The sequence below is a fragment of the Kogia breviceps genome, chromosome 7 (assembly GCF_026419965.1).
Source record: "Kogia breviceps isolate mKogBre1 chromosome 7, mKogBre1 haplotype 1, whole genome shotgun sequence".
Taxonomy (NCBI): domain Eukaryota; kingdom Metazoa; phylum Chordata; class Mammalia; order Artiodactyla; family Physeteridae; genus Kogia; species Kogia breviceps.
This window is the reverse complement of record NC_081316.1, coordinates 103,561,657-103,850,014: the sequence shown is the minus strand read 5'-3', so window position 1 is coordinate 103,850,014 and position 288,358 is coordinate 103,561,657. Positions and strand designations below refer to the sequence as shown.

The 288,358-nt window shown below is 41.0% G+C and overlaps 3 protein-coding genes and 1 non-coding gene across 19 annotated transcripts; 1 reads left to right on the top strand and 3 right to left on the bottom strand.

Moving 5' to 3' along the window:
* Positions 1-114,248: 114,248 nt before the first annotated feature.
* Positions 114,249-173,949, bottom strand: LOC131760366 (NXPE family member 2-like). Its single transcript, XM_059070278.1, is given in 10 exon segments — positions 114,249-114,320; positions 123,929-124,055; positions 158,423-158,485; positions 163,268-163,271; positions 163,566-163,836; positions 163,838-164,056; positions 164,059-164,301; positions 172,802-172,885; positions 172,887-172,911; positions 173,924-173,949. Coding segments are annotated over 10 exon segments (1,134 nt in total).
* LOC131760668 (small nucleolar RNA SNORA3/SNORA45 family) lies at positions 156,284-156,413 on the bottom strand. The gene has a single exon (XR_009336773.1). It is a non-coding gene; the product is annotated as a small nucleolar RNA SNORA3/SNORA45 family (small nucleolar RNA).
* Positions 173,950-176,088: 2,139 nt separating the features above from the next.
* NXPE4 (neurexophilin and PC-esterase domain family member 4) lies at positions 176,089-238,408 on the top strand. Of its 16 annotated transcripts, XR_010841444.1 has the most exons (10): positions 176,112-176,275; positions 183,801-183,896; positions 184,559-184,664; positions 190,966-191,059; positions 191,760-191,923; positions 196,068-196,176; positions 217,994-218,057; positions 218,262-218,323; positions 236,792-236,853; positions 238,308-238,408. XR_010841444.1 is itself a non-coding variant. In XM_067038975.1 (5 exons), exons 4-5 carry the CDS (start codon positions 196,153-196,155, stop codon positions 201,351-201,353), a joined length of 504 nt encoding a protein of 167 aa, XP_066895076.1. In that variant the 5' UTR covers positions 176,112-176,275; positions 183,801-183,896; positions 184,559-184,664; positions 196,068-196,152; the 3' UTR covers positions 201,354-201,755. The 16 variants fall into 16 exon arrangements, 3 of the variants coding, with proteins under 3 accessions (XP_066895076.1, XP_066895077.1, XP_066895078.1); XR_010841441.1 differs by lacking the exons at positions 236,792-236,853; positions 238,308-238,408 and adding an exon at positions 221,877-222,181; XR_010841440.1 differs by lacking the exons at positions 217,994-218,057; positions 218,262-218,323; positions 236,792-236,853; positions 238,308-238,408 and adding an exon at positions 200,893-201,755.
* Positions 238,409-256,971: 18,563 nt separating this feature from the next.
* REXO2 (RNA exonuclease 2) lies at positions 256,972-267,454 on the bottom strand. The gene is made up of 7 exons (XM_059070205.2): positions 267,165-267,454; positions 266,121-266,204; positions 262,655-262,732; positions 262,026-262,137; positions 260,586-260,694; positions 259,310-259,363; positions 256,972-257,416 (listed from the first exon to the last, which is right to left on the bottom strand). Exons 1-7 carry the CDS (start codon positions 267,309-267,311, stop codon positions 257,287-257,289), a joined length of 714 nt encoding a protein of 237 aa, XP_058926188.1. The 5' UTR covers positions 267,312-267,454; the 3' UTR covers positions 256,972-257,286.
* Between the last annotated feature and the right edge of the window lie 20,904 nt (positions 267,455-288,358).

Sequence of the window (288,358 nt, the reverse complement as noted above, 5' to 3'; positions counted from 1 at the left end):
GGTATCCCCATGGCCAGCCCCCTCACTTCCTTTCAGGTCTTTACTCAAATGTCACTTTTTCAGTAAGGTTTTTTTTAGACTGTCTCAAATGTTATCCTCCACTGGCCATTTTTATATCCCCATTTCCTCCTTTATTTTTTTCTCCAAATAACATCTACTATATATTTTACTTACTTGTCTTGTTTAGTGTTGGTCTATCCCAATAGAATGTATACCTGGTTAAAACCACAGAATGTGTGTTGAGACTTAGTAGAGCGTAGTTTCTTCTGTCTTGGTGCAGAAAGAATTCAGCAAGAGGCAGAGTGGCGGAGAAGGAAAGAGTTTATTATTATAGGACACTTGTGAGTGATACAAGCGGTCGGGCAAGGGAGTGTGGCCCCAGAGAACTTAGTGGGCTACAGTTTTATAATCAAAGGAAAAGTGGGGAGGGGGAGAAGACCACCTTCTTCCTCACTTCCATCATTAGCTCCTCCTCCACATCAGGTGGGAGAGTTTCCTTGTCCTTACATGGTCAAATTGGGACCATCATGGCACAATGGAAATGAGCAAAAAAGTGGTAACATATACTAAAATAACATAAGTCATCTCAGGTTCCAGTATAATGTCACCTTTTTCTTTTATTTTTATTTATTTATTATTTTTTAAACATCTTTATTGGAGTATAATTGCTTCACAATGGTGTGCTAGTTTCTGCTCTATAACAAAGTGAATCAGCTATATATAACACATATATCCCCATGTCTCCTCCCTCTTGTGTCTCCCTCCCACCCTCCCTATCCCACCCCTCAGGTGGTCACAAAGCACCGAGCTGATCTCCCTGTGCTGTGTGGCTGCTTCCTACTAGCTATCGATTTTACATTTGGTAGTGCATATACCTTTTTCTTATATTTTTAGAGCCCTCAGAGGAGCATGTGCTAGGAATCATTAACTTGCTGAGCTCACTGGGCTGGATGTGGGTCTCAGTCCACCATTTTGTATTGTTTTGGGGCATGTCTCATGCTTCTGTTACATGATTTTGTTGCTAAGCAAGCCTGCTTGGTTTTGTGGTTAAGCAAACCTGCTTTCTTGAGTGATCGTTAACTTACAGGGGTCTCCCATACTTTTTCCTCTACTTATGATCCCTCAGTGGGTTTAACTATTTAATCACCTACTTTGTCCCTTACTCTGTCCCTATCACAATGAGAATGTGGATTTTGATGATTCTATTTATTACCTTGCAGTTCATCACTTAGAAGAGTACTTAGTATGTAGTATATTCTCAAAAGTAATGAGTGAATACATTGCATATTGAGAAAAGGAAGAAAACCTAGACTGGAGAAACTGCTTAGCCTGCAAGAAAAACCTGAAAAACACCAAAATATAGAAAAGCCATTTCCAAAACCCTAACACTGAGAAGTTACTAGATACTAGGACTTAAACCTCTGAATCTTGTCCATAAAGTGCTTAATAAAGTAAAATATTTGCTATTCTCTTCTGGGGACTAGGAGGGGAAAAATTGCAAATATTGCAGAAGTATAAGGTGAAGGCCAATGATAAATTAACTAGGACATTGCTTATCATGCTCTGAAATCAGCAATAATAAAACACAATACAAGCCTTGAGTCAAGTGTCATCAGGGGCTCTCATCCACCCAAGCGTTTCCTAGAGGCAATTTAGTGCTGTTTCTTCTTCCATGAAAACATGGCAACTGTTTCCGTGAGACACACTTCTTAGCAACTTACCTAGGAAGCTTGTCCGTGGGATCGCATGTTGGAAGAGGTGATAAAGCGTGAGATTGCACCCAGTATGGGAACTGATTTCTCTTCTTAAGGGTGACTTTCACATCAAACAACAGACCCATCTGCCAAGCAGATCTGAGAAATGGGTGCTGACTGTGAAGACTTTTCAGCAGCAAGGCGGGTCTTGTGTGGGGAGCTGGGAGTATGGATGGTGAGAAAATGAAAGTTAAAAGTGTGTGTAAGTGGTTTCAAGGGTGCAGACGGGTTCTGACCCCCAGGCTTTGCCTTTAAGCCACCCCTACCTGACCCCACATCTTGGAGCTGACAGTCAACAAAGGGAAGCCTTGTATTACAGGTTCCTTATCAGCCCTCGTCTACACACCGTCTACACACCATCTACACACGTCTACGCCTCCCCACACTGGCTCTGGTCACCTCCTAATTCTCAGCTCCAACTCACCATGTTAGCCCTGGTCCTACACTTTGTATTTGCTGACTGCCCTTGATTTCCAGTTTCCACCTAAAGTGAAAAGGACTGCGTAAGTGCTTAAAGTGCTGTGTAAGGACTTTAGTTCAACCCTCCCAGCTGGATCTTTCCACGCTTGCCCCCTGAACCTAAGACACCCCACTCCCTCCCCAGCCCCAGAACCCGTATTCCCACAAGCCAAAGGAGAAGGAGGCCAGGCCAGGTGATTTTCCAGCAGGGTTTTGTGTGTGTACCTTTGGCAGGGAGAATATGTAACTCAGGCAGCCAGGGTCACCTCATCTCACCAGCATCTCCTTGTTCTGTGTCTACTTCAGCAAACTCCATGGCAACGCGGGACCTGCCTAGCTTACCTGACCTTCCCCGACCTCACTGCTGACAACTCTCTCACTTAGCTGAGTGTGCTGTGAGCCAATAGCCTCTTATGCCTCCTGCATCACGCTGCAGTGAGTGAGGGGACCCTCACTGGACAAGCGAATTGGGAGGGAAACAGAGAGGGGAGATCCAAGCCTGGAGGTAGAGCAGTGGGGACGGAGTCTCTGCTCTTACAGGAGTCCTGTTTTATAAAGCTATGGTTCAAGTGGGAAAAGTGACTGCTTTTTGACTCTTGCATTCTGTGAGAATCTGACATAAAGCATATTTTTAGTTTTGGAGCAACTAGCACAGTGGGTTGACGTTCGGGTCACTCACTCAGGATACCTCTCAACAGCTCAGTGTGAGAATACATCCTCTATCTTTCCTTACCGTAACTCAGATGGACACTTATATGTGGTTTTGAGACTTTCCTCCCTAAACTAAGCCTTCTCTGGCCAGGACAAATACCTATAATATGCTACCTGGAAGATAGCAAGCAACTATTTCATAGGCTCACTGATTTATGTTGAGTTTTTATCATTACTCTTTTTCATAATAAACATTTTTTATTGTTTCACTATCCTTTTTATTCGTATTTCATATGTGTAGAGTGTTGCATCACTTTCAAAGCACTTTCTCATGGGCCATCCCATTTGGCTCTCACAGAGGTCCTGAAAGGAAGACAGTGAAAGCGTTGGTGGTGGTACGTGTTCTCCTGAAGGGGAGTAAGTGAGAGCAAAGTGCTGAGAGGCTAAAGGATCTGGGTGGTGTCAGGATGTGAGCCCAGGTCCCACGGCTCCAAGTCCAAGGCTTTCCCTCTTGTCCAACTGATTCATTCTGGTTTTGTTCCCTCCTTGTGTTTCAGGAGGAGGTTTGACCTGCAGGACCTGTGAATGTATACAGTAATGAGACGAGTGGTAACAGGGCTCTGACTGCCATACACGCTGTTCAGTTGATGTCAGGGAGTATTGGTGTCACCCCATCCCTACTCCTTTCTCTTGAATAACCTCCCCCAGGCAGAATCAGTCTCTTCTGCCTCTATTCTCCCATACCATGTAATTTAAAAGTGCTAAGAAAACACTTATAAGATTGTAGTACAGATTGGTGTAAAAGGGTGGCTTGGCTGAGACTAGAATATGACAACTTTGAGGTTAAGCAACACTGCCTCAGAGGCTTTCTCAGTGCTCTGGGTAGAGAAAATCACTCTAACTGTCGTGAAATGTTCAGGCACTTGGTTACAGGTGTCAAGCAACAACCCTTGATCTCCCTGGGGCCTGGGAGCTCTGCCCGAAATAATCTGAAGCTTTACTTCATTTGGAATCCAGAGCTTCATCGATGTATCTGATAGATTGAATGAGAAGGGATCCCCACAGAAAGGAGAGAGAATGGGAACCTGTAGAAAGAAATCTCTTTAGGTGAATAATGAGTCTGGCAGGTGAGGCAGGCTCAGGCCCAGGGTCTAAGGATGGGAAGGGAACAGGCGACCCTGGCGCAGAGCAAGGCTGCCCTGGGTGCCATCTTTACCTCCTCTAGTGAACCTATGGTCCCTGCCAAGGAAGGGAGCAAGTCAGAGGTCTGTGTGATTATGTGTCCTGTCCCTCTGCTGGGGGTCCCTTCTGAAGGGTCTGGGCCCTAGGAGAGTGTCTGTTTTCCCCACGAGCTACAGAAAAATCTGTTCCTAACTGCACTGCTAAAGAAGGTACAGCTGCCCTAGGACCACCCAAAGCTGAGTGCAAGCTGGCAACTCACTCTGTTGGCATCCCAATCAAGCATCGTTAGTGTCATCCAAGTTCCAGAGAGCCACAAAGAAAGGGCAAGACTGCACCAAAAAACAGTCATCAGTGTGGCTTATTTGTGAAAGGCCCCAGCTCTTTTGGGGGTGCTCCTATAGAGATGTCAGAAATTAGAAAGGCTGAGGCTTGGTGGATACAAGGCAAACTCTTACACTGGTGGAATAGAAGACCACCAAGGACAAGAGACAATCGAGGAACTCCAACAAAGGAGTTACATTGGTTCCCGTGCTTTCTCCCGCATTAACTCTGAGGCTTCCAAGGCAGAAAGCAAGTCTTATTCGTCTTTACATGTGGAAGATGCTTAATGATGATGATTATAGATACTTGTGTACAGAGGCGAAAACCTCTGTGTTTCTTATTTTTAATGAATTTATTTTTTAATTGCAGTAAAAGATTTAAAATTAAATGTACCCTTTTAACCATTTTTAAGTGTATTAAGTGGCATTGAGTACATTCACACACTGCTGGGCAACCATCACCACCATCCATCCACAGAACACTTTTTATTTTGCAAAACTGAAATTCTGAGCCCATTAAACAATAGCTCCCCATCTCTCCTTCCCCCAGCTCCTGTCAACCACTATTCTGCTTTTTCTCTGTGTGAGTATGACTAGTCTAAGTACCTCACATGAGCGGAATTGTGCAATATTTGTTCTTTTGGTGACTGGCTTATTTCACTTAACATAATGTCCTCAAGTTTTACTCATGTTGTAGCATGTGAAAGAATTTCCTTCCTTTTAAGGGCTGAATAATATTCCATTGTATGTATATACCACATTTTGTTCATCCAATCATATATTGATGGATACTCGGGTTGCTTCTGCCTTTTGGTTATTGTGAATAATGCTACCATGAACATGGGCGTACAAATATCTTTCTCTGGGTTGTTTTGCACATTATTTTTTATGCCCCCACCCCATCACACTCTCAGCTCTCTCCACCTGAGTAACTCTTACCCATCCTCCTGATCTCACCTTCAATGTCACTTCCTCCAGGAAGACTAATTAGTTGTCTTTGCCAGGTTCCCATAGCTCCCCAAGCACAAAGGTCACTGTTATTGCCTGTTTGTCCTTCCCACTAGCCTGAAAACTTCCTCTAAAAGGAACCTTACCCATCCAGTTCACCCTTATATTTCTAAACAGTGCCTGGACCATAGAAGCCCTAAGAAAGTCCTTGAATGTAAGAACACATTCAGCAGGCCAGGCGGGGATGAAATGTATGATGCTCTGATGCTCACACCCACCGGCAGCCTTGGGGCTCCCATTTTTCTATGGTGCTTCTCCCCATTTGACTGGTTCCTTCTCTAAGTACTTACAGAGTGTGCATTATGTGCTAAGCCCTATGTTAAACCCCAAGGACAAGCACAAGCCATGTAGTATGTCCCCTGAATTTCTGGGGGCATTCAGGCCAGTTAAGGAGACAAGAACTAGATCTGGGGAGCAACGAGAGGCAAATGTGATGAAATAGCAAAATTAGTGACAGAGGCATATTCGGAAAAGGGAGAGGGCACTAGTTTCTTACTGCCGCTGTAACAAATCGCTACAAACTTAGTGGCTTAAAGCAATGCACGTGTATTCTTTTACATTTCTGGAAGTCAGAAGTCTGAAATCAATGTGTTGGTACAGCTGCATTCCTTCTGGAGGCTTCAGGGGCACAATCATGTCCTTGGCTCACCCAGCATCTAGAGGCTGCCTGCATCCTTAGCTCGAGGTCCCTCGCTCCATCCTCCAAGCGTGTCATTCCAACCTCTGGTTCTGTCGTCACATCTCATTTTTCCAAATCGAATCCTCCCACATCCCTCTCATAAGGACAGGTGTGATTATGTTGGACCCACCCTAACCATCCAGATCATCTGTCCATCCCAAAGTCCTTAACTTAATCACATCTGCAAAGTCCCTTTTGCCATGTAGAGTAACATTGTCGTAGACTGGTGGGAATAGAACATGGATGTCTTTGGGGTCCATTACAGGAGGTTTCACAGGAGCTAAACCAGGGAGGGCAGGCTGCTAACGGTGGGATTAAGTGTGTGCCTTCAAGGGTGGGGAAGACTGAGGAAGATTAAGAGGATACTCCACGTGAGGGAGGCGGTGCAGGAAACGAGTGTTTCTTTGTGGGTAGAACGCTGAGGTTATGGCTGATTGGAAGAAAAAGGTTCTGTGAAGTAGGTGTGTGAGCTAGTGCTGGGAAGCTGCTGGGAACATTTGTCTGGATTTCCTTAGGCCCTGGCTGCTAGGCAGAGCCATCTGGCCTCACTTTGATGGTCATAAATACCCCTTGGCAGTTTCTGTGTAGGAGTTCCGCGCTCTCTCAGCTAGGTCTGCTCTGGATCACCTTCCAGCATCCTTTTTTACATGCTTTTTAACAAGCAGGGAGATGAAAATGGAATAAATCTCCTCCGACCCTGACGTGAGCACTTACTTTGCCATTCCCCAGCAGCCCTCAGCAGTGGCGAGTAAATAAAAGTGGCACTCAGGAGCTGGAGGGCCTCAATTCAGGGAGCAGTGCTCAGCCATGAGGTTGGGTGCCCAGAATGGGGCCGGCTTCCACAAGAAAACTGTGTAGCCAGCTGTTTCTAGAGAGCCCAGGAGATGACAGAAGGTGTCCTGTTTCCCCAAGAGGAAGCTCTGTGTTCCTGCCCCCATCAGCACTGGACAACAAGGCCTGGCTTGGGGAGGGGAGTGCTATTTCTGCTATAATTTCCTTTTCCCCTGTCCTCTGCCTGGGGATGGGGTCGGCAGGGATGCAGCAGCTGCTGGTGCTGAGGTGAAGATCTCAGCACTTTTTGTTGCCAGAATCCCAGCCCCTGCACCAGCTGGTGGGGCTTTGGGGAAAATGTGAGGAGGGGGCAGAGTGGGTCCTGGCTAAGCTGTCATGGTGCCCTCCAGCCCCCAGCCTCCCCAGCCTCCCCAGCCTTCCCATGCTCCTTCAAGGAGGGGCCAGACACCTAGGCTTGTATGTCTGCTCTGATCCTCGAATGCTGTTTCTTTCTTGCCTTGCCCAGATTTCTGTCATAACGCTGGACACCGTTGGGTCCAGCCCTAAACTCTTTTCTACCTAAGAGCTTTCTTTCTTCCTGCAACCTAAAAACAGACAAATATACCCTGCATCCGACCACACTGCATATCTGCAAGGTCCAGGGCGTGACCATCCAAGTTGTATCCCTCAACATCTCTTGTCTAATAATCACCCCCTATCTGCTCTCAGTACTTTTACCCTTGAACTTCTCCCATTAACTCTCATGAAGCAATTTGTTTTTTTTTTGTTTGTTTTTTTTGTTTTGCTGTATGCGGGCCTCTCACTGCTGTGGCCTCTCCCGTTGCGGAGCACAGGCTCCGGACCCGCAGGCCCAGCGGCCATGGCTCACGGGCTTAGGTGCTCCGCGGCATGTGGGATCTTCCTGGACCAGGGCACGAACCCGTGACCCCTGCATCGGCAGGTGGATTCTCAACCACTGCGCCACCAGGGAAGCCCTCACGAAGCAATTTGAAACACTAATCAGATCACATCATTCCCCTCCTCAAAAATCTCCAGTGGCTCATCCTCTCACTCAAGGTAGAATCCAGCCTCCTCTCCATGAACCTGCATCATCAGGCTCCCATGGGTCCCCTGAATCCTGCCCCCTCCACTCTCCCATTCCTCGTCCACCTTCCTTGCTGGCCCCTGGAGACATCAGGGTTACTCCCTCACACCTTCCCTCTTGCTGCTTCCTCTACTCAGGACACACGTCCTCCAGATTCTGTAGTGACACTCTCTCACTTCACTCGGCATCTGCTCAAATGTGACCACCTCACAGAGGCCTCTCCTGGCCACTCAGTCTGAAGGAGTGCTCCCTTCCCCCCGGCATCATTTATCTTCAGGGCACCCACTGACATTTGACAGTTATTAATGACAATGTACTTGCGGTCTCCTGTCTTCCACCACAAGAACGTAAGCTCCGTGGAGGCTGGTCTTTGTCTCATTCATCACTGTGTCCCCATTGCCTTGTACAGTGTCTGGCCCTGAACAGATATGTAACACATATTTGTTGAATGAGTAGATGAAGAAATCATTTACTTCACAGACAGTGACTGAGGCTATTACATGCCAGGCACTGTGATATGTGAACAGTGTTTATTCCCTGTTCCCTAGGAGCTCATAGTCTACTGAGCAAGAGAAATATATATATATATATACTTTCACAGAGTGTGATAAATGCTACAAATGAGGTATGCACAAAGCAACATGGAAATGCAACTAAGGTGACAGTGAATTTTCCCCCAAGGTCTAGGGAGCTATTAGACAAAGGAGAAGGACTTGAACTTGAGCTGAGCTGCTCCCTCCTCAGTTGAAGGTGTCTGAATCATCCTTAGAACTAGCTGGTTGCCTCTAAATCCTTAACATGAACCATCATGGATAAAGTTGCTCAGAGTTCTCATGGGTACTCACAACCCAAAAGGTTGGTGGAAAGATATCAGGGTCTGATAGTGGCCCCCAGAGGCTTACTCCTGTGAAGGCAATGGCCTCCCAGGTCATCATCAGGAACCACAACGTAGGGGCCACTGTTCCTAGGACCTCACCAGGGAAAGGTGCCCAGAGGACCACCCTCTTCCTAGGACCTCACCAGGGAAAGGTGCCCAGAGGACCACCCTCTCTCTGTGTGTTGCAAAGCCTTGAAGGCTTCAGGCCATTTGTGGTGACCAATGCTGACTTGACCTGGCCTTGTCATTCAAAGAATGTCCCAGCTGTGCCATCCTGGGTGCCGGATGCCAGATAAGTCTCTCTTGGCTGTGAATGGCTGTAGGAGGCTTCTCCAAGCTGCTGTGTGTCTCTTTCAAGAGTAGGTTGGAGCACTCTGGTGTACATCCTGCAGGGAGCAACAGTTACTGAGGGTAGGAGAACCCCCTACCCGTTTGCACTATGACAGCACCTCTGGAAGTGATGATGTAGCTGATGAGGCAACAGTGCTTGGAAGGAGAATGGATGAGGCATCAAAGCCACCTTTACCCAGTCAGTAAGGCTGTTCCCAGGCAGCCTTGCCCATCCAGGATAGGTTCTGTAAACAGCACCAGCTCTGAACACAGAAGAATTATCAACAGTCACCCCTTAAACTATCAGAGGCTTTTACCCATTATGTAATCTGGTCCTCACAGCAGTCATGTGCGCTAAAAGGATTATGTATTTAATCATACTTTAAATAGTATTCCCCCATTATAGTTTATTGTTGAAATTTTGGAATTTATGAAAAGGTACGCTAAATAAAATAAAAATCACACACAATCCTGCCATGCAAAGTATCTACCATTAACATGTTGGTGTGTCTTCCACCAGGCTTTTCTCCTAAGGCATAAATGTACTAAGAGATAGCAACTTATGGATCATTATGTCCTTAGAAAGTCCAACTAAGATTATTTTAAATTCCTATTCTATGGCCCACTGAAAGTATGTCTGAAAATTCCTAGAGAAGCTTATAGTCTCATTGTTCACTCTGACTCTCAGCTACTGTCATCTTTGAATTTCTTACTCAGTTCCACACAGTTGCCATTGTTTTACCCCAGGACGTTGCAAATGTGGAACTCCAACCCTTTCTGAATTTGCATTGCCCCACCTGCTCCATATACACAAAAATCGATTCGTAATCAACATTTTCAAGTGTAGGAAAATGCTTTGGAAAGAAATGTTTAGGAAGACAGGAGATCCTCCGTTCACCATGTTATTCGACTGAATTTTCCCCTCTTCTGTTCTCTCCTAACTTTCCATTGCTGTGTTGATTTTTAATGTAGAACAGTTTAGGGATAGCTTTTGTTTACCAGTCGCCAGCTTCCCTTGCCCTTGAACTCTTACTTTCACTTCAATCTTCTATCATAAACTTTTCCTTAGCAAAAAAAAAAAAAAAAGTTTCCTTCCTTATCCCATAAAGTGTCTTCGTTGAAAGCTACCAGAGGTCAAATTGGGCAAAAAATAAAATAAAATTTATCAGTGAACATGGGGTGTCTCACAGAATTGAGAGGGAGGAAGAAAAAAATCCTCAGAAAGGACAGAAACCAAAGTATTTTAAAATAATGGATAGCTGAGAGCCCTCCACCACTATGATAATTGAGCCTTTTCCAGTCTTTTTTTTCAACACACTTAAGATTCAAATTCCAGGGAGAGTATCTGATTGGCCTAGATTGTTTCATCTGCTCACAACTCGGTCAGGAAAGGGCAGAACACTTGGCTTGACAATCCCACCAAGACTGCATTCAACAGCAGACAAGTAGTTCTCCAAAGTAAATGGGATTGCTGTGTATTACCTGTAAGTGGAAGAACAGAAACTTGACCCTCCGTTCACTTGTCTGAACAATCTACCTTTTAACCACTAATTTATTGTGGGGGGAGATATCCTTATGCATATTTCTTTCTTTCCATAGGATATACTTTTGATGCCCTAAGCCCATGTCACTTGGCTAACTCCCATTCATCCTTTTCCATTCAGTTTTCAGCTTATACTTTTATTTTCGGAAACATCTTCCGTGATCCCCAACTGAAATACGGCTTAGGTCCATCTATTTTGTGTTCCCAGGGCACCATGCAGGTTTTCCTCGATGTACCTTAAGTACCTTGATCTACAGGACCTAGCATAGGAACCAGTATGTAGATGGCGCAAATAAAGTGTTGTGGATTGACTTGTCTGACGTGAAAGAAATATCCTCAGAGGACTTGCCCCCAGGAAGAGTAAAAGGAGAGAACTGGAATTGATCCCAGAGAGGAGATGACACCTGATTGAAGAGAGGAGTAGATGGCCACACAAAAGAAACACACACACCTACATTCCCTGCCCCAAAGCCACAAAGAACAAAATGATTGGAGAGGATTCTAGAGTTACTTGCAGCTTGAAGCAATCAGCCGAACTGCATGTCCTGTGGATTCCAGGAGGGTGAGCTGTGGGGAAGCCCCCAGCAGGAACACTGCAACATTTAGGCAGGAGACGGGAAAGAAGGTTTTGACTTCATTTTCAGTCATCTGAAGAGAGCCAAGAATGTGGAGCTTGAGGAGGGGTGTAGAGACTCTGCCACTGTCCAATACCAAAAATAACACTAAATAAATTTTTATGGGATTAGTTAGTTAAACTTGCTACTCAATGCCTGTAGCGCTCACAAAATATGTATGAAGGTTCAGCACACAAGCCAATGTGACAGATCTTCTTGGGTAAAATAATAACAACAGCTAACATTGACTGAGTGCCCCTCATGTGTGAGCACTCTGCTGAAGCACTTTTATAAACAATCTCACTGAAATCCTATGGTGGAGACTATAGTCTGACTTGCTCAATGTCCACTGAACCCACTTCTAGGATTACTTCCTGTATGGCAGTGGCTGAGAAGCTGAAAATACATTTCCCAGAATGCTTTGTAGCTACAGTCTAGATGTAATACTGGTTTACCCAAACAGATTTCGTGAAACTTGAACTCCTTGATGAGTTAGGTAGGGAGATAAGGAGAGGTAAGCGAGTCATTCATTCCCTACCACAGATCCAGTTTGTATAATAGTTTGACCCTGAAATGAGCAGTTGTAATGATAGCTTTCGGATTATTCCATCTCAGGTGATCTTGGGGTCAAGAATTCTGGTGGCTTCCTGATTCTTGGATTACATCTAAGATGATCTGATCTTGAATCCAGCAGTTAAGACAGTGACCTCCTGCTTCCCCTGCTTTCTGATGGCAGATGTGTAGGAGTTCTCTTAGTGGATCAGTACAATGGTGGTATTTTGGAACTTATTTGTAGAAGCTGAGCCTAGAGCCTGTTCCTCTCATCATTCAACAATTTTGTAAGCACCTGATTCCCTGTATTCAATCCTTTTTTGCTTAAAATACCTGGAGTGTTTTATGTTATCTGCAGCTAAACCCTGACTATGCCAAGTGGTAAAGTCCCATTTCACAGATAAGAAAACTGAGTCATAAAGAAGTTACATAGTAAGTGTGAAACTGTGTCTTGAACTCAGGAGGTTTGCCTGGATCCAGTATTTATTCACCACCATGCTATTTATTCATGTTTTCACCTGCAATTATTTACTGGAGACTTTCTATATGGCATACAATTTGTTACTCTCTGGGGATGCTACAGTAAAAAACAAAGTGGAAAAATTCTTCGTTCTAGCTCTCCTGACTTGTAATAGAAAGTAAGATAGTTATAAGTACATTTAAATAGTGATATATTTTGCTACAGGCTTGCATTGGAAAGAGACATGTAGCTTTTAAAGGCAGGCACTCTGTATCAAAAGCAGGTTGTAAAAGAGCTCGTTGCTAAAAGGGATTCAATTCAAATTTTGGTTTACACATAATTCAGTCAAAATATTGATAAGAGTGAAAGAAGGAAGCTAGGAAGAAAGGAAAGAAAAAGTGAGTTAGTAAATAGGTCGGCAACCTTCTATTTCATGAAGCCCTTTGATCTTCCCCCTGGATCACCACCACCCCAGACCAGCAGCATTAAGTGACTTTATTCCCATTTGGGATTCTGCCCTATGCATAAAGAAGAAGTAAGTTATGAGTAGGCAACTTGAAAGGAGATAGCTTTCCTCTGCTGGAAATTTCTTTCTAGTGCTAAGATGGAAGAACTTGGTAGTTAGGTCATGTAAGACGTCTGATCACTGCCGACTGAGGAAGGAAACTCTTGAAAAGCAAAAGACTCTCCCAACAGAGGCTTAATCTGCTGTTGGCAGAAGAAAGACTCTAGGGACATTCATATCTGTCGAAGCCCCAGAAGTACTGGAGCCATAAATATGCCCCAGGAAGGAATTTTGACTCTAAGTTTCGAGATTGAAAGTGACTTGAAAGAAATGTTCTCAAGGTTAGGGATAAAACCAGGGCAAGATAATCGATAATAGTGAATAATTAGTTACAGAGCTACCCCAAATTCCCTGGGGGATTTTATTTTCTTTAAAGACTTGTGCTTTTGGACTGTCCACATCTCTCTTTGACATTTATTTTGTTAAATAGAGAATCATTTTTATAAGAGCAGGAAGCTATATCTACTGGGTGCCCAGTTTATCCCCAAGGTAACTTAAAGGCATCGGGTGCTAATTGCTGGGTAGAACCCAGGAAGAAATAAAGAATTTTGTGTGTCTTACACTTGTGGATCTAAATGTAAAAATGAAAACAACATCATAGATTTTGCAGAAAACTAAGTAAAAACTTATTCTAAGAAGAAATCTTGAGTGAAATGGTGGACTCGGACAATACTCAAGTTAAGCATATGTGTCAGGTGGATGGTTTCATTTGTTTTTGAGGAAATAGGGATCTCTGATCCTTTGTTGTCAATTCATCAGTTGACATTTTCAGACACTTGCTATATATCACCGAGGAATTTCTCCTTCAATCACTCAATTCAATTCAAAATGCAGAGACATGATGAAAACCTACTATCCATCAATAAAATATATACTTGCTTCCTACTATGTGCTAAATTCTAAGGGACACAAAAGATATGTCAGTCAAATACCTGATGATGGAAAACTAAAATACATGAAAGACTTAAACTGTTTCTTCCTCTTCCCTTCCTGACGGGAAATTATTCTTTTTTGCCCCGTTGAAGTCAGACTCTGCCTTGTGACATTGGCCAATGAAATTTACAGGAAAGTGATGTGTGTCACTTTCAGGCAGAAGTTTTAAGATCCAGTTCTTGCTTTACCATAGTCTCCTTTCCTTTTGCTGTGATGACTGGCGAGGTTCCAATAACAGCTCCTTTGTCAGCCTGGTTCCCCAAGTATAGCAATATGGAGTTGATTCCTAACTGGGCTACAAGAGACATGTAGCATGGGTGAGAAATAACCTTTTGTTTATATAAGAAGCAATGTTTTGAGGTTACTTGTTTCCATAGCATAACTTAGCCTAATCTGATTTATAAAAGACATCACTCTAAAACTAACATTTAGTGAGTGTTTACTATATCCTGAGCATATGCTCAGGGCTTTATATGCATTATCTCATTGAATTCTCATAAAAACACCATGAAGTAGATATGATATTACTTCTATTTTATAGATGTTGAACTCAGTCCCAGAGCTGAGTTCAGGCCATGTTGTTATGTAGTGTTAAGGTTCAGTTTTAGAACCTGGTTTGCTTGGATCCAGAGCCCACGAACTTAACTATTATGCCATAGCAGTAGACTGAATATAATCGCAGGTTAAGAAGGAGTTTTTGGAGCAGACCGGAAGTGCTCTGGGCAGTTCAGAAAGGGAGATCAATGTACATAGAACTTCTCAGGAGGAACTTCATGGAAGAAGTGAGAATTTTAAAATGGTTAAGTTGTAGATAGGAGAAAAGGAAGCTGTAATGTTCTCTGACTTTTCTGGGATGGGGAGGGAGAAGGAAGAGACCTCATCTGTCTGGGTGAAATAAGGCAATACAATGGACATGCCAAATCTGGAAATTGGTTTAGTCTACCCTGAAGAACTTCACGGTCAGAGAGAGACAATAAGGCATTTACCCAAATTGCTATAATAATTCAGGCAAGCTCCATTAGGAGACTTGCTGGAATTTTCTACACAGTGTGTTAAGATGTATTAAGCCAAGACTAAGAAGAAACCTCTTCACCAGTGCAGGATAAGGGTTTGGAAAGAACAAGCCATCTGCAGAGAAGGCAGCCGGGGACCCAGATACAATAATTTCAAGCACATAGCATTCTTTGCCCCAAATCCAGAAGGCGCTGGTGTAGAAATAAACCAATTAAACTGGTGGAAGATGGCAGGAGAAGTAATTCTCTTATTGTCCATGACAATTCCTGGCCACAGAAAAAAAGGGCTAGTGGTGGGGTGGTACCAAGGCTGTTCCTGTACATCCTGCATCTGTGGTGCTAGCTCAGGCATGGGATGAGATCAACGTTTCATGGGCATTTCAATGGGGCAGCATAGAGGAAAGTGTTTCTGGGTCCCTTGCCTGCTTGCCCATGACATCCTGATTTAGGAGATCTGGAGTTGCACCAAGGAATCTCTTATGATTCTAATGTTGATAATCTTTGAACCTCATTAAAAAGCACACACAAGGATGAGCTTCAAGATGGCGGAAGAGTGAGACGTGGAGATCACCCTCCTCCCCACAAATACATCAGAAATACATCTACATGTGGAACAACTCCTACAGAACACCTACTGAACTCTGGCAGAAGACCTCAGACCTCCCAAAAGGCAAGAAACTCCCCACGTCCCTGGGTAGGGCAAAAGAAAAAAGAATACACAGAGGGCTTCCGTGGTGGCGCAGTGGTTGAGAATCCGCCTGCCGATGCAGGAGACACGGGTTCATGCCCTGGTCCGGGAAGATCCCACGTGCCGCGGAGCAACTAAGCCCGTGAGCCATGGCCGCTAGGCCTGCGCGTCCGGAGCCTGTGCTCCGCAACGGGAGAGGCCACAACAGTGAGACGCCCGCGTACCACAAAAAAAAAAAAAAGAAAAAAAAAATGTCTTACTAAGTCCAGATGAACAGAGGCTACATTTGCCTCATTGGGGCCAATTAAGTGGAACGTGGCAGACCTCCTACAACCTTTGTAACAGTAAGGCTCTACTGCCAAAGAGATTAAGTGACTTTTCCAAGGTCACATAGCAAGTGACAGAGCTGTATCTTAAACCCACATCTCCAGGGCCAATCACTTTCTAATGCACCTTGAAGAATGGCTTATGTATAGAATGTCACTAGGAAATTTCTTCCTATAAACAGATACACGCTTCTATAGTTTATTCTCACCACCTACTTTAGATTTCCATCCTCACCAGAAAACAAATGCTCAAAGCTGTGCTTAGGGACCTGCCGGGGCATCCACACACGGGCACAAAAATACTTCTTGGTGCTTTTAATCATTTAATACTTTCCTTTCACAGAGAGTATTAGTTTCCTATTGCTCCTGTAACAAATTACCACAAACTTAATGGCTTTAAACAACATAAACTTATTCTCTTACTCTGAAATAAGTTTCACTGGGATGAAGTCAAGGTATCAATAGGCCTGGTTCTTAAGAAGTCTGTAGGAGAGAAATTGTTCTCTCTCCCTTTCCCACTTCCAGAAGCAGCCTATAGAAGCCCTTCTCTCATGGCCCACTTCCTCCATCTTCAAAGCCAGTACTAGAGCATCTTCAAATCACTTTCTGTCTCTCAGCTTCTGTCGTCTCTCTGACTCCCCCTGCTTCACTTTGTTTCTTTTTGAATTTTATTTTATTTATTTTTATACAGCAGGTTCTTATTAGTTATCTATTTTATACATATTAGTGTATATATGTCAATCTCAATCTCCCCATTCATCCCACCACCACCCTCCCCCACCCCTGCCACTTTCCCCTCTTGATATCCATACGTATCTTCTCTACATCTGCATCTCTATTTCTGCCTTGCAGACCGGTTCATCTGCAGCAGTTTTCTAGATTCCATATATGTGCATTAATATACAACATTTGTTTTTCTCTTTCTGACATACTTCACCCTGTATGACAGTCTCTAGAACGATCCACGTCTATACAAATGACCCAATTTTGTTCCTTTTTATGGCTGAATAATATTCCATTGTATATATGTACACTTCTTCTTTACCCATTTGTCTGTCGATGGGCATTTAGGTTGCTTCCATGATCTGTCTTTTGTAAATAGTGCTGCAATGAACATTGGGGTGCATGTGTCTTTTTGAATTATGGCTTTCTCTGGATTTATGACCAGTAGTGGGATTGCTGGGTCATATGGTAATTCTATTTTTAGTTCTTGAAGGAACCTCCATAGTGGCTGTATCAATTTACATTCCCACCAACAGTGCAAGAGGGTTCCCTTTTCTCAATACCCTCTCCAGCATTTGTTGTTTGTAGATTTTCTGATCATGCCCACTCTGACTGGTGTGAGGTGATACCTCATTGTAGTTTTGATTTGCATTTCTCTAATAATTACTAATGCTGAGCAGCTTTTCATGTGCCTCTTGGCCATCTGTATATCTTCTTTGGAGAAATGTCTCTTTAGGTCTTCTGCCCATTTTTGATTGTGGTGTTTGTTTTTTTAATATTGAGCTGCACGAGCTGCTTATATATTTTGGAGATTAATTCCTTGTCCGTTGATTCACCTGCAAATATTTTCTCCCATTCTGAGGGTTGTCTTTTTGTCTTGTTTATAGTTTCCTTTGCTGTGCAAAAGATTTTAATTTTCATTAGGTCCTGTTTGTTTATTTTTGTCTTTATTTCCATTACTCTATGAGGTGGGTCCAAAAAGATCTTGCTGTGATTTATGTCAAAGAGTGTTCTTCCTATGTTTTCCTCTAAGATTTTTATAGTGTCCAGTGTTACATTTAAGTATTTACTCCATTTTGAGTATATTTTGTGTATGGTGTTAGGGAGTGTTCTAATTTCATTTTTTTACATGTAGCTGTCCAGCTTTCCCAGCACCACTTATTAAAGGGATTGTCTTTTCTCCAATGTATATCCTTGACTCCTTTGTCATAGATTAGTTGACCATAGGTGCGTGGGTTTATCTCTGGGCTTTTCATCCTGTTCCATTGATCTATATTTCTGTTTTTGTGCCAGTACCATATTATCTTGATTACTGTAGATTTGTAGTATACTCTGAAGTCAGGGAGCCTAATTCTTCCAGCCCGTTTTCTCCCCTCAAGATTGTTTTGGCTATTTGGGATCTTTTGTGTCTCCATACAAATTTTAAGATTTTTTTATTCTAGTTCTGTAAAAAATGCCATTGGTAATTTGATAGGGATTGCATTGAATCTGTAGATTGCTTTGGGTAGCATAGTCATTTCACAATATTAATTCTTCCAATTCAAGAACATGGTATATCTCTCTATCTGTTTATGTCATCTTTGATTTCTTTCATCAGTGTCTTATAGTTTTCTGAGTACAGATATTTTACCACCTTAGGTAGGTTTATCCCTAGGTATTTTATTCTTTTTGTATCAGTGGTGAATGAGATTGTTTCCTTAATTTCTCTTTCTGATCTTTCATTGTTAGTGTATAGGAATGCAAATGATATCTGTGCATTAATTTTGTATCCTGCATCTTTACCAAATTCATTGTTAGCTCTAGTAGTTTTCTGTTGGCATCTTTAGGATTATCTATGTATAGTATAATGTCATCTGAAAACAGTGATAGTTTTACTTCTTCTTTTCCAATTCAGGTTCCTTTTATTTCTTTTTCTTCTCTAATTGCTGCGGCTAGGACTTCCAAAACTCTGTTGAATAATAGTGGAGAGAGTGGACATCCTTGTCTTGTTCTTGATCTTAGAGGAAATGCTTTCAGTTTTTCACCATTGAGAATGATGTTGGCTGTGTGAGTTTGTCACATATGGCCTTTATTATGTCGAGGTAGGTTCCCTCTATGCCCACTTTCTGGAGAGTTTTTATCATAAATGGGTGTTGAATTTTGTCAAGAGCTTTTCTGCATCTATTGAGATGATCATATCATTTTTAATCTTCCATTTTTTAATATGATGTATCACATTGATTGATTTGCATATATTGAAGAATGCGTGCATCCCTGGGATAAATCCCACTTGATCACGGTGTATGATCCTTTTAATGTGTTGTTGGATTCTGTTTACTAGTATTTTGTTGAGGATTTTTGCATCATATTCATCAGTGATATTGGTCTGTAGTTTTCCTTTTTTGTTGTATCTCTGTCTGGTTTTGGTATCAGGGTGATGGTGGCCTTGTAGAATGAGTTTTGGAGTGTTCCTTCCTCTGCAAATTTTTGGAAAAGTTTGAGAAGGATGGGTGTTAACTCTTCTCTAAATGTTTGATAGAATTCACTTGTGAAGCCATCTGGTCCTGTACTTCTGTTTCTTGGAAGATTTTTAATCAGTTTCAACTCCATTACTTGTGGTTGGTCTGTTCATATTTTCTGTTTCTTCCTGGTTCAGTCTTGGAAGGTTATACCTTCCTAAAAATTTGTCCATTTCTTCCAGGTTGTCCATTTTATTGGCATAGAGTTTCTTGTAGTAGTCTTTTATGATGCTTTGTATTTCTGTGGTGTCCCTGGTAACCTCTCCTTTTTCATTACTAATTTAATTGATTTGAGTCCTCTCCCTCTTTTTCTTTATGAGTCTGGCTAAAGGTTTATCAATTTTGTTTATCTTCTCAAAGAACCAGCTTTTAGTTTTATTTATCTTTGCTATTGTTTTCTTTGTTTCTATTTCATTTATTTCTGCTCTGATCTTTGTGATTTCTTTCCTTCTACTACCTTTGGGTTTTGTTTGTTCTTCTTTCTCTAGTTCCTTTAGGTGTAAGGTTAGATTATTTATTTGAGATTTTTCTTGAAGTAGTATTGTATTAGTATAAAGTTCCCTCTTAGAACTGCTTTTACTGCATCCCATAGGTTTTGGATTGTCGTGTTTTCATTGTCCTTTGTCTCTAGGTATTTTTTGATTTCCTTTTGGATTTCTTCAGTGATCTCTTGGTTATTTAGTAGTGTATTGTTTAGTCCCATGTGTTTGTGTTTTTTACCTTTTTTCCCTGTAATTTATTTCTAATCTCATAACATTGTGGATAGAAAAGATGCTTGATATGATTTCAATTTTCTTAAATTACTGAGGCTTGATTTGTGACCCAAGATGCGATCTGTCCTGGAGAATGTTCCATGTGCACTTGAGAAGAAAGTGTAATCTGCTGCTTTTGGATGGAATGTCCTATAAATATCAATTAAATCTATCTGGTCTATTGTGTCATCTAAAGTTTGTGTTTCCTTATTAATTTTCTGTCTGGATGATCTGTCCATTGGTGTAAGTGAGGTGTTAAAGTCCCCCACTGTAATTGTGTTACTGTTGATTTCCTCTTTTATAGCTGTTAGCATTTGCCTTATGTGTTGAGGTACTCCTATATTGGATGGATATATATTTATAATTGTTATATCTTCTTCTTGGATTGATCCCTTGATCATTGTGTAGTGTCCTTCCTTGTCTCTTGTAACATTCTTTATTTTAAAGTCTATTTTATCTGATATGAATATTGCTACTCCATCTTTCTTTTGATTTCCATTTGCATGGAATATCTTTTTCCATCCCCTCACTTTCAGTCTATATGTGTCCTTAGGTCTGAAGTGGGTCTCTTATAGACAGCACATATATGAGTCTTTTGTGTGTGTGTCCATTCAGCAAGCCTGTGTCTTTTGGTTGGAGCATTTAATCCATTCACATTTAAGGTAATTATCAATATGTATATTCCTATGACCATTTTCTTAATTGTTTTGGGTTTGTTTTTGTAGGTCCTTTTCTTCTCTTGTGTTTCCCACTTAGAGGAGTTCCTTTAGCATTTGTTGTAAAGTTGGTTTGGTGGTGCTGAATTCTCTTAGCTTTTGCTTGTCTGTAAAGCTTTTGATTTCTCCATCAAATCTGAATGAGATCCTTGCCAGGTAATCTTGGTTGTAGGTTCTTCCCTTTCATCACTTTAAATATATCATGTCACTCCCTTCTGCTTTGTAGAGTTTCTGCTGAGAAATCAGTTATTTACCTTATGGGAGTTCCCTTGAATGTTATTTATCATTTTTCCCTTGTTGCTTTTAATAAAAATATAAAGTCTGTAACAAAAGAGGAAGAAAGGCATTATATAATGATAAAGGGATCAATACAAGAAGATTCTATAAAGCTTATTAATTATGCAACTTATATTGGAAAGCTGAAATATATCAAGTGAATATTAACAGATATAAAGGGAGAAATTGACAATAATAAAATTGTAAGGGACTTTAACAGCCCATTTACATCAATGGACAAATCATGCAGACAGAAAATCAATAACTCAACAGTGGTCTTAAATGACAAAATAGACCAATTAGACTTAAGAGATATCTACAGCACATTCCATTCAAACACAACAGACTGTACATTGTTTTCAAGTGCACATGGAACATTCTCCAGGATATATCACATGTTAGGCCACAAAACAAGCCTCAACAAATTTAAGAGGATGGAAATTATATCAAGGCGTTTTTTTCCAACCACAATGGTATGAAACTAGAAATCAATTACAGGAAGAAAAATGGGGAAAGCACAAACACGTGGAGACTAAACAACATGCTACTAAAAAACCAATGAGTCAATGAAGAAGTCAAAGAGGAAGTTAGAAAATACCTTGAGACAAATGAAAATAAATACACAACATTCCAAAATCTATAGGATACACTAAAAGCCATTCTAAGAGGGAAGTTTATATCCATAGAAGCCTACCTCATGGAACAATAAATGTCTCAAATAAACAACCTTACCTACCATCTAAAGGAATTAGAACAAGAAGGATGAACAAACCCCAAAGTCAGCAGAAGGAGAGAAATAATAAAATCAGAGGAAATAAATAAAATAGAGATAAAAAACAATAGAAAAGATTAATGAAACCAAGAGCTGGTTTCTTGAAAAGATAAACAAAATTGATAAGCCTTTAGCCAGACTCATCCAGAAAAAAAGAGACACAACCCAAATGAACAAAATAAGAAATGAAAGAGGAGAAATAACAACTGATAGCACAGAGATACAAAAACAAAAATCATAAGAAAATGCTATGAACAGTTATATGCCAACAAATTTAACAACCTAGAAGAAATGGACAAGTTTCTAGAAACATACAACCTTCCAAGACCTAATCAGGAACAAACAGACAATCTGAACAGACCAATCACTAGTAATTAAATTAATTTGTAATTAATTTAAGAAGGAAACACACTTTTACATAAGTCAATAAACAGCACTATCCACCCAGGCAGAGTGTAAGAGACAGAGCAAGTTGGTGTATTAGTTCCCAGGGCTGCCATAACAAAGAACAACAAACAGCATGCTTTTAAATAAGAGAAATTTATTACCTTACAGTTCTGGAGGCTAGAAGTCTAAAGTCGAGGTGTTGGCAGAGCCAGGCTCCCTCTGAGGGCTCTAGCGAAGAACCCTTCCTTTACCTATTCTAGCTCCTGGTAATTGCTGACAGGTCTTGGTGTTCCTTGATTTGTAGCTGCCTCACTCAAATTTCTGCCTCAACTTCACATGGCAGTCTTCCCTCAGTTCACTTGGCCTTCTTATAAGGACACCCTAATCCAGTATAATCACATCCTAACTAATTGCATCTGCAAGAAAACCCTGTTCCAAATTAGGTCACATTCTGGGGTTCTGGGTGGAGATAAATTTGGAGAGAGTGTATTCAACCGAATACCACTGGGAACACCAAATTCTGTTTAATAGTGCTTGAAACTAGTTGAAAATAGAGAGAGAAGGGCACCGATCTATGCCTACATGTTAATCTTATTTAATTTTTTGACTTACCATTTTTCAGCAACTGTGATAGTTACCTTTTGTTGAATTCTTCCTTTGTGCTTCTATTGCACTAATTTTTTTCACATGCATTCTCTTACTTAATTTTCACAAGATGGGTGCAATTATTAGCCCCATTTTATGGAAGATGTAACTGAGGCTTAGAGAGGATAAATAATCTGCTGAAAGTCACTCAGTATTAAAAGCCAGAGTCTGTGTGACTGAAGGATAGATAGAGATATGTAAGTGATTACTGATTAATACATATTTATATTGTTATCTTTCTGAAGTCGTGTTTATATTAACATCATAAATGGATGGAATATATGCATTAATCTCAAGAGTCTCAGTTATCTCTGCTTGGGAAGGAACGTATTCTTTTGAACATTTGTTATCCATCCACCTCATGGCAAGTATGTTGAACTAGAGGCAAACTGCCTGGGAGGAACCAGCCAGACTTTCCTAGAGGAAGATGCCTCAGATTCTGCAGAATGAAAGTATTTTTTTGAAGCATCTACAGTTACATGCAGCACATGGAAGATACCCTCATGCCCAGTCAAAAGGGAAATTGCAAATGATGAGGAGGCAGTTCCTCACACGTGATTATTACAATCACTGATTTTTTAAAATCATTACTGTTTAAGATAGTAGTTCTCAACCAGGATGATTTTGCTTCCGAAGGGACACTTGGCAAAGTCTGGAGACATTGGCTGTCACAACTGGGGGGAAAGTTCTATTGCATATAGTGGATAAAGGCCAGGGATGCTGCTAAACTTCCTGTACTGCACCGAACAGTCCCCCCCGCAGCAAAAAACGATCAGGCCCTAAATATCAATACTGCTGACGTTGAGAAACCCTGGTTTAAGTGATAGTGGTAAAAAGGGTGTCCCTTAGGGATCTTATTCCTGAGTTATAGGGTCTCACTTCTCCCCTCCAACCTCTGACACAATAGAATTTTTCATGAACCCTAAACTAGTGACTTTTCTCTTGGTAGTGATAACAATTGATAATGATAGTTAATACTTACTGAGCTCTTACTATGTGCCAATCACTGTTCTAAGTGCTTTTCATGGGTTGACTTAGTCAGTCCTCACGGTGACTCTTACTAAAGTGCCATTATTCTATTGTACAAATAAGGAAATTAAGGCACAAAATTTTGAGAAACTTGTCTCAGGTTACAAAGCCAGTGTGGGGTATCCACAGGATGCTGCTACTGTAACTTTCATTCTCCCCTTTCTGTCTTCTCCCTCCAGCAGGAGATCAGGCTAATTACCCAGGCATACATTTTGCAGAGCAATACAGTGGCTGAGACTGGGACTCCCATTTAACAGATAGGGAACTAGAGGCTTTAACAAGAGAAGGAAACTGGTGCACTGCCCATGGGCATTAACCAAAACCACTCTTACAGAAAGCTCAGCCCTTGTCCTCTTCCAATATATGCCACACATAGATTTTTTTCCCTCCCAATAAGTCTGAATCTGAGAGTAAGATGTGCCCAGTAGAGTTTGAGCAACTCTAGTAGTGCCAAATGAATACTGCTGGCTGGCTGGCTGAGTAGATGGATGGAAGCATAGGTGGATGGCCAGATGGCCAAATACTGAGCTACCAGGAGGGCTAAAGGAACAATAGGTTAAGGGAGAGGAAATTCACTCCTAAGATTGCAGCTATGATCAAGAATCCCATGTTCTCGTGCTTCACTGGTGGTGCAGTGGTTAAGAATCCGCCTGCCAGTGCAGGGAACACGGGTTCAAGCGCTGGTCTGAGAAGATCCCACATGACGTGGAGCAACTAAGCCCGTGCGCCACAACTACTGAAGCCCGTGAGCCTAGAGCCCGTGCTCCACAACAAGAGAAGCCACCGCAATGAGAAGCCCGCTCACCGCAACGAAGAGTAGCCCCCGCTCGCTGCAAGTAGAGAAAGCCCTCGAACAGCAAAGAAGAACCCAGCTCAGCCAATAAATAAATAAATAAATAAATGAATAAATTTATAAGAATCCCATGTTCTTAAAGGTGGCAGCAAAGCTGGGCGCCTGCAGAGCTGGAAAGACCCAGAGACCAGATAGAAAAGCCAGAACCACAATTTACCAAGCCCAAGTACATAGTACCTATTGGGTCCTCTCTCCACATAGCCCGGAAGTGAGTCACCTTTTAATGTGTTTGTATTTTGTTTCTCCTTCTAGACCAGGATCTTTCAGCCTCAGAACCATTGACATTTAGGGCAGGATAATTCTGTTTGGGGATCTTCCCTCTGTATTGTAGGATGTTTAGCAGTATCCCTGGCCACTACCCACTAATTCCAGTGGCACCCACCCCAAGCCATGATCATCAAAAATGTCTCCAGACATTGTCAAATGTGTCTTGGAGGGGTGAAATTACCCCCATTTAGAAAAACTGTTCTAGATTGTGAGTTCCTGTGGGACAGGGCTTGGGTTTATTGAACTTACTGGCAATTGTAAGCACTGTGATGAAACATTCATAAATGTCTATGGATTGAAAGATTGCTTACCTCCTTTGGCAGGAAAAAATGTCAAATTTCAGGGGGAAAAACTTCAAGAGATATAGGAGAGAAAGGGAGGAAAAGAGGAAGGGAGAGAGGAAGGAGGGAGGAAGGGAGGTAGAGAAAACAGAAGAGGAAAGGTAGGAAGAAGGAAGAAAGGGAGGCTGCTCACTGAGGCCAGTAAAACCCCACCCATGGTCTCTTCCTGTGCTGGTGGCTCAGCAACAGGTACGACGTGAACCCAGACTCAGCAAGGAGCCTCAAGTGATTTCACCTCTGTTTGAACCAGAAAACTCACACAGTTTTTGCATTCATGTTGTTTAGAGGGGACCGGGTTTATCCTTTTGTGTATTTGGATATGTGTGTGTGAAAGTATAATTACCAATCACTGATTAATCTTCAGACTGAGTCAAGCATTCATTGCAAATCCTCGAAACAAACAAGTCTATTTATATTTTAATTATTTTTTTTGGATTTCAGGTTGATTTGTCTTTCTTCTGCATATGTATGAAGCTGCTGATCCTATGGTAACCTTATCCTTATGTCTTGTGGAGCAGGAGGAAAAGAGAGTAAGAAAAACAGAGAAACACAGAGAAGCTGGCTTTACCCCTTCCCTTCCCCAGGATGCCATGGCATTCCCCATAGTTCTGGAGGACAGTGAGGGTGACACAAGAACAGAGACAGTTTTTAAAATTAAGGTGTAATTAATTAATTGGGACCCCCTGCCCATGGCTGCCAGTCTTATTTAAGGTGACCTCAGCTTTCTCTTGCTGGAGTCTGATATGAGTCCTGGTTCCTTTTGCTTCCTGTTACCATTGTACTCAGTCCTCCTGCATCTTTATTATGTCTACATTTTCCAAATGACCCAAATTTGTTCTTAAAGAGTACAGATTTTTCTATAAAATTTGGTCAATGAATTTCACTTATTGGAGAAATTGTGCAGTTTTCTTTACTTGACAGTCCACTGCATCTGGACCTGAAAAATAGGAATGTGAGGTCACGAGTAAACTCTTCAGATTAGCAGGTGAATTTCATTCCAGCGATGGTCCACCAATGTCAAGATGGCAGCACACTTAAGACAACTGGGTCCAGTAGCTTCGGGTACACTAGACCGGCTGAGCTAATGCTTTGGCTTCTGTAGTAGATTTTTTGTCAACAAATATCTACTCCCTGCAACAGGCCTCCATGGAGGAGTATGCTCCCCCACTGCAGTGATGTCGGGTGTGGCATTTGATTTGCCTTGGCCTCGTGCTGAGAAGAGTGTGCTTTCCTGTTTCTTGCTGTAGCCGATGGGATATTAAACAGAAGTGATGCAAGCAGAGGCTTGGGCTCATGTGCTCCAGACTATCACTGTGAAAAGAACATGCCTTGGGAAGCCACTGGTTCAGAAAGAATGAAAGAACATTGACCTTGAATCAGACCTACAAATTGGAGCCAAGCCCTGATGAGCCTCTTCCAGATTAACTGAGCTCCAGATGACCAGCAGATGTGTAAGTAAGAAATGAATGCTTGCTTTATGCCCCTGGGTTTTGGGGTGAGTGTTACAAAGTTTCAAAGTTTGATTGTCTGGACAGTCCAGCTTTACCAAAAATGCCTTTTAAGGTATGTGATTTCCTGTTAGAGCCAGACCTCAGGAGACCAGCACTTCCAACGCACAGAAACACTGGCTTATCCAGGTCCTTCACACTATTGGATCATATAATATCTATCATAACTGCTATATAATAATTGTGTAAGAACCACATGGTTTTCAAAGGTCTTTGACACACTTCGCTCATCGAATACATCAAGACCATGAAGTTATATTATGTTCGTCTCCATTTAACAAGTGAGAAGACGAGCTCAGGAAAGTTAAGTGATTTGACTACAGTGACACAATCAGTAAATGGAAAATCTTGGATCTAAGTCTTCTCCTTCCAAATCTCACCCTTGCATCACACTGGCTTGTTTGGTGTATATAAACATTAGCTTAGGTGGTGACAATTAGTTCGGAGACAGAGTGGGTCTTCAGTTCCTACCTTTGCCCCTGCTGCAGCTGCTTTTAGCCCCGTGGACATGAGGCAGACACACGGCATCTCATTCTCTCAGAACCTGTTCTCAGACTGAGAAAACAGAAATTTAGACACTCACCCTCCTTCATCCCTCCCCCTCCCCCCACTACATCACCTACCCCACTAAGAGGTACTTGTCTTGGCTTAAGGGTCTCTGAACATCATGCAGGTGGGAAGTTCTATTCTGGAAAAGTCAGTCCCACTCTGCATGTCTTAACATCAAATCAAGCAGTACGCCTGCTCTCAAGAGGTGATAGCACAGGTTGGCAAACTTTATCTGTAAGGGACATATAGTCAATATTTAGGATTTGGGGGCCATACATAATCTCTGTTGTAGCTACTCAAACCTGTGGGTGTAGTATGCAAGCAGCTATAGACAATGTAAACATACAGGCCCCCAAAACTTTATTTACAAAAACAAGTGGAGGGCAGAACTGAGCCTCTACAGTGGCTGTAGTTTGCCTACTCCTGGTTTATAGACTAATAGAGAAGAAACCTGAACACAAATTATTGCATCACCCCTCCCCGTCTTTGAAGTTACATCTTATAGGAAGACAATGTGACTGCTTTTTCTCCTTCCCTTCCTTTCTCTCTCTTTTCTTTCTTTCTTTTTTGCTTCTAGTCTTTTCTTTCTTCTACCCTTTGTTCTTTCTTCCTTCCTTTGTCTCTCTCTTCTTTCTCTTTCTTGTCTATTTTTCTCTCTCTCTTGCTTTATTTTTTATTTCTACTCTTTCTTCCTTTTTCCCCTTCCTTTTCCTCCGTCCTGTCAGCAAATACTTATCAAGCTCTTCTGTGCCAGACATGGGGCATCCAGGTCAGGAGTTTCAGCCTCTGCTCCTGAGCTCTGTTTTTTGCTCCCACCTCTGTAAGCTCTAGGAACTTGGTTCCCAGCAGTTCCCTGGGGAGCAAGGAGGGAGGGGGCACAGAGGGGAGAGGGAGAGGGTGGACAGTCCAGCAGGAAAAGGAGGATGGCTACAGTGTCATCACTCTGGGCACGAGGCAGAAAGGGACAGAGCTTCTGCTCCCGAGTCTCTGTTTCAGCACTCCTTTCATCTGGAGTAAGACTCTTTAATTTGTAAACATTAATAACCATTATTATTATTAAAAAGGAAAGAAAGTGAGTAGCTCTGTAACTAATTACTTTAAGTGTTCTCAACAAGGCACAGTTCAACTCCTTTATAAAACCTCCTGCTGTGAAGACCAGATTGTCATTATGATCAGATCCTTCCTTAGACCTATTAATTTTACCCGGAATAACAGCAGAACAGATGCAAGGAGAAGGCTAGTCTGATTAACATAATTCTTTTCAAAGACCATTTCCTCCCTAAGGGCCACCGTACTGAGTCTTCTATCTTGTCTCAGATCTAATTACATTCAGGAGAATTCAGACACTGAGGGGTGATCTCAGCAGATGTCACTTAGATTTGAAGCACACTTCAGGATATGAAACCTTATCAGAAAATCAATTGAAATTAATAATTCCCTCTCTCTTTCTCACCATCTCTTCCCTCTGCCAACACTCCCTCTCCCTGTATCTTTTCCTCCCTCTTTCCCTTTTCTTTGGCCAGATTAAAGTTGTTTCCAAACACTAACCTTTCTCAGGAGAAGAGACAGCATTTCCGGGAATTCAGTAAATCTGAAACTCAAGCCTACGCTTACGTTTTGAAATGTTTCTCTGCTTGTCCCTTTCTCAGCATAATGAGTGTGTGTGTGTGTGTGTGTGTGTGTGTGTGAGTGTGTGTGTGTGTGTGTGTGTGTGTGTGTGTGTGTGTTCTTGAGGGTCTCTATAGGATATAAAAATAAGGTAAAAACAGGAGAAACAGAGGGGGTTTTCTGCAGCACATTGAAAAGGTACACACACCACAAGCTACCTCGTAAGTATCTGATCTCTCATTGAAACCAGAACCGATTTGGATCCCAGTGTCTGATCTTTGATAGACAAGAACTGTGGGTTTACAATGGAGTCTCTTGCTGCTTTTAATGAAGTATTTGACTTTTCGCCTGCTGCTTTCAGTTGAGCTCTGGGAGCTTTGGATAGAAGCTCTTGAGAGAGTAGCAAATGAGTGGGGGCTGGGGTTTTGGTGCCTGGTGCCTAGGTCAAGATACGGCAGACCTGGCGTTCCAGCAGCAACAGAATCTTGTCTCTTTACTCAGCCTCACCCTTAGCTCCAGTGCCTTTTGTTCTGGGATCTCAAAATGTAGAAACTGAGGCCGGGAAAACCAATTACTTGGAAACCAACCACAGTGTTTTCCCCCACCACCATGCTTAAGCTCCACTGAGGTCTGCATTGCCCTGCCTCTCCAAAGTTGCCTGGGTAGGGGAAAATAATGCCACAGAGAGGAGTATTTGAGGACATGACTATAGGCAGAAAACACGGACAAGCTATCTATTTCACATATCCTGGGAGAACAATGAAGAAGGAGGTAGAAAGCCGGAACATGCAGTTCTGTATTATGCATTAGCTTTTTGCGATTTGCAGATGCTGTTCGGTGCCTTGCTGACATGGAGCACAGGCCGGTCTCCGGTCCCGAAAGTCCCATTGTAGCAGCTGCTCTTGCCTGGCTGGGCCTGGCTCTGCATCCCTGGGGTGATGTTCCTCAGGGTGGCCAGCTGGGTGTTCCCCCCAGATAGCCTGCAATCTTGGCACTGGCCCTCTGGGAAGCTGTCAAAGCAAAAGTATTGGAGCAGGATGGGCATGGAACATCTCTTTGCAGGGACGTTGAAAAATCTCCTGATCTTTACACTGGTGGGTTTAGAGCTTGAGGCGAAAGCACTCAGGGTGGGAGAAGAGGTGGAGAGAATTCTGGAAAGCAGGGCATCTTTGTCATTTTCTGGTTTGCATTGTACATCTTGCTTACTATCCCATAGAGAGTCTGAGAGAATTTGACTTTTAAATACCTGTCCATGCTATATGGCCTTCTTATGATCCAGCCCTGAGAATGATACCAGTGTGTACAAAATTGACTAGTGAAGAGCTTATTGGCTCCTGAGAGATTGCTCTGTCTTAGGCTTGACACTCTGGGGATTCCTAAGAAAGTTTAGACTTATGCACTAGTTGAGACAATAAAACAAGAGGAAACCAACCCCTATTCTCTTGTAGCATTCATTGAGTGTAATGTCATCATTACACAGTCTGCTCTGGTGGGAGAGAAGGGAAGCTCATTATGGTGGAAGGCAGGCCCATGGCATTTTGGGGGCCCTTAGCAATGGGCGGTTTCTCACACCATCTGTGTTGTCACAAATCCTGTAGGCTGGTGAAAGCATTAAGTTCGGTGCCTGGGCCGTTAGGTGTTTTCTCAGTGCTCAGCTTGCTGCTACCTTTGGTGAAAGGGAGCCCACCTAGGGCTCAAACGGAAGGGGTGGAAGTGAGTCTCAGAAGTCCAGCATCCACTTAGTCTTCTCTGAGTTAACATGAAGAAGGTAAGCTCTGTCTGATATAGGTGGTCTGAATGGAAAAAACATGATGGTTTGTGATTGCAACAGACTTACAGACAGTCTGTTCAAAGATTCAATGAAAAAGTAATTATTGAGTGTCTTCAATGTGTAAATGCTTTCATTTACTCGGCACTTATTAACATCTACTATGTCCACAGCAATATGAGAGGGAGAGGTGATGAGAAATAAATAAGAAGCCTCTGACACTAAAATATTTACAGTACAGTGGACATATATACACACAACATAGAGAAGTAAAAACAGAGAGGGATACTAATTAATATGGAGGTAACCAGTTTCAAGGTTTCAAAAGGAATTATAGTTTTTGTGGTATACAGGGACTGCTTTTATTGTAAAATAGCATTTTCCTTAAAAACAAATACAATACTTGTTAATTAGTGAAAATGTGGGAAAAAAGAAAAATTCCTCCCAATTCCACCACCCAGAAATAATCATTATTAATGATGATACTTAGATGTTGCATATAAATCTCAAACATTACAAGCTTATAACTGAGCTCACAATTACACACACACATACAAACATGACCCCTGGACCAAACTTGCACTGCTCTTCTGTCATAGCACCCACCCCTTCAAAGCCCCCAATGTCCACATGGTTGTTTAAGGCAGAAACTGGGAGTCATATTGGATGATTCCTTCTCCTCCTCCCCCAATAACTAATTATCCCCAAGTCCTTTCTGTTCTAACCTACAAAATATACTTCAACCTCTCTATTTCTCTCCCTCTCTACTGCCACAATTTAGCCCAAAACACATTCTTGTGCAGATTACTCAATAATCTTTTATCAACTCTACTGATTTCACTCCTGCCTCTTCTACTCCATTATCTGTATTGTACTGTTATATTTTTAAGTGTAAATTGGATCAAGTTATTCTTAGGCACAATAGATTCAGTGGTTTCCAAATGCACTTAGAATAGACTTCTGTTTCTGAGAATAAGGAGGCTAGGTTGTTTGGACAACTCTAATATTGAAAACAACTAAAAATGATGAATAATTTTTTTTCAAGATTCTTAAAAGCATCAAAAGACTGACCCTACGGTAAGAAATTACTACATTAAAATCAACGTGAAATTAGGAACCCAGAGAGTCAAGTAGGACATTTTTGCCCTGATACCATTTTCTGAACTTGATAAACTGATTACAGCCTCGTGGGTCAATGGAGACAAGAGTCAAATTCCCAAGCCCTCCTAAAGCAGGCATGTAATAGGATACCTCTCACCATAAAGCTGGGACACCAAAGATTTCCTTAGCCTTGAGCATACTGGAGAGTAAATAACCTATCCTCTAGAAGTCTCAAGTGCAAAATGGTCTTCTAGTAAATATGTGAACTAAGTTCACATGAACCGAAAGGCACATACACAGCTGTGAATTTGGTTTGCTGTGGTCAAGCTCTAGGAATAGGTATAGGCAAAACCAAGATAAAACAAAACAAAAATATAAATTGTCTTTGTAGAAAATTATCCTAGGCTTAAAAAAAGTCCCAGAAATAATTTTCCAAAGGCAATGAATAGCACACAGTAGAAAATACCAAGACAGACTGAAAAAAGCATCAGGTAGGAGAATCAGCATAAAAAACAGTGAGCAAAAGCAGACCCATGAAAAATTCAGACTGAATTAAGAGACACATCTTATAATTTACTATGTTCATTTATTCAGGAAAAGGGATAAACTTTAAAATCTCCTCACTGAACAAAAATCTATAAACAAATAGAACTTCTAGAAAGGAAAAATACAATAATAGAGACTCGATTGGTTTAATGGCAGATGTGCTAATAAAAAAGAATTTGTGAGCTAGAAGATAACTCAGACAGATATTACCAAGAGAGAAGCACCCAGAGAACAAGAAATGAAAATATAAAAGAGATTAAGAGGATTTAATGAGATCTGAGATTCGTTTAACTCAAGTTCTAGATGAAGAGGAGGGACAAAATTAGGCAAAGATAATGTTTGAAGAGATAATGGCTGAGAATTTTCCAGAACTGCTTAGAGACAGATTCAAGAGTTCCTATGAATCCAAACAATGTAAACAAAGAGAAAACTACTGTTAGATACATCATACTGAATTTTAGAACACCAAAGATGGTGAGAAGATCTTAAAAGCAGTCAGGAAAATTAACTTCAAAAAGGAGACAGTTATAATGACAACTGAACTCTCAAAAACATTGCATTTATAATAAAGTTTTAATCCTTTAATATAGCTGGAAGACTCCATGTGATCTGTGGCACCCTCCTTTCCTATCTCCTCTTGCACTGTTCTCTCCCTCTCTCCCTTGCTCTGATTCACTGGTCTTCTCTCATTTCCATAGACACATCATAGTTTTTCCTCAGCTTTGCACATTCTGCTCCATCTGCCTGGAATGTTTACCAATCTCTTTCCACCTGATTGGATCCTTACCATCATTCAGATCTCAGACTGTCACTTCTTCAATGAGGCTTTCCCGGGACACCCAATCTAGAGTAATTTTTATTACTCTTTCTCATATAAATGTATTTTTTTCTTCACTTTGCATGTCCCCCACTAGACTATGCTCTATGCATGCCAGAACAATCACAATTTTTGTTCACCCCTCTATATCTAACATCCTGAAGAATTTCTCATTTTCAGTAAGAATTCAGTAAATAATTGTGAAAAGAATATTTTAGTATTGATTCTTCTGATATTTTCCTTCCTAAGTACCTTTGCTTGTAGGTTATACATCATTTTTGCTTTATAATTTTTACAAATATGGCAAGATTCTATTTTCTAGTCTACTTTAAAAATGTATCAGTGTAACATTACCATTTTCCATGCTGATAAACATTCTTCTACAGCTTGATTTCTGATGGTTGCATAATAATCCATCATAGAGTTATCATCATTTACTTAACTAATAACTATTGTTGGGTGTTTAGATTGTTCATCTAAATCATGATGAGAATAAATTATCTTTTAATATTTATGCAGCAATGGCACTTGGGTTAAAATGCAAAGGAGGCAAAAAAAAAAGTATGTGCTGTAAAGTATCTCTCATATCTCTGTATCCCAGTCACCCAATTCCCTACCCAGGGATAATCACTGTTACCTATAAAAATGGCAATTTTTTCAAATTTTCCTTTCCCTTCCCCCAAATTGTACCTTAATAAGCCCGATCTACTGCATCTTGGGTTTTTTTTTTTACTTAACAGTGTACATAGGGTATTGTTTTATATCAGTACATATAGATTTATCATATTCTTATTAACTATTGTATAATATTCTACAGTATGTTATGTATATATTATATCATAATGCATTTAATCAGTGTCCTATTATTTGCACTAGAATAAATTCCAAGATGGGGAATTGCATATTTAAGTTAATTTTTATTGATCTTGTTAAATAACTATACAGGTGCCTAATACATGTGCCTACTAGCAACATATAAGAGAATATGTTTCCTTATACTCTCAACATCAATGTCTTATCAAACTTTCATATGTTTACATAGGTTACATGAAAAATTGTATCTTATTTATTTTGCATTTCTCTTATTAAGAATGAGGTTGATAACCTTTTCATTCATCTAAGATCCATTTGTATTTCCTTTCTTATAAACTTTTTGTTTATTTCTAATGGGTTGTTGTTTTTTCTTTTATTGATTTGTAAACACTCTTTATATACTGGCCCTCGATGTCTTATCCATAACACTCTGAAAACAAGAAGAGTTTTTATAAATTCAATGCAAAAGTTCATTTGGTGGTAAAACTTGACCTGGACTAACGTGAGATTTTATCTACTTCACTTAGTATGAATATTCATCTGTTTGTTGCAGAAATAATAATGTATTTGATTCTAGAATGCTGACCCATACTCTACTGATGGTGTTTAATAGTATTCAATATATTCACAATATTAGCCTTCCCCCAAAATGTAAAATCCAATGGTTTCAGATAAGAAGCTGTGGAAAATATTGAGAAAACAAAAATTTTGATGCTTCCCCTTCCCCAAAATATTCAGAGCCAGAAAATCTAGGAAAGGGGCAAAGTAAAAGCTTTTTTGCATTTAGTGTCTCATCTAGTTTTTGTACCACTAGATAATAATCTGCCCATGTTATGGCCAGGCTTCTATGTAGGCAGCATTTCAAAACACACCATGGAATCCAAGTAGCTCACTGAAACTTCTTTATTTGCAAATCAAAGTTAGCATATGAATCTGCTTACAGAAATATTAGTCACAGTTGTCACAAATGTGGGTTGTATTTCAGAATATTTTTCTTATCTTCTATGACGTAATAAATCCTATATTTATGGAAACAAATTTTGAGACAGCTTAGTAGAAAGGCATTAGTCACTCTGAGGTTATAAATGATTGCTCTCATGTTTTCTCACAGTACTTTTATGGATTCCTTTTTCGTATTTTGTCTTTGATCCACCTGGAATTTACTTTGGCATAAGAGGTGAGGTAGGATTCTACCTTAATATTTTATCAGATGGCTACCCAGTTGTTCCAACCAGACTCATTTATAATCCATCTTTACTCCATTAATTAGAAATGTCGTCTTCATAATACACTAAATTCTTATGTGCATTTGAGTCTATTTCCGGGTTTTTCTGTCTGCTCCCTTAATAAGTCTATTTAGTACAAAGGGTGGACTATTGCTTTATATTGTTACGTTGCTCTCAGAAAGGTTCTATTGTTTGTTCTCCCATCCACAGCATTTGAGTATCTTGCCCCTCCACACCCTTGACAACACTCATGTCATCATATTTTAAATCCTTTTCATTTTGGAAGATAAAGAGAATAATTTAATTGTTTTAATTTGCATTTTTATTACTCTCAAGGCTGAAGTGGGTTTTCTTTTTTATTTATTGAACACGTTTCTTCTTTCGTAAATTAGCTGTTTGTGACTTTTGCCCGCATTTCTAAGGGGATGTTTAAGTTTTTCTTGATGCAAAAGGCATCTTTTAAAAATATTTGTGAGAGGTGCAGCTGATATCAAGAACTGAGGTAAGAAGAGCAGTCTGGATAGAGAAGACCATTCTAAAGTAAATTTTCAACAGTATGTCCAAAGGTAGAGGGTTTTCGTTGGGGAGGTAGAGGAGATAGATAATAACAGTACCTGCTATAGGCTGAATGTCTGTGTCTCCCTAAAATCCTTATGTTGAAACCTAACCTCAGTGTGATCCTATTTGGAAGTAGGGCCTTTGGGAGTAAATTAAGTCATGAATGTAGAACCCTTATGAATGGAATTAGTGCCCTTAAAAGAAGACACACGAGAGAGCTTGCTTCCTCCCTCTCTGGTCTCTTGCTGTGAGGACACAGCAAGAAGACAGCCATCTGCAAACCAGGAAGAGGGTCCTCACCAGAACCTCACCATGCTGGCACCCTGATTTTGAACTTAGCTGGCCTCCAGAATTGTAAGAAATAAATTATTGTTTTAAGCTACCTAGTCTATGGTATTCCATTATAATAGCCTGAAACGACTAAGACAGTACCAAACATTTGCTAACCACTAATGTACCAGTACTTTTCAAGTTTCTCTTCATTGTATCATCAAAATAATCATACCAGGTAGGTATTATCATTACCTCCATTTCTCAGATTAAGTAACTATGGCTTGGTGATTGAATAATAAATTCAAAGTCACTTAAGCTAGAACATTACAGAATCACAACTAAAATCCAGCTCTCTGACACCGAAGTGGGTTCTGTTAATGTCTGTCTATGCTGAATTCCAACAGCTCCAGGCTAGTAGAAAAGTCAGATCGACTTAAACATAAGTAGACAAAATTGACCTTCACCTGACCGCTTTCTGTGTCTCTCACAAGATGGACAGGTGTCTTACTTATGCGCTGGGCCTTTCTGTCCCATCTGTACCCTCTGTCCTGCTGCTCCAGGTAATCAGAGTTCTTGACCACAGCACGCATGGGGCCTGAACCCTTCCATTTTTGTCTTATCAAAACATCCCTGGCCTCTGAACTAAAAGCCACAGTTTCTGCCAATTTGTTCAACTAAATTGGGCAGAGTTTCAATGAATGCTAATGAATTAATATATTATTCACAGAGAAGGTGGGAAGGAGAGAGATAAAGAGAAAAGGAGAAGAAGAAACTGAGCAAAGTGTTCCAAGTAAGAAATGTGAACTTGGCTTACTACATAGTTTGGAATCTCTTTCCCTGGGAATTCTTCTGAGGAGAAAGGAAGCACTGACCAAGGAAGAAGACCATGGAGGGACCAGGTGGGCCTCAGCTGCTGGGCACACTGTGTGTCCCTAGCCTGGCTCCCTGGGAGGCCTTGGTCTCCAAGACTTGTGGCCCATCTCGTCACAGCAGCTCTTCCACTCCAAAAGTCCAGCTGCTGGTAGAGTGCGGGCTGAAGGCAGTGTGAGGGAGGCTGGCCTGGAGAGCTGGGGACAATGCTCCCATAGGTGTATCAGAGACCACTCAGTTCAGACCTAGGAAAGACTTCTCCAGCCCCTCAAACTTTCCCCTAATTGATCCAGAGGGTAAGAAAAGACATGGATAATCGTGCATTCATCCAACTCCCCAAATCTTTTAAACTTGAAGGCAAGTCCCATTTGCAAAAGATCTACCTTATTTGCCTCCCTGAGGACTGTGGCTGCAGCTTTGACATGAAAGACGGAGGCAAGGAGGCCAGACACAGGATGCCAAAGCACCTTTGTATTTCCCACCTTGGATGATACAAAGACCTCCACTTTTGGAGGAAGACAAGGGGTGGGCAAGTTAGAGGCCATCTATATAATCTGCAATTAACAAGGATCATGAAATATTTTCAGAATTATTTGCTTGAGGCTCCAGGTTTTCTCTCTAGACTTTTTTCCTTTGGTGATGAGAGATGCTTGCGTGGGATGCATGAGCTGGAGACCCGAATCCATCACGGTGTTGCCCAGTCTGAGAGTGAGCTGCTGAATGAGATGAACGCTCAGGTGCTCTCCAGCCAGAGACTGCTGTGATTGTGTCTGGCTTTACCTGAAGTGATGAACTGCTTTCAGTATAGGGAATGAGAAAGGATTAATTATACTCGACTGAATAAAAGCATTATTAAGAATAACCCCTCACATTTTTCTTATTACTGTGCTTTTTTACTCTCTTGAGGCACTGTGATATTTCAAGGCTATCATGAGTTTAAAATAACCTCACCGTTAGCCCTCTGAGATCGATAAGATGTGCCTTACCCTTCCCTTTTCATGGAAGAGGAAACTGAGGCCTTGGGAGGTCCAGGGTCTACCCAGCAACCCAATGGGACCCCAGGTTCCTCTCTGCCAGCTGGAGCTGTTTCCACTGGATGTGCTGCCTCCCCCAGCAAAATGTGCTCTGCTGATTAGAGTGGTTTCTTTCTCCCAAGCCCCATTGCATTGGACAGATGCATTAAAAGCCTCCCGGGTAGACAAATCCCGGGGCCGACAGGTAGCTTTCCATTAATAAAGCAAAAATACAAATCAAGCAGTCCTCTTGGTAATGCTAGAACAGGACTGGCCCCCTCCTCCCCCACCCCCCAGGAATTCACAAACACATTTTTGAATAACAAAAGAAAATTGAGTACCTGATGCAGTTAGCAGTGGCCCCATGGGGGCTGGGGAGACGAGAAAAGAATCTATTATTTTGCACCTGTCCTGCCCAATAGCTCGTTGTGCAGCAATATTTACTTAAAAAGCGGAGGAGGAAATCATTATTTGTTCTTAGTCCTGCGATTCCCATGGCTACACTCTTTGGAGGAAGTGCTTTATTTTATTTCTTTTTTTCCCGTTTTCCCATACCTGAGATGCAAGAGGTAAAAGTGACAGTGCCTGGCGCATACGATATGGAGAATCGACACAGAGGCCAGGACGGGAGCTTAGCGTTTGCCTGCCCTGTTTCCTTTCATGTCTGGACAGCGATGAAGAGGAATGAGCTCAAAGGGAGGTCTCTCTCTTCCTCCCTCTCTCTGTCTCTCTCTCTCTCTCTCTCTCTTCCTCTCTCTCTCATTCTTTTATTCTGTCTCCCTATTTACAAAAGCTTCACATACATTATAAATGCATCCTATATATGTATGCATACATTAAGTACATAAAGATATACACTTTGTGTAGTACACATGTTATATACACGAGTGCCTTATACATATGTTATCTAAACATTTTAAATATTTATCTAAATATTTCTACTACATTTTATATATATATGTGTGTGTGTGTGTATTAAACACACACACACACACTCACATACAAACACATTGCACATCCCTCCTTCCCAACAGAAATGTTAGCAGAACTCGGAAAAAATTAAAAATTATACCACCTGGAGCAGAAATAAAAGGAAAAGCAAAGCCCCTGTTTTAAACGTTTTAAGTATTTTCTAGTTACTAATGACTCCCCCTCTTAATGGTTGTGTTTCTCCAGCTGGAAATTGGCAGCAATCAGCTTTACAAGTGTTGGGGAAAGATGTACTTGGGCAGATGAAAGAAAATGGTTTCCTCCTAAATGCGGGCACCCACCACAGACAATGTGGCACTCCCCCGCTTGTCAGAGAGCAGCACGTTTTGAAGGAGCTTGTTTTCTTGGAAAATATAGTCATTGGGCCGGGAAGACGAAAATATGACTGGGCTGGTAAAAATGCTATTGTTAGAGTAATAAAGTGTTAAGGGCAGTGCTTTACAAGTGGAAAGCATTTTCCAAAGCTTTGAGAGCAGGCCGGGTGGAGGGATAAATGGCACCAGGGAGAGAACGAGGCCCAGCAAGACTGGCTGACCTGTCTCGAGCAGTTTCTACGCCCTCTGCATTCCCGGGCAAGATTAGTGCAGAAAGGGGCTGGGGCCATTCCCTTGTCCCAGCCCCCCACCTCTTCCGCCCAGAAAGGAGAGAAAGCAACTTGCCCACGTCACCAAGTAGATTGAGGTGGAGCTGGACCTGGCAATGCCAAGACCTCCAAAGGCATATGCACTTTGTGTTCCAGGAACTGCATGAAGTCCAGCGTTTTCACACTACACAAGCGATTTTCCATCTTTCTGTGTTCTGGAGGCATTCAGAGGAGGGGAGGAAAGCCAGGAGCCAGCTCTTTGGTTCCAGCCCAAAACAACTTCCATCAGAGCAGCTCTACCTGTATCTGTTTTCACGATTAGTCTTGCATGAGATGAGATTGTAAGAAAAGTTTCCATGACTGAAGAGTATCAAAATCAATGTTTCTTATGGACCCACCCCTGGGCTGCTCTCTTAGGCCACCATATCCTTTCTCTAGGGCTTCACCCTCTAGGCTGCTCTTGGTCCTAAACTTGAAGCCCTCTCCTTGACTCAGTTTTTGCACCAGATTGCTAACTTATTTGGATTTGGACCTTTCGGCTAGTTTTGCTTTCCTGCCGTAACCTTCCATCTTCCTTTTGCCCTTTGGGCATCACATTCGATACTGTTCCCCCAAGGTGATGTCAATCGCTCTAAACTATTATTCCAATCCCTTCCCCACTCACCATGTAAGCTGTCATAGGATGCCTTGTGTGACTATCTCCACACCTGACTCACATGGGCACCTCTATAATCCTTCTGCTACTGAATCCCAAATCTAGTTCTCTAGCCAAGATTGCCAGTCTAGCTATAAATGTTCCAACGTGTCCTGGATGTCTTCACGTGACTCCTCCATATCATAACCTTTCTGCGCAAACCCATGCCTACATCTGTGTTTATAATCTCACTCAGCAGGACCAGTAAGTAAACCAGCATCTAAACCAGAAGGGAGGGTCAGAGAGGCAAACTTCTCCCAAGCAAGTCAATTGCCGAATCTTGCCAATATTACTTTTATCTCAGTAGTTTGGTCTCCTCCCCAACTGCACCACACCCACCCTGTTGTGGGCCCTAGTCACCTCACGCCTGACCCACCAGAGTAACCTCCTTAACTACTGTTCTTGGCTCTCCTCTGTTTCCCCACATTTGTTCTCGGCATAATCACAAGAATGACCTATTGGGAAAGCAGATCCTGCCAAGCCTGGGACCAAGCCAAGCCCCTTACCTGGCCTGCTGGGCTAAAGCTATCTGCGATCTCTCCCCTGCCTTCCTCTCCAGCCTCATCTCTCATCCTCCAGCCTGGCACCTTTCACTCCAGCAAACCTAACCGCATGCAGTTCCATGCATCGTGGGGTTTCTTTCCTAAAAGTCTTTACGTTCACCATTCCCTCCCACCTACTCCTCTCCTAGCCAATCTGAACTATTCTTTTAAGTCTCAGTTGGGTGTCTCCTCTGCTCATGAGCCTTCGCTATGTCCCCTCACCCCCGCCCCAACACGGTCAGGCCACCCAAGCTGGGTGCACATCCCTACTCCCCAGCAGAAATGCTCTCTGTACATGCCCTGCTCGACCAGTGCCTGCTTCACCTACATCTACTCACACGACTGACCTTCCCACATACTTGCCCCGGCCCCAGCTAGTGACTGTTCTAGTCTTTAGATTGGGACCTCTCCACCGTCCTAGCTCATCAAAGGGGCAGTGAGGGGCGTGCCCCTCTGCTGGTTTCCCTGGTAACCGATGAGTCAACCTGATATCAATTCCCGCTATAACTGGCAAACATCCCCCTCCCCCAGGAGCGAATACTGCCTTCACGCCCTACCTACCGCCAGCCACACACGGTGGGTTGTCCATCCAGGACCTTGATTCAGACACGTAAGATCCCCCACCCACTAAACCTTGCATGTCCCTGTTGCTGACTGCTGGTTCTTTCTTTGTTCTCAAGGATAAGCAAGTACAGGGCTTGCGGGCCTGCAGAATGCAGCCCAACACCCCCTCACCACCACCGTGCACAAGTCCGTGCCCTTCCTTATGGCTCTCTTGGTACTTTGTGCTTGCCTATCTCCATCTGTTCATTCCACCAATATTTACTGATTGCCTGCTTTGTACCAGACATAGCGCTGGGAACACAGTAGTGATGACAACAAAGAAAAACTATGTCTCTTGGATATTAAATTCTACTAGATGAGAAAGAAAGAAACAAGGTGCATTGAGCAACATGTTTAATATGTTAGAGAGTGGTAAGTACAAGTACGAAGAAAAATAGAAGAGAGACAGGGAAAAAAGAGTGCAGTGAGTGGAGTTGCAATTTAGATAATGTGACCGAGGAAAGTCTTATGAAGGAGGTGACTTTTGAGAAAGATCTGAGGCCTGTGGAGGAGAAGCCATGCAGATATTTGAACTAAGAGCATCTTAGGCAGCGGCAATAGCAAGTGCTAAGGCCCTGGGGTAGTAGTGTGCCTGGCATATTTCAAAAATAGCAAAATGCCAGTCTGATCAGGGAGAGTAAAAAGTGGGAGATGACATCAGAGAGGTAATGGGACAGGGAGGGTAGGTCAAGCCCAGGTCTGTGGGCCATTGTGGGTTATTATGAAAACAATGGCTTTTACTTCCAGGAAGATAGGAGCCATTGAGAATTTAAGCAGAGGAGTAACGTCTGCTTTACCTTTTAGCCAGTTCTCTCTGGCTGTTGTGTTGAAAATAGACCACAGGGAAGCAAGCACAGAGAAGGGAGACGAATCAGGAGGCTATAGCAATAATCTAGGCAAGAGGTAACATTGGCTTGGCTCAGGGATTTGGCAGGGAGAGTGATGAAAGTGGTCACAAAGGTATATTTTGATCTAGACATGAGAGGATTTATTGAGTTCATAAAGTAATCGATTACTGAATTAATCATCAATTATCTAAAAGGTAAAGCACTGTGCTTTACCTTTTACAGATGGCTAAGCCAAACACAGTCCATAGGTCCTTGTCTTCTAAAACCCCACAGTTGAAGTGAGGAGATATGGCAAGTGCACATAAATGTCAAATAACCATAAACAAATAGTAGGGTAAGATTGGAGTAATAGTCTCCTCTCAATCAGGACTGACTAGCTACTGTAACAACGAACTCCTATCTCTCAAGGTTCACTTACTCAGGTGTATTTCTCCCTCATGTCACTGTCGGTGTGGGTGGGCAGGTGGTGGGAAGGTTTGGATTCTCTTCATCATGGTCCATCAGCATCTTGACATCAAGTGGACCTACCATCTTCAAACGTCCCTGACTCCTTTTCTGCATCCTCGTCTTAATTTACCACTGATTTTAAAAGTTTAAAAAATCCGTATATATTTTTCTCCAGTTCCTTGACTACTCGTCAATTCCAGTGGAATATGAGTAGATGAGAGTCCATGAGGTCTGGACCGAAGCTGTTAAGAATGCTTATGACTTTCCCTAATTCTCTTTCCTCACCTCCTGACCAGAAGCCTAAAATGCAAGGGAGGCTGAGAAATGTAGCCGATCAGTGCCAGTTCCGAGTGTTGGTAAAGCACCCACAGTTTCTATCACAGCCTCCCAACGGGCCCCTGGAGTTGTTCTTACATTACACCTAGCCCATTCTCCATCCAGTAGCCAAGGTCATCTTCCTAAATCACAGTGTGGATTCCCCTGGATAAACATCTCCTCTGCTCCTTTTTTCTTTCGTGTTTCATCGGAGGATACATGAAGCCTCCTTTCCAAGCTCACTTTTAGTATTCCTTATCGTGCCCTCTACTCTATACCATCTTATGCTTCTATGGACACACCATACTCTTTCTCCTCTATGCTTTTCTGGAAGTTTTTCCTATTGTCTGGAAAGCACTTCTTCCTTTCTCCACCAGATGAGCCCCATTTATTCATCAAGACCCCATGAAGATTTCATGACCCCTTAGGCCAACTGGTTTACTTCCTTCCCTGTGGTCTCTTCACAGTTCTATATGCTTTGCCTACCTCTGTGCCATCTAATACAGTAGCCACTAGCCACACATGGCTCTTATGTACTAGAAATGTGTCTAGTGCCACAAGTTGAAATGATATTTTAGATTTATTAAGGTAACTTAAATGTTGTTATTAAAATTAATTTGACCAGCTTCTTTTTACCTTTTTAAAATGTGGCTACTAGAAAATTTAAAATTACCTTTGTAGCTCACGTTATATTTCTAGACAGCACTGGCTATATCATTTTTCATACTGTAATGTCACTATTTGAATGCATGTCTGTCGCCAGCACTAGAGTATGTGCTGCTCCACTGTGGGGAAAATTCTCACTCATCTTTGTGTCCTGCGGCCCTTGAATGAAACCTTGTCCATAATGGAACCTGCCCCTGCCCCACAAATTGTGCTGAATAAATGAGTGAGCTCTGTAAGAAATATACAAATAGGGCAGTAGATAGGGAAGATTTTGACTGATGGAAAAGAGGAAGGTAAAAGGAAATAGTTTCCCAGGAAAAGCCAGTGTGAATAATGCAGAGATTGATGAAAGCACGAGAAGGATGTAGAGAACGTGAAGGAAATGATTTGTCTAGAATGTAGGGCCGTGGAAAATAAGGGTGCAGAGATCTGTGATGGGCACATCGAGAAGGGCCTTCCCATGCCACAATGAAGGGGCTGGACTTCCTTTTAAAGGCCATGCGAGTCACTGAGGATTTGTGAACAGGGACTCGCTGCCACCATCATATATAATACGATGGTCACAAGTAGCTGTAGCTTGGAGTGTCACAGGCTGTCATGCTATTTGTTGGTATGAATTATCTGCATTTACGCACTTGGTTTGTTTTTTTCATCTGACTGCTTAGGGCTTAAAGCCCCAATTTCAGAATCCCCAGGGCAAACCCCTGCTTGAATTTCCATTCTCCATCTCAAATCCTCTAGGCCCAAACATTTATCAGCGAAGGGAGAAAACCCAGTTCCCTTGAGGATCTTCCCTGACGTTTACTTTGTGTCCCCTGAGAGGTGACTGGGGTAGCCTTAGGGAATCAGGCTAGAGGATTCCAGAGGTTTTTCAGGCTGTGGACTCGGAGCTTCTGTTCCTTTGAACACAAATGCTTGGAATCAAGTGAAGGGTTGACCACAGCGCCTAGCTCCAGGCTTTGATCTAGGGTTGCTGGGCCCTTTGATGAGTGTATACTAGAGTCAACCTTGGGGATAATTAAGACTTTTTTTCCCCGATAACGAGGACCAATCGACTCCTTAATTATGTCTTTCCCCATCTTATATTTAAAAAAATAAAAAGTGAACCACCTAGCTTCGTTGATCAAAACTTGTATAATAGGTGGTGAGAAGAAGGAAAGGATCAGATATAAATCTGAGGCCTCGATCTTTATTAGCAGATGAAAGCAGAAGCCTGGGTAGGGAGACGGAATCCAGAGATAGGGTCAGAACACCAGCTTGACAGCAGACTTCAACAGCTAATAAGCAAGTCTCCTTGGGGACACATGAAGCCTTGGATCAGAACATCAAATCCCAAGACGTAAGCACAGGAAGAGATTGGAGATATTTTGGTCCCCAGCTGCCATTCTTGAGATGGGAAGTCTCAGGTCCAGAGAGGAACAGTGACTTGTCTAGGATCACACTTTCCATTGTACCAAGCAATGAGCTTCCTGAATCTAGCCAACATTGTGATGTACTATGATTCTCTTTTGCACATTTATTTATGCTTTATAACAGCTCTTTTCTAGCCATTCTCTTGCTTGATCCCTCATGACAAACTTGTGAGCTAAGTCAAGCAATATTAAGTGTTGCCTTTTTTCAAGAATCTGAATTTCAGAGTGGCTCAGCCTTTGCCTTAAGCCACACAGTAAATGCTGGATCTGGGCAACTAAACAGGTCTATGTTCTTTCCATTTTTCTGTGCAGCCCTTCTGTACTCTCATCACTGATTTATTCATTCATCAAACACTCGTTGAGAGCCCAGAGCCAGGCGCTGTGCTAGGCAAGGTCTTTTTTGGCATTTCCCAGCCTCTTGCTTCCAAGCCCTATCTGCCTTTGTGGAGTAATTTGGTTTTTAGCTATAGGAAGAACCCGATCTGGTTTGAGTTGTAGGAAAATCTGTTCCATAAAGTGTATAAGATGGCTTGGTGAGGACAGAGTTGGGAGGCAGAGAGACTAGAAACTAGCAGACCAGCAGATGGGTGAGGAAGTCTGGAACACAGCAGGGTGATGAGAACCCACCATGGAAGGGTGGTTCTGAGAGAGATTTCAAAGTAGAATGTAGAAACTGAGGAAAAGAGAGCAATGAAAATTCTGAGATGGTATTGTGTTGTCATTTGGTGGGCCCAAATAGCATTCACCAGGTCTGGGCAGTAAAATAAGAACCCTGGTGCCTGAAGGTCATTTGGATAGAAATGTCTTGAAATTAATTACAGTCACCTATGAGTCTGGAATTAAGAGAGAAGGGAGGCCTGGGGTCCCCAGTGTTAGTGACAGTGGCCCACAGCCGTGGGTGTGACCATTGCAGGAAAGTGTGAAAAACAAGAAGAGGGCTTGGGGTGGGTTCTGATCTGGGTTCTGCTTCCAACGGACTCAATCTGGGCCGAGTCATTAACCTTAGTTCTCATCTGGAAAAGCTAGAGCGGATAACCCACTCGCTGCTTCCAACGTGGACAGCCACTGTGGCTGTGATGGGCTTTACACAAGGATGCAACAATATTGCAGGAATGCGGAGTCTGGCCCTGCCTCCCAGCCAACTGGACCTCCTGGCTGGGGGTAGGGAAGCCCTGCTGGCCCCATAAAGCCACAAGATCAAGTGCCTGCCCAGCCCCTACTTCTCTGCTTCGTTCTGTCCTACGCCTCGGGTTTTATTACTCAGTAACTGATGTTTGCCTGGAAACACTTTCTTTAGGACATTAATCAAAAGTGAGAAGGGAGGAAAGGAAGAAACACAGGGTAAGAGCGCAGGATCGTATCTAGTAAAACACTTTTCAAAGTGTCAGAAGGTCTTTGGGGAAATAGGAAAAATAAATGAGTCAAAGTGTGAAGTGAGTGAGAGGCAGAAGACTTCGCCTCCAGGAAATAAGTCCTCAACCGCAGCAATGTGAACAAAAGCCAAAAACCAAAATAAAACCCAATGAAATGGAAACTAATAATAATCTTTGCCATATTCCTCGTCATGGTCGCCCTTACCACAAATACCCATGCTGACATATTATTTTGAGACTGGATTGATCTGAAAAAGGACCAAGTCATTAGAGAATAAAATATAAAGTTGAGTGTGGTGGCAAGTAGATCCAGGAAGATCAGACCAATTGCGCTGGTCCTACCCCTCCCTGGGACCCAGCACACGGTGGCCCTGAGTCCCGCGGGGCTGGGGAACATCTCCAGGGGTGGGGCAATGCCTTGGATCAGGCTTTGTTTCAGAACCCAGGGTCTCCAGGGTTTCCAAACTTCCCTTAGAAGTATCTGCTCATTGAAAAGGAGGAGGTAACCACCAAGACTGCAAACCTGTGACTTGCAGGAGAAATGGGGGAAGATGGGGTGAAGGAGGCTGCATGCTTTGTTAAATGTTTGAGAGGTAAGGTACTGCCTGCCAGAGGCCTTCCAAAATTCATCTCATTTTGGTGGTGGCTCCTAGGCTGAACCTTCAGATAAAGTTTTCATGAGAAGGCTGCTCACTTATTCTTTACTGCCCCATTTCTGAAACTTCCTAATTTCAGGAGGTTTTCCAGTTTTTCCAACTGCCCTACTGCCTTAGTGTCCAGGACACTGGCTAACCTAAAGTGTATTTCTTCCAGTTACATTGCTTTGCCAACGCCCACTTCCATGGTTGTGTCCGTGCTGATTCTTCTACCTAGTGCCCCTCCCCACTTTCCATCCTAATTCCCCCTTTTGAAATCCTACCCATCTCCACAAACTATAACTTGATGCCTCCAAACGGAAGTGATTTCTCTCCCTTTGCTCTACTTTTTGGGTGCATATCACATTTGTGCATATTTTATGAAGATCTGTACACATCCAGTACTTATCTTTCCTACTAGACTACAAACTCCCTCAGAGATGGGACCTTGTGTTATTTATCTGAATAATGCTTAGAAAAGAGAGCCTAGGAAATTTTCTAGCTGCAGGGGCAGAGACTGAAAATGAAGGAAGTTAGATGCTTTCCCAACATGTAGTATCAAAGCCCAGCAAACTGAACTGAGTGACCTAAACCAAATCATCCTTCAAGGCCCAAGTCAAATGCCACCTTGTCCTTAAACTCTAACTAGATATTTCCATTTGGAAGTGGACTTTCTCTTCCTGGATTTCCTTAAAGGTCATTAAGGCTGTTCACCAAATATTTCTAGTTCCCCTCCTGGAAATATTGTAAGACTGTATTTCTCTGGCCCCTTTGAAGCTCAGTATAGTGGTTGTGACTTCTTTGGCCACCAAATAAGGGCAGAAATTATTTGTGTTACTTTTTTTTTTTTTTTTTTGGTAACCATACATTTGTTTTCTATGTCTGCAAGTCGATTTCTGTTTTGTAAATAAGTTCATTTGTATCATTTTTTAAGATTCTGCATATAAGTGATATCATATGATATCTGTCTTTCTCTGACTTACTTCACTTAATATGATAATCTCTAGGCCCATCCATGTTGCTGCAATGGCATTCTTTTTTATGGCTGCGTAATATTCCACTGTGTGTATGTATGTGTATATATATGTATATACACACACACACACACACACACACACACACACACACACACACATACACCCCAAATCTTATTTATTCACTCATCTGTCGATAGACATTTAGGTTGCTTCCATGTCTTGGCTATTGAAATATTTGTGAGGCTTCAGAGTGGAAACTTTCAGAGCCAGTGAAAGGTTTATTATGTCCTCTTTCTTATGTCAGTTATGGTAGCGGCACAGAGATGGGGCTTCCCTTCGGCTGGAGTTCTTAAATGAGGACATCACAGAGCAGAATATCTCTGCTGACCCATGATAGAAATATAGTGGGAGCAAGAAATAATCCTTTCATTTTTATAAACTACTGAGAGTTGGGGGTGTTCATTATTACAGCATGACATAACCTATCTTGTGTGATACACACCATAATCCTCTCCAATAGCACATTATTTGTGGAAATGTCATCTCTTTAATAAGGTGAGCACTGATTTATCTGATTTATCTGATTTATCTGTTGACTTATTTTTTGACTCATCCCACACTTACTTATAGCGCTCCCCGTGTGTTAGGCACTGGGCTAGTTGCCTGAGATAGTACAATAAGCAAAGCATGGTATCTGCCCTCAACAGGCTTTTGGTCTAGGCAGGAGGGTAGAGAAGGAATCAGACAGTGTCAGGGAAGTCTGATGCATATCATGGGGGAAATTCAAAATGCCGTGAGAGCACAGAGGTAGAGCACCTAAACTCTTAGAAGTTTGGGAGGATCAGGAAAGGATTGCTGGAGAAATTACAATGTAGGCTGGGACCTGAGAAACAAGTAGGAGTTATTCAGGTGAAGGGAAGAGGAAAGAAGAGTAATTCAGGCAAAGTGGACGACACGTGAGGCAAGATGGAAAGGAAGGAACAGAGGAGGTTCAGAGAACTGGAGTGTGGAGTCTTCAGTGGATGGGATGGAGGCTGAGAGATGAGGCCAGCCAAGTAAGCTGGGGTCAGATCTAGAAGAGCCCTGAACACCAAGTTAATGGCTTGAATTTGCACTTTACCATAAAGGCAATAGGGAGCCATTGAAGGGCTTAAAAGTAAGCAAGTGACACAAATGAACTTATTTACAAAACAGAAGTAGAGGCACAGCTGTAGAAAGCAAACTTATGGTTACCAGGGGATGGGGGGGAGGATAAATTGGGAGATTGGGACTGACATATACACACTACTGTATACAAAATAGATAACTAATAGGGACCTACTGTATAGCACAGGGAACTCTACTCAATACTCTGTAATAGCCTATATGGGAAAAGAATCTTAAAAAAAAAAAGCGGATACATGTATATGTATAACTCATTCACTTTGCTGTACACCTGAAACTAACACAACAATGTAGATCAACTATACTCCAATGAAAATTTTTAAAATATATTTATTATAAGAAGAGAAAAATAACCACTGAAAAGGAAAAAAAGTAAGTGAGTGACATCATCATTCTGTGTTTTAGATTTTAAGGTCATCACGGTTACTGCAAGGAGAAGGGACTGGAGTGGGACAGCACCTTGAGGTCCCTGAGAGCAGAGTCTGCCTGATTCACCTTTGGTGGCCCTTCTTCTCACACCAAGCCCCCAGCACTGCATACACACTCCAGAAACGCTAATTGGAGGAAGAGATGACCAGAGGACACATGTCCTCAGCCCTGCTGAGTCTCTGTCACTCCCAGGCTCTGAGAGACCGGTCACTCTCCAACAGCAATCACTTGGCGTCTGGAGGGTTTTTGATGCCAGGGTTCGCTCCTGTGCAAACCCTAGCAAGCTCCCACCTCTCAATACCAGCAAGCCTGTGCTGGGCAGTGCGGGCCTGCCCTCCTCCATGGGAGACAGAAGCATCTGGGCACTTCCAGAGGGAAACCAGCCAAGTCACTGCTGGTTGCAGAGGGTGGGGTGTTACAAGTGCCCCACGCTGGACTTGGCCTCGTCACACCCCAAGCTGGCTGCAGGCATTGCAGGGCCTGTGGTCCTCTCGGACCTCCCAATCTTGGAGGCAGGTGGGCCACATGGAGGCTCCAAAGGGTCACCACAGAGAGGGAGGTGCTGTAACCCTTTGTAAGCCAGGGGTGGGGCGGGGAGGTGCCGCAGCCCCGCTATTTCAGGCAGGAGAGCTGTGCTTTTCCCTGGGAGCTGGGCTGTGGGCCCAGCCAGGTGCTGCCGAGCAGGAGTGCTACTCACCCTCCAAGAGCCAGGCCGGCAATTCCAGAAGGCACAACTTCAGTGTATTCCAATTTTCCAAAATAGAAAGAATAAAACAAATCAGAGCAGATGTTCCAACATGTAATTATCAACTAATCAGTTTGGACTTTTTTTTAAAAAGGGAAATTTCAAAATAGCTCCCAGATTTCATCAACTGCAGCCCTGGTGGAGGGCTGGCTGGGTTGGAAAGGAGTTACTGCGGAAGGGCTGCAGGTGCCCAGGTTGGGGAGGGGAGGGGGAGTGATATGGGGGCAGGTGCTGCTGCCGTGTTGCTTCTGACGCTGAGACTGCCACTGCTTCTGGGCGCAGCCAGGGGGGAGCAGTGCCAGGCTGCAGGTGCCAGGTTGCAGCAGCTGGGCCTCAAGACAAGCACTTTCCCTCACAGGGACCTCGCAAGCTGGGATGAGTCAGCTCCTTGCCTTGCCCTAGATCTCGTCTCGGGCAGACTCATGAAATGGCTGGCCCGGGAGAGCATAAGTTGACCACTTTACCCTCCAGCTTAAGGCCTTGGCCACCCCCTAATACCCAGTCTTCCCTTTTAAGTCAATAAGATGCAAGAAAGAAACAGGACATGTTCTTGAATGATCAGCAATCCTTAAGCTGTGGGAGCCCTGGGCCCCTGAGTTGGAGTTGGGTCTGAAATCTGCAAAGTTGAAGTTTCCCTTTAAATGCTGTCGGGACCTTTGAGTGATTTTCCCAGCAGCAGATAATAAGTGGGAGGCAGCAGAGGAAAGGAAGGAAGGGAGAAAGGGGAAGGAAGAAAAGATTGTAGAGAGGGGAGGGAGGACTGCGGGAGAGAAGGACTGGAACGCCATGGTGGAATCTATAATTGTATTAGATATTTACAAGAGAGTCTAAGATGTTGTTAGACATTGTTTAGAAACGGACATAGTCTTTTTGCTGATCAATGCATATATATGTGTAACTAGAGCTCTACAGATTATCTGCACCTTAAGCGTGTTTGGTTTGCTGAAATGAGCACTCTGCCTCTCTAGAAACCTTTAGGAACAAAGTGCTATTAACACACAAACACACTCCACAGCTTCCTGCGGTAGGTGCTGAATCCCAGGTTTCCTAACCCAGTGGGCAGCCCACAGCCCTCCCCCCACCCCCGATTGCTATAATTTACCTTCAACCCGGTTCCCAGGTGACAACTGGGCTGGGTCTCCCCCCTGAGTATCTGCTCTCTGGAAACCAGTTTCCAAAGACCACACAGGTGGCACGATGGCACAGCAGTCTCGAGAGCAGCCCGTCCGGCTGGCTACAGGGGCAAGTTCCAGCCTCACCCCTTGCTAGCTGTGTCTCGTTGCTAAGCTGCTTAACCCTCCTGGCTTCCATCCCCTCACCTAAAAAGCGAAGATAATGATAGTACCTATTGCACAGGGTGGCTGTGAAGTTTACAGGAGGGAAGATGTGTGAAGCGTTGGCACACACTCTGTTAAATACTGGCCCCTCTGAGCAGGATGCCTCCCGACTGCCTGTTCGCACAGGTCTTGGACCTGAAAAGGTCATCTGACTGCGAAGAAATGGAAAATGTTCTGTGGGGCTGGCTACTCCCTTCCAGGGGAAGTTCCCCACCCCTGCAATTTCCTTGCGATTCTACTTCTTTGGATTCTGAGCCTTTGCATGAGAGCATTCCTTCTACTGGGAATGCCATTTGATCTCCTTCCCATCCTCACATAGTCAAATGGAGTTGACCCCGTGAGGTCAAGCTCAATGCTCACCTCCTCCAGGAAGACCTCCCAGGTGCTGCATCCCAAAGCCATCTCTTGTTCCCCTAAATTTTCTTAGCCCTATGTCAGTGTATCTCGTGGTATTACGTATGGCTGTCCAGCTTGTGGTGCAGTTATTTGCATACACATTTTAGCTCTCCTAAGAGATTAGGAGATTCTTGAGGAAAGAGTCTCGGCTGGGTCCATCTTGATGAGGACCCAGTCCCCCGTGGAGACCACAGTGCCTGCCACAGGGTGTGTGCTCAAGCCAAGACTTTTCAGCGTGTTCATGACGAAAACTCATACTCTGCATACCTGCTGAGTTGTCCACAGTGCAGTGGAGAAAGCATCCAGGGAGCAGCCTCCCAGCTGAACACCAGTGAGGACCTACCCTCTAGGGAGAGGCAGATGAGCAAGGAGGTATGGGGGGGGGGGCATGAGATGTCCCCTCTGCTGTCATACTCCCGGGGCTTTAACGTGCTGGAAAGATAATGATCTATCCCTGGCCTTTTGTTGAGAAGAATTGCATGGACTTTGTTTACCTCCCTTTTAATTTGAGCGGTGGCTTAGCGGAGCGGTTAAAAATAAGCCCTTGAATCAGATTGCAGGGGTTTTGTATTTCAGCCCCACCACTTAGCTGCTGTGCAGCTTTGTACAATTTACTTGATTCCCTGCACTTTGTCCTCAGCTCCACAAGATGGATAATAATGGTACCTGCCTTTCCCAGTTGTCTAGATGAAAAGAGATACCATATGTAAAGTACTTAGGCAGTACTTGCTGCATGGTAAACACTGAGTGATAGTTATTACAGACCCACCCATCAAACCACAGAAACTATCGGGCTAGGCTCTGAGGGCACAGATAAGACAGTCAACAGACCTAACTAAGTTCAAATCCTAACCAGCCTACAAGTAAGTTCTAGAGGTTCTTACCTTCCTTGAGCATTGGTGACTCAGTTTCATCTGTCAAATGAGAGTCGAATTTGTTCATTTTGAAAAGCTTCCTTGAAACTAGTTGTGTTTTTTTGTTATTTTTTGTGGGTTTTTTTTTTTTTTTTTTTTGCAATACACAGGCCTCTCACTGCTGTGGTCTCTCCCGCTGCAGAGCACAGGCTCCAGACGCGCAGGCTCAGCGGCCATGGCTCACGGACCCAGCCGCTCCGCGGCATGTGGGATCTTCCCGGACTGGGGCATGAACCCGCGTCCCCTGCATCGGCAGGCGGACTCTCAACCACTGCGCCACCAGGAAGCCCTTCTTTGAAACTATTTGAATGTGTGTATGAACATTTAGGAAGAGACAAGGCATAGGAAACAAAGGTTATATATACTCAAGTGCTAACATTTTCTCGCACTCTTTATCTTATTTCTTATCACCTCCTTTTCCCCTGCTCTTTTCCACCATTCCTTACATAACCTCTAATCTGTAATAGCTCTGTCTGTGTCTCTGTCTCTCTCATGCACCTATGCATGTGGTTACCTTTTCTTATTACCGCATTTAATCTTGTTCCGTTTGGAACACGGTTAAAGGGCCTGGGCAGGGTAGAGGCAGGTGGGTCTGGGCCCTCTGCTACATGGGTTCCTTTCAAGCTGAGGAGCCTGCAGGGGGATTAGGCTTTATTAGACATCAATGCCCTGGCTTTCCATGGGCTGAGCGTTCCATGGTGCATCAAGAACTGTGGGTTTGACAAGTAGTCAGGGTACCTGAGGAAAATGAAAAAGGATCTTTTAAAACTTTTAAATAAATGTTAAAGAAGAAAGAGAGATGAATAAACTCCAGGCTCCTCCCCTGGCTCTTGTCTTGCCCTGGTGTGGAGGTGGGGTGGTGTGCACCCATGCAAAGGGGCCGCCCCATCCTGAGTGGTGGTCTCTGGGCCCCTCACCCAGCCAGCAGCCTGCCCTTGTCACAGATGCCTGGGGGCACTGATTGGGCCTGCCTGTGGGGTTTTCCTTCCGCAGAAGGTCTCTTCCTGTCTCCTTCCCTCCCTTGGCTGTGTCTCTCTCCATCTCTTTCTCAGTTGCTGACTCTTTTTGCTCTCCTCTCCCTCTCTCCGCCGCCCCCCTCTTCCGTCCCTCCCAAACCTTCACGGAGAGGCTCCAATTAAAGCAGAAATGGCAGTTTGGCTCCTGAGCTGACATCCTTGTTGCCGCAGAAGCTCTCACAATTGACAGAAATCCTTGGCTTCCTTACCTCCTTATGTGCTACGTGAAAAAGAACAAAAATTATGCAGCTCCACCAAACCCATCCTGTCCTCCTGCCGCCCTCCCTCCCTCTCCTCCCCAGCCTAGGCGCTCCCCCCCCATCCTCCAAGCCTTTCCCCAAACCCAAGCAGAATGGTTCAGACAGGAGGGCATTTATCAGCTGTTCTGAACTCTGCACTCAGCAATCGCCTCATCCCGGCTCTTCTACGGGGTGGAAGTGCCTTCCATGTTGCATTTCAACTAGGGTTTGAAGGAAGTGACAGAGGTGACTAGCCTGATCTTGGGAACCCCCTCGCCTGCCTGCCTGCTACTCAGAAATGTCAGGTTTTGTAGTTCGGTGTTTCCCAACACTGTTCACTAACGATTCCATTTGGTGAACATCATGCTGAAAGGCTGGGCTGAGAGGCTTCGGTGTGTAGAGCCCTGCGTCCCCTTCTAGTCCAGCATTCTCCACTGCATCCCTTCCCAGGGATGTAAGCACCAGGCTCGGGGGCCATACTTCACTGCTCTCTGCAGCTTCACCAACCCCATACGTCCCTCCCTCCCGAGCCTGGTTTCCAGCTGCCTGTCACATGGTATCCCCAAAGCTGCTCATCCCCCTACAATGCGGCCAAGGGAGAGCTCATAACCTGCTTCCCGACAGCACTTCCTAACTCCCTCTACCACCTCCTCTTCCTCCTGCTGAGTGACGGTCTCACCATGCTCTCAATCCCCGAGCCATTTTCACACTTGCCATCCTTACTTGCCTCCCCGAGTACAGCAGTCCTACAGCCCTGAGGCTACAGCCTCTGGGGCACCTTCAAGTTCCTTGGTCCCCACCCCTGCTTTCATGTTGTCTGTCTGTTACTGCTGTCATGGCCTCTGCCAGTCCGCCTGCCCCAAATCCCACGCCACTTCAAGCCACTCTTCTCTCTACTTCTAGGGTTTCTATTCCTAAACCCAGGCTGTTTCTTGTCTAGCCCATGTTCAAGCACTTGCAGTGGCTCCCTATTGCTTATGGATTGGAGTCCAAATCCCCTTTCAATCTCCCATTTCACCCCATCCACCCTAACTCCCTTCCCACCATCCCCCGAACTCTTCATGCTCTTGTCTAGCTCCCCATCTGTCTCCAGGCTGTTTTCTCAGCCTGAAATTTCCTCCCCCCCCTCCGCCCCAGCCTGTCATTGTGTCTTGTCCGGCAATTCAGGCTCATAGGATATCTTACCTGGAAAAGGCACATAATGAATATTGGTAGATTGATAGATTCAAATTTTAAAAGCGAAAACTCATTCATTTATTTATTTAATAAATACTCCTGAGTGGCTACTGTGGGTCTGGCTGGGCTAGAGGCTCAGGGTATCAAAGTAAGGAAGAAATAGCCCCGGTTCCTACCTTCCATGTGCTCACAAAGGAAGGGCAGAAATAGAAATGAAGGAATTCCAATGCAACACTAATTTGATAAATACATCATCATTTACTAAATGTCTATTCTGTCAGGAACTGCGATAGATACTGAAAATAGACAAATGAACCAGGCACAAACTTTCCTGTTGAGGAGTATTAATTCTAGGGGAAGAGATTGACAAGGAAGAGGGGAAATGGGGATAAGTGGTGGTTTATCCATACCTGCTCCGGAATGTGTAGCGGGAAGCTTGATGCTGACTTGGGCATTCAGGAGGTGATGTCTCAGCTCAGGTACAGAGATGAGCAGGGATGGCCAGATGCAGGAACAGGGGATGCATGAGGGAGCGAGAAGGGGGAGCCATACGTGAGCGAAGAGCCAAGAGGAAGAAAGCGGTTCTGAGAAGAATGCCAGAGGGGGCAAGGCCAGAGGTGGGGCCTGAGGACAGAGAGATTAGTAGTGAGAGGAGAAGCTTGAGACCTGAGCAGAGGAGGGACCAACAAGGCCTCCATTAAGGAGTGTGGGTTTTATCCCCAGCATCGAGGGGCTTAAGTAGCACAGAGTGAGGTAGTCAGATTTGTGCTTTAGAACCGTCACTCTGCTGTGCTCCTTCATTCACCCTTCATTCAGTCACTGCCTCATTCAACACGTATGGAGCACCTACTGCGTGCCCAGAGGGATGATGGGCCTGGCGGGATGATAAGATTAGAGCCTGGGGTTCAGTTCAGAAGCTGCAGCAGAAGTCAGGAGAGAGGAGACAGTGGCCCGAAATAAAATGATGGGAGTGGGCGTGGAGCAGTTTCAGAGGTAGGGACTTTGGGGCTTGATGATAGTTTATGTTTTTTGGTTTTTTTTGTGGTACACGGGCCTCTCACTGTTGTGACCTCTCCCGTTGCGGAGCACAGGCTCCGGACGCGCAGGCTCAGCGGCCATGGCTCACGGGCCCAGCCGCTCTGTGGCACGTGGGATCCTCCCCGACCGGGGCACGAACCCAGGTCCCCTGCATCGGCAGGCGGACTCTCAACCACTGCGCCACCAGGGAAGCCCTGGATTGATTATTTTTGAATCCTTTCATTTCTTACCTCCTGTTCTACTCAACAACTCCGGGAAAACTCTTTAAGCATTGTATTCCATTGCATTTCAGTGTGTCCCTGGGTCATGCTGACAAGGCAACTGCATGTATGTTCTTGAAGTGTGTTTGTTATGTATCCATACACCCAGGACGAGCTACACAAGTTGTGGGTCTCAGTCAAGATGAAAACGAAGGGCTCCTTGCTCAGAAGTTACTAAGAATTTCAAGACTGCAACAGCAGAGCCTTAAACCACACACGGGGCCCTTCTGAACACAAGGCCCCGTGCGACTACCCAAGCTGCTAAACCATGAAGCTGGCCCTGCATGGTTCACTTACCAAATTGCTTATAAATGTTTTTTTCAGGAAAGGACTATGATTTCTGTCCAAAAAACACTTTGGAGTGCAAAAAAGATTCATCAAATGTAGGGAAAACAGAATAGGAGAAGGAATCCTCATGTTACTATGCCCTGTAGTGGGTGTGTTTTTTAGGTGAGTAAACAAAGGTACAGTGGTTTGCCTAAGGTTAACTGCTGTTGATGGTAAACAATGTCTAGATGGGTGTGCACATTTTTCTGCTCCAAAGCCCATACTTTCACAGTATAACCCCCAAGAGAGGAATGATTCGTATGAAGGGGATCAAAGCCAGATTCCTTGAAACTTCTGTCTCCCTCATCAAACCATTAAGACCATTGAAATGCTCAGAAGGAGAGGAAGCTTGAGACAAGATTTGATTCTTGCTGAAGCCCCACTTGGATCTTATCTGGGTGACCTTCAGTGTTTACCAGAATCAGAAAAACCCAAGTTAGAGATGGCCCGGAGACCTGGGAGGGGCTGAGTCAGCAAGCATTGACTGGATACCTACTATGTTCCCGGTCCTGAGTTGTGGGGTAGGGACGGAGAACACATACAGGATAGAGCAAGATGCAGGAACAAGGTGAGGATCTCTCTGCACATTTTGTTTGTTAATTTTGCAAGCTGCAAGTTTCATTTTTCGATTAAGTTTCTAAAAGGTTCACAGCATAAAAATAACCCCAATTATAAGGGCTTTGTGTGGACTTTTGTTTTAGTAAAGCAGTGGTTCCTAGTGGTTCCTTCGAAATTTCACTGAAGCAGTTTTTCTTTGAGTTATCTGTTCTTCAAGAAACTGTGTGATGACAAAAAGCCATACTTGAAAATGCGTTTTATTCGTCACAACATTCATAACATTTGACAAATAACTGCACATCTTGTATGTGGGAGCTACATTGTGAGTGGAGCCCAGGAACTGAGCTAGGTGCATGTAAGGATTCACTCACCCAAATATACCCTCACCCACACACATGCAGGTGCCTACACGCACATGTACAGGAGAGAAACCCATGGTGCCGATGCAAAGAGGTCCAGAGCTTGGAGCCTTGGCTTGAGCTGCAGCTTGCAGATGTCACCAGATGATGAATCTGTTCCAAGGGGTGTGTGTTTGGAAATTCTTGAGTGTCTGTTTGCAAACCCAGTCTGGCCTGGTCCCTCCTCGGGCCTCCTGGGGGGATGGCAGAGAGATGAGTTGTCTAAGTTGCTGGGAGGAAGCTGGGAACAACTACCTGGAGAGCGACCCAGGCAAACAGCTGGAGAAGGAGGAGATGCCAGAGGGCAGGTGTCCCGGCAAGTCCTGGGCAGAACCTGTGATTACACCTTTTTGATTCTAACCACTGGGTAGATACTGCAGCTTTGTCTAGTGTGGTTTTTCTTCCTGCAGCAGGCTTTCCTGTGATGTGTGCAGCAATTAGAATTGGGGGGAGGGTGGGTATAAATAGCTATCCAGATGCTCTGTAGTCCCGAGAGCTGGCATTAATAGGATGAGTTGAGGGAGGGTGGCCCCAGCCTCCAGGCCCCAAGCAGGAGACCTCCCTGCTGGCCCCTCTCCCCAGGGTGCAGCCATAAGGCCAGGAGCTTGGTTATTTATAGTCAGACTCTGGTATCTCAGATGATTACCTTTCAAATCTCAAGTGTGAGGTCTACTTTATGGAAATAGCATGGTACAAACTAATTGCGGGTTTCATGGTGCATCGATTTTTTTCCCCCTCTTTTCTCTTCTCTTGCCACCTCTCCCCTCCCCCCAATTCCCAGCACCACCACTACCCCCTTTTTTTGCGAAGATCAGAAGCAGCTTAGTGTTATTGGGAAGACAACAGCCCTGCAGAAGTGCCACCATTTCCATGAATCCCTGGAAAGGGCAATTCTCTCAAGTGTGCCAAAATCGACCAGACTAGATTTAATTCCTGAAACTTTTCTGGCAATTTCTTAGCTTCTTGTTCAAAAACCAGCATAGGGCTTCCCTGGTGGTGCAGTGGTTGAGAGTCTGCCTGCCAGTGCAGGGGAGGTGGGTTTGGGGCCTGGTCCAGGAGGATCCCACACGCTGTGGAGCGGCTGGGCCCGTGCACCACAACTACTGAGCCCACAAGCCACATCTACTGAAGCCCACGTGCCTAGAGCCTGTGCTCAGCAACAGGAGAAGCCACCTCAGTGAGAAGCCTGTGCACCACGGCAAGGAGTGGCCCCCACTCGCCACGACTAGAGAAAAGCCCACGCGCAGCAACAAAGACCCAATGCAGCCAAAAAAAAGCCAGCATAATTCCAACAGAGCATGGTCCCTTAGCAACTCCACCTTTGACAACACCTTGGAAGTCAGCTAATTCAATCTTCTAGCCTGGGTTTCTCCTGTTAGAACATCTCTCTGTCCATCTTTTGTTTGGTGAAAAGATGAGCTCATGCCTTTCCAATGCCACCTCCCCCAATTTAAAATAATTCTAATTGTTAGAAAGTTCTTATTTTGAACTATAGTTTGTCTCTTTAGATATGCTCTTGGAGGAAAAGTGAGAATAGGTTTTCTCCCTTTTCCATGTGATATCCTGTTACCTACTCAAAGACAGCTAAGCTACCGTCAGATTTGGCCTGGCTCCCAGCCTGTGCCATCCTCCTTCATCCCCAGATGGGGCCACTTGATCCTGTGGACTCAGTTCTACCCTGGGGTGCTAGGACTAATCTTTGCCTTGGACAAGAGAGATTTAAAGGGCTCAAACCAAACTGTGTGGGGTTAAAAATCAGTTTTCTTTCAATGTTAATCTCGATAATGTGGTCCTTGTATTGTGTTCTTTCTCCAATTAAACTGGCTTCTACTGATTTTTGTGATAATAATGCCTATCATTTTTTGAGTGTTTCCTATGTGCCCAGTACTGTGTTAAGTGTGCTATACTTTATTTAATACTACCAGCAATTCTCTAAGGTTGTTATTGTTACCAAACTCAGGTTTGGCTGCTTGCCACTTGAAAGCCAATACACAAGAAGCAATTGCTTCTTTCCGTAGGAACGGAAAGCTTGCTTTATTCAGGAAGCCAGAAACCTGGGGAGAAGGTGGACTTATGTCCAAAAATCAACTCTGAAGATTCTGCTCAACCATAAAAGTTTTTTGTGTTTTTTTTTAACATCTTTATTGGAGTATAATTGCTTTACAATGGTGTCTTAGTTTCTCCTTTATAACAAAGTGAATCAGCTATACATATACATTTATCCCCATATCCCCTCCCTCTTGCGTCTCCCTCCCACCCTCCCTATCCCACCCCTCTAGGTGGTCACAAAGCACTGAGCTGATCTCCCTTTGCTATGTGGCTGCTTCCCACTAGCTATCTATTTTACATTAGTTAGTATATATAAGTCCATGCCACTCTCTCACTTTGTCCCAGCTTACCCTTCCCCCGCCCCGTGTCCTCAAGTCCATTCTCTACGCCTGCATCTTTGTTCCTGTCCTGCCCCTAGGTTCTTCAGAACCATTATTTTTTTCAGATTCCATATATATGTGTTAGAATATGGTATTTAATTTTCTCTTTCTGACTTAATTCACTCTCTATGACAGTCGCTAGGTCTATTCACCTCACAACAAATAACTCAATTTTGTTTCACTTTATGGCTGAGTAATATTCCATTGTATATATGTGCCACATCTTTATCCATTCATCTGTTGATGGATACTAGGTTGCTTCCATGTCCTGGCTATTGTAAATAGAGCTGCAATGAACATTGTGGTACATGACTCTTTGAATTATGGTTTTCTCAGGGTATATGCCCAGTAGTGGGATTGCTAGGTCGTATGGGAGCTCTATTTTTAGTTTTTTAAGGAACCTGCATACTGTTCCTCATAGTGGCTGTATCAATTTACATTCCCACCAATAGTGCAAGATGGTTCCCTTTTCTCCATACCCTCTCCAGCATTTATTGTTTGTACATTTTTTGATGATGGCCATTCTGACCAGTGTGAGGTGATACCTCATTGTAGTTTTGATTTGCATGTGTCTAATGATTAGTGATGTTAAGCATCCTTAACCGTGGAAGTTTTTAAAGGGAGAATCATTTGGAGGGGGTCAGAGTCTTCCACTGTGTGCAGACTTTCTTCTGATTGGTTGGTGGTGAGCTAAAGCGGCAGTTTTCCAGGAATCTTGTGCTCAGTCTGAAGTTACCATCCTCTACCCGGGTGGGGGCCTTAGTTCCTATGGAACAACTCAAAGAAATTGTTATGTATGTTCCTTGAGGAGGAACCAGGACACTGTCCCATGGATGCACTATTGTTTCTTGACTGCTGCTTCTTTGTTTCTGCATCTTCTCCCTTCCCTGATAAGCACTTGTTTGAGGCTGCCTTGTGGAACTCAGGGAAGGTCAAGAGGCTGAATGAAGCTTATTTCCTACTACAAGAAATGGGGGACATGGAAAGAATTTGTACCTAAGAGGCCCCCACAGGGTCTTAATTCCATTTCAATATTATTACCCTCAGTGTACGGATGAGGAAACGGAAGGCTAGGGAAGTATAGTGGTTTTCCCAAGGTCACAGAGGTGATGAGTGAAAGAGCTGAGGATACAACCCAGGCAGGTTTCATTCTGCAGCCTTGTGGTTAAGCCTCTCTAATGCAATGCCTTCTAGCCTGGCCTTTCTTGGTGCCTGTTGATGGCCTGTGTCCCTCTTGGCACCTCTAGGCAGAGCGCGTATGCTTCTGAGTCCCCAATGCCCAGACTGAAGTTCTATCAGAATCCCGGCCGGGGTAGGACCCAGCTATTTGCTAGAAACTTCCCTGCCACTGCCTGTTTGCTCCCTTAATCCCATCCACCTTCCGTGCTTGGAACGTTTCTCACCATTCTCTCTCCCCATCCTGGTTGCGCTATTTGGTGTCTACATATTTTCTCCTCTTCATGACCACAATAGTAAGGCTTTTGGAGAACAGGTCTCTCCTCCTCTTTTTAAAAATTTCTTGTGGTCCCCAAAAGTAACCCAAGGATTCTTATTTGGCCCATGGGAGAGACCCCTGGGGATCACATTGAGAGAGGCTCATCTCATCTCATACCTAAAGAGAAGGCTCTGATTATACCTAATCCCACTACTTCTTCAGTAGCCAGGAGAGACATGTGTTACTTGGCCCCTCATTCCAAAGGGAAAGGAAGTAGAGATTTATTCTAGAGAGAAAACACCCCTTGAGAGTTTCTTAAGAGAAGTCGTATTTTCAAATTCCTTTGGCATCCATGGTTCTAATCCATCAGGTCTGGAGACTGTGCTCTAAAGAAGAGGCGTTGCCAAGGTCTGTGCTTCTCTCCAGGTGAAGTCTTTGTTCCGGAAGCCATGTCCCAGGGTCCAGAGCATTGTCCTACAAGGACACAACAATATCAAGCTCTTTGTTATGGAAGGAGGAAGAACCACATAGGAACTCACTCAATAATTGCCTTGCTGACCCCAATCTGAGCTGGTTCCTATTCTTCATCTTGATTTTTCTGTGTAGACAAAAAGGAAGACTTCTTTCCAAGAGCACATGTTTTAAGAGGTAAATTGAAAGTGACAACCTAAATATTCTAACTAAAAACAAAAGAAAGAAAGAACACCAAAATCCAAAACAAACAATAAAACCAAAAAATGGCCTCCAGGCTCATCCTAAACATGATTGTGTTATGAGGAACAGCCAGCCACAGGGAATGGCAAGTTAATTGTCTCTATTATTGTCGTTCTCTTCAGCCTCTTATGATGGAAAGGCTTTGTCTTGTGTTAAGACAGGGCTCCGAACCCTAGGATCTTGCTGGAGCTGATAACATGGCTGAATGAAGGTTATAAAGGGTCAAAACCACAGACCTTGGCAAATCCCAGAGCAAATCTCTTAACCATGAAGCTGGACTCTCCAGACCAGATCATGTGGTTATGGCATATAGGAAATGAGAGTGGTAAGAAATCTTCCCTGAAACTTAATGTTTTCTTTGGTTAGATACAAGAGGTCACTTAGGAGGTCCCTCTTAACAAGCTGACTGAGGACTCTTAGAGGTCGGAGACTGCAATCAGGTGCATTTCATGGATAGCCTTTCGGATGTCCCTGAAATTGCCCTCTCTTATAGTAGCTATAAAGAGGGACTGAAATGTGCATCTTAAATAAGCCAATGAAGTGACGGTTATGGGATGTGCTATTCACATCATCATTATTTGGTTAGCAAATTTGGGTTGTCACTTTTTCTTTGTCCCCTGAAGTGTGTGGGCTTAGAAATAAATTCTTCCGCTTTTTTCCTGCACAGTGACTCAAAACAAAATTGGTAACAGGCCCAGACTAGAGTCAGAAAAATAATTACTGAGTGTGTTGCAAGGTAGCCAATCCAGAATAATTGGCGTGGGCCAGCTGGCCCTTGCCTCGGGCTATAGCTCAGCCTATTAAAGGAGGGAGAACCCTGAGTAGGCAGGGTGGTATAGAAGTGGTCATCTGATCTACCATGTGAGATGCTGGTCTACCACGTGAGATGGCCCTTCTGGACCAGAAGGCTCAGCTTCACCAGGACCTCTCTGTGAATATACCACACTTTGAATCAGACAGTTCAGTGTCTGGAGAAGTTTCCTGATCGTCTGGTTTTCTTTCCCTTTCTTTTTTTTCATGACCCACTTTACTTTCCAGTGCAAATCTTGAGTACATCAATCTCAACTTTAGATAAGAGCAAATTTATTTATTTAAACTTGATTAGAGATATCAAACAAGAAGAAGAATTAAAACCCAGGCCATCATGTCATACTATATTTGGAGATATAGACAGACGCATCAAGTTTATAATTAGGAAACGGATCCAAATTGAAAAGTCTGCCTAGCTCAGTGATTTCATTAGTAACCACAAATGTGCTACACTTTTCTAAGAAAAAAGGCCATACTTTTTTTTTGAGGACTCCCGGAAGCACAGAACCAGGCTGGACCTGGTTGAGTAGAGTTACCCTGCTCTCCTGGCCTGGGATTGGTGCAACAGGTGGGCTTGTGACCCATGCCAGGCCAATCAGTGACCTTCCTTAGGATATTTCAAATGAGGTTGGGAGGAAGATTTCTCTTTTTCCTCTTGCATTGTGAAGATGGAATTCAGATCTGTCTGTGGCTAGGTTTCCTTCATATAGAAAAAGTCTGTAATGAGGATTACAGATGGAGTTGAAAGATTGAGGGAGGGAGCAAGAGAGTGAGAGAGAACCCAGAGTGGTGAAGACAGACAGAACCCTAATGACAATAGGCCAGTCCCATTCTTTGCAAACTGGCTTGATTATCAAGCTAATAAATTCCTGGATCTTCCTCTTCTAATTGACTTGTAAATCTTGGCGTCCCCAAGGTTCAGACTCAAACCGTCTTCTCATCTTCAACTACATTCACTCCCTTGGTGATCTCATCTGGCTCCACGGCTTGGCTTTGAGTACCATTTATGCTGACATTGTCATTTATAACTCTAGCCCTGATCTCTACATTCATAGATAAGCTGCCTATTCAACGATGCCTATCGGTTTTCTGGTAGTCCTTTTGATCAGACACGTCCAAGACAACACCCACCCCCTCCTCCACCCATCCCATTAACAGCACCACCAATTACATTTTTCAATCATTCAGATCAGAAACCTTAGCATCACCCTTGACTCCTCCCTATCTTGCACTTCCAACATCAAATCCATCACCAAATCCTGCTGGTTTTACATCTAAAATAAATTTTCCATCTGTCTACTTCTTTCCTTCTCCTTTTACGCAGCCTGATCCACCACAAGAGCCTCCTAAGTGGTTTCCTTGTTTTTACTCTTGACCACCTATAATATATTCTCCATGTCCACACTGCACATTGAGTACTCTTTTTAGAATTTGAATGATAAATCACTCCTGTGCTTAATTTCCTTGAGTTACTTCCACAATAACTAATAAAACCCAAACTTTTTATCATGGTCCACAAAACTCTATTATCTGGCCCCTTTCCATCTCTCCACCTCATCTTCTTAATTAAGTCTTCTTTCCTTGAAACTGTCAAATTTGTTCTCTGCCTCAGGGTCCTTGCATTTGCTCCTCTCTACGGAGAATGTCTGCATGACTGGTTTCTTTCCATCATTTGAATGCCTCAGAGAAGGCTTCTCTGTCCCCCAAATCTAAGCTATCTCTCCTCAGTAACACTTCATATGCTGTTATTTAACTATTTTATCACAATCTGGTATTCATTCTTTCTATTTTGTCTCTCTCTACTAGAATGTAAGCATCCTAAAACCTGGGACTTTGCCTTTTCACTACTACAACCTGAGTATCTAAAACAGCTCCTGGCAAAGAGAAGTGCTCAATAAGTGTTTGCTGAATATATGAATAAAGGCTATTTAGCTGGGTTTCTCTCAATTGCAAGTAAAGGAGATTTCGAGAGATACAAAGGATTTCCCCATAATTCCATCCAAAAATCAATGATAATAAGTTTGATAGTTATGGAACTTGATATGTTATAAAGCTGTATTGAACGTTATAACCACAACTGCAGCAATAATGACACTTACTATTTATTGAGCATTTACTATATCCCAGACATAGAATTTTACATTAGTCTAAATTAATCCTCACAGAAACCCTGTAAGATCGGTATCTTGATCCTCTTTTCTCAGTGTTAGAACTGAGACCCAGAGAGATTATATGACTTGTCCAAGATTACATAGGAAGTAAAACTTGTGGGTCTTGAACCTGAACTTGGAATTTCTGATTCCAAAGTCAGTATTTACCCACGACATCACACTGACTCTCTAAAGTAAATATAATAAAAGAGTACAAAGGATAAATATTTAACAAAGTCAACTCCTCACTTCTTACTGGGTATGAGCTTTTTAGATACCTTGCTAAATTTCACTGCTGAAAATGATAGAATAAAATATGAGACCAAAGCACTTCACGGGGGAACTTAAGAAAATTAGTTTAACAAACACGTTGAACAATCAAAGAATGTCAAAAATCTAAAGTTCATTATCTGTTTCCCATCTTAACATAGTGTAGCTTTAGAATAGATAAAATAACATCTACACAACCATCTCATAGTGATGTTGAGATACTGTGAAAGTTATTGTGAAAGTATTTTTAGTGAGAATTGTGACAAGCACATGTGAAGTTTAACTACTTTTAAGCTGACTAACACCTTAATCCCAGGGACAAATGTCTGCCCATCGGAGGAGCTTGCGGTTTAGCGGGTAAAGGTGCTATTTACCAAGGGAATCTGTCGTTTTTCTTTAGAACCACTATTGAGAGAGATGGAAATACAGAGAGAGAGGGAGACAGGCAGACAGAGGGAAGAAAAGTGAAGGAAATAAAGAAAAAGAAGGAAGGAAGGAACGGGGAGGAGAAGAAAGAGAGAAAGAAAGAAGAAAGAGAGAAAGAAAGAAAAAAGGAAGGATGGAAGAATGGAATGGAGGGAGGGAGAGAGGGAGGAAGAAGGAAAAAAAAAAAGAGCTATTGACCTTGCCTGCCATGAGATAAACTTTCTGGGCTTTTCACTGCAGACCCCTCTGTCCTCTCAGTGTTTATAGATGCTCCCTCTGGTTGCTGATGCCTTTGCTCCAGCTCTGGGACTCGCAGGCTTGCCTCACATCATCTTGTTGCTGTTCATTTGGGTGCAGCCTCTCTGTTCCCTCTTCTGCCTCAGAGGTCTGGGAGAATGATTGTAAACAGTGTACAGAATACACTGGCTAATTTCCTTCCCACCCAGGGAGAGCCATCATTGCACTGCTGTTCCATCCTGATTTGGAATCTCACCGTTTTCTCCTTGGCTCTCTCTCCCCTCAAGGTGTCCATTAGTTTATAATGGTCACACTTCATCACCGTCTCATTTATTCGTGGCCTGCCTCCTCAGGACCACTCTATCCTCTGATATATTTGATGAAACTCTTATTTTCCCTAACTCTTCTCCAAACCATTAACTCAGCCAGGATTTTTGCCAACCTTATCTTCTCCCAGCAGTCTTAACTGATGCAGCCAAGTTTTTGCCCTCTTCCTTCTCATCTTCTTCATTTCTAGGACAGATGTTTCCTTCTTTTCTTATTAATTATCACAAATTCCCCAATAAAACCTAAATATAAACTAACTTATTTTCTCTTCTCTATCAAGAGGAATTAGTGTACTGCTATCCGTTTCTTCCTGTTACTAAGAAAATCCCTGGGTAAAAAAATAAAAATAAAAACACTGAAATTACCCATTTATTTAATTACAAGGCACTTGCTTTCACAAGCCACATTTTCACTGCTGAGAAGATTCTGATTTGGCAACAAAAGGCAAAAGCTATTTCTAGTGAGAGCGGCAAGGAGTCGACGTTAGCAATGCGACAGTATGAGGCAAGCATGGGGAGCTGCTTTAATGGCTTTCTACCTTTGAGGGAGGGGCAGCCGGGATGTGAGGGACAGGCATGGGAAGGCACAGACATGGAGAGGCGGATACAGTAACGGCAGAAGATCAAGGGATGGAACAAAGTGTCAGAAAGGGATAGAGCAACACAAAGAAACTTAGAGACAAAATGGAGAGGCAAAGAAGAGATGTAGGAAGTAAACAGTGCAAAGTAATAAAGTGCAGAAAAAGTAAGAGACCTAGAAAGAGAAAGAGATGAAGGTTCCAAGGCAAGTTCATTAACAATTGGTCACATTTAACAAGGATCTACTGTATAGCACAAGGAACTCTGTTCAATATTATGTAACAACCTAAATGGGAAAATAATTTGAAAAAGAATAGATACATGGATATGTATAACTGAATCACTTTGCTGTACACCTGAAACCAACACGTCGTTCATCATCTAGACTCCAACATAAAATAAAAAGTTTTTAAAAACTGGTGACATTTTCCTGAAGACAGTGGATGCAATCCAGGTCATTGTCACCTGATGGTAAAGGCAATTTTAGGGTTGATCTGTTGCCATCTCTCATTAAGAATCTCAGAGATAAGTACACAAAATTCAAGTACTTGCTTGATATTTTTCCAATGAGATAGCTTTTTGTCAAAATAAGAATGTGTATGAGACCAGTATTCTCTTTTAGAGATAAATGAATAAGAATAATATAAACAGACACAAGACTTAAAGAAATTGAATAACCTAGGCACGATTGAGAGGTTATAGACAATTTAACTTTAGAGTTGATCCGTCTTCAGTGTTACTATGGTTTCTGAATAGATAGTTAGACCCCAAACTGACTTTTTCAGACAGCAAAGAGCAGATTTAGAACTTAGCCCGGAAGCAGTTACTTACTTACTTACTTACTTAATTTATTTGTTTATTTATTTATTTTACCTTGACATATAATCTCTTTTTTAAATTAATTTTTATTGGAGTATAGTTGCTCTACAATGTTGTGTTAGTTTCTGCTGTATAACAAAGTGAATCAGCCACATGTATACATATATCCCCTTTTTTTTGGATTTCCTTCCCATTTAGGTCACCACAGAGTATTGAGTAGAGTTCCCTGTGCTATACAGTAGGTTCTTATTAGTTATCTATTTTATACATAGTAGTGTGTATATGTCAATCCCAATCTCCCAATTCATCTCACCCCACCGCCATCCCCCCGGCTTCCATACGTCTGTTCTCTATATCTCTGTCTCTATTTCTGCTTTGCAAATATAAGTTCACCTGTATCATTATTCTAGATTCCACATATAAGTGATATTATATGATATTTAAACAGTTACTTTAAATGAACTGTTTACTTCTGAGGGCCTAAGAACTTCACATGAAACTTGATTATTTTAGTATTAAAATCTTTCATCACGGTGCTATAATATGAACATTATCTATACCCAAAGTTCATGTATGTTATCTAATAAAGTGGCTGGAATAAATATCTTCTTTGTCTATGGCTCACTTGAAAGGTTCATAGAATTCACTTATCTCTGGAATGGTAAATAGATTTCATTTCAAGAGTAAACTCTGATGAAGGTGCCAAGGAAGCTTTGCTGAGAAGGGATGTGTTGCGAATGCATGTGTGCTCGGATGGAAACAGTGCTGAGCCTGACTAGCTGTGTGTGCCATTCACATGGGAGGGGGTGATGGTGAGATGCTTGCTGTGAACTAACTGAGGGCCTTGTGGCTTGACAGGAGCTTCTTTACTCACCCTTGTTTAAGTATCAACTTGAGAGGTCTAAGGCTGTACTCACCCTCTGTAAGCCTAGGAGGAGAGAAACTAGAAGAATGTGAGGAACTAGCCAGAAGTAACAGAATAAGCCACCTCCTCATTTCCACTGCACTCTTATTTCATCTTTCTAATGTCATACCAGTTTCTTTCTAGTAGCAGTTACAGAAGGAAAAGAGGAAGGAACAATAAGTTTCATTCATTTCTATTATCATTAATGTAGTGACTACAGTATGCCAAGTACTTGGGATACAGTGATCAGTATGACATTATCCAATTCGCATAGAACTCACAGCTTAGTTGCGGAGGGCAGGGAGATCAGTCAAATTAAGAATTATTTTAATACACTATGAGTCACGCAATAGTGAATGCCAGTCTCCTACAGAAAACCTTTCTGTGACCTCTTTCTTCCTGCCTAAAGGGGAAATTTCTTACTCTGGCACACAGATCCCTGTTCACACGGATTCCATTGACCTCTCCACCTTTATCTCCCCGAACTCTGTGCTTCATCTGCACTGAACTACTTTCAATTTCTCAAACAAATCATATTTCAATCACCTCCAGACTCTCGCCACACCATCCACTCCATCTCGAAAACTCTTATCTGCTTTCCTAGCCCATGCTCTGCCTGCTCTGTCGACAAACTCTTAGGCAGCCTTCCTCCAGCAAATCTTCTTAGACTTCACTTTTCTGAGTGATGCACTCTGTTGTATGTCCACATATCACAGTCAGCACTTAACCACACTGTAACGTAACTGGCTTGTTACCTGTCTCCGCCTAGGGACTGTTTGCTCTGTGAGGGCAAGGACCAGGAATACTTGTCCATCCTTGCCTTCCCAGCAAGTAGCACAAAGCCTGGCATAAATTAGCCTCTTAGGGAATATTTGTTAGATAAATAAATAGACAGGAATTTTATACAAGTCAGTGGCTCACTATGTCTTCAGGTTACTAGTGTTGGATATTGGACACAGAAAAGGGACACAGAGATTTACTTGAATCTCAGAGGAAAGGGTCGACCACTTCTTCATTCCAGTAGCTTCTAAATTTTTCTAAGAATTTCCCTCTAAGTCATTCCCTGATACTTATTTTCAGTTTCTAAGCTGTAAGGTAATAACTAATATACATAAAATGTTACCTGTTCCCTGGATATTTGAAATTAAAACTTGGTTCTGAAAGGTAAAATATCTTCCAGGGCTGAATTAATGAAGAACAATAATAATTAATATGTGCACAGAGCTTTAGGATTTTCAAAAAGAGTCCAAATTATTTTATTTGCCTCCTACAATAAAATGAGGCCCAGAAAGCTTAATGAGCTACCCGAGGTCACAAAGACAGAAAGAACAGAGCCAGGGATCAAAGATGGGCGGGTCTTTTCAATCTAAATTCTACACCCTTTCTTCCACAATCACAACTTCCTCTAGACACTGAACAGAAGTGTGAGAGAGCTATTTGGAGATAGGGTAGGTCTGCATGGTACCGTCCAAATCACACCATGTAAGTGACTTCCTCCTCTGCCTACTGTGAAACTGTCCCTGGGGAGAAGATATGGAAATGACCCCTCTTGAAAACTCACTAGTGAATTCCAACCTAGGTTCAATGCTAAGCTGGTTGAGTGGGTTTAGGACAATACACTGAAAGTTTTATGCCCTAAGATGAGTACAAGACACGCACAGGTACATGGTTTCCAGAGAGAGAACAGTTACATGCCAGGGCATCAACCTAACTAGAAAAGAGTGGTCTCACTCAAGGGCTGCATTGGATGCCAATTGATGGCAGATGTGAAATCATGTCCTGGCAGGATGAGGTCCCTTCAGGATATTTATGCTGTCATGGGAGTGCCAAAGCTAAGTTGGGCACTGGGGCCTGAAGAGATGGGGAGAAATGGATCAAGAGTTAATCCAGGGCCTCCCTAGTGGCACAGTGGTTGAGAATCTGCCTGCCGATGCGGGGGACACGGGTTCGTGCCCCGGTCCGGGAAGATCCCACACGCCGCGGAGCGGCTGGGCCCGTGAGCCATGGCCGCTGAGCCTGTGCGTCCGGAGCCTGTGCTCCGCAACGGGAGAGGCCACAGCAGTGAGAGGCCTGCGTACCACAAAAACAAAACAAAACAAAAAAAAAAGAGTTAATCCAAAATTGGAAACCAGGTATTATTTAAATGTAAGAGACGTACTAAATCTAAGAGACTGGGACCAGTGAATGAAGGGGAATTACGAAGTAGGCAGGCAAGGGCCAAATGAAGGGGTATAGGCAGGATTCTGTTGTGTTGGGATTCTCTGGGAAAGTTTAAACCTTATAAACCTGAAAGGCATCAGTTCTGATCAGAGCCTCAGACAGCTGACTGGGAAACCAGATGAGGGATTAGGAAGCTGAATACAGAAGGAAGGTAGCCTTCTCCACTACTAATGACTCCAAACTCTAAAAAAATTCCTGGAGTCTTTTCCTGGGCCCCCTGCACAGACTAGACCCAGCCTTCCTCCACTTCCCATTTCATACATTTGCAACCTGGAAGGCTCTCTCCCCCTTCCTTCAGCTCCTGGGATTGGCAACACAGGAGAATTGCTCTTCTGTCGATCACTCACCCTTCCCCTACCTCGGGGAGAAAACTGCCATTGATTACAACCTTCCAAATTAAAGCTTCAGGAGACTTAAGTGAACAATTATTATCAGCTACAAAATGCTGGGAATTTGTTATTAGGCAGCATCTCGTTGTTTACTCTGACAGCTTCTCAGGTACTGTGTAACCAGGAGGACAGTGCCAAAGCAGTCTGATGGGTTTCCTGAATTTGCAGAGTTCACAGCTGAGATGGAGTTACTCCTTAGAATTCAGGAGAGTCAATTCTTTCATCCTCCTGCCTCAAAGCAGGCTCTAAATTAGGAAAATAGGAGTCTGGAAAATAAAAGAATATAGGAATCCCCTAATTTAAAGTTGCCTATGCAGAATAGAAAGGCAGACGTAGAGAATGGATGTGTGGACACAGTGGGGGAAGGGGAGGGTGGAATGAATTGGGAGACTAGGTTTGACGTAAATACACTAACATTTGTAAAACAGATGGCTAGTGGGAACGTGCTGTATAGCTTAGGGAGCTCAGCTAGGTGCTCTGTGGTGACCTAGATGTGCGGGATGGAGGGAGGAGAGAGGGGGTCCAAGAGGGAGGGGATATATGTAGACATATAGCTGATTCACTCCAGCAGAAACTAACACAGCATTGTAAAGCAATTATACTCCAATAAAAAAATAAAATAAAAGAGCAATCATAAGAAAAATAAATAAAGTTGCCCATGAATGGGAATTCCTAAATATCCCTGTGTCATGGTGGGAACACTTGGAGGTCAAGTCCATCCCTGTGGCTGCACACAGGACAGATTGTGTCTATAGCATGACCTTTCCTGTGGTCCTGCAGTCAAACCCCTGAGTTTCACTGGATTCCTGCTTATTTTTCCAGCCTTGTCCCCCAGGTTGATGCAGTGAGTCTCTGTCAGCTTTTCAATAAAGATGAGACAACCTAACTGGCTTCCATCGCCTCTTGCCCAGTGAGGTCAGGGCACCTTCATGCCCAGTGTCCTGAGTGCTCATGAAATGCCCAAGATGCCCATTCAGCTCGAGTGGGTCAAGGAGGTGTCTCCAGAGGTCACACAAAGCTGGATCTTGAAGGATATTATTGCAAGAAGAATAAGGGGGGAAGGGTGTCCTATGGAGAATGAGCAACAAGTCCAAAGCCAGGAAAATGAGAGAGAATTCGGTATGATGAAGCAATTAAAATGTTTGAGGCACTCCTGAGCATAGGGTTAATAGGTGGAGTTGTTGGAAATGAGACTGAAAATGTGGGCAGGAGGCGTGAATCCGTTGAGAGCAAATAGGAGGGACTAAGCAGGAAGTGCTACGTTAGGTGCTCAAAAGTAGAGGCAGGAGGCGGGCAGGTATCTCAGAGCACTCATCCTGGCAGGAGGACAGGAGGAGTATGACTGCAGGCAGACAGCGCTTTTCAGGTGAAGTGGCAAAGGTAAAGAAAAGGGAACAGGCTCTAAATGAAATCAACAGGGACGGAGAAGCCAGCTGGGGGTAGATTGGAATGGTGATAGAAATTAGAATAGGTGCCCTGCAGAGAAATCCTGAGCCTGCAGAAGTGAGATATATGAAAGGCTGGACTGAACGAAGTGCCCTTACAATAACCTCCTTCTCTCGCCCTGATTCCACATTCACATACGTATAAATCCTGGAGCTTAATAGTCAAGATTTCTCCATCTTCATCCTCATTTCCATCGAAACTTTCGATCTTCCCCATCCTCATTTCCCAGATTCTTTCTGCAGAGCCATTCTTCCTCTTTCCTCCAACACACAACCTGCGATTTCCCCCTGCCATTTACCACCTGGAATCCCCTCTGTTCTGCTGTTCCTTTAGCTCCCACCGATGCCCAGGTGAAGCCACAAATGTACCAGAAAGACTTCCCCAATGGCTCCTGCCTTCTCCTGTTCCTCTTACTGGATGTTTCATCTGTCTATAGTCAGATGCACACAATAAGCAGTTTACTAAATATACTGCCTTATTATTTCTCATCCAAGAAAACAATAACATTTTAGCTTGAGGGCAAGGACTTTGTCTTCTATATCTTTTGCCGAGCCTGTAAATTTAGCGCAGGAGAGAAAAAAATAGCAGTAACCCAGAAAATACAATAGAATCTATCATTAGGATCTACAATACAATTACTAGGGCCCTTACCCTGGGTACCACAGCTGAAGGCAAATTGGAGCAAATGGACATCATCAAAAAGTCATATGAGAAAAAGTTGAATCTGGAAATGTTTTGCACATTTCAAGAGAAACATGCGGGATGTGGTATTTGGAGAGCTGTTATGCAGTGGAGGCATTCAGACTTGTTCTGTCTTACTAAGGTGTAAAACTAGGGCATGGTTGAAAATGATAGGAAGAGGGTTTCTAGCTCAACATAAGGAGGTGCTTTCTCAAGGTCAGAGCTGTCAAAGAGGGAGTTAGATGCCCCAAGAAGTTGTGAGTTCCTCTCTACTGGAGGCATCCAAGCAGAAGCTTCAGGACCAATAGGAAGGGGTGTCAATGTGGGATACTTGTTCAGAGCATGGGCTTTGTTTCCTGAACTATACAATGAGGATGACAGTTTTTTTCCTCACAGGATTGATGTCAGGATTAAGTGTGATAATATATATAATGTGTTTAGCAGAGTCCATTAATGGTAGCTCCTATTATTTTGAAACACTTAATATAATAAGGACATTTGCACAACAAATAGGGAGACATCAGATTAGATACCTTTGGAATCTCTCCCAAACCTAAATGTCTATGACTGTAACATAAGGAGTACTTACTGGTGAATTTGGATTCACAGAGATGATACATTTTCAGTGGGGGCTGGTATAACACAGCTTCCACTTCCCCAGTGACTTACAATGATCATTTTGGGCCCCAAGTACTAGCAAGGCAAGAATTACCAGAAATACACTGGATATAGAAGAGCTGATCTGTAGCTTGGAGCCGGGTTATTATAATATACATACAGGTAAGAAACCAGAAATCAAAGTTACCAAATCAAAAGCCTAATGTCAGGAATAGATTTGGGGTCAGAATCCAGACTGGTAAGACACAGATTTAAGAACATCTAGAAACAAGGGTTTCTAGGAGACCAAATGTGAAAACTATGCAGATAGGGCTGGTGGAGTCAGCAATGATCATTATGATAAAAATAAAAACTTCATTATGAGCAAGAGTTGCTCCACCCAGGACCCAGTGACATATTCCCAGATGGAACAGGGTTCTGGGTACCCCCGTTTAATTAGCTGATGTGCTTACTCTTCCTAGTTTGACCTTGACTCAGCCCCTGATTTTTGTTTCTCCTCTCCAATAGAAGCACTGACATCTTGAAAGGGCATGACACCCACCACTCTGCCTGAGTTACACCTACCAATCCAGGGGCACAGAAAGCTCTTCCGATAGTAGTGCTTGGGTGGCCCAGTCACCCAAGGCAGCTCCCCAGAGTGGTCTCATTTCAGCCAGAAGAGTGGCTTGGATACATGTACATCCTGGATCTTTCCGTCCCACAGCTGCAAACAGCAGAGGATTTGGAAGAGTACATGAGAAGACATGGGAACCTGTATCAGCTCAGTGAAATGGGAACCCTGTTAATAGCCCAAGGTTTCTTCCCACCTTCTCTCACTTATTTTTTTGAAGTGAAATCATCCTGTTGTCAACGTTGGTGTGGGTTAGCCTGTTTGACTGAAGTGGTAATTTGACAAGACGTGTCTTCACTGTCATTCAAATTGTGGAATAGCGCTCTTAGCATATGCTGGGTTCATTCTCTCTGCCACATCCATCTCCTCTTTGTGAAACTTTGCCTACCCCTTGGATATACGCCTCCTTAAAGATTAAGAAGAAGAAAAAAAAAACCACATAATCCTGGGAGTCAAGAGGGCACGTGCTTAAATCTACAATGAATTGGTGAGTTCCTAGGAGTCAAGACAAACTTCAGTGTCAGCAGGAGCTCTCTGGGGACAGGAAGGGGCAAGAAATCAAGACAGAGTAGCACAGATTCTTCTGGCAGAGGCCCCTGCCTATTTCTATAAATCAATTCCAAAGAGTGAATTCCTCATTGAGAATGATGACTGAAAGGCTCATGGACCAGGCACCAGACTGGCTGGTGAGGGACCAAGTCTGCTAAAATGTCTATCTGATTTGTCCCAAAGGTTGAAAGCAGGGGATCAAAAACAGGGAAGACTCCTTTGTGCATTTCTGGCCGTGGGTGCTGCCCTGGCCACCCAAGACCCCAGACAAGCATGTTGAACTCCAGACATTCTGGGAAATTGGGGCCAGCCAAAATCTGGATTTTGTACTTATAAAACTTAGTGATTAAGAGTATGAATTTGGGGCTTCCCTGGTGGCGCAGTGGCTGAGAGTCCACCTGCCGATGCAGGGGACACAGGTTCTTGCCCCAGTCCGGGAAGATCCCACATGCCAAGGAGTGGCTGGGCCCATGAGCCATGACCTCTGAGCCTGCGTGTCTGGAGCCTGTGCTCCGCAATGGGAGAGGCCACATCAGTGAGACGCCCGCGTACCGCAAAAATAAAAAAAGAGTATGAATTTTAAGATGATGTGGGGTGTGTGTGTGTGCGTATATATATATATGTATATATATATATACATATATATATATACGCACACACACACAATAGAATATTGCTGAGCCATTAAAAAGAATAAAATAAAACCATTTGCAACATCATGGATGGACCTGGAAGTTATCATACAAAGTGAAGTAGGCCAAACAAAGACAAATATATGATATGACTTATAGGTGGAATCTAAAACAATGATACAAAAGAACTTATTTGCAAAACAGATATAGAATCACAGGCATAAAAAACAAACTAATGGAGCATGAGGGGTGGAGCCTTGGGTGCTCCAGGATCATGATGAGTTACGGCAGCAATAGGGGAGGATGGGGGTGTCGGTTGCTTCTTCTAGATACTAGGGAATGCAGCTGGACCTGGATCCAAAGCATTCTCTCCATATCGACAAGGCCCAGAGGACAACACCTGGCTGGAGGACTGAGCAGAGTGCAGAAGGTCAGCCACCCTGTGCCTTTGGATTAGGGAATTTAACCCATTTACATGTACGCCGTGTGGCTGACAGGGTCTTGGTGCTCCTGTCAGGTGTCAGGTCTAAGCCTCTGAGGTGGGAGAGCCAAGTTCAGGATATGGGACCACTGGAGACCTCCCGGCCCCACGTAATATCAATCAGTGAGGGCTCTCCCAGAGATCTCTATCTCAATGCTAAGATCCAGCTCCACTCAATGACCAGCAAGCTCCAGTGATGGACACCCCATGCCAAACAAATAGCAAGACAGGAGCACAACTCCACCCATTAGCAAAGTCTGCCTAAAATCCTAATAAGTTCATAGACACCCCAAAACATACCACCTGACATGGTCCTGCCCACTAGAAAGACAAGATCCAGCCTCAACCACTAGAACACAGACACCAGTCCCCTCCACCAGGAAGCCTACACAACCCACTGAACCAACCTTACCCACTGGGGGCAGACACCAAAAACAGCAGGAACTACGAACTTGCAGCCTGTGAAAGGAGACCCCAAACACAGTAAGTTAAGCAAAATGAGAAGACAGAGATATATGCAGCAGATTAAGGAGCAAAGTAAAAACCTACCAGACCAAAAAAATGAAGAGGAAATAGACAGTCTACCTGAAAAAGAATTCGGAGTAATGATAGTAAAGATGATCCAAAATCTTGGAAATAGAATGGAGAAAATACAAGAAATGTTTAACAAGGGCCTAGAAGAACTAAAGAGCAAACAAACAATGATGAACAACACAATTAATGAAATTTAAAGTTATCTGGAAGGAATCAATAGCAGAATAAATGAGGCAGAAGAACGGATAAGTGACGTGGAAGATAAAATAGTGGAAATAACTACAGCAGAACAGAATAAAGAAAAAAGAAGGAAATGAATTGAGGACAGTCTCACAGACTTCTGGGACAACATTAAATGCACCAATATTCGAATTATAAGGGTCCCAGAAAAAGAAAGAGACTGAGAAAATATTTGAAGAGATTTTAGTTGAAAACTTCCCTAATATGGGAAAGGAAATAGTTAATCAAGTCCAGGAAGCGCAGAGAATCTCATACAGGATAGATCCAAGGAGAAACACACCAAGACACATATTAATCAAACTATCAAAAATTAAATACAAAGAAAAAGTATTGAAAGCAGCAAGGGAAAAGCAACAAACAACATACAAGGGACTCCCCATAAGGTTATCAGCTGATCTTTCAGCAGAAATGCCGCAAGCCAGAAGAGAGTGGCAGGACATATTTAAAGTGATGAAAGGGAAAACCTACGACCTAGATTACTCTACGCAGCAAGGACCTCATTCAGATTCAATGGAGAAATTAAAACCTTTACAGACAAGCAAAAGCGAAGAGAATTCAGCACCACCAAACCAGCTTTACAACAAATGTTAAAGGAACTTCTCTAGACAGGAAACACAAGAGCAGGAACAGACCTACAATAACAAACCTAAAACAGTTAAGAAAATGGTAATAGGAACATACATATCAATAATTACCTTAAATGTAAATGGATTAAATGCTCCAACCAAAAGACATAGACTGGTTGAATGGATACAAAAACAAGACCCATATATATGCTCTATACAAGAGACCCACTTCAGGCCTAGCAATACACACAGACTGAAAGTGAGAGGATGGAAAAGGATATTCCATGCAAATGGAAATCAAAAGAAAGCTGGCATAGTACTATTCATATCAGATAAAATAGATTTTAAAGTAAAGACTATTACAAGAGACAAAAAAGGACACTACATAAAGATCAAGGGATCAATCCAAGAAGAAGATATAACAATTGTAAATATTTATGCACCCAACATTGAGCACCTCAATACATAAGGCAAATGCTAACAACCATAAAAGGGGAAATCAACAATAACAAAATAATAGTAGGCGACTTAACACCCCACTTTCACCAATGGGCAGATCATCCAAAATGAAAATAAATAAGGAACACAAGCTTTAAATAACACATTAAACAAGATGGACTTAATTGATATTTATAGGACATTCCATCCAAAAACAACAGAATACACTTTCTTCTCAAGTGCTCATGGAACATTCTCCAGGATAGATCATATCTCAGGTCACAAATCAAGCCTTGGTAAATTTAAGAAAATTGAAATCTTTGAAGCATCTTTCCCGACCACAATGCTATGAGACTGGATGTCAATTACAGGAATAAAAACTGTAAAAAATACAAACACATGGAGGCTAAACAATGTACTACTAAATAACCAACAGATCAGTGAAGAAATCAATGAGGAAATTAAAAAATACGTAGAAACAAATGACGATGAAAACACGACAACCCCAAACCTATGGGATGCAGCAAAAGCAGTTCAAAGAGGGACGTTTATAGCATTACAATCCTACCTCAGAAAACAAGAAAAATCTCAAGTAAACAACCTAACCTTACACCTAAAACAATTAGAGAAATAAGAAGAAAAATACCCCTCAAAGTTAGCAGAAGGGAAAAGAAACATAAAAATCGGATTAGAAATAAATGACAAAGAAATAAAGGAAACAATAGCAAAGATCAATAAAACTAAAAGCTGGTTCTTTGAGAAGATAAACAAAATTGATAAATCATTAGACAGACTCATCACAAAAAAAAGGGAGAAGACTCAAATCAACAGAATTACAAATGAAAAAGGAGAAGTAACAACTGACACTACAGAAATACAAAAGATCATGAGAGATTACTACCAGCAACTCTATGCCTATAAAATGGATAACCTGGAAGAAATGCACAAATTCTTAGAAAAGCACAACTTTCTGAGACTGAACCAGGAAGAAATAGAAAATACAAACAGACCAATCACAAGCACTGAAATTGAGACTGTGATTAAAAATCTTCCAACCAACAAAAGCTCAGGACCAGATGGCTTCACAAGCAAATTCTATCAAACATTTAGAGAAGAGCTAACACCTATCCTTCTCAAACTCTTCCAAAATATAACAGAAGGAGGAACACTCCCAAACACATTCTTTGAGGTCACCATCACCCTGATACCAAAACCAGACAAAGATGTCACAAAAGGAAAACCATGGGCCAATATGACTGATGAACATAGATGCAAAAATCCTCAACAAAATACTAGCAAACAGAATCCAACAGCACAATAAAAGGATCATAGACCATGATCAAATGGGGTTTATCCCAGGAATGCAAGGATTCTTCAATATAAACAAATCAATCAATATGATACACCATATTAACAAACTGAAGGGTAAAAACCATATGATCATCTCAGTAGATGCAGAAAAAGCTTTCGACAAAATTCAACACCGATTTATGAAAAAAAACCACCAGAAAGTAGACATACAGGGAACTTACCTCAACATAATAAAGGCCATATATGACAAACCCACAGCCAACATTGTTCTCAATGGTGAAAAACTGAAACAATTTCCTCTAAGATCAGGAACAAGACAAGGTTGTCCATGCTCACCACTATTACTCAACATAGTTTTGGAAGTTTTAGCCACAGCAATCAGAGAAGAAAAAGAAATAAAAGGAATCCAAATCAGAAAAGAAGAAGTAAAACTGTCACTGTTTACATATGACATGACACAGTACATAGAGAAACCTAAAGATGCTACAGAAAACTAATAGAGCTAATCAATGAATTTGGTAAAGTAGCAGGATATAAAATTAATGCACAGAAATCTCTTGTATTCCTATACACTAATGATGAAAAATCTGAAAGAAAAATAAGGGAAACACTCCCGTTTACCATTGCAACAAAAAGAATAAAATACCTAGGAATATATCTACCTAAGGAGGTAAAAGACCTGTACTCAGAAAACCATAAGACACTGATGAAAGGAATTAAAGATGATGCAAACAAATGGAGTGATATGCCATGTTCTTGGATTGGAAGAATCAACATTGTGCAAATGACTATACTGCCCAAAGAAATCTACACATTCAATGCAATCCCTATCAAACTACCAATGGCATTTTTCACAGAACTAGAACAAAAAAATTCAGTTTGTATGGAAAACCAAAAGACCCCAAATAGCCAAAGAAATCTAGAGAAAGAAAAACGGAGCTGGAGGAATCAGGTGTCCCTGACTTCAGACTATACTACAAAGCTACAGTAATCAAGACAGTATGGTACTTGCACAAAAACTGAAATATAGATCAATGGAAAATGATAGAAAGCCCAGAGGTAAACCCACATACATATGGTCATGTTATCTTTGATAAAGAAGGCAAGAAAGTACAATGGAGAAAGACAGGCTATTCAATAAGTGGTGCTGGGAAAACTAGAATGAAATTAGAACACTCCCGAACACCATACACAAAAATAAACTCAAAATGGATTAAAGACCGAAATGTAAAGCCAGACACTATCAAACTCTTAGAGAAAAACATAGGCAGAGCACTCTATGACATAAATCACAGCAAGATCCTTTTTGACCCACCTCCTAGAGAAATGGAAATAAAAACAGAAATAAACAAATGGGACCTAATGAAACTTAAAAGCTTTTGCACAGCAAAGGAAACCATAAACAAGATGAAAAAACAACCCTCAGAATGGGAGAAAATATTTGCCAATGAAGCAACTGACAAAGAATTAATCTCCAAAATACACAAGCAGCTCATGCAGCTCAGTCTCAAAGAAACAAACAACCCAATCCAAAAATGGGCAGAAGACCTAAATAGACATTTCTCCAAAGAAGATATACAGATTGCCAACAAACACATGAAAGGATGTTCAACATCACTAATCAAAACTACAATGAGGTATCATCTCACACTGGTAAGAATAGCCATCATCAAAAATCTATGAACAATAATGCTGGAGAGGATGTGGAGAAAAGGGAACCCTCTTGCACTGTTGATGGAAATGTAAATTGATACAGCCACTATGGAGAACAGTATGGAGGTTCCTTAAGAAACTAAAAATAGAACTACCATATGACCCAGCAATCCCACTACTGGGCATATACCCTGAGAAAACCATAATTCAAAAAGAGTCATGTACCAAAATGTTCATTGCAGCACTATTTACAATAGCCTGGACATGGAAGCAACCTAAGTGTACATTGACAGATGGATGGATAAGAAAGATGTGGCACATATATACAACGGAATATTACTCAGCCATAAAAAGAAACAAAATTGAGTTATTTGTAGTGAGGTGGATGGACCTAAAGTCTGTCATACAGAATGAAGTAAGTCAGAAGGATAAAAACAAATACGGTATGCTAACAAATATATATGGAATAAAAAAAAACCCCAAAAAGGTTCTGAAGTACATAGGGGCAGGAGAGGAATAAAGATACAGACGTAGAGAATGGACTTGAGGACACGGGGAGGGGAAAGAGTAAGCTGGGATGAAGTGAGAGAGTGGCATGGACATATATACACTGCCATATGTAAAATAGATAGCTAGTGGGAAGCAGCCACATAACACAGGGAGATCAACTCCGTGCTTTGTGACCACCTAGAGGGGTGGGATAGGGAGGGCAGGTGGGAGTCACAAGAGGGAGGAGATATGGGGATATATGTATATATATAGCTGTTCACTAAGTTATACAGCAGCAACTAACACAACAATATAAAGCAATTATACTCCAATAAAGATGTTAAAAAAAACAAACTTATGGTTACTAAAGGGGAATGGGGGAGGGATAAATTAGGAGTCTGAGATTAACATATACACATTAATATATATAAAATAGATAACCAACAAGGTCCTACTATATAACCCTGGGAACTATACTCAATATCTTGTAATAACCTATAAGTGAAAAGAATCTGAAAAAGAATATATATATTTATATATATATATATACACATATATGTAAAACTGAAATACTTTGCAGTACACCTGAAACTAACACAGCATTGTAAATCAACTCTACTTCATTAATAGAAAAAAAAAAAGTATGGGTTTTAAAACCAGAACCACCAAGAATTTTAGCTTGCAACCTTGGGCAAGGTATATGTCTTCTCCATCTATAAAATGGGGATGATAATACCTATCTTGGAGGCTCATGAATGGTAACTGTTATTTTGAGTATATCAGGCATCTTCCCAGTCCCTATGGGAGACAATTGTATGATCTGGAATTGAGGGTTTATGTAAGAATCGTGTTGACCAGCCAGGGAAACAGGAAACGAAACAAAGGATTCGTCTATTAATGCTTATTTGAAATTGTGATCCTCTCCTGGGACTCATCCTCCTTAATGCTTGGCTCAGCCCTGTTGGAACCTATCCTCTACAGCCCTTGTAAGCACACAGGTACCCTGGTGGGGAGGCTGGAGAGCAGGTGCATATTTGCCTCTGAGAAATCTTTGAATTTGTTGTTGGAATTCACTGCATGATCTTATCTGTATACATTCCCAACAAACATTTGAGTAAACAGTGTGCCAGGCGTGACCCTGCACAGAAGGACACAAAGATGAAGGCGAGGTGACCCCTGTCCTGAGGACCTGCCCAGGGTGTAGGATGGATACAGACAGGGAAATGAATAGCAGGGAAGCCAGGTAAGGAGTGCTGTGATGGAAGTAAGCAGAGTGTGTGCTCCATGGGACAAAGGAGGGTGCACCTCATGTGACGTAGGCTGACTCCAGAAGCCTGCCCTTCAGGGCTGGCTGAAGCCCACCTTCATTATGAAGCCTTTGCCAGACAAATAAGACTTTTTTCCCATCCCGCTATCTCCACAATACCACCCACCTTAGCATTAAATATTTTGTTTCTTTTATGTTTATTGTTTTCTTCTGAACCAGAATCAAAGGAGGTGTAAACTAAATGAGATGATACTCATAAAGTACCTGACACCCAGTTGATGTGCAACAAGAGCTAGTTTCCTTTTATTCCTTCCCTCCTTGAGGGCAGTGCCTATGTCATAGATTCGGTTGAGCCATATGAAATTACCATTTTTGTAGGTCTAAGGTAGTTGAATGTTGGTAGTTTCATATGGCTCAAGTTCATATTTTATTCATTGACCCAAAGATGCTTGATGGATTAATGGATTTAGCTTAGAAGAAAAAGTTTCTTCCTGACAATGACTGAGGGAAGATGAGCGGCCTTGTTCTGTATATACAGCATGATATGAACATCAAATACATGTGAGGCACCATACAAGGACCTGGGGGTGTAGAGATAGAAGGTCCCTGTTCTGCAGAAGCTGACCATCCAAAGAGGAGATAGACAAGGAAGGTTACAGTTCAACATGGTGACTAATGTATCAAAACTCCAAATAATGTGCTACGGAAATGCAAGAAGCGGAGCTTGATCTTGGGAAAATCTTACAGAGGGGCAGGCAGCGGGGCGTGGGACCTGAGCCTAAGAGCTGCAGAGGCATCCTTCTTAACAAAGCTGGGCATCTGGGCACAGAGAGTAACAGAGAGGGGAGAGCCACAGACAGCAGTTTTAAGGAACAAGTGGACCAATGTCTCCAAAACAAATATGAAATCACAAATCCAAGTATGCTTTTATAGACCTTTATAAAGAAACCAGGGCTTCTAACTGGAGAAACGCAGGATCCGGCTTGCTAGGAAGATGAACGAGATCCCTCTCCCACTTGCAAAGGAGTTGATGTGCCCTCCCCTCAGGCAGAGTGTGTTCAAGGAGGTCCAGGCTGTCAGTGACTGGAATTTCCACAGGGCCACCCTTCCCCTCCACCCTCCCGTTAACCGCAAGCAATAAGCTCTGCTCCTACAGGAAAGAGGTAGTTTCTCTGTTCTTCTTCTCATGGCCACACTGCAAGCCCAGGCTCGGGATAGCAACTCTATGTCTTATTGATGTTTCCCTGGGTGGGCGAGGCAGGGGACTGGTGGTGTTCTGTCGGACACAAGCTGGATAAACCATAAATTGCTCTGGGTCATTTGTACTGGCTTCTACCCTCCCTGCATCTCATCTCCCATCTCCACGGGCTTCGTTAAGGCAGGCAGGTTACCCCTCATCCTGACTGTCCTGGGGCCAGACCACATTCCTCCAACCGGGCTGAGGTTGCATAACCTCCAAGGCGGTGACTGGAAAGGCACAGATATGGGGAGAAATGTAGAAAGTGGGAGGGAGCCAAGTCCTAGGGAAGAGGGGTCCCTGGCAACCCCTGGAGCATATGCATTTCCTGAGTGTGGGACAGAGTTGGGGAAGAGGCCTGAGAAAGGAGGCAGGTCTCTTTATAAGTTCCTCCTGTGTGGCTGACTCTTGGAATTTTTGTATAGAATAAATAAATAAATAAATAAATAAATAAATAAATAAATAAATAAATACATATATACAAAATAGCATCTGTATTTTCCTAATGAAACATTTTTCAAAGGACTTTTAGCCAGAGCTGAGCAGTCCGATGCTTCTCAGCCCCTCTTCTTCTCCACCACCCTCACCCCAGATGAATATTTCAGCAGGGCACCTGTGCTCTCAGTAAATATACCAGGATCAATTGTTTGCTATAGCCCCTGCTCAAATCCACCTTACATGGTAATATTTTAAAGTTGATTGGATCTTAAAATTGTAAGAGGTCCCTGATGTCATGACTTTGCTGGCATTATCAGCTCAGTCATTGTCTTACCAAGCAATCTCTTACTGAAGCCCAGGGCTCCCAGACCCCACCCCAAGCAAAGGCTACCCAGAGGGAGCTGCACCAGGCACCCACTGGGCAAGGCTCACTTAAGAATCAAGAAATGGTAAAGAATGAGGCTGCCTCTCCTTGCCCACCCGCATGACCTTGGGAGTGCAGAACTCTCCTTGCAGCATCAAGGGATGCTCCGACGCTCCAGGAGTTTTTCCCCCTCTCCCTTCTTTTTCCTTTCTTTTTTTTTTTTGGATATGCCCGTTGACAGTGTCATCTCTCAACTTGATAAACTTGTCAGAAGGAGCTCCGGGAAAGTGTGACACGGAGGTTGGAGCGATTGCTGAGTATGCAGGGAGAAGGGGCTAGGGAGATGTGGGAGGCACCGGGACTTTAGCCCGGGGACAGGCAGCTGTTCTGGGGTGTTCCTGGGCTGGAGGGCAATGCACATCACCCCAATGGTGCACCCTTAGCAGGCCAGGACGAGGGAGGACGGAAAGAGAGCCTCAGGGGCCAAAATGTGATGGGAACGAAGGGAGGTGTGGGTGGACCGTGCCCGCCAAAGAGCATGTGAGCCTGCACGTGCAGGCTCCGGTGTGTGACACTGTGTGTTGCGTGTGTGGGGCATCCAGAAGACAGGCCATGTGAGGCTGTAGGGAGGTAGCCGGGCATAGAGGCAGGATGGAAGGTGAAAGGCAAAGGGCAGTAGAACTCTCTTGATAAAGCAAACTGGAAATTATGACTTGGGTGTCTTTTTGGAACCCTTCTACTAATTTCTCACTGAAAGATTTTTTCAGGTACCCGCCTGAAATCCATAATCATCCATAATCGTGGAAGTTTACACTAAAATTTCTCCTTTGAGTCTAGAGTGTAAGGAAGCTAGTGATCGCTGTACTTCTGAGCCTTACACATTGTTTTATGTCATGGCATTTTGTTGACATTAATCGAAGAACAAAGGTTGATTCAATGAATGAAACTAAAAACCTCACTTTTGCCTGACCTAATGTGCCAGGACATGGGGCAAGTCCACACTAAATGAGTAATATGGGGGAAGGGGTAGAAAGATCTGAATTTGAATACCAGCTTTGTCCAAATTACCTCTCCTCTTCAGTCCTCAGTTTTCTCGTCTGTACAATGAGAGATCTGAACATTCATCACAGAGGACATTCTCCAATTTTCTAACTTGTAGATAAAAATCCCAAGTGCTGTCCTGGGGATCAGTGCAACAATACAAATGGAAGATGCTTGTAAATTGCAAGCACCGTACAAATTCAGGAAGACAGTCCGATCTCCTCCACTGGGATGGATTCCCCTTATTATGGGCTCCTACAGCACCCTGTACTAACCCCCTCATTGCACTGACAACCCACCCCACCTTCACTTTTTTCTCTCTGGAGGGAAGGACCTGGAGATCTGTCAAAAGAACAGGTGCCCTCTTTTTTTCCTGTACAACTTAGTAGTATTAAACTTCTGCCCCAGTGCTTCCGAGTGATTAGAACACATCTCAGAGGCTGCCTTGAAGAGTCGAGGTCAAGTAATTCACCTCACCTGGGAAGTGCAGTCATTGCTCTATGGTGCCCTGCCTAGAGTGTGATATTTATATTATAAGATGGGATTTAGGTCTAAAAATAAGGGAGGTTGTCAGAGTTCAGGATTATTGATACAAGTGTGAGTGACAACAGTGACAGCTAATGTGAAGAGTTTTAGTTGTGTCCAGGTTTCTAAACTGGGAGGGAGGTAAAATTAATAAATTGGGTCACTGACAAAACCCCGGGAGGGAAGGAATCCTCATCCCAGCTCACTGACTCACCTTTTTGGCCTTCACATAAAGAGAACTGCACTTTGGAAGCACCATGGCACTAAATACACACACCTAACACACAGGGATGAAATGGCTGCTGTCATTAATATATTAAAAGTCATTGATGAGTTCTACTTAATCCATATGGTTCAATCAATAATCTGGTTTAAAATAAGTGACCCCATTATTCTCTGGAGACAACCCATGTGCAAATTATTATAACACCACAGAGTTTGGGTAGTCAGTCTGCTGTAACAGGAAACAGCAGTCAGAAGGCGGAGATTTGGGACCGTGTTCCCGCTTTTGATCAACCAGCCTCGTGACCTCTGTGCCTCAGTTTCCTCAACTGCAAAATGAGGGGGTTGGACCAGGGGACCTCTAAGGTCCCATCCAGTTTTGAGATTCTGAGGTTCAATTTTGAGTATGATTTCACTGGTCTTTTTGATGTAGACGGTATTTCAGGATCCTGCGGTGCATGTGGCCGCCATTTTGAGCATCAGTGGCCTTTGTCTGGGAGACTGTCAGCTGATGGGGAGGCCTGATTAATAGGATGGGAGATCACAGGGCTGACTGTTGTCACTTTCTTCTTTTCTGTAGCACTTCTCTCCTTGGGGAGCTAAATAAGACTGGTCAGTTTTGCTTTCTTTCTTTTTTTTTTTTTCTTATTTTCTAGTTTTTATCGACACCTCCAGCAGAGATTTTGGTTTTTCATTTCCTTTCACTGCAGGTTTCAATCTTCCCCACTCCCAAAACAATATTTCCTATCCTATTGCATTAAAAAAAAAAAAAGAAGAAAAAGAAAAAGCTTCAAATTGGCTCTGTCTCCTTAAGCTTTTGGAAACTTTTACTGTGCATGTCTACAAAACCTAAATTTGGAGACTGCACTATTTGGTGGTATCTCTTTGCCTCAGAGAAATCTCCTAGCTTTTTTCCATTTCAAAGCCCTTGGGCCCATACAAATTCTCTTGGAGAGAGAGTTTTTTTCCCCCCTTAGCAAAAATTCAGGTTTGTCACCAGGAGAGAAGAGGGTTTTCTGTGGAAAATCTTCCTCATGCTGGTTATAAAGTCACTCACATCTCAGTGTGAACTCTGCTAACTCGCCCCCGTTGTCTTTGTGAGTGAGAAGTGAAATCCACACAAAGGTATAAAGAGCTGATCCATATAAAGATTGTTCTCTGGATTTCCATTGGGCAGCAGCTTTCTGATGACTGCATCTTTGCTGCAGACAGCTGTGTAATTTAGACAACAGCAGGGCTCCAGATGTGCTGGGACTTGCTAGGCAACGGACTTAGAAGTTTGGCCAAATCAACCCCAGATCATCACCAGAGAAGGGGAAAATAATGCAGGGCTGGTTCAGAGTTTCTGTGGCATTCAGGGGCTGGAGGATTAACCCAATGGACAGAAGGGCAACGAATTGGGATAGAAAGTCTATTTCTCATCTAATGAGTGAAGTCTTTTCTTTGCCTGTAAGAAACTCTCATTGGAGAATAGAGCTGAGAAGGCCCACCTAGAGAGGTAGAATAGCACAGTGGTTAGAAATCTGGGCTCATGAGTCCAGCAGACCTCAGTTTGAATCTTGGCCCTGCCTCTGACTAGCTGTGTGACCTTGGGCTGCTTTGTAGAGTTGATGCTTACAAGGCAATTAGATCATGCTTAACCCATTTAATCATAGTAGCCCCTTCTTTTACAAGGAGGAATTTTACAACCAGCAAGACATTGTGTCTAGATGAAGATAAAGATTGGTCTAAAATCCAGTTCTCCTAACTCCCCATTCAGTGTTCTTCCACTATACCAGTCTCCAGAATGGTTGAGTGACTCTCCCGAGGCATCTGGAATTGGTCCCAGGTGAGTCTTAAGATGGAAAAGACAAATTCGAGAAAGACTCTCACTGCACTGTAGTACCCAAGATGGAATTTCTCCGAGTAAGGCTCTTGTTCCTTCTGTATCTCTTCTATCCATACAGAGGATGGGAAAAAATGAACTACTAATCTTGAGAGGTAACAAGGATCCCAGAAAGAGTCATCTAGACAGTTCTCGGTGGTGTTTTTGCATAAACAAAGTACCTATTCACAGAAGTTCAGGAGAGAAAATCTGTGTGCCTTTCTTACATGAGATCTCTAACAGGGATGGTTGATAAGATGTGTAATGGTTCTCTCTTGGGCATATTTTAGTGAGATCAGTCTGCTTCAGGGTGACCTGGCTTTTCCTTGGACTTTGCTAGAAATCAGGGAGCTATTTGGGGCTAGTAACAATTCCGGCATTCAAAGGGGAACACAGGGAAAGAGCCCCTCAGGTGGGAACAGTACAGGAGCAGATGGTAAAAAGTGTTCTTGGTGTCTCTTGAACATTAATGCCCTGGAAACTTTGTTTTAACTTGGGTTTTTATGGTTACTTTGGGCAAGCACAACGGATAACAGAACGGTGGCAGCAGCAATGCTCGGAGAGAAGAAGCACATGTCCTAAAGCATTTTAGGTACAAAGGCAGGTGGTTTCAGATCGACTGCAGGTTACAAAATGGAAAAGCCCATTGTTGTTTGCCGGGAGCCAGGAGTAAATAATACTTCTCATATAGCTTTAGCCCCATGCTATCTTAATTGCAATCTCTGGTGAGATTTGGAGCTATGCATTTTTAACAAGCAAACCATAAAATAAGGTTTAATCTCCCCAGAGCCCTGGAGTTAATTTATCTGCCCATAGGCCAAGATCTTTTTAAAGGTTAAGAATGCTTGGGTTTTCTTTCTAGGTCTCTGGGTTGGCTGGAATGCCTGCAGGTTTCTCCTACGGCTGGCAGCTGGAATCTGGCTTTTGTCAGCACTGAAGACCCAGCCCTTAGGAAGCCCTGCAATAATAATCAGGTGTTGGATCCTAGTATCCACAAACTGGCCTGCCTCTGGATGAAGAGGAATTGGTATTCATCAGGAATATGTCTGTGGCAGAAAATACATTTGATTTAGCCTCAGAAGGCCAGGGATTATCTTTGCTCTGCAATTAGGAGCTGTGGGATTTAGGGGAAATTATTTAACCTCTCTGAGCTTTAGTTTCCTCATCTGTAAAATGGGTATAATCATATCTACCCTAAAATCTTCACAGAATTCTGTGAACATTAAATGGAATGTGAGTAGCTTTTTCTTTAATAGTAAAGCACAAAATAGTTGTTAAGTTAACTTTCCTATGTAGCTATTCAAGCAAGTGGAATTTGCTGCTTTCATCAAAGGAAGTATTTTCCATGGAGCCATGCTTCAGAAAGAAGTTCCAGAGTATTCAGAGGATGTCTAAAACACAATCCTGACTCCCAGCTGGCCATCATAGGTTCACTGCCAAAATATAAGGAGCACAGGTTATCCACAGCTCTAGGGTCTAACTGCAGAATTAATATACATATATCATCTCCATCACTCAGCTCGGCAGGGCCACCTGCCCTGGTCAGAACATCTCTCCTGCCCTTGCCAACCTCAGGGGGATGCAATGACTAATCCAGATCCATCCGTTGCGGGTGTACTCTCATCCCTCTGCAAGGCTGTGTCTCAAGGGAACAAAATCAAGGGAGGCTGCCTGCACTCTGGGTGGAGGTGGAGGTGGAGGAGCTCTGGAGAATGGGTTGATGTGGCCCATTATTGACAAACCACTCTGGGGTACCCCATCACCCAGAATTCATACCCCGTGGAATATGGCATCTCCGCCTTCAAGTCCTGTTACAAACTACCTGCCTCTCCTTCCTCTCAACACATCAAGTTCTCCCCCCTCCCCCAGTCACACCTGCTGTCCTCAGCTCTGACGAGTCTTCTTTCTGGACTGCCTCTCTCTTTTGCTTCCTGCCAAATCATTCACGTATGATATCTCGATCACAAGGCCACAGTTTTGGGAAGGATTCCCAATTAAACACATCCCTCTCTTGTCCACATCACCCTTTACATGCAGGCTCCCTTGGCATTTGTATATTTAGTTGGGTTATTATGATACCCGTGTACTGAAAGTCAGCGTGGCCGGAGATGGGAATGGGATGGTGCTTGATTAAGGGTCCTCAGGAAAAGCCATTCTGTAGGCCATGCCCGGCTTGTTGGAGTTTTGCTGAAATTGTCCACAGGGCCAGGTGCAGGAGGTAAAGAAGTTCATGCCATGGCTCTGGATTTCTCCTAAGTCACACACTGTAGTTAGTTTAAGTGTTCCTAGCTTTTTTGGTGGCAAGCCGTGTGGTGAGGATAAAGAATTAGGGAGCATGTGTCAAAAGAAAGCGGAGCTGTTCCTCTAAAATATCCGTCTAATCCCATCACTCCACATCTCGTAAATCATCCATGATGTCCCATGACACAAAAAAGACACAAAAAAGAAAGGCCGGCTCTTCAGCCTGGTAGACCAGGTCTTGCTCTGCTGCGGTGGCCTCTCTGCAGGGCCTCTCCATCCCTCCCCTCAACTCCCCTTGGGCCCCAGCAATACCTTCAGGGTTAAAGTACCCCAAACTTGCTGCTACACAAGGCCTAGCTCCCATCAGCAACTTCCACCTGTTGCCTCTCTGTCTGGAACATTCCTCTTGCCATCTTTCCAACCTCCCAAATGTCATGCAGAAATGGCACATCCCCGAGGCTTTTATCAGGCATCCCCAAGCTGGAATCAAATCTGCCTTCCTGATGCTCCTGGAGCATGGGGTTTTTTTCTTGTACATTTGGGCACCGCCACCGGCGAGGCTGGGAACCTCTGGAATTCAGGGACTCCTTCCCACCTCCCAGCCTGATGCCCGGCACCCAGGAGTCATCACGACATCCCATGTATGGAGCAGAGTTGAAGTTACTGAATTAAGCTGCAGGACCTCAGGATAAACCCCGCTACCTGCCCAGCTCTGCTACACCACCCTGCCCTTCCCATCCCTGTTTCAGCGCCTATTTCTTTCAGAGATTTGCAGGCCAGGTGGGAAGCTAAGGCCTCCTGTTGGAGACCTGCTCCTGCCTCCTTGCCTGAGACAGGAGGGGGCAGCTGCTGAAGGAGGGACCAGGAGAAGGGAACCTGCATCCTTCTCTACCTCCTTCTACGCCTCTTCCATTTGCCTTTGTCTGTGGCTTCGGAGCTATTTGAGAGACACCTTGAGACAGCTGGAGAAACAGCAATAATCCAATTAGAGCGTCTGACACTCTGGGCTGGTGGCAGTTTGGTGGGGACGAGGTGGACATACCAGGGCTGTTTCTGGTTTGGTCTGTGATATGTTTTCCTGGCTGTCGATACCTACAGGGAAAACACCAGCAGGCAGATTCGCAGATAAAAAACAGTGGCCTCTGCTTCCTCCCCGGGGTGTTCTCATGAGAAATTGGTTTCTGGGCAAGGAGGGGACAAGATGCCTTCCTTTTCTTTCCCCACCTCCATGGCATTCAGAGGGGCTTGAAAGAGAAACTCTTGGAGGGAGGGAAAGAGTAAATCAGAGGAACCAGCAGGTTTGAAAGTCAAAACTGTCTCCCCGGCTGAGGGAGTTTTTTCAGGGTGAGGGACTGATTCCTCCGTCCTTTCCTGATTATCCCTCTCCACTGCTGCCACCCGTGCTGCACTTCCCCACTTTCTTCTCTTCCTTTCTCCTTACATCTTTGGTCATTGTTCCCTCTCTGAGAATTTCAGGGGGTCCTCTGGGCCCAAACGAAGCACAGGAAGTGTCCCCTGGAAATTAGAACAGAAGAACCCATGATCCAACCGCTACACTTTTCATTAAGGATATCAAAGCTCGTGGCGAAAAGTCGCTGATGGATTTGTTATCTCCCGGGAGCGGGGTGCTGCCACTCTCCCAATCATCCCTAGAGAAGTGGCTCCCAGCACCCCTCCCATTCCAACTTATGTCTCCCTCACCCAGCTTTCAGCCCTGTCACCCCATCTACCCCTTCGCCTCCAGCCCCCGACCCTGCCTGCGGCCACGGCTCCTCCACATCCCACGCCAGATCGGCTTGACTGTGCGGTAGCTGGGAAAAGTGAAATGCTCTTCCCTTCATTATCAGAAAGAGTTTTATTCTGACTGAAGTGAACAATATGAAGAGACACTACAGAGCCCTGGCGGAGGATGAAAAGTTTCTTATATCCACAGAGCCGCACTTCAAAGTGTCCTGTGAGAAGGTTCCACTTTAATTAGGGGGAGGAAATTGCCATGTAACTTAATTAATATCAAAAACATTTTTTCCCTTAAATACAAGAAAGAAAGATGGCTCCATAGAGAGGGAGAAAGGAACTGACAGCAAATCTGAACAGGCCTGTGCATGGATAGCATAACAATAAACTTTGTTTTGAATGACTCCACGTACATCTTAGGTTGATTAAGAACTTGAAAACCCCAGTGGGTTCTTTGTGGAATGGAGGTTTTCATTTTCTATGCCGGGGCTGGCCTTTGTACAAAATAAAGTGAAGACCTGAGTTAGCTACCTGGACATCTCAGAAGAGAAACACAGAGATCCTGTTTTATTTCAATGATGTAAGAAGTACTTGCAGAGAGTGGTTTGGAGAGCTGCGTCATCTGGCTCCTTCACACCCTCCCAGGAGTCTTTTATGGGCACTGTCCCTCCTGCAGGGCTCCCCGGCCAGGTCGTCACATTCCACCTTCCTTCCTCCCAACCCTTTTGGGAAAACTTTTGGGCATTTGCCTGGTTTTTCCTCTCTTTCCACAATCAACCCATCATATCCATTCAGGCTCCTAATTACCTCTCAAATCTGTCCTCTGCTCTGTTGCCACCATAGAAAGGGCCACCTCCTATCTCTCCCAAAGGATTTCCAAGTAGGCTCCTAGCTGGTCTTTCTGTTTTCCCTCTTGTCCACTGGAGTCTATTCTCCACCCAGCAGCCAGAGTGATCTTTTATAAGACAAAGTCATGCCATTCCTCTGCTCAAATCACTTCAATGGCTTCCCATCACTCCTAAGATTCCTTACCAAGGACCACAAGGCATCATATGGTTTGGCTTCTTCCCAAGCCTTTCACCCTTGTTTTCACCGTAGCAGGAGTCTTAGTGTCTTGGTCACAGTGTTCCTTCTGTTTGGAACATTCTCCACACCTCCTCCACCCACTGGACCTTGGCCTAACTTCTTCTATACATCTTTTGAGTCACAACTTAAATGTCATTTACTCTGGGAGGAATTTGAGATACTCACCCCCCCCAACACACACACACACACACACACACACACACACACACACACACACATACACACAAGTGAAATCCCCATGTGGCAACGCTCACATGGGCTACTACATTTCTTCTTAACACACATCGGAACTGTAATCAACTAATTGTTTGCACCAACAAGGTTTGATATTTATCTCTTGTCCTGGACTGTAAGCCAGGGAGAAGCAGAGATAAAGTCTATCTTGTCACACATGTTTGGTGAGCTGCCTGCACGTCATCATAGCAGACACTGATCTAATCTCTGTCAGGGCATTTCAATCTCATAACAAACTGATAAAGTACATCATTCTACTAAACCCATTTTACAGAAGTAGAATATTAAGCACAGAGGTTAGATGTTAGCCAAAGTCACACATGGTAGCAGATGGTGGGTAGTCTGGCTCCTGGGTCCTGCTTTTTATCACTGCAGTATGCTCACATGGAGGAGAATATTCATTTGTGGAAAGCAAGGAAGGAGGGAGGGAGAGAGGGTGTTAGAGGGGGAGGATAGAAGGAAGGAAGGAATAATTGGCCTAGCAATAGTTGCAGAAGTAACCAGTGGTACCAGGCATAATCCTATAGACCAAGTCCCCAACTCATGGAGGTATCCATTCCTACTTAGCACAATATGTCTTTAATATTCCCAGGAAAGATCCCAGACTCATGAGTTTTCCTAGATATGCCTCTTTATAGAATGAGCATAATCTGAGGATATGTCTTGAGAAAGTTAAGACAATTTTTCTCTCCCATTCTTCGCCTTCATCCCAACTTCTAGCCCACACACTTCCTCCAACATGAGGAAAGGCAATATATTTTTACAGTTGCACCAACAGTTTCCAAACTGTGCACCAAGGTATCCTGGGTCACACAGTGAACAGTGAACTCACACAGGATGCCTTAATTTTTGGAGGGTAACACAGAGATACTCAGCACCTGCCAGATGCTGAGCAAATTGCTAACTCAAGGAAGTTTATAGTTTTGGCAGGAGATCTCATGATTTCCTTTCAATTGGGTCATATCTTTAGGAAGGCGGGTTTTCTGAGGTTGCTGTGATAAAAAGTAAGTACTACACAAAAATCAATGTAGAACAACAAGTAAAGGCAGCAGTGTCCAAGGTTCAAAAAGTTGTGCAGTTCTCAACAAGTACACACATCCCATTAGTAAATAATTATAATTATTTAAGAACGAAATAACCAATAAACAAAAGGCCAGGACCAGATGGCTTCACAGGTGAATTCTATCAAACATTTAGAGAAGAGCTAACACCCATCCTTCTCAAACTCTTCCAAAAAATTGCAGAGGTAGGAACACTCCCAAACTCATTTGAGGAGGCCCCCATCACCCTGATAGCAAAATCAGACAAAAATACTACAAGAAAAGAAAATTACAGACCAATATCACTGATGAATATAGTTGTGCAAATCGTTAACAAAATACTAGCAAACAGAATCCAATAAAACATTAAAAGGATCATACACCATGATCAAGTGGGATTTATCCTAGGGATGCAAGCATTCTTCAATATATGCAAATCAATCAATGTGATACACCATATTAATAAAGTGAAGGATAAAAACCATATGATCATCTCAATAGCGCAGAATAAGCTCTTGACAAAATTCAACACCAATTTATAATAAAAACTCTCCAGAAAGTGGGCATAGAGGGAACCTACCTCAACATAATAAAGGCCATATATGACAAAACCACAGCCAACATCATTCTCAATGGTGAAAAATTGAAAGCATTTCCTCTAAGATCAGGAACAAGAAAAGGATGTCCACACTTTCCACTATTATTCAACATAGTTTTGGAAGCCCCGGCCATGGCAATCAGAGAAGAAAAAGAAATAAAAGGAATCCAAATTGGAAAAGAAGATGTAAAACTGTCAGAGTTTGCAGATGACATGATACTAACGAAAGACCAGAAAGAAATATTAAGGAAATAATCTCATTCACCATAGCAATGAAAAGAATAAAACACCTAGGAATAAACCTACATAAGGAGGTAAAACACCTGTACTCAGAAAACTATAAGGCACTGATGAAAGAAATCAAAGATGACACAAACAGATGGAGAGATATACCATGCTCTTGGATTGGAAGAATCAACATTGTGAAAATGACTATACTACCCAAAGCAATCTACAGGTTCAATGCAATCCCTATCAAATTACCAATGGCATTTTTTACAGAACTAGAACAAAAAATCTTAAAATTTGTATGGAGACATGAAAGACCCTGAAGAGCCAAAGCAGTCTTGAGGGGAAAAAAAATGCAACTGAAGGAGTCAGACTCCCTGACTTAAGACTATACTACAAAGCTACAGTAATCAAGGCAGTACAGTACTGGCACAAAAACAGAAATATAGATCAATGGAACAGGATAGAAAGCCCACAGATAAATACATGTACCTTATGGTCACCTTATCTTTGATAAAGGAGGCAAGAATATACAATGAAGTAAAGACAGCCTCTTCAATAAGTGGTGCTGGGAAAACTGGACAGCTACATGTAAAAGAATGAATTTGGAGCACTCCCTAACACCATACACAAAAATAAACTCAAAATGGATTAAAGACCAAAATGTAAGGCCAGACACTATAAAACTCTTAAAGGAAAACATCGGCAGAGCACTCTATGACATAAATCACAGCAAGATCCTTCTTTATCCACCTCCTAGAGAAATGGAAATAGAAACAAAAATAAACAAATGGGACCTAATGGAACTTAAAAGCTTTTGCACAGCAAAGGAAACCATAAACAAGACCAAAAGACAACCCTCAGAATAGGAGAAAATAGTTGCAAATGAAGCAACTGACAAAGGATTAATCTCCAAATTTGCAAGCAGCTCATGCAGCTCAATATTAAAAAAACAAAAAACTCAATCTAAAAGTGGACAGAAGACCTAAACAGACATTTCTCCAAAGAAGATATACAGATTGCCAACAAACCCATGAAAGAATGCTCAGCATCACTAATCATTATTAATCACAAATGCAAATCAAAAGTACAATGAAGTTTTACCTCACACCAGTCAGAATGGCCATCATCAAAAATCTACAAACAATAAAGCTGGAGATGGTGTGGAGAAAAGGGAACCCTCTTTCGCTGTTGGTGGGAATGTAAATTGATACAGCCACTATGGAGAACAGTATGAATGTTTCTTAAAAAGCTAAAAATACAACTACCATATGACCCAGCAATCCCACTACTGGGCATATACCCTGAGAAAACCATAATTCAAACAGACACATGCACCACAATATTCATTGAAGCACTATTTACAATAACCAGGACATGGAAGCAACCTAACTGTCCATTGACAGATGAATGGATAAAGAAGATGTGGCACATATATACAATGGAATATTACTCAGCTATAAAAAGAAATGAAATTGAGTTATTTGTAGTGAGGTGGATTTACCTAGAGTCTGTCATACAGAGTGAAGTAAGTCGGAAAGAGAAAAACAAATATCATATGCTAACACATATATATGGAATCTAAAAAAAAAAAAAATCATGAAGAACTTAGGGGCAGGACGGGGGAATAAAGAAGCAGACCTACTAGAGAATGGACTTGAGATCACAGCGAGGGGGAAGGATAAGCTGGGACAAAATGAGATAGTGGCATGGACATATATACACTACCAAATGTAAAACTGATAGCTAGTGGGAAGCTGCCGCATGGCACAAGGAGATCAGCTTGGTGCTTTGTGACCATCTAGAGGGATGGGATAGGGAGGGTGGGAGGGAGGCAGACACAAGAGGGAAGAGATATGGGGATATATGCATATGTATAGCTGATTCACTTTGTTATAAATCAGAAATTAACACACAATTGTAAAGAAACTGTACTCCAATAAAGATGTTAAAAAGCAATCAATCTGTATAAAAAAATAAAATAGGGGGCTTCCCTGGTGGCGCAGTGGTTGAGAGTCCGCCTGCCGATGCAGGGGACACGGGTTCGTGCCCCGGTCTGGGAAGATCCCACATGCCACGGAGCAGCTGGGCCCGTGAGCCATAGCCGCTGAACCTGTGCGTCCGGAGACTGTGCTCCGCAACGGGAGAGGCCACAGCAGTGAGAGGCCTACGTACCACAAAAAAAAAAAATTAAAAATAAAATAAATAAAAAAATAAAATAAAATTCTCAAAATGTTTTTTTTTAAAAAAGAACAAAATAAAAATGTTTTTCCCCTTCTTTTGTAGTTTTTCAAATTGTTAATAAGTTCTTAGGACATTAATACTTATTACGTTGTTTGACCCTAGCTACTTAAAAAATGTATCTGTTAGTTCTTTTGGCCGTCAGGTACCATAAAAACTACTGAGACCAAAGATGCTGTGAACCAAGAAAGGATTGGGATCTATGCAGTAGAGGGTCCAAGGGATTGGTGTTGAGATTGACATACTAATATGGCAGAGGGGGAAAAGACCACTCCCCTCATACAGGACCACCTGGAAGAGGACACAACTGTCCTCGAGGGTGACGTCATCTTGACAGATTACAGTACTTTACAGTGAGTTAAGGGGGAAGGGAAGAAGCAGGCCGACTGGGAGCCTCGCCCACCTGCTCTGTGCACCAGGCTCCTCTCTGGACACGTGCACACCCATCCGCAGGCAGACCCTACGGCCACCCAGCTCGAGGCTTGAAGGACCGTTTTGTAATTGACACTATCTCCAGTGCCCTTGGAGAGCACTGCCTTGAGTCAGAGGTCTCTGCACAACAGCAAAGAAAAGCCTCTTAACTTCCTGCGCTTCACGCAAGGCTGTCTGTTATCGGCTCCGATGGGAGGGCGGCCACCTCCCACTCCAGAGTGCTCACTGGAAACAGGCTTAGCAGGTGGACAAAACCGACAAGATGACAAGCGCCGTTAAACTGCAGCACACAGGTTGTTGTAACACATGCTTAGGACCTTCCTTCTCCTGGGTTCCCCAAGCCGCTAGCGTGGCCGCCAGAGGAGCAACCTTGCACCTCCTGATTCCAGAAGCTGCTGTGCAGTCCCCGGTTCTCCGAGGCCTCGGCCAGAACGGAGACGAGGACTGGCGAGTACTTCCGGGTCTTCCAAGGCTCTCTCCTAGTGGGGCTTCTCGTTCAAAGCCTGGGTCCTCCCAGACAGGGAGACAAAGACCCACAGGAGGGGAAGCTTTGGGTTGATTTCAGATGCCTATCCACTCAGGCATTCCCACGTGCCAGGCACTAGTCACCCTTCTCAGCTCCTCTTCCCCAGGAGCTCAGTGACGCCCTATCCCAGATGCTTGGTTTAAAGCAGTTGTAGTCTCTCAGTAGTTTCTCATGGTGCCCTGCACACCTGAAAGGTAATAAATGGAGATGAGTGAGTGGTGGGAGCCTGTGGAGGTGGTCCGCTTAGCCTCCTATCACAACTTTCTCCCTTCTCCAGTCCAGGAGGGCTTACAATGAGCTGTTCAGATCCTCATCTCTTCCCCCACCTTGAAGGACCTGGGTCAAGCCGAGGGAGGCAAGCCCAGGCCAGCCTCTCACCCTGCACTGCCCCAAAGCCGAAAGTCTGGTTCTGTTTCCTGCCTGGGAGGCACAGACCTAGAGGGAAGTGGAGAGGAAGGGAGAGACAGACGGGGCAACAGCTGCCAGTGCCCCAGAGGCCTGCATTCAGGAAACCCAGAGTTCGGCATCCCACCAGAGTGGACCTACTACCAGGAGAATCTACCTCATTTCATCAGAGCCAGAGATGTCTGTCTCCAGCTGCCATATCATCATCCTCCCAGCTGTAGGACTTACTATAATTTCATACAGTTCTGTAGACAGATATTGAAAAGGCATCTGGAAAAATTGATAGCATATCAAGGCAAAGATTTCATAAAAGTCATTTTTAAAATATCCAGCCATAGGTACCAGCATGCAGTCCTCGCAGACACATGTTCAAGGTCCCCCAAAGGCCTTTTTCCTGATCTCAGAGCGCCCCCTTTGGACATGAGGCTCCTACTACAACTGGCCTGGCAACCTTCTCTGCACAAGTTTGAGCTTGGGGAAGGCGAGGAGAAAGGCCAGGGAGCGGGAAGGAAGAAGGGAGAAGGAGGGTAGGGGCAGAAGGAAAGGGACCTGACCTCCAGGGGGCCCCGCGGGTACACGTTCTGCTGTGCTGAGAACACTCAACATACGTAGTCTCATTAAAAGCTCACGCCCAAAATAAGCCCCTAGCCCCAGTTTAGTAACAAAGACTAAGGGACACAGGAGAATCCAAAGGACACAGGAAGAGTGGCTGTCAGGGCCAACGGTCCCGGGAAAACCAAATCCATGCTCTTTGGTTCAAGAAAACTGTGACTAGCTCTATTCTCATCTTCACAAATGTTTTTCACATTCTCCGCTAAAATCACAATGAGAAGAAACAACTGCGTTCACGGGACTAAGACGAGAAGTTTCAGGGGGCTTTGTCTGGAAGTGGAGAGTGCACTTGAAGTAACAATAGTCAAGGCCAGGTTTCACAAGTGTCCCCTCTCCCCTGTAGTTTCATCTTGTTTTGCTTCCTCCTGGTCTCAGTGATGGAGAACAGGTGGCAGCCGCTGGGGCATGAAAAGAGCCCTGGACTTGGTATCAGAAACCTGCACTGGCACATCGGACTCGGCCTCAGCAGGGTTTGGTTAGTAAGGAGAGAAACTGCTAGGCTTCAGGTCTGGATGGGCAGCCAGGAGGCAGTTTCAAGGGCAGTAGAGCAGTATCTGGTGATCACACAAAGAGGAACAGGGAACTAGTCCAAAGTGCAGGGAGACATCCAGGATCCTAGAGTAAGAGGCCAAGTCAGGAGCCAGAGGGTGACCAATACTGGAGCTAGAAACAAGAGAAGAGAAAAAAGGGCAGTTCTCCAGAAGGGAGTCCTTTGTTGAGTCAAGGGCAAAGGGGGGGCTCTTATCTGGAAACATCGTAAAGATACATCCCTTTGAGTGGGTCTGGGGATGCAGAGAGCCAGAGGAAGGTCTGTGAGTGCTCAGGATGCAGAGGGGTACACAAGTGAGCTTGACCTTGAACCCAAAGCTCTCTTTTGGAGTCTCTTTTGAAGGAGCCTGGGATGAGAACAGAGGAAGTTGTGCGCTAAGGTATCCCTTTGGCAGAAATGTGCTTCCCCGTGGACCTGTGCTTGAGTGGAAGCCCAGCTCCCCTATATTTTCATGGCAGGGAGTGAATCTCAGGGTTAGTGAGCCTGAGATCACTTTATCCATTCCTCTGCCTCCATGCCCCACTGCCTTCCAATCCTTTCAACCACACCAAAGTCAATTCTACTTTGAATACGAGAGAGGGCTGGAAAGAGATGTATGTCCTCCCCAAATAGCACTCTGAAAAGTCAGGAGAAGAAGGAGAGAAGCCCACTCTGGCTCAGTAATGCTGTGGTGAAGGGAGACAGAAGATTAAACAGGTCTACAAGGGATGAGACCCCTCAACCTCTGCTCTTCGAAGTGCTGAACCCCTGTTTCTGTCTGATGACTATCTTAATGAGCAAACATGTCAGTGGGGTTGGGCAGAGAAGGCAGGTCTGTTTTATAGGGTCAAAGAGTTGGGGTACTTTTTCAGAAGGACCTTGCTGGGGAGTCAGACATGATACGAGTCAGTGGCCTTCCCTCCCACCCCTGCTTAAACCCATGACTTGACATCATCTCTTCTAATAGAATACTGTACTAAATAAGAAAGCTAAGGTCACTATTGGAGCCCTATGTGGGCAACTTAACCCTTCAAAGAAGAAAACACTATTCTGAAGCCCTGGACGCTCAGAACCTTGCCTGTCAAATGTGAGACAATGTTCAAAACATTGCCTATCATTCAATGTCTCCTAAAATAAGCCCCACATTCTTTCAGAATTTAGAACCAGGACATTTTTTTTTTTTTTTTTTTTTGTGATACGCGGGCCTCTCACTGTTGTGACCTCTCCCGTTGCGGAGCACAGGCTCTGGACGCACAGGCTCAGCGGCCATGGCTCACGGACCCAGCCGCTCGGCGGCATGTGGGATCTTCCCGGACCGGGGCACGAACCCGTGTCCCCTGCATCGGCAGGCGGATTCTCAACCACTGGGCCACCAGGGAAGCCCAACCAGGACATTTTTTTTATGCCCTAAGAATAGGGGATAGTGGGGACGTGCACTTCCCTGTTTTAAATGATGAGAGCTATGGTAATTTGCCATGTTTCCTTTTTTGCCTTAGCTACCAGGAAGCTCCAATTAGATTTTCTGTTAATTGCAATAAATATGCAATTAATCCTTTGGATTAATATGTTTGATAACGCCCTTCTTCAATCTTGGTTTCCCTCTTTGATTTCTATTATTGTAGGTGTCCTTTGTTTAAGCTGTTCAAACCACCTTTGGAAAGAGGTAGATATTTCTATAAAGGACAACAGACTCCTTAATGCATATTCATGGCCCAGCTGGGTAAGCCATGCAAAGAGTACGTTTTTTTGGCAGGAACCCACATTGTATCAGCACCATCTTCAGAGATAAAGGACAGCCTTCTGTGTTCCTTCCCTGCCTCTTCCCCTGCCACCACCCTCACAAGGACAAAGTGTCGAGGGAATTCTTTAATCTCTTCTCTTTTAATTGGTGAGAGAAAGTAGTGTCACTCATCAGTGCTCTAAGGTGGAGGGATTTAATTAGATCTAATGACCAGATAAGTGGAGAATTCTGAGTAAGGATCTTTGGGGACTGAACGGTATAAAGAGGATTATGTTGTTATATTTCCCTGTACTTGTTGCCATGGCTGAGGCCACAATGGAAAGAGAAGCAGGACACTAACAAGAGTCAGATGTGGATGCTGTTGGTGGGGAAGAAGGTCATCTTTGTGCCATGGTGGAGAAGGCACTCAGAGCAAAGTGTAAGGTGGGAATGAGCCCTCAAGAGGATGAAATATTTGATTATACTGCCTGAGTCATTCTCACTTTCAGGCGATCCTGCCTTCTATTTGATCTGTTTCCTGGACTTTCCATCTCCCTGTGACCCTGGCATCTTTCTCACCCTTGAGAAGAGCCACCACTTGGCTCTAGAATGGGTGGAAGTGTTCCCTTGTCAGACTTGCCATGAGCTGCTGCTAAAGCGACCTGTCCCCTTTTGACAAGTCGCCTTTATCTAGTCTGAGCAGGATCATTTTGAATATCCCTGTGCTGTCACTTAGGGCCTGGAGTGTCAGATTTCTCTCCCCTCCAAGATCATCTGTCACAGTGAGTGGGGTATTCTAGTCCCAAGAGCCCTGAGGGAAAGTTCTGGAGGCTGAAGGGAAAAGTGGGGGAGAAAGGGATTGAAGTCAGTCTGCAAATACTCCAGGTCTGACTCATTCTCAAATGGGGGGAGGAGGATGAATTCTTCCCTAGAGAAAGGTCAGTTGAAGCCGTGAGGCTTGAGAGGAGGAGAAAGAACTTTTATTGAGTTTTCACCATAAGTCCAGCATTTGGTCAGAAACTCACACCTGTAATATCATTTCATTCTTATAATATCAGAGCCTGGTGCATAATATTCTTTAATAAGCATAAATAAAGTGGATGAATAATTGAATTATCCTGAGAGGTATCACCTTCCTCATCAAATAGAAGAGAAAACCAAGGTTTAGGAAAAATGAACAATTTGCTGAAGCTTACTCAGCAGTGGAGCTAGGATTTGAACCCAGGTCTTTCTTTCTGATGCCAACGATCACTCTCTTTCCAGTTCAACATGAGTGCAAGATATTGGCCACAGCCCTCTCTGGGCCCTCTCCAAACCAGAGCCCATTCAAACGGGGTTTGTGTGTGGTTTGATCTCATTCGACCTCAGTTTGCTCACCGATAAAATGGACTGGCTAGGGCAGTGCTTTTTAATGAAGGAAATGGCCACCATTTTTCTTCTTCCCAGAGATACAGTAAAGCTGAGATAACTTGTATGAGGGCCACCTTTCCTCTAAATCCAAACCCCCATGCTTGGTGATAAACAGCATTAATGTGATAACTCTATGTATATGGCTCTCTGTGCCAGGAGATGGATTTACATATGTGCTAAATATATTTCACCAGTACCTAAAAGTGATGCTTTATATCAATGCCTCTGGACACCTGGTAGCAGCAGCTCATGTCATTAAGGAAACAAAACACACACACACACACACACACACACACACACACACACAATGCAAGCACTCTGGGAACACAGTAATGATAGGAGATAGATGGGGAGGACTCTGGCAGGAAGGTCCCACTTACAAGTATAAATGGCAAATAACCTCTTCTTCCAACTCTCTGTAAGGTTCTTAGAGATGTTGAAAAGGACCTGTCAGGGTTATCTTATCCCTTTACTTCTCAGAATTATTCAAATGAAAGTAGAGTTTAGGGCCAAATTATTTGAATTGGCTACATCCTCTGGTTTCATTTGGCCAAGGAAAGACCTCTGTGGTTTTGAAGCTGAAAAATGCCAGTTGGTGAGCCCTATGTTATAGCCTAGGGAGTTCCTGAAATACACTGATCACCCTTCCCCAGAATAATTGTTAACTTTCATCAAGCAAGTTATTATGTTCCAGGACTTATACCGAGGGCTTCAAATAAATGATCCCACTGACTTCTCACACCAACTCTATGAATTTTATTATGCCCATTTTACAGATGAGAACATTGAAACTTAAGAGATTAATAACTTGTCCACAGATGCTCAACTAGCTAATAATCAACAGAAGAAAGGTGTGACCCAAGACTGCCTGAGTCTTAAATATGCAAGACCACAGACTTCAGTGAGATTTATGTTTTTGAGAATACTGGTCTGCTGGGATGAAGGGGATAGGTAAGGATATTTAAGAGAAAGAAATGTCACAAATTTTTTTACTATCATGTACAATGTACCACGGAGAGTACACAGTCATGTGGCATCTTGGATTAAGTTCTCTAAAAAGCAGACAGAAACAGAACAAGCCACAATTCTCTCTCATTCATGCATTCATTCATTCATGCCTTAATTCAGACATTGAACCAACATGTCCTGTGCTATTCACTGGAAATAAGAAATTAAATAACACCTGATCTCTACAGTCAGGAAGCTCACAGTCTAATCTGGGGAGACCAACTTGTAAATTAATGATGACACTGCCATTACATGCTTTGGTGGATGGAAACTATGCAAGCCCAGAGGAGGGACATCCAGACTAGAAAGAAATTAAAGTGATGGAAGGAGGAAGGAGTAAAAGCCTTTGAATTTAAGGGAAACAAAACTGGATTTGAGTTCTGTTAGTGTGATTCTGAGCCAGTTCAAACTCTTTTTTTTTTTTTTTTTTTTTTTTGCTGGATTACAAAAATACCAGTCTAATGATATTACCAATCATAAAAGAGCTAGGTAGAGGATACAATGAGTTAATGTAAATGAAAGCACTATTATTCATCACCATAATCACAAAGATAGAAAATATGGGAAAGGTAAGTATGAAAAGGCATAAAAACAATGTAAATGTTTCTACAAACAGGATTAAGTAGCAGTATAATAAAACAGGTATGGATGCTCCAAGGAAGTGAGAAACCCCTGGAACTTTGAAATCACCAGCCACATTTTTAGGGGCCAGATTTGTCCATTTGGGATTGAGGAAGAAAAGTATTTTCAGAAATTGGCAGGTGTAATTCTGCCTAGGAGGATGAAAAAACATAATTATATCTCAGAGAAATCAATCTATCAAATCCTAAGTATCTACTGACCACAGCCATGTGCCCAGCACTGTGGTGATTTCTATGTAGAATTTCAAAGAGCTAATGAGTTAGTTGGAAGGAGAAGAATAACAAATATTAAATAATTAACTATTATACCAAATGGCAACTAACTGGTCACTGTGGGAGTAGGAAAAACCTAGTGTAAACTCAAGCAGTGAGAGATGCTTGCATGGAAGAGCTGAGAACTGAATTACGTCTTAAAGAAAAGCTAAGGACTTCCCTGGTGGTGCAGTGGTTAAGAATCTGCCTGCCAATGCAAGGGACGCGGGTTCGATCACTGGTCCGGGAAGATCCCACGTGCCATGGAGCAATTAAGCCCGCGAGCCACAACTACTGAGCAAACGTGTCACAAGTGCTGAAGCCCACACGCCTAGAGCCAGTGCTCCACAGCAAGGGAAGCCACTGCAGTGAGAAGCCTGTGCACCACAATGAAGAGTAGCCCCCGCTCTCCACAACTAGAGAAAGCCTGCCCACAGCAATGACGATCCAATGCAGCCAAAAATAAATAAATTTATTTTTTAAAAAGAAAAGCGAAGATTTGGGAAAGCAGACAGGAGAGTAAAAGAGGATGAAGAAAAGAATGAAGGGGAAAGAAGGAAGGGGGAAAGGGTAGAAAAATTGATGAAAAATCATGAAAAGTAGAAACAAAGGGAAGAGAGGAGTGAAGAGATGGAAGAGCTCAAATAGAAGATTTAGAGCATTCGCAGGAGAGGCTGGAATGGATCTGGAAGGGCTTGGCTAGAAGATTATTGAAGCAGAGTCAGTGACAGCGGAATAGGTTGGATGAAACCAAATTATATTCTGAGCTGAGGCATCTGAATTTGATGCTTCTGGTCAGTTCATACCAGGGACTGTCGTGATAGAAGTTTTGCTTGGTAACAGAATGAGGGGTAGCTTGGGGGTAAGCAAGAATGAGAAGTAGAAAGCCCGAATCAGAGACTCAGTGATCTCTGCTCCATTAATGAGGATACATCTGCAAGAACAAAGAGGAAAGGGTAGATCTGAGGGGAAAATGATAGGGTTGGGAGTATCAGAAATAAAAATGAGAAATGGAGAAGAAGAAAAAGTCAAAGAATCCTGCCAAGAGTCTATGAGGCTGGGAAACCAGAAGAAAAATGGTATCTCTGGGGGGAAAATTAAGCCTTTGGAAAGAGGAAATGTGGTGACTTTAAGTTAGAATGTGTCAGTCTGAGGTGATGGGAAAGTCACTCCAATGGAAAAAATCGTCTCATATAAGCAGTTGGGATAATGAGATTGAAATGGCAGTGGTGAGATCAGGGCTGGACATATACACAAGAGAGGTGTACAGAAGGTGATAGTCAACAAGCTCTTGGAGAAAGGGGTTAGAGGGACAAAGGAGAAGGGCTAAAAAGGTCCCCAGAGAATCCTCACATTTAGGAAGGCACGATAAAAGGGAAACATTAAAGAAGACAGATAGGGCTTCCCTGGTGGCGCAGTGGTTGAGAGTCCGCCTGCCGATGCAGGGGATGCGGGTTCGTGCCCCGGTCCGGGAAGATCCCACATGCCGCGGAGCGGCCGGGCCCGTGAGCCGTGGCCGCTGAGCCTGCGCGTCCGGAGCCTGTGCTCCACAACGGGAGAGGCCACAACAGTGAGAGGCCCATGTACCGCAAAAAAAAAAAAAAAAAGAAGACAGATAAGGAGCAATTCCGGAGGATGGGAGCAGAACACCCAAAATCTGATATACAAAGATCAAAGTAGGGGAGAATATCACAAATGAGGGAATTATCTATAGTGTCACACAGCAGAGATCAAGAATGATGGAGCAGAGGGCTAAAAAGGCTATTTGTTCTGCACGAAAGCATTTCAGTCTAATTTGAGAGCAAACACCATCTTGTATGAAAACCAAGATTAGGATATCAGGAAGTGACAACATCTGCAAAGAACAAAAGCTTGAAAAGTTTACCAGGAAAAAGGAAGAGGGGAAATTAGAAGGTATGGTAGGATCAAACACAGGACTTTCTGAGATATGGAGACTATAGCACACGGAGAGAAAGAGACTGAAGCTGTAGGAGATGGAGGAACCGAACCAGCGAGATCTCATGGAAGCAAAATTCCACAGGAGACATGGGTCCAGAGTTCACAGGAAGCAGTTATCTTTAAATAAGAGGAAAGAAGCCTTTTCCTTTGAGGATAAAGGGGAAAAGTCCACTTCAGAAACAGAGCTTTTATATTGTGAGAATGAGTACATGAGATGTTCCCAAAGATGGCTTTAATCTCCCACCGATATGAAATGGCCATGTAGCACAAGTGAGGAGGAAAGCTTTGATGGGTTAAGTTACCGACATCTTCAGATTGTTACTGCAGCATAACCCAGCCCATCCTGGCTGAATACAAGGAGAAAGTTGCCTCCTGAGAATAGAACAGCAGGAGAAATTGGGGTTTTAAGGGGGAAAAGGGTATGAAATTACAACTGCAGTAGTATCCAAGTGATTCCAAAAGATTCTTTTGCCCAACATGTGTTTCCAAAATTTCAAACCTATAGAAAAGTTAGGAAACTGGTATAATGACCACCCATAGACCCTTCACCCAGATTCACCAACTGCTAACGTTTTGCCACATTTTCTTTCTCTCTCTGTGTATAATGTATGTAGACACACACACACACACACACACCCTTTTCCCCTTTTTTTCCTTCTTTTTTCTTTTTTTTTCTTTAAAAAGAACATTTGAAAGTAAGTAGCAGACATCACACCAGTTCACTCTGAGTATTTCAGTACATGTTTTTTAAGAATAAGGATGTTCTATGGGCTTCCCTGGTGGCGCAGTGGTTGAGAATCCTCCTGCTGATGCAGGGGACACGGGTTCGTGCCCCGGTCTGGGAAGATCCCACATGCCGCGGAGCGGCTGGGCCCGTGAGCCATGGCCGCTGAGCCTGCGCGTCTGGAGCCTGTGCTCCGCAATGGGAGAGGCCACAACAGTGAGGGGCCTGCGTACTGAAAAAAAAAAAAAAAAAGAATAAGGATGTTCTCCTATAGAACTACCATACTATTATTATACCAAGAAAATTTAATATTAATACAATAATTTTATCTAGTATACATCCATATTCAAACTTTCCAACTGTTCTTAAATTTACTTTATAGCTGTCGCCCCACCCCATTTATGATCCCATTAAGGATCACACATTATATTTGGGACATATATATGTATCCAAAAGCAGTAAGGTTGCCTAGGCAGAATTTGGATAGTCTGACCTTTTAATGAACCAGATTTGCCCCGTGGGGAAATAGGAGCTCTAGTGTGTACAGAGATCTGCTTGGTTGGAGAACACAGGCCTTTGCCTGAGGTTATCTGTAAATGTATCATTGTAGTGGTGGTAGAGATGAGAAGATGATGATAAGGATGAAAAGGCAGATGAACGGGGCATAGCATCAAAGGAAAATGATAATTTTTAGATATTAAAGGACCAAAAAAGAAAAAAACAGAAATATGATTTGTCAGTATAAAAAATAATATTAATTCGACTCTTCATATGCTACCAGAAACGTTTAATTACCATGCAGTAAATAAGAAATCATTAAATGTATGTGAAATTAATTTGTTCTAAGTTCTCTCCACATATATGCTCAATTTGCAAGTAGCAACACCTCCCAACTTTAATTAGAGTTGACACTGGTGATGGAATATTTATTTACGGACCAGGTGCCATTAAAGAAGAATGGGCTATGTTCACTGTATGGAATGCGAAGGGAGATTTAAGATATAAGAGATTGAGAAACCTAGAATCTCAGAGCTAGTGTGACCTTTCTGGTTATTTCTTTCAATAGATCCCTTTATATCTTAGGGATATATAATGGCTATAATACAAGGCTGTGTGTTACTCTCAGTATTTCAAGAAGTCTAACAGAAATGCTATATATACTCATGATAAGGGTGCACAGTCTAGATAAAATATCAGCGGTTTTTAAAATTTTTTTGTTTTATCTTTGCCTGGAATTAGATTAGCTCTTTACAGTAACATCGGTGATCTTCTGCTTACCAAATGTCCGATAGCAGTTAAATATGTCTTTGATGGATGGAAAAAAGATGGATAACGAATAAACTTTTCTTTAATCAAAGAGTTTATTTTGGTAGAAGAGATTTTTTGAAACAAGGGAAAAAGGCAGAGTGCTGAGGTAACTAATAGTATAAGTCCTCAGAGTGCAAAGATAGAAAACCCCTCTTCTTGTTCCCACACCCTCATTTTATAAGATGATGAGATTGCCCAAGTGACATACCTAAGTTCATGCAGTTATTTACCAGAAGCAATTAAAAGCAATCCTTCTAGCATATCAAAGGTTAGTTGAGGAATAAATTTAGTGAGCTAAAATGGGATGTCCCTGGTGAGAGAAAGTCTCGAGCAGGGAAGCCAGACAGGAAATCATTGCTTACAAACTAAGCAGGGTGACGGTGTCCTGATTTCAAGCAGCACATGGATTGTAGCGTTTATGTAGGTGGTACGATCAGTAGGTCTCAGTGACTGAGTAGCTCTTGGCTTGAGGACTTGAGAATGGTGGGGAAGAAAGGAAGCATCAAAAATGACATTCAGATTCTCAATTTCAGCTTTTGTCGAGGGAGGGAGCACAAGAGGAGAAATAGAATTGAAGACAAATATTAGAAAATGACCTCAGAAGACCTAGGAAGGCTGAGATTCCAAGATTCACTTCTGGTCCTAAAGGATTCTTGGGTCTTTCTGAAGCCAGGGACAGGAAGATTAAGAAGGCTAATATCCAGTTCTGGGCAGTTAGAGGCCTCTGCTCAAGGTAGACGCCAGGGGTCAGTGCAACCCCAGATTCTCTATAAGGAGACATTAGTCCCTTTCCTTGAGTGTCTGTTCATTACCAAGAGAATTTAAGAGAACACCAAAAGGCAAATTCGTTTATGATAACAGCATTTACAAGCAGTTGTAATTGTAGTGTATAGAAAACAATTATTCCCTCCTAAAATTGCTCTTTTAATTTTCTTATTTTTCCCATAGTGAATGTTAAATAAGCCTCATCGCCTCACATACTGCCTTGCATAGGTGCACTGAGGCTCTTAAACATTAGGTTAGGAAATACACATCACACTCACACCCACATTACACAGACTGGCTCTGGGACAGCATGATAGGTGCCCCTGATGGAACCCCCAACCCAAACCCACCCCAGGCACAGCTCCCAGAGATGCATAACTTAACCCCTGCCCAACCACGCGGAGAACACCACTCTTCTCCCAAAATCCACCGCAAGTGCCACTTCTGCTATGAAACCTTTCCTTCCCGAACCCGCAAAGAGACCTGGCCAGCCCATTCTTTATGCCGCCTTGTTCCCAGAGCAGACATTTTTCCACTGCGAAACTTTCATCAACTTCTTTGTTTACACGTCAGTCTTTACCTACAAGATCTTACATACAATACCTTGAAGGTGAAGGCCTTACCTTCTGTGTTACCAGTCCCCAGTGCCTGGTACCCAGAAAAGCTTAATAAATCAGCTTGGGGTTAATAAATGAATGATTAATTCTGAAGAAGACTGGACAGTGTATATGGAGAGACAAGGAAGACGGCAAGGATATAGCACCAAAGAAGACCTTTGGTGCAAAGGAAAAATCACGAGGTGCCTGGCTTGGTCTGAGGTCCTTCTAGAGACATAATAGACATGATGTACAATTCTGCATAGTGGGGTGCTCTGGATGTCAGGCAGAGACATTTAGACTTGATGAGACAAATGATAGAAGATCATGGTGGATTTGGGTTCTGGTAATTGTGAAAAATAGCTGACTTTTGATTTCTCTCTCAGGCCATAGCTGACACAATACTCTCCTAACTCATCCAGTTTGGGCCACAAAACTGGATGCTTTCCCAAAATGTCGGCGTGCAAAAAGCTCAGTTTCCATATTTCCAACCTCTGCCAAGGAAAGCGGGAGAAGCAAGAGGAGTCAGGAGCTGAGTGTACCTGCTCCCTGAGGACCTCAGAGACAATTTGGTGCTTTTGCAGAAATGCATCCCATTTCAAAATGAGAGGTCATGATGGGGTGCAGAGAAACAGTGCACAACAGGGTCTCTAATTCTACCTTTCAAGAGAATAGGTGTCCACAGAAGATGGGGGGCAGGGATGAGAAACAAAACAAGTCTTCACAATCAGGAGCAATGACATTTAATAAAGTGGTTAGTCAGTGACATTAAGTAAGTTCTCAGGCCATGTTGGAGTGATTAATGTGGATGGATGGAGGCCAGGATCTGTTAGGGGAGGGATGCAGAGGGCTGTTCTTTTGATTAAAAGGGGTGTGTTTGGGGGAGGGGTTGAAATTTCAGGGAAGTGTTATTAATTGGTTGTCCTTGGCCTTAAGATGGTCTTGACTATTAAACAGTGCTCTCTTTTCACAGTGAAAGGGAGGAGTTCCATGTGAGGGACAGAAGGAAGGTGCTGGCACCAAGAGTCCTTTGCTGGAATCAGATACCTTGTGGTTTGCAGACAATTTGGACTCTTCTCTATCCACTGACATTTCCTTGTCTTGGCTCAAATGCTAAAGGAGCTTCTTCTGTGTTGCTTTCTTTTCCTTTTTGCTACCAGTGGATAGACAGTCCTGAGAATCACTGTAGCTTCGTATTTGAGTGCCTATCTATGACCCCCCCTGCTGGTGAGAATGGAGAAAAGAGGCCTGAGTTTTCATTCTCCATCTGGTTTAGGAGCTCCATGAAAAAAATCAAGGGAGATAAAGGAAGATGGGTAGAAGTTTTGTCAAGCAAAGCCTCCAGTACCGTGTTGAAAGCAGTGACCCTTAGAAAAGTGCTTATGTCTACAGACTTTCAGTATTAATGGGAAACCAATGATTCCCAGGATTTGGGATTTCATGAAGCAGTGAAAGTTTCTGGATTTCATGGGTCAATAAAATTTTTTTAAAAAGGAATATCAATTCTTTATATCACTGAATAAAGCAATAACAAATAAATTACCATTCACCACTAACAAAATTACCTAAGATATAAAAGGTAGGAAAAACATAAAATGATTAAAGGAAATTAAATATAATACAATTTGCTTTATGAAAAACTTACTCTTTATCCTAATTTTTCTCATTTTGTAGTTTACTTTTTAAATTTATTTTTTATTGAAGTATAGTTGGATTGCAACGTTGTATTAATTACTGCTGTACAGCAAAGTAACTCAGTTATACACATATATACATTCCTTCTCATATTCTTCTCCATTATGGTTTATCAAAGGATATTGAATATAGTTCCCTGTGCTATACAGTAGGACCTCGTTGTTTATCCATTCTATATATACCAGTTTTCATCTGCCAATCCCAAATTCCCAATCCAACCCTCTCCTACCCTCTTCCCCCTTGGCAACCACCAGTCTGTTCTCTATGTCCCTGATTCTGTTTCTGGCTTATAGATAGGTTCCTTTGTGTCATATTTTAGATTCCACATATAGGTGATATCATATGGTATTTGCCTTTCTGCCTTACTTCACTTAGTATGATAATCTCTAGTTGCATCCATGTTACTGCAAATGGTATAATTTCATTCTTTTTACGGCTGAGTAGTATTCCATTGTGTATTTGTACCACATCTTCTTTATTCATTCAGCTGTCAATAAACATTTGGGTTGTGTCCATGTTTTGGCTATTGTAAATAGTGCTGCTATGAACATAAGGGTGCATGTATCTTTTTGAATTATAGCTTTGTCTGGATATATGCCCAGGAGTGGAATTGATGAATCATATGGTAGTTCTATTTTTAGTTGTACCTTACTTTTTGACCAACAAAATACTCATCCACATAACTGGGAGAAGGCTTAGCATAAACACAAGCTCTGACACACCAGTAGCAACTGACTTGATATGCAGAACAGCAATAGCTGACACTCCATGAGCACTCACTAGGTGTTGGTAAAATGGAAGTAGTAAAACTTACAATGATTTATTTTATATGGATTTTTACATGTATTAATTCATTTCATCTTCACAACACCCCTAGAAGTGACTACTATTATTACCCTTATTTTACAGAGAAGAAACTGACATATAGACACATTAAGTAACTTGCCCAAGTCTTACAACAGGGCCTGGTGGAGCCAGAATTCAAACACAGGCCATCTGGAAGAGGCATAGAGCACCGCTGTGGGTTACCTGACTGAAACAGAAACAACCTGCATGGGAAGAGCCTACTAATCAGTGTGAATTCTAGATTGGAATTAGAAAGATAAGTGTGTGTGTGTGTGTGTGTGTGTGTGTGTGTGTGTGTGTGTGTGTGTGTGTACAGGAGATAGGATGTGGACCTGTGTACATGCCCTTCTTCTGGTGATCAAAAGGCATCTTCATAGCCATGTAAATCTTATCATCTCATTCGATTCTTCAAAAACCCTTGTGAGTATGAGAGAATATATTTTATGACATCCATTTTAAGATGGGGAAATCTGTAGGAAAATCAGATATTATTATTAATAACTATAATAGCTAATATTTACTATCACTTTCACATGCATCCGCATTAGTCCTGACAATAACCTAAGTAGTTTCATAAGATTATTACACAGATTAGTGCTGCTTTATTATTTAACAGATTGGTGCTGTTTTACAGATTGAACTGGGACTCAGACAGGTAAAGTGAGTTGCCCAAGATCACAGAGTTAGTGAATGGTGCTAGGATTCCAATCAGAGATGGATATGAGTTCCTTGGGGCCTGGATCTTCTGGGGTTTTCTGGAAGAAAAAGAGTACATAATTAAAAAGACAAAATTAGGTGTCAAAGTAAAGACTTATTTAGAACAAGAAAGGAAATCATAACAAATTTATACATTTTTAAAAGCTGATACATACCAAACATTACAAAATCCAGAAAAAAAAAAAACTGATTCTTATTAATTAACTCCCTGACACATCTCTATCTCCTCCCTCACTTTTTTTTGGTTATCCAGTCTTTGGTTTTGGGGTTTTGCTTTGTTTGTGCGTGTGTGTGTGTGTGTGTGTGTGTGTGTGTGTGTGTGTGTGTTTAATTATACCAGAGAGACTTTTTTTTCTTAAGCTTTTTTTGATGTGGACCATTTTTAAAGTCTTTATTGAATTTGTTACAATATTGCTTCTGTTTTATGTTTTGGGTTTTTTTTGGCCATGAGGTACGTGGGATCTTAGCTCCCTGACCAGGGATCGAACCCACACCCCCTGCATTGGAAGGCGAAGTCTTAACCACTGGACTGCCAGGGAAGTTCCCAGAGAGACTTTATTCAATGAAGAACAACGTATCTATGGATTTGTAACCGGAATTTGATCTTACACATTTGTGGAAGCTGACTAAGCATTTTGTAAGGTTCATTCTTCACATCTCGGGCTGGAGATTACAGGCCACTGGGGAGACCCTTGGGAAGGGACAATGGATGTAAAGAGGGAGATCCAGGAAAAATTGGGGCCAACATAAGGAGTTGAAAACTCATGAGATGGACAGAAACTCATGTTTGTTCTCGTTGCCTCTGACACAGTGGTATGGATATCTGGCAGACCTGAGGTCTTTCATCTCGGAGTTTATCATACATACGTGCCCCTGGTTGTTGTAGAAGCTGGCAGCGTGTCCAGGGCACGGTGGAGTCATTGCAGTCTGCCTGCTGCATTAATGCCAAGCTGACTCAGCAGATCACCAACAGCTGCTGCTTCACTTCCACCTTCTAAACCTTCCACAAGAATCTCCCTGTGGCCCAGCGCAATCACAAATACGTAAGAGTGAATATTCTGGGGAATGTATTTCAGCCATTTCAAGTGGGCACACGACAAAGTGGTGTCATGATTTCTGCTGATGTTGGCTAGCTGTTTAATAAATGGCAAATGCGTCTAGTTGGTTGATTGTGTTAAGTACTTTATATCAACACTGATTATCTGTCTACATGTGATGTCAGTTTTTGAGAGAGCAGTGTTGAGTTCTCTAACTATATTTGTATTTTTTTCTACTTCCCCTTCTCTGTACATTTCAAAATATTTCCAATAAAAATATAAAATAGTGACCTCACTTATATGTGGAGTCTGAACAGCAAAACAAACAAAACAGAACAGAAACAGACTTATAGATTCAGAGAGAAAACTGATGGCTGTCAGAGGGGAGGAGAGCAGGGGATTCAGTGAAATAGATGAAGGGGATCAAGAGATACAAATTTCCAGTTATAAAATAAATAAGTCACAGGGATGTAATACATATTGTAAGGAATAGAGTCAATTATACTGTAATTATACTGTAATAATTTTGTATGGTGATAGACGGTTACTGGACTTGTGGTGATCATTTTGTAATGTATTTGATTGTCGGATCACTACGTCATACATCTGAAACTAACTTAATATTGTACATTAATTATATTTCAATAAAAAATATTTGTATAGACATATATATATAGCAACTTAATGTCTGTTGTTTTAGTGGTTATTTACTCTTTGATTGCCTCTTCCCAAAAAATCCGGGTGGAAAGAGCCCTTAGTCTTAACTGATTGCAGTTTTATTTATATATATATAAATAGTAAAAATAACTAAATGTATACTTATAAAATACGTTTTTATATTTTATATGTTTTGTATATATTTATCTCTATATATAAATACATATATAATATGTACAGATTTTTTTTACTAAAATATATAGCCATGTGACTGTATTGCTAGGGCCTCTCCCAGGGCTTTGGAAGGAACCCATGCAAATGAAGAACCCTGGCTTACATTTTCTCCTGATTCTAGCCCAGGTTTGTCTCCAAAGCCCAACCTCTTGACCACTCTACTGCCTCTTCAGTGAGAGAGTCAGGACCAGAATTCTAGTATGACACAAATACACGTCCTCTCTGCTCTGTTTAAAGAATAACTGTGTATCCCAGACTTCCACTGTGATCCAGCTAATGCATCAACGTATCTGAGTAAGTTCACTCATACTTGTCCAAGAACATGTCCTGCTTATTGCTCAAGAAAAATGTAAACATTCAACCAAACCTCTCAATCCCATGTTAAAAGAGAAGCAGATGAGCATTTGAAAGAAAGCTGAGATTGTGATTCCTGCTTTAAGTAGGAAGTTGGACCAGATAATCCCATATTGCCTTCCAACAGAGTAATTCCACTTTCCTCTACCTTCCCCAGCAGCAAGAATTCTGCCTGAGTGGAATTTTTCCAACTAATTTTCATTCACCTGTGAAGTCTGCACACATCAGGTTCATTCAACAAGTATCTATTATATACTTGATACGATAGTGAATAGGACAAGTACGGTTGATGGTAAACTCAAGCGTGCTTCTTATACTTTACCACTGGGTAAGAATGTAGAGACAGAGCCCCATGGGTATAAGCTGTTGGTTAAAGATTCTACAGGTCTGCTTCCATCAGAGCTGGTGTTAAAGATAGAACATAATAATGATAACAGCAATAGTATCTTTCTTGAGCAGTGGTCATATACCTTGTTCTCTGCCAAGCACGTTGCACAATGTAACTCATCAAATCTCCTCAGTAACCCTAGATGTAGGTACTTAACCACTATGCAATCATGGAAGCAATGCCCTTCTAAGCAAATGGCAATAATATTCTTGGATCAGTGAAATTCACCTAAGAAATGGGAGAGGTTAATGGATGGAGATGAACCAAAAGTGTCTGCAAACAATTCCAACACCAACCCAGAATCTGCTCACAAATATTTCCATTCCTCCAGAGGCTTATCCTCTCCACCCTGTAGCAGGGAGGGGGAGAAGGCTTTTTAATAATCAATGTCATTTAATGCCAAGGACAATCAAACAAAACTTCCCATGAAATTTACCACCGTTGCTTGCAATTTTTAGTCAAGAAAAACATCCCTCTGTTCCTTCCCCAATGAATCCTGGCCTCCGTCCACCCACATTAATCACTTCAAAATGTCCTGAGAACTTATTTAACATCAATGCTTAATCACTTTATTAAATACCACTGCTCCTGAGTGTGAATATTTGTTTTTGTGTTATCTCTGACATCTTCCATAGATCCCTAATCTAAGAACCCCAACTCTTTTCCTAAAGAACATGAGTTTCCCACCATGCACCCCATTTGTCACTTTTGCTGTTAAGACCAAATAGTACAATCTGAGGTACATTAGAAAAACAGCTCTTTCTGACATATCTCCCATTTGGTCTTATTGTCTGAAATCTATCATAGAAAATTCTTGCTACAGATTAAGCACAGCCCTTTCCAAATCCCTCCCTTATAAGGGTAACAATATTTTATTTTCATTTTTAATTAGTATTCTTGGATCTGAGGAGAGAAATACCCATTTTTAACTAGTATTCTCTTGTCTGAGAAGAAAAAGGGGCATGAAAGTTCTGGAAACTTCAGGAATGAGTGGTTACTGAGAGAAAAAGAGTGAAAAACAGAGAAAAAGCTCTGTCACCAATAGAAATGATGCCAAAATAGAGCTTTCACTCCATTGACTAAAACCAAAGTGTTGTCCCATGACTGGCATAAGACAAGTCATGCCCACCCTCAGGAGGAAGTTAGAAACGTGGAAAGACAGCGGGTTACACAGTTGGTACAGGAGGGATCTGCTCTGGAGGGGGAGGATGGTTTCACCATAGTCGATATATTTTTTTTTTCAGAGTCAATATTATCTTGGAGAGAAAAAGGAAACTACACGCTACTAAGTGTTTCCTATATGTTGTGAAGACAAGCTCTCTGGAACAAATATTTTTGTTCCAGGGATGAAACATTGGTTCCTATGTGCAGGCCAATGCCAAGTGACTGGTAATGGCTTGTTGCAGAACTGTGTTGAGAAGGATTCTGAGACCTCATCAAGCAGAGCTGGAAAAAGCTGTGATGCATTAACAAGGTCTATTGTGGAGAGAAAAAAGAATGTCATGACTTCCAAGTACCTGCTAACCCTGTATTGACATACCAGTTAAACCCCCTGCTGCCTTAAGGAGAAGAGAAACGCGAGTAGTAGACACTCACCAAGACCTCACCTTATAGCTCATTCAATGCTTAAATCTCCTTCCTCACAGAAACTCGAAACTGGTATTGTTGGTTGCATATATTTAAAAGGGATCTTAGAAATCCTCTGCATTTCACTCTTCACTTTATGAATAAGGAAACTAAAAGTAGGAGAAGTGGTTTGTTTATTATATCTTTATGTTTCAGATTTTTTTAAATGTACCTTTCTGCAAATAGGGTCATTTCACTGTATAAAATAAAACCAATTTCTGAGAGGGTCACTACAAAATAAAGATTTCAGAATGTTAAGTTTTTCTGTTGACATCCATTACAGCAATACATATGGCTTTCTTGATGGAGAAAAATTATTGGCTGTTGAGTGAATTGTACTTATTGTTAAGGATTTAGAAATATGGGAAGAAATCACATTTTAGAAACTCAAAACTAAGTATGAGACTCATAATGAAGCAGAAATATGTTACCACAGAATGTAAACAAGGACTTGTTTTAATGCTAAGAACTTTACTTTTTTTTCCTCATTTGGTCCACAACCCTAATAAAGCATTATGATTTCATCCCCATTTAACAGGGAACATGTTGCACAGAGCTAGTCAGTACAGGGCTGAGACATATGCAGGCTTGTCTTATTCAGTAGTTTGGGCTCTTAACTCCTCTGTTATTGCCTCCTTCTGTGACCTTTGCAAAAGAAGCAGCATCTCATCCTCTATGGAATAATAAAGAGAATTCACAAGTATTACAGAGTCTGAAAAATCCACTCACTGGGCCCAGGAAAAAAAGAAACCATTGACTGGAGAGCATGGAGGAAACACTAAATGGTGGATGTGAGAAGTCAAGAGGGAGCTGGCTGTCTCTGGTGCAGACGAATCCACGATGTGATGGACAATAAACAGAATTTATCACTCTTTCACCCCCAACCACTTTAACTCATTCCTGGAAGGATGGAGGTGTGGGACATGGGGAAATACTCTAGAGAAAGATGTCTTATCATAAAACTATAAAACTTGGGGTTCAGGTAGGTAATATTTTTCATTTCAACTAAGATTGGGATCTGAGGAAAGAAATTAGTTCAACAAACAGCCAAGGAGTTTAATTTCTTTCTAGAACTAGATGATAGAGGAGAGATAGATACATACATACAGACAGACAGACATAATACATAGAGAGAGAGAGAGATAAGGAAGGTAGCTGTCTGCAAAACTAGTATTGCGGGATGACATTTGGTTTTAGCTTTCTAGGTTGTGGTTTAAGATACTGAAATGTTGGTCTCTTGGCAGAGAAAATAACAAACATCCAGTATATGCAGGCTACCTAGGTGCTTATTGATTTATCAAGCAGACTTTACACTAAAAATAGAGGCAGAGAAAGAAAAATTCTCAGAAATGAATCAGGGCAGCATCTATAACAAGAGAAGAAAAAATAATAGTGAGAGGGATGCCTGGTACTTCATAATGGAAATAATGGGAAGAAAAGCCAAGCATAATAATGAAAAAAAATATGTGTAGCCTTAGTACATCCCACACACAACTCCTGGGTAATAAACAAAGACAGACATCATCTCTCTGCAAAAGCTTTCTCATCAACAGCAAACATACTATTAATTCTCCTATTTTAAGAAAACCCTCTTTTGATCCCCTCATCCCCAACCCCATTTCTCTACTCCTCTTTAGAGCAAAATCCCTTGAAAGAGTCACCAATTTTCCTTGCATTTTCCCCTGTACCTACTCAGTCAAACTCATACCCTTATTGGCTCACCAAAACATCAATGACCTCCATGTTATAAAATCTAATAGTCAGTTTTCAGCTTACTTGAACTAAGAGCAGAGCAAATATCCAACCATATGCATAGCTATAGCCATACTAGTTGTTAAAATACTAAAATATTCCCACACCATTGATAAATAGTCACATTTCTCAGCTCTCTCAGTGCTCTTGCCAACCATTGCTACTCGCTGGAACCCATTCATTACCTTCTCAAGATCCAGAAATTAAAGACTTAATCCTAGGCACTGGAGGGGGCTCTAGGTCCCTGCTCCAGCGCTAAGGCCAGATTCTTTTCTCATTGATCGATAGTGTAAGTGCCACTTATATTCCCCAAGGGTCCTGACTCCCTGGCATTGCCATCCTTCCATCCCCAAGCAGACTAGACCATGTCCTGCTCACACTGTGCACAGGACTGAGAATCTCTGAGTGATAATGTTTGAGAGGCTCCTGGAATGCCAGCTCACCCACCATGGCTCCTGTGAGCCAACCTTAGATTCCGGCTCTAGTTGGCCCAGAGATTTGTAGGAAGTGTCCCTGGTGGCACTGGTATTCACGTAAGAAAATGCCTAAGCTCCATCTGGCTCCCAAAACTCTGGCCTAGTGCTGCTGGTGCTTATTCTGGTGTCACTTTCACGTGGCTACTAGGACTGTAGCCTCCATGGGACTTTGCCTCAGAAAGGATCTGGAATGCAAACTATTATATATAGGATGGAGAAACAAGGTCCTACAGTATAGCACAGGGAACTATATTCAAAGTCCTGTGACAAACCATAATGGAAAATATGAAAAAGAATATATATATGTATAACTGAAAAAAATAATAATAAAACTGAAACTCTTTTAAAAAAAGAAAGAAAAGATCTTGGAGATGCTGGGAGAACAGGTAAGCAGGAAGAAATGGGTGGGACATTTGGGGACAGTTTGAGGTCTAGGATACCCAGAGTATAGATCACTGTTGAATTTCACCTCCATCTAATTGGATCAGCTCATTAAAATCCATCAAACACTCACCCATCACAAGAATTAGCAGCAATAATTTTATTAATAAAAATGAGAGCAATCACTTACAGTATTTGCTTTGTCTGGTAAATATCAACTCATTTAGGTACTTAATGCTCATTATCATCTCCATTTTTACAGATAAGATAACTGAGACACAGAGAGGTTATTTAAAACTTAAATGGCAGAACTAAGATTCAAACTTAGTCAGTCTGGCACATAGCCAATGCTCTTAACTGCTATAGTGCTTTGCCTCTTGTTTGGCCCAAAGGATTGCGTTCCACCCAATTAAATATGACATTCCAAAATGCTTTTCTTGATTTAGTTGATAATATAGATTTTAATACACAAAATCTCAGTAATATAAGGACTAAAACATTTAGGAGGGTAGAACATTTTTAATATAATTGCATTTCAATAGAAGCTGAGAGGATTTGGCATCATAATCTATATTACTGATGTTAATTTGACACTCTTAGTCACCAATGACTATTAATTTAGTGGGGAAGTTATTGTGTGTTGGATGTTGTCTCTTTTATTAAAACATAGCTCACAGACAGGGGCATCATTTAGCTAGTGACAACCTCTTCAAATGAAAGATCACACCAACAATTTCTAAACATTAACAAATGATTTGGAATGTATTGTAATGATTTGATGAACAATTTACACCATAACTATGGCACATGATGGAATTATAATATATTTAGCTTAGCTTTTTTAAGGATAAAGGGGGTTTTCTTTTTGGTTCTTATATATGCACTTTACATTAATTTATTTTACCAAGCTGATCACCTCACCTTCCACGTCTCCAAACCTTAGACGGCACTTGTATTCCTTGGGTCCTGCCTCCTTCAAAGTCAGCCACGTAGCGTCTTCGTATTTCCCTTCCTCTGACTTCTGCTTCCACTGTCATTGTCTTTTCTGACTCTGACCCTCCTACCACCCTCTTATAAAGACCCTTGTCACTTGATCCAACCAACTTAATCCAGGATAATCTTTCCTTTTCATGATCCTTAATCACCTCTGCAAAGTCTCTTTTGCTATAAAAGGTAACATATTCACAGGTTCTGGGAATGAAGTCATGGACATCTTTGGGTGCCATTATTCAGCCAACTACAGTGACTTTCTTAGTAGACCTTCTCCAACTGAAATAGTCAAGCTTACAGATCTCTTTCCCCCACCAGAAAGCCCTAGCCTCCTTTTCTGCTTAATTTTTCTCCACAGCATTTATCACCACCTGACACACTGTATATTTAAAATTTGTCTGTCTAGAATGAGGGTAAGTGGGTTTTGTCTCTTCTGTTCACTGCTATATGACCAGTGCCTAGAAGAGTACCTAGAAAATAATAGACACTCAATAAATATCTGCTGAATGAGTGTGAAGGACACTTCATAAGTAATAACCATGTTGGAATGAGACACAACTGAAATCTGCTAGTGAAATGTACATGCAGAAGACACTAGTGTTTGCCAATATCTAGTTCTGCCCCTATTGGCACATGAAAAGCCACTTTCAGCTTCTTCATGGTTGATTGGGACCCTATGACTAATTCTATCTATTGAAATGTGGCCATATGTGATGTGTAGCATATCTGGTGTGAGGTGATGGAAAGTCCATGCACTCTTCCCAGTCCCTATTACCCTGCTGAGGCAACTAGGGAGCGAGTTGTTTCACATGGTGTAGATACAGATGGCAGAACATCTGACAAACTGGGTTTCTGAGCGGCTATGCCGAACAGACCCTTCCCTTTATCCCCACCAACCAGAACAGGACATGCGATGTGATCAAGAAATCAACTTTTGTTGTATTAAGACACTGAAACTTTGGATTGTTTGTTATCAGAACATAACCTCATCCATTCCTATTAATGCAGAATTTCCTGCCAGAAACTGGGTGCCTTTGTAAAAAAATAATAATAATAACTCAAAATATGTGGTGGCACGGGTTTCACAGTTAGATGGTCATCAGCAAGGACACTGATAACAGAGGTTAGGAAGGCTGTGAACCATGCTTTACAGTGACCACATATTTTGTAGAACTGTCATTCATGTAACTTGAGAAATAGATCATGGTTTGAGTGAATCTACAGCTCTAGGGGAAAATACGTTAGAATGTTTGTTTAGTGATATTTGTCATGTTTGGCTAGGTATTATAAGAAAGACATAAACCCAGGAGAAAATTGCTTAATTTGAAAGCACAAATGAAAGGAAATTGAGAGATTTAGGAATTGGGGCTTTGCAAGGTCAAAAAAACCCAACTGCTTCTAGGTTCCAAATAGTAAAAATAGAAGAGTCAGAAAGCAATTTTAAGGAAGATGATAATAAAATCTGTCAACAGATTATATTACCTAAGGGCAAGGATCAGATTACAGATATATTGCTCAGTAAATCTTTTTCAACTTTATAAAATTACTCATGTCAAATATTAAGGGTAAAACTTGCCCCCAGAAGTGGAATAGAGAAAGAGAGCTTTGGGAAGGAAAATGCAAAGAAACATACCAGATATGAGAAATTTGTCCCGAAAGGAACAATGGGATCTTTCTCTTCTCTTCCCTTTCCTTCCTGAACAATTTGGTCCTAAAGCCAAATTGGGCAAAGGCAGGTGGACCATCCATACCTGGTGAGGGGTGGGGGCAGCCACAGTGGCCCAGAGGAGGGTACTGGAGTCTGAGCTAAATAAGGAGGGCATCTGCATAGGACAGCTGCCCAGGTCTGAGCCTGACTGGGGCGAGGAGGTTGTCCACCTGGAGGAGGGAGTGTAAGCGTCAGAGCCTCAGAAGGGTGTTGAGGGTGTCCCTGTGGAGGGAAGTGTCCTGGCAAGCGGTGTCAGAGCCTGAGGAGGTTGAAGAGTCTTGCCGGAGGAGTGGGCTGGCGTGAGGTATCAGAGGACCTCCCTGTGGGAAGCACACACTAGCAAAGTGAGTCAGAGACCCATGGGAACCAAGGAGACCATCCATGGTGATGGGGGAGGGGGGATTGGCACATCAGACACAAGGTGGTAAACCCTGAGCTGGGTACAGAAGAGCCCACGGGGAGGATGGCTTGTCATGGGTTTGGATCCCAGAGTGAAAAGGGCATTCCAAGTATGGGAGTTAGAGACCCAGCAGGGTTAAGAAGGGGTGTTTGTGGAGTGGCAGCCTAGCATGGGTATCAGCTCTTGAGTTGGTTGAGGGTGGCATCCACACTAGAAGTGCAGATCGAGTCAGGCTGTCAGAGCCTAAGTGCAGTGAGGAGGGCATTCGTGCAGGGAAGGGGCAGTAGAAATGGATGATTACCAAGGGATTGATGAAATAAGGATAATGGGAGATGGGTTTCTCATTGTCAGAGAAGGGCACTTTAAATATGAAAAGGGAGAAAATTAGAATCAGCCCTGTGATGCAACATATGAGCTTGTGGAGATTTTATATATATGGTATATGTAATATTAGATAGATGATAGATTGATAGAGAGATAAAAGTAAATGTGTATGTTTGTGTGTGTGTGTGTGTGTGTGTGTGTGTGTGTGTGTATGTGTATACATACATACACTGAATCCCTAACTCTATCCTCTGAGAGAGCTTAGGAAGAGTGACACTGCAATGAACATACCAGTGCCTAGGTCATGGTTTCTATATACCCATTCTCTACCAAAAGGAACCAGGGCTCCTTGGAGAAACGTCTGATTCCAGACCTGGGGGGGCAAGAAAAGTATAAAATGAGCTTGGGTACCTTCTTGTCCTAGAAAACAAGGAGTAGCTCAAAGAATGATAAAGACATGTCAAAAGAACACAGATGCCTGCTTGAAGGGGCACTTGCTGATCAAATCTAGGACAATTTAATGATCAAAATAATAATGATGGTAATGGATTATAATTCATTAAATAAAATGGAAAACATATGTATTCTAAATACAAATGAATAAACTGAAAGTTTGATGACAAATGGGATATACACATAATTCCAAAGTACCTTCCCACAATAGTTATTAGTTACAAATGGAAAAAGAATAACTTTACAGGGGAGAAGCATGGTAGACATCATCTCATTTAAGTGATTGAAGTGAAAACATCAAACTCTGTCACCCAATGGCACAAACACAGCATCATCTCTGTGACGTTCTTGACAAAACGTACAACTTGAATCTGATCATGGGGAAGCATGAAACAAATGCAAATCAGGGGACACAGAACAAAGTAATCGGTCTATAATCTTCCAAAGTGTCAACGTAATGAAAATGAAGGGAAGACTGAGGAGCTGGGCCACAGTGAGGGACACTAAGAAGATACGAGAATGAAAAGCAACTCATGATTCTGAACTGAATTCTTCTGCTATAAAGGACATTTTGGAAATATCAGGCAAAATGTGAATGTGTCTGAGGTTTCTTTTTTTTTTTTTAATTGGAGTATAGTCGCTTTACAATGTGTTCATTTCTGCTGTATAACAAAGTGAATCAGCTATGTGTATACATATATCCCCTCCCTCTTGTAGTAACATACCAATGTTGACTTCCTGATTTTGATGATTATATTTTGGTTACGTAAGAGAACATCCTTGTTAGTAGGAAATGCACACACAAGGGGACGAGGTGGCATCAGATCAGCAACTTGCTGTCAGATGGCTCAGAGAAAAGAAAGTTCTTTGTGCCATACCTGCAGCTTTTCTATGCGCTTGAGATTGTTTTAAAATAAAATAATAATAAGCAAAAAAAGAATTGTGAATATGGGTGTGGTTTCTGGCACATGAAGATGACTGGAATCAAATGGCAAGAAGCTCTATATCTTTTTGAAAGATTGTGAGAAATTGTTTGCTCCTGACCTTTTCTAGCCAGAACATGGGCAGTGAAATCTGCATAGCCCTCATAGAGGGCCTAGTTCCCAAAGTCATCATCTGTTGTGGCTGAAGAAGAAAACAGTAAAAGGAAAATCTCCCAAAGACTGGGGCCAAGAAAACAAAGGACTAGGAAGCTTCCAGGGTAGAAGATCCTCACAATGCCTGCCAGTGAGACTGAAGAATTCCTGTAGACCAGTGATTTCTTCCCCTTCCTGGATCTTGGGTCCATGGCAGGCAGATAACTTGCCTTTCTCATTCATTATTTCCAGATAAAGAGGAACCAGGCCTGGAACTGAAGTAGAGGCTATGATCCTTCCTGAAGAGGCCCTGGGTTTTGAGCTCAAAACCATAACTGGCTGACATTTCAGGTTGTCTCCCTTGGAGAGGGTTGAAAGAGAAGAGTGAACTGAATATTTGGTGACTAGAAGAGAGACTGTGGTAGCCATTATTTGTATCCACCAAAATCTGACTTTCCTCCCCTTCCGTGTGTACAAAACATTGCAATTATTAGCCCATGTGACTTGTGACTATTTCAGGCCAATGAAATGTGAGCAGAAATAACACGTACCACTTCTATACAGATGCAGTGAAGGGTCCAGATGCTTTGCCCCCATCTCTCTTTCCCTGCTGTGGTGATTGAAGAAGGCATGTGCTCAGATGCTGAAGCTACAAGATGACAGATTCTCTACCAGCCTGAATCCGAGTGTCACCATGGAGTCAGACACCTAATGGAACCTAGAAATAAAGGAGGCAAGTAAGTCAAGTAAAAGACTTTTGTGGGGGATTAAACCACTAAGTTTAGAGGTTGTTCATTACTATAGTGTAATCTAGCCTACATAGATACTTCATTCCTAGAAAGAACCTGGGTAGAGGGAAGGGAAAAGACATGAGCATCACTTTGAAGATAAGAGGGGTCAGAGTGATATCTTTGTGGAATAAGACTATGAATCAACCAAAGAGATAGGGAATCTGGATTTTCTGATGGACATAACAATGCTAACATAGGAACAAGACATAAAAATTTGCTATCTTTAGACATAGGGTGATAAAAGAGGAAAATACACTCTTTTGATTCCTGGCCCTTTAAATGCTTGGATTCTTGGCACCTGAAGTGGATCTCCTACTAGTTCTTGGTCTTAGGATTTCTGTCCCCTCACCCATTCTGGTCTTGGTAACAATCCTCAAATGGTTTATATCTCTGGATTTGGCATACTGAATTTCTTACAATACTTAACTCCTACTAGGAGGTTTGCTTTTTGTTTTGTTTTGTTTTGTTTTTAGTTTGATATTCTTGACAAAAAAATCCTGGCTCAGTTAACAGAAATAAAGATACTATAATAATACCCATCATCATAACTAGTTACCCCACATAGTAGGAATACTCACTTAATGAGGGTCAGCACCCCACTGCTAAGGGTACAACATGGTTGACAAAATTTACAAGATAGTTTGTAGTAGAAGTTCACCAAATATAGATTTTAGCCAAATGCCCAAAGGTCAAGTGTGAAAACCACTATTCAGCTAAAGCCAAGCCAAATAGACATTACAGAAGGCAGTTATGGGATGTAAAATATATTACTTGATTTATGTGTACACAAAATTTATATTTATACAAAATCTATTACTTATATTTTTATAATATAGAAAAAAATATTATTATTGCAATTTTATCACTAAACTTAGAAGTGAAATTTGACATTTTAAGCTTATCATGTGACCACAGGAGCAGTATTTGCTTAGTGTGGTCAGCTCCTATATAGTACATTTGTGAGATAAAGTAACTCATTAAAATTGGTAAAAGAACAAGAAATTGGGAGGTACCTCATTTTTCCCTAGTGTTTTCTTCTTGTATTCTACTCTGTTACTCTTTATTACAACTAATTTTTCTGTGTGATTTTGGAGTTTTCTCTTCTCATGAAATTTGAAGGTCACAACGTTGACATTCGTACTTCATTCTCACAAGTCATAAAGAATTCCCAAAAGAAACTTTCCTTGAGAGAATCATGGCCTAAAATGGAATTACAAAACTAAGATTTAAATATGGTTCTTAAAGCCTATTTCAATATCTAGTCATGTTATAACTATTAGAACTATGGCATAATCATATCTTTATTATTCTGCTTTGTATTATTTAAATTCTTATAAATATATATCTGCTGACCAAGGATAACTTCCTGAAGTTACCCAGTTTCCCTTAATTTTTGTATTAACTACTAACTTATATCCTTATATTTAAATATTCTCAATTATTTTTGTACAAAAAGTCAACAGCCTTCATAATTGTTCCATTTTATAATTGCAATAATAAATATGCCTTCATAACTTTAATGGGCTGAGAATGTTCGTATATAAAATACACAAAGAGATTTTCATTCTACGTAACATCTAGAATGCTCACTTACATTTCAAGGTAACAGCGAAAAACCTGAATAACATGTCATGTTTGTATTACTCACATTGCTAAGCCATTTAGACATAACAGTAAACCACAGGATGAAGTTGTTATTGATCATGGGCAAGTTAAAGGTGGCAGAAGTTACATTTAAACATATATCTAGGCTACTCTAACATACAAAGGCTAAGACTAATGATGAAGCCAAGGCTGAATACCAGGTTTTTTGGCCAGATTCCTAGGGTAAAGTCAAACTTTGGTGTATATCTAGTGTGTACAAATGATACTTTGAAGACAAAGTCTCTATCTAGAATGTACAGGAAGGTGAATGCCAAAGACCACATTCACAGCAGGCACAATTTAATAGGGGAAGCACTCCTGCTCTCTCAGCAAATCAGCTCATGTACATGGGATTGAGCTGCATTAGCAAAGGGGTCCAGGGGCAGCTAAGAAAGCAAAATCCACAGAAACAAAGAAAGGATGGAGAAACACACTCTTTCCTAGCTTTGGTAAAGAAAAATATTTACATTAACTAAATAGAAAGCTTATCTAAAATGCCCAGCCAAAAAGAAAAATAAAAAGGAATACGAACATTGTAAAGCAATTATACTCCAATAAAGATGTTTAAAAAAAAATAGGAAATAGATGATGAGGCAAAGGTCTGGACTATCTTTCCACCTCTGCTATGTATTGACTGTTCCACTCTAGCCCACCTAGGCCACCTGAGCCTGAGTTTCCCTTCTATAAAATGTAGGTAACAGTATCTACATTACCAAATTGGTGAAGGTATTAGAAAGATGATAGTTTTGTCAATTCTAAATTTCTGCATAAAATAAATGGATTTTAAACATCCAAGTAAGCTCCTCACTAAAACATCTTATTCTCTTCCACTTACTCCCTCACCTTTCTAGTTTGATTGGTACTATTTCAATCATGCTTACATGTTACACTATAAAAACAATATTAGAAAATATGACCATAATTCCCATTTTACAGATAAGGAAACTGAGGCACAGAGCTAAGATTACATAGCTAGGAAGCATCATAACACATAATTTACAGATGAGATCAAATTTTCTTTAGTAATAAAAATAGTATACAAGAAGTTACTCTCTGTTTTTCCCATCTCCAGCCTGCAGTGACATAAGGCAGCAGGCTGGTCAGGTGTGTCTGCCCTGCAGAATCAAACTTTCCCATGATCTTACTTGAGGGACACTGAGAAGTGGGAAGCCAATTTTTGCTGTGTAAGCCATGCCCTCCAGTCCAACTTATATCAGTAAAAGAGCCAATCTTTGATCTCCATCTTTCTGACTATTTTATTCCTCTCGGTTTAGAATTCAAGAGGGAAGCATAGAGGAGCAATTTATTAGAGCCCCTCAAAACCTAGACTTGTGTCCAGGATTCACTGCTCAACAGATGTGTGTGATCATGAGTTAGTGATTTAATCCATCCACAGCTCTGTTTCTTCATCCGTAAAATGGAGAAAATAAGAGAAACTACTTCAAGTATTGTTTGGCAGGATGACAAGGTATAAGCCAAGAAAAGGGTTTAGCTGAGTGACTGGCACATTTTAAGCACTCAAGAAATGTTACTATTATATTTATAATTTAATATTTTAATTCATTTCATACTTTATTATTATAATTTTTATTTTTGCTGCAGCAACGTATTGCTCTGTTTCTTTTTAAAAACATTCTTCCAGCATTGATATCAGCTAATGCCCCAAACCCACCTCCACCCAATCCATGTGGAAAGGAATTTGAAGCATTAGCTGATATTGGTGAAGATGGGTTTGAGCATTAACTGATGTCAGTGGAGATGGGATTGGGATATTACTGATATAAGCAGAGATGAGTTTGGGGCCTTGGCCGATATCAGTGCTGAAAGAACTGGTTTAAAAGGAAAACACAGCACTAAAATTCTGGGGCAAAGATCGAAATCGGACTATTGTCAGAACACAGAAAATAAGAGAAATCCAATTGTGTAAAGGAAGAAACAAGTTTTACCATGTGTATGTCTGTTCTAGGAGGGAGTGCAGGAGTCAGGGAAATCAATACCTTGCAAATTGTTAGCACTCAGAGGTTGGCAGTTTATCACTTCCAGAGAGAGAAGGTAAGAAGTAGGTTTTAGAAGCACACTTTACAGGAACACGACAAATAAACACAGATGGTGCCCACATAGGACCACTTAGATAAAGCTCAAATTCAGAGAGACAGATACTTGTAACAAAGGCCTGTAGGAAGGACAGTGTGCCATGGTTACTTTCCTGTTGCAGGTGATCACTCCAGATACCTCTTGCAAGTTTAAGCTGGAGTTTCTGCTTGATATCAGAGGAAAGTAACTGAAATATAAAAGGCAACAACGATGATGATTATGACTGACAGTTATCACCTAATGTTTGATTCCTGTGTGCCACGCTAAGCAATGTGCGTTCATTATCTCATTTCATCTTCACAACAATCCTACGAGATGGAAATAATTTTAACTCCTCCATTTTTCTAACGAGGAAACTCTGGTCAAAGAAGTTAAGTGGGTTTGCCTATATTCACAAAACTAGAAACTCACAGATTTGGGCTACAAACCTGGCTTATCAGTGAGGAAGAAAAATTCTCACATAAGATATAAGAAATCCTTTTGTAAAAATACAGTGGTAGAAGGAAACGACTCATAAGAAGTGGATTTGGAAAGATCCCAAACAGCAGAGGTTAAAAAAAGAGAAAGAAACCTTTATATTCTTATAAATATAGAGTTGAGACTCTTTTGTAGAAGATTATTCTGAATATGCTAAAAAAAAAGAAAAACTATTCCATGCTTTTAGAAATGCCAAGAAAAGAAAAAACTTCCTAAACACCACAGGAGGATGAGACATGCAAAACTCCCTGCTATACTTCAGAGAAGAGACCATTGAATCACACAGGGACATGTGCTTATTTTTCCTGGAGAGTGTATCCAAGAGAAGTTGAAGAGTCTTAGCAACCCTATGAAGGTACAAATAACATATTTGAAAGATGATGTAATTGTGAAATGAAGCAAATTGAAGATCATGGTAACTTTCATTACTTCCTACTGACAGCCATAGCTTTAAAGATGAGCAGTGTATAGGAAAGTGAATTCTTAACCACACACCTGGCATTGGCCAAAGTCTTGGTCCCCTGAACCATGACCAATGCCAGTACAATGAGCATTTCGAAAGGGATTAAAAAGAAAACTAAACAAATGTATAAAGCCCTGGGCTCGCACAGTGTGGAGGAAACAAGATGAATTAGCTTGGTATAAAAGTTTGCCCTAATCTCTCCCCTCAAAATCTCTCTCTTTCTCCTCATAATCTCTCTCTCTCCTCATAATCTTTCTCTCTCTCCTCATAATCTCTTTCTCTCCTCATAATCTCTCCTCATAATCTTTCTCTCCTCATAATCTCTCTCTCTCTCCTCACAATCTCTCTCTCCTCACAATCTCTCTCTCCTCATAATTTCTCTCTCTCTCCTCATCATCTCTCTCTCCTCATAATCTCTCCCCTCAAAATCTCTCTCTTTCTCCTCATAATCTCTCTCTCTCTCCTCATAATCTCTTTCTCTCCTCATAATCTCTCCTCATAATCTTTCTCTCCTCATAATCTCTCTCTCTCCTCATAATTTCTCTCTCTCTCCTCATACTCTCTCTCTCTCCTCATAATCTCTCTCTCTCTCCTCATAATTTCTCTCGCTCTCCTCATAATCTCTCTCTCCTCATAATCTCTCTCTCCTCATAATCTCTCTCCTCACAATCTCTCTCTCATAATTTCTCTCTCTCTCCTCATAATCTCTCTCTCTCTCCTCACAATCTCTCTCTCCTCACAATCTCTCTCTCCTCATAATTTCTCTCTCTCTCCTCATCATCTCTCTCTCCTCATAATCTCTCCCCTCAAAATCTCTCTCTTTCTCCTCATAATCTCTCTCTCTCCTCATAATCTCTCTCTCTCTCCTCATAATCTCTTTCTCTCCTCATAATCTCTCCTCATAATCTTTCTCTCCTCATAATCTCTCTCTCTCCTCATAATCTCTCTCTCTCTCCTCACAATCTCTCTCTCCTCACAATCTCTCTCTCCTCATAATTTCTCTCTCTCTCCTCATCATCTCTCTCTCCTCATAATCTCTCCCCTCAAAATCTCTCTCTTTCTCCTCATAATCTCTCTCTCTCTCCTCATAATCTCTTTCTCTCCTCATAATCTCTCTCTCTCCTCATAATCTCTCTCTCTCTTCACAATCTCTCTCTCCTCACAATCTCTCTCTCCTCATAATCTCTCTCTCCTCATAATCTCTCTCCTCACAATCTCTCTCTCATAATTTCTCTCTCTCTCCTCATAATCTCTCTCTCTCTCCTCATAATCTCCCTCTCTCTCCTCATAATCTCTCTCTCTCCTCACAATCTCTCTCTCTCTCATAATTTCTGTCTCCTCATAATCTCTCTCTTTCTCCTCATAAATTCTCTCTCTCTCCTCATAATCTCTCTCTCTCCTCATAATCTCTCTCTCCTCATAATTTCTCTCTCTTTCCTCATAATCTCTCTCTCTCCTCATAATCTCTCTCTCACCTCATAATTTCTCTCTCTCTCCTCATAATCTCTCTCTCTCCTCATAATCTCTCCTCATAATCTTTCTCTCCTCATAATCTCTCTCTCTCCTCATAATCTCTCTCTCTCTCCTCACAATCTCTCTCTCTCTCCTCACAATCTCTCTCTCCTCACAATCTCTCTCTCCTCATAATCTCTCTCTCCTCATAATCTCTCCCCTCAAAATCTCTCTCTTTCTCCTCATAATCTCTCTCTCTCCCCTCATAATCTCTCTCTCTCTCCTCATAATCTCTTTCTCTCTTCATAATCTCTCCTCATAATCTTTCTCTCCTCATAATCTCTCTCTCTCTCCTCATAATCTCTCTCTCTCCTCATAATTTCTCTTTCTCCTCATAATCTCTCTCTCCTCATAATCTCTCTCTCCTCATAATCTCTCTCCTCACAATCTCTCTCTCATAATTTCTCTCTCTCTCCTCATAATCTCTCTCTCTCTCCTCATAATCTCCCTCTCTCTCCTCATAATCTCTCTCTCTCCTCACAATCTCTCTCTCTCTCATAATTTCTGTCTCCTCATAATCTCTCTCTTTCTCCTCATAAATTCTCTCTCTCTCCTCATAATCTCTCTCTCTCTCCTCATAATCTCTCTCTCCTCATAATCTCTCTCTCTCCTCATAATCTCTCTCTCCTCATAATCTCTCTCCTCACAATCTCTCTCTCTCTCATAATTTCTCTCTCTTTCCTCATAATCTCTCTCTCTCCTCATAATCTCTCTCTCTCCTCATAATCTCTCTCCTCACAATCTCTCTCTCATAATTTCTCTCTCTCTCCTCATAATCTCTCTCTCTCCTCATAATCTCCCTCTCTCTCCTCATAATCTCTCTCTCTCCTCACAATCTCTCTCTCTCTCATAATTTCTGTCTCCTCATAATCTCTCTCTTTCTCCTCATAAATTCTCTCTCTCTCCTCATAATCTCTCTCTCTCCTCATAATCTCTCTCTCCTCATAATTTCTCTCTCTCTCCTCATAATCTCTCTCTCCTCATAATCTCTCTCCTCACAATCTCTCTCTCTCTCATAATTTCTCTCTCTTTCCTCATAATCTCTCTCTCTCCTCATAATCTCTCTCTCTCCTCATAATTTCTCTCTCTCTCCTCATAATCTCTCTCTCTCCTCATAATCTCTCCTCATAATCTTTCTCTCCTCATAATCTCTCTCTCTCCTCATAATCTCTCTCTCTCTCCTCACAATCTCTCTCTCCTCACAATCTCTCTCTCCTCATAATCTCTCCCCTCAAAATCTCTCTCTTTCTCCTCATAATCTCTCTCTCTCCCCTCATAATCTCTCTCTCTCTCCTCATAATCTCTTTCTCTCCTCATAATCTCTCCTCATAATCTTTCTCTCCTCATAATCTCTCTCTCTCTCCTCATAATCTCTCTCTCTCTCCTCACAATCTCTCTCTCCTCACAATCTCTCTCTCCTCATAATTTCTCTCTCTCTCCTCATAATCTCTCTCTCCTCATAATCTCTTCCCTCAAAATCTCTCTCTTTCTCCTCATAATCTCTCTCCTCACAATCTCTCTCTCATAATTTCTCTCTCTCTCCTCATAATCTCTCTCTCTCTCCTCATAATCTCCCTCTCTCTCCTCATAATCTCTCTCTCTCCTCACAATCTCTCTCTCTCTCATAATTTCTGTCTCCTCATAATCTCTCTCTTTCTCCTCATAAATTCTCTCTCCTCATAATCTCTCTCTCTCCTCATAATCTCTCTCTCCTCATAATTTCTCTCTCTCTCCTCATAATCTCTCTCTCCTCATAATCTCTCTCCTCACAATCTCTCTCTCTCTCATAATTTCTCTCTCTTTCCTCATAATCTCTCTCTCTCCTCATAATCTCTCCTCATAATCTTTCTCTCCTCATAATCTCTCTCTCTCCTCATAATCTCTCTCTCTCCTCACAATCTCTCTCTCCTCACAATCTCTCTCTCCTCATAATCTCTCTCTCCTCATAATCTCTCCCCTCAAAATCTCTCTCTTTCTCCTCATAATCTCTCTCTCTCCCCTCATAATCTCTCTCTCTCTCCTCATAATCTCTTTCTCTCCTCATAATCTCTCCTCATAATCTCTCTCTCCTCATAATTTCTCTCTCTCTCCTCACAATCTCTCTCTCCTCACAATCTCTCTCTCCTCATAATTTCTCTCTCTCTCCTCATAATCTCTCTCTCCTCATAATCTCTCCCCTCAAAATCTCTCTCTTTCTCCTCATAATCTCTCTCTCTCCTCATAATCTCTCTCTCCTCATAATTTCTCTCTCTCTCCTCATAATCTCTCTCTCCTCATAATCTCTCTCCTCACAATCTCTCTCTCTCTCATAATTTCTCTCTCTCTCCTCATAATCTCTCTCTCTCTCCTCATAATCTCTCTCTCTCTCCTCACAATTTCTCTCTCTCTCCTCATAATCTCTCTCTCTCCTCATAATCTCTCCTCATAATCTTTCTCTCCTCATAATCTCTCTCTCTCCTCATACTCTCTCTCTCTCCTCATAATCTCTCTCTCTCTCCTCATAATTTCTCTCGCTCTCCTCATAATCTCTCTCTCTCTCCTCACAATATCTCTCTCTCTCCTCATAATCTCTCTCTCTCTTCATAATCTCTCTCTCCTCATAATCTCTCTCTCCTCATAATTTCTCTTTCTCCTCATAATCTCTCTCTCCTCATAATCTCTCTCTCCTCATAATCTCTCTCCTCACAATCTCTCTCTCATAATTTCTCTCTCTCTCCTCATAATCTCTCTCTCTCTCCTCATAATCTCCCTCTCTCTCCTCATAATCTCTCTCTCTCCTCACAATCTCTCTCTCTCTCATAATTTCTGTCTCCTCATAATCTCTCTCTTTCTCCTCATAAATTCTCTCTCTCTCCTCATAATCTCTCTCTCTCCTCATAATCTCTCTCTCCTCATAATTTCTCTCTCTCTCCTCATAATCTCTCTCTCCTCATAATCTCTCTCCTCACAATCTCTCTCTCTCTCATAATTTCTCTCTCTTTCCTCATAATCTCTCTCTCTCCTCATAATCTCTCTCTCTCCTCATAATTTCTCTCTCTCTCCTCATAATCTCTTTCTCTCCTCATAATCTCTCCTCATAATCTTTCTCTCCTCATAATCTCTCTCTCTCTCCTCATAATCTCTCTCTCTCTCCTCACAATCTCTCTCTTCTCACAATCTCTCTCTCCTCATAATTTCTCTCTCTCTCCTCATAATCTCTCTCTCCTCATAATCTCTCCCCTCAAAATCTCTCTCTTTCTCCTCATAATCTCTCTCTCTCCTCATAATCTCTCTCTCCTCATAATTTCTCTCTCTCTCCTCATAATCTCTCTCTCCTCATAATCTCTCTCCTCACAATCTCTCTCTCTCATAATTTCTCTCTCTCTCCTCATAATCTCTCTCTCTCTCCTCATAATCTCTCTCTCTCCTCATAATCTCTCTCTCTCCTCATAATTTCTCTTTCTCCTCATAATCTCTCTCTCCTCATAATCTCTCTCTCCTCATAATCTCTCTCCTCACAATCTCTCTCTCATAATTTCTCTCTCTCTCCTCATAATCTCTCTCTCTCTCCTCATAATCTCCCTCTCTCTCCTCATAATCTCTCTCTCTCCTCACAATCTCTCTCTCTCTCATAATTTCTGTCTCCTCATAATCTCTCTCTTTCTCCTCATAAATTCTCTCTCCTCATAATCTCTCTCTCCTCATAATCTCTCTCTCCTCATAATTTCTCTCTCTCTCCTCATAATCTCTCTCTCCTCATAATCTCTCTCCTCACAATCTCTCTCTCTCATAATTTCTCTCTCTTTCCTCATAATCTCTCTCTCTCTCCTCATAATCTCTCTCTCTCCTCATAATTTCTCTCTCTCTCCTCATAATCTCTCTCTCTCCTCATAATCTTTCTCTCCTCATAATCTCTCTCTCTCCTCACAATCTCTCTCTCCTCACAATCTCTCTCTCCTCATAATCTCTCTCTCCTCATAATCTCTCCCCTCAAAATCTCTCTCTTTCTCCTCATAATCTCTCTCTCTCCTCATAATCTCTCTCTCCTCACAATCTCTCTCTCCTCATAATCTCTTTCTCTCCTCATAATCTCTCCTCATAATCTTTCTCTCCTCATAATCTCTCTCTCTCTCCTCATAATCTCTCTCTCTCTCCTCACAATCTCTCTCTCCTCACAATCTCTCTCTCCTCACAAAAAAAAAAAAAAAAAAAAGTTTGCCCTAAAAGTTGCTCATTACACAAGTAAGCAGTATTTGGAAGACATATCTGTAGATACATAGGGAAGTTTTAAAGTTATAATAAGAATTTACTATGTCAAATTTGTATCAGATTAAAAGATCTATGTGAAAAGATGGGTTTTTAAAAACAATACAAATGACCAAAATTGACCAAGATAAGAATTATTATAGGTAGTCAAAACTCTGCCACTAATTCAGGTTCAGGGGATTTCTTTAGGATACGTTCTATCAAGGCTTAAAATAACAAATAATTCTGGTGCTACTTAAACTATTCCAGAGCATAGTAAAAGATAAAAAATTGGAGAATGGATTGACCACAAACTCCTGTCTCCACTTCCTGACCTAAATCCTTAAAAATGGCATAAAAGATATTGTTTAAAGGAATAAATTCATAAACACACTATAAAACAAAAACGTATACCAGTGATCATGAGGAAGCCATGAAAAATAGAATATACACATGGGGTTGTATCAACAGAAGAAATCATTGTCCAAAACATATAAGAGGACTCTTAGGAAAGGTGGCAATGACTTTGGAAGTATCAATACTTCAAGATGAAGGTGTAGACGCAGGGATCAGGAAAGATCCCTGGCGAAACATCTAGGTGATTAAAGAAATATATTTTGAATGTCCAGATGAGTTGACCCCATAGGACAATGACATCCCATGTCCATTTATACCAAGGAACAGCCAACAGAACATTAGCCTCTGGGCTAAAACTATGAATATGGGTACCTGGGCAAGACAGGAAAGACAACATATTAGGCTACTTGCAGCACCCAGGAAGAAGCAGGAAACCCATGCCCCCCAAATAAATATTTTTACCTCCTTGAAATATAGCCTACTGTTTCAGTACCACAATCACTTAAGGCAGCATTGTTCACCCCCAAAATTAGCATCCACTGGGAAACTCTCATACAAGATGAGTATGCAGCAAGAAGCACCTAACGTTCTGCAAATTCACTACATAAAACAGCACCAAACTCAACAAACAGGACACTCAAGAAGATAATTAAAGGAACAGGACATTTTTTAAAAATCAAGATAGTATTATCAGAGGAACAGGACAGAATATTATATCAATTAAATAAGAACAGGCTAAAAAATGAGGAATGAAGAAATAATATTACAGAATTGCTGTAAAGACCTAATTGATGGGTGGCTTAAACAGTAGACATTTATTTCTCAAAATTCTGGAGGTTAGATGTCCAAGGTCAAAATGTTGGCAAAGTTGGTTTCCCCTAAGGCCTCTCTGCTTGGCTTGTAGATTGCCGTCTTCTCTATGACTCTTCAAATGGTTTCACCTCTATACCAACCTGTGTCCTAGTCTCCTCTTACAAAGACATCATTCTTTATTACTGGAAATAGAGTCATTAGTGTCTTTAAATCTAATCAGATCAGAGAACCAATTCCAGATACCCCAGAACCAATTCAGAAAACTCATCCTTAAGATTCTGTTCCTCTAGAACCACTGTCAGTACAAAAATCTGTACTAGTCAGGATTCTCCAGAGAAACAGAACCAAGAGGATGTGTATATAGCCAGAGAGAGAGAGAGAGAGAGAGAGAGAGAGAGAGAGAGATTTATTGGCTCACAAGATTGTGCAGGCTTGGAACATCCAAAATCTGCAGGGTAGGCTGTCAGGCTGAAGACCCAGGGAAGAGTTGCAGTTTGAGGCCAAAGGCAGTCTGCTGGAAAATTCCCACTTCTTGAGGAAAGGTCAGTCTTTTTCTGTTAAGGCCTTCAAATAATTGGATGAAGTCCACCCATATTATGAAGGGTAATCTGCTTTAATCAGAGTCTACTGATTTAATATTAATTTCATGTTAAAAATATTACAAAAACATCTAGAATTATGTTTGACCATATACCTGGGCACTGTGGCCTAGTCAAGCTGACACAAAATTAAGCATCACTGGAACTAGTAGTTTACCCAAAGTGTTTGACATATTAAAGAGAGTTTTATTATTCTAACATAGAGTATAGGAAAAAATGTATAAGTACATAGAAAATTAGCAAAAAACAAAAGATAATTATCAACATCAAAATAAATTATAGGGCTTCCCTGGTGGCGCAGTGGTTGAGAGTCCACCTGCCGATACAGGGGATTCGGGTTCGTGCCCCGGTCCGGGAAGATCCCACATGCCGCAGAGCGGCTAGGCCCGTGAGCCATGGCCGTTGAGCCTGCGCATCCGGAGCCTGTGCTCTGCAATGGGAGAGGCCACAGCAGTGAGAGGCCCGTGTGCCCCCCCAAAAAATTAAAAAATAAAAAAAATTATATAAGTAATGAAAATTTAATCATAGTATACCATGTGATTCATTTATAGAAAGACTTATATAATCCTAGTATGGTAGGCAAAATTATGCCAAGCCCCTGCCCCAGATGGCCACATCTTAATCCCTGGAACCTGTGAATATATTAACTTACACTGTAAAGGGACTTATAGATGTGGTTAAGTTAAGGATCTTAAAATCGGAGATTTTTCAAGTGAGCCCCAAACAATCAAAAGAATCCTTATAAGAGGGAGGCAGGAGGATTGGTATGAGAGAAAATGATTGACAACTAAAGCAAAGGTCAAAGAGTCAGAGAGATTTAAAGATGTTACACTGCTGGTCTGGAAAATGAAGGAAGGGACCATGAGGTAAGGAATGCAGGTGGTCTCTAGAAACTGGAAAACACAAGGAGCTTCCAGAAGGAACCAGCCCTGCTAACATCTTCACTTTACTCCAGTGAGACTGATATTTTACTCCTGACCTACAGGATGTAAGGTAATAAATTTGTGTTCATTTATACCACTAGTTTGTGGTAATCTGTTACAGCAGTAATAGGAAACTAATACACCCAGTAATATGAAATCCTGAGTAATTAATCAAAATCATAGTCTTCTGAGAGGAAGAGAAGGGGAAAGATGTGTGGGGGGGGCAGTAGGGTAAGAGAAATGAACACTTATCTCCCTATATAATAAGCTAATGACTATATCAAAAATAGATAATAAGTCTAGAAAGCAGAACTTAAGGAGTAAGGATGTAGGGGATTGCTCTTATGCATGACAAGCTTTGTCAGACAAATGCCATTAATCTATGCACCCATATAATTTTAATTAAAAAATTAAAATAAAACTAAATCAAAAAGGTTACCAACATCATACTCTGAAAGAATTATTAGAGGATATACGCTGAAAGGAGAAATAAATGAATTCAGAGAAGACACAGGTCATAAGAAGCAAGGGCAAGCGAAGAAAGTAAAGAAGCCTAAATGTAAAAGGTTAATAATCTATACTGAGAATCCCAGATGATCTCAATATAGATGATGGTGAAGGAAAGAAGATAGAAACAAGCCCTCCTAAGGTTCTTGGTGTGTGTTTGTTCTGGTTTTGGCAAGCCATAGATATTTATTAACTCTAGATATTAACACCTAAATAAAAATTAAAGGTATATTAACATTTTTAGTGTTAATATTAAAATAGAATGCATACCTTTTAAATCACTAGAGGAAGTTCTAGTTCTAGTATGGCCTAAGTAAGCTTATAATGAGCAGATTTTCACACAAATAAATATTATAAAATCTAGCGTGGAAGGAAGAGAAACTAAAAGTAGGCAGATTCTGGAAAGGGGTTGATATTTGAAAAACAAGAACAGTACTGGTGTGTTTCTTGTCTTCACAGCTTTGAGCCTAAGGAAAATTTTAGACTGTACTATACAGGGCATCAAAAACTCCTAAAGCAAATCTTCCACTTTTCTGACTTGAAGAGCCAAAAAAGATAGCCAATAGAAAGAAACAGGAAAGTGAGAGGAGAACCCTAGAAATGAGAGAGATAGAGGCAGATATCCCCAAATGCTGTGTACAGTCTTTAAACAAATCTCTGGCTGTCCCCAGACCATGCATGTGCAGGGCAGATTAGCTGCTTAGCAAAGGATAAAGAACTGAACTGAGATTTGAACTGCTTCCCAAGGAACACGTTTGTAGTGTGAGTCCAACCAAGTCAACTGAGTGCTAAAACAATAAGATTAAATAAACAGTACTTATCAGAGGAATATAACAGAATCCACAGTCTTTACAACATAATATTTACAATATCTAGAATTCAATCCCAGACATTTCTATTCATGAAAGAACAGGAAAATGTGACCCATTTTCAGGAGGAATAAAAAATTCAGTGGAGAGTAACCCTAAGATGACTCAGATGTTGGAATTAGCAGATTTTAAACTATTCTCAATGACATGAAGAAAAAATTCTTGCAATACATAAAAACATAGGAAATACTAGCAGAGAAATAGACACTAATTTTTTAATATAAATTTTAGAACTAAGATTTGTTTAAAAAGTCACTAATGTACTCAAAAGCAGGATGACGATTATAGAGGAAAGTCAGTGAACTTAAAGATAAATCAATAGTTATCCAGTACATTAAAAAAATTTATTAGATGAACCAAGACTCAGGGACAACATCATAAATTTTACCATAGATGCAGTTGGAATCTGTCAAAAGTTCAGAAACAGCCAAGGTAAAACCAATGAATCACCAAAGTAGTAATTAGTAAAAGTTTATTATGTACACAGCAAAAAGACAGTTTGTGAACCTGGAGCATTCAAATCAAACATGGAATGAGGCTCCAGGGTGAGGAGGCAGTGACTGTTTATTCTTCACAGTGATTAATTATAACATTCGAATTTTCTTAAATGATAGGGAATTGGTCAGTTGTTACCTCATATCAGCAGTTTAAATTTTGCTTATGATTTTCAGAGTCATAAACAAGAAATGACCTAGGTCAAGTTATTCTTATAAAGTAAGCTAAATTAAATTTTACTTGTATGACTAAAGTAGTTTTGTCTGCTCAGGGAATTTTCAAGGCTGGTCTCCATTTGTTTTTTTTATTTTAACAAGCCCCATAAGGAAAGGAGAGAGTGAATAAAGAAAATAAGGGTGGAGGTAAAGAAATCACAACCCAAAATGTCCTAAGCTTAGAAAAAGAAATAAACTTACAGATTCAAGTATTTCATAGAGCCCCAGGCAGGATAGATTTGAAGAAAACCACTCCTAAGCACATTAGAGATAAACTGCTGAAAACTAAAGACAAAGAGAACATCTTGAAAGTAGACAGAGGAAACTGACACAATACATAAAAAGTGAATAATGACTCAAATGACAGCTGACCTCTTATTGGATATAACAGAAGCCAGTAAACAGAGGAACAACATCTTTGAAATGCTTATGAATAACAACTGTCAACACAGAATTCTATACCAAGCAAAAGATACCCTTCAACAATGAAGGTAAAATAAAGTATATTCAAGTAAAATAAAGCATTTTCAGGTAAAATAAGCTAAGAAAATTTGTTGTCGGTACACACTGCAAGAAACACTTGTGACTTAACAAGCTTTCCGGGTGATTCTGATACACATTAAAGTTTGCAAACCACTGATTTAAATGGGAATTTGGCACCACGTACGAGGTTAACACAGAAGCTCTTCACCATCCCCTTTGAGTTCTATGATTGAATGATTTAATAACATGCAGCAAAGAATTTTGGCTGGCTGAGCTAGACCTCAGATGTTGTTAGTGTAGACAATATACTTTTGTGAGCTATGGCACAAACAATGCTGCTACAGGACCCCAGTGCAAAATGGTAACAGGGTATGCAAGTCTCTTCATTTGGTGTAGCCTGGTAAAATTTGGACTTCAAAGGCCTGTGTATGGCAAAAGACTGGCCAAATGGTAGGAAAAAGACGGTGGAAAAAGAATGCAAAGATAGACCCTAACTGTTGGCTATAACATTACAAGCAGAAGTGAATGGAATATTTTCAATGTCAACATGCTGAAGCTCTGTGGTGTCACACACTCTGGTGGGATACGGGGAAAGAGACTTCCACTCTGCAGTGGACTCAAGGTTGAGAGTCTAACTGGGAAGTGGGCTGTCATAATGGCATGAGAAGCAGTATGGTGTTGTGGTTAGGATCTGAGTTAGGAATTGTACAGATCTGGGATTAAATCTCAGGTTACTGGTTTGCCTTTCATGTGACCTTGACTATTTTATTGATCCTCTTTGAATTTTAGGTTCCTCATCTGTCAAATGGAGACAATAATGGTCTCTCATCCTTGGGATTGTATATGTTGTCTCCGACCAGTCTGACATTTTATTTTTCTAGAGGAAATTTAGGAAGTTTCTTCGTTTCTGATTTTCCCCTTCTAGAGAAAGCATTGTTGATAAATTCTGAGCTACAAAGAGAGGACAGCTGGGAAGAACTGGGAAGAACTTGGAACCAGTCAGGAGAGGGTTCTGAGCACAAGAGATCTAATGGAAAGGGGCAGTGTCAGCACCAAGGGGTGTCACGTTGCTTGTGATTGTGCATGAAATTTCTTTCATATTTACCTATAATAAGATTCATACCTTGTATTGTACACTGGAAGGAAACATACATTATCTTCCATACTGATGTTTGTACTAGTTGCCTGGATCATTTTTGTGACCCTTTCCTTGCCCCCCAAAGACTTTATAAAGCTAGGAAATGTTTGCTCACTCACTACATTAGATGTTTCAACCCAGTTTCATAACAATCTCTCTGGGCAGGCCAAAGTAAATCATCTCCTTATGAAGATAACTCAGATTTGGGGATATAACTGGTACATGCCCAGGGGAATTAATAACTGTACACAAAATCCATTGTGAGACTCTTACCTTCTGAAGCCCTCAGGAAATCTTGCCATATGACATAACCTTGAATTGTTCTCCCTCTTCCTGCCCAAATGGATCATTTATTACTGTGTTTTTGATAACACTTTTCCAACTCTGCTTTCACACTTTGGGATTTCAAAAATTAGTAATCCTTCCCTCCCTCTCCCCTTCCTTCCATGCTTTCCTTCCTTTTTTTCTCTCCCCCCCCTTCCTTTCTTCTTTTCTCACTTCCTTCTTTCCTTCCTCTCCTCCTTGCAATTCTTAAATAAATTGCAAATTTTCTTTAAAGGTTAGGGAATGATGTGTTGTCTCATAAACAGAACTCCTTAAACTATATATGAAAATTAAGCTTAAATAGAAGTTTTGCTGATAAATGCAAGAACAAGGATCTTCCAGGTACAATATATAAACAAGGGTTGAAACTGCAGACTTTCTTTCCACTTCCTTCCTATCTCCTCCTCTTTTTAATACTATCTCCTTCTAGTCAAACTTTTCCTCTATGCTGCTCACATTTCTGGGATACCATTATTTTGTACCCTCTATTTCCTTTTTCTTTTGGCATGCCTTTCTCTTTTCTACTTAATCCTCTATCCTAATTCTATTCATGGGCAGGAAATATAGTCGTTAAAGGAAAACACTCTAAAGTCAGACCTCTCAAATCTGGTCCAAGCTACTGATCATTGATGTGATTTGGGGCAGATTATTTAACCTCCTTCTGTGTCAGTTTGCTCATCAGTAAAATGGGATGATCTTACTACCTCCCTCAGGGGTGATTATAGGAAGAGAAATAATATCAATACTAAAAATCTTTCATAAGTGGTAGATACACAGTCAACTCCCCAGGGCCCCCAGGGCCTGAACTCACCCTGGGCATCCTGGGCAGCCACTTGACCTTGTAGGCTTCCTCCTTTGTCAGGAACAGTGCAAAGCCATGGGGTGTCAAACACGGGACACAGGCTCACTCATAGCCGTCACAGCTAGGCTGTCTCCAGTGTGTCACCTTCATTAGTGGAGGGCTACTTGGGTACCGATGAGAAGTATGGGGCTTCCAGAAGGACCTGGGGTACGGGGGATGGCATCAGAGAGGGCCAGGACCACAGCCTACTTGTCTTGAGAGGTTCTCAGCTGAGGAATGAGGCCAGGAAACTGCTTGAGAGGAGACACGTGACACGCACGCTGTGACCTGAGACCCCCAGCAACCACAGCCACCAGAAGCAGGCTGAGCCCTGGGTCAGGTGGTCACATGAGGCTGGATGCAGTTACTCTGCAGGCCCTCCACCAGGTCTGGGGAGGCAGAAACTGTGTGTAACTCTTCTAAACACTTTCCCTGACCAATTGGATCCAATGGTTCTGATGGCACTGCCACCTCTGACTCATACCAGGCACCTATAGTGATGACAGAATGGGCAAAATCCACCCAAAGAAATGTGAAGAAGAACAAAGGCACAACCAGACAGCTCCCCTGCCCCCCAGGGTCCATGGCACCCAACCTTCTCCTGCACTAAGCTGCTGCCTCCCATACCCATAAGGAGTGGAATTGTTTTCTGACTTTCAGAAAATGCTCAAAATTTTTCCATCTGCTATTGGTTCTCTTCCTTGTTTCCTAAAATTGTTATTAATTTATTCATTAAAAAATGAACAGTGAAAGAAAGAAGCTGGAAGTGATCTAGATTCCTCATCTTTCCCAATGATGACTCAATGAATTCCATCTAATGTCAGTATAATCAATAAGAAGTATGAACTTAAATTTATGGTATACCACCTGCCAACCTAAAACAGAAATAGTTAACTCTTTGGAGGGAGTGGTATTCCATGTGGTACCATTCTATTGTACTTAGCCTTGCTTTTAACATATATATGTGTTTGAAATAAATATATTTGAATATATAATAAATAAATAATAAATATATAAATAAATATATTATATATAATAATATAAATATTATAGTATATAAATTATATATTATATAAATAATATAAATATTATTATTTATATAAATAAATAATATATAATAAATAAATTTGAAATAAATATATATATATTTCAAATTTTTTAAAAATAGGATTTGTGACATGTAATTTTTGTCACAGATAAATGAAGCCTGAACATCTCAGTTACACTAATGACTATATGTACCTATAATCACAGCAGTTTCATTGGAAATTCTGCCAGATTTACTACCCTTATTGTAGATTTCAGCTCACCATGAGAAAAGCAATGATGGATATGACTTCATCCATTTCCTTGTAATAAAGGGATTATGGACCCTCATATTCTTTTTCACTTTTTATTGAACATTTTCAAACATTTATATAAATAGGTAGAATGGACTAATATAATTAATCCTCAGATACTTATCATCTGGTTTTAACAATGATTAGAATTTTACTATATTTTTTCCATTTATTTAGTTTTGCCCTATTTGTTTTCCACTTGTTTTGTTTTGGCAAAAGTATTTTAAAGTAAATGTCAGAAAAATGAAACTTAATTTCCAAATGTGTATGTATGCCTCTCATTTTAAAAACATGGCATTTCTTACTAAAATCAATATCATTATCATTCCCAACAAGATTTACAATATTATCTTAGTTCTATCAAGTATCCTGTTCATATTTAAAATTCCCCAATTGTCCCCAAAACATCTTTTACAAGTTCAAACCAGGATTCAATAAATAATCATACATTTTAATAATTGGATCTTATATCTCTTAAGTTTTTCTTTCTTTAAACAGTTTTATTGATGTATAATTGGTATACAAAAAACTGTATATATTTAATGTGTACAATTTAACCTTGGACATATTGTGACCAAATTCTGGCCTCTGTACACCAGCATCAAATTGAATCTCGGAGACAAAGTTTTGGGTGAAGCAGAAAGGAATAGCTTTATTTCTTTGCCAGGCAAAGGGGGGCCACAGCAGGATAATGCACTCAAAACTGTGTGTCCCAGCCCAGGGAAGGGGGCTGTTTTGAGGAGTCTTATAGTAATGGTTCAGGGAGCAGGCTTGTTGATTAGGATCAGGGTACGTGCAGGGCCTGCATTCCTTCCATCCAGAGATCATCTGGAGACTGTCAGGACTAGTCTTGTGATGGGCTTCTGTGGTTCTCAAGGTTATCGAACTGTGACCTTCTCTCTGGAATGAAGAATGCTTACAAAGAAGGGAGTGTAAAGGGGAGTGTTCTTAAAAGAGAAAAATACCAGGTGTGGATATGCAACTAAGCAGATAAACAAGTCATCTGTAAAAAACAAGTCAGAGTGAATTAGATCAGAGTATGATGGGGGTTGTTTCAACTAGACTTTATAAATTTATCTGGAACAAAATGTGTAACACTCATGAAGCCATCACCACAATCAACGTAATAAACATATCCATCGCCTCTAAAAGTTTCCTTGTGCAAATTGGTTATTTTTGTTTAGTTTGTGTTTGTGTGTGTGTGTGTGTGTGTGTTAACATGAGATCTACGCTCTTAATTTTTTAACTGCACGTTGTAGGATTAACTATAGGCATGATATTGTACAGAAGTTCTCTGGAATTTATTCATCTGGTGCAACTGAAACTGTATACCCACTGAACAGCTTCACTTTGCTCCACACCCCACCCCTGGCAACCACCATTCTACTTCTTAAATCTCTTTTAGTCTAGAACAGTTATCTCACAAGTTCCTTTGTTTTTTTGACATTGACTTGTTGAAAAATGAGGCAGTTGTTCTGCAGAATAACCCATCTTCTGAATTTTCTTATTGCTTCCCCAAGGTGTTAGTTAATTTGTTCCATTACCCTTCTAGGTTTCCTATAAACTAGAAATAGATCTGAAGGCTCAATTAGATTCTGGTTCAACATTTTGGACAAAAACACTTCATGTTGCATGAAGTGTTCAGAAGGCATGTAGTTGCCTACTGTCCCGCTTGTAATGATGCTGAGTGGGTTTGGGTGGTGGCAGGCTGACTTCCCCATTGTGTAGATGCACTTTCCTCTTACAGCCAGTAATTTGTGGGGCAAAGTTTGGGTGCTTTGTGAATATCTGTAATTACTTTAGCATCTATTAATAATTATTATCTAAATAGACAAATTCATTAGGAGCTGAAAAGCTGGTGATTTTCTAATTCTTTCCACATTTATTCCCTGGAACAATTCTGTTAAGTAGAACTTTCTTTCATCAGTTCAAGCTCTGATTTCCCTGAATATAATTCACACAGGAAAAGCAAGATGAATGCGAATTCTTTAACTTTAATTATCAACATTTAGAGTAAGGTATTTCTGTGCTTCCTACCTCTAATGATGATAAATGAGATTTCTGCTCTCTCTCATTCCCTCTCCCTCTCTCTCATAAACTCGGAGACTTTATTATATTCAATGTGCTTCAAACAATTGCAGTCATTCTTTTCGGAGTTCACATTGCCTCATATTTGACCTGTGAGAGCCCCTTGAATTCCTTTTCAGACCCCTAAATGGAAGGGGACCTCAGTTTTTATTGTACAATTTCTGTTTATAAAAAGAGTTAAGTATTACATGTGAAACTTTATTGATGGCTGCTAGAAGCCTGAAAAAAAAATCAGGAGAGAGGTGAACTCAGAATTACCTTCCAATGTAAAAAGAATAGTGTGTGATATTGAGTGTAGGGGACTAGGAAAAAAACTGTTAAGAAATGTCAGTTAGACATTGCAGGGGTGGAAAAGTATTGGATATAAGCAAATCAAAAAGCAAGCACAAATAACCTCAGGACCATTTTTAGAATGTAGATGAAATTTTTTAAAGTTGTTTTTAGGCTACATTTTGACATTTACATATCCCTGTCCACCAAAAGGGAGGAGAGATAGAGACAGAGACTGAAAGAGAGGGGAGAAGGAGGGAGGAAAGGGGTGAGGGAGAGGGAGAGAGAAAGAAAGAAACAGAGGCAGACTAGCTTGGTTCTTTCAAAAGCTTTTATGTATGAGTAAAATGGCTACCAAATTCATCCATTGCCTGTAACCCATCTGCAAGTCCCGACTCTGAGAGTTACCTTGCCCTTACTTTATTTCATGTCTGACTCTTTTTTTTTTTTTTTTCGGTACGCAGGCCTCTGACTGTTGTGGCCTCTCCTGTTGAGGAGCACAGGCTCCAAATGCGCAGGCTCAGCGGCCATGGCTCACGGGCCCAGCCACTCCATGGTATGTGGGATCTTCCCGGACCGGGGCATGAACCCGTGTCCCCTGCATTGGCAGACGGACTCTCAACCACTGCACCACCAGGGAAGCCCCATGTCTGACTCTTGATTCATTTCTTAGTTTTGAAATAGCCTTTGATTTCTGTTATATTTTTTCCACTAGTGACATCAATAAGGATTATTTCTTCTATTTTTATGGATGAAAATTTGAAGAATTATGCCACATTTCCCAGAATATTGTCTACTGTTTTGCTAATGGAGCAAAACAACAGTCCTAAGCCAAAGTGGTTCAAGACATTGGGTATTTTATGGTGCCAGTTATTACACAAGGTACAGCCCAACTCAAAAGCAAGAAAGCCACAAATCTAAGCCAAAATCTAAATCCAGTTACTTAATTATAAAGCCAAAGATTAATTGCAGGCTTTAACAGCAAGTTGCCCACAATAAAGTTGGCACTAGTAAAATATTTGGACTACGGGTCAGGAATGAGACTATGTTCAGGGGTGGGGTGAAGGCTGGCCATCCTGGGAAAAGATTCATTTCTCACATTAGTTACTGGGAGAAATAAAGGCTAAAAGTTGAAAGCTACCCCATACTACCACTTCCACAAAGCATCAAAATGACCATATCATAATATTTACAGAAGAACATTCTGTTTCTTAACCATTATCTCCCCTATATCTTACCCAAGGTATAAAGGCTAAGAATTAAGAATAGTGACATAGATGAGATAAGAGCGGACATGTCTGTGAGGCAGAGAACACTTCAGAGGCAAGAGTGGGAATCAGGATTTAACATCTTTTGCTGCTATAATTCAGACTTGTTTTGATTTCTTCACAGTCTTTGCTTCTTAAATCGGATGAGCACGAGAGACCAAAAGAATAGAAATATTTGGCTTCGATGAATCTGTTCTATTAAAATTAGGCATCTTGACATATTAGAGTGGTACTATTGTATTTGGCTTCCTTTCCTTGAAATGATGAACCGACTAATAGATTAAAAGAAGAGCATGGGGCTTCCCTGGTGGCGCAGTGGTTGAGAATCCGCCTGCCGATGCAGGGGATACGGGTTCGTGCCCCGGTCCGGGAAGATCCCACATGCCGCGGAGCGGCTGGGCCCGTGAGCCATGGCCGCTGAGCCTGTGCGTCCGGAGCCTGCGCTCCGCAACGGGAGAGGCCACAACAGTGAGAGGCCCGCGTACCACCAAAAAAAAAAAAAAAAAAAAAAAAAAAAAAAAAAAAAAAAGAAGAGCATGAGGCATTGTGGGTGTCAATGAGTGTTAGTTGTTAACATTGACTTTGATGAGAAAGATAATAATAGTTTACATTGTTGAGCACTTATATTGTTCCAGACTTATTTTAGTAAATACTTTAAATCAATTCTTGAAAGTAAATACTATTATCTGTTTTATAGATGATGAAACTGAAGTCCAGAGAGGTTAAGTAAGTTGTCCAAAGATACAGAGCTTGTAAGGGACGAAGCTGGGATTCAAATTCAGGCTGTTCACAGCCCAGTCTCTTAATCAGTATTTGATCAGGATTGCATTCATTTATTGGCAAATACAATCAACATTCATTCGCTCATCCAGCAATTATATATTTAATGTCTTCTATTTCCATGCAATTGTGCCAGCCATGGCAGATACAGAGCAAAATAAGACTGGAACTCAGCCCTTCAAGTGGAATCCAGTGACTATTTTCTCTTTTGAAGGACATCCTCAGCACAGCCCACCCAAAGTTTTGTGCTTGTCCTGCTCATAAGGCCCCAGCCAACTCTCTTAGGCCTCAAACTTTTCCTGGGGCCCAAACACCTCCACAACAGACCCAAAAGGAGGATCCACTGGACTCCCATCCAGCCCTGGCCTAAGCAGAGTGAGCTGTAGAGAAGATGGAGGACGGAAGAGGAAACCTCCACCTTACTATGGGGCCAGTGGAGGAAAAGTGGGGAAGGTGTGTCCCAAACACTGTGTGGTATGTTTGCTTGTACCTATTCTCACTCTTCCCAAATCCTTCTCCCTGAGATAATAATGTAGCATTATTTCACATTTGCACATGAAAAAACAAGCTTGTTGACGTTAAGTGAATATTTGAAGGTCATCCAACTAGTTAAGTAGTGATGACTGGATTTGAATTTAAGAATATTTAACTGGGGAATGATTCTTTTGCCAGTATGCCAGATGCCTCACACCTCTCAGGACTGGGCAGTGGTTGCTGGCGTCAGCTCCTACCATCTAGTGAGATCTGATGTGTGCCTCTCTTCCCAATTCTGTGTTCAGTAACATCACGCTGGTAGCTTGAAACCAGCTGTGGAGGGGAGTATTTACACCACAGAAACCGGCAGATGCTACAAATCAGGACTTTTTTGTTCCGACTGCTGGTTGTTGAACATTTACTTGCACACCAGTGGGATTTGGTAAATGGAGGACAGGTATGTGAACTAGGTCAGAAATGACTCTCCGTCGGCCTTCATGGTAGATCCAGGAAGAGTCCAATTAAGAGGAGGGCCAGCCAGGAAGTTACCAGGTACACCAGTCTAAAAGGACTCTAAGCCAAAGGTCAGCACATTTTTCGGTAAAGGACCAGATGGTAACTATCTTAGGTTTCGTGGGTCACATATTCTTCTTTGTTTTATTTTTACAAACCTAAAAAGGCAAAAACCATACTTAGCCCCTGTCCCCCAGGCTGTATAAATACAGGCTGCAGGCTGGGTTTGGCTGGCAGCCATCAATTTGCTGATTCCTAAACTAGCAGCAGATATGCAAAAAGGCAGAACCTATTTATTTAGTTCCATTCTCCTTATAGAAAGTGCTCTTTGCAGGTGGAAGGAATACTTTCACCAACTGCTTAAAATATGGAACACCACCTACCTCCTCCCTAAGTGTATAACCTAGTGACAATGACCTGACACCAAACGGCCTTCTCAGTAGGGCAGATCTTTTCAATCACAGAGCTCTCATTTGGCTTAGTGAGAGTTGCAGCTTGGGGGTCAGGGCTGAATTGCTCAAGACTATAGAAGCAGCACTGACCATTCCCTGCTTGGCCACCAGGAAGTCTTCAGCTTGCATCTCAATATATGCTGGCCAAATCCTTGAAAAGGGCCACTCACTTATTTCTTTGCCCAGGTTGTATTTTGCAGGAAGGACATATTGTGTAATATATCCAAGACCCAGATAATGAAGACAGAGATGAATAGAAGAGACAAGAAACATATACCCACCTATATTTCAGAGCATTTTTATTTCATCCCTCATCACCCCTCCCCTATTCCTAGGGTAACATATGTAGGAAATGGAGTGATCTTCCTTGAGCACCAGAATCCCTTTTTTCATGAAGTGCAGTAGAAGAGGAGGCATAGAAAACTAGCTTTATTGGATCCAGAGCAGGTGAGGGTGGAGACAAACTGCCTGGTGATCAAGCCTCACTAAAGCTGCTTTTCCTTGTCCTACCTGCTGATGAAACTTCCACAAGGATTATGAGTTACCTCTTTGGGGGGCTGCTTCCCACAGTATCCTGTGGTGAGAACTCAGCCATGTGATAGGTTTAGATGAGAACCCAGGAGGGATATAGACAGGGCAAATGGACAAGTGTAAGTTGCTTGGCCTCAGGGAATAAAGTGGAGAGAGAATACTTTAGGGTGTGATTCCTAAATTAATCCCATTGCCAGATGCCAAGATGGGTATGTTAGAGTTAGTTACTATTTAAAAATAGAGACTTCTGAGCATCACCCAGGAAAAGCCTTATTTGGTTAGTCAGAATTAAGTCTGTCAATCAATGTCTTTTATAAGCTTCACAGATAGTTGTGGTACCCAAGCTCTTGGAGGAGCTGACTTTGAAAATACCCTTGTAGGAGAAAACACTAATTCTCAGAGTGCAGCCTGTGGTAGTTTAGCAAGGGGTCAGGAGGTGTTTGAGTAGTTCTCAAAGAAAAACACTTAAATATTTTGTTTACTTATATTTCATAGATTTGAAATGATATGCATTTTATCCTACCCCTCCTTAGGCTAGTTTGAGGTTGATTTCTATCACCTGTTAAAAAAAATCTTGTCTAATAGAGAGGACTAAAGCCATGAAAGACTTGATATAATTATCAGGCAAAATTATGACTTTCCCCAAATTTCTCCATATTCTTAATAAAAATCTCTTACTCAAAGGTGGTGCATGAGTCATAAGGTCTGTCTGGTAACTTAATTTTGACTAGTATTCAGTTAACATGGAGCAGTTTGGGATTCTTAAACATATTTTTATATCATTTCAGAGTATTTTTATGTTAAATTTATATTTTATTGGTTTCTGTTATATAATTTTAGATTCTCACTACACAAATAAATAACTCAAAGGCTTAAGAGTGGATTGTTGAAATTAAATGTAGTGGAAAAATTAGTGACAAATACTTCAACTCAAAATAATTTTAGACATAAAGTGAAGAGCTTCTTTCCAAATATCTGTGAATGTGGTGATTTTATGCAATTAAGTAAAAAAGAAAGTACAAAAAAATACAACCACAAATCTCTGATAACTAAATTTTACAGAATCAGTAATCTATTTGCCCCTTGGGTATTATTATTTTTTTATTATTTTTTATGAGACTTCATCAAATACATCTGCAGTGGACAGGAATAAAGATGCAGATGTAGAGAATGGACTTGAGGACACAGGGAAAGGGAAGGGTAAGCTGGGATGAAGGAAGAGAGTGGCATGGACATATATACACTACCAAATGTAAAATAGATAGCTAGTGGGAAGCACCCACATAGCACAGGGAGATCAGCTTGGTGCTTTGTGACCCCCTAGAGGGGTGAGATAGGGAGGGTGGGAGGGAGATGCAAGAGGGAGGAGATATGGGCATATATGTTTATGTATAGCTGATTCACTTTATTATACAACAGAAACTAACATACCATTGTAAAGCAATTATACTCCAATAAAGATGTTAAAAAATACATCTGCAGTAAAAGAAAAATATCTTGTGTTTATATTCTTTCCTTCACTTCTAGCAATAGAATCTGGCCACAGGTGTGGGCATATGCTCTAGGCTTGATAATCAAAATCATTTATACCCTGAGCCACTGTCATTGGGTCCAACATGGATATGTGACCTAAACAGGACAACCAGAGTCTTCTCTATGTTTTTTATCTATATATAGGCACTAGAAGAGGGTTCTATTCTTCTGGGATCCCAAGTCACAAGGATCATGCAACCTTTCAGCTATCACATGTAAAAATCCTGCCTGAAAATGAAACCACCAGAGAAACACAGAGCCAAGAGGTGGTAAGGGAGAGACAGAGTCCTAACAAGGCTGTTTCAGCATCTGGAGGCAACATTCCTCAATTTGTCTGCCTTTTCTGTACTTTCTAGTTATTAGTCAATACGCTCCTTCCCACCTCTCCTTAGGCTACTTTGAGGTGGATTTCTATCACCTATTAAAAAAAAAAAAAAAAAAAAAAAAAAAGCTCCTGTCTAACACCGAGGATTAAAGCCTTTAAAGATTTTATATGATTGTCAGAGAAAGCACAGTCACCTCTCTGCTAAAGCAATCTGCTTTTTTCCAGAGCAGGAACAAAATATTGCCTTCCAGTACAAACTTGATGAATTCTATCAATGAAGTCAAAGGAAAGACTAGAATTACTAAGGTATCATTCAGCATTGAACTCCTGATAATGAAAAAAGGTACATGTCAAACCACTGATGAGAAGTTTATAAAGCCAACCACAAGTTAATGACAAATATGGTTAGTGTTAAATCAGATGGAACTGTTGGCAAAATTCCTTTATCAAGTGATACTGTTGTCCAAACACAATATCAATAGCATATAATGTGAATTGAAAGGTGTATACTAGAGCACATTTTGATTTACAGTAAGTTGAAGTGATTGATATGTAGGGTATAATAAGCTCTTGGCATCTGTGCAGCGTTTCTAAGAGGCTGAAGCACTTGATGATTTTTTCTTCTGGTTGTCATTGAAAACATGCAGTAGAGGAAGAATTTTCATGTAAGTTATATTGTGAGCTGTGATGTAGAATGGAAAAGAGCATTGGGATTACTCCTACTAGGACAGCAGCTATGTGTGCAGCAAGACTTATACCTGAAGCCAATTCACATGCTGCTTTACTAACAGAACAGGTTTTTTTTTTAACAATATGCCCCTAATGTTGACTTATTATGGAAGAAAATTAAGAATTCAAGTCACTAACAGCTACTGAGCAACTGAGACTATTTCATTTTAACATGTTAAGGCAAAGAAATGAGCTGCTCTGGATCTCAACATTGATGTTTATTTGCTATGAAAGGGAAAGAACATACATCACGTAAAAAACACATAACATTAAATTTACCACCTTAACCATTTTTAAATGTTCAGTTCAATAGCATTAAGTATATTCACATTGTTGTACAACAGGTCTCTAGAACTTCTGTCTTGCAACACCAGAACTCTACACCCACTAAATACTGGTTCCCCCTCCTCCCACCTTAGTAACCACATTTGTACTTTCTGTTTCTATGATTTTGATTACTTTAGATACTTCATATGAGTGGAATCATACACTATTTGTCCTCTTGTGACTGGCTTATTTTACTTAGCATAATTTCCTTGAGGTTCATCCATGTTGTAGCATGTGACAGGATTTCCTTTTTTTCTTAAGACTTCCATTATGTTCCATTGGATGTATGTATCACATTATTCATTTATTTGTTGGTGCACATTTGGATTGTTTCCACATCTCGGCTATTGTGAATAATGCTGCAATGAACATGAGAGTGCACATATCTCTTTGAGATCCTGATTTCAGTCCTTCTAGATATACCCAGAAGCAGGATCAGTGGGTCATATGGTAAATCTATTTTTAATTTTTTGAGTAACCTCCATACTGTCTTCCACAATAACTGCACCATTTTACATTCCCACTAACAGTGCACAAGAGTTCCAACTTCTCTCTGCATCCTCACCAACACTTGTTTTGATAGTGGCCATCCTGATAGGTGTGAAGTGATGTCTCATTTTGGTCTTGATTTGCATTTCCCTAATGATCACTTACGTTGAGCATCTTTTCATATGCTTATTGGACATTTGTATAACTTCTCTGGAGAAATATCTATTCGATTCCTTTGCCCATTTTTTTTCTCTGATGCATGTCACTAACCTGGTGACTGATTATGCCATGAGGGCCACAGCCAGTGAATAAGGTCAGCAGCTACTCTTTGAGGACTCTAGCACACTAAGACAATGGCTGATACCCAAGCATGACTCTAGCCTCGATCCTTTGCCCATTTTATTTTATTTTATTTTTTGACATCTTTATTGGAGTATAATTGGTTTACAATGGTGTGTTAGTTTCTCCTTTACAACAAAGTGAATCAGTTATACATATACATATGTTCCCATATCTCTTCCCTCTTGCATCTCCCTCCCTCCCACCCTCCCTATCCCACCCCTCTCGGTGGTCACAAAGCACCAAGCTGATCTCCCTGTGCTATGCGTCTGCCATCCTCTCTTCCCAAATATTTATTTAATAAGTTCATGTTAAGGGATGAGTTATAAGTTCTCACTTTTGAATAATCCCAATAATGAATGGTATTTCCTAGACTGGGGTTAAATTTTTTTCTTTGTGCATTTGCAGTGTTTCCCAGGGCTTCATCTTGTCCCTAAGGCCACTCAGTTGTGAGACAGCTAGCCAAAATCAGGGGGAAATGCGTGGTGGCAAAAGAGCAGGACTCAAGGGCTTCCCTGGTGGTGCAGTGGTTGAGAGTCCGCCTGCCGATGCAGGGGACACGGGTTCGTGCCCTGGTCCGGGAAGATCCCACATGCCGCGGAGCGGCTGGGCCCGTGAGCCATGGCCGCTGAGCCTGAGCGTCCGGAGCCTGTGCTCCACAACGGGAGAGGCCACAACAGTGAGGCCCGCATACCACAAAAAAAAAAAAAAAAAAAAAAAGAGCAGGACTCAGTAACCCAGCTGAATATCATACCCATGTCACTGGCCAGGGAGTACTGGACAACTTCTCCTCCTCAAACTCCTTATCCATGGAGAAAGCTTGAACACCTTTACAAAATGACTATTACACGTTGTTTATTTTGTATGTATCAGAACCATATTTTATAGTTAATAGGAAAACTCCTTCAATGTTTCTTTCTTGTGCCCAGAACTGAACTTAATATTCTGTGTGGTCTGATTAGTGCAGAAAAAGAGAGGAACATTATCTGCTTATTCTGAATATTCCAATTTGAAGTGGCCTACGCTGAATTCACTGACTCGTATGAAGTTTTCCATTTTTTATTTTGCCACTTTAAAAGCAGATCTTTTTGTCATCTACCTACATTGTTCAGATTTGGGGTAAATGTTTAGGGACTTAAGTTTATCCATATTGAATTATATCAGGTTTATAAATGGCTCCTAAAATAAGCCTGGAACTGTCTTATAAGAAACTGCCTGACTTTACTAGAAATTACTGTCCAGGCAAGAGAGAAACCACAGGGGTGTTAAGAGGACTCAAGTGGCTTCAAGGGTCAAAGAACTTTCTTTGGTGTAAATGTTGGGTATGGACAATGGTTGCCATGGCCGAGAAGGGATCTGTCTTTCCCATAGACTGTGAGCTTTAGGTCTGGGTTCCTGATTCATTTACATCTCCACAGGATTTAGCAAAGTTCTTTACCTATATAATAATAAACATGCGCTCAATAAACATGTCCTCAATAAACATGTGCTAAATATATGAGAAAAGGGCAATGGATAAATGCATACCCCATTGACTGTTAAAACAGAAGTAATTTGCATTTCTGAAGTTGACTTTACTTTCAGGATAGCAGAAACATCACTTTGATAAGTGAGATGGCTTTGTACTGACCACTGAAGTTTATGTGATAAAATTTAAAATATCCACAGGAATTGCTAGTTCATAGAACTTTAACTGAGATGGTTTGGCTGAAAGAGAGATTTCCTAGCTCTGCAGTTCATATGAGACATTTTCACCAGTATCCAATTATTGGCTTTTCAGGAACAAATCCCAAATTGAAATACAAATACAAATAACCTGTACATTTTGAGAGAAGGCAGCTGAAATGAAGGGTTACCTAGCCTTTTATATCTGACTCAAGATGAAAATTGGTTTAAATTGATATGAAAATATTTCCAAGAATAAAACCCCTTCTGCAAATCCCAAGATGATTAATACTATTTATCCCAGGAAATGAAAATTGAAATGGTTAATGTTCAAGAAATATCTCTTAAAGTAAGAATGTCTTTTAAATGGATAAATTGTGAACACAATAGACTTGTTACATGACAAGACCTTGATGGAGGTAAAGTCCTTCATTATTTCAAGCCCCATGTTGGACCTTCAAGAAATGGGAAAGTAAAATAGCCTGATAGCTGTCCAGACATTAAAGTAAGAATGAATCATGGGGGACTTAGAGGAATCAAACCACTCTCAACTCTCTGCAAATACTTTTTAATTTTGATATATTTTAGATATTTTGCAGGAAATAGATGGGCCAGGATTCTATAAAACTGTTCTCCTACTGATGACAAGAATGCACAGATCCAGAGAGTCACTCACCTTCTTTTTGCAATTAATCAAATATATATCTCTTTGATTTTACCTTCCAAATGATTTTCTACCACAAGCCACCATTTCCACATTTACCACTCGTAGTAATTCAGTCCTTCATGGACATTTTCCTAGGCAGGTACTTCTCTAACTCGAGCGTGCATCAAATCATCTAGAGTGCTTGTTACAACTCAGATTGCTGGGTTTCATCTTCAGAGCTTCTGATTTGATAGTTCTGGGCACTTAAAGAGATATCTGTACTTCCGTGGTCATAGCAGCATTATTCACAATAGCCATGATATGGGAACAACCTAAGTGTCTATCAATGGATAAATGGGTAGAGAAAAATATGGTTTATATGTACAATAGCCTTAAGAAAGAAAGTCCTGTCATTTGCAACTATATGGATGACCTTGGAGGACATTTTGCTAAATGAAATAAGTCAGATATAGAAAGACAAATACTGCATGATCTCACTTTTATGTGGAATCTAAAAAATCTGAACTCAGAGAGTAGAATGGTGGTTGCCAAGAGTTGAGAGTTGGGGAAGTGGGGACATGTTGGTTAAAGGGTACAAACTTTCAGTTAGAAGATGACTAAGTTCTGGGGATCTAACGTACAGCCTTGTGAGTATAGTTAATAATAATGTATTGTATACTTGAAATCTGCTAAGAAAGTAGATATTAAGAGTTCTCACCACACACACGAAAGTGCAAATTATGTGAGGTGATGGATATGTTAATCAGCTTGATTTTAGTAATTGTTCTACAACATATACGTGTATCAAAACATCATGTTGTACACCTTCAATATATACAATTTTTATTTGTCAATCATACCTCAATAAAGCTAGAAAAAAATTAGTTCTGGGGCAGGTTCCACAAATTTGGGTTTCCAACTAACTCTCAAGTGATGCTGAGGCTGCTGATACAAGGACATTACTTTGAGAACTATGTCCTAGATTGTTATAATATTGCCTTTCTGCCCCTTTGGGTTATCCCACCTAAATACATCCTCTGTGCTGCCTGTTTTATTCCCCTACACCAAATCTTTCTATGACTTTCCATCATCAACCTGCAGGATAAGGACCAAGGTGCTCAACTGGCATAACACTTCCTATGAGTATCTACTTCTCCAGCCTCTCCTCCCTGCACTCTCCTCCTTCACAAATCCCCCCAGGAGTCTATTTTCTGTTATCTGTTATCTCCTTGAGAGCTCACTGTGCCAGGGCCTTGAAATATTATAGTGAATAAGTAGGTCAAATCTTATTCACTATAATATATCAAGGCACTGGCACAGTGAGTTTCACCTCAAGGTATAGGTCTTACCAATTAAGATGGTCACTTTACTGATCAATCAAATTCACTTCAACAGAATGAAATCCATCTGGGGGAAGGAAGGACTTCCAGGCCCAGAGCCACAGAGATCTCCAGGAGGGACAAAGGACACATTTTCCAAAATTGAGAGAGATTGCTGGAATCCCAGGAAAGGATTTTTTAGGTCAAGTGAAAAATATTTTCTTTATCAAGGGCATCCAAGGGCTGGAGAGCAGAGAGGCTAGGGTGTCTGGACAGTGATGGCTGCATAGAGTGATGGAGTCATGGGAGACTATGTTATAGCCTACTGACTTTAGAATAGGGGATAGCGGGATTCCAGTTCTGACTTTGCCACTTACAACCTACACTGGCCAAACATAGTCGCTCCAGAGTATCTTACTGAGGCGCCTATCAGACCTCTCTTTGGCACAAATTAAAATTTGTCTCAGTGGGAAACTTGAACTTTAAATCTTGAAACACTGATTCTTCTACATCCATTCCAGGTAAGGTTGAAGTTGACAAAAGAGACCAATAGCCGGCTACCTCGTAAATTTGGTTACCAAAGCCAAACTTTGATGGGACCTTAAAATTAGGATTAAAAATATGTACTAATGGTATAAAGGCATTCATTCCAATGTGTCTTGTCTTAGTATTGAGTGTGCTTGTGTATCACATTTCAGAAGGGGGTCCATAGTATTAGAAACATAACAGAAATGGAAAGAATTGTCAACAACTTGTTGCCTGTGTGAGGTGTTCTCATGTGATACCCCCTGTTTATTTTCCCATCATGATTTTCAATAAAACTCTTAAATTAAGAAGAAGGAAGACTCTTTTAACTTTGAAGAAGTGAGTATTTGAGGAGGTAGCATCTGATTCTGCAGCTAGGGTTGGGAGAGAGAACCCCGGTAGGAAAATGTATTTACTTTGTGACAAATGAAAGATAAACAGGCTTAGTCCCTGGACCTGTGGGAAAGAAAGATGCCACAGAACCTGGTGTGGGCCTAAGAAGGGGCCCTAGAGCTTAGTGATAGAATGATCTGTGAGAGTTCTTGGATTCAGAATCACCAATGAAGCCAACTGTTCCTTGCGTGGGCACTATATCACCATCGAGAAGATTGAGATATCTACTTCCATGCATTGGGGGTGGAGGGGGTGGCGGGCGGAGGCTGGGGAGAATATATGGTTTGAATAGAGCAGGGGATCCAGGAAGTAACTATGTCTTTTGGGAAGTAAAATGGGATCAGGCAGATTATTGTCATGAACATAGCTCACTTGAGAAGCATGATTAGACCCAAAATACAGATCTGCAGATATGTCAGACCAGGGACTTAGCATTTCCTGAGAGTAGCCAGGAGAGTGTGCAAGGAGAGCTCCTCCAACCCAAGCTGCAAGGAGGACCATCTCAAGAAGGAGCAGATGTGGCCAACAGGGAATATGGCATCAGCACAGGTAGTCTCTGTCCATAGAGTTAAGACATGGTTCTGAGACCTTCAAGACAGGAAGGTCTCTGTGTCTTTGCAATTATTTAGGCCTTTATGTCTCCATGATTATGTCTCCTTTAGTTTTCAGTAAAATGTTTATTTGAAAAAGTCCAGCCTCTTTTGGTTGAGCCATAGGATAAATGGATTTTTTCACACCTTGACCAGGAAAACAAAAAAAAGTAAAGGTGACCTAAGACTGGAAAGGAAATCCCGTAGCCAGATAAGGTCTGTTGTATCCTGCCCCCTCCCCTTGTGTCATCATAATGTTTGAATTGGATTTGAACTTGAATTTCCAGGATATTATGATATCCAACTTGCTCTTTTAGAAAACCAAGGCCTTTCTACAGCAGCATTTACCAAACTATGGAACCACAATCCCTGAAAATGATCCATTAAATAGGTGGTCCAGGACTTCCATGGCAGTCCAGTGGTTAGGACTCTGTGCTCCCAATGCAGAGAGCACATGTTTAATCCCTGGTTGGGGAACTAAGATCCCGCATGCTGCACGGTGCAGCCAATAAATACATAAATAAATAAGTGGTCCACAGTCAAGTAATTTTGGGAATGTTTTGTGTTCCATCCCACTTGAAGGACTAGAGACTAAAGTTAATGGATACTCTAAGGCTCTGCTTGCTCACCTGACCTCCTTTCTCCCTCTCTCATTGCATTCCAGCCTCCCTGGTCCCCCTCATGGTACCTGGAACATTCCAGCATGCCATTGCTTCAGGTTCTATTCCTCTTCCTGAAATAGTGTTCCCCCCATAATTCACATGGCTCACTTCCTCACTTCATTCAGGTTACTGTTCAAGTGACCCATCCTCAGATTGGTGCTCAAGACAGGTCTTACCTGACCATGCTTTTAAAATAGCATTCACCATCACATTCAGACCTCTTATTCTGATGACTTTATGTTACAAATCTATTTGTTTACTGGTTTGTTGTCTTTCTATCCAACTACACTGTTAAATTCTCAACACCTAGAGCTGAGTCTGGAATATGTGCTATTTATAAATTGAATGAATGAATGGTGAAAAATATAGTTACAGTTATTGCCTCGCAGAGCTTACAATTTAACAGAAGGTATAAAATATATATCTGCAATTTAATAGTGTAATGAGTATTATGATTGGGGAAGAATAAAATGCAATGGAAGAGTATGGGACTAGCATTTTACCCAAACAGAGGAAATGATGTTTAGATGAAGGCTTGTGAAATGCCAGAGCTGAGAGATACCACAGTCCATTTGTGAAATTAAAGGATTTCAACTTAACTGACAGAGAGCAAGGCAGCAGAAAGGTGAGATAAGGGGCTTCAGAGCTAGGTAAGTCCTTGTAAACATATTCAAGAGTTTGGATTTAATCCATAGAGAAATGGGATCCTATTAAGTGTCTTGAGCAAGGAAAAGTAAAACATTGGTCTGGGTGTGGAGTGGATAGGAAGGAAACAAGGCTGTGAGCAAGGAAACATCTCTGGAGATTGTTGTAATAATCTAATTGAGGTAGGATGATAATTTATACAAGGATAGAGGCAACAGCAATAGAGTGAAATGTCTTGGTTCAGGAAATACTTGGGAGGTACAATTCACAGGATTTGGTGATTCATTTGATGTAAAGGGTGAGGTAGACTAAGTAATGATAGCATTCCTTCCCCTTGGGTTTTTTGTTTGTTTTGGGTTTTTTTGTTGTTGTTGTTGTTGTTCTTTTTTTCTTTTTGCATAGCATCCATTAACACTCTATAGGACTGGTATTACATGGAATACATTATAGAAAATACTGGTCTCCAGAAAATTCCTGAATCTGGAAGTATTACAAACTCTGGAGAACTATAGACCCACATGAATTGCTTCACTGGTTGTACTCCTTTTAGCAAATAGTTCAGGATGAATAAAACCACAGTTGTAGAGGTGACCTGTATGTGACCCTGTGAATATATTACCATCTGCACTGAATCTCTGATTATAACCTAGTCAACATAAGGGAGCTTGATTAAGAAAAGTTATTAGGCAGTGTTGGTCTGAACCTAAGTCTCCCTCTTTGTATCGATGATTGTGTTTGAAGGCCCATTTATCTGCGGAAAAGGATCCATTCTTTCTCTCTAAGGTAGGAAATGTTTGCATTCCTGGTGGTCACATGCGTCAGCGCCTCACAGGGAGCACGTAGAGGCTTCACGCAGTAGAAGGCTTCCTGGTCACGATAGTGCAGGTATTCGCACAGTTCAGCACTCGAGTGTAGGGTCAGGCCACATTTAGGGAGGACCTGGGAGGTGCCACTGGCAAACTGGCCTGTGAAGATCACACTGTCATAGCCTTGGTTCCTTGCCCTCCAGTGAGCTGACACGCCATCCTTCACTGGGGAGGATGAGCAGGAGAGACAGAGACACCCGGCCCTCCCAGAACAGGGTGAAGCTGACAAGGTAGCTGCCATTGTTGAAGTCTGTCACCTTTCCCGAAGCGCCTGCCTTCAGGGCTGGGGAGGACATCCTGGCCCTCAGGAAATCACCGCCGTATTCCTTCCTGCGTCCCAAGTGGTCCCTCACCTCCAGCAGGAAGTCTAGCTGATCCCCCCCCTACAGTACGTGTCTTGAGGGCTGAGGAGGGTGGCTTTGCTGTGTGTGGCGCTGGTGGTGGAGCTCACGTGGGTGAAGGGTCTGGGTGGGGTCAGCTGGTCTAGTTTCTCCATGATCCCCTTTATTCTCAGCTCAGTCTCTGTTGGTGAAAATTCTGGATCGGGTGGTGCTTCTGGGTAGAAGGACTTTCTGAAGGTGTTCCAATGATTCAGAGAGATAGGGTTTCTCAAGCTGAACAAGAACTGAAGTATTGAGAGAAAAGGGATATATTATCAGCAAATGATATGGCTTGTTTTTCAACATAAATTATTATGGTTTAGTTTACATACAGTTCAGTAGATGCAATCACATATCAAAAATGGATTCTAACTAGTTTTCAGTTTTGGAATCTCAGAATTAATTTCCATGAAATGCAACTTCTTGTGCTGCCAGCTGATGATTTCTTCTAGAAGCCATTGGCTTAAAAATTAAATATATAGAATAATCATATACTATTTAATGATTAGATTTTTGTGTTTCCCTTCACCATCTCCTTATTTGGCCTATTTTTCTTTATGAAAATCATATAGCCATATTATATGCAATATGGAAAACAGCATAATTTTAAAAATATGATCCTACCTAAGCTTTGCTATCTTTATAGTATTTTTAAATTATTATGTCCTTTCTTTTTCCTTCTATACATATATTTTATCGAGTTGTAATCATACTAAAAATATAGTTCTAATACATTTATGCAGATAATACCATGGATTATAAACATTTTAATATTGTTACATAATTTTCACAATCATTTTTAATGGTTACATGATACTCCATCAAGAGGATGTAAAATGGATTGTGTGGCTAATGATATTGGACAGTTGGATTATAGCTATTCATTTCCACTTTACATCACATTTAGATATTTTCCAACTTTTCATATACAGGATTACTTCCTTATGATGGATTCCTAGGGATCATATATTATTGAATTAAGTTATCAATCAACCAAAGAATATAAACATTTTTATTCTTCTTGACAGTCAAATATATTCTCAAGAGTTTATATTGCCACCAGCAATATGTAAGACTTGCTGTCATGTCACACCAGTGTCTTTTATCATTGCAGCAAAGTGTAAGAGTTATGTATAATGCTCCTTAACAAGAGTACTGAGAGACATATTTAGTCATATCAAAAGTTTGTTTAGCTGACAATGAATGCCATGAATTCACCTGGACAATGAGGTAATTGGAGGAAATATTACTACCAATTTAAAGTCTGTTCAGGTGCCAGGAATCTCTCAAGCCCCATGGAGGTACATTTAGCCATGGCCTAAAATGATATAGGTGAAGCTGGGGTTGGAAACCAGCCTTGTTTGTTTCTTAACTGGCTTGTTTGTGTTTTGCTTTGTTTTGCTTTTTAAGCCGGCTGCTGTTTAATATTTATACAGAAAGGTTTGAAGTCCAGGTATCTTATTTCCGCTGTCAAAGATTTTTCTGGAACAAGATATTTAGTTATGCCAAAACAATTATATAACATCACATATATCATATTCTAATAATTGGATCATTGCCTGAATGAAAGAGTCATAAAAAATCCATTTTCTGACTGAGGAGTTTGGGAAGCTGTCTGCTCACCAAGAGAAAGGAGTTGGATATCTCAATTAAGTCTCCCTTACAAAATTAATCACTTTAAATACTGGTGGTTAAATTATAAAACATTGTCATTAAAACTATTTGCAAGGGCAGGACAGGACTAAAGACGCAGTCGTAGAGAATGGACTTGAGGACACGGGGACAGGGAAGGGTAAGCTGGGACGAAGTGAGAGAGTATCATTGACATATATACACTACCAAATGTAAAATAGATAGCTAGTGGGAAGCAGTTGCATAGCACAGGGAGATCAGCTTGGTGCTTTGTGACCACCTAGAGGGGTGGGATAGGGAGGGTAGGAGGGAGACGCAAGAGGGAGGAGATATGGGGATATATGTACATGTATAGCTGATTCACTTTGTTATAAAGCAGAAACTAACAAACCATTGTAAAGCAATTATACTCCGATAAAGGTGTTAAAAAATAAAATAAATTATTTGCAAATGTGACAGGTGAAAATGGAGACTTACTATTGTTTTAAATTACATTTAGTTTAATACTAGTGTGTTTCAACTTTATTTTCCCTCAAACACTGGTTTTACTAATATATTTTTTCTCTTCCATTTGGTCTATTTCCTTTGTTGATTTTTAAATTTTGATTTCAATGTTTTTTAATTTCTCGGTGGTTGACATCAGTTCTTTATATAACAAACATCTTAACATTTAGTCTCTCAATTTTGCAGAAAGTATTTTATCTGTTCATATCTTGACATTTTTAGAAGTATTTAAATTTATAGTTAAACCACTGAAAAATTCCTTTGTGACATAATTCTATTGCTTCTAATCTTAGACTGTTCTCCACACTTTCATTATCTAAGTATTCAATTCTATTTTTTTAAACAAGAAAATGTTTATTTAGTGGATAAAAATACACTATCAGTAGAGCACAAAATTTTGAGAAAATATTTGAGAAATATTTGGAGATAATATTTGTTCAATAGAAATTAGCACTATGAAAATCATGAAAATACGTCACTTCATATTATAAACAAGTACATTTGTACTAAGTTTATCAGGTACAAAGTGAAGAGAAAAATCGACTATTTTATTAAGGAAAATTCTAGTCAGCCAAACTAGATCACTTAGACTACCCAAATTCATTCTAATTAGATTTAGTTAAATTAGCAGGATAATTACGTTTTGAATTTATTTTTATATTTTATTACATTATTGTCATCCTTTTTTATTAACATGTATGGTCATAATTTCACTATCTGGTAAATAATAGCTTCCAAAAAATTATTTTCTCTTAAATAGAATAGCAATTTTGTTACTTTTTGTTAAGATCATAGCACATTTAAATTAACAAATTAAACACCAAATGGTTTGGTCAATATCTACCCATGCACATTTTTTTTTTAATAACTGGGTTGCCCGTGCACTTGATGAACTGGTTGACTTCAGGGCTGATGAAGCAGACGTGGTCAGAGCAGTCTTGAAACTGACTGTTGGCAAAGTACTCAAAGGCAAACACAATAATATGGTCACTGAGCCAGGTTGGAGGATCCAACAGGAAGACATCTGTTTGCCACAGCAGACTGTCCATGTAACTGAAGACTACTGGAGCCATCTTGTACTGACTAGAGCTGCTCAGAAATTCCAGAAGCTGCCTCAGTCCTCACCACTGCAACCAGCCGTCAGGCACCTCTGTATTGGTCGGAAAGCCGGAAGTGGGTTTTAGGGTAAACAAGTCTAAAACCGTAACTTTGAATTAGCCTGTGTACCTGAATTTATGCTTCATTCTGTGTTTTTCCTCATACCTTTCATGTGTGTATATAAACCAAATGAACCTAATGCTTTAAAATATTTGGAAAGTTAACCAGAAAGCACACTTGTAATGTATTCAAACAGTTGTGATCGTACATATATATCAAAAGTATTAAATAAGTAGATTTAGATAAAGAACAATCAAGTTACCTGTGAAATTATTAAGAGAGTTCCACTCCCAAACATGAAATCATGCCATATTACTATTGGTTTTCTACTCCTGACTATACATTTTTAGTTTTACTGCTTTATTTTCTCTCCTCTCCTTTCTTCTCCTTTCCTCTCCCTTTCCCTCCTCTTTTTCCCTCCTTTGCTCCCTCCCTCCTTCATTTCTCTTTTTTCCTTCCCTCCCTTCCTTCTTCCATAAAATACGTAGTGAATCCATGCTATGCACCCTGTATTGTGTTAGCTGTGGAGACATGTGGAGACAAAAGCAAGACACACCCAATCTCCCCTTAACAACAATTTTATATTTCAAGTTGGAAGACTTAGATGGAAATTGGGAAACAAAATGAAAAATTACAATATTATTAACAATAATGATTAGCAAATGTTTTCTATGCGTCGATGCTGTTCTAACCATTTTAATTGTATTTTCAAATTTATCCTCACAACAACCCTATGAAACTAGTAGAACTGCTTCCCCTCTTCTACAGAAAGTGAAACTGAGGCCCTGAGAAAGTTAAATAACTTGGCCAGGGATGCAGAGCTAGTAAGTTGTGGGAAGTGTGATTCAAAAGCAGGGAGGTGAGCTCCAGAACCTGTAGTCTTAACCACTAAATTGTACTACACACTAAGAAGTTCTTTGGTTGACAAGAATTTTGATGTAGCTTAGCAGTGAACCTTTCATCTCGATGTGGTTACTATGGGTTGTTTTACTGAGTTTTAGTTCATATTTATCTTTTAACGTATGGAATCCAGTTCTGCTTGAAAATATGCTCCAAATTTTGGCTGCAGGTCTAGAAGGTGTTTTGGCTACAAAGTAGATTGATCAAATAAACCTTCCAAACAAATGGCTTTTCAGATGGGTTTGGCAAAGGATATGTGTGTAGTAAAGATAAATTTCACGTTCAAGCAATGGTAGACTGTTCCCTTGGGAGAAGATGGTTAGTATTGCACAGCTAGCGTTTCCCACGGCAATTTTGAGATAAATAAGGGAATCTTTCAGTGTGAGAACTGATGTGCTATCTACAGCTACAGCCTTATCTAAAAGCTCATATTTCAGATTCTACAGATAGATGCTTCAGTTTCCGTGTGTTTGTGTATTATATACGTATCAAGTGGTTTCTAATTTTTTTTCACATGAAAATGTGCCAAATAATCCTAGAGGGGAAAAAAAGGGTTCTTTGTATATTTTGGATAACAGTTCTTTGTCACATGTATCTTTTACAAATACTTTCTCTGTCTGCAGCTTTTCTTCTCATTCTCTTGCCTTTCATAGAGCACGAGTTTTTAATTTTAAAGATGTCCAGATTATGAATTATTTCCTTCATGGATTGTGCCTTTGGTATGATATCTAAAAAGTCATCTCCATACCCAAGGTCAGGTAGATTTTCTCCTTTGCTATCTCCTAGAAGTTTTATAGTTTTATAGTTTTGCATTTTACATTTAGGTCTGTGATTCATTTTTAGTTAATTTTTGGAAAGGGTGTAAGCTCTGTGTCTACATTTATTTTATTTTATTTTTTTGCATGCATGGATGACCAGTTGTTCCAGTACCAGTTATTGAAAAGACTGTCTTTGCTCCATTGTCAAGCATCAGTTGACTTGTACATTTCTTTGGTTGCGGTAAGCTGCCATTTATATTCTGATGATTCCTAAATCCATTTCCCTAAACCATGTCTTTCTTAGCTTCAAATTTCTATATTCAAGTCTACTGAAGAAACATTTCCATTTAGATGACATAAAAGCACCTCAAACATAAACTGTTCATATCTAAACTTACCTTTTTTTCCCAAAACTACTTCCCCTACTCTGTTCTATACTTCAGTGAATGGCATCACCAGCCATGTACTTGTACATATCTAGAATAATTCCTGCTTAATTCCACTTCCTTACCCCCTCACCACAGTCAATCTATTTCTGTCAATTCTATCTCAAATTCATTGACTTTTCTCCAACCTCATTGTTAGTACCTTATTTCAGGTCACCATTACCTCTCACCTGGATCACTGAACAGTCCTTATTTTGTAATTTAACAGTTATTTATTAAGCACCTACTATGTGCCAGCCATTGTTCTTGGCACTTGGGATATACAAACAGATAAATATAGGTAAAATTCCTTCCCTTATGGAGATCACCTTGTAGCAGGTCAAGATAGACAATAATCAATGAACATAATAAATAAGTAAAGTTAAAAGTCAAACAGAGTAAGGGAAACACTAAGAGGTAGGGTGGGGGCTGTTTCTAGTGCTAAATAAAGAGGATGACATTTGAGCAAAAACCTGAAGGAACAGTGTTAGCCATGTGAAAACCTGGAGGAAACAGCCAGTGCAAGAATGCCTTGGGCCAGGCTTTCTGTACCCTTTAATAAAAAAGCCTGACCGAGACACTGTGCCAGGAAGTCTGGGCCCTGCCATGTTCCCAATGAAGTTGGGAGCATGGCTTTTTTATTTTAGAAATATAATCTCAGACTCCTGAACATAAAGATGATGTCCTACATTTCTGTATCCCTAATGCCTAGTTCAGCCCTGACACACAATCTATACTCAACAAACGTTTGCTGAATGAATGATTAGAGCAGGCCTAGACTGGGAGCCAGGGAAATTAATGAGAGGACTATTTTCACACTATATATGAGAAATGACAAAGGACTGGACTAAAGCAAGACTCGGGGATGGAGATAAACGGATAGATTTGAGAGAGATTTCGGAGGTACAATTTGTGAGATTAGCGGCTGATTGCTTGTGGAGAGAGTTTTGGCTTGGTTGATTAATGGGCTGTGGCAACAGAGGAGAGAGAGGACAAAGAGCAGAGAATTTGTTTCTGTGTGATCCTGTTTTGCCAAGGAGGGCGGTGAAGAGGAGCATAAACTCGGTGTGCTTTTCTTTGTGTTGGTAACACTAGTGGAACTGAGGTGGAGATAACCGATGAATGTATTGAATAGTGGGGCACAGGAGAGGTCTCAGCTCTGGAAGTACATAGGCAGCGATTCTCAAACTTCAGTGGACGTGTGAATCAGCTGGGGGACTTGTTAAAACTTTATCATTTTATTTTTTTATGGAAGTATAGTTGATGTACAGTGTTGTGTTTCTGGTATACAGCAAAGTGATTCAGTTATATCTATATTCCTTTTCAGATTCTCTTCCATTATAGATTATTACAAGATATTGATATAGCTCCCTGTGCTGTACAGGAGGTCCTGCTGTTTATCTTTTTTTTTTTTGGCTGCGCCACATGGCATTCTAGATCTTATTTCCCCGACCAGGGATCAAGCCTGTGCCCCCTGCAATGGAAGCGCAGAGTCTTAACCACTTGACCCTCTATTGTATATATAATAGTGTGTATCTGTTGATCCCAAACTCCTAATTTACCCCACCCCCGACCCCACTTTCCTCTTTGGTAACCATAAGATTGTTTTCTATGCCTGTGAGCCTATTTCTGTTTTGTAAATAACTTCATTTGTATCATTTTTTTAGATTCCACAAATAAGTGATATAATATAATATTTGTCTTTCTCTGTCTGACTTGTTGAAGTGAACTTAGTATGATAAACTCTAGGTCCGTCCAGGTTGCTGCAAATGGCATTATTTCATTCTTTTTTGTGGCTGAGTAATATTCCATTATATAAATGTACCACATCTTCCTTATCCATTCATCTGTGGATGGATACTTAGGTTGCTTCCATGTCTTGGTTATTGTAAATAGTGTTGCTGTGAACATTGTAGTGCATGTATCTTTTCTGATTAGAGTTTTTTGTTTGTTTGTTTGTTTGTTTTTTGCGGTATGCGGGCCTCTCACTGTTGTGGCCTCTCCCGTTGCGGAGCACAGGCTCCGGATGCGCAGGCCTAGCGGCCATGGCTCACGGGCTTAGTTGCTCCGTGGCATGTGGGATCTTCCCGGACCAGGGCACGAACCCGTGTCTCCTGCATCGGCAGGCGGATTCTCAACCACTGCGCCACCAGGGAAGCCCTCTGATTAGAGTTTTTGAAACTTCATTATTTTAGTCTCAAGTCCAAAGATTTCTTTTTGGTAGGTCTGGAGTAGGGCTCAGGAATCTGCATTTTACACACACATGCACAAACACAGGTGTTCCAGTGCAGAGAGTGTCCAGACTTCACTTTAAGAAACACTAATATTGGTGATGGGTGGGACCTGAGACTATGAATTAAAGGGTACAAGCATGAATGAGAAGAGGATTGATGGAAGAAATCTAGAAAACACATATTTACAGAGAGGACTCACAGAGAGACAACTTCTGAGCTGTGGTGTGAGAGCTCTACTATTTACCAGTTCACATCATTGCCTGAACATTCTAGATTTGTGGTCCTTCTTGTTTGGAGCTGAGGGTTTGTATTAGACAAAGGTGAAATAGATACTTTGAAAAGAAGTTGGGTTCAAATTTAGAAGAAGGTTGAATGGCTAACTAAGGAGTTGAGCTCCTCAGCACTACCATCTGTGAAAGCCATTGGTGAAAGTTTTTGATCGGGTCAAGAAGATGATGGAAGCAGAATTTTCGAAAGATCAGATTTGTACTAAATGGTTGAGAAGAGGAGAAAGTAAAGCAAAATCAGTTTTTAAAAAAGATTGCAGAAAGGGAAAATCCAAAAATGCGAACTGAACTACGTAAAGAATTTTTAAAAACCCTGTGAAAAAAGCAGGGGCTGACACAGAGATTTAATTGGATTGGAGGCTCAGAGGCCAAGGTCGGAGAGAATGTTTAGAAGGGATGGTTAGCAGGGCCAGACACTACAGAGACAGCAGTAAATCCACCTGCCACTAAAAATAATAATAATAATAGAATACATGGTGTCAAAGGAATAACTGTTGAACAAAGGGCCCTGTCATCCACATCTGTTGCTAAGATAACATGCTTTTTTTTTTTTTTTTTTTTTTTTTTTTTGTGGTATGCGGGCCTCTCACTGCTGTGGCCTCTCCCGTCGTTGCGGAGCACAGGCTCCGGACGCGCAGGCCTAGCGGCCACGGCTCACGGGCTTAGTTGCTCCGCGGCATGTGGGATCTTCCCGGACCAGGGCACGAACCCGTGACCCCTGCATCGGCAGGCGGATTCTCAACCACTGCGCCACCAGGGAAGCCCGAGATAACATGCTTTTAACTTTTAATTCTTGCATTGATCACATTGAGCTTCCTGAAACTCTGAAAAAGGGAACAATTCCTACCTTTTCAAGGTCTTTGGAAGAGAAGTAAATGACCCAGAAAACTAAGATAAACATCAACATCAGCAGTAATTTACGAGCTACGTACGGCATTTGGAAACAAAGCAAGAATCCTGTAAGAGAGGACAGGAGAAATAATCACACGTTAAATCAAATAAATATAACATTGCTGTGTATACCTAGGTTCCTCCTCAGTACTTTCCCAGAATAGGGTTATGTTCTGTACAACTGCTCTCTTCTGGGTTTCCAGGAAATTCCATCATATGTTCTATTAGAAATCAGAAATAATTGTCCTCCCCAAAGCAGAGAGCTGAACTGGGTGAGGCAGGAAAGAACTCCTGGTTCCTGACTCTCAGTCGAACTCTTTCGTTTGGAGTCACATCAGGGCTCTGAGCCTTTTCTCTCATGGAGGGCTCAGCGGGTGTAGTAAGGTTTTAGTGACTGTTTATCCTAAGAAACACTTTTTTTCTGGTGCCCTCTGATGAATTCTGGTCTCTAAATCTCTCTCAGATACACACACACACACACGCACACACGCATGCACGCACATATGCATTATCTGGTATCCACTCTCCCTGGTCTTACATGCTTCTGGGGGCTTCCTTCTAAATTTCCCCTTTGTTTTCTTAGGCAGCTTGTTTCCACCTCAGGTTTGTAATCACCTCATGCTAAAGTAGTTGAGAAACATTGCCATATAGGGCAAGAGTGTATTCTTCAGAGAAGGTCACTGTTGAGTGGCCAGAATTTTTGTTTTTGTTTTGCAAACCCAGAATACCAAAAGTATGTGCCAAAGAGCTAAATTACAGCAGTGTTTCCCAAACTTCTTTTGCCTGAGACCCACAGTAAGAACATCATATCAAATCTCATTTCAGGGCACGCACACACACACACACACACACACACACCAAAGTTTCATAAAACAGTCCTTATCCTTACTGCATGCAATGTACTGTGATATTTTCTAGTTATTCTATTTTACTCTATACTACTCTATTCCATTTTTAAAGTATTTTTCATGCCCAAATAAGATAATTTTACTATCCCCTGAAGGGTTGCAATGCACCATTTGAAAAGCACCGACTGGTCTATGGTTCTCCCTCCTGTCTCTGCCAGTACGGTCGGTACCTATGGATGAATATCTCCTCCATCATATTCTCATATTTTCTCACAGGAATTACAGCCTTCTGGAGTTTCTTTGGCTAAAGCAGTCTTTGCATTTACTTCACGACTGGAGTCTCCCTATAAGCTTCACTGATCAAAAGCTGAAATGCCATTTGTGGCCGGAGTGTGCCAGGTAGAATCACAGCCCTCCCCAGCGATGAACTGCAGCCAGGAGGGAGTTCGTTTTAGAGAACGGACATATCTAATCCCAGCGCAGGGTCACCTTTGGTTGAGGTCTTACGTAGTTATTTATTTCCTTATTTACGCAGTGGAATTCCTTTGCTTATGCCCTCGTTTCGCTGTCATGTGGAATTAGTCACTTCCACAGTAGTAGAAGTATCGGAAAAACTGGAGAGAAGGAAAACAGAAGCCCTCGTCCACGGTTCTTGAATGACGGAGATTTGATTTGGCTAGTTCTTCTCAACTTTTGGGGGTGTGTTCTTTGTAAACACTTTCCCTTGGTCTAAACAACTGCATCCATTAAGCTCTCCAACAATGGTGATTTAAATGAAATCTCAGGAGACTTCCCTGATGGTCCAGTGGTTACGACTACTCCGCGCTTCCACTGCAGGGGGGCGCGTGTTCGATCCCTGGTCGGGAGACTAAGATCCCTCAAACGGCGGGGCGGGGCGCAGCCGTGGCATGAATGAATAAATAAAATCAATCTCAGGCCATAAGAGGAGGAGCCATAGGTCTAAATCTCTCTGCACCCTGCATCTGTAACAGGATAGGAGAGAATCCAAAAGAGCAAATTCTATGGACTGGACGTGGAGAATCATTGTCACTAACAGTGGTAAAGTAGTCAGAATGCAGCCACCTACCAGGTGGCCTGTTACCACCATATTATACCAGCCATGCTCAATTTGCATTGCTTTGCATGGCGATAGCTATAGAGACAGAGATATCTAGGTAGAGATATGTATATAGATATACATATGTATATTTCACATATATGATATATGTATGTACATATAACACTTGTTTGTTTGCATCTGTACCAATCTGTCCAGGCACGTATCCATATAACTGTATGGATATCAGGGCTGTGATCACAGCATGCAGAAGATTGGCACAGAGATTCAGTAGATAATTTCTAAAGGAATGTATTGAAAAAAAAGAGATATAGATCCCACCGGTCCTTATAAGGCATGTTTCTCTCTACTGCCTTGTACTACTGTATTGTGACAATGATAACAATTGGTCCAGTATTCTTAAACTAAACCCTAAAGGTCTTCTCTCTTGTGTAGAACTAAGTGAAAACACTTGGCTCCCTAAATCTTTGATGATAAATGTGTGCTGTGAGCCACAGCATAATTACCACAGCCCCATAGATAACAGCATAGTAAACAGATGCGTGCTTTGTACCCCTAAAATATATAATTAACTCATTTTGTTTTCATAAGACTTGCTGAGCTCGTCAGGACAAATACTCCCACCCCAGTCTAACAGAGAGCCTGGGACACGGAGAAGGGCTACAAAAGTGGCCTGAGGTCACCGTGTCAGCAATTGAGCTGAGGCTAGAGCTTCCTTGACTCGTGCGGGCATGCAGCCCACAGGAATGGGCATGGTGGTTGCAGGGTATGACTCCGCATCCTGGAGACTCATTTGAGAAGAAATAAATGTAGTGAAGGAAAGCTGATTTTTGGTTGACATGACAGTCTTGGCTTTTACTTCTCAAATTATTGCCCAAAGGCGTGGGTAGTATGAGGCCACATTTGTGGGAAAGAGGGTACTTAGGTACTCCAAGAGTACATTTTCCCATAGTGTTAATTTTACTCAATGATTTGGTGTGTGGGGGGTGATTGAAGCTATTTAATTGGTAAATAACTTAGACAACTTTGTCAATTTAAACTTCAGCATACGCCTTGGGAAATGCAACATTGGCATAAAGTTTTTTTAAGATAAAAGTAAAGATGGCCAAGGAATCTTAATCCCTTAGCAGGGTCCTTTTTTAGCCACATCCAGAGGCCCTGGGAAGTTAAAATCTATTCTAGTCTGCTTTTGGAATACATTCACAGAGAAGTTTGAGCTAAACTCAGAGAACTTCCCCTGGCACACACTCAGGAAACTATGAGAAAGTGTGAGTGTGCTGCCAACATCCTTGTGGGAGAGGTTGCCTTGACCTCATGAACGTAAACCTCCAGTCTGGGAACAGTGGAGGAAGGCAACGAACATTTGCTCTAGGCTGAACATTAAGAACCTGCTCCTGATGTTTCCATCCATTTGGACAGACCTTAATGATTTTTGATAAGAAGGTAACCAGTCTCCTCTTCCTGTTCGAGAAAGCCTGACTTGGTCTAGTGCCGCCTGGACGGTGTAAGTAAGCTTCTCTGATTCTGGGGTTCAGTATTAGAAAGGCCGCTTGCCTGCAGAGATAAGACACCGTCTCCAGTTACAGCTTTATTATAAGCAACAGTGAATTTGGGGGCGAGGCATTGTTCTCCATTTGCTTTTTCCTAATTCCTCAACTCATTCAGAACTCAGCCTACAAAAAAGATTGTATTAGTACCTCTTTTAAAAATCATGGATTCCCTGAGTACTGCGTGCTATCGATTACATGATGCTGGTGGTACATCGTCTCATTTAATTCTCATAAACTTGGAGAGTTAGAAAGCATCGTCCCCAATACACAGATGGATAAAGGGAGGCTCAGAAAAGTAAAATAATTTGCTTGTTCTTTCTTTCTTTTTTTTTTTTTTTTGCTTTTTCTTGTATAAGCCCATATCGAGGCCTGAGTCTAAACTCAGAGGAGAAGAATATAAACCACGGCCATGGACCAAATCTGATCTGTGGCCTGTTTTTGTAAATAAAGTGTTTCTTGGAAGACAGCCATTCCCATTTGCTTACATATTGTCTAGGGCTGCTTTTTCCCTGAAACAACAGGTTTGAGTGATTGTGACAGAGATCATATGACCCAAAAGGCTGAAAGTTTTACTATCTGACCCTTGACAGAAAAATTTGCCTATGACCCCCAGTCTAAGCAATCTAATAGCTTATTAGATTAGTAAAAGTGAAAAAGTGCAGAGGCTACAGGAAGAAAAGGAGGATGTACTCACTAACGGGAGTAGTGAAGTGGCAGAGAAATTATGGCTAATGACGAGCTGTTATTACAGTGGTGTAAAGAAACAGATCGGGCTTCCCTGGTGGCGCAGCAGTTGAGAGTCTGCCTGTTGATGCAGGGGACACGGGTTCGTGCCCTGGTCCGGGAAGATCCCACATGCCGCGGAGCGGCTGGGCCCGTGAGCCATGGCCGCTGAGCCTGCGCGTCCGGAGCCTGTGCTCCGCAATGGGAGAGGCCACAACAGTGAGAGGCCCGTGTACCACGAAAAAAAAAAAAAAAAAGAGGAAGATCACCGGATTGAAAAGACAAGAAACTATGAGGATTTAGATGTCAGATGTGTCATCCGTGTGACTATTAAAAACACACAGAATGAGAGCAGGATTTGGGGTGGGAAAGAGGGTCGTGAACTCAATACTAAAATATTTTACGATGTAAGGGAAAGATTGATAGATGGCAAATAAAAAAGAGTGGTGATGGGTATTAGCAGAAGAGAATGATCCTCAAAAAGAGGAGGAACTCCACAGAAGAAGATGGAGATTTAATTATTTGAAAGCAGCTCTGTTGATGGCAACCCTCATTGTCCACTGGCTCCTTGCCACTTATATTGAAATACCTGATACCCAGTACCCACGTTAGGCCATCAGAGGTCATAGTGACCTACCAGCTGACATGTTCTTTTTGTATCACAAACAAATTTCTAGGCATTTTTATTTAAACTGTTGTTAAAAGTTGCTTCCATGTCTTGGCTATTCTAAACAATGCTACAATGAACAATGAACATTGAAGCATTATTTACAAGAGCCAAGACATGGAAACAACCTAAATGTCCATTGACAGAGGAATGGATAAAGAAGAAATGGCACATATATACAATGGAATATTACTCAGGCATAAAAAGGAACAAAATAATGCCATTTGCAGCAATATGGATGGACTTAGAGATGATCATACTAAGTGAAGTAAGTCAGACAGAGAAAGACAAATATCATACGATATTACTCATATGTGGAATATAATTTTTAAAATGATACAAATGAACTTATTTACAAAACAGAAACAGACTTACAGATATCAAAAACAAACTTCTGGTTACCAAAGGGGAAATGTGGTGGGGAGGGATAAATCAGGAGCAAGGGATGAACATTTACACACTGCTGTGTACAAGATAGATAACTAACAAGGACATCCTGTATAGCACAGGGAACTCTACGCAGTATTCTGTGATAATCTATATGAGAAAAGAATCTAAAGAAGAATGAATATATGTATATGTATAACTGAATCACTTTGCCGTACACCTGAAACTAACACAACATTGTAAATCAATTATACTCTCATAAAATTAAAATTTTAACAATAACAACAAAAAGGCATTTACCAAGCATCACAGCATCTGCCGCTCCGCCTGCACAAACTTCAATGAGAATCTGCAAGCAAATAAAAAAGCATGTGTCTAACCAAAAAAAAATTGTTGTTAAAGGGAGTGTATAGGAAGGAGACCTTTGAGATGACATTTGAGAATCTCCCCATTTCCAAATGCTACTGTCGCATACAGCTTTCCACATAAAATATTCACATAACATTAGAAGAAAATAGCAAAGCAGTGCCAAAATGTGGATTCTGCACCCTTGGCTCCTACCGTCAGCATTTATGTGAACCCCTTCTCTACACCAACCTCATGATGGACTGGCTTAAACTCTAACTTTAGAAAGACTACAAGTAACTGTATTTAATGGATTTGGGGGTTGTTCAGGTATAAACAAAACCAAGAATGGTTTTCATGTTTTTCCATGAAAAAACATGGTTTTCCATGTTTCACGTTTAGTACCCTTCAACCCCAAGCAGAGTGAACTGCTTTTCCCTCAATATGTTTATAGTATGTGATGCATTCAGGTATTTGAACATATATCCCACATAACTATATTTATTTTTGTTTTAACAGCTTTATTAAGCTATAATATCCATACCATAAAACCCATTCACTGACTTTTAATAAATTTACCTAATTATGAAACCATTACCTAAAATAAATTTTAGAACATTTTTATCAACCCCAAAAGATCCCTTGTCTCCATAATCAGTCCCTTCCTATTCCCACCTCCAGCTTCAGGCAACCATTAATCTGCTTTCAGTCACTTGGTCTTTTCTGGACATTTCATATAAATGTAATCATTCAATATATGGTCTTTTATGTCTGGCTTTTTTTTTTTTTTTTTGCTTGGCATAAGGTTTTGGAGGTTTTCTCTATGTGGTAGCATGAATCAGTACTTCATTCATTTATATTTCTGGACAATATACCACTGTCTGGATAGACCACATTTTATTTATCCATTCATCAGTTGATGGACATTCAAGTTGTTTCCCCTCTGGGGCTCTTGTGAATAATGCTGCTGTAAACATTTATGTACAAGTTTTTGTGTGGACATATGTTTTCATTTTTTCTTGGTGTATACCAGGAGTGGAATTTCTGGGTATATGGTAACTCTGTGTTTAACATTTGGAGGAACTGTCAGGAAATGCATCACTTTATAGTCCCACTAGCAATGGATGAGGATCCCAATTTCTCCACATCTTCACGAACCCTTGGCATTATCTATCTTTTTCATTATAGCCATTCTAGGGTATCTGAAGTGGTATTTCACTGTCATTTTGATTTGCATTTCCCTCATGACTAATGATGTTGAGCATCTTTTCATGCGCTGATTGGCTTTTTATGCATCTTCTTTGGAGAAATGTTTATTCATATCTATTGTCTATTTTTTAATTAGGTTATTTGTCTTTTTATTACTGAATTATAAAAGTTCTTTATATATTCTATGTACAAGCCCTTGATTGACTATATGATTTGCAAATGTTTTCTCCCATTCTGTAGATTGTCTTTTTTTTTTTTTTTTTTTTTTTTTGTGGTACATGGGCCTCTCACTGCTGTGGACTCTCCCATTGCAGAGCACAGGCTCTGGACGCGCAGGCCCAGCAGCCATGGCTCACGGGCCCAGCCGCTCTGCGGCACGTGGGATCTTCCCGGACCAGGGCACGATCCCGTGTCCCCTTCATCGGCAGGCGGACTCTCAACCACTGCGCCACCAGGGAAGCCCGAGAAAACATTTTTGAACTAATCTTAAACAGATATTCTATGTTTTACCAAGATAATAGCATTATCATAAAGAAAGTGAGAATGGTACGGCAAAGCTATGTTATATATCTATAATGAAACTATGTTTTCATTGGAAAATGAAATATAATAAATAAGATAAGATAATATATGATGTCACATATTTAAGTGTATACAAAATTATATGCATGTCCCTTTAAGGACTCTGTAACTTCAAGGAGCCCTTTTCTTCATGGTGTGCAGAACAGTCTGACAGGAGCAAATGTGGAAAATGACACTCTGTCCAGATTTTTTAAATTCAATTTATTGAGTACAATTCATATACAGTAAAATTCACCATATTTAGTATGCAGTTTGGTGAGTTTTGACAGTACTATGACCATTACCACAATCAAGATATGGAACAATTCCATCACCCAGAACACCATCTCATGTCCCTTTGTGGCCAATCCTTGTCCCAACCGCCAACTCCAGCAACTCTTAATCTGTTTTCTGTTCCTAAGGTTTTGCTTTTTCCAGAATGTCCTATAAGCCTTTTTAGTCTAGGTTCTTTTTCTTAGCATAATATTGGGTGGGCCAAAAAGTGCCTTCGGTTTTTTAAGTAGAAATAAAAGACACGTTTTTCATTTTCACCAAGAACTTTATTGAACAGCATATTCACCCTTTTGTTCCACTACCTTCTGCCATTTTTAGGCAACTTCATAATTCCATCTTCCCAAAACTTTTCATCTTTTTGAGCAAAGAACTGTTCCAGGTGGTGCCTTTTACAGTCTTCTGGGGAACTGAAATTTTCTCCATTAGGAGAATTTTGTAAAGATTGAAATAAATGGAAATCTGAAGGTTCTGCTATGTCTGGTGAATACAGCCAATGAATCAAAACTTCCCAGCCAAGCTGTAATAGTTTTTGCCTGGTCATAAAGGCAACATGCAGTCTTGCGTTATCCTGATGGAAGATTATGCATTTTCTGTTGACTAATTCTGGATGCTCTTCGGCGAGTGCTTCTTTCAGTTGGTCTAATTGGGAGCAGTACTTGTTGGAATTAATCATTTGGTTTTCTGGAAGGAGCTCATAATAGAGGATTCCCTTCCAATCCCGCCATATATACAGCATCACCTTCTTTGGATGAAGACTGGCCTTTGGTGTGGTTGGTGGTAGTTCATTTCACTTGCCCCATGATCTCTTCCATTCCACACTGTTGTACAGTATCCACTTTTCATCACCCGGCACAATTTGTTTTAAAAATGGAACCCTTTCACTATGTTTCAGTAGAGAATCGCATGCAGAAGTATGGTCAGGAAGGTTTTTTTCACTTAACTTACATGGAATCCAAACATCAAAGTGATTCACATAACCAAGCTGGTACAAATGATTTTCAACACTTGATCTGGACATTTTGAGTATGTCAGCTCTCTCCCGCGTGGTAGAACGTTGATTGTTCTCAATTATTGTTTCAATTTGAACACTATCAACTTCACTGGTCTACCCAACCATGGAGCATCGTCCAGCAAGAAATCTCCAGGAGGAAACTTCACAAACCATTTCTGACACGTTTGATCAGTCACAGCACCTTCTCCACACACTGCACAAATCTTTTTTTTTTTTTGCATTTTGGTTGCATTTTTACCTTTCTTGAAATAATAAAACATAATATGCCAAAAATGTTGCTTTTTGCTTCCATCTTCAATATTAAAATGGCTACCCCAAAATTCACCAATTTTGATAAGTCTTTTTTTAAATACACGCTGATATAACCGTTGTCATATACAATCTAACAAAATTGTTTCGAATGAAGTTAAAGACAACTAAGTGCTACTAGAGGCATCTTACAGAAAAAACAGAATGAACATTTTGGCCCACCCAGTACATTTTAGATTCATACACTGTGTATCACTCAGAAGTTTTTTCCTTTCTACTGCTGAGTAGTATTCCATTATATGGATGTATCCCAGCTTGTTTACACAATTGAAGGACATTTGAATTATTTCCAGTTTTTTGGCAGTTGTGAATAAACCTTCTATATACATTCACATACAGGTCTTTGTGTGAACGTCAGTTTTCATTTCTCTTGGGTGGTGATCATGCTGTGTAATAGGATAAGTTTATTTTAACATTATAAAAAATTTCCAAACTGTTTTTCACAGTGTCTTCACCATTTTTGCATACTCCACCAGCAATGTATGAAAGTTTCAGTTGTTCCACATTCTTGTTAGCACTTGGTACTGTCAGGGTTTGGTTTTTTTTAGGCATTCTAATAGATGTATAGTATTATCTCATTATAATTTTAACTTTCATTTCCTAATGTCTGAAGAAGATGTTGAGCATCTTTTTATATGTTCATTTGTTATCTGTATATCTTCTTTGGTGAAATGTTTAACATTTGCCCATTTTTAATTGGGTTGTTTATTATCTTATTATTGAGTTTTGGGAGACATATATATATATATATATATATATATATATATATGTAAGTCCTGGTCCAAGTCCAAAGGCCAGGGAACCAGAAGCACTGATATCTAGGGGTAGGAAAATATAGGTGTCCTGGCTTAAGCAGAGACCAAATTCACCCTCCCTCCATTTTCTTGTTCTCTTCCAATTGTCAGTGGATTAGATGATACCCACTCACATTGGTTAGGGGTGGGGGCAATCTTCTTCACTCCATCTACCTTGAGTCAGTAATCTCTTCTGGAAAGACCCTCACAGATACACCCAGAAATAATGTTCTACCAGCTATCTGGGCATCCTTTAGCTCAGTTAAATTAACACATAAAATTAACCATTACAGCCATCAAAGACATACTTCATCTCTGTAACTTCCCCTGTCTGAATTCCAGTATCTGGGTTATACTATTGTATATTAGTCTGATACTATTGATTGCTTTGGTTTTTACCATGGATTATTTTTTCTTGCTCTTCCTGTATTCATCTCATATTTTATTCATTGTCATAAACAAAGTTTAGAAGCGTATAGACTGAAACAAACAGTATTTGTGCATAGAAATGATACACCTCTTCTAGGCCATCAGAATGTGTTGGAGGCCAGCGTTGGGGATGGGGGTGGTTCACTCAATCTAGTCAGTAGTTGAGCTGGGTTTGGGCTTTTGGTTGCTATGTTGACCTTGGGTTCAACATCAGCTTCAAATTTCTCTGGAGTTATTTTGTGCTTAGGGTGGGTATTGTTTAGACAGAGGGTTTTTCTCAGTCTTCCTCTTTCACCCTTAGCTTCACCCTTCCCTGTCTATGTCTCCGAGTCTCTCTCCATGCCTTGCCCCTTCTCTTGTCATTGACTGCAGTTGTCTCTCACTTGGCACTGCCCAGCCTGGTGGGGAGAAGAAATGGCACCCTCTGTTACTCTGGCTCAACCTCCATCTTAGGCAGGCCTTATGCCCCTGGATTGGGCAGGAGTTGGGGGGTGGCTTTCTCAATGGTCCTGTCCCCCTCCCCAAAGCATTAGGAAATCTCTAATGGCCTGGGTCCAGGAGTTTCCCCCCTCCCACAGGAGTCTACAGTTTTCTTTCTTCTCCACTTCCCCAGCCAGAGTCAGTCTTCACATGTGCTCTGGGAAGTGTTCACTGTCCCTCCCGCAGTGGCACAAGCTTTTGTTCTTAGGGAAGAAGGATGCAGGGGAGACTTGGTGCCTTTCCCATCAAGGAGTTGCCTTCTCTTCCAGGCCTGTGCCACTGAGGGAGACTTCATCCAGCCTCCTGCCCTGATCCAAGTCTTCCTCGTGAGTGCTCGGTGGAGGCCCAAGGAGACGAGGTGGCAGGTAGGTGCAAAGTCTCTTCATGTCTTCACTCCTAGAAGCTCTCTATCCTTACACTAGCCCATACTCAGCTTTTAGCAAATTATTATTTTTTTTAATTAACTAAATTCTTCTTACCCATCTCCCCCCGCAAAAGTGAGTCAGTGTTTGTGTCCCTTCTCTTCTTGGAAGTACTTTGCTTTTGTCAGATTTTTAAGTTAGATGGTTGGCCTGTGACCCCAGTTTCTGGTAGTTAAACAAAAGTTACCCTTTGTAGATTATCTGGATTTTTCCTGTGACTGTGGGAGTGATGATATTCCTGACGGCCAACTCCATCCTAGGCTGAAGTTGGAAGTCCTCCAGAATTTATTTCCAAGGGAAAAAAAACAGTTCAGGGAGACAAAGATCCTCGGATCAAAGAAGAAAACTTTTTAAAAAAATTTTTTTATTTATTTCTGGCTGCGTTGTGTCTTCCTTGCTGCACGAAGACTTTCTCTGGTTGTACCGAGCAGGGGCTACTCTTCGTTGCGGTGCCCGGGCTTCTCATTGGGGTGGCTTCTCTTGTTGTGGAGCACGGGCTCTAGGGCACACAGGCTTCAGTAGTTGTGGCGCACAAGCTTAGTTGCTCCGCAGCATGTGGTATCTTGCCGGACAAGGACTCGAACCCGTGTCCCCTGCATTGGCAGGCGGATTCTTAACCACTGTTCCACCAGGGAAGTCCTGAAGAGAAAAACCTTAATTTAAAGAAAGCACATGTTCAATGAGCTGATTGGACATTGTCTACAACTAAAAGTAAGTAACTGTCTGTTATATTCCCTTTTGATTGAGGAAGATTATGGCATTAAATGAGACGAAGAAGTTTTGCTCAGAATGCAAATTTGCAACTGTAGGCTAATTTTTAACTGAAAATAGCATATTTATCTAAATTAGTGGAAAATACACTAGAGTAAGTATAAGGACGGGGTTCTTAATTTGTGTGTGTGTGTGTGTGTGTGTGCCATAGAACACTTTCACAATCTATGAAACTTTTCTCAAAACAATATTAAGTGCATGAATTAAAATATGTAGGATTTAAAAGGAAATTAATTATACTGAATTATAGTTTTCAAAGTATTTTAAAATATGATAAAGAAATATATGCCCTTCCAATTTACCACATTAAATAACAACGGTTTACAACAATTTCAAAGCAGTAGTGAGAGTAAATGCTATTTTGCAAAATCTGCAACTACTGTGACATGATATGAAATATTTGTGATTTTTAATGGCTTAAATATTAGATATTACTAATACTATTGAACTTTATTATCTACATACAACATTTTTAAAATGTGGACTCTCAGTGAGATGTTAGTGAAAATAAAGATGCAACCTTTTTCCCATCTAAATTCACAGACTTCTCTGATTTCCATCTACGGATCTCCCAAGGGGACCATTGGATTAAGAAACCTCTGTGCTAGAAACAGAGAGCTCTCCAAAGCAGAGGTAGAGAGGAAAGTCAGAGAAGGCTTTGGGAAAACTCCAGGTGGAGATCACAGCATCTGCAAAAATATGCAGATGAGGATGAGTGTAGTACATTCAGAGAACTGAAAGTAATTCAGCATTTTAGGACACAACCCTATCTCTACTACTAGTTACCATTTACTGAGGACTTTTTAGACGCCAAGTGCTGTATTAGTATGTTATAAATACTTTTCATGTAATTAAGTCCTCACAATATCTCTTTGAGGTAAACATATTTAATTCCCCTTTTAGAGATGAGGAAATTGGGATCCAGAGAGTTTAAACAACCTTCCTGAGATCAAGCAGCTTGTATGCTGCAAAGCATGTATATAAACCTAGATCTATTTCATTCAAAGCTCATGAGGGGCTTTGGGTGTGTCTTCATCTGTGTAGGAGGGAAGCATTTCAGTCTGGAAATTCTCAGGGATAAAGAGTCTTGAATGTCATACTAAGGAGAGTGATTGTACCCTGAAAGCCAGTGGTGGTGGGGGGGTGGTCCCTTCTTTCCAGCTTCATCTCCTGCCTCTTCACACACACCTCAACCACCTTGTACCATCACCATTCCCAAACATAACTTGATTTTCCCATTTTATGCTTTGCCCATGATTTCCCTCTGCCTGGTATGCCCTCCTTCCAGGTATGCCTTTGTCTCCTGGCTAACTAGGACTCACCTTTCAAGACTTCATGGGGAGTTCCTGTCTAGTTCACAAATGTCGATACCATCCTTGTTTAGGAAAGCAGAATCCTAAGCTTTCTAGAGGCAGGTGGAAAGGAAACCAGGATAAGGGCCATCCTAGCAGGAAAAGAGAATGCAATGTGGAATAAGAGCAGCAAAGCGTAATATAGCTTTAAAGCTACTTTCTTGGTGAGGAAAAAAAATGTGACAGCGAAAGAGGAATCAAGAGGAAAATTAGATGGTTTATTGTCTGTATAATAAGATTGCCGAGCTTACAGAGAAAATAAAAGTAGCATATGCTGATCGAAAAGGCTACGCTTTCTTTGAACAATCCTGGAGTCAGCCCTACATAGTAAGTTTATAATATTCGCTTAAGATTCCTTTTGCATCTCTAATCTCCAACTGTTGAATCTTGAACAACAATGTTATGTTTTAGCATCCCTCTCTCTCAACCCTTTTATAAATTCAAAACTTATAAAACCAGCAAGTATCAGTATATGTGCTTTCTAGAAAATCCTTTTATCAAAAATCCATTCATTCAACCAGTATTTAATGAGAACCTAAAAATATTCCAGGCACTCATGGGACATGTAATGATGAGTTCTGCAGCAGAGGAACCTCTAAGATACTACACAGAGGTTGAAAACTTGCACCTTACAGTCATGGTTTATTTGCTCCACATTTTTAAGAATATAGACATTCAGGAGCTTTCACATAATCATCTGGATTTCTGGCTTCGATTGAAAGATTGATGAACTGGCACCACTGGGCTTGCAATCCTAAATAAAACAGGCTGGAGCTGAATGAGCCATCTTTTACAGATCAGGTACATGCTTTGCAGTGTACTATCAGCACCACCATACTGCCAACCTTGGGAGTCTCAAGATGGAGAGACATTCTTGACCCTGCCCTGTCTCTCATCCGTCATATTCAATCAGGCAACAAGTCAGTTCAGTCTGTACAATATCCTGTGCTTCCACCCCCTCCTTTTCACTCTAACTTCCAGTACTTTATTACCCCCTGATGAGAAGTATAATAATAATAGCTAACATACATTGAGCAGCACTCATTGTGTTAAGCATTTTATATGGGCCATCTCATGTAATCCTCACATCAGCCCTGTAAGATAAATTCCATCACAATCCTGATTTTATAGTAGAGAAAAGTGAGACACTAAAAGCTTAATTTCCCTGCCTAAGGTTCCACAACCTGTAAGGGGTGGAGTCTGACTCTCAAGACTATACTTTTAACCCTACATATACTGTAAATCATGAAGATAGCTTCAAGCTTGCATACAAGTAGCCCTGGTACCTTGAAGCCTTTCCAAGGTGTAGAAAGAAATGGAATGCTTTAAGGGGATCATTTCCCACTCCAGATCCTCAACTGCTATAAATATTCTTTCATAAAATGGGTCTGCCTGCTAACTCGAGTGAGGTCTCAAAGTCTCCTTTCACCATGACCTTTCTCTCACTGACTATCCCGCACCCATCTTCAATCTTACCAGGGTGCATTGCCCCAGAGTATGAAACACTCTAGGAAGTAAACAAAAGGACAATTTGAAATATTGGTGTAGGTGTTGGGAAGAGTCAATAGCTTTTTCAGTGGTATAACAAACCTTTTGAGGTCCAACCCAGTTCCAGTTCCATTCCAACCTACAGACAGATGGAGGTTGCTGCTATCCTAACAACACCCTAATAACTTTTCCTTATTGTGGTTGTAGTTAACCTTCAGTCCACCACAGGCTTCAAATTCTTTGTTGCCCTGTGCTTACGCTGGGGGTTGAGATGCAGAAGGGTCTTTCCCTAGTGTTCCTGCTTCCCCCTCCACTCTCAGCCAACTCTGAGGTCAATGTCACGGTGCTCTCCCTCCACAGATTGCAGACTGCTGCTGTGCCGTTGTTCCTGGGTACTAGGCCGGGGGCGGGGGCAGGAGAGAGTGTTTTCCTGGTCCAGCCTGTCTTAGGCAGGTCCTCTGTGCCTGGATCTTTGAGGAAGCTTTTTTCAGAGTTCCCGCTCCTCCCTCCCATAGCAACCACAGTCTGCTTTGTCTCCAAGGTTGGTCTCGGTGGGAGTTTCCTGCCCTGTTCATGGTGGTAGCAGACCTCTACTTACTGTCAGGATAAATCCTGGGTCCATGATAGCTTCCTGTCCCTTTCCTAGAAGTAGGGGTCTTATTCTCCTACCTCCTGTCTTTGCAGGCTTGGATCTTTGCTTGTGTCCTGGGAATGAGAAAGTTACATTCCTACTCTCAAGGCAGGACCTGTTGAATTTCTAATCTTCCTTCCTTAGCAGTGGAGTTTTGCCTGGGCCCTGACACCGGTTTGCAGCTTCTCCTCAAGTGATTGAAGGCTTTTGCTGAAGAGCCTTGGAAAGTCTGCAGGGCTTTATGCCCATTCCTTAGCAGCTGCCCACCCCTTCCTTCATGCCTGCACCAAGTAGGGGTACTCTCTCAATCTCCTGCTCCCAGTCTTCCTCCTGAGGACCAGTGAAGAGCCATGAGGAAGAGCTTACGGGTGACTGTTCTACTCTTTTCTGGAACGTTCCACCAGCACATAAACCCACATTCGGCCTTTAACAATTCATTTACATTTTTGCTGGTTTCTTCTTTTCTTTTCCTGTTGCTCTCTTTTTCCCACGCTCTGCCAAAGATGAAAGGGTTTGTGTATCTCATCTCTTCTTGAAGGAGATTGTCCCTCCTTGGAATTTGGGTCATTTGGTTTCTTGCTACTTGAGTTCTCTGAGGTACTCAAGAAAGTTACACTTTTGTCGAATATCTGTTTTTTTCCCATTGTGAGGGTAAGAGTGAATTTTTTGCAGCTTATTACATTTTCTGTACTCACAGAAGTCTTAGTTGACTTTTATAAGTATTACTTTATTGAGGCATAAAAATATTACATATCATATAATTCACTCATTTCAAGTGTACAGTTGAACTTTCTTTCCAAATGCACACACCCACCCACCACCCCGCCTCAACTGCTGTCACTGGGAGGAGGGTCGTAACCCTCAGGACTGACAGGGACAGCGGTTGGTAAACATTAGCCCAGAGGCAAAAGAATATTCCAGGTGTTTTGTGCACTGGATTTGTCCCTCCCTTGGGATCCTAATATTGCTTCCTCCTAGCTGCTCCCCTGCCTCCAGACCTCCTCCTATTTCATCCTATTTTGTGTTTCATGACTGTGTGCAACCATCACCAAAAATCAGTTTGGGAACAAGTTCATCACCCCAAGATGATCCTTCATGCCGATTTACTCTTAATCCCTATCCTTGTCTCATCTTCATCCCAACCCCAAGCAACCACGGATCTAGTTTCTATCTCTACAACCTTGCCTTTTCTGGACATTTCAAATTTCATATTGCAAATGGAATCATGAAATATGTGGTCTCTTGTATCCGAGTCTTTCATTGAGCATAATAGTTTTGAGGTTCATCCAAATCCTGGCATGTGTTAGCAGTTCATTCCTTTTTATTGCTGAATTCTATTTCAGTGTATACCTATACCTAATTTTGTCTGTACCATATTCACCAGTTAAAAGACATGTAGGTTGTCTCCAATTTAGAAGCCATTATGAATAATGCTGCTATGAAAATGTATGTGCAAATCTCTGTGTAGTTCATTGAATGTTTAGCTATACCTCTTTGTTTTATCATCAGTGGTACTCAACTCTAGCAAAGCTATGGTCTACAGTCCCAAAATGGTCCACAGCTTGTTTTTCTAAATAAAATTTTATTGGTACACAGCCGTTCACAGGCTTACATATGTTCTGTGGTCGTTTTCACATTGCACTACAACAGCAGAGTTGAGTACTTGTGACAGAGACACTCTGGCCTACGAAGCCTTAAATATTTACCACCTGGTCCTCTGTAGAAAAAAAATCACTCCCCCTGCTCTAGAGTTTATAATGTGCATCTTTAACTTATGATAGTCTATTTTCAAATAATATACTATTCTGCAATTAATGTAGGAACCATACAACAGTATAATTCTACTTACTTCCTGCTACCCTTTGTACTCTTGTTGTCATATAGTTTTATTTCTATTTCTGCTATAAACTCAGCAGTGTAGAATAGATATACATCCTATAGGTTATGTTTCTCTGGAGAATCCTGACTAATACATCTTGTATGTCGTGTGTCTTTTTTCTTGGGCTCCTTATAAGATTTCTCATCTTTGCTTCTCAACAGTTTGACTAAGATATGCATAGTTGAGGAAGTCTGTTGCTCTAGGGGTCCATTGAGCTTCTTATATCTGATATCTATCCTCAGTTTGGGAAAATGCTAAGTCATTATCTCTTCAGATATATCTACTGCTCCATTATCTCTCCCTTCTCCTTTTAGGTCTCTAATTACTTATATATTGGGCCAGATGATATTGCCCCACATATCGTAGATATTCTGTTACTGGGTTTTTGCCTTTTTTCTTTTGGTTCTTCATTTCGTATAATTGCTATTGGCCTGTCTCCAAGTTTGTTGTTGCTTTCTTCTTCTGAGTCCAGCATGTCATAATTCGAATGAATTTTTCAGTTCTGCATTGTGTTTTTTTCATTTTTAACATTTTCATCTATAAGTTCCATCAAAATAACTGTTTGGGTCTTTTTTATAATTTTGACCTCTCTGCTGAAATTCCCCCATCTACTTACATTGTTCAATGTTTCCACTAGAGCCTTTAATATGTTTGCCACAGTTATATTAAAGTCTCTGTCTAATAATTCCAATAACAGGACTATCTTTGAGTCTTCCTTATGTGACTTGTAATTTTTTGACTTTGTGTCAGACATTCTGTATAAACAAATCATAGATATTGAAGGAAATAATACAGCTCCCCCCAAAGGGCATGCTCCTTCTTTCAAGGTACTGGAATGCAGGATTGAGTCAATTTAATCTCTCATTGAGCTGTGTCTGGGCTTTGTTACAGTTTTAGCTTGATTCAGTTCATCACCGGCTTTAAAAGTTTTGAAGGCAGATTTGCAGCAACATGGATGGACCTGGAGATTATCATACTGAGTGAAGTAAGTCAGACAGAGAAAGACAAATATCATATAATATTGCTTATATGTGGACTCTAAAAAAAATAATACAAATGAACTTATTTACAATACAGAAACAGACTCACAGATTTAGAGAACAAACTTATGGTTACCAGGAGGAAAGGTGGGGGGAAGGGATAGATTGGGAGTTTGGGATTGACAGGTACACACAGCTATATTTAAAATAGATAACCAACAAGGACCTACTGTATAGCACAGGGAACACTACTGATATTCTGTAATACCCTAAATGGGAAAAGAATTTGAAAAAGAATAGATACATGTATCAATATATGTATAACTGAATCACTTTGCTTACACCTGAAACAACACAACATTGTTAATCAACTATGCTCCAATATAAAATAAAAATTTAAAAAATATTTTGAAGGCAGAATCAGAGTAGAGCTTGAGTCTGATCATACACAAGACTCCACAGATCCTTTTAGGCTTAAGAGGCTAACCATCAGCTTTCCAATTCATAATGGTAGCTTCTTTGGGTTTCTGGGGATTCTTATTTGTTCTCCAGTCTCACTTCTAGATTATTGCACCTCAGTAGATTCCTTTATGTCCAGCTTCCTTGTCTCTAACCTTTGGAGAATGCTGCAGTACACTAGCTGAATGCAGCCCAAAGTGCTTTGGAGAGATTTCTCCTAGTTCTCCCCTGTTTTCTCGCCTTTAGCAGGCCACTGCAATAAGCCTAGTGAAAGCTTGGATTGCTTCAGAGTCATGGGACAGCTCTCCTACCCTGTCCCCAGCTTCACCAGGCCACTGCCTTTCACTTGTGAAGGAACTGCTTGTTTCAAGAGGATTCTCTTAGCCTTGCTCTCAAACCTCAAGTGTAATGTAAGTAACTGTGGTAACAGCAGGTATCCTTGACTTGCTCCTGATCTTAGAGAGAATGCATTCTGTCTTGCTCCATTAAGTATGATGTTAATATTGCTTAGTACAGATGACAACAAACTTACTACATGTCCAAATTTGTAACATACATCTAAACAGAACTGAGGAGGAAATTACTTAGAATACATTTAATAAAACAAGAAAGATGTTTTTTTAAACATCTTTATTGGAGTATAATTGCGTTACAATGGTGTGTTAGTTTCTGCTTTATAACAAAGTGAATCAGTTATACATATACATATGTTCCCATATCTCTTCCCTCTTGTGTCTCCCTCCCTCCCACCCTCTCTATTCCACCCCTCTAGGTGGTCACAAACCACCTGGCTGATCTCCCTGTGCTATGCGGCTATTTCCCACTAGCTATCTATTTTATTTTTGGTAGCGTATATATGTCCATGCCATTCTCTCACTTTGTCACAGCTTACCCTTCCCCCTCCCCATATCCTCAAGTCCATGCTCTAGTAGGTCTGTGTCTTTATTCCCGTCTTACCCCTAGGTTCTTCATGACCTTTATTTTTATTTTTATTTTTTTTCTTAGATTCCATATATATGTGTTAGCATACGGTATTTGGTTTTCTCTTTCTGACTTACTTCACTCTGTATGACAGACTCTAGGTCCATCCCCCTCACTACAAATAACTCAATTTCATTTCTTTTTATGGCTGAGTAATATTCCATTGTATATATGTGCCACATCTTCTTTATCCATTCATCTGTTGATGGACACTTAGATTGCTTCCATGTCCTGGCTATCGTAAATAGAGCTGCAATCAACATTTTGGTACATGACTCTTTTTGAATTATGGTTTTCTCAGGGTATATGCCTAGTAGTGGGATTGCGGGGTCATATTGTAGTTCTATTTGTAGTCTTTTAAGGAACCTCCATACTGTTCTCCATAATGGCTGTATCAATTTACATTCCCACCAGCAGTGCTTTGTCATTTTTGACGTTGTATTTTAACACTCTCGGGCAGCCTTATCTGAAAGCACTGTACTTGGTGTGGTTATGGCCACAGGGAATGCCATTGTCCTTCCTCATATAATTCAAATGTTGGTGCATTTACTGTTGTCCCAGAAGTCTCTGGGATTGTCTTCAGTTCTTTTCATTCTTTTTTCTTTTCTGCTCCTCGGCAGTTATTTCCACCATTGTGTCTTCCAGCTCACTTATTCATTCTTCTGCCTCAGTTATTCTCTTATTGATTCCTTCTAGTGTATTTTTCATTTCAGTTATTGTGTTGTTCATATTTGTTTGTTTGTTCTTAAATTCTTTTAGATCTTTGTTAAACATTTCTTGTATTTTTTCAATCCGTGCCTCCATTCTATTTCTGATATTCTGGATCATCTTTACTATCATTACTCTGAAATCTTTTTCAGGTAGGTTGTCTATTTCCTCTTCATTTATTTGGTCTTGTAGGTTTTTACCTTGCTCCTTCATTGGTGACATATTTTTGTCATCTCATTTTTTTGATGGGTGGGATTGTGTTCTTGTCTTACTGGTTGTTTAGCCTGAGGCTTCCAGCACTGGAGTTTGTAGGTGATTGGGTAGAGCTAGGTCTTGGTGCCAAGATGAGGATCTCTGGGAGACCTCACTCCATGGAATATTCCCTGGGGTCTGAGGTTCTCTGTTAGTCCAGTGGTTCAGACTCTGAGCTCCCACTACAGGAGCTCTGGCCTGACCCCCAGCTCGTGAACCAAGATCCCACAAGCCTCACAGTGCAGCAAAAAAAATAGAAAAGGAAGAAAAAGAAAGGAAGGAGCAGAACAATAACAAAGAGTAAAAAATAAAATAAGGTTAGAAAGCTAACAGATATGTTAGAAAGAATTTAAAAATTAAAATATAGATGAAACAACAATCGGAAAGTAAAACAGAACCACAATAGTAAAAAAGAGGAGAAAAAAAAAAGCCGGAAAAGGCCTTGGCTGTGGGGGGTGTGGCTTAGGCAGGGGCGGAGTTTAGGGGGTTGGTGGGGCCTATGCTTAGGATCCACTGGGCCAGAAGAGGCCCTGGGGGAGGGCGGGTACTTAGGCTTAATGCAGCAGGAGGGGCCCAGGAGTGCCTCTGGACTTAGAGGTCAGAGGACCAGGTCCAGGACCCCAGCAGGCTCACTGGGCCTGAGTGGGTGGGGGAAATGCTAGGTGCATTCCCCCCTGTTGCTCCAATCCTGGAGGGCCCCTACCCATTGGCCTCTCTTCTTCTTCCCCCTTCCCTCCCTCCTATGTCTCTAGGAGCCATGCGGCCAGAGGTGGCCCCAGAAGGCAGGGGACCAGACCCGGAAGCCCAACAGGCTTCCCTGGGAGGAGTGGGTGGGGGAAACACCCTCTGCATCTCCCCGATCTTCCAATCCCAGAGGGCCCCTCCCTGTCTGCCTCTACTCCTCTTCCCCTCTCCTCCCTCCCTCCCTCCTATGCCCCTAGGAACCCCAGAGCTGGAGGGGGCCTCAGAGAACAGAGAACCAGGCTCAGGAGCCCAGAAGGCTTCCCAGGGACTGAATGGGCGGGGGAAATGCCCACTGCACCTTCTCTGATCTTCTGGCCCTGGAGGGTCACCCCCCACCATCTGCCTCTCTTCCTCTTTCCCCCTCCTCCCTCCCTCCCATGCCCCTAGGACCCACGAGGCCGGAGGGGGTCCCGGAGAATGAAGGACCAGGCTGGGACCCAGCAGGTCCCCAGGCCGAGTGGGCAGGGGAAACACCCTGATCCTCTGATCCTGGAGGGGCCATCCTGGTCCACCTCTCCTCTTCTCCCCCCACCTCCATCCTACACCCCTAGGACCAACATGGCCCAGAGGGGGCCATGGAGGGCAGGGGATCTGGCCCCGGAGCCCAACAGGTTTCCCGGGGCCGAGTGAGTGGGAGAAACACCTGCCCTGCCTCCCCTGATCCTCTGAGCCCCTAAGGGCCCCTCCAGGCACGGGAACCACTCCCCGCTCCCAGCCACCCCTCAGGGGCACCAGTCCTGTCCGGCCTCCACCTCTCCTCCCCCCTCACCCCCTCCCCCACATCCTACCCAGTTGTTCAGGGGTTCCTCCCATCTCCTTGGGCATCGAGGTCCCCTGCCAGTGTCCAGCAGACACCTTAGTTGTAGGGAGACTCAAACTCTGTGTCTTCCCACACTGCCATCTTGACTCCACCCCCCAATACCAGATTGCAATTGCTTTTTAATAAATTGTTATCTGGTAGGATAGGCCCTTTATTTTAAGCTTCTTCTACAGGTTTGGTTCCCTACTTTTGGCTTGTTGCTCTTCCATATAGTAATTAGTCATCGTATAGAGGTCTGATAGAATTTGGGGGAGAATTGCAATCCACATGATATTAAACTTTCTCATTCATAAACATGACATACCAATTCATTTATTCAGGTCTTCTTTTATGTCCTTCAGTGTTTTACAATGTTGCCCATAAAAATGTTTTATATCCTGTTTTAATTTTAGATGTTACTGCAAATAGAATTTTTTACTATTATATTTTTAATTGGTCATTATTACTGCTTAGAATACAATTGATTTTATACGTTGATTAGTTTCCTAGGGCTGCCATAACAAAGTACGATAAACTGTGTGGCTGAAACCACATAAATTTATTCTCTCACAGTTTAGGAGGCTAGAATCTGAAATCAAGGTGTCAGTAAGATGACGCTCCCTCTGCAGGCTCTAGGGAAGAATCCTTGCTCACCTGTCTCAGCTTCTAATGGTCCCAGGCATTTCGTGGCTTCTGGCAACAGACTCCAATCTCTGCCTCCATCCCCACATGGACTCTTTCACTCTGTGTCCTCTTTTCTTTTTACAAGGACACCAGTCATTGAACTTCAGGCCTAACCTAAACTGAGAATGATTCCATCTTGAGATCCTTAACTAATTACATCTGCAAAGACCCTATTTCTAAATAAGGTCACAATCTGAGATTCCAGGTGGACATGAATTTTGGGTGGACACTATTCAACTCACTTACAATCTTATATCAAACAACTTGACCAAATTTTCTTATTATTTCTAATAGTTTGTGGATTATCATATCTTTTATGTCATCTTCAAACAGACAATTTTCTCATTTTCTGTCTCTTCTGTCATTCCTTTTTTGTTCCCCCTTAGGTCTTCTTACTTTTGCTACAACTCCATGAAAATATTGAACAAAAGTTGTAATGACAAGCAACTTTAATTTGTTCCTAACTTGAGTATGAATTCTTCTAAAATTTCACAGGTAAGTGTAATTAATATTTGATGTAGGGCTTTAATAAACATCTTGTATTATACTAATCAAATTTCCTTTAATAAACATCCTGTATTATACTAATCAAGTTTCCTTCAATTCCTAGTTTGCGAAGAGTTTGCTAAGGTTATTTTTACATTGTTGTGTTTTCAAATTATGAATGAGTGTTGCATTTTATTGTCTTTTTTTTCAGCATCAATTGAAATGATCACATTTCTTTCATCTAACTGTTAATGTAGTAGTCAGGGAGGAAAAATTGTTCCTCTATCCCTATGTTCAGCAGCTGGAGTCCTATATATTTGTCTTTTTCTCTTGATCAGATGTACTAGAAAGTTGCTCATTTTTAGTTTTGTTCTAAGAATTGGCTTTTTATTCTGTTGATCATTTCTATTGTTTATTTGTTTTATCTCTTATTAGTATCTGCTCCTACATTTGTGATTTCCTTACTTCTACTTTCTTCAGGTTTACTATGCTGTCCTTTTTCTATTCTTGACTTGGACATCTAGCTCATTTCGTGTTAATTCTTATTGCTATTTAATAACTGCATTTACAGTTATATATTTCCCCCTCAGTACAACTTGGTGGCTTTCCGCAACATTTGACATAAAGTATTTTCATTGCTATTCACTGTCAAATATTTTATGATTTCATTGTGTTTTACATATAAATGATGAATTTAAAAGTTGTTGAGACTTCCCTTGTGACTCAGTATTTTTGATTTTCACACGTACTTGAAAATAATATAGTGTCTCTGTTTCCTTGGTTTTTACCCTACCTTTCTGGGATTCTTACTAAATATGGATATTAACATTTTTATTTCTTTGCTCCATATCTTTTAACTTGTCTTTCACATTCTTTCAACTCCTTGATGATTTCTGGAGAGTTCTTCAACCTGATCTTCCAGGTTACTAATTTTATTTTTGTATACATTTTACTCTTGCACTCTACTATTATTTATTTTGGTTATTATATATTGTAGACTGAGACTCTTCCACTAATTCTTCTTTATGACTGCTCATTTGTGCTTTACAGTCAAGCAACTGGTATCTCTTCTCTCTCTCAAATGATATTTATTATGCTTAATTCTAATTCTTGGTCTATGTGGCCCATTACTTTTCTCATTTTTTTATATAGTGATTGTGCTCTTCAGATATCTCATTATTTTTTCCTGTGAGGTCACATTTCCTTGGAATTATTGGCTATCAATGGTAATGTCTTCCTAGGAGAACAGGCCAAATTCCAAGCCTTAGCTTGTGCCATTGGTAGTGAATTTGCAGGGGTTCTTAAAAGGATTCTTTAGTACTAGGAGCCTGTTTTGATCTGTCCTCAACAATTTTCCACTCTGTTGCTCACACACTGAACCATAAGTGACTTTTCTGTACCTCCACCCAAGTACAGTTTTCCCAAGAGCTGTCATCCTCTTATGATCTAGTCATCTAAACCAGAGGTTCTCAACCAAAGGAGGTATTTGGAAATGTGTGAGGGAAATTTGGGGGTTGCTCTATTGACACTGGGTTACTACAGGCATTTAGGGCAAGGGGCTGGGGTACTGAGCATGCATTATTATAACGCACAGAAAAATCCCACACAATGAAGTACTGTCCCAAACAGAATGACAGTAGTGCCCCCAGTAGTGATGGGGCAGAAGTTAAAGTTTAGGACTATCTCATTCATTTGCACAAGTAGGTTTCTTTTTTGTACTCTCAGGGTCCCCGAGTGGTGCCTCATGCTACTACACTGCCCCCAGTCAGGTGCTCAGAGAGATGCTATTTCTCTGCCCTACAGTAGCAAGGTGGCAATCATTGTTCTAACCAGGGTATTATAAGGAGGTTAAAAGGACTCAGAATGCTCGCCTCAACCTTTATCCTGCCCATGGCTTCCAGCTGTTTCCTGCCCTGGGTTCGCTTCCTCTTCCCAAACCCTCACCTCCATGAGGCACAACAGAACCCAGTTATCTTGGACTTCCTAGGGATATCTCACAGTTTTTATTAATATCTCAAATACATCACCTCCTCTCACTTCTGTGGCATTTCCAGGGCTGGATCACGTGAGGGAATCAGCACCCTCTATTAGAATCCCATCCTTCTACATCACAGGAACACTGATTATTAACAATACATGAAAAAAAAGTACATGGAAAACTCATTTTGAAAAACGAGAGCAACAAAAGGAGATTCACCCCAGCAGATAATAAGATATTGTATCTTTATATTTGTATAAAGCCATGTTTTTTAAAAAAGCAAAATGAAACTTAAAAGAATAACATTTACAGGAAAATAGACCAAACAGGATTATAAAGCCCAGAAATATAGCAGGTATAGATGGCAACATGAAATGGTAGAAGTGGCAGCACCAATCTGTGTGAACATGATAGACTATTTGGTAAGTTATTTGGTAGATGATTTGGGGGGAAATGAACCATTTCATGGAGAAATATATTATTTTCTCCACTTGAGAAAGCTTTTAAACTCTTTCTCTTGAAATAATTTTATAATTACAGAAAAGTTTCAAAAATAGTACAGAGAGCTCTCCTATACCCTTCAGCCAGCTTCTCTCAATTATATTGTCCACCTTCTACAGATGGCATGATGCTTAAGGGTGTGGATTCTAAATCCAGATGTCTTGGGATCAAAATATGGCCTCTCCATGTCCTAGCCGGATGGGCTTGGGCAAGTTACATAACTACATAGTGATTTTGTCTTTAGTTTCCTCGTCTGTAAAATGGAGATGAAAATAGTACCCACCTGGTAAAATGAGGTAATATACACAATGCATTTAGAATACTGTTTGCTACATACTAAGTTCTCTTTGGTGTAAGCTGTCATCACTATTATTATTTCGTGGAAGGGCAGATGCTAGGAGTAAGGTGATGGCTTCACATCAGGTAGGCACAGTGGTTAACAGTAGGGGCTTTGGAGCCTAACGGACCTAGACTGTGCCACTTAGAAGCTATGACCTTGGGCATAGTACTTATTTTCCTCATCAATGAACTAAAAATAACAACAGCATCTGGCGGTGGTTATAAAGAGTAAATGAGGTAATGGTTATAAAATATTTAACACATTGCAAGACACATGAGCACTCAGAAAGTGCCCAGTAAACAATAGCTATTGCAATTATTATCATTAGTTCATATCAGAGTTGGGGCTAGAATCCATTTGCTAGAATCCTAGTCCAGTTGCTCCTTTTACTAAACCAAGAATGCATCAATAATAATTCAGAATCCACTAGTAGATCTTAACACTGTTACCTGGAAAACTGTCACTGCCTGTCCTGGACCCTGGCTTTTACCACTGGGGACAGTGCAGCTGGTGTGGCTCCCTGCTGGCCTTCCTGACAGGATGCCACTCTTGTGATCTCCAACTTAGGGTGTAAGCTGATTCTCCCAGTAAAAAGGGAAAATCAATAGGGCCTTGGATCCCCTCCAACAGAAGGGGAGAGTTTTAAATTGTGACCTCTGGTAAATGACTAAACTCTGCCAGACCTCAGTTTCCTCATCTATAAAATTAAGGGTCTGGTGATAACCTCTAGCATCACATCCTATAACTGTGGGTCTCTTAGTTTATAAAAAGTGCTAAATTATTGAGTTACCTACCCTCTTGGCTGACCTTTCAAGTTGTGGTAGCAAAACATCTGTTGCACATATTGTTAAAAGTTAAATTGTATGGCTATAGTGTGCTTTGGAAAAGGAAATTGAAATATGTTAGAAACGGAATGAAGAAAAAATTCTGCCCTTTTCCTCCACCCAACCCTCCAGCATCACTATTTTCAAACCATACTGGTTAAGATTTTAAGTGCAGCCCTTTACTTCTAAGATGATACATGTTACAAAGCATTAATAATCCTTTACTACACATTTTCCTCAGAAATTCTAGCTATAAAGCAGCTGGCCTTGATAGTTTGACAAGGGTCTAATTCATACGATGAAAAATGAAGGGACTTCATTTTCTTCTATCCATATGATACTTTTCAAAAGTTTCAAGATTGGGTAGACTACTTTCACAAGAATTGGGAGAAACTTCAAGTTTAGGTACAGATTCTGTCACTTACTAGTTGTGTAATCTTGAACAGGTCATTTCATCTCTTGGTTTTCTTTTCTACAATATGGCAATTAAATATATATATGCATATATATTGAGCTTTGAAGTAAATGAATATATCAGTCCTAATAAATGCTTTGTAAACTGTAAAGTCCTTCACAAGTGCATAGTAATATTATTATTATAGATGATGTATTCAGTACCATTTCATGCATCTGTAAAAGAAACACAGAAGTATAAAATATAATTCCTGTCTTAAGGGAACTTACAGAGGACTTGGGGAAATAGGGTTACTTGTTTTTTGAAATATAAAGACATCAATTGGTATCTTTCTCTATCTTCAAATGAACTTAGTCTATCGTTAGCAAAATGTACAAAACTAATACCCACAAAAGTGACTCCATCATCCTCCAGTGAAGTGATCTCAGTGCTCACCATCGCCAGTCGATTTGGCTCTACATGGTTCTACAGAGCGGCAAATATAATTTCTGATTTGTATAACACTTTTGGTTGCTCAATAATTTTCAAACTATTCTCTCATTTAAACCTATAATAAAATTAGTCAGGATTAAATTATTTAATCATAAACACCAAATCTTTTCTTCTATTTTTATGACCTTTGTAACTTTTTTTCCCTTTCATTTTGAGATTGCCTATTTGTCATCAGCCCTGAAGTCAGTGGATCTGCATGAATTTGGAAATTTTCAAAACCAATTTGCTGTGGACTTGCACAAGAATATCAACATCCAGTGGCAAAAGCATGGTTACCCCTTGATTGGATCACTGACCTATTCAGTCAAAGCGATTGAGTACATCGTTCGCGTTGCTGACAGAACTGGAGGAGAAAAAAATACCGTCATTGTTATTTCTCTGGGCCAGCACTTCAGACCCTTTCCCATTGATGTTTTTACCCGAAGGGCTCTCAGTGTCCATGACGCAGTTCAGCGCCTTCTTCTGAGAAGCCCAGACACTGTGGTTATCATCAAGGCAGAAAACATCAGGGAGATGCACAGTGATGTGGAGAGATTTAGTGACTTTCATGGTTACATCCAATATCTTGCCATAAAGGACATTTTTCAGGATCTCAATGTGGGCATTATTGATGCCTGGGATATAACAATTGTATAGGGCACAAATAATGTCCACCCACCCCAATCTGTAGTCAGAAATCAGATTAATATATTGTTAAACTTTATTTGCTAGATAAAACATATCACTTTAATTTATTCACTTAATTAAAGACATCTATTAAGTGTTTGCTATCATGCCAGCTGCTGTTGGCTCTGAACTCTCAATTAGCAAGAGAAAATCTGCACTATGGCTGATTTATTAACCAGCAACTCAACCAAATCAGTTATTTCTAATTTGGGCTTCCACTTACAAATAAACACAAAAATACTTATGAAAAGGAGCTACCCTTCTTGATCAGAGTCATGACACTTTGCACAAGCAGGAAGTCAAGACACCTAATGATTAAAAGTTCTCTGTGATGCATGGAAATTCAGAGCAATAAAGTCATTATAAAATAAATATTTGGAGAAAGTAGTCCCATTTCCTTATTTATGAGACAAGTTCAGATGATTTCCAAGTGGGAAGAGCAGTCTTTTGAGGCAATGCTCCATGTACACAGTCCTGAAGGAGCAGCAGAATTTGAAGCAAGACCCTCTGCATACTGAAAGCCTCTGACATTTCTCTCCCTAGAGGGACTCCCACTGCTAGGAGCTAATCTATTCTGTAGAATTTATCCTTCAGGAATATCAGATAAAACAGTTGAGGGCTTCCCTGGTGGCGCAGTGGTTGAGAATCCGCCTGCCGATGCAGGAGACGCGGGTTTGTGCCCCGGTCTGGGAAGATCCCACATGCCGCGGAGCGGCTGGGCCCGTGAGCCATGGCCGCTGCGCCTGCGCGTCCGGAGCCTGTGCTCCGCAACTGGAGATGCCACAACAGTGAGAGGCCCGCCTAGCACACACACACAAAAAAACAGTTGAAAGCACAGTGCTCTAGGATTCAGAGAGCTGGGCTTCAGTCCTTTTGTTGACAGTAATTACATAACTTTAGATAAGTCACTTCAGCTCTCTGGGCCTCAGTTTCTGAAATGAAGGAGTTAGTCTGAGATTTGTGATTTTCAAACCTTGCTCTGTGCAACTCTGGGTGGTGCTGCAGGTACTGCCTGGAGGGACAGGAGTTAGGAGAAGTGCTTGGTTGCAGGGTACCAATTCTTCCACACCACTTCAGCCAGAATATCAGCCATTTTTACCATTGTTGATTTTTTTTTTTTTTTTTTTTTTCCGGTACGCAGGCCTCTCACTGTTGTGGCCTCTCCCTTTGCGGAGCACAGGCTCCGGATGCACAGGCTCAGCGGCCATGGCTCACGGGCCCAGACGCTCCGCGGCATGTGGGATCCTCCCGGACCAGGGCACGAACCAGTGTCCCCTGCATCGGCAGGCGGACTCTCAACCACTGCGCCACCAGGGAAGCCCTTTACCCATGTTTATTGGGCTTCTGGGTAGGCTTTTGATTTGAAAAAAAAAAGGTTCTACCACTTAAAATGTTTGAAAACCATAATGTAGATAATCAACAACATTGATTTCTATAATCTACACAGATGGGTTACTATTTTAATCACGCTCACTTGCATTGTAATAGGCCTTCCCAAAATTTGACCGAAAAAGAATGATATGAGAATTTCAGTTGAATAGGGTGATATAACTATTATAAAGTATTTTGGTATAATATTCTTCCTTAATTTTTCCCTCTAAACCATGCTCCAGATATCACTGGGCCCCTGACCTACTCTTGCTCCATCTAGGAAAAGACAATTATAATAGGAATATCTTAAATCCATTTATCCAGTTTCCTCCAGGAAAGGGATAATAATTTTTCTACTTATTTGCCCATGAACCACAATTCACAGTTCAGTGCTCAGTAAACAGACGGTCAAAAATATTAAGTCCCTTATCATGTGTCAGGAACTATTCGAGTCTTTAGGAATACAGTGGTCCAAAAGGCACATGAATTCTTTGCCATCAAAGAATTTATATTGTAATAAAGGAAAAAGATAAACAAAAAAGTTATAAAATAATCCCACACTACTAAAGTAGTATGAACAAAGTATACAATAGGGTAATGTGATGCAGAGTGACAGCATGGTGGTGATGGAGGTGACTAGTTGGAGCAGTTCAAAAAGGCATCTCAGAGGAGAAGGCATTTCAAGGGAGATCAAAATAATGGAAAGGAGGCATCCGTGAGACAAAGTGAAGACAGCGATCCTTAAGAAAGAATGGCAAGTGCCAAACCCCTGAGACATGATGGAGCTTGGTTTATTTAAAGAACAGGAGACCATTATGCCTGGAGTATTGTCAGTGCGAGAAGTAGGAAGGGAGTAGAAGTTAGAGAGGGAGATAGGGGCCAGATCACATGTGGCCTTTGTAGTCTATGGCAAGGAGTTTGAATTCTATCCTAATTATAATGGGAAGGCAACTGAGGGAAGGAGAAAAGGAAGGAAAATAAGAGAGAGGGCAGGAAAGGGAGAAGGAGAGAAGGAAGAAAAGAGGACAAAAAGAAAGAGAAGGAAGAAAATAAAGGGAGGGAGGGAAAGAATAAGGAGGGAGGAAGGGAGAGAGAGAAAGAGAAAGGGAGAGAGAGAAAAGAAGGAAAGAAAGAAGGGAGGAAGGGAGGGAGAGAGGGACTGGTAACATAACTCAGGCATCATCACAGACTGCTATAGTTGCTAACATCAGAATGAACAAGAGTTGTGAAACCATGGAACTTTGGAACAGCATCTGTTTTCTTTTATTAATAAAGTGACTTTCCATTACCACTCTCCAATTGGATGAGGTTGGCAAGGGTCACTGAAGGTCTTGCTAAAGGAGCAGATTTTTTTAGAGAACACAGAGGACTATAATTTCAGAAGAGTGACTAAAATTAGAATGTGGCCCAGAGATTTTTTTTTTTTTTTGAAAGAAAAGAAAAGAGGAGAAGTATTTGTTTGTAATGTGTGAACCCTAAGAGGAAGTGCAAGCTCAGGGTAATGCATTCAGAATGAAGGGCCTCAGAAGTTAGCACTTTCTAGTGGAAATCCAAAATGATTTCAGTTCTTCCCCAAAATGAATCCGTTTTTCTCAGAATGAATCATTATAAACACAGAGTAACTGTTGCCATGTCTGCTTGATGTTTGGTGGGTCATTTCCTGTCTGAGATGCTTGCACAGTATGTCTGTAGCAACTGCAAACTGGTCTCCCAATGAGAGAAACAAGTAAAAATGACTGGCACACAGCCTTTTGGACAGAATGGATTCTTAGACAAGATGGATAAATATTTCTAAAGGAAACAAAGAGGTAAATATTTCCAAGGGAAATGATTATTATCAAGAGGTAAGGATGTTAAAGAGTATACTGAGAAGAAACTGAGAAGATTAAAAATTACATGTATGAGGATCCTTCCAAGGAGGAGGCTTCAAAAAGTGGTATATTCAAAGAACTAGTTGGTGCTGAATTCCTGCAGTTATAATCTCTCTTGCCATTGTATTGTATAGATCCAATTAGGAGGTAGAAACCACACAGTAGGCTAAACAGAGGATGTCTGATATAAAAAATTATTACACTCTGATAAACGAGTGACTGTAAGATAGAAGGAAACTCTATATTGTACCCTTAGGGAAGAGAGAGGGTATCCAAGGAAGGAGCAACTTGGAATGGGCCCTCCCCAAGACTGGAATTTAGACCCTGCTGAGGAAGATGTAGTTCAGCACACTGGGCAGCAGAGAAGATCACTGGTTTGTCCAGGTCACAGATGGTCTGCAATTGCTGGGCAAGCAGAAAGTGACCCTCTGTAGTGAGGATGGAATACAGGTGATCAGCAAGCAGGGGCGTGGGCATGTAAAGTGGGTGGGGGCCGGGACAGCTGACCTGCCCAGGGACCTGCAAAGGGAATCAGCGCCTATACAAGCAGGAGGCCTTCACTGTCAGGAAGCCACAGATTGTCGTTTTCTGTGTACGAAAGCAAGGGAAAGTTATTGTTAGGAAAGGACAAGCCTACAAGGTCACTGAGAAATTGCCTGGTTCTAGGAATAAGACAAGAAGAGCTCCACTGGAAGTCTCCATACTCACAATGCCCACCCACTGTTGTAGGCAATGACAAGGGATAGCGCCTTCCTCCTGTACTGTCCCTCCAATGCCCTCTAATGACAAAGCTCGACAACATGCTCACCTTAAGGAGAGGTACTTAAAATAATTCTCTCTGTCACTGAAGAGAATATATTGATGGGTGAATTTGGAGCTGAGAGGCAATGCATTAATAACTGTCACAGTCATCAATCCACTCCTTTTTACTGGGCCATTTTCTTAGGAAACAACAAGACCATGCTCTAATAACGGTTATGATAGTTTGCATCTTAAAAAAAAAAATAAACAGAGGCTAAACAATATGTTACTAAATAACCAATGGAACACTGAAAAAAATCAGAGAGGAAATAAAAAATACCAGAGACAAAGACAACAAAAACACGATGATCCAAAACCTATGGGATGCAGCTAAAGCAGTTCTAAGAGGGAAGTTTAGAGCAATACAATCTTACCTCAAGTAACAGGAAAATCTCAAATAAACAAACAAACCTTACAACTAAAGCAACTAGAGAAAGGAGAACAAACAAAACCCAAAGTAGGTAAAAGGAAAGAAATCATAAAGATCAGAGCAGTTACAAATGAAATAGATATGAAGAAAAGAATAGCAAGATCAATGAAACTAAAAGCTGGATCTTTGAGAACATAAACAAAATTGACAAACATTGATCCAGACTCATCAAGAAAAATAGAGAGAGGACTCAACTCAATAAAATCAGAAATGAAAAAGGAGAAGTTACAACAGACACCACAGAAATACAAAGGATCATAAGATACTACTACAAGCAAATATAAGGCTATAAAATGGAAAACATGGAAGAAATGGACAAATTCTTAGAAAGGTACACCTTCCAAGACTGAACCAGGGAGAAATAGACAATATGAACAGAACAATCATAAGTACTGAAATTGAAACAGTGACTAAAAACCTTCCAACAAGGGCTTCCCTGGTGGCGCAGTGGTTGGGAGTCTGCCTGCTGACGCAGGGGATGCGGGTTCATGCCCCAGTCTGGGAGGATCCCACATGCCACAGAACAGCTGGGCGCATGAGCCATGGCTGCTGAGCCTGCACTTCCAGAGCCTGTGCTCTGCAGCAGGAGAGACCACAGCAGTGAGAGGCCCACGTACCAAAAAAAAAAAAGAAAATCTTCCAACAAACAAAAGTCCAGGACCAGATGGCTTCACAGGCAAATTCTATCAAATATTTAGAGAAGAGTTAACACCTATCCTTCTCAAACTATTCCAAAAAATTACAGAGGAAGGAATACTCCCAAGTTCATTATATAAGGCTACAATCATCCTGATACCAAAACCAGACAAAGATATCACACAAAAAAAAGAAAATTACAGGCGAATATCACTGATGAACATAGACACAAAAATCTTCAACAAAATACTGGCAAACTGAATCCAACAACACATTAAAAGGATCATCCACCATGATCAAGTGGGATTTCTCCCAGGAATGCAAGGATTCTTCAATATACGCAAATCAATCAATGTGATACACCACGTTAACACATTGAGGAATAAAAACCATATTATCATCTCAATAGATGCAAAAAAAAGTTTTTGACAATATTCAACACCCATTTATTATGAAAACTCTCCAGAAACTGACCACAGAGGGAAGCTACCTCAGCAAAATAAAAACCATATATGCCAAACCCACAGCAAACATTATTCTCAATGGTGAAAAATTGAAAGCATTTCCTCTAATATCAAGAACAAGACAATAATGTCCACTCTCACAACTATTATTCAACATAGTTTTAGAAGTCCTAGCCACAGAAATCAGAGAAGAAAAATAATTAGAAGGAATCCAAATTGGCAAAGAAGAAGTAAAACTGTCATCATTTGCAGATGACATGATACTATACACAGAAAATCCTAAAGATACTACCAGAAAATTACTAGTGCACATCAATTAATTTGGTAAAGTTGCAGGATACAAAATTAATACACAGAAATCTCTTGCATCCCTATACACTAACAATGAAAGATCAGAAAGAGAAATTAAGGAAACAATCCCAATTACCACTGCATCAAAAAAAAAAAAAAACCCTAGGAATAAACCTACCTATGGAGGCAAAAGACCTGTACTCAGAAAACTGTAAGATACTGATGAAAGAAATAAAAGATGACAAAAACGGATGAAGAGATATACCATGTTCTTGGATTGGAAGAATCAATATTGTGAAAACGACTATGCTACACAAAGCAATCTACAGATTCAATGCAATCCCTATCAAATTATTAATGGCATTTTTCAGAATTAGAACCAAAAAAATCACAATTTGTATGGAAACACAAAAGACCCTGAATATCTAAAGCAACCTGGAGAAAGAAAAATGTAACTGGAGGAATCAGGCTCCCAGACTTCAGACTATACTACAAAGCTACAGTAATCAAAACAGTATGGTATTGGCACAAAAATAGAAATATAGATCAATGGAACAGGATAGAAAGCCCAGAGATAAACCCACACACCTATGGTCATCTAATCTATGACAAAGAAGGATATACAATGGAGAAAATACAGCCTCTTCAATAAGTGGTGTGGGAAAACTGGACAACTGCATGTAAAAGAATGAAATTAGAACACTCCCAAACACCATACACAGAAATAAACTCAAAATGGATTAAAACCTAAATATAAGGCCAGACACTATAAAACTCTTAGAGGAAAACATAGGCAAAACACTCTTTGACATAAACTGCAGCAAGATCTTTTCTGAGCCACCTCCTAGAGTAATGAAAATAAAAACAAAAATAAATAAATGGGATCTAATTAAACTTAAAAGCTTTTGCATAGGGACTTTTCTGGTGGCACAGTGGTTAAGAATCCACCTGCCAATGCAGGGGACACTGGTTTGAGCCCTGGTCCAGGAAGATCCCACATATCATGCAGTAACAAAGCCTGTGCACCACAACTACTGAGCCTGCTCTCTAGAGCCCATGAGCCACAACTACTGAGCCTGTGTGCCACTACTGAAGCCCGTGCACCTGGAGTCCATGCTCCACAACAATAAGAAGCCACTACAATGAGAAGCCTGGCACACCACAACGAAGAGTAGCCCCCGCTCACCACAACTAGACAAAGCCCGTGTGCAGCAACAAAGACCCAATACAGCCAAAAACTAATTTATTAATTAATTAATTTTTTATTAAAAAAGCTTTTGACAGCAGAGGAAACCATAAATAAAACAAAAGGATGACCCTCAGAATGGGAGATAATATTTGCAAATGAAGCGACCAACAAGGGATTAATCTCCAAATTATACAAACAGCTCATGCAGCTCAATATCTAAAAAACTAACAACTCAATTAAAAAAATGGGTGGAAGACCTAAACAGGCATTGCTCCAAAGAAGACATACAGATGGTCAAAAAACAACTGAAAAGATGCTCAACATTACTAATTATTAGAGAAATGCATATCAAAACCACAATGAGGTACCAACTCACACTGGTCAGAATGGCCATCATCAAAAAATCAAAAAACAATAAATGCTGGAGAGGGTGTGGAGAAAAGGGAACCCTTTTGCAATGTTGGTGCAAATGCAAATTGATACAGCCAGTATGGAGAACAGTATGGAGGTTCCTTAGAAAACTAAAATTAAGGACTACCATATGACCCAGCAATCCCACTACTGGGCATATACCCTGAGAAAACCATAATTCAAAAAAATTTATGTTCCACAATGTTCATTGCAGCTGTATTTACAATAGCCAGGACAAAGAAGCAACTTAAGTGTCCATTGACAGATGAAAGCATAAAGATGTGGCACATATATACAATGGAATATTACTCAGCCATAAAAAGAGATGAAATTGAGTTATTTGTAGTGAGGTGGATGGACCTAGAATCTGTCATACAGAGTGAAGTAAGTCAGAAAGAGAAAAATAAATACCATATGCTAATGCATATATATGGAATCTAAAAAAAAAATGGTTCTGAAGAAACTAGGGGCAGGACAGGAATAAAGACGCAGATATAGAGAATGGACTGGAGGACATGGGGTGAGGGAAGGGTAAGCTGCAATGAAGTGAGAGAGTGGCATGGACTTATATATACTAACAAATATAAAGTAGATAGCTAGTGGGAAGCAGCCACATAGCACAGGGAGATCAGCTTAGTGCTTTGTGACCACCTAGAGGAATGGGATAGGGTGGGTGGGAGGGAGACTCAAGGGGGAGGAGATATGAGGATATATGTATATGTATAATTGATTCACTTTGTTATAAAGCAGAAACTAACAAACCATTTTAAAGCAATTATACGCCAATAAAGATGTTAAAAAAGAAAAAAAAAGGACAAAAAAGATACATGCACCCTTATGTTCATAGCAGCACTATTCATAATAGTCAAGACATAGAAAGAAACTAATCTCCCATCAACAGATAAATGGATAAAGAAGTGGTACATATATATCAATACAATGGAATACTACGCAGCCATAAAAAATGAAATAATGCCATTTGCAGCAACATGGATGCAACTAGAGATTATTACACTAAGTGAAGTAAGTCAGAAGGAGAAAGACATATAACATATGGTATCACTTATATGTGGAATCTAAAATATGACACAAATGAACCTATCTATGAAACAGAAACAGAATCACAGACATAGAGAATAGACTGGTGGTTACCAAGGGAGAGGGATGGAATGGGAGGTGGGGTTAGCAGATGTAAGCTTTTTTATATAGAATGGATAAACAACAAGGTCCTACTCTATAGCACAGAAAACTATATTCAATATCCTATGATAAACCATAATGGAAAAGAATATTTTAAAAAGAATATATATAATATATAGGTATAACTGAATCACTTTACTGTACAGCAGTAATTAACACACATTGTAAATCAAGTATACTTCAATGAATTTTTTTTTTTTTTAATGCCCAGATAGAATTGTGGCTCACACCCCACTGACTAGACATGGCTGGACAGAAATGTGGGTTTGCACCCCATTTACAGCTAGGGTACAACCAACTGCTGCCAGCTCTCAGGACAATTGTCTAAGTCTTTCTTTCTCTTCGTTATCTTTGAATTTTGGGAAAGTAGTATCTTTTGCACCCTCTTTGGGAACACTTCTTACATCCATGGAGTTGTTCAGTACTGTCAGGAGTACATACTATTTGTCCTGGCTAAAAACTAACAAGATATTTGAAAGGATTTTTTAAAGTAGCTTTATGGTGAGAAATTGGCCAATTTTAATTTTATATCATTTTAAAATAAAGCCACCACGTGTCTTGCAGGATCTTAGTTCTCTGATCAGGGACTGAATCCAGGCCCAAGGCAGTGAAAGCATGGAATCCTAACCACTGGAATTCCCAGAATTTGGCCAAATTAAAAGCTGATATTCAGAGCCTAATAGGAACTTTCCTTTTCGGCCATGTCCCTAATCTAAAATGAAACTACATGCCCAGAGGGAAAGAAAAACATTCTGAACCCTTTGTGGGAGGCTTTACTGAAACATTCCAAAGAGAAGCTAGGAAACTTTTCACTTCTAACTTAGTAAAGATCTTCTCCTAGATATAAAGAAGCAAATTGAAGATAATGTACTTAGATGGTGGATTAGCTCCTTGATATCTCTAAGTTTTCAACACAATCTTTTTTTTTTTTTAAGATTTTTTGATGTGGACCATTTTTAAAGTCTTTATTGAAGTAATTACAATATTGCTTCTGTTTTATGTTTTGGTTTTTTGGCCTCAAGGCATGTGGGATCTAAGCTCCCCAACCAGGGATCAAATCCACACCCCCTGCATTGGAAGGCAAAGTCTTAACCACTGGACTGCCAGGGAAGTCCCTCAACCCAATCTTTGAGGAATTAAAAACTGCCTGACAAACTGAAGACAACTTGTACAACTTGTCTTACAAATTGAGAACAAAAAATCTCAGCTATCCTTTTTTACCAATCCCCAAACATCCCGTTTTCATCTCAAAAGGCTTGTAGGTATTGAAAAAACTCAGGCTTTAGGAAACAAAAGCCCTTCTAGGAGAAACTTGTATTCTTTCTCTGTGCCTTTGAGATATATTTAAATGTTCTACCCTGTCTTCTCTAGGAACTGAGGGCCATCTCTTTAAAATGCAAACTTCAGGGAGGTCATTCTTATCAGAAGGGGGAAAAAAAGAGAGAAGAAAAAGAAAGGCTATTTGGAAACTAGGTGAATAAAAAAATCTTAAAAACCTTCACTACAAATATTAGTGAAAAGTTTAAGCCACCTGAGCAAGTAACCTGAACTTATTCTATCTGCCAGATACACAATTTGGATCCAACTGTTCTTTTATAAACTAGTGAGTTTTGCATTATCATATATGTGCCATGGTTAAAATTTTAAAATGAAAGCTGTAAGATCTCTGTTTGCATCTGTCTGTATGTGTATGTATGTCTATGTATGCATGGTATAGATATGTGATATTTTTCTACCTCTGGGTGGTATTGCCAAAATTAATTTGTAAAGAACTCTGTTTGATTGACTTAAATTAAATATACTCTCAGGAATATAGAAATTACTGAAATGTTTTTCAGGTTCATGTGATCTAGGATATATTTAGTAAATAAAAGGTAGTTTAAGTTTGTTGGTTTAATTAAAACAGGAATGTCTTTAGTTTTCAGTATTCAAATATAATATAGATATACAACTTTTATTCTACCTCGGTTTACTAAAAGTTAAATAAGCTCACATTATCTCTGTTACATAATTTGTCAGCAAGAAAGATAAGATGATGGTTAGCATTTAATGTCACGTGAAGCTTTCATAAGTAATCTAAACATGATTGCCAAGAATAAGTAAATTAAATAGATATGAGAAAAGTTTATTAATGAATTTTTCAACAGTAATTATGCTTTATGATAAGTCTACATAAAAATTGTTTCTAAATCTTCTAAAAACTTGAAATCTTAAAGTTATATTGAGATAAGTTAAATGATGGCTATTCATTGACTAGCTAGATCATTTTCAGCTAAGATAAAATACTGAAACATTAATTATTGAACATAGGTTTAACCAATTTTGGCTTCCTTTTACAGAGGAACTAAAGATATTTGGGTTTATTAGTAAACATGTATTCTGAAGCATTGAAAAATTTACTATAAGGAAGAATACACATCCAGAAATTACTAAATGTATTTATAAATTTGGCAATCAACAGAATGCTAGCATAACCAACAGTCCACAATTGCTAACTTCTTAGTTTCCACTTGGGCTTAAGGACTCTAAGAGTTAAGAATTCCTATCAGGGGGAGATCAAGATGGCAGAGTAGGAGGATGTGGAGCTCACCTCCCCCCACCAACACATCAAAAATACATCTACATGTGGAAAAATTCTCACTGCAAACAAACTGGAGACTGGCCGAAAGACTCTTGCACAACCAAGGTTGTAAGCAAGATCCACACAGAGTTGAGTAGGAAGGGAAGAGAAGCAATCAGGTAAGGGCTGGCACCCCTGGTAGGGGACAAAGATGAGGAGGGGGATTACACAAACTCAGAGCTCCTCCCTGAGGATCTAAGGATCTAAGGTAGAGCCACATATTGGGTAACCCAAACCTGGGGGCTTGACACCAGGAAGATGAGTCCCCTTAGCTGGTTTGAAAATCAGTGGGACAAACAAGAGGGCTGTAAGAAACCTAGACTCTGCTTGTGAAGAGCACACACACACTTGCTTACTCCCAAAACAAGGTGGAGGAAGCTGACTGAAACTGCCCAGGACTCTGGCCAGTTTCCCACAACCACCCCAGCACAAGCCCCAGCCTGAGTCATGCGCCCGCTCTAGTCACTCTTGCCCCATGGCAAAGCTCCACACTAGAGCAGTGGCTGTAGTGGCTGAGGGGAGTGTGCAGTTGTGAGGGACAGAGCTGGCTCAGACCCAGAATGACATCTGAATGGGGCAAGAGTGGCCATTGCTGACACTTGTGGAGGCAGCACATAGGAAGTAGTCTGGAACTCTGACTGAAGCCAGGACTACCACAGCTCATGCCTCTACCCACACCGAGTGCCCACAATAGCCCCTCTTTCTCCAGCATAGCTCACCTCTAGGGCAAGAATGCTGCTGCTGAGAGTGGGGAGAGCACACACTTAGAGGGAATGGAGCCACCTCAGACCCAAACCTAAAGGCTTCTGCTCTAGTAACTAGGGAACAGACCCCACCCCCAATAGGAAGGTAGTGGCATCTGAGAAGAGGAGAAACCCAGGCTCACACCTAGCTCCAGCTCTAGTCCTTCAATCTCCAGCCCCACCTCCTACCAAGGTGATAGCTGCCAGCATGACCTGGGGGAAGACATGATTCATGCTTATGTCAGATCCAGCTCTGCAAACAAAGCCACTGGGAACAGACAGACTGTGTAAGGATGCTTCCACATAAGGATACTGGTTCAAGATCAAAATAGGTAATATTTCACCTAATTTCATAGAGAAGTTAAGCAAAATAAGAAGACAGAGGAATTCGTTTCAAATGAAAGAACAAGAGAAAACCCCTTTAAAAAAAAAAAAAACCCACTAATGAAACAGAAATAATTTACCAGATAAGGAATTCAAAGAATTAGTAATAAGAACACTAACAGAATTAGGGGAAAGAATAGATGAACACAGTGAGAATTTTAACAAGGAATTGGAAAATATAAAAAAAGAACCAGTCAGACCTGAAGAGTACAATAACTGAAATGAAAAACACACTGGAAAGAATTAACAGCTGACTAGCTCATACAGAAGATTCACAAGTGATCTGGAAGACAGAATTATGGAAATCACCTAATCAGAACAACAAAGAGAAGAACGAATTAAGAAAATGAGAACAGTTTAAGGGACCTGTGCCACATCAAGAACACCAACACCGGTACTGTAAGTGGCCCAGAAGGAGAAGAGAGAGAGAAAAGGATCAAAAATGCATTTGATGAAATTATGGCTGAAAAATTCCCAAACATGAAGAAGGAAACAGATATCTAGGTACAGGAAGCACAGAGGGTCTCAAACAAGATGAACCCAAACAAACTCAGAACACAACATATAATTAAAATGGTAAAAGTAAGAAATAGAAGAATTCTAAAAGTAACAAGAGAAAAACAAACAGTCACATACAAAATCAGCTGATTTTTCTGCAGAACCATTGCACACCAAAAGAGAGTGCCATGATATATTCAAAGTGCTGAAATGGAAAAATCTGCAATCTAGGATACTTTACCCAGGAATATTATTATTTAGAATTGAAGGAGAGATAAATAACTTCTCAGACAAGCAAAAACTAAAGGAGTTCATCGACACTAAATCTACCTTAAGAGAAATGTTAAAGGGTCGTCTCTAAGTGGAAAAGAAAAGGCTACAACTAGAAGTAAGAATCTATAGCACCGAGGACATTTAAGTCAAGGATAGAAGAAGAAGAGCCCATCTGAAAAGATGCTATTTTCTCCCCAGGAGAAAAATAATGGGGGAAAGGATTCTTTTGTAAAACATTATCTCTGCCACCTTCAAGCCGCCTCACAAAAAATTTCAAAATGCTTTAAGTAAAATCTCATTAATACAGTCAAAAAAAAATCTATAGGAAAAGAAAAATCCCACTAGGAAAGGCAAATATATAGTAAAGTCTGTGGATCAACTACTTAAGTTAGTACAAAGATTAACAGTTAAAAATTTGTAAAATCAACTATAACTAAAATAAAGAGTTAAGGGATAAACATGAAGGTATAAAATATGGCATCAAAAACACAAAACATGGGTGGGGGGAGTAAAAATTGTAGATCTTTTAGAATATGTTTGAACTTAAATGACTACCAGTTTAAAAGATACAGTTATAGGTTAACATATATTAAACCCCATGGTAACCACAAACCAAAAACCTATAATAGATACATTAAAACTAGACAGAAAGGAACACAAGGATACCACTAAAGAAAATCATCAAACCACAGGGGAAGAAACTTAAACATGAAGAAAAGAACAGAAAAGAACTACAAGAACAACCAGAAAACAAGTAACAATATAGCACTAAGTACATACCTAACAATAATCACTTTAAATGTCAATGGAGAGACTTCCCTGATGGTGCAGTTGTTAAGAATCTGCCTGCCAATGCATGGGACATGGGTTCGAGCCCTGGTCTGGGAAGATCCCACATGTCGTGGAGCAACTAAGCTGTGCATTCCAACTACTGAGCCTGTGCTCTAGAGCCCATGAGCCACAACTACTGAGCCCGCACACCACAACTACTGAAGCCCACACATCTAGAGCCCATGCTCTGCAACAAGAGAAGCCACCGCAATGAGAACTCTGTGCACTGCAATGAAGAGTAGCCCCCACTCGCCACAACTAGAGAAAGACTGTGTGCAGCAATGAAGACCTAACGCAGCCATAAATAAATAAAATTAAATCTTAAAAAAAAAAAAACTCAATGGACTAAATGTTCCAATCAACAGATATAGGGTGGCTGATTAAAAAAACAAAACAAAACAAAATACCAAGACCCACGCACATGCTCCCTGCAAGAGACTCACTTCAGAGGGAATGGAGCCACCTCAGACCCAAACCTAAAAATTGCCTACCTCAGTTAATATTGAGCATGACCCTCTCAGATGCCTCTTTAAGGTCTGATCAGGTATATGCGGCATCTTCCTGAGCCCCCTGTTCATGACTCCCACCACCAAGATTGGCATCCTCACTCAGATGTTCAATAAAAGAGGGCTGCCCAAGGTGAACTACATTGTATATGCCTGTCCTTCTCCATGATGACCGGTATTCTCAGATTCAGTCATATCTTTTACTGTAGACCTAGGTTTTACAAAGTATGTTCAATGGAAAAGTATTCTGCTGTGTTAGTTAATAGATGTTACACCAGAAAAGGATTCCTTGATACGTGTATGATAACATCCATGCTTCTTCATGCCCCATGTCATATTCTGTAGATTCTACCTCTTAAGTATCTTTTGCATTTGCCCATTTCTCTCCATGATTAGTGCTCTTACCTGAGTTCAGATCATCAGCATCTCATCTACATTACTTGTCACAGATTCCTTTCCGCCTAGCCTACCCTCTCTAATCCATTGTCCACACTGCAGCCTGAGCCGTCTTTCCAACAATCCAACTCCTTCCTACTGGGCATCTCCAATCGATCTCAAGATCAGATCTTCTCAGATCTTCTCAGACATCAGGTTGGAGGAGTCCTTCATACTCCCTGAGTTGTGATCTAGTGACTCTTGGAAGCCTCCAGTTGAACAGGCCTCCATAAACTGGGGTGTAAGCATGTTTCTCATATCAATCATGGCAGTGTCAATGCCAAGATCTTCTCCCGTTCCTCACAAACATACTCACTTCCTCGTCTTCTGGCTCTACCATAAGCTGCAGAACACTTCATGAGTCACTTTGGGAATTTGCAAAGGATAACTTATATGCCACCACAAATCCCAGAACCTGTGGGCCAATCCCTGAGACAACAGATCTGTTCCAGACTCTTTGGCTACTTTGCTAACTTTCTGTAAGTCTCAGGGGCTCAGTCCATTTCCTTTTCCCTTTCCATTCTTTTTATTTTCCCCCTAGGGATCTATTTTTTTCCCTGGGAATTCACTTTCCCTAAACTTGGCCATAGAGTGGAATGCTAGGTTCTCAGCAACCCCTTTCTTAGCAGTTTTCTAAGTCAAGCTTACAGTCTTTTCCCCTTAAGCTTCCCCAAAAATATGCTAAGAGGAAGTAAAGTATGGATAGCAAACATGGAAAAATAGCATGCATTTCAGATCTTCCATAGTTATCCAAGTGTTGGCTCCTGACCAATAGTCTTTGATTCCCTTCTGAAACAAGTAAAAGCACAGTTGGGTTTCTGTTCTTTCCCTTTGATCTCTGATGGTACCCCTCACCAAATCCCCTCCTACCCACTAAGTGTCCTTATGCCTAAGTCCCAGTGAGGATGAAAATGTGTTGATCCCTTCCTTTCTCTGGATTGAACCTGAAGAGACATCCATAGCAGCGAGTCAGGTACCACTTATATCTGTTGTACTACCTGGCACCTGGGTCCCCATTCCCCCGTGTCCTCTTTCTGCCTGCTACCGCTTACCTACACATGTACACAGGATTGGAACAAAGAGTGAATCAAAGGGAGGGTAAGAGCTTTGAAGTAGGGGAGTCAGATAGTCAGTCTTTCATTACCTGGAGGAAAGAAACTCAGTGTATATTTATTCATGCATCAGACTGAACATGACTTTCTGCCAGCCACTTTGTGAGGTATTAGGGACACAGCAGTGGACCAGGCAAATGCATTACCTTCCTTCATAAAGCTTACAACCCTCAGAAAGCAAGTTTCTAGGAAAAATAGAAGGTAAACATAGCAGAAAACATATATAAAGAGGGAAGCAAGAACCCTGTGAGAAGAGGTCTTCATGCCAGGCTAAGAAGCCTGAACTCCTTAGGTAAGTGATGGGGATTTTAAATAAACAACTTTAAAATAACGGATTTTAAGCAGTAATGCAGCTGCATTTGCAATTAGAAAGGATGCTCTGGCAGTTGTGTTGAAGAATTTAGATGGGATAAAATTGAGACGGCCTGGCTAGAGGCTGACAGTAATCTAAGAAAAATATTGTGTGAACTTGAATAAGTGATGTGTAAGTAGAGAGAGAGGAGGACTTTCAGATTAGATAAATACTTTGAAACTAAAATTCCAGGACACACTGATTGCATGTGACAGAAGAGCAGAGCTGCCCTGGACTTCAAGGTGCTCCCAGAAAGGTAAATAGTTTTCCTAATGCGTATACAATGGATATACAATAAAAAATCCTAATTCACATACAATGCCCAATAGATACAATATTTACAACAACCGTAATAGCTTGCAGTTGTAGCAAATTTTAAATTATCCTTCACTCACACGCTTCTATTACTTGTATTGTGTCAACAGACAGCAGGGTAATTTGTTGTCTTATTTTTTTGAAGGTCCAGTATAGGAGTTGAAATGATGAAACATCGTAACCACATTGATGTCTCCTGATATAACAGTAAGTTTGCTTTGTCCTGCGGTAGGTGGTGCTTGGCATGGATCTTCTAAGAGACACTCTGACACAGAGGAAACTTTATCAGAATCAACCCTAGCAATCATGATTTTCTGGGAACACCATTCCTAGCAGGGGTCTATGGTGTCAATCACCTTGGATTTTAAAGAGAGAAATCAATTCAAGGAAATTATTTCAAACTCTTTTTATAACAGATTTCATCTCAATTTATCCCAAAGGGGAAAGTATTCATATCCTACATCCATATTTACACCCAGGAATGCATCTCCTAGAGTCAGTGATTCTGTCTGGGGGACATTCTGTACAAATCTCTGATGGATACCCAGAGCTTCAGAGTAGGAACATTTTGGTTTAGTTAGCCGAATTCTCTGTGGGCATACCTTCCTAACCTTTAGTGGATGCACTTAGCAGTTTTATATGGAGTTTTCCATTTCATTAAATGTGTTTTAGTGTTAAACACAAAGCCATGTTACTTATGAAAGAACAATGTTTATACTTAGCTTTAAAATAACTTTCTTTAAAGCCTAAGAGTTTACCAATAACAATCATTTTGAGATGTACCTCAACTGATTTATTGCCTAATATTTATTCATTTATTCAGCAAATGTTTATTGAGATTCTAACAGATATGAGGCATTATGGGCAAATGGAGAAAAATAAATGTTCAGCAAGGCTGCAATCTGAAAGACATTTAGCCTACCAATTCTATGAAGGAAGTAAAAAGGCAGAAGGGCTTATGATAAGGTGGTATTTGACTTAGCCCCAAAGGATATCTGTAGACAGGGAATGAGGTGAAAGGGAAAACTCATAAAGATCATGAGTAAGGTTGCCAGGTTTAGCAAATAATAATACAAAGTATCAGTTCAATTTCAGTAATTCCTAATTTCTTATGCATATGACATGAGATAAAGGGAAAATGTTGCACGAGAAATACTGACAATAAAAAATTATTGCTTGTTAAAAATAATTCAAATTCCATTTAGTATTCTGTATTTTTTTAATCTGATAACTACTCAGGAGCAAAATTATCATGAACTTTGTTCAACAGCCCAAAGGAGGAGAGCATTTGGTGCAATGTAGTGAAGCATGAGGCTAAAAAAAGGAGGAAACTAAATCATGGAAGGCTCTCAAGTACAAAGCTGAGGATTTTAGTGTTTATTCAGTAAGTGTTTTTTTTATGGTACGCGGGCCTCTCACTGTCGTGGCCTCTCCCGTTGAGGGGCACAGGCTCCGGACGCGCAGGCTCAGCGGCCATGGCTCACGGGCCCAGCCGCTCCGCAGCATGTGGGATCTTCCCGGACCGGTGCAAAACCCGTGTCCCCTGCATCGGCAGGCGGACTCTCAACCACTGCGCCACGAGGAAAGTCCATATTAAGTAACTTTTTGAAAGCTACAAAAAAATAATTAAGGAAGAGAGTGATGCAATCTGCTTTGTGCTTCAAAGAGCTAATTCACAATTTAACAAAATGTGCATGACCTACAGAAAGACAATTTAAATTGCTACTAAGTGATATAAAATAAAATTTATATAAATAGATGAAAAAATACTGTTTGTTTCTGGGTGGGATGACTTGATACTGAAAAAAAAATCAATCATCTCTGCATTCTTTTCTTTTTTTTTTGCTATACGTGGGCCTCTCACTGTTATGGCCTCTCCCGTTGCGGAGCACAGGCTCCGGACGCGCAGGCGCAGCGGCCATGGCTCACGGGCCCAGCCACTCCGCAGCACGTGGGATCTTCCCGGACCGAGGCACGAACCCGTGTCCCCCACATCGGCAGGCGGACTCTCAACCACCGCGCCACCAGGGAGGGAAGCCCTCTGCATTATTTTCATTTTGTTGCTGTAACAAAGTATCTTGAACAACAAAAATGTATCTTCTTGCAACAACAAAAATGTATCATCTTGCAGTTCTGTAGCTCAGTAGTTCAACATCAGTCTCACTGGGCTAAAATTAAGGTGTAGCAGGGCCGCATTCCTTTCTGGAGGCTCTAGGGCAGAATCAGTTTCCTTGTCACTTCAGGCTTCTGGAGGCTGCCCACATTCCTTGCAGCCCCCTTCCTCCTTTTTTCAAAGCTACAATGGTGGGTCAAGTCCTCACACCACATCTTTCTGACCCATTTTTCTGCCTCCTTCTTCCACTTTTGAGAACTAAGGCCATTCAGATTGGTCCCACCCAGATAATCCAGGATAATCTCCCATCTCAAAACCCATACCCTTAATCATATCTGGAAAGTCCCACTTGCCATGGAAGATAACATATTCACAGGTCTCAGGGATTATAAAGTAGATATTTTTGGAGGGCCATTAGTCGGCATGCCACAATCTCTAAACTAATCAATAAATACAACGGAATCTTAAAACTATTACTAACATACCCTTAAAAATATTCAAGCCTATTCTAAAATTATCAAGTAAAATAAACATGTAAGACTGATCGTAAGAGAATTTGCTATATATTTGAAATAGTCCTGCAGAGCGCTTGGTTTGACACTTGGCAAAAATGAATACCCTGACACATTAATATTATACAAGATATGGTTTATAATAATAAACTCGAAGGCTATCTTTCTCACCAAAGTATGCCAGTGCATTATTAGGATGGGTATAGCAATGTTAAGTTTCTAGGGTTATCATATTCAGCCATCCAGGATGTGATGCTGTCAAACATCATAGAAGGTCAAACACGTCACATGGAAATTCTAACACAGGAATTTCATAGGATTATGAAAACTCTCTTTAGCAGGCCAAAATCACCAGGACTTAACAACTCCTCCAGGTCATCGTGGAAAAGCTAATCCAGAATTTTTCCAGTTCTGCAATCAGCACCATTTTGCCATTTGTCCAAAGGTTACACACACAGAACAACCATGTTGATGTGGACATTGACAACCAGAGATAAGGCCTACATGGGGCTAAGCATGGAAAGTGAAGCAGGTGGTCTCCCAATATCCATTCCCCTCTCCCTCTTTAGTAATTGAACACCATAATTTCAGCTGGGTCCATTGTCACAAACTAAAGGCCACAGCCTTCTTTCAGTTAGTTAAGGCCATGACTAGATTTTTGCCAGGATTGTGAGTGGAAGCGATAAGGGAAACTTCTAGGTCATGCCTTTAAAAGTAAAACAACTAGCCCTCCCCTTCCTACTGGCTGAACTGTAGATACAATGGTAAGAGATGAAAGAGCCATGTTAGACCGTGGCATTGAAGTCATAGGTTAAGAATAGCACCTTAATTGTGGTGATGGCATCATGGCTTTATGCATATGTTCAAACTCATCAAACTATACACATTAAGTATATGTGTTTTTTTGTACACCAATTAAATCTCAGTACAGCTGTTAAAAGGAATAATAAAATTAAGAGTCTCACACCAGCGCCCCTGAAAAAAGAACAGCAGAACAAGCAGATAGAAGGGACTGGAATCCCTGACACCATGCAACATCATATTAGCCCTGGCTTGCTCACTCTATGACTGTTATGTGAGGGATAAATACGTTTGTATTTTTAAGTCATTATTATTTTCTTCCTGTCTAATACAGAATATGATATTAGTACAGAAGTGCTGATGTAAAAAAACCAAAATACGATGCACTGGTCCAGTGGTAGGAGCGTGACACAGCAACTGACAAGGAAGCATGACAGGTGAGGAAGCATGACAGGTGAGGAATCTGATGATCTCTGTTACCCCATAGCAAAATTCTTGGTGCACTGCTACCTGAGATACATTGGAAGACAGACCATGTGCCAAGAGAGCTTGTAATTCTAATGGAACTCGCTGGAAAAATCTCAGAATATTGGTTTGTGTTGCCTGCTGCATGTCACTCTTAGCAAAATCCTATTTAAAAATATGAATTCAGGGGCTTCCCTGGTGGCGCAGTGGTTGAGAGTCCGCCTTCCGATGCAGGGGACACGGGTTCGTGCCCCGGTCCGGGAAGATCCCACATGCCGCGGAGCGGCATGGCCCGTGAGCCATGGCCGCTGAGCCTGCGCGTCCGGAGCCTGTGCTCCGCAACGGGAGAGGTCGCAACAGTGAGAGGCCCGTGTACCGCAAAAAAAAATTAATAATAAATAAATAAATATATATATATATATATATAAAATTATTGGCTCTTTGGCTATCTAGATATGTTTCACAGCCTAAAAGTATAAAGAACATGGAGCCAGGGCCCCACTGTTGTAGGGCTGAACGTGCTGAGCTAGTCCCAGGCTTTCTGTACTCTGGGCCCATTAGGGAGAGACAGTGCTAATGTTGGGGAGCACAGTCATTCTTGCCACTGCTCCAGGTCTCAAAGCCTCAATCATGTTGGTTGCATGTTGGTTGCAAATAGACTAAGAGCCACATTTAACCCAAAGGTTTACAGCTGGAGTGTAGGAAGGCATGGGTTCCATCACTGCATACTAGCAGAGCCCATCTGGCCTCACAGGACAGCCAAAGCTTTCAGGTACCTATACACTTAGTGAAACTCATCCCCGGTATTCTTAAGGGTCACTCCCTAATCCACATTCCATTCCTTCTCCTGGCATTTGTGTGGCTATGACAAAGAAGAGGACCAGCAGAGACAAAGCTGCAGTAGAGCCACCAGGGGTGCAGATGGGACCTCTGTCAGGACGTGGCATTCAAAGGTCCCTAGCTGGCCCTGAATGCTGCTTTGGTGGCAATTCCTTTCCTGCCCAAGACAACCTTCTCCCCCATTTCCCACTCCCCAACCTCCAGTTTATGTGTTCTACAACCCTCCAGAGCCGAGAAGGCCCCCTCCACAGAAATGCCAGCCGTGACCCCAGTGCCTCCTTGGAACCGTTTTATTCGCCCCTAGTCTATTGATCAGGGCCAGGCACATAGTAGCATCCAATCCATATTTGCCAAATGAATGGTGCTGCATCCCTATACACCCAGAACATGTCCTAGAACAGAACCTACCTGGTAGTCTACATAGAAAAGGGACATAGCACATTTAAAAAACTAATCAAGTTAAAAAATCTTCTGCAAGGCTAGAGGAGGCAGAAATAAGATAAAGCAGAGTAAGCACCATAATCATCTATGAAGAAGGGGGTGATGGGCCAAAATTCTGTTTACAATGAGATTAATTGTTGACACTTTTGTACACCTGTTTTCTGCGTGAGGGAAGAGGGGCATGGAGCTGATATTATAATGCAGAATGTACAAGAGAGAAATAATCTAAGAACGAGGAAGCGTGGGTCTCCAAAAATTTACATGCAGCCACTAATCACCTTGTCTTTGATTTCCCTCCTTTTGATTATGCTAATGACACATACTGAGAACCTAAAAGATCCCCATCAAGAAGATATTGAGGGACTTCCCTGGTGGCACAGTGGTTAAGAATCCGCCTGCCAATGCAGGGGACATGGGTTTGAGCCCTGGTCCAGGAAGATCCTACATGCCACGGAGCAACTAAGCCCGTGTGCCACAACAGCCTGCACACTAGAGCCGGTGAGCCACAACTACTGAGCCTGTGCGCCGCAACTACTGAGCCCGTGCACCGCAACTACTGAAGCCCGCATGCCTAGAGCCTGTGCTCCTCAACAAGAGAAGCCACCGCAATGAAAAGCCCACGCACCACAATGAAGAGTAGCCCCCGCTTGATGCAAATAGAGAAAGCTCGTGCACAGCAACAAAGACCCAATGCAGCCAAAAGTAAATTAATTAATTAAAATTAAAAAAAAAAAAAAAGATATTGAAGCAACTGTAGGAAGAATGAGGTTCTGCTCCGAGAATCATTCATTAAATGAATGCTTGTTTGCTCAACAACTATTATATGGCAGCCTCGGGGTGTGGACACAATGTTAAACAAGAGAGAATACCAGTCAGTATCAAACTATTGCAATACTGTGTGATACCTGCTACGAAAGGATGCTAGGGGAAACAGAGTCACGCCCCAGCATTGAGTCCAGAGAATGCTTCTGGAGGAAGTAATATCTGAAATAATACCAGAAAAATGAATAGAATTCAGGGACGCAAAAGAAGGGGTACAAAGGGAGCAACCTAGAGGGAAAGCATTCTGGAAGGAACAGCATGTACAAAAGGGCTCATCTTCCATGTACCTTAGTATGCAGGCCCCCCCCTTGTCTGATTTGTTTTCAAGTAAGATGATTCGTAAAACACTGCTAGCACCTATATTAGGGCTAAATGTATGGATCATTTTTACAACTGAAGGATTCCACAAAGATTTTTTTTTGTTTAAAGGTTCAGTTTCTCCACTTACTCAATAAAACCTCTCTCAGAATTCAGCCTATCACAGGTCATACCAAGAACATGGCATTAAATACCTGGTGATATATTGAGGGTGGGAAAGTTTTTTTAATTGGGAATGATTTAATATTCCCTCAGTTAACGCATAATTTTGTAACTTGAGAGACTAAAGTAAATGAGATGAATAGAGTTAAACTTACTTTGCCTTAACTTGTGTCCCCAACTAAATTTTATATTACTCTTGAGTAGAGATCTTCCTTTGAATGCCTCTTACTATGCCTAGTAAAGACAGATTCTAAAATGTCTGTTGAACAAATGGATAAATTGTCCAGTACATTTTAAAGAAATATCACAGTTTCTGAAATGCCTAAGAGTTTTTAAAATTTTTCAGTCTCTTCCCCTTGTGACCCAGATCGGTCTTAGGGGATGAGGGGAACTATGGAATGGAACAGTCTCCTTCTAAACTATACATGCAAAACAGACTCTCCAGAGCTCCCTGAGCTGCCCTATAGGACAGGTTCTGGTTGATGTGACCAAATCTAGGAGTACCATGCTACTCAGCCTCTGCACCATCCCCTAGGGTCGCAGTCACATAAACAAACAACACCTGCCCCACCACCATCACCACCACCACCACTACACACACACACACACACACACACACACACACACACACACACACACACTTGGAGGTGGGGTTGCAGAACGGTCAGATCACAAGCTTGAGAGTCAGATTGCCTGGACTTGTATCTTGACTCTGGCAGTTATTCCTCTTATGGCCATAGGCAAATTACTTAACATCTTCCTGCTTCATTTCCTAATCTATGAAATAAATATAAGATAGGACCTACCCCATAGAGTTGATTGTTTCCTCATATTCACAAAATAATTATGTAGCTGGTTCAGTCCTCATCGCCTCCCAAAAAATTCTTCCATTGCCCAGAAAGAATTTAGATCCCACATCCAAATCAATTCAAACCTGGCCACACCTTGAACCTTGTTATCACCCAACTGATATCTCACACTTTTTAACCACAGACACTTAATCTTCTACATTTCTTATGCAAGGCATATCTTGTTTTATTGAACTTTGCTTTATTGCACTTTGCAGAGATTGCGGTTTTTTTAAGTTTGTTTTTTTTAAAATGTGGACCAATTTTAAAGTCTTTATTGAATTTGTTACAATATTGTTTCTGTTTTATGTTTTGGCTTTTTGGCCCCGAGCCATGTGGGATCTTAATTCGCTGACCAGGGATTGAACCCACACCCCCTGCATTTGAAGGCGAAGTCTCAACCACTGGGCCACCAGGGAAGTCTAGATATTGCATTTTTTACAAATTGAAGGTTTGTGGCAACTCTAAGTTGAGCAAGTCTATTGGTGCCATTTTTCCCACAGCATTTGCTCACTTTGTATCTCTGGGTCACGTCTTGGTCATTCCTGCAATATTTAAAACTTTTTCATTATTATTTTATTGGTTATGGCAATATATGACCAGTGATCTTTATGTAACTCTTATAATTGTTTGGGGGCACCACAAACTGCACCCATATAAGACAATGAACTTAACTGATAAGTGTTGTGTATGTTCCAACTGGTCCACCCACCAGCTATTCCCCCTCTTCCTCTCCTCAGGCCTCTCTATTCTGAGACACAACAATATTGAAATTAGGCCAATTAATAACACCCCCCTGGATCAGTCAGCAGCCATCAACATCAGGGCAAGACCCCCTACCAGCCAAAAGATGACAATTCACTGAAGGCAAGATGATGGTTAGTATTTTTTAGCAATAAAGTATTTTTTAATTAAGGTATGGACATTGTTTTTTTAGACATAATGCTATGGCACACTTAAGAGATTACAGTATAGTGGAAACATAACTTTCATATGGAGTGGAAAAAACAATTCACGTGACTCACTTTAAGGTGGATATTCGCTTTGTTGCAATCTGGAATTAAATCCGTAATATCTCCAAGGTATGCCTGTACTCTCACTCTCATTACACCTCCCAGAAACCTTGAATTCACTCACTAATCCAGTAAACAAAAATGTTTTGAAGCCTTTTATGTCCCAGGCACTGTTTCCTTGATTCTTTCATTTTCTTTCAACTCATAAGACCCCGCCTGGCCCCAATTTTCCTTTTCTTCCCAGCAAAGGTTCTGTAGCTAATAACTTGAACTGTTTTCTCCCCTAAATCCTCAAATTCATTGAACACATGCTTTTCTGTTTGAAGTCTCAGTTTCCTAGAAGGAAAGCATATTTTAATTCTTAATTTGTCCCTTGTACAGTTGCGTTTTTCTGAAGGTTAAAGAAATAATAAGCAGGGCTTCCCTGGTGGCGCAGTGGTTGAGAGTCCGCCTGCCGATGCAGGAGACACGGGTTCATGCCCCGGTCCGGGAGGATCCCACATGCCTCGGAGCGGCTGGGCCCGTGAGCCATGGCCGCTGAGCCTGCGCTCCGCAAAGGGAGAGACCACAACAGTGAGACGCCCATGTGCCGAAAAAAAAAAAAAAAAAAAAAAAAAAAGATGGCAGCATATTCCTAAGCAATTCATGGGTCAAAGAGAATACCAAACCTGCAACTACAGAAACAGTCTAGAAAGTCTCGAAATAGACCTACAAGATACATTCAACTGATTTTCTTTCTCTTTTAAAAAAAAATTTTTTTATTTTTGGCTGCATTGGGTCTTCGTTGCTGCTGACAGGCTTTCCCTAGTTGCAGCGAGTGGGGGCTTCTCTTCGTTGCAGTGCACGGGCTTCTCACTGAGGTAGTTTCTCTTGTTGCGGAGCTCAGGCTCTAGGTGCGCAGGCTTCAGTAGTTTTGGCTCACGGGCTCAGTAGTTATGGCTTGCGGGCTCTAGAGCTCAGGCTCAGTAGTTGTGGTTCACGGGCTTAGTTGCTCCGCGGCATGTGGGATCTTCCCAGACCAGGGCTCGAACCCACGTCCCTTTCATTGGCAGGCGTATTCTTAACCACTGCACCACCAGGGAAGCTGTCAACTGATTTTCAACAAAGGCACCAAGATAATTCAATAGGAAGTGGATAGCTTTTTCTACAAATGGTGTCGGAACAACCAAAGAGCTACTGGGTAAAAAATAATGAATCCTGACCTCTACACTTCATCCCAAAAGTTAACTAGAAATGAATGATAGGATCAAAAAACACTAAAACTGTAAAGCTTCTACATGAAAATAAAGAATATATTTGTAATATTCAGGTAGGTAAAAATTTCTTAAATGAAACACAAAAAACAATAACCATAAAAGAAAAAAATTACAAGAAGGGAATTCATTAAAATTAAAACCTTCTATTCTTCAGAAGACACTGCAAAGAAAAGATAAACCACAGACTAGAAGAAAATATTTAGAATCATAAATCTGACAAAGAACTTATATCCAGAACATATTAATATAAAGAATTCCTACAACTCAAATAACAAAAAGACAACCCAGTTTAAAAATAGTCAAAAGGCTTGAACACTTAACAAAAAAAGCTATATAAACGGCCAAGAAGAAGCACACAAAAAGATGCCTAATATCATTAGACAACAGAGATACACAAATAAAAACCACAATGGGATTCTATTTGATACCCCCCAAAATGACTAAAATGAAAGACTGACAATACCAATTGTTAGTAAGGATGTGAACAACTGGAGTCTCATGCATTTCCGGGTGGAGTCTGTAATGGTACAACTACTGGAAAAAGATTGGCACTTTCTTTAAAATTAAGCATACATCTACCCCTTGGCCCATCAATGCCATTGAGTATTTACCCAAAAGAAATGAAAACATATCCACAAAAAGACTTTTACAGGAATGTCCAGGCAGCTTTATTCATTATAGCCCAACATTGGAAACACCCCAAAAGTCCATCCGGAGGACATAGGGTAAACTGTGGTACAGTCATACAATACAATTTTTAAAACTCAGTAATTTTAAAACTCAGCAGTTTAGGGCTTCCCTGGTGGCACAGTGGTTGAGAATCCGCCTGCTGATGCAGGAGACACGGGTTCGTGCCCCGATCTGGGAAGATCCCACATGCCGCTCAGCGGCTGGGCCCGTGAGCCATGGCCGCTGAGCCTGCGCGTCCGGACCCTGTGCTCCGCAACGGGAGAGGCCACAACAGTGAGAGGCCCGCGTACCACGAAAAAAAAAAAAAAAAAAAAAAAAAAAACTCAGCAGTTTAAAAAATATGTGCCGCTGATACAAGCAACAATATGGATTAACCTCAAAATCATTACGCTCAGGGAAAGAACTCAGACACAGAGAGCACTACTGTATGATTTCATTCATATGAAGTTCAAGAATCAACAAAATGACTCTGGTGATAGAAATCCAAACAGTGGGTGCCCGGTGGGGGACTGATTGGAAGGGGGCAAAAGGAAAGCTCAAGGGAGGGGTTCTGCATCTTGCTTGGTGTGTTGGTTACACAGACTTTTCAAAACTCAACAAACTGTACAATTAAGAAATGCATTTCACTGTACATAAATTTTACTTCAATAAAAAGCTTATCAAATTGTACTATTCAAATATGTGCATTTCAATGTTTGTAAATTATACTCAATTTTTACAAAAGTTAAAAAAAAGTGCAGCTGTAGAACCTTACACCTATAAAAGCAACAACATCTACAAATCAAAATTGATATGATGAGGACAACTGCATTCAGAAGAAATCTCACAGCCTAAATATATTTATTTTTAAAAACAGAAAATGAACATAAATTTGAAAAAATGTCAAAAAAGAAGAGAAACCTGAGAGATGAGGAGAAATAAATTAATAATGATGTAAAAGTAGGAATTATTAGAAAACAAAAATAGATATGATAACTAAATCTGAGAAATAATTTATTTGATAATATCAATAAAATAGACAAAGCTTACAAATTTAGACAACAGAAAATATATTCAAATCATTAAAAATGAGAATCAGGCTTCATTCACAGATATACAAGTACCCTGTAATGCTATACGAAATTTAAATGCACCACTCTAAGCTAAAAATTCCAAAAATAAGGATGAAACACACGATTTTCTAAAAAACACATAACCTTCCAGAAATGATTTGAGAAAGTAGTCCATCTGGATGCCAACAACCGTGGAAGAAATGGAAATTTTTGCCTAGGGAATAACTCCAACTGCTGTACCATGGCTAGACAATTTTACTAGTGAGTTCTAGCAGAGCTTCAAGGAAAGATAATTCACATGTCACTTAAAGTGTTCCAGAGTACAAATGGTGTACAGAAAAAGATGGCACACTGCCCAATTCATTTTCCCAAACCAGCAATACTCTAATCCCCAAGTCCAACAAATAGAGCACAGAAAAGTAAATCACAAGCTAATCTCCCTATATAACATGCTAATACAGTAGCATGTAAAATATACCAGTCAGTTAATTAGTCACTTCAGTACCTCAGAAGATTAAAAACTAGTTCTTTTAATACATGCAAAATTTTTTTAAATGAAATATTAAAATAAATACAAAAGCTTCCTGACAATAGAGGAAAACCTCCTTAATCAATTAGAGAATAGTTATTGTATAGAGATAGCCAATATTAGAGTTAATGATGAAAGACTAGAGCCCATTCCCATTAAATTTAGCAACAAGAGCAGTGTGCTGGTTATTATTTAGCACTTTCCTGGAAGTTCTAGCCAATGCAATAAAGGACAGAAGAATTCTTTTAATTGGTAAATTTCAGAAACATGGGGACAAATTAGTCTCTATTTTCAGATCATGATTCTTTAAATGGAAAACCTAAGTAAATCAAATGAAAATTCACTAGTAGAAGTCATTAAGGTAATTAGTTTTAAAATATACAAAAGTTGAGAGACCTTCAAGATAGCGGAGGAGTAAGACATGGAGATCACCTTCCTCCCCACAAATACATCAGAAATACATCTCCATGTGGAACAACTCCTACAGAACACCTACTGAACGCTGGCAGAAAACCTCAGACCTCCCAAAAGGCAAGAAACTCTCCACGTACCTGGCCGAGTGGCTGACAGGGTCTCGGTGCTCCGGCCAGGTGTCAGGCCTGAGCCTCCAAGGTGGGAGAGCAGAGTACAGGACACTGGTCCATGAGAGACCTCCCGGCCCCATGTAATATCAAACAGCTAAAGCTCTCCCAGAGATCTCCATCTCAATGCTAAGACCCAGCTCTATTCAACAACCAGCAAGCTACAGTGCTGGACACCGTATGCCAAACAACTAGCAAGACAGGAACACAAGCCCACGCATTAGCAGAGAGGCTGCCTAAAATCATAATAAGGTCACAAACACCCGAAAACACACCACTGGACACAATCCTGCCAACCAGAAAGACAAGATCCAGCCTAATCCACCAAACACAGGCACCAGTCCCCTCCACCAGGAAGCCCACACACCGCACTGAACCAACCTTAGCCACTAGGGGCAGACATCAAAAACGACGGGAACTGCGAACCTGCAGCCTGCCAAAAGGAGACCCCAAACACAGTAAGTTAAGCAAAATGAGAAGACAGAGAAACACACAGCAGATGAAGGAGCGAGGTAAAAACCCACCACACCAAACAAATGAAGAGGCAATAGGCAGTCTACCTGAAAAAGAATTCAGAGTAATGATAGTGATGATCCAAACTCTTGGAAATAGAATGGAGAAAATACAAGAAGCGTTCAACAAGGACCTAGAAGAACTAAAGAGCAAGCAAACAATGATGACCAACACAATAAATGAAATTAAAAATTCTCCAGGGGCTTCCCTGGTGGCGCAGTGGTTGAGAATCCGCCTGCCGATGCAGGGGACACGGGTTCGTGCCCCGGTCCTGGAAGATCCCACATGCCGCGAGCGGCTGGGCCTGTGAGCCATGGCCGCGGAGCCTGTGCTCCGCAATGGAGAAGGCCACAACAGTGAGAGGCCCGCGTATCACACAAAAAAAAAAAAAAAATAAAAATAAAAAAATTCTCCAGAAGGAATCAATAGCAGAATAACTGAGGCAGAAGAACGGATAAGTGACCTGGAAGATAAAATAGTGGAAATAACTACCACAGAGCAGAATAAAGAAAAAAGAATGAAAAGAATTGAGGACAGTCACAGAGACCTCTGGGACAATATTAAATGCACCAACATTCGAATTATAGGGGACCCAGAAGAAGAAGAGAAAAACAAAGAGATTGAGAAAATATTTGATGAGATTATAGTTGAAAACATCTCTAATATGGGAAAGGAAGTATTCAATCAAGTCCAGGAAGCACAGAGAGTCCCATACAGGACAAATCCAAGGAGAAACACGCCAAGACACATATTAATCAAAGTATCAAAAATTAAATTCAAAGAAAAAATATTAAAAGCAGCAAGGGAAAAGCAAAAAATAACATACAAAGGAATCCCCATAAGGTTATCATCTGATCTTTGAGCAGAAACTCTGCAAGCCAGAAGAGAGTGACAGGACATATTTAAAGTGATGAAAGGGAAAAACCTACACCCAAGATTACTCTACCCAGCTAGGACCTCATTCAGATTCGACGGAGAAATTAAAACGTTTACAGACAAGCAAAAGCTAAGAGAATTCAGCACCACCTAACCAGCTTTACAACAAATGCTAAAGGAACTTCTCTAGGCAGGAAACACAAGAGAAGGAACAGACCTACAATAACAAACCCCAAACAATTAAGAAAATGGTAATAGGAACATACATATCGATAATTACCTTAAATGTAAATGGATTAAATGCCCCAAACAAACGACATACAGACTGGCTGAATGGATACAAAAACAAGACCCGTATGTATACTGTCTACAAGAGACCCACTTCAGACCTAGGGACACATACAGACTGAAAGTGAGGGGATGGAAAAAGATATTCCATGCAAATGGAAATCAAAAGAAAGCTGGAGTAGCAATTCTTATATCAGACAAAATGACTTTAAAATAAAGACTATTACAAGAGACAAAGAAGGACACTACATACTGATCAAGGGGTCAATCCAAGAAGAAGATATAACATTGTAAATATTTATGCACCAACATAGGAGCACCTCCATACAGAAGGCAAATGCTAACAGCCATAAAAAGGGAAATCGACAGTAACACAATCATACTAGGGGACTTTAACACCCCACGTTCACAACGGACAGATCATCCAAAATGAAAATAAATATTTAACAGGAAAAAAGTCCCATTTTAAACAACCATCAGAAATATAAAAGGCCTAGGAAACTTCTTAATAAGAAGTGTGAAACACCTTATATGACGAAAACTACCAAACTTTACCAAGGTCTAGAAAAGAAAATCTGTTTATTTGAATGTTTACTATCATAAACATTAAGGTAATCTTAATGAAAATACCAATAAAGTGTTTAAGAAGTTAACACAATAATTCCAATGTTCATTTAAAAGAATAAACAAGTTATAATTGGCAGAAATTATTTTAAAAGATGTGTAATAAGATAATAATAAAAGATGTATAGTATTTGTTTTACGAAGTATTAAAATGTACTATAAAGATACATAAATTACAATAAGAGTATTAAAACCGGAACAGAAAGAAAGAAGCAGAACCAATTGTATATAATAATTTCCCTCTGTGATAAAAATGTCATCTTGAACCAAAACAACCCTCCTGTAGGAGGAAGAGAAGGAGTTATTCCCATTTAGCAAAGGAGAAAACTGAGCATCACATAGGAAAGTAACTTGCTCTAAGTCACCCAGTTAGTACCCAGCTAGAAAACATTATTAACTGTGATTATTTCCTGGAGACGGGGTTACAAATGATTTTTTTCTACTTTGTGATGATCCCTTTCTATAACAAACAGAAATAATAAGGATGATATTTTTGAAATATTAAACTGATGTAAGTTTCATTTCCCATATGTTGTGTTATCCTGCCTAATCCACAGCATTCATTCAACATTTTGGGGAGACAGAGAAGTATTGCTCAGGTTTGATCTTCAAACCAGAGTTCTAGCACATAGGAACAAGAAAAGATCTGAAAGCTAGGTCTGGTTGTTTGTTTTTTGAGGGGACAATATCTCAAAAGTGTATTTAATATCTTTCATATATCAAGAGAGTCAAATCTGGCCAACTTGATCAGAGTCTTATAAAATCCATAGAACAGGCAAGAAAGAAGATATGGCATTCCCATCACATAGAGAGGAAAAGTAGAAAGCCCTTTGGCCACTGGGAAAAGAAGCTGGGAGAGGAGAGAGAGAGAAGTTATCAAGGAGTCCTCAGTTCTGTCCCCCTGCCTCCCATATCTCCCACTGTCAAACCCTGGGTAAGGTTTGCAATAAAAATACTCCAGATAGTTTGAGGTCATGCCAAAAGCAAAGAGGAGACTTGAATTTCCTTTTCCATTTGGAACTTTGATAAAAGAATGGCTTGCAGGTACCTTGTGCCAACATATAATAGAGTGAAAATGAAAGGGCAGGGGAGAGGGGAGCAACGTTGCTCGGTCACATAAGGTCATCAGCATCAGTGGGAGTCAAGCGGGAGCTCAGGAATCAGTGGGTCATCTTGCATTTCCCTTGATTAGAAAACACAAGCTACGTCGGCCACAAAGGCATCAACAACAGCTGCAGAAAAGACAGAAGCAGACTCTCAGAGTTGAAGTGGCACAAATTACGCATGGATCAGAGTTCAGTGGGAACCAGCAGAGAAAGCCCTTTCTTAGGATAGAAATCTTTCCTTCTACCAGGAGGTCATGTAAGTGTCTCTGTGCCCAGATAGAGGTAAAGAATGAGGAAGACAGGGCACTCAAGAGGAATATGGAAGGGAGAGGAATCCTCCAAGATTGTCCATTTACCAACAAAATGGGGAAATAATCTGAAAGATACTATTTATCTGAAAGATACTAGAAGAGACATTGACCTGTGATGGGAAATTGACTTTTGTCCTCTCAACAGCAGAAACAATATTCAGACAGTCACAAAAACATTAGAAAGCTATATACTATTTTACATATCTGAGTTTTAGCTTATCAGTTTTGGCCCTGCTGTGTGTTTTTCCTAAGAATATCTAACATGTTTTTCTGCACTTAAAGTGCGCCAGGCACTGTGCTAAATGCTTTACATGCATATCACATTGCAAACAATAATCCCAAGAGGCAGGTGCTATCATTATCCTTGAACTGCAGAAGAGCCCATTGTGACTTAGAAAGGTTAAGTAAATTTGACCAACATTAGACAGCAAATAAGTGACAGTGAAGATTTGAACCCAATGCCAGAACCCTCTCAATACAACCTGTGTACCACTGTTACACTCACTCTTTGGATGTTTAAAGAAACAGAATAAATGACTAACCCAACCAGCAAGAGGCAGAACTGGGGTTTGAACCAAGGCAGTCTGCCTCAAGATACGCCAGTTTCTATTTCTTGAATAATTTTCAAACCACTTTAACAAATCTACCTATTGAAAATGTAAACCTAACTCTTGCTTGTATTACTATGGAAAACAGGGAATATACCAATTAGGGAATATATAGATTAGGGTAGTGGGAAATGAAAGAATAAAAAGGTAACAGAGGGCTTCCCTGGTGGCGCAGTGGTTGAGAATCCGCCTGCCAGATGCAGGGAACACGGGTTCGTGCCCGGGTCCGGGAAGATCCCACGTGCCGCGGAGCGGCTGGGCCCGTGAGCCATGGCCGCTGAGCCTGCGCATCCGGAGCCTGTGCTCTGCAACGGGAGAGGCCACGACAGTGAGAGGCCCGCGTACCACAAAAAAAAAAAAAAAAAAGGTAACAGAATATAAACAGAATATAAAGTAAGTTCAGCAAGGTTTTATGAATAGAAACTTGGTGAAAGAAAGACAAACTATAGGAAGGAGTAAAATTACTGGTAGCTGGACATTGGGAACAGTGAGATGAACCTAACTATTATAATGTAGTTATGCGAAATTACAAGTAACAACTGGCTCAGTGAATGGGTAGGAGCCCAAGAAAGAGTGCTGAAAAATCCTTATGGATTGTACATGCTCAGTTCTCATAAGACAACCACACTTCCTACTGGAAAGAAGCTTATTTATTTTTTTTATTGAAATATAGTTGGTTTACAATGTTGTGTTAACTTCTGCTGTATAGCAAAGTGATTTGGTTATACATATATATACATTTTTTATATTCTTTTCCACTATGGTCTTATCACAAGATACTGAATATATTAATAGTTCCCTGGGCAATACAGTAGAACCTTGTTGTTTATCCATTCTATATATAATAGTTTGCATCTGCTAATCCCAAACTCCCACTCCATCCCTTCCCCAACCCCTCCCCTTGGCAACAACAAGTCTATTGTCTGTGTCTGTGAGTCTGTTTCTATTTCATAAAAGTTCATTTGTGTCATATTTTAGATTCCACATATAAGTGATATCATATGGTATTTGGCTTCTCTGACTTACTTTACTTAGTATAATAATCTCTAGTTCCATCTATGTTGCTGCAAATGGCGTTATTTCATTCATTTTTATGGCTGAGTAGTATTCCATTGTATATATGTACCACATCTGAAAGAAGCTTCTTAAAAAATGACACACATGCAGAGGAGTGCTGGACATCCCATATCTAAGTGTACAAGGATTCAAAGTACAAGGGTGGAAGGTATGGGAATGACAGACTGGACAACATGAGAGTATTTGGTGTGCATTATGGGGGGAAGATAGTTGTGCAAGACCTTTGTAGTGTGGACTATTAGCTAAGGCACCTTGCATCTGCCTTCAACAGGGATGAATAACTAAAGACATGTAATTTGCTGTTATGTAGGGAGGACGGAAGGGAGAAAGAAGATTGTAAATGTTCAAAGTACAGTTAAAACTAATGGAAAATGCTCCAACATCCCAAATAATCAGCATGTGTTGATTCCTTTGTTTGTAAGGAGGAGATTTCCTGGGAGTTACTGTCTGAAATCTTTTCATTAGAACTTAGGTAATGTCTACACTTCAGAGACAACTCTAGTTGCTTAAGTCAGTTCATTAAGTCACAATATTGACAAGGCAAGTGTCTTGAGTGTCCAAGTCAGTTAACTGCCTTGTTTCAGAGCTAAGGGCTGCTCTTCTAACCTCAGAGTCAATGGTGAGGAGTCTGTATAGTATTGCCTTTCATATTTGGATTCACACTAGGCTGTAGGCTACTTAAGAGCAGGAGATATTTTTTTCATCTCTGTATCTCCTGAGCCTTGCAGACCTATGGTGCAGGCACTTGATAAATGGGTGAGGAAAGAGCAGACATGCAACCACCACTTGCCAATGAGCACAAATTGAGAGATTCTTTAATGTCTTTCAGCTGAAATCTGCACACCGCCATCCTTAACATAGTAGCTGTGCTACATTCCTCCACGTGCCGAGGTAGGAGAAATACACGGCGGATGTTTCTGATACTTGCAAGTGTACAGGAAGGTCTGTAACAAAAACAGCAGGGCTGAATATTGCTTATGAGGGGTATTTGTTTTACCAGAGAGTGAAAAGATGGGGGAAAACAAAAGATTGAGATAAGTTCTCACTTCCCAGTGGTTGCCCTTTGGAAGGAGGACGGATTTCAGAAATTTGCTAACAGAAAATTAAATGTCATCAACGACTCTTTGAAAGGAAAACTGACTTATACCTCTACACCACAGGATTGACTACTTTCCAACAGTTTCTGAAAGTATATTTCTTCTATCTTAATTTTAAAATTCAAGCATCATTTTTTGAATCTCTTTAACTGTGATCTTCCTATGCTAATGGTCTTATTTGGGTTCATCAGCCTTTTCCACTTGTGAGGTACTTTTAAAATTTCACTTCTCCTGTCACAAGGAATATTAAAAATATTCTTCCTCTTCACATGTTCTAATAAAAAGTTCTGTCATTGAAGTTTTAATTTATCCTAGCTAGAGATCTGTCCTTTTTAGGCAACATGCTCAAAATTTGATTATCTTATCATGTGTTTTAAAAACCTTACCAAAATCTGGGATGAGTCTCTTTTCTGTGCTGGGCTAACTCTGAAATTTGTTAAGCAATGAGATGGAAATTTCAGGACACCAATCAAAGGTCTCTGTTCACTCATTTCCAAGGCAGGACTAAGCAACATTAAATATTTCTTCGCAGTTTTCAGCCATCTGCCACAGTGTGACACCATCATCCCACCCCCACTGTAAGCTGGGAACTCACTTAGTACCAAGGGTTGGACAACCAAGTTCTGTGCACACAAAAGGGCGAAGTTCCTGACTATTTTTGCTTAGGCCCTGGGGTAGAAATAAATGGTCCTTGGTGAATCCAATCATAACTCCAGAACCTCGTTTGAGGCAAGTTCAGTGGGCAGAGTCCCTCTCTGATCCTCTACTTAAACATTAAAACACCAAGCAAGCATCATTTTTAGAGAGAGATTTCTCAAAAAAAAAAGCAACTATTGTATATTCTCTTCTCTTGTTGTAATAAATGTCATTTATTTCCCTGAAAGGGAGAATATTGTTCTTAACTGACTTAAAATTAACAAGTCACAATTTGATGACCCCCTTTTTGTTGTTGTTATGGTAAGTATAGAGGAATAGGGTTCTGGGCTTCAGGTCCATAAAGGATGTTTAATAAATATCTCCAAAAACATTAGAGTGAATACTTTAACCACTGGGTCACTGGATTAATTACGACTCTCTCAGTTGTTAATGACAACAGTCTACCGCCAATCAGTTTAAGTAAGAAAGGGTATGATCACGTCAAGTGGGATACGAGGATTCAAAGTGAGAGCTGGATCCACCACTCACACTGTGTCACCGGAGCTCATCTCTCAACTTTGCTTCTGGTTATGGGCTGGTTTCCTTCTTCAGAGAAGCCCTTCACCACGCAGAAAGAAAGGCGGCTGCCCAAAGACCCAGAGGCACACCCTTCTAGCTCAGCCACCGCAACAGGAACAAAGGATTTTCCTCCCCTAACATCCAGGTACCTATTCTGGGCAGATATCTGTATGTGCCATGTGCCTATCCCTAAGCCAATCATTTGGCCCAGGGGACCCCTAGCCATGTGTCCACAGCCCATGTGGTGGAGAGACAGGGCACCAGGCCTGACAGGTTGACAGAATGACAGCTCACCTGGTGGGATGAGGGGGGGACTAGTTGCTCGAGAAAGTTAGACTTGGCAGATATATGGCTGCTACAGTCAAACGTTTTAAAGTGACAAATTCTATGCTTTTCTTTAAAATAAAATAAAAAAACTATGGTTTATTTACCATTAGTAACAGGTATGTGTGTGTGTGTGTGTGTGTGTGTGTGTGTGTGTGTGTGTGTGTGTATTTGTACCATCATGGAAGTGGATTACTTAAGAAACGTGTAGGGAATTCCCTGGTGGTGCAGTGGTTAAGAATCCACCTGCCAATGCAGGGGACATGGGTTTGAGCCCTGGTCTGGGAAGATCTCACATGCCACAGAGCAACTAAACCTGTGCACCACAACTACTGCGCCTGTGCTCTAGAGCCACGAGCCACAACTACTGAAGCCCGTGTGTCCCAACTACTGAGCCTGCGCTCCAGAGCCCATGAGCTACAACTACTGAAGCCCACGCACCTAGATCCCGTGCTCCACAACAAGAGAAGCCACTGCAATGAGAAGCCCACGCACCACAATGAAGAGTAGCCCCCACTCACTGCAACTAGAGAAAGCCCGTGCGCAGCAACAAAGACCCAACGCAGCCAAAGATAAATAAATAAATTTATTTTAAAAAAATAAAAGAAGCATGTACTTCTGATAAGGGGCTAATACCAAAATACATAAAGAACTCATACAACTCAACAGCAAAAAGAAAAAAAGAAAAAAGAAAAGAAAAAAAAAGAAACAACCTGCTTAGAAAATGGGCAGAGAATCTGAATAGACATTTTCCCAAAGACAACTCAGAGATGGCCTACAGGTGCTGAACAGCACTAATGAGCAGGAAAATGCAAATCAAAACCACCATAAGATACTACCTCACACCTATTAGAATAGCTATTATCAAGAAGACAAGAAATAACAAGCATTGGCAAGGATGTGGAGAAAAGGGGACACTTGTGCACTGTTGGTGGGAGTGTAACTGGAGGTTCCTCAACAAATTTAAAATGGGGAATTCCCTGGCAGTCCAGTGGTTAGGACTCTACTCTTTCACTGTTGAGGGCACGGGTTCGATCCCTGGTAGGGAAACTAAGATCCCACAAGCAGTGCAATGTGGCCAAAAACAAACAAAAAAAACATTAAAAATAGAACTACAGGGACTTCCCTGGTGGTCCAGTTATTAAGACTCTGCACTTCCACTGCAGGGGGCCTGGGTTCGATCCCTGTTCAATCCCTGGTCAGGGAACTAAGATCCCACATGCCACATGGTGTGGCCAAAAAAAAACCGGTAGAACTACCATATCATCCAGCAATTCCACTTCTGGGTATTTATCCAAAGAAAACAAAAACACTAATTCGAGGAGATGTATGCACCTCTATGTTCACTGCAGCATTATTTACAATAGCCAAGACATGGAAACAACCTAAGTGTCTACCAACAAATGAATGGATAAAGAAGATGTGGTATATATAATATAATGGAATATTTTTCAGCCATAAAAACGAATGAAATCTTTCCATTTGTGACAACATAGATGGACCTTGAGGGTATTACGCTAAGTGAAATAAGTGAGACAGAGAAAGACAAATACTGTATGATCTCACTTATATGTATAATACAAAAGCAAAACAAGAAAAAAGGAAAACCTGAGCTCATTTATAGATACAGAGAGCAGATTGGTAGTTGCCAGAAGTGGGGGGAGGGGTTGGGGAAAATGGGTGAAGGGGGTCAAAAGGTACAAACTTCCAGTTATACAGTAAATAAGTCATGGGGGTATAATGCATACCACAGTGACTAGAGTTAATAGTAATACTATTGATATATTGCATATTTGAAAGTTGCTAAGAGAATAGATCTTAAAAGTTCTCATCATAAGAAAAAAAATTTTGTAACTGTGCATCGGTACAGATGTTAAGTAGACTTACTGTAGTGATTATTTTGCCATATATACAAATATCAAATCATTACATTGCACACCTAAAACTAATATAATGTTATATGTCAAATATAACAGAATTAAAACATTAATTTAAAAAAGAAAGAAAGAAATGCCATTTCTCTGGTCCCACTCCAGACACTGGGTATGGAGCCCAGCAATCTGTACCAGAGCTAGCCTTCCAGGTGATTCTGACCTATGCTAAAGTTTGAGAACCACTGGCCTAGTTGCCTTTCCCATTTGAGGGAAAAGATTTTTTTTTCAGTCTTTGGTAGTTAAGATCAGGGATTGCAAAATGTCTCCATAAAAGGCTAAATAGTTAACATTTTAGGTTTTGTGGGCCAAGAGGCAAAATCAAGGTTATGTAGGTATTTATGTAATCCCTTAAAACAAAACAATTCAAAAGTATAAAAACCATTCCTGGCTCGTGGGCTGTACCAGAGCAAGTGGTGGACCTGGTTGAGAGCTTTGGGTCAGGCAGATTTATAAAAAATATTTTTTTAAAAAAAGAAGAGAAACATTTACTTCTAGATGCAGAAAAAACATTCACATTCAGTGGAAAAGATAAAGACTTTATCACGCTGAATTTTTTCTCAGTGAAAGATAAACACATCACCCAGAAACTGACCTGAGAGCAGCAAACAATGCAGTCATCCTCATCCCCCTCGGCTCGGAACTTCAGATCATTTCCTATCAGTGTTTTCATTCACAGGGTCAAAAAGCCACTGAGGGCTTCCCTGGTGGTGCAGGGGTTAAGAATTCGCCTGCCAATGCAGGGAACACGGGTTCGAGCCCTGGTCTGGGAAGATCCCACATGCCGCGGAGCACGTGTGCCAGAACTATTGAGCCTGCGCTGCAGAGCCCGTGAGTCACAACTACTGAGACCGCACGCCTAGAGCCCATGCTCCGCAACAAGAGAATCCACTGCAATGAGAAGTCCATGCACTGCAACGAAGAGTAGCCCCCGCTCGCCGCAACTAGAGAAAGCCCATGTGCAGCAACGAAGACCCAATGCAGTGAAAAAAAATAAATAAAATTAATTTATTGAAATTTTAAAAAGCCATTGAATGTCTGCTCCTGAGAAGTCCAGACACCAAAGTGAGATGGAAAACATCAATGATGTGCATATGGAAGGAGGAAGACTTGTGACTTTTGTGGCTGTATTAACTCACTTATCCTGAAGGGTATGTTTTAAGATCTCATTGTGAATGTGACTGATGCCTGGGATAAAATCATTGCATGTGGCACTGAGAATATCCACCCTCCGGATCGTGTGATTGGAAATGAGACTGAAATGTTTTTTAACGTGCTTTTGCCAAATTACAAATATAGAAAAATCACCGGGCTTCCCTGGTGGCGCAGTGGTTGAGAATCCGCCTGCCGATGCAGGAGACACGGGTTCGTACCCCAGTCCGGGAAGATCCCACATGCCGCGGAGCAACTAAGCCCGTGAGCCATGGCCGCTAGGCCTGCGCGTCCGGAGCCTGTGCTCCGCAACGGAAGAGGCCACAACAGTGAGAGGCCCGCATACCGCAAAAAAAAAAGAAAAAAAGAAAAATCACCAAGGGCCACTCTCCTTAGATATCCACGTGGATACCACACTCTCCCAGTTTCCCTCCCATCACTTTAGCCATTCCTTTCCACATCGACTGCTGGATCCTCTTCCTACCAAAATATATCCTGATATTGCTCACGCTTTGTTCCGGACCTTCTTCCCTTCTCATCTACAGCATTTCTTTGGGGGATTTCATCCGTTCCATTCAATTACCATCTATCGGCTGACTGCTCTCAAATCCCCAGCTCTAGTGTAGAACCACCCAGAGCTCCTGAGCTCCAGACTGCTGCATTCAGCTGCCTCCTAAACATCTCCCTGTGGCTGTCCCTGTGTCTAAAAAATGAACTTCTCATTCCTACGCCTCAGTCTCAATGCTCTTCCTCCAATGTTCATTATCTCAGGAAATGATATCACCATCCTGCCCATTTCTCGAATATGAAATCTGGGAGTCATCCTTGATACATTCCTCTCCTTCAGAATCTCCTTTCACATTTAAACAATCACAAAATCCTATTCTATCTCCTAAATGTCTCAAAACTGTCCACTTCTCTAAATGCCCACTTATCCAAGCCACCATCATTCTTTGCTTGACTACTGCAATAGCCACTTAACTATCCTACCATTCTTGTCCCCTCCCTCCACCCATCCATTCAAATCCAATTATATCAATCTCTGCCTTTTAAAATTTTCAAAGGCAATGAAGTCCAGAGACTCTCAGAGGGATATGTTGGGACTAACTGCCCCAGAGTCCTACAGAAGAGCTCCTTAAAACCATTGGCTCTTGAGTTGCACCCGACCCAAACAATCAAAATCTCCAGGGATAGGCCCAAGACACTGAATTCTTAATCCCAAATCCTCACTCAAGTTTACAGGACCTCCATAATCTGACTTCTTGAGATCCCGGGCTAAGGCAGGCACTTTATTCACTATCCACCCTGTACTTCCCCTGGAGTTGTACTCAGGGCATTGATTCCTATGTGTTAAACTGATTCCCTGCCAGAGAGTAAGATCCAGGAGGGAAGGCACCACAGCCGTCGTGTTCAGCATTTATCCCTAGTGCGCAGGACAGTGGGGGCACAACATCTGCTGTTTAATATTCATTGCCACTCAAAATCAAAGAGAATTTAATGTAAAGGACTTTCTCTTTAGCATGGTTAGTTGAACATGCCTGAAAACATCTTCATTTGTTGATATAGTTCACAGGCCAAGAAAAGAAAGGGCTCAGATAACAATGACTGGAGTAATTAATTAGTGGCCTAAAGGAGAGGATAATCTTCAAAATCAAAGTAAGTATTTGGAGGTTGACAACAAGCTCTTCTCCTGTCTCCAATGAGATCAAATGAACAGAAATAAGCTTTGGACTATGTTCAAAGACTTTCTGATCCTAAGTACTGTAATGGCACGTAGGGAAAGACACCTCCCCCCTCCATTTCCCTTTAGAAAACTTGTAATTATAAGTTCTTTCTCTGTCCTTTTGAGAGGTATGTAAATCTTTTTAAAAGCTAAATAAGCTTCTTGCCAGGTTTACAACTCCGGAATGTCTTTCTCAAGGACCTAGGAGACACCTCTTTGAAATGTAAACATCAAGGGAAAGAACAGCCCACTCTCGCAGTCTCCATGAGAGTTTAACTTAGTCCTCTGGCTCCAAATTCTAACTACCTACTGTCATAGAGAGAAGAGAAGCTCCATTATTCTTCCCGATGAAGACAGTTAACAAACACAGATGGTCACCCCAATTACCAAGTGAATCTATGAGGGACTATTTGTGACAAATGGTGCTGTCATGTCCTCTTACCTGAGGACTGGTTACCATTTATCTTGAGAACATGGTGTAGAGGTACGTTTTATCTGCCTGGCTACATGAGAGAGTGAGATTTCCTTCTGCCTTTACATTCTCGTTAGCTGACTGCCCGTGGTGTGCATCCTGTTCTGCTCAAACCCTCGTTCAGTAATAAAACTGTTTCGTCTTCAACCTTTATGGCGCAGCTTCCTGCGGTGTCAAGAGATGCTGTTTTCAATTCTACTTCCCCAACAGCACCAATCACCAGCAACACTGACCAAATGAAAGGTGAGGAATTTGTGTCCAAAAAGTTGTTTACCAGCAGAGAAAGCAAGCTAAAGCTGCTTGAACATTTCATCAGATCCTATGCACCTGGAGAGCCCTGCACAGCTGAGTTTGGGTGAGATATCCTGCCCTGAAAAACCAGTCTTTTTGGCTTCCCTGATGGCGCAGTGGGTGAGAATCCGCCTGCCAGTGCAGGGGCCCTGGGCCGGGAAGATCCCACATGCCACGGAGCAACTAAGCCCATGCGCCACAACTGCTGAGCCTGCGCTCTAGAGCCTACGAGTCACAGCGACGGAGCCCACATGCCACAACTCCTGAAGCCCACGTGCCTAGAGCCCGGGCTCCGCAACAAGAGAAGCCACCGCAATGAGAAGCCGCGCGCACCGCAACGAAGAGCAGCCCCCGCTCGCCACAGCTAGAGAAAGCCCGCACACAGCAACGAAGACCCAACACAGCCAAAAATAAATAAATAAATAAAATTTTAAAAAAAACAAAACAGTCTTTTCCACTTGTACGATACTTGCCCACTGTACTCCTGTCTCCATTGACTTCTCCCTCCTGGTCTCAGTATACTTTTTTTTTTTTAAACTTTGGCCTATCAGCAATAGAAAGCTCAGGCAGGGCACACTCACACCCAGACCCACAGAGGAGCAGATATGCAGCCTGAGGGACTTAGCGAAGGAGGATTTATAAACATAAATGAGGAAGTGGTTATGATGAAAAGGATGAGACATCCCAGAGGGAGTAATACCTGCAAAAACTTCACATTAAATCGACTCTTGGAAATATTTCACGACACTGAAAGAGGAAAAGCTAAAATGGTGGAAGCTGATTTACAAACACAAGATGAGAAGGCAAGCACTGTTCAAACTAATCTTGGTATGTTACAGTGAAACAAACACTTTCATCTTGAACGTTTTCAATGTTTTAAATTACAATGTACTATAAATATTAGTTTTACTAATTTTTTCACTTCCCAATACATTAATAAACAACAGTTAGAGCTAGTTAAAATACAGAATGTTTTGACGAAAACGTTAAAGGTCACATCTTAATCTTTCTCACTGATTTTCAAGATCGCTTTGCATGGTTTTAGTGCATGTGGTCTTACACTATCATGCAAACCAAGGACCAGCTGTATTTCTTATTCCTCATTTAACAAGTTAATACAAGGGCCTAAAACAGTGTCTGTCACACAGTAAATGCTCAATAAACGTCACCTATTATTTCAAAGATGTTACATACCGTTTATCACTTTTAATGTAAAACTTTAGTTTTTTAATGTCTATACTTCTTGCTCCTATTTCTCTCCTTCCAGTCTCTCTTGAAACCATTCCAATCAAGCTTCTGTCCACACTCCTCCACCAAAACTGCCCTCCTCAAAGTCACCAATCACTGCTGAATGGCTAACTCCAACAGTAGCTGTAAATCTTACTTAATATACTAGACAGCAGAATTTAATTCAGTTAATCACAAACTAGTTTGGTTTCTAAAGACATTTTCCTGGTTTCCTCCTACCATGTAGGCTGACCCTTTTCAATTTCCTTTGCTAGTGTTTTCTCTCTCTCTCTCTCTCTCTCTCTCTCTCTCTCTCACACACACACACACACACACACACACACACACACTCCTTAACAAAGTCATCAGCATATTCTGTCAACCTGGTACCTTCTAGTCATTAGAATTATCCCTATTTTATAGATGAAGAAACTGAGCCACAGAAAATTATGCACTTGTCCAAAGTCATGCAATTAATTAGTTGCAGAAATGGGATTGTACCCAGGTAGACCAGCTTTAAGAGTTTTTAAATGGGAAATTTCCTCAATTCTAGACATCAATGTTTCCCAAAAAACTGAGGTCAAATTTCAAGAGTGCTTTTCGATAAAGACAAAAATAATCGTTTTCTAACAGTTTCTTCCAACTAGACAATTCAGAAAGGAAATGTACACCTAACACAAAACAAAGCTTTGTAAACCAAAACATAGCTCTAACAGTCTGTAACGAAATTTCCCTTTCAGTTTTCTAACCTTTGTGTTTGTATATACAATTTTTAAAAATTGGAATATTTTTGTTTTTTAATTTTTTTTTAAAATTCAAATGTATCATAATGTTTTACCCATTGTAATAGAGTGCCCTCAATAAAATTAAACTTCCATTTTTTAGGGAACCCTAAGGACTAGGAATAAGAAAATCTGCCATTTTAAAACTGTAAGAACTTTTGCCATTTCTCCAGAAATAGAGGATTACTTCACTTTTAACACACTGACTGTTTTGACAAAAACACTCTTTGGTTTTGCAAAGATGGGGCAAAGACCCTATCCTGGAAAAGGAAATATTGAGAAAATGAAAAGCTAAAACTGCTCAGTAAGGAGGCAAGTAAACTAGAAACACTTGATCTAATCTAATCTGATTTAAACACTGTCCCATTATTTCTGGGTGTCCCTAGATGAGATTAGCATTTGAATTGGCAGCCTGAGTAAAGCAAGTTGCCCTCTCCAATGTAGGCAGGCATCATCCAATCCATTGAGGACCTGAATAAGATGAAAAGTCATAGGAAGATACAGTTGGCTCTCTGCCTGACTGTTGAGCTGGGACGTTGGTCTTCTCTGCACTCAGAACTTACTGGGACTTACATCATCACTTCCCTGGTTCTTGGGCCTACAAACTCTGACTGGGACTTAACAACACTGGGTCCCTGGTTCTCAAGACTTTGGGTCTGGACTGGAACTACACCACAGGCTTTCCTGGGTCTCCAGCTTTCACTCACAGGATTTCTCATTCTCCATAATGGCTTGAGCCAGTTCCTTATATCAATCTCAATCTCTCATATATATCATCAATAAAAGATTTGAACAGACATTTCATAAAAGAAGATATATGGATGATAAATAAGCACAGGGAAAGATATTCAACATCATTAATTACTTACATTAGAGAATACAAGATACCACTACTGCTATGCTCTGAATGTTTGTGTCCCCTCAATATTCATATATTGAAATCCTAACCCCCAGGTGATGGTATCAGCAGGTAGGGCCTTTGGGAGATGCTCAGGTCATGAGGGTAAAGTTTTCATGAATGGGAATAGGGCTCTGAGATCCCAGAGAACTCCCTCGCCCCTTCGAGCACGTGAAATTACAGTGAAAATACTGTAATCTATGAACCAGGAAGCAAGTCCTCACTGGAACCCAACGTTGCTGGAGACTTGATCTTAGATTTTCCAGCCTCCAGAACTGTGAGACGTAAGTTTCTTTTGTTTGTAAGCTACCCCGTCTATGGTATTTTGTATAGCAGCCCAAACACACCTATCAGAATGTCTAAAATTATAAAGACTCAACATAACAAATATTGGAGAGGATGTGGAGCAACTGGAAGTCTCTTACACAGCTGGTGGGAATGTTATATGGAACGATAACTTTGAAAAACAGCTTGGCGGTTTCTTGAAATATTAAACATATCCTTACCATATGATCCAGCCATTTCACTCCCAGATATTTACCCAAGAGAAACAAAAGCATCTGTCCATACAAAGACTTGTTCATGAATATTTATAGCAACTTTATTTGTAATAGCCCAAAACTGGCAACAACCAAATGTCCATCAAAAGGTGAATGGGATAAACAAATTGTATTATATCCACACAATGGAATACCATCTATCAGTAAAAAGAATGAACTGTTGATACATGCAATGACATGGATAAGTCATGAAATAAACATCCTGAGTGAAAGAAAACATAACCCCCATAAAAGTATATACTGTATGAGTTCATTGACATAAAACTCCAGAATATGCAAACTAATCTATAGTGACAGAAAGCAGATCAAAGGTAGATAAGGATTGGAGGAAGGACCAGAAAGTGAGTGGAAGGAAGGATTATACATTATAAAGGAAGGAGAAAACTTGGAGGGATAGACATGATCATTACCTTGATTGTAATAAAGATTTCACAGGTATAGACATATATCAAAATTTATGAAATTACATGCTTTAAATTTGTGCAGTTTACTGTATGTCAATTATACTTCAAGAAGGCTGTTTACAAAAAAAAAAAAAAAACCTACTACTATATTTCAATTACTTCCTACATGTCCCGCAGTTTTTGCTTTATATATTTCAGGGTCATATTATTTAGTGTTCAAAGTTTCATGACTATAATATTTTCATTGGGAATTATACCTTTCCTTTAAAAAAAATTATCCTCTCTATAAGTCACCTTATCTTAAATTTTATTTAGGCTAGTACTAATATAATTGCTCCTCTCTTTAATGCTTGCATTTATGTCCCTTTGGCCTGGTCTCTCCATTAGATAGATGACATTGGGCAAGGTACTTATCTGCCTTAACGGTTGCCATGAGGGTTAAATGAGTTAATATTTGTCAAATTATTTAAAATTTTCCAGGATTTTTCAATCTTGGCACTATTGACATTTTGGTCCTGATAATTTTCTGCTGTGAGGGCTGTCCTGTGCATTTTAGCATGTTGGGCAGAATCCTTGGTGTCTACCACTAGATACTAGTAGCAGCCTCTTCCCAGCTGTGACAACCAAAAATACCTCAGGGGATTTCCAAATGTCCCCTGGGGGACAAAATCACCCCTAGCTGAGAACCACTAATTTAAAAACAATGCCTGGAATATAATAAAGACTATGCAAGTATTTGTTACATAATTGTTCTGTGGCTTTGGCTGTGGCCTTCCTCCTTTCTAAGGCCACTGGGCCACTACACTATGGAAAAGCCCAGCTGTATCAATAAGCAGCCCATTGCCCACATACTACTATGTTGATGTTGCCATGTTTATCCCGGGGCCCCTTGGTTTAACTGCTTTAGATGCTGTTGATTCATATCAGTGTTTACTTTTTGTCCCACGGCCCTGACCTCTAGCTCTCACCCCTCTAAATGAGGGCTCTCAGTAGGGTTCTCCCATAATCTCCCTTCATTTCATGTGATACTGATGATTTTTTAAAAAGCAATATTGCAGGCCAGTTCTAATGTTTTCTTTCAACATAGTTCCTCCTGTATTACAGTAGATGATCTCTAGTATCGGGGCATGTGGCTTTCTTCCCTACTTCCAGGGCTCTCTCAGATTTTTCCTCTTTTGGGGTGATCTTAAGTCAGTTTTGGGAATGTGGGGAAGCCTGTGGCAGAGTTTACATATTTCCTAGACCTCTATCCTACATAGATCTCCCCCCCCGCCAAAAAACACAAAAATCCTCTTTTTTATTTTCCAAAGAGAAAAGATTTAGCTTTTCTCGGTCAAAAATGTGGAACAGATTGGATTTTAGTAGAAAAACAATGTGCTTAGAAACTCTTGGTAGGAATTAAACATGTTTAAAAAACATCCTGCAGTTTTCTTTTACAACAATATAAAAATACTAGCAGTTCACAGATTTATTAATAAGTTAAATTTCTTAAGCTCTGACCTTTGTCAAATGTCAATGTTATTCTTTCACTATAGATAGCAGAGATGTTTTCCCTGGGATTGTTTGATAAAGTGTGCACAGTGTATTTATGAAGTCACCTGAGATAAAATTTTGTCAAGGAGTCAGAAGGTCATATTTTCTTGACATGCTTAAATTTGAGGTCACTACTGTATCATAAGGAAGATTATATTTCAGTTATCTATTATCTGAAAGCTGTCTGAATAGATGTGATATTCATTGACTTACAGAATTGGAAAGAATCAGTGCTCACATTCTTTAACCTTCAACTCAATTCTGCAATCTGGGCTACATTATCTCTGCCAAATGATCATCTTCTTCCTGCAATAAAAGACTAAACTGCTCTACATGAATAAGATGAAAAATGTGGGGATATTTTTTCCTGAAGAAGAGGAAGAAAAGAAAGGTAAAAAGAATAAGTTGAAATTAAAAAGCAAATAGCAAATGGGGTGGGGAGGATTGCAACAAGGGATGATATCATTCTAAATACATAAATAGGTTTTTTAAATTAATTAAAAGAAAAATATTGCTTCTACAATACAAAATTACATGAACAATTCACACAGAATGACAATTGGACAATGTATGGATAAAAAAGTTAAACTTTAATTATAAAGAATAAAATATAAGTGAAAGATATATATAATTCAAATTGCCAAAAATTATTTTTGAAAGATATTATTCAATACCACTCACCAAGGGACAAGGAAATGGGCACTCACATACATTGCTGATAGTCTAAATTGACACTAAACAATACATTAAAACACAAAATATCATAGTCTATTCTGTAATATCATTATGGTTATGGTACTAAGAAACCTCAGCTTAACAAAAATAAAGATATTAAAATCAAGGCTATAATGGGGAAAGAGGGGAATGGACTAGAGAGTTTCAGAACTGCAATACCAAAATTATTTTCACTGCATGAAACTTCAAAAGATATTTTTATTCACCCAAGTACAATTTGTTATTTCAAGCTACAAATAAATGTATTCAATAAATGTCAAAAAATAAAATAAGAACTACCTTCATAGACTGTTTTCTATAATGCAGCACTGAGAGACAGATTGAACAATCCAATGTACCCAAAATCTATAGTCTACTAAATAATATTTGTTTTAAAAAGAACATTATGAGCGAATTTTAAAAAGACTTTAAGGTAGATAAAAGCACTACACGAAAAATTTGTAAGACGCAGCTACAGCTATATTTAGAAGGAAACATTTTGATATTAATAACTAATAAAGCAATAATAAATTAAAAATGTAGAGTACTTTCTATACGCAATGCATTTGTTAAAGTTTTCCTATTTAACTTTCTAATTGTATTTTTATTGTAAAATATATACTGGTGAAAATAAAACATACATATTTTTCAAAGAATATTCATTTTTAGAAAGCAAACACCTAGGCAAAAAACACACCTTATAGAAAGGAAATATTGCCAAAATCTTAGAAGCTTCCTGTGTGCCCCTCTTCCAATCACATCCTCTCCCTCCCCTGTGAACGTAGCCCACTGTCTTGATTCCGACTTCATCGTTGTTCCACGTATGTATATATTACACTGCTTAATTTTGGCTGTTCCTTTAACTTTACCTAAATGGAATCATATTGCATGTATTCTTTTGTAGCCTGAATATTTTGCTCATCACTGTCTTTCAGCCCATCCATATTGCTGCATGTAGCTATAGACCTTATTTTCACTGCCGTATCATACAAACACACTACAATTAATTATACATTCTACTGATGATAAATACTTGGATCATTTCCACTTTGGGGCTTTTATGAACACCACTCATACTTGTCTTCTGGTGCATACGTTCAAGATTCTCTCTAGCTTAAAAGTCCAGGGGCTTCCCTGGTGGTGCAGTGGTTGGGAGTCCGCCTGCCGATGCAGGGGACACGGGCTCGTGCCCCGGTCTGGGAAGATCCCACATGCCGCGGAGCGGTTGGGCCCGTGAGCCATTGCCACTGCGCCTGCGCGTCCGGAGCCTGTGCTCCGCAACCGGAGAGGCCACAACAGTGAGAGGCCCGCGTACCAAAAAAAAAAAAAAAACCTATTTCAAAATGTCAAATCTGGAAAAACAAAGTTTCAAATAACAAGGAATTTGCAGCATTCCTAGAATCACTTGGAAAAGCTGTACAAGGCCAAGAGTAGTGTAAAACACACAAACAATGCGTTTTCCTTTGATGCTCCGATCATGAGTACATCACACAATTTCATCTCAACTAGACCACCACGGGCTTTTTGGATATGTCCGAAGTCTTTTCGTTTAATAATTTGCAAAAAGAATAATTTGGGTAGTACAGAATGTAACTTCTCTCTCTACTACTCCTCCAAGAGAGTGTTTTGGCCAAAAGTCCCAGGCATACATACACCAGTGATTCTCAAACTCCAATATGAGGACTGATATGGGCCCAGGATGAAGTATGTTTTTTAATCAATCTAAAGCACAATAAATAATAATAATAAGAAGGACATGATTGGATTTTACACAAAGCTAAATGTATTCCATTTAAAGTAACTGTCCTCCACATAGCACAGGGAGGTCAGCTCGGTGCTTTGTGACCACCTAGAGGGGTGGGATAGGGAAGGTGGGAGGGAGATGCAAGAGGGAGGGAATATGGGGATGTATGTATATGTAGAGATGATTCACTTTGTTATATAGCACAAACTAATACAACATTGTAAAGCAATTATACCCCAATAAAGATGTGAAAAAAAATAAATAAATAAAAAAGAAAGTAACTGTCCTTTATTCTAAAATTATATCTTTTTATAGGTTTGAAAATGTCTTTTATGAAATGATGGTGCCAAGAGATGGTATTTTCAACATCCTTAATCGGCAAAATAAAAGTTGACAATCTCTACAGAGTATCCAGATAATGTAAAATTTTTACTATTTATAAAACCCAAAGCCGTGTAGAACGAGCACTGACCGCCTGAGGAGGGAACAAGGTTTGGCCCCGGAGCGTGTGAAGTCAACCCCCACCACTTCTGGAAGCTTGTATTTATCGTAACTCGCTCCAGCAGGAGCAATGTTTGCTCCTCTTCCACTCAAGGAAGGGCTAGGAATTTTCCTCACAGTGTTCCAAACATCTGTCCTATTTCTTAATTCTTCTGAAATTACTTTCAGAAAAAAATAATAATAAAAGAAAAGAAAAGAAAATAGTTTTCTGCTAGTTGTTAAATGTGAACAAAAAATGACTGGGCTATCATGTCAACCCATTTCACGGAAGACTGTAAAAGAATACGAAGGCAGAAGGATATAACAAGGTACTTTAGAACTCCTAGAATAGTAGAGATGAGAGTGTGTATATGAAACATAAATGAATGATTTGAACAGAGAGAACACAACCAAGATGAGTGAAAATATAAAACTATGCACAGTCTCTAGAAACGAATTCCACTGCTCAATATGAATTGTGAGCAGGAGAGATGGAATGCAAAGTGGAAAATGTTCTTCCACAAAAACAAAATAGGACTGGGTTCCAGGACAGCCTAGATTGGCCATTAACCTAGATTAACCAAGAAGTACACTTAACTCAGAATTCAGAAACATCTCTCCCCCAACCCACATGGCTAAATTTGGAGAGAAGCGGCAGGCAGCTAGACGCTCCTCAGGGATATTAATTTGTTAAATTTCCCTTGTCTGTAAACAAAACCAGCAATTCCTCATACCACTCTGATGCCAACATAACAGAAAACACCACCCTAAATTACCGGCTTCCTGCTATTCCAAATCAGGGAAACAAAGGGAACTCACTCTTCCCAAGGGCACAAGCAAGGGTCCCAGATTCAGCTCCTCCAAGCTGGCTCCCATTACTCCTTCGTCCTAAGACAGGATCCTTCTGAAAATGAGTCATGGTCAATTACGCATCCTTTTCTGTGGTAAAATATACATTACATAAAATGTATGTAAAATGTATGTAAAATGTAATGGCCAATTTTGCCATTTTTGAGTGTATAGTTCCGTGGCATTAAGTACATTCACATCACCGTGCAACCCAAATTCTGCAACTTATCCTGGGTCCCCAAGGATTCTGCAGGCTGTATGTTTTCATTTGCACAAGAATATATTTTTGCTCCACACTCCACAACCTTCCCATTTTCTAGGGCTCATTCCTAATGAGAGACTCTTATTTTCCATATCATAGAATGCCAGTGAATTCCATTATAACCCAGGTGCAAAACTTAACCGATTAAATTATCCTTGAAGACCAAGTTAAGTCTCAGGCCCTAGGCATTCAACTTGGCAAGCTGAAAGCAACTATTGCATCTGCCTGCCTTCTAGTGGAAAGAAGACTTATAATCCCTTCTTTTCTGCAGACTTTTTAACGTATATATTAACAACTTTATTGAGATACTGCTGACATACAGAAATGATATATTTAAGGTGTACAACTTAATGATTATACATATATATATATATATAGTGGAAAAATCACCATCAAACTAAGTAACTTACCCATCACCTCTATATACCTCTACATAGTTACCCTTGTGTGTATGTAGGTTGATTTAAGACCTATTCTCTTAGGAAATTTCAAGTATTCCTCTACTCAATAGGAAATGCTCAACTAGGGAGGAACTCTTCATTTATATCACCACCATCGCTATGTTTCTATCAGGAGCCATATAAGGAGGGGGGAGGGGGGGTCAAAAGGTAAAAAGAAAAAAAAAAGGAGCCATATAAAATTAAAGACTTCGCTCAAATAACTAAAACTCAATTAATTTTCACAGTAGATATACAGCATCTATCAACAGATATATAGCATAATAGCTTTTGCTTCATCAATAGATACAGAACATAACAGCTTTTGCATGAACCTGCTACATACAGCTTATCCTTGCAACCACCAACTTTCCACTATCCTTGCCACTTCTTAATTTTTCAAAATAGGCATTCGAGTGTACCTAGGACTTTCATAGACTATCACGAGGCAATCAATATGTCAAAATTTATTTAATGACAAAACTGCACTTGACCACTCTAACTAGCTATTCCTTATTTTTTCTTTAAGGCCTACACGTTAAGAACACCAGTTGTGCCAAAGGAAACTATCAATTTCCCCATGAACTTGTCAGCTGGTTTATTAATAAAGGGATATATTGTTTTGTAAATGAGGAAACGCAGGTGTCTCAATTTCCATTCTTATCTCCTATGGCTAAGCTGCCAAAGAAAAGAGGGTCTCTCTTGCCCTCACAGCTCAGTACAATGGCTAGATTATCATGAACACTCAAGGAATACTGACTGGAGATTATCATCACAGTACTGGTTCATTCACCTCCTGAGTTTAATGCAGGGGAAGTACGTCTGGATGATCCTAAGAATACAGCTTGCAGGATAATTACAGCACAGACAGAAGAACCACCAAATGAAGAGCCCCAGCAGCATGGGAGTGGCAAGCTCTGCTAAACAAACATACTGATCATTTTTAAGGCTGTAGTTAGATTTAAACCGATTTGCATTACAGTTCATTTCACAGAAATTACTTCCTAGACTCGGGAATCCCTTGTGAAATAGTTACCAGCACTACAAAATTAAATTTCTTATTTTGAAGCAGACCAATAAATAATGAACTAATCACTGAACCATCACGTCTTCATACAGACCTACATCAAACCAGACTGGCTTATCTCACAGGTTGCCAATTATTTTACTAAAAATTAACACATGCCCCATTAGGGGATAACAGAGAATTCTGCTACATAGTGAAGCTACAGAACAGAGGATTAAAACAGCAAGCTGGCCACTCCTGTGACACAAGATTCAAAATGAACACCAGGAGTTAAGATTCTCGAGAAAACTAAATGGTAGGGCTCAAACAGTGAACCTGGTGAAGAAACAGGCCAGCTGGGTAGGAGAAACCCCATGACATTAATAGTAGTATCTGCTTCCTTTGAACCTCTTTCTCAAGCCCAGAGTTTTCATATGTCTTCTTGCATTAGAATTGGTAACATTCCTCAGAGCCAAGTAAGGACAGAGACCATCTTGTCAAATTCTAGTTAGAAGCACTAAGCCAGGTCAAAGTCACCGTTAGTGAGGTCTGTAACAGTCCTCAGCATCACAGTCATGGGCATTAAGTGAACACTGATTTAAGATAAAGGCCCAGGCACCATAGCTATGGATCTCAGAGCAGCCCTTCCCAGAGATCCTGGCCTGAGTCAATCTGTCACCATCACGCATCAGCCATCATGACAAGGTACCCACTGTGTACCCGTCACTGAGCTCAGAACTATGTGTAGTACGTAATTTAGTCCTGACAATTCTTTGAGTTAGGTAGTGCCATTCTCACTTTATAGATGAGGAAAGGGAGACTTCGAAAAGGGAACTTGCCAAAGTCACTCAGTATGTCTCAGAGCTCAGATATGGACCCAGAGTTTGACTCAAGAGCCCTGTTCTTAACTACTATAAAATCCTGTCTTCCAACCCACTGTAGTTGGTACATGAGCTAAAACCCATGCCACCCTGAGAAGTGGAAAAAGCACTGGTCAGAAAAGTCAACAGACTTAACTTTTTCATCAACTCACGCTTCCTACACTTGTGAATCTGAGCCTTCACTTACTCATTTAGAGAAGCACCACTAAAGCCTCTCTCCACTCACAGGTTGTTGTATAAGGTTAAACAACTTAGTCAACAAGATTATGAGGTTAATTCTAATCTGTAGTCCAGTGATTTCTGTCTGTAACTCTCACATTGGGATCACACTGCTATGTTGATATAATGGCCATATAATCGAGTTAGGATGGAATCAGAAATCAGCACAGAAGTCTTTTAGTCCAGTGGTTCTCTAGGAGACGTGGGTCACCTGCAGGCCCTTCTCCACTCTGATTCCTTGTTTTAGGGGGCATCTCTGAAGGAGATTTGTTGTAGAGACAGATGATCCTAATGCACCCTCTGGATGAGGACTAAACTATCTACTGAGCTCTAAAGTACATAAACTTAGGAGTTAAGATACTCAAACCAAAATCCTTTCTCAAATACTTGCTGACCATGAGACCTAGGGCAGCCAACAATATTTACATTCTACAAACCTGGCACCACGGCTGCCTTGCAGATAATATCTACTCAATAAGCCTTAGTTATTACTACAGAATCACTGTCTGGTGGCTTACTTGGAATTTCTTGAATATAGCAAAGAGTAGCTATTCCAGAGCTCTGATAGTTCAGTAACTATAACTAACAATGAGCCCAATTTGCTTCTCTGAGCCCATCTCCAGTTATTCTATTCTTGACTTGTAAAGCAAAACAGAATAAGTTCACTTCCTATGTAACATAAGAAACTTAACCCACTCTTAAGGGCATTATGAGCATTTAAACATTAGGCATACCACCTAAAAAAGAAACAAAGAACCCATCATCTTCCAGTCATTAAACTACTAAAGAACAGATGGTACAAAAAGGGTTGCATTTCAATAGAACTAGCTTTATTATTATTTTTTTTTTAAACAAAAGAAATGGTCTAAAAGCAAATACAGATATGTACCAAGGGATGGATGTGACCTGGTACTTACAAAGGAGCTGCTGTGTCATAAATGAAAACAGCATGTTAGGAGAAAAGTAATTTCCAGGTGCTGTGTGCTTGAATAATCGGGAGAAGCAAGTGCGCTGAAGGAAGGTGCTCTGCCAAGGCAGTCAGCGTGAGCCCAGGGGAAGAAAAAGAAAAACCACCAGAGGTCCTTCCAGAGAACTACGTGGTGGCAGCATGAGAACTGGCATATCAACTCACAGTCTTCTCATTTTCCCCATTTTCTATAATTTTCCTCTTCTTCTCATCTGTTTTTTTCTTGAAGATGTTATTTCGGTAAAACTGAAGTTCTTTGATGCTTTCACTAATGTCATCAAGTGCCCTACAAGCAAACATACCACGCTGAGTTGAAATGTCCGAAACCCAGAGGAGATGATCACCATTTTGCAAAGCGTAACTTTTTATAAATAACTTAAGAACAACAGGTACTACTGTAAATGCAACTATCTGACATCATCAAGAAGAGGAACATTTCAGAATAGCAAATTTAAAGTGCTTTGTTTTTTAAAAAATGATTTAAAAAAATTTCTAAACTATAACAGATTAAAGTTTACCAAACTGTTCCATAAGATAGTGAGGTGTTCCACAGGGAAAAAAAAAAAAAAGAATTCCAGGGTCAAATAAATTTAGGAAAACCCAGATTAAACATTTCTTCTTTTGAAGTTTTTTGCAAAGCATTTAATGTACTGATGTGTTGTGAATTCCCCAGGAGGTTGTACTATATACACAGTATTTCTGAAACTTAATCGACCACCTGTGTGGAATGCATATTAACAGCTCGTGGCATGTAGTTTGGGAAACACTGCACAATACTTAATGACGTGCTGCACAAAATATAATCACGTACTTGAACGTAGCTCGTGACTCCACCATCATAATGAACATTACTTATCGGACAGTACCTAACCACAAAAGAGGATCTACCTCCTCTCTCGTGGTGATGTGTGCTATAACCAGTGGCAGCCTGCCTCCATCTAACAGCCTTTCTTCTCCTCCAACATGCTGTTTCTCATCTGTCGTAGTCTGAGAAATCAGGTAACCAAGATTGCTAGGACACTGTGCAAGTAAATCAGTCTGCTCTGATTGTCAAGGGCCTCTTCGAGAGAACAAACTGCACAAACTTTAGTGCAAGAGCTTTAAGACAGTTATTTCTGTGGTTAAGGCAACAATTTTGCTTTCTTCCCAGGTCTCGGAGAACCAGTGGAGAGCTGAAGCTGTCAAAAATACAGCCTCTGGATAAATCAAGGTACACCACAACTTAGCCACAATACTGAAATCCAAAAAAAGATGTGAAGACCCAAAGTTCTTCTATAGCCCACTATGTGGCAAAACCTGACCAATCTTGACGTGAGGCTATTTAGTCATTAGTTATGCCATTTGGTGTGAATATCTGTACATTTCACCATAGCAACGGCAATGTGTTCGATGAGGTGCTTCCTCGGGCCTTGTTAGGGGTATTACTACCTTTCTAAACCCCGAAAAATCCTGAAATCCAAAACACATCAAGCCCCAACTGTTTCACAGGAGGTATCCCAGACCTGTGTTATTGTGCTGTAGTCCATGAAAGCCCAATAAAAAACATTAATGACAGGCTCTTTAGAGCAGAGACTTGGTCTTCCTGTTTGGCTAGAACTGTACACGGTACACAGTAGGGGCTCGGTACATGCATGAAACAAATGCCAGCTGCTACATCTCCCACCAAGTTTTATGTCCTTCCTCAGAGACTACAACACCAAAAAGTAAAAGAGGACTCTAGATACACAAGTTCTTTAAGTTCCTAGTGTACTTCAGCCTAAGGTTGCAGACATAAAAAGAAACAATCTGAAAAACTACAAAGTGTCTAAGTTAGGCTAACTGTGTTGCACAACTGTACACAAAGTGTTCTAATTTTAAATGACTACAAATCCATATGCTTGATGGGAAGAAAATTATACTGCTCATTACTAGAAAAATTAGACCGCTTCACATACCTACAAACGAAGTTATCTACAAGTTTCAAAACAGCAATAAAGACATTAAGACCATACATATCTCACAATGGAATGTTAGAACACTGACCAGAACTCCTGATAATCTTAGCAAAAGAAGGTGATCTTTATGTAGTTGTCCTTTACTTTTCCCCCCAAGGGAATAGAGACATTATTTCAAGCAGTCAGGAATTTTGGGAGTTATGTGCATGTCAGATGGCCAAGAACTTGGAAGGACCCAAACTTACCTGTGAGAAGCAGCCTTCTTTGGTGCAAATTCATATTCTTCTGGATACCAGCGTCTACATACAGCAAAAATGGAACTCTCAAAGGAAAACTGTCTCAAATACACTGAATAATTACGTCCTTCAAGTAGTTTCATAACTTTGTAAAAGGCATTTGGGTTGTGACTATCGAGTCACCTCCCTGTCTGGGACTCCACCTTCCTCCCTTTCCTCTCTTCATACTATAGGTTCTCTTTGGGCAAGATCAACAATGTATAAGATTATTAAATCTGCGCACTCCAGCCCAGCCCTCTCCTGCGCTTCTGTCATGGATATCCAACTGCCGACTGGACATCTCCACCTAAAATCCACCAGACACTTCCAGCTCCACACACACATATGGTCATACTCATCATCCTCAACATCTCCCTTCCCTCATCTGTCAAATCTACTCATCCTCTTATTTTCCCCTTTATCTTTGATCAGTTCCAGCATCCACCTAACCACCCAGACTAGAAACGCGAGGAATCACTTTACACCTCCTCCTTTTCCTCACGCCCCCATTCGAGCACTCAGTGCCGTGATACCGACCTTCTCAAATGCTCTACCTCCTGCTCTCTACCGCCCACTGCCACCTCCCTAGCTCTTTCTTCTCTCTCCCAGATGGTAGCAGGGTCTTTCTCATCTCCCACCTCTTTTCTTACCACCTTCTAATCGGAATGATCTAATCACATCACCTTTACCTTCCTGCTCCCGCCTATTTTCATACCTCTGCCCATTCTCTGGAAAGCTCACTCCTCACCTTAAATAGCTGGAAAAGGGCCACTCTTCCTTAAATCTCAACCTGAAAGCTATCTTCTCCGTGAAGCTTTTGCTAACTCCCCGTCCCCCTCACTCCAGCTGTCGGGTGCTCCTTCTCTCGTGCCCGCAATATTCCACCTGCACTTTTCCCTAACAGACGTCACCACACGGTACACTTCTCAGGTGGGTTTTTTACACATCTGTCAATTCACTAGACTCTAAGCACTGAAGGGCTTTTCATCTGTATGTTCCCAGCACATAGGCCAATACGTGGCACAGAAAATGGGTGCTCAATAAATTTCCCAGATTAGTGAGATTTATACGGAAGATTTTTGATGTTCTTTCTCCCAGGTCTCACCAGTTCAAGAGACAAAGGGATGAGGAAGTTATACACCCACTTGGCCCCCTCAGTTCTACACCTTTATTCAATTACTCTACAAATTCTCAAGGAAAACATGCTAAATGAGGCAGTTGAATGGATCCTAAATATAGCCCTTACCTGCACAGCTCTTTAACAGTGCTCACATCAATTATTCTATAATGAAGATGTTTCATGAACTGGGGCATGTATTTGTCAAGAAACTTCTTATCTGCATGAACTGAATTTCCTAGAAAGACACGAAGCATACCGCATCTGTGTATTTCTAGTAGTATACAAAAGGACATAAAAATTCATAAACTGTATTTAATTGGAGGTGATTTTTTTTAAATAATTCATACAATTCCTCAAAGCATCTCAAAACTTCAAAATTAGGTTTGAGTGTATCTGATTAGATTACAAGTGCAGATTTTGGAGTACTTAGACAGTCTAGCTCATAATAAATTTGTAAATGGCCTCTTTATGGACAAAAGGATGAATCTATCATTCCACATACTTAAAATAATGCTCAAATCTGTAACTTCTTTAGATAATACCACATGCACAAATTTTCTCCCAGTAGCACAAAATCTACACGACTAACACTAAAAGTTTAACTGTAGATAAACTCATAAGTAGATAAGCATTTATTTACATTTCAATTTTAATCAATCATATCCACATTCATGTTTCCACACAGTAATTTATATTAAAAACACTAAATTTTAAATAAGAACTTTAAAACAGACACCAGCTGCATTGGCTAGGGGGAAAATTTATACAATACATGCTATAGGACTTAAAGTCAAAACTTTTTTATGACTATTTAAGGAAAATGTTAGTTACTATACCAGCTTACATATACAAATACAAACACACCACCACAGGACATTAGCCTCCCTCTGAAAATGGCAGTCCTTTCAAAATCCTAGCAGAACTGGCCTAGTTTCTTTAAAAAGTCAATGTCACAACGGGAAAAAAAGATAGGTGCACATTTTAGATTAAGAGACTAAAGCGACATAATAACCAAATGAAATGCGTGAGTCTTGACTGAATCCTGCTTAAAAAACAAATAGGCATTTTGGATGTGGACTAGATATCAGATGATGTTACTGAATTGTTTTTAATCGTCTTAAATGTGACAATGATACTGTGGTTACTTAAGAAAATGTCCTTATTCTTGGGAAATGCTGGGTGAACTATTTAGGGATGATGTGTCATTATGCCTGCAATTTACTTTCAAATGTCCACAAAAATAGACAGATAAACATGGCACAGGGTGAACAACTACTAGATCTAACTTTTCTGTATATCTGAAATTTTTCCATAATAAAAATAGGTGGAAAATTTTTATTGAGTTAATCTGGGCATCCCAGATCTCGTGTCAGGTTTCGGGGCATTTCCCCCGATATTCATGTATAAGTTATACAAGGAAATTTGAGCAACAAAAGTAAGATGGATAATCCAAATCAGGGTTAAGTGGAAGGCACGATGATCCTGGCTGATCGTTCTGGAACCGCAGTCTCTTGAACCGCTACGATGGAAGGCTATCTACAAGGCAGACATAGGACTGGATTTTACCTGCAAGCGGACAGAGCCCCGGAGGAGTCTGCTGTCGTACAAAGGACAGAAATTCATACTCTGCCTGCTGCAGTGTCATTGTACTCTCCTTCACTGCTTTGGTTAGACCAGACTGCAAGAGAGAATCCCCAGCCCCACCAAGACACATGAAGTCAGTTTTCAAAGGCATCCAGATATGACACTTCACTTCTAAAATGGGCAAATATAACCACAGATGGACCATTTACAGAGCTCAAGTTCACACTGAAACTGCCATCTTGGCACCGATTTTTTTCCGTAAAGAATCCAAGTCAAATAAGCTATGTTCCTGATTGTTAATAGCATTTCCACACAGTCAGAAAAGATGGTGCTCAGAGTCCAAGGATATAACCTCTGGGAAGAAACAACTTAACAGGAGAGCGGCATTCTCCCTTCTCTGAAAGTTGATGTCTAACCTTATCCAAAAGACTGACTTGAGCAATACTTGATAATCCGCAATGTGCTCGTGACAGACTGAATGCAGGAGAGGAAAAAAGAGGACATTCAGGAGAAGATGGTCTCGAGAGGTCCCAAAGATGAAAAGTGAACAAGCAAGCAGTTTCCCAGGCTTGCCAAGCAATCTTCCTCTACCCCTTTTATGGTAATGTTACCTTCCCATGATGCTCCTTACACCAATCTGACATGCTGTCCAGTAACTCATCTGGCTGTTTTATAATCAGGTTAGGACCCTGTGGATAGGAAAACTTGTTAGTCATCCAGAATCAATGGGGATAAGCTTGGTTTCTAAGTTTAACTGTTTAAGAATTACATATATACACTAGAGAAGGGAAGAAAGATGAGGGATTTTGTTAACTCTAAAAGTGGTCCTCATTCATTCCAGCGCTATTTATGACAACAAAAAATAATGAACGAACACACACATAACACAACTGAAAACTGAAATGCCTATCAACAGAGGACACAGGTATCCACCAAGGGTCAGCAAACTATAGCCCCAGCCTGTGGCTTTTTTTTCTTTTAATTGCCAGGAAGCTAAGAACGATTTTTACATTTGTAAGTGGTTGTAAAACAAACAAATATGGGACAGAGAGATACATGGCACTCTAAGCCTAAAATATTTAATATTTGCTGTTTTTTAGAAAAGGCTTGCCAACCCCTGACTATGAAAAGTGTCTATATTGCCAAGTGAAAAAAGCAAATTGCAGAACAGCGTACGCATGCTTATGAGTTCACTTATACTTGTTTTTAAAAATAACGCACATTTGTATATGCATGGAAAATACAAAGAAAATACATAAAAGTTGGGGAGTGGGACGAGACAGGAGAAGAACAGCACAAAAAAATAGCTAACTATACATAATATTTTGCATAAAGCTATACTGTTTACTTTTAACAGTATTTTCATACTAAAAAGTTCAAAAAGTAATTGGTGACACGTGAAAGATTAAAAAAAAAAAAGTGATGCTGGAATTCTCAGCTCCACTTAATAAAACATTCAACTGTGAGTCAGATAGAAACCCAGCAGTAGCAGAAGCTCAACTTGTGGCATTAAAGCAAGTCACCTTCGGCTTAGTTTTACCTTCTGTACCATGGAGATAACAGCCCCCCCAACCCCTTCCCTCACAGGGATGTTAACAGGATAAAAGAAATTATAGATATGAAAGTTCTTTGAACTCTCTGGGGAAAAAAGATTCTCTAAATCCAAGCTATGATTACTACTAAAGCGGTAAAAGTACTTTGCAATTAGTGAGAGGAATGGCAAGAATTTGACTAAAATATGCCTGACAGCTACAACTAACAAGGAGTTTTAGCCAAACAAGAAAACTGGTGATGGCAATCTCCATGAAGAAGAAAAAAATTTGCTCTGATAACCTTTTTTTTTTTTTTTTTTTTTACTGAAGTATAGTTGATTTCCAATGTTGTGTTAATTTCTGCTCTACAGCAGTGGTTCAGTTTTACATACATATACATTCTTTTTTATATTCTTTCCCATTCTCGTTGATCTCAGGATAATATAGTTCCCTGTGCAATAAAGTAGGACCTTGCTGTTTTGATAACATATTTTTTAAAAAACCGAAAACCTCATATTGCAAAACACAATTCTAACAAACCATGATGGAAAAAGCCAACGACTATCAACTTAAGGCTATTTAACTTACTCTAGATTCCAGTTTGGCACTAAGCTACTTACAGAAAAATTTCCAGGTGGGACGTCTGTTCTTCTAGCATAAAACATTTTCCTCAGACTCATATACAAGAATAAAACACATATTCCACAGAACTGACACTTCAGTGCTAACAGCCCCTAAGCAATTTTTTTTAAAAAAAAAACACCCTTATCCTCAAAAGAATAAAGATGCAGACATAGAGAATGGACTTGAGGACATGGGGAAGGGGAAGGGGAAGCTGGGACGAAGTGAGAGAGTGGCATGGACATATATACACTACCAAACGTAAAACAGATAGCTAGTGGGAAGCAGCCGCATGGCACAGGGAGATCAGCTCGGTGCTTTGTGACCACCTAGAGGGGTGGGATAGGGAGGGTGGGAGGGAGATGCAAGCGGGAGGAGATATGGGGATATAAATGTATATGTATAGCTGATTCACTTTGTTATAAAGCAGAAACTAACACACCATTGTAAAGCAATTATTCTCCAGTAAAGATGTTAAAAAAAAATCCTTATCTTCATCAGACTGAGTCTATTTACAAATGCCACCCTCATGTGCAGCTGTGTGACAACAGACCCAAATTTCCTCCAGGGTACATATCAACTAACTGGTCCATTAAACTGTCAGTATTTCACATTATATCAACAGTCTAAGGGAAAAACTCTTCTTCAGACAAGGGTAAGTAGGGCTGGTAAATAAACACACTTCTCTTCACTATTCATATCTAGGAAATTCCAAGTGACGGGACAAAACAACCAAACCTAAAACTCAAGGTTCATATAAAAGTTTTTTTGTTTGTTTTGCTTCGGGGGGGGGGGGGGAGAGGTAGCTGCTACAGCGAGATACAAAGTCTCACGATTCCCCTCCAGCTGATGTATCAGGAGGTACTCCAAGATGTATGCCTGGTACTCCATGAAAGTAGCAATTCATCTAAAATGGTTCCTCCCCAGGAAACTAAGTAGAAGTCTTAACTGTAGACTTGTGAAATGTATCCAGTGCCAGTAGCACATCAATCCGACCCTCTGGAAACTTATTTTAACAGAACTGTCTTTCCCCAAAACATCCCTGCTGTGTTCCTATTCTAGAGTTTCTCACCACCTCCAAATACTGCTGACAATATGACACAGAGTTATTCAGGGCCCAGGATTTCACCCTCCACCAGTCAGACGTTCTCATACGTTTATTAAATGCTTTGTGAGTGGCCAAAAGGCAACAGGTGTGTTTTATTTGTTTTGCTTAATGTTTCGGTTAAAAGCAGCATGTTAAAACTTTAATCATGCCCAATATGTCAACAGGAGGATATTTCATGATTCTGTATCAACAGAAATTCTAAAATCTTAATACAGATCTAGACGAATCACATGTCCTAGCTGAAAAGGTAGAAACTGGATATATGGAGTTATAAGCTAAGTTATACATAAGCTAAGATTATAATATAAAGAAGTCAACTTTGGCGTGAGTCACCAATCCTCGTGGGACCACAGTCGAGTGTCTTATTAGTTGGGAGCATTTTACTCAGACTGCTTGGATCAAACTCCTGGCTCTCCCAATAACTAGCCAGGTGGCCTCGGGCAAATTACCCAACAACTGTCTGCCAAAGCGTCTCTCTATATATAGTGAGTATAACAGTACCTACCTTATAGTTGCTGTGAGGATTAACAGTGAATACATGTAAAGCACTTAGAACTGTGCCTGGCACACAGTAAGCTCTTAGCAAATGATAGCATTTATAGTTCCTAATTTGGGGCAGTACTGTAGAAAAATACTAGGCTCTGAGATGGATTACTTTGGTTCTAGTACCAAGCCCATGACCTAGAACATTATTTTGGACCTTAATCTACAGGGACCTCAGTTTTCTTATTTCTTAAACAAAGAGATGGTGGGGGCCAATCTTTAGATTGCCAAAACACTCTAAACAGTATGGTTGTATTACAAGGCATAACCTACTTCAGCCAAAATGTTGAGATCAGAGTCAGTTATCAGACAGGCCATCTCAATAATCTGGTCCTTCTCAATGTCCAATCCTGTCATCTGCAATAAAAAATACATCACACACACAAAACCGTCTTTCTGGTCTACTGTATCCAAGTTTATTTAACAGGACATCCCTCAAGCATGTTCAATTTATATCCCACAGCCAGGATAAAAGAGACAATAATGCTCCTTGAGCAAGTCCTCAAGGCACTCATTATGAGTTATTTATTCAATAAACATTTACCAAGGGCCTGCTACATGCCAGGCATCACAGTCCTACTCTGGGGCCGATGCAAAGTAAGCAAAATCGAGTGCTGACAGCATTCAATTTTGGAAGAGTTAGATAACTAACATTACTACATCTCTGCAGAGTTTACAAAGTTTTTATGTTAATTACACCACTTGATCTTCATCACAATCTAGTGTTATGATCCCCATTTCATATATGAGAAAACTGAGGCTCAAGGGAGAGGGGAATCCTTGGCTGAGTATGGCAAATCTAAAGGGATCAGAACTGGGTTGTAGCCCCAACCCCGACCTTCACTAACTGCGCGACCTTGAATGAGCTGAGTCCTCTCTCTGGGCCTCAGTTTTCTACTTTAGGGAACGTGGGGTAAGGCTGAGTCATCCCCGGAGTCCCATCTAGCTCTAACAACCTAGGATCCTGGGAGAATGGGGAACTGGGGTCTAGCACAGCCGCTGTGCGCACCCCTAGCCCCGTGACCCTGAGCCCACCAGAGGGTTTAGCGAGGTCCACATCTGGACGGAATTGGGGGCTAGGGCAAGCCATATGGATGACTCCATCCTCTGGAAAAGAAACCCCACAGTCCGGCACAGTCCCCAACACCCGCAGGACTCCTGCCCCCCCGACCTGCCCCGCGCCGTCCACAGCCTGGAGGCGCTCACCTGCCACACCTGAGACCCAGACACTGCCACTCTCCCCGGACAGGCTCGGCTACTCTGTCCCACGCGCGAAACCTCACTCGCCTCCCCTCACGCCCCACCGCCCTGACTCACCTCCAGGTCTACCCAGACCATCCGCTGAGCCATGCTCTCCCCCGCCGCCATGGCTGCGCCAGCTTCACGGACACCCCACGCCCCGAACGCCCCTCGAGTCCCACCCACACCTCGCAACAGCCTGGAACCCAGGGAGCCGCCTAGCATCACCCGGCACAAGCCGCCACGGCCCCAAGCGTCTCATCCGGCGCTGGCGCAGGCGCGATGGTCACTAAACGTCGCAAACCCTCGGGGAGGTGTGGGAGCAAAAACCGCAAATCCCAGCATCCAGTGCGCCTGCTGGCCCTGAACAGTCCGGCTTAGCTGCCGAGTGGGGTGATGGGACTTAGAGTCTTGTCTGGTGTTGCGCCCGATATCTCCGCCCCCGCCACGTGTTTTCGGATGTTACTGGACGCGCCTGTTTTTCAGAACTAAGTTTATTCGTTTCCAGGAGTTATTTCCTGAATTTGGATTAGTTGTAAATCGCCTAGTTGAGGAAGAACTCTCTTAGTTTGTTAAGTCGAAAAAGACCTGGTTACCGTTTTTTTTTTTTTTAATGTATCTTTTTTCTTTTTTTTTTCCCCTTCTTTTTACTTACTTGCAACTCCACACACTGGGTATTTTTCTCATTTACATGAAACAGCAGGGTGGTGTGCTTTTTTCCAGTCCAGAAGACCATTTCCACTATCAACAAGTCCTTTAGAAATCCTTAAATGAGATCTTATCCGAGAGATCACTTAGCACGACGCTGTGGGTGCTGACTAAAAAGTCCCTTTCCTTCTTAGGCAAAGGGTTACTTCTTATTCCTTACACAGGGTCTTGCCGTGGTCTGTATTTCAGTTCAGCTGTTAGGTGTCAGTGGTAATGACTTCCTAGTCCACCCTTACAAGTTCTCAAGGTTAAATCTCGTCCATGTATAACGAATCTATGCAGCAAATTAAATTAAAATTAACTAAAAACAGCTTTGCTCGCTCTGCAATCTGCTTTGGTTTTGATCAAAGTATTTTTAATCGCCTCCACTAACAGCTATAGTTTCCATTATTTCCATGAGTAGAGATGGCCACCAACAAGATCTTTCGACCCTGGAGTATCAAATTGCATTGAGTCTCTTAAATCTTTGGCTATTCAGTGGCAAGTCGGGGTGCTGACTGCAACATTGTCACAAACATTTGGTCTCACCCTGGAATTATATCCTCTGTGTATTTTTCTGAAAGCCATATTGCCACTAATTACAGAGCTGGTGGTCCATCTTATAGTAATTCATACCTGGTGAGCTGGTTTTGTGGGAGAGAAACTTTGTTGCCTAGTAAGAACTGTAAGAATAATGCAGTGACCTGGATTTCACCTTCAACTTCTCTGGTATACCCAACCCACCACCTGCCAGGTCACAGAGAAAAATCTAAGTGTCATCAAATCGTGTGCAGTTTTATGTACACACACACACACACACTCACACACAATGGTATATATTCTAACTGCACTGCCTGATCAGTCACATTGTTTTGCTTTAGCTTTTTTACTCACTTGTAGCCTACTTTATAAGAAATAGTCTACAAAAAGTAAAAAAAAAAAAATTAATAAAATTTAAAAAGTAGTCTACATTTCTTCTGTAGTTTTTTCTTTGTTTTAAACTTGATTCATAGAAAGTAGAATCAGTTGAATTATATTAACTTTTATCAATTGTGCTTTTTATCCTCCGGAAGCATTGATATTATTTCTTTAAATTTTCAAAGAACACCTTTTGTTTTCAAAGTTACTACTGGAACATTGATCAGTTTTATTACAAATTACAACTTAGGAAATGCTATTTACATTAAAGAACTTGTATCCTGAAAACTTATGATTGTAATTTAAAAATATTTGGTAGTTAAAATTATGTGTGGACTTCTTTGAGACCAGTTTTCATAGTAATGTACTTTCATTTTAACATAAAGACACACTTTAGATAAATGGTATTATAATGTGAGGAGATTTATAGTTTATTGGATTTTGTATATAATAACATTTGATTGGTAATCTTAAAGGTTATTGTCCCAAACCAGAACAATGTACGCATCAATTCACAAATCGAAACCATGTAAATGAGAGGGAGGGCAGGGAGTTCCCTGGTTAGGATTCTGGGCTCTCACTGCCATGGCCCTGTTTCAATCCCTGGACAGGGAACTGAGATCCTGCAAGCTGCATGGCCAAAAGGAAAAGAGGGAGGGCAGACAGAAGAACATGGGGCTCTAGAATCTGAAAGCAGCCTTGTCCCACGGTGGACTCCTTTCGTTCCCTTTTCCTTTCACAACAGAATGTATCTTAAAGCCACACCACTCTGCTCAGAGACTTTGCTTTTTCAATTCTGTCATGAACCTATAAGAACTGCTTTTGTTAATTAACAAGGGTAAAATGCCGATAAATCTTGTTCTCTAAAATCATAGACTAGGGCTTCCCTGGTGGCGCAGTGGTTGAGAATCCGCCTGCCGATGCAGGAGACACGGCTTCGTGCCCTGGTTCGGGAAGATCCCACATGCCGCGGAGCAACTAAGCCCGTGAGCCATGGCCGCTGAGCCTGTGCGTCCGGAGCCTGTGCTCCGCAACGGGAGAGGCCACAACAGTGAGAGGCCCGCATACCGCAAAAAAATAAAAAATAAAAAAATAAAATCATAGACTATGAGAAACTTTGCTGTTTGAAGTCATTTCAGAGAGAACAGCTCCTCTTAAAGAATCTGGGCATGTGTGTCACTTTGACACAGAGAAGCTACCTCAATTTCCAACCCACGGGCAGAGATTCAGATAAGAGGTTTCCAGACACAGCATTCCACATTTATCTTAAATTTATAGTTTCTAAGGAAACAGGATCTGAGTCAGCTTTTCAACGCTGCTGGTAGTCAGAATGATGTTTCTGGTCCCTCTGGGCTTAAGGTCACAAGGGTGGAGGTAAGCACAGCAGCTCCGCTAGATCCCCACTTGCGCAGCCTCAAGGGCCCCAGATTGTTAGAGCTGGATGGGACTCTGGGGATGATTCAGCCTTACCCCACGTTCCATAAAGGAGGAAACTGAGGCCCAGGGAGAGACAGGATTCAGCTCATTCAAGGTCATGCCTTTAGTAAGGATCTGAGCTGGGACTACAACTCAGTTCTGATCTGTTTCTAGCAAGACATGGCCAAGGCTACACAAACCCTCCCCTTATTTAAAGATCACTACTTCTTTTTTAAGCGTTTTTTGTGTGTTTTTTTGTTTTTGTTTTTGTTTTTTTTTACTTTTTGTGTGTGTGTGGTAAAATATACATACATAAAAGTTCCCATTTTAACCATTTTTTTAATTTTTTATTTTTTAAGTAATTATTTTTATTTTATTTTTTTAACATCTTTTTTGGAGTATAATTGCTTTACAGTGGTGTGTTAGTTTCTGCTTTACAACAAAGTGAATCAGTTACACATATACATATGTTCCCATATCTTTTCCCTATTGCATCTACCTCCCACGCTCCCTATCCCACCCCTCTAGGTGGTCACAAACCACCGAGCTGATCTCCCTGTGCTATGCGGCTGCTTCCCACTAGCTATCCACCCTATGTTTGGTAGTGTATATATGTCCATGCCACTGTCTCACTTTGTCACAGCTTACCCTTGCCCCTCCCCATATCCTCAAGTCCATGCTCTAGTAGGTCTGTGTTTTATTCCTGTCCTATCCCTAGTCTCTTCATGACATTTTTTGTTTTTTCTTAGATTCCATATATATGTGTTAGCATACAATATTTGTTTTTCTCCTTCTGACTTACTTCACTCTGTATGGCAGTCTCTAGGTCCATCCACCTCACTACAAATAACTCAGTTTCATTTCTTTTTATGGCTGAGTAATATTCCATTGTATATATGTGCCACATCTTCTTTATCCATTCATCTGTTGATGGACACTTAGGTTGCTTCCACGTCCTGGCTATTGTAAATAGAGCTTCAGTGAACATTTTGGTACATGACTCTTTTTGAATTATGGTTTTCTCAGGGTATATGCCCAGTAGTGGGATTGCTGGGTCGTATGGTAGTTCTATTTGTAGTTTTTTAAGGAACCTCCATACTGTTCTCCATAGTGGCTGTATCAATTTACATTCCCACCAGCAGTGCAAGAGGGTTCCCTTTTCTCCACACCCTCTACAGCATTTATTGTTTCCAAATTTTTTGATGATGGCCATTCTGACTGGTGTGAGATGATATCTCATTGTAGTTTTGATTTGCATTTCTCTAATGATTAATGATGTGGAGCATTCTTTCATGTGTTTGTTGGCAATCTGTATATCTTCTTTGGAGAAATGTCTATTTAGGTTTTCTGCCCATTTTTGGATTAGGTTGTTTGCTTTTTTGTTATTGAGCTGCATGAGTTGCTTATAAATTTTGGAGATTAATCCTTTGTCAGTTGCTTCATTTGCAACTATTTTCTCCCATTCTGAGGGTTGTCTTTTGGTCTCGTTTATGGTATCCTTTGCTGTGCAAAAGCTTTTAAGTTTCATTAGGTCCCATTTGTTTATTTTTGTTTTTATTTCATTTCTCGAGGAGGTGGGTCAAAAAGGATCTTGCTGTGATTTATGTCATAAAGTGTTCTGCCTATGTTTTCCTCTAAGAGTTTGATAGTGTCCCATTTTAACCATTTTGAAGTCTGCAGTTCAGTGGCATTAAATGCATTCATATCGTTGTGCAACCATCACCACCATCCTCTCCAGAACTTTTCCATTTTCCCAAACTGAAATTCCATACCATTAAATACTAATTCCGTTTCCACCCATGCCCCTCTCAGCCACAGGCCACCACCATTTCACTTTCTGCCTCTGTTAATTTGACTATTCTGGGTACCTCATATAAGTGGAATCATACAATATTTGTCCTTTTGTGTCTGGCTATTTCACTTATCATAATGCCCTGAAAATTCATCCAAGTTGTAGCATATGTCAGAATGTCCTTCCTTTTTAAGGTCAAATAATATTCCATTGTATATATTTACCACATCTTGTTTATCCACTCATCACTCAATGGCACTTGGGTTGCTTCCACCCTTTGACTACTGTGAATATTTACATGGATTTTAATTTTATTTATTTATTGCTGCTTTCTTACCTGGACTTCCCCAGCCCTGCTTTGATTCTCTCACCTCCTGAGCAGAGCTTACTGTGATAATCAAACGAGAGGTAACCCCTACTTCCCCTGGTTCTTCTTTAGAATCATCCAAGCCCTGTTTTCATTTATTTACTTATGTATTTATTAATGTTTTATTTATTTTATTTTATGTTATTTATTTTTGCCTGCGTTGGGTCTTCGTTGCTGCGCGCGGGCTTTCTTCTAGTTGCAGCGAGCGGGGGCTGCTCTTCGTTGCGGTGCGCAGGCTTCTCATTGCGGTGGCTTCTCTTCTTGTGGAGCACGGGCTCTAGGTGCATGGGCTTCGGTAGTTGTGGCGGTGGGCTCAGTAGCTGTGGCGCACGGGCTTAGTTGCTCCGCGGCATGTGGGATCTTCCCAGACCAGGGCTCAAACCCGTGTCCCCTGCATTGGCAGGCAGATTCTTAACCACTGAGCCACCAGCGAAGCCTCCAAGCCCTATTTTTAAAAGTCCTTCCCTACTCCCTCTTAGGAGAGACCCCTGGTTCCTCATGTTAATTGTTACAGCAAGTTCATAAACCTAACATTGTTACAACCATGTCCCCAGTGAGCTTTATCTGATATGCTTTATCACCATCCTATTAAACTTGACTTTAATTTCCAGAATACAATAATTTTTATACTTGTAGAGGACTAGCACAGAGCCATATAGTAATGGTAGTAATACTAGTTAGTAGTCATTCTGCCTGTTTCGCTTTGCATCTGAGCAAAGGTTAAACAAAACCCACCATTATCACCACCATTATTTCTTTTTGCCTTTCTCCCTTCCTATTTCATGTTATCAGTTTCTCCAGGTTTGGGGTTGGTTTTCTCCATGAGCTTTGTAGACAGTGGGTCCTGGAGACTATTGGACAACAGAGACTCTTTGGTGAGGGAAGGTCTGGTATCCTTAGGGGCAGCCCTGGCTGGTTGCCCAGCAGCGGTGCAACTGAGGAGCAAAGAGGGTGCTCTGTGGTCCCCCCAGCAAGGCCAGTCTCCTTACCCTGCTCCTGAGCCAGCCCTTCCTGATTAGCATGAGTAATCTGATCCTTGATGGTTATCTAGGGTTTCCTCACACTCCCTGAAAAGTACCTTCTGAGATGTTTTGGCGTCATCCTCCCAAGGGCCATAAAAGTTAATAGATTTTTCTTAGATATCTTGAACTATATATATTAAAAAAAAAAAAAAAACCTGTAAACTGTCCTACAGTGTTTTTTTGCGGTACGCGGGCTTCTCACTGTTGTGGCCTCTCCCTTTGCGGAGCACAGGCTCCGGACGCGCAGGCTCACGGGCCCAGCCGCTCTGCGGCACGTGGGATCCTCCCGGACCGGGGCACGAACCCGTGTCCCCTGCACCGGCGGACGGACTCTCAACCACTGCGCCACCAGGGAAGCCCCTGTCCTATAGTTTTTAAATGTCCTATAAAGCATTTTTAAATAGGCAGTAAATACCTCATGAATACCTGTTTGGTGATAGTATCTCTTCTTTTCCTGCTTTGTGATACTTTGTCTTGAGAAATGTTGACATCGGGTTCACTGCTGATAACTGATAACTGTTGTTTACTTCCTTCTAGTGTTATTGGGGAGGAATAAAGGATGATAAATCTTTTGCCTTTTACACTCTATCACTGTAAAAAATTCAAGCCAAATATAAAATATGCCTTGTAGGTCTTCCCTGGTGCCACAGTGGTTAAGAATCCGCCTGCCAATGCAGGGGACACGGGTTCGAGCCCTGGTCTGGGAAGATCCCACATGCCGCGGAGCAACTAAGCCCGTGCTCCACAACTACTGAGCCTGTGCTCTAGAGCCCGCAAGCCACAACTACAGAAGCCCGCGTGCCTAGAGCCCGTGCTCCACAACAAGAGAAGCCACCCCAATGAGAAGCCCAAGCACCGCAACGAAGAGTAGCCCCTGCTCGCCGCAACTAGACAAAGCCCGCGCACAGCAACAAAGACCCAATGCAGCCAAAAATAAATTAATTAATAATTTTAAAAAACTCCTTGTACAAAATGGACACTCTATAGGTTTTCATGAAATTTGATGTTCATCTTATCTGTGTAGTCCAATAAACATTTTGTATGATACATGATATCTAATACTGAATACGTAGTGTGTATCAAACACTGTGCTAGAATGCCAAAGGAAAAATATATTTATTAAGCTGATATTATACCAGACACTAGAAGTATTTAAAATATTAATGGTTCATTTTAGGTTTAGAGGTGTATTTTTGTTTTAATAAATTTATTTATTTATTTGTTTTTGGTTGCATTGGGTCTTCGTAGCTGCGTGCAGGCTTTCTCTAGTTGCAGCGAGCAGGGTCTTCTCTTCGTTGCAGTGCGCAGGCTTCTCATTGCAGTGGCTTCTCTTGTTGTGGAGCATGGGCTCTAGGTGAGCAGGCTTCAGTAGTTGTGGCATGAAGGCTCAGTCGTTGTGGCTTGTGGGCTCTAGAGCACAGGCTCAGTAGTTGTGGTGCACGGACTTAGTTGCTCCGCGGCATGTGGGATCTTCCTGGACCAGGGATCAAACCCGTGTCACCTGCATTGGCAGGTGAATTCTTAACCACTGCATCACCAAGGAAGTCCCTGTTTTTTAGTTTTTGCTGTTGTTGTTTTTGCAGATAAGGAAACAGCTTTAATTTTTCCATCTGTAAAATGGATGGTATGAAGACTAAATAAACACATAGAGACTGTCTAATACATTATATAGTAGGTGCTCATTTAATGTATTTTTGTACAAAAATCAGGAGATACAAAATTTAATACAAGGGAGATAATGCCAATGCTTTAAAGAATTAGAGAGTCATACTGGAATATAGGGGGAAAGGATTCATTTTGACCAAAGAGGTGCAGGATGGAAATTGGATTAGATCCTGAAAGAAGACAACTTTGACAACACATATTATGGGTAAGAAAATCCCAGAGAGATAGAACATCTTTGATCTAAGCAACTAGAATGGTTAGCCTTTATAGTGAGAGAGAAACCAGTTGAAGAGAACAAATTACAGAAAGAACAAGTAAGAGTTGAGTTCCGTTTTGGAAAGGTTGAAGTTTCACTTTGGACAGGTTCAAGTTGCGATTCAAGGGGCACAACTAGGTAAAGATATCTAGCAGGCTGCTGAGACAAGGGCAGGGATAGAGACGTGCACTTGGAGGTCATCTACATAGAGGGTGTAGCTGAAGGCTAGGGGAGAGGAGATTGTAAGTTGTCTGCAAAATACCTTAGGCCCATGCCAACCTTGAAGTTTTAAGGTTTTGCAAATTTAAAAATCTAATTAGCGTGTAAAGAGGATCCTCAGCTTGATTTGTATATGTTGGCACCTATTGAATAAACTGGTGAAGCAAACCTACCAGAAGTTTGTTTCTTGGAAGGGTAAGGAGTATCCTGGGAGAGAAATAAGCTAACAGAAAATGCAACCAGAAACAAAGAGCACAGTGCAGCACAAAAGCTGACAAAGTAAGAAAAAAAAGAAGAATTCTGACAGAACAGCAACTATCAGTAGTAGATTTGTCTCCTGGCTTATTCCCTACTTGACTCATGTCTAAAGAACAGAGAGGTATTCTAAAATAGATTTTTCAATGAAAAGCACATTTAATAATGGTATCACACTACCCTACTTGAGTTCTCTGCTAGCACACACATACACACACAAAAAGCAAAAGTGAAGCCAGACAGTTATAGAGATGGGGAGCAGAGAGGAATGTTTCTTCTCATTCCTGCTATTTCCTTCCATGTGGAGGAAGTACCACTGGCATAACAGTGCTGGACTCTTGTACCCGGCCTCTCTTATTTCTCTGTAAAAAGTGGGGTAAAATTTCAAGATTTAGGACAGATGTTAGACATGCACAACCCAGCACAACAAAGGCAGTATTTGGGGAGTGGGTGGACCTGTTTAGGAAGCCTTGAAATCCTGGGTAGGAGATTTTGCAGAGAGCTGAGGTCCTGTGCTTTTCAGGCAGAGAGCAACAGAAAGTTGTTTCCTTCTGTCACTGTGACCTCATTGGCACCTATACAACTGTTGAGATTTAACCACCTCCCCGTGGTACCAGTTTACCTGGTGATCTCTGTCTTGACAAAAAGCTTAAATCAAGTAGTAATTGTCATTGCAGCCGAACAATTCTATAATTTTGAATAGTCCAATGTCAATGCCACATTATTGGACAAAAGACTATGAATATGAATATTCAGTGTGGGCCATGTATAATGAAAAAGACAATAGGTTTTGGAACCATACTAGCTGAATTCAAACCCAACCTCAGCTCATTGCTATCCATACATGCTTAAACAAGTTGACTCTAATCTCTCTGAGATTCATTTTCCTCCTTAAAATAGTAATAGCAGGACTTCATTTGAAGAATTACTACAAAAGTTTAAGGTAATATGCATAAAGGCAGCACAATGCCTTGCCCATGGTGGGTGCTTAATAAATAGTATAAATAAATCATTGTTATTGTTACTTAATGAGCCCACCCCACTCGCCATTTATAAACATGGATCATTTCTGATCATGTAGGCAGTGTTTGAGAAAACAGATTGTGGCAGAGACTAATCATTATCTAGCAAATATGCAGCTATCTTTAGAAGCATCTTCATTAATAACATGTTTCTGGGTTTTAACAGGGCACTTTGCCATCCTTGTGGCTGGGTATAGACATGTGACTAAGTTCTGGCAAATGATATTATGGAATTTCCAAAAGATTTCTTAAGGGAATTGATATAAGTTGGAGGTATTATTTTACCCTTCCTGGTTACCTGGAATTTTGATGTGGTGGTGAAGCCCCAGGTTCTCTCTTGGAACATGATGTGATCTTGAGCATGGAACTAGTGGTGAGGATGGGGAAATAGAAAGATGGGAGCCACCTTGGTCTCTCCATGCATGGTGACTTAAGGGAACTTCCATACTAACTAGAAACTTGGTAGAGGTGAAAGAAAAACCCCTATTATGTTAAGTCACTATTTTTGAACGTTTGTTTTTTTGTAACCTAATGTAATCCCCAACTCTTACAGAAGAAGTGGCGGGTAAAGAAAGGAATTTAGAAAGACAGATAACTATTGGTCAAAATGATAAGAAGAGGTTCAAGAAAATGCAGCATTACAGATGATGAAATAAAATTATTTTAAGGCAGGACAAAAAAGAAAAATCAATGTAAAATTTTCTCTGCCATTTGAGCCATTACCCCTGCTCCTTTAGTGTGCATTATGCATCTGCATTATACATTAACCAGATCTCCTTACAAGACACAGGAATGCCTACTAGCCAAAAAAAAAAAAAAAGAAGCAATTTTCTCCTAGTGAAACCATGCACCTCAGACTGGGACTTGAACTGATGCGGCCAGGACTTGAACCCAGCCAAAACCCCATGGTCTTCCAACTGAGATCTCACACTTGGTTTCAGGACTCAATGAAGCTCAGGTTCTTGATGTCTCATCGCAGAAGGAATTCAGTGAGAGACAAAGTGATAGGTAAGAAGTGGATTTATCTAGAGAGAAACACTCCACAGATTGTAGGCCATCACAGAAGGTGAGAGTGGCACCAGGGTATGGGGTTGTCAGTTTTCATAGGGGTGTGTAATTTCATAGGCTAATGAGTGGGAGGAGTATCCCAGCTATTTCAGGAAGGGGCAGGGAATTCCAGGAATTGAGCCACTGCTCACTTTTTTATTCTTATGGTCCGCCTTAGAACTGTCATGGGACCTGTGGGTGTGTCATTTAGCTTGCTGATGTGTTACAATGAGCATGTACTGAGGCTCAAGGTCTAGTGAAAGTTGACTTGTCTGCCATCTTGGACCCATTTGGTTCTAAGCAGTTTATGTCATGTCCTCAGACTATGTCATTCTTTCAAAGGTTGTGCCCTGCCCCCTTCCCTCCTGTTTCATTACTGCCAGCAAGGTAGTGTTACCAAATCGAAGCTTGGTCTGCTCACTGCATAACAGGCCAGTAATCAGGAGATGAGGTGTTGAGGCAAGGAATAGCAACTTTATTCAGAAAGTCGGGCATCCAAGAAGATGGTGGACTAGTGTCCTAGAGTACCATCTTATCAGGGTCTGGATGTTAGTTTCTTTTATAGAGCAGAGATGGGAAGGAGGTGAGGAAGTAAAGTAAAAAGGCCATAAGTCTTGCAAAATATCTCCTGGTTTTGGCCAGCCTCAGGGAGAGGATGTGTTATTTCTTCTTTTCTGCAGCCATTTACAGGTGGACAGGGTCAGGGTGTTTCTCTGTGAGCTGAACAAAGGCACTTTAGTTTAACATTCAGGCAGAGGGGCAGGGTTCCCTGAGGTAGGCCATTATGTATGCCTATAGATATACACAGAATAAAAGCAATGGAAAGCAAAGGTCAAAGTATAAGAAACAGATCCAACATCGAGTCAGATTTTGTTCTTCCCTGTTACAGTAACTCCTTAGGTGATAACATTCCTTCCTTAATCTTATAAGGGATCACAATGATCACTACTCACCTTTTTGGACTATGTAAGCTGTCAATATATTACTTTGACATATAGCCTTTTGATGTATATCCATTTGTCTCAAAAACTTTTATGACTATGCTTTGACCTCTAACAGGTGGAACAGTCCTCAGAGATTTCTGAAAGACTGTATCCTGGGTTATAGTCCTCAGGTTGGCTCAAATAAAACTATTTCTTTCTTAGAATGACTATTGATTAATTTTTTTTCATTGACACAGAAAATAAAGGAAGAAAAAGTTTGAATGAAGGTGTGAAGTCGTTGGTATCAATCTCAGGATGAGGTCTGCAAGATGTCATTGTATTTGGTCATTAGAGCACAAAATTGTGCTGCAAACTTGAGAAACAAATAAGAGAATTTGCAAGTTGAGAAAGTAGGTAATAAAGGCCCTTTCTTGATATTGTGTAGAGAATGGAAGAGAAGTAGTAACAGAGAAAATGGGTTTGTTTAAAGAGTACAAGCTGATAGGAAAAAGCTCAAGAAGTTAAAGGGAAAGAAGTGGAGAAAGGCATGAAGCTGCGAAAAGGATACAGGCAAAAGATTCTGGGAGAACAAAACATAAAAGCACAGCTGTTGAGATGAGCCTTAGAATGATCATTTTAACAAATGAAATCCTCTCCTTTGAATGAACACTGTTTTTCAAAATAATTCAATTGTCCTGACAAGATTTTTCAAACATAAGTGCTGACAACAGTAATTTTATTTCTACATGGTAAATTAAGTACTATCTTCAAACCCTTGCATTGAATTTTAAACACCCATAACAACACAGTATTTAATTTTGAAAAGGGGAGAAATCTTGCAACAACAATAGCAACAACAACAAAACTTCATATGGAAACATAATTGTTGGGAATATTGTATCATTAGCTTAAATCAAATGGCCCTTCTATTTTTAAAAATTGTCATTAACAACAAATAAACTAATATATCAGAAGTATGTCCATGAAATCAGACCCTCTTCAGAGCTTATCACTTACCTTTGAATTTTAGTCATCTTGTGCCACAACTAAAAATTTTAATGACCTATGTTTCATCTAATTGCACACATTTGATTTTCTTTTACAAAAATTATCAAAGTGATACTGCTAAATTTAAGCATTGCTTTTGTTAGGGGAACCACTGACCAAAACTGCCCGCCCTGGCCAGGCACAATAGTAACCACTTGCATGAGTTATCTTACAACAGGAGGTCCTGGTAATGAATGAGGCACTAACAAGCTACCACTAACCAGAAGAATTCAGGAAAGGTCAAAAGGAGAGAGGAGACACCAGACCGTATGTCTTACTATCCTCCCATAATCCTTCTCACTGGAATCCATCTTGGTTGAGCCATGTGCCCACCACCAGGAAGGACCCTGAGGTGGAATGATTGGCCAGAGACAACCTGGAAACTAATCCCATTACCATAAAACTCGAGACTGTGAGCCACGTGGCAGAGCAGTTCTCCTGGATTCCCTTACCCTGCTGCTCTCCGCCCGGGTGCCCCTTCCCAATAATGCCTCTTGCTTTGTCAGCACATGTGTCTCCTTGGACAATTCATTTCTGAGTGTTGGACAAAAGCCCACTCTTGGGCTGTGGAAGGGATCCCTCTTTCTGAAACACTTTAACTACAAACTCTACAAATTCCTCAGTACTATCTTGTTCTTGGCATTTATCGTATCTATTTTGCTTCCTATAAAAACAATAAGACATATGTGCTGTATGTACTTCACATTAGAGAACACTTTGATTACTAATCCCAAATATCCTGAACAGAAAGACATCTTCCATTTCCTAGCATCTAATTTTGCACTGACCTTAAACTAGCCTTTGCATTCCATTCTAAAGGGAAAAGAAATAGACTAAAAAATTAATATATTATTTTCACTTGTATTGGCCACATCTAAACTGTTGTTTCGGTAACAGGGAAGAGCTAAAGCGGACTCCATGTTCGATCTGTTTCTTTGACTTTAACCTTTGGTTTTCGTTGAGAATCCGCCTGCCAGTGCAGGGGACACAGGTTTGAGCCCTGATCTGGGAAGATCCCACATGCTGTGGAGCAACTAAGCCCATGTGCCACAACTACTGAGCCTGTGCTCTAGAGACCATGAGTGGCAATGACTGAGCCCACGTGGTGCAACTACTGAAGCCCGCGTGCCTAGAGCCCATGCTGCACAAGAGAAGCCACCACAATGAGAAGCCCGCACACCACAATGAAGAATAGCCCCACTCGCTGCAATTAGAGAAAGCCCATGTGCAGCAATTAAGACCCAACACAGCCAAAAATAAATAAATAAAATATATAAATTTATTTTTTAAAAAAAGAAGTAACTCCTTAGAAAGAGAAGGGATAATATTTTTAAATCTTAATGGCAATCTGAAACTAAAATCCAAGTGATTGTGATAAAGCATTGGAGTTGGTCTGTATGTTGGTGGTGAGAGAGAAGCACCAAGGAAAGTGACAGTATATTAAAGGGGTTTTCTTGGTGGGGTGCAGGGCAGTCAGAGATAATACTGTTGTGGTGGTGTGGCACTGTGTCATCTAAGCTGGAACTATGGTCCCCAGAATTCCGGTCCGTGTCTAGTTTCGATTTAGCTTTCACATTGTATAGTCAAGAATTTGACTGGCCTTTGGTCCTGGTTTCTGGGAGGGAATCTCTAGATTCTCAGAATTTCCCAAGTGATAGGTGCGTCTTTGTTATTCATGGCTGTCAAGCCCCTATATAGTACCTGGATGGGGCTGGCCATACTGGAAAGATCAACCATGTGGTTAGAGGGTTAGGGCTCTGAGCCAAGTAATACCAATTCAACCTCCATGGGGTGAGGGGTGAAGATTGGGGGTGTGAGATTGACTTCAATCACATGGCCAAGAATTCAAGCATCATGCTCGGGTAATAGAATCCCAATAAAACTCTGGACTCGAAGCTTGGATAAGCCTCCTGGCTGGCAATACACATTGATATGCCAGGAGTGTGATGCTTCCTGACTGCCTGGGGAGAGGACACAGAAACTTCCCACTTGAGACCCTCCCAAGGCCCACCCTATGTGTCTCTCCTTTTTTGTATCCTTTTGCTATAATAAGACTGTGACCATAAGCATAGCTCTTTCTTGAGTTCTGTGAGTCATTCTAGTGAATTATCAAACCTGAGGGGGTAGTGGGAACCCCCAAATTTGTAGCCATTTGTTCAGAAGTGCAGGTGGCTTGGGAATCCAGGAGTTGCAGCTCGTGTCTGAAGTGAGGGCAGTCTCACAGAGGACTAAGCCCTTAACCTGTGAAGGTTAGCCTAACTCCAAGAAGTTAGTCTCAGAATTACAATGCAGTTCACAACAAGAGAAATGTGCTTGAGATCCAGAAGTCATAAGGGAAGCAGCAGCCATATATTCCACACTGTGGAAGCTTGGTGGAGGGTGCCAGGCACTGTGGTACCTCATGCATGCTATTGCTGATGTCCTGGTTCACCTTGTTGGTGTGGAGCAGCACCCAGCCTGCAGGCTTCAGGTCATACAAGTCATCTAAGGTAGAGAATGACAGACAGATACAGGCTCCATTATTTTTCCCCCCAGCAGTTTCCAGTTTGTCCCGGCTCCTGTTCTTGTTCAGCTTTCCTTCCCAACTGCTGGGCTGGCTAACTTGTAATGACTTCAGGCCAATACCAGAGGCAGGCAACAAATTGTTCCACCAGCAACCACAATTGCGTCAACTTGAATCCCTATAATAAGTTCCTTATTCATTAATGCTCTTACTTCTGCCTCTCTGATTTTACCTTGACTGCCACAGCTGTTTCAGTCTATCCACTGATAGAAAATTATAAATTTAAATGTGATTGTTGAGAACTTAAGAAGAAGCACTACAGGAATAGAAACACTAGGGTTGTCAATCCTGACTTCATGCTACAAGCTTTAAAAAAAATGCTGATACCACTCTCCTCCCCAGAGATTCTGGGGTAAAGTTTAGATGTTAAATTGTTTTTTGAAAAGTTCCTAGGTGATCCTAGTATGCATCCAGGGTTATGAAATGCTGAACTAGAAGGAAGAAAAAAAGCAAAGAAAAGGTAATCAATCTTACACACACACAAGGAAGTAGAACAGAAATAAATCAAAACATATCTTAATACGAGAGTCATTCCTAAAATCAAGAAGTATTAAAAATTAACTAATAGACAGACATAGCAGGCAAATATTAATAAAAATAAAGATGTGATATAGTAATATAAAAAACAGAATTCATAGTTAATTGCATGAAAATGGATCAAGGATATTTACATTGATAAAAGTTATAGTACGTGTGAAGAAATGTCATGTTTCTCTTTCTATCTGGCATAGCTTCAGGATACATAAAACAAAAACTGGGAGACATACTCAAAGAAAATAACAAATTAAAATCATCTCTTTTAGAATTTAAAGATCAAGAAGAAAAAACAACATACAAGGTTTGAAAAACATAATTAAAAGGACTTACCTACCATATAAAAAGCATGTTTAACTTTAACTCCACACAACTGATGTTCTCTATTCTTCCTGTAATAAACAGGGAAGATCCCACATCCCGCGGAGCGGCTGGGCCCATGAGCCATGGCCGCTGAGCCTGTGTGTCCGGAGCCTGTGCTCCGCAACGGGAGAGGCCACAACAGTGAGAGGCCCGCATACCGCAAAAAAAAAAAAAAAAAAAAGAATGTGAAAAATACTAGTTGTTTCTAGAAAACTAAGTTGAATACTCTGAAAAGATCCAGTAAAGATATATGATTATAAAAATTTGCTGTCAGATTAAGTGTGTGCAAGACAACTGTAAAAAAAAGAAAAAAAAGGATGTGAATTCTAGAAAACTTGAATACTTCACAAGTGTTTTTCAAACGTCTATGGAACCATTATGAGAGTTGGGAAAAGAAACATCAAGCAGGCATCACTTTGAGTGGGATGAAACTCACAGGCAGGTGGGTCAGACAAGAATGATGGATGTGGTTTCAGATTCTCTCAGCAGCCCCTGGAGAGCTGTGCCTGGGCTGTGAGTTCAGTCCTGCTAGCTCACTGCCAGGCAACCTAGAAAAATCCTGTGATCATCCAGCTAATGAACTGGTTTGTTTCTCTACAAGTTTTTATCACACAGGCCACATTTTCTTTTCACGAAGTTATAAAATTCGAGGTCACAATAGAAGCATGGAGAAAAAAGTCATTTAGAAATAACTAAATAGAATCTAATTCAAGTTAGAAGGGAAAAAAATCAAACATAAAAATACAGATCATTTAAAATGAAGAATGGTCAGTGCACTATATATCAAATCCCATGGATTAACTTACACTTCCAGTGAAGAGGGAGTAACAAAGATTAGAATTACCTTTCTGCCTGAAACAATCAATACACAAACAAAAACAATGGACATCAGGTACAAAGGACAGTGATTCCTGAGAAACAGGAGACCACTGAGGTGAGCTCTAGGATGGCTGCAGCTTGTTGCCTTGAGAAAAGTTTCAGGCTGCAGTGTGGTAAGGAGGCAGACAGGCAGAGCTTGGCAAACTCCGAGTTGAGGAGGTAAAGCTGAGTGTTCAGGGAAACTAAGGTCACTAGAATGTCCATTACACAGTACTGAAGAGGATTAAGTTGTACTGAGAGAAAACTAGAGATCTGCAGAAAATTTCCTCCAGTATTCATGAGAGTACTGATCAGCATACAGGTTTGAAGAAAGTACCCAAGCCTGGAGAGAGAACTGTCCCACAGAATTATAAGTAATACTACCCAACACTCACATAAGACCAAGAATGGTATCTGCTATCATTGGCCAGACTGAAAAACTTCATAATTCATGAGGTACCTAGTAGAGCATTAAAAAGCATCTTGCCTCAGTAATGGGGTGAATTAACCCTAGACATAATATTTCTCAAATCCTGCCTAACAAATCTTAAAAGCAAGTCCTGAAGTGATGCAACTGTTAACAAGTAACTGTGTCCCAGAATAAAACTCAAGAATATTTATAGAAATACGAAATATCAAGCATGCAATATGGTAAATTTCACCAACGCCTAGCATGCAATCAAAACTACAAGGCAAGCAAAGAAGCAGGAAAATACATCCAGTAAGGAGAGAGTGAATAGAAAGATATTAGAATTAGCAGACAAGAATATTAAAAATTGTTATGACTTTATTCCATATGTTGAAAATTTTAAGTAAAGGTAGTGAAGATATTTTTAAAAAAAGATCCAAATCATGTTAACTAACTCCATGGGGGGAATCCTTTCACAATGTGTGTGTGTGTGTGTGTGTGTGTGTGTGTGTATAATCATGTTGTACATTTTAAATATCTTAATTTTATCAATTGTACCTCAATAAAGCTTACCCCCAAAAATAGAGATCCAAATCAAACTTCTAGAGAGAAAAACTACAATGTCTAAGATGAAGATTATATTGGAACTGATTGCTGATTAGACACTGCAGAAAAAAAGATTAGTGGACTTGAAGACATAGCAATAGAAACTATCCAAAATGAAACACACAGAGAAAAAATAATCTAAAAAAGCAGCATATCAGTGAGCTATGGGACTATATCAAGCAGCCTAATTAGAGTTTCCAAAGAAGAAAAAAATGGGGACAAAAAAAAATTTTTTTTAATAATAGCCAAAACTTTTCAAAATTTAATGAAAACTGTAAACCCACAGATCTATGCAGCTCAATGAACCCCAAATCAAAAGAAACATGAAAAAAAAAAACTACATTAAGGCACATTATAATCAAATGGCTCAAAACCAGCTAGAGAAAATTGACACATTATGTATATATGTGTGCATGTTCACAAATGACTCCAAAAGCACCACCAGCCTTTTGATTTGGGGGTTACAAATAAAATTCAGTGAGTAGGGGAATTCATAAATAAGAAAGCCACAAGTAATGAAGATCTAGTGTATATCAATACAATGGAATATCATTTGGCCATAAAAAGGATTGAAATGCTGTCACATGCTACAACATGGATGAATCTTGGAAACATGATAAATGTGAGAAGCCAGACACAAAAGGACAAATGTGAATCTACCTATATGTCCAGAATAGGCAAATCCTTTTTTATTTTATAGATGACACTTATCAGTTTGAGAAAGTTCCTTTTCATTATTACCTTAACTGTTCTATCATGAAGTGTGCTGAATTTCATTAAATGTTTTTTGTGTGTCTATTGAGATGATTCTGAGGGTTTTTTTTTTTTTTTTTTTTCTTTTGTGGTATGCGGGCCTCACTGTTGGGGCCTCTCCCATTGCGGAGCATAGGCTCCGGACACGCAGGCTCAGCGGCCATGGCTCACGGGCTCAGCCGCTCCACGGCATGTGGGATCTTCCCGGACCGGGGCACGAACCCGCGTCCCCTGCATCAGCAGGTGGACTCTCAACCACTGCGCCATCAGGGAAGCCCGATTCTGAGGGTTTTATTAACCTTTTATTTTGTTGATAGGGTGTACTATATTAATTGATTTTAGGATGCTAATCCAATCTTACATTGCTAAGATAAATCCTTCTAGGCCATGTTGTATAATCCATTTATATACCTCTGGTTGGTTTTTTTTTTGCTATTTTATTAAGGATTTTTGTGTCTATATTTATAAGACATATTGCTCTGTGGTTTGATTTTCTTATATGTTTTTTTGGTTCTCGTGATGACAGTAATACTGGCTTCATAGAATGAGTTGTGAAGTGTTTCCTACTCTTCTATTTTTTGGAAGAGTTTGAGAAAAATTGCTATTCTTTATTAAATATTTGGTAGAATTTATCAGTGAAGCCAGCTGGGTCTGGGTTTTCTTTTTTGGGTAGTTTTTGAGTACTAATTCAATTTCTTTGTTATGTTTATTCAGATTTTCTATTTCCTCTTGAGTCAGTTTCAGTAGTTTGCATCTTTGTAAAAACTTGTCCCATCATCTAAGTTATCTAATGTGTTGGCATGCAGTTGTTCATAGTAGTCTCTTATGAAAGAGTCCCTCTTTCATATATGAGAGCAGATTTCTGATAGGAAAAAATGCAAGAGGACATTTAAAAAATATAGGCATACTTCATTTTATTGCACTTCACTTTATTGCCCTTTTTTTTTTTTACAAACAATGTTTTCGGCAACCCTTTGTCAAGCAAGTCTATTGGCACCATTTTTCCAACAGTTGCTCACTTCATATGACTGTGTCAAAGTTTGGTAATTCTCGTAATATTTCAAACTTTTAAATTATTATTATATTTATTATCATGATCTGTAATTACCAATCTTTGATGTTACTATTGTCATTGTTTTGGGATGCCACAAATTGTGCCTATGTAAAATGGCAAACTTAACCCATAAGTGTGTGTATTCCAAATGTACCCTAACCTCTCTCTCTCTCCCCCATCAGGCTTCCCTATTCCCCAAGACATAACAATATTGAAATTAGGTCAATTTATAACCCTACAATGACCTCTAAGTGTTCAAGTGAAAGGAAGAGTCAAACATCTCTCGCTTTAAATCAAAAGCTAGAAATGATTAAGCTTAGTGAGGAAGGCATGTCTAAAGCTGAGACAGGCTGAAAGCAAGGCCTCTTGCCCCAAACAGTTAAACAAGTTGTAAATACAAAGGAAAAGTTCTTGAAGGAAATTAAAAGTGCTCCTCCACTGAAAACATGAATGACAAGAAAGCAAAACAGCCTTATTGCTGATATGGAGAAAGTTTTAGTGGCCTGGATAGAAGATTCAAACCAGCCACAACATCCCCTTAAGTCAAAGCCTAATCCAGAGCAAGGCCCTAACTCTCTTTAATTCTATGAAGGCTGAGAGGGGTGAGGAAGCTACAGAAGAAAAGTCTGAAGCCAGTAGAGGTTGGTTCATGAGGTTGAAAGAAAGAAGCCGTCTCCATAATATAAAATTGCAAGGTGAAGCAGCAAGTGCTGATGTTGAATCTACAGCAAGTTATCCTGAGGATCTAGCTAAGTTAATTAATAAAGGTGTCTACATGAAACAACAGATTTTCAATGTAGATGAAACAGCCTTATATTGGAAGAAGATGCCATCTAGGACTTTCATAACTAGAGAGATGTCAATGCCTGGCTTTGAAACTTCAAAACACAGTCTGACTCTCTTGTTAGGGAATAATGCAGTTGGTGACCTGAAATTGAAGCCAATGCTTATTCACCATTCTGAAAATCCTAAGGGCCTTAAGAATTATGCTAAATCTACTCTGCCTGTGCTCTATAAGTGAAACAACAAAGCCTGGATGACAGCTCACCTATTTACAACACGGCTTACTGAATATTTTAAGCCCACTGTTGAGACCTACTGTTCAGGAAAAAAAAGATTTCTTTCAAAATGTTACTGCTCATTGACAACACAACTGGTCACCCAAGAGCTCTGATGGAGATGGACAAGATTAATGTTGTTTTCATGCCTGCTAACACAACATCCATTTAACACAATATCCATTCTGCAGCCCGTGGATCAGGGAGTAATTATGACTTTCAAGTCTTATTATTCAAGAAATACATTTTAGGACTTCCCTGGTGGTCCAGTGGTTAAGACTCCATGCTTCCACTGCAGGGGGCACCACTTCGATCCCTGGTGGGGGAACTAAGATCCCGCATGCCATGGGGCACAGCCAAAAAAACAAAAACATACAAAAAAGAAATACATTTCATAAGGTTATAGCTGCCATAGACACTGTGATTCCTCAGATGGAT

Coding starts and splice junctions, on each gene's coding strand:
- REXO2 (XM_059070205.2), bottom strand. CDS start 267,311: ATGCTAGGCGGCTCCCTGGGTTCCAGGCTGTTGCGAGGTGTGGGTGGG. Junction 262,138..262,654: donor GTAAGGAGCATCATGGGAAG/GTAACATTACCA, acceptor TCTCTCTTGCAG/TCTGGTCTAACCAAAGCAGT. Junction 257,417..259,309: donor AAGAAGGCTGCTTCTCACAG/GTAAGTTTGGGT, acceptor GTTTGCTTGTAG/GGCACTTGATGACATTAGTG.
- NXPE4 (XM_067038976.1), top strand. CDS start 196,153: ATGAATTCTTCTAAAATTTCACAG. Junction 196,177..200,873: donor ATTCTTCTAAAATTTCACAG/GTAAGTGTAATT, acceptor TTTCATTTTGAG/ATTGCCTATTTGTCATCAGC.